Source organism: Schistocerca piceifrons, chromosome 7, assembly GCF_021461385.2.
Source record: "Schistocerca piceifrons isolate TAMUIC-IGC-003096 chromosome 7, iqSchPice1.1, whole genome shotgun sequence".
NCBI lineage: Eukaryota > Metazoa > Arthropoda > Insecta > Orthoptera > Acrididae > Schistocerca > Schistocerca piceifrons.
This window is the reverse complement of record NC_060144.1, coordinates 62539265-62827622: the sequence shown is the minus strand read 5'-3', so window position 1 is coordinate 62827622 and position 288358 is coordinate 62539265. Positions and strand designations below refer to the sequence as shown.

At 41.5% G+C, this 288358-nt stretch overlaps 1 protein-coding gene across 1 annotated transcript; it reads right to left on the bottom strand.

The window, feature by feature from the left end:
- Positions 1 to 99525: 99525 nt before the first annotated feature.
- LOC124804788 (nuclear exosome regulator NRDE2) lies at positions 99526 to 257620 on the bottom strand. Its single transcript, XM_047265116.1, has 16 exons — positions 257432 to 257620; positions 243583 to 243946; positions 231017 to 231142; positions 230677 to 230917; positions 205944 to 206173; positions 201432 to 201577; positions 192315 to 192464; positions 166295 to 166521; positions 159307 to 159588; positions 147299 to 147412; positions 144836 to 145113; positions 132221 to 132445; positions 117197 to 117362; positions 109139 to 109298; positions 101937 to 102109; positions 99526 to 100252 (listed from the first exon to the last, which is right to left on the bottom strand). The coding sequence occupies exons 1-16, from the start codon at positions 257511 to 257513 to the stop codon at positions 100085 to 100087; spliced, it is 3132 nt and encodes a 1043-aa protein (XP_047121072.1). The 5' UTR covers positions 257514 to 257620; the 3' UTR covers positions 99526 to 100084.
- Positions 257621 to 288358: the final 30738 nt, after the last annotated feature.

Sequence of the window (288358 nt, the reverse complement as noted above, 5' to 3'; positions counted from 1 at the left end):
AAGGATACGATAATGAGCTTGCAGGAAAAACTGCGCATTTTCTGAGACCATTTAAAGAGGCCACAGACGAATTGGAAGGCGAAAAAGAACCGACGATCAAGTTAGTTCTTCTTTGGTTTCACAAACTGCAATAAATTTGCAGTGTCAGTGACATTGACTGTCAGGTGAGTAATTACAGCATTACTGCATTACTGATACGCGATAGATTTATATTTAACTAGCGTAATTGATGTGTTCTAACAGATATGTATATTTCAACAGGACGTACAAAGGATTAAAAATCGAGCCTTGATTTTGCGTTCGTGAGAAGATTGTGATCACTTCCAGACATAAAATTGCTACGTTTCTTTGTCCGTCATTCCGTGATCGTAATATGCTTGAAATATATGAAAAGCAGGAAATTCTTACCAATGTGCGACAAATGTGTGCTACTTACGCAGGTACAACATGCAATCATTAGCATGATCGTTTTTGCATAGTTAGTGGATAGTGTATTATAGAGAAACGGGAACGTTATAATTCGTATATTTCATTAACGTAAAACACCTCGTTTTTACGGAAAAGTTTCGACGATTTCCATATCAGTTCTGTATTGTCTCGTTTGTTTATTATCATAGATCCTTCGAGTACTGTGTCATCACCACCCAGAAAGAGAGATCGTTTCAAGGAATGACATCTTAAAGTGGTGGAGCAGACATGAAACAGATCTGCCAGGCCTGGCTGCAGTTGCAAGACGTATTTTATGCATCCCGGCAACAAGAGCACCTCGTGAAAGATGCTTTAGTAAAGTAGGAATGTTACTAACAAATCGCCGTAGCCAGTTAAGTCCGGAACGCGTTAGTGATTTACCGCTGATCAACAATAACTATAATTTTGTTTCTGTTGCAAACAAGTGAAAAGTATGACAAGTTACGTCTGTAAATGTTTAATGTTATTTGTATGCTTTCTTTATGAAGATGGTTGTCTTCTAGATTACAGGGACAGCGCGTATTTAATGTTTCCTATTAATGAAAGGAAAAATATATCTTCTGTTTGGAAATGAGACTCGTCTTCTATCCACGATTGTATTGAAATATCATTTTACTTCCCAATTGCTTTATGAATTTAGCTGTGTCACGTACCCGTTCTTGGAAACATTACTTTTGTATTGAAAGAGAGAGAGACAGAGATAAATATATTGTGTGTGTGTGTGTGTGTGAGAGAGAGAGAGAGAAAGAGAGAGAGAGAGAGAGAGGGAGAGGCTTTGGATTTGTACAGTAAAGTACAGTGCAGCGAGCCGGGGCGAGGCGAGGTGAGACGTCAGCGGTGACCGGTCATGCTCGGTTATCCGCGTGTCCGGAATCCGGACAGACATGGGGCGAGTACGTGACCGGTCAAACACTGAGCGTTGCAGCACTCTAGTAGAAGCCTCTACGGACTGAAGGGCAATGTACCTACGGACAGTTCTGTGACTTGTGAGAGGCAAGTGTAAAATCGGATATTGCAGCTGCTTTCGGTTTCGTGACCCGTAAATTAACTCGCGATTGACGAATCGCTGACATAGCTTGGAAAGTAAATATTCATATAATTCCAGTGTCTAGGAATGGTCGCAGCTGCAACTACAGCTCTCACAGTGCTTTGTGTGCAATTGTGTTTTCCATACTAGTTTTGTGATATATTCACTTTGTGAACCGAATTCTTTACTTAATAACTCCTGTGGTACATTTTCTGAAGCAGCAGCATTTTCAGAGTTTCGTGACATACTCGAGATATGTATGTGGCAATATTCCGCACATTGCTTAAACACCAGATTTAATAACTCCTGAAGGGTACCTGTGCGTCACAAAGAAAGTGTGCCAGGGACGAGGAGGAAGGCTGAGGTATTTCCGGCATGGCAGGAAGCGCCTAGCGCGGTCCTGCGGCTTCTGCGTGTCGGACCCTGGCCGGTGTCGCGAGCCCGGCATATGCCTCCTTCCAGTGGGAGGGACTCTGGAGGATGGCGAGACGTGATCACCAGATACAGGGTGTTACAAAAAGGTACGGCCAAACTTTCAGCAAACGTTCCTCACACACAAAGAAAGAAAATATGTTATGTGGGCATGTGTCCGGAAACGCTTACTTTCCATGTTAGAGCTCATTTTATTACTTCTCTTCAACTCACATTAATCATGGAATGGAAACACACAGCAACAGAACGTATCAGCGTGACTTCAAACACTTTGTTATAGGAAATGTTCAAAATGTCCTCCGTTAGCGAGGATACATGCATCCACCCTCCGTCGTATGGAATCCCTGATGCACTGATGCAGCCCTGGAGAATGGCGTATTGTATCACAGCCGTCCACAATACGAGCACGAAGAGTCTCTACATTTGGTACCGGGGTTGCGTAGACAAGAGCTTTCAAATGCTCCCGTAAATGAAAGTCAAGAGGGTTGAGGTCAAGAGAGCGTGGAGGCCATGGAATTGGTCCGCCTCTACCCATCCATCGGTCACCGAATCTGCTGTCGAGAAGCGTACGAACACTTCGACTGAAATATGGTGGAGCTCCATCGTGCATGAACCACATGTTGTGTCGTACTTGTAAAGGCACATGTTCTAGCAGCGCAGGTAGAGTATCCCGTATGAAATCATTATAACGTGCTCCATTGAGCGTAGGTGGAAGAATATGGGGCCCAATCAAATCACCAACAATGCCTGCTCAAAAGTTCACAGAAAATCTGTGTTGATGATGTGATTGCACAATTGCGTGCGGATTCTCGTCAGTCCACACATGTTGATTGTGAAAATTTACAATGTGATCACGTTGGAATGAAGCCTCATCCGTAAAGAGAATATTTGCATTGAAATGAGGATTGACACATTGTTGGATGAACCGTTCGCAGAAGTGTACCCGTGGAGGCCAATCAGCTGCTGATAGTGCCTGCACACGCTGTACATGGTACGGAAACAACTGGTTCTCCCGTAGCACTCTCCGTACAGTGACGTGGTCAACGTTACCTTGTACAGCAGCAACTTCTCTGACGCCGACATTAGGGTTATCGTCAACTGCACGAAGAATTGCCTCGTCCACTACAGGTGTCCTCGTCGTTCTAGATCTTCCCCAGTCGCGAGTCATAGGCTGAAATGTTCCGTGCACCCTAAGACGCCGATAAATTGCTTCGAACGTCTTCCTGTCGGGACACCTTCGTTCTGGAAATCTGGCTCGATACAAACGTACCGCGCCACGGCTATTGCCCCGTGCTAATCCATACATTAAATGGGCATCTGCCAACCCCGCATTTGTAAACATTGCACTGACTGAAAAACCACGTTCTTGATGAACACTAACCTGTTCATGCTACGTACTGATGTGCTTGATGCTAGTACTGTAGAGCAATGAGTCACATGTCAACACAAGCACTGAAGTCAACATTACCTTCCTTCATTTGGGCCAACTGGCGGTGAATCGAGGAATTACACTATCGCCTGTTTACAGTGTCTTCCAAAATGAAAGTAACCTTGTAAAATTTTCGTTTTTTGCTTTATTTTTGGACACCGGTATATTTAGATCGATAAGTTACTTCAGTTTTGATGGAATGGTTGTGCACTATGTAATTGTAACGGAGTTGTCTGACGTAAAATCGTGAATATAAATGTACTGAATCTACTCAACTGTTTGTTCATGAAAGTAAGTGTAACATCTACAGTTGTTTATTGACAACACATAGTTATCACAGTTATATACAGCACCGGTGAACCGAGCACCGAAATTATGCATGCGTGAGAGGACATTGACAGAAGAACACAATTCAGGCAGAGGCCGATCCCATGCTGTATCATCTTATAATAACACGTAACTGTCACAGTCTCTGAGCTGTACCTTCGCCTAGCACGGATGGTGCACAAGAGAGTGAGGCCGAGCTTGGAACACTCGTCCGGCGATGGTGCTGCCATCGAGTGAAGCACGCGGCCGCGCCGGCCGCTGTGACCGAGCGGTTCTAGGCGCTTCAGTCCGGAACCGCGTTGCTGATACGGTCGCAGGTTCGAATCCTGCCTCGGGCATGGATGTGTGTGATGTCCTTAGGTTAGTTAGGTTCAAGTAGTTCTAAGTTCTAGGAGACTGATGACCTCAGAAGTGACGTCCCTTAGTGCTCAGAGCCCTTTGAACCATTTGAGAAGGCGGCCGCGTATTGCCTTTTCGCGGACTGCGCCGAGTACGGTGATTGCGGTCGTTGTTTCTGGGCGCGCCGCCATCATGGAGATCTGAGAGAATGTAATGTCCATCGTAAGACGGCAGTATACGATACCGCGACAGACAAGTTCAATTAACATGTTTTGACGCGAAATGGTACAATTGAACATCTCTTTACAAGACAAATTCGATTTGCAAAGCTGCTGAAGGTAGAGGAAGTAAGAAATTCTTCTTAACACTTTACTGTGGAGTGATTATGATTTGATAGCTCGAGTTAAATAGTGGGGCAAAAGATTTGGCTGTGAGGAAGCTCTGTGCTTGGGAGCGTACTAGAATATACACTCTAATACAAAAGAAAAGATGAACCATGAAAGAATTATTCGAACGGAACGGAAATCGGCAGTGTGATGTACATGTACAGACCAACAAATGATTGCAATTTAGAAAAAATGGATGATTTATTCAAGAGAAAGAGTTTTACAAATTGAAAAAGTCCGTAACGTAATGGTCCACCTCTGGTTCTTACGCAATCAATTATTCGGGTTACCATTGATTGACAGAGTTGTAGGATGTCCTCCTGAGGGGTTGTTGTCGTTCACACACACAGACACACAATCAAGGGATGTTGTTGTTGTTGTTTTCACTCCAGAGACTGGTTTGATGCAGCTCTCCATGCTACTCTATCCTGTGCAAGCTTCTTCATCTCCCAGTACTTACTGCAGCCTACATCCTTCTGTATCTACTTAGTGTATTCATCTCTTAGTCTCTCTCTACGATTTTACCCTCCACGCTGCCCTCCCATACTAAATTGGTGATTCCTTGATGCCTCAGAACATGTCCTACCGACCAATCCCTTCTTCTAGTCAAGTTGAGCCACAAATTTCTCTTCTCCCCAATTCTATTCAATACCTCCTCATTAGTTATGTTATCTACCCATCTAATCTTCAGCATTCTTCTGTAGCACCACATCTCGAAAGTTTCTGTTTTCTTCTTGTCTAAACTATTTATCGTCCACGTTTCACTTCCATACATGGCTACACGCCATACAAATACTTTAAGAAACGACTTCCTGACACTTAAATCCATGCTCTGTGTTAACAAACTTCTCTTCTTCCGAAACGCTTTCTTTGCCATTGCCAGTCTACATTTTATGTCCTCTCTACTTCGACCATCATCAGTTATTTTGCTCCCCAAATAGTAGAACTCATTTACTACTTTAAGTGTCTCATTTCCTAATCTGTTTCCCTCAGCATCACCCAATTTAATTGGACTACGTTCCATTACCCTCGTTTTGCTTTTGTTGATGTTCATCTTGAATCCTTCTTTTGAAGACACTGTCCATCGCATTCAACTACTCTGCCAGGTCCTTTGCTGTCTCTGACAGAATTACAATGTCATCAGCAAACCTCAAGGTTTTTATTTCTTCTCCGTGGATTTTAATTCCTACTTGGAATTTTTCTTTTGTTTCCTTTACTGCTTGCTCAATATACGGATTTAATAACATCGGGGAGGGGCTACAACCCTGTCTCACTCACTTCGCAACCACTGTCTCCCTTTCATGCCCCTCGACTCTTATAACTGCTCAAAAAATGGTTCAAATGGCTCTGAGGACTATGGGACTTAACACCTACGGTCATCAGTCCGCTAGAACTTAGAACTACTTAAACCTAACTAACCTAAGGACAGCACACAACACCCAGTCATCACGAGGCAGAGAAAATCCCTGACCCCGCCGGGAATCGAACCCGGGAACCCTGGCGTGGGAAGCGAGAACGCTACTGCACGACCACGAGCTGCGGACTTATAACTGCCATCTGTTTTCTATAGAAGTTATAAATAGCGTTTCGCTCCCTGTATTTTACTCCTGCCACCTCGTTTTGTTGCCCTTAATGGCAAGCCATCCTGGGCTTACATTTTAGCAAGATAATTCCTTGCCGCTCAAGGCGAGAGTTTTTATTACCTGTCATCGTGTCCAGAAAGGTCGCCATATCTCTCCCCATTTGAGAACTTCTGGAACGTCATGGGTAGAACCCACTAGCCAGCTCGGGATATCGTGCCGAATTCTTTCCAGTTGGCGCGTTAAATTGTCTAAATTCCGAGCTGGCTAGTGGGTTCTCCCCATAATCTTCCAGAAGTTCTCAAATGGAGAGAGATACGGCGACCTTTCTGGACAACATATGGTTGGGCAAGCACGAAGACAAGCAATAAAAACTCTCGCCTTGAGTGACGAGGCATTATCCTGCTAAAATGTAAGCCCAGGACGGCTTGCCATGAAGGGCAACAAAAAGAGCACAGAATATCGACGGCTTACCGCTGTTCTGTAAGGGTGTCGTGGAAGAATCCTGCTATGGAATGAAGTGGTACCCCAGATCATCACACCTGGTTGTCGGGACAGATGGCAGGTGACAGCCAGGTACTCCTTGGTATTCCAACGCTGTCTCATCTCCAAACGCGTCATCAGGGCTCAGTTTCGAGTGGGACTCACCACTGAAGACAATTCTATTCCAGCCAATCAAATTCCAGGCCAAAGACGTGTCTAGAGAGCCCCCAGACAGCGGTTGGATACCAACGTGAGTGTCGCCCCACACAGCCTGTAAACCAGGTGTGATGAGACCCCGTTTCTTTTCGTAACAGGATACTTTGAGTGTCATCCGCGACACCCCTACAGCACAGTAGTATGCCGACGATATTCAACGTTCGTTTTGTTGGCAATTATGGCTAACCAGACTGGGATCACATTTCAGCAAGATAATGTCTGCCCTCACATAATGAGAGTTTCTGTTCGTGCTTGCCAAATCCTACCATGGCCAGCCAGGTCACTTGATCCATCCCAAATTGAGAACGTTCGGAGCATTATGGGCAGGGCACTCCAACCATCTTGAGATTTTGACTATCTAACTTGCCAATTGAATAGAGTCTGGTATGACATCGCTCAGGAGAACTTCCAACAACACTGTCAATCAGTGCTAAGCCAAATAACTACTTGCATAATGACCAGAAGTGGACCAATGCGTTATTAAGCTGCTCAATTTGTGAAGCTCTTTTTCTGGAAGAAATGATCCAAATTTTCTAAAACTTAATCATTTATTTGTACACATACAGCACATGTACCGATTTTCGTCCCGTTTGGCTAATACCTTAGTGGTGAGACTATTTTTGTCTTAGAGTGCATTTTTTATTGTTATGACTATTAATTTAAAATAATTCATTTGGTTTCAGTGTTTTTCGTTGTTATCTGTCTTTACTTGAGATATGTTAAGTAATGTTTAGTTACAACGTAAGCAGTCACTACTGTGTCGATATAACGGCTGTCACCATGTGAGCGTGGGGTTGATCTGAGATTCTGTTATTCTGCGCAACGGATTAATCTGAGATGTACCCTTTACCCTGAGGCTCCTGCAAGATGCAATTTCCACCCCCACACTACTACAGAAGTTAGACAGACGCTCTTAACGTTCGAAAAAGAGAAATGCCTGAAAAACTTTCAGCAATAAACATCTTTTGGAGTCGTCCGCTGAATGGAAATGACACATAAATTCACAAAATATCTTACGTAACTAGTGGGATATTTGGGTACTGGAGTAGTGCTAGTTAGTGTAAGAAAAACATGAAACTAACCAAAGTTATTATTTATTTTGCAAAAATTCTGAGAAATCACGATGGCACTTTTAGTTATGAATTGAACAAGTTATATCCTGGTTTTTTTCGGAATGTGAAGTTACCTCTTAAGGATAGGATTCGCTACTGAAATTTCTATACAAAGTTTAAGATTGTTGTTGACTTGGCAGAATGGCTGCGAGGCGCGCCTACTCAACTTGAATAATTATCCTTTAGAATGTTGCTAGGTACGGTCGAGGCTGTCGTGTGTAAAATACAGTCATACTGTTGTGGAGGAAATATGGGGCTCGCAGTAGCTGTAGCGCACAATACCGTAAGCTGCGATGAATGCTGTCTGTGCCGCTCACTGCTGACAAATAAGATAATTCTCCTTCTATCTGGATTGACCTTCGCGAATCAAACTCTTGGTTCAAATGGCTCGGAGCACTGTGGGACTTAACATCTATGGTCATCAGTCCCCTAGAACTTAGAACTACTTAAACCTAACTAACCTAAGGACATCACACAACCCCCAGCCATCACGAGGCAGAGAAAATCCCTGACCCCGCCGGGAATCGAACCCGGGAACCCGGGCGTGGGAAGCGAGAACGCTACCGCACGACCACGAGCTGCGGGCAATCAAACTCTCCCTACGCCTTGATGAAGTCAAGGATTCCTATACACCCCTAGTCTAACTATTGGCGTGGTACACCAGTCAGATAACCAGTCCACCGCGATGCCACTCAAAAATTCGCTCGCAGGCGTTTAACTATAACTCTGTCCGTTCACACCACACAATACGTGTGTCGGCCAACATAGTGAACAACGCTTAATCGCAAGGACTCAATATAGAGAGTTGCACTTCGATTCGCTCTCTTCAGAGGTGCTCTCCCAGTGAAGTACTGAGGAGAGACTTGTTCCTCGCTCCAAGAGCGACAACGGAACTGCACCCCTCCACGCCAGACGTGAAGGGGTATCTCTGTCAGTCTCTTCCATTACTCCTTCAACTCAAGGCGTCAGAACATCGTCTGCCAATCAGCATTGCTCTTCTAAAACGGGAGAATGACGTTTCGTTTAAGGCGACCAATCCAGAAATCTGTAGTATCGGCGTTTGGCGTTTGCTGTCTCTCTGTGAAAATCTCTGAAACTGCATGCTATGTGTAAAGAATGGGTAGGCTGGCCGCTCCCACACAATGTAGCGGAATTTGTTTTCAAGCCAAATACGGGGTCGTTCCTCCTTTCTCTCGGGCGAACGCTGTCTGCTCCACGGGCGGCCACTGGCCGATGTAGATAGGTTAGGACTGGCCTCCTGACGTGCGGTTGCCTCTCTCGAACTAAAAGCTCGTGTGACCGTCGTGTCTGGAATGTATGTATGTACGCCAGCCTCGAGTATTTCAAGCACGGTGCGCACTTGCGATTTATCAGTTATTCGCATATCATTTCCATGAATTCATACAACATTGACTTTACCTTATGGAGTTTGGGTTCGAATGAAGCGTCTTGATGTGCGGAATATGATTGTGAGGGCGGAATATGTAAGCAATGAAGGTCAGAAGACCACGACGTCTTACAACCATAGGGAGTGATTGCTTTCTCGCCTGAGATGTATCTTCCGCAGCAGTTGACAAATGCTGGAGCTATAGAACATCAGATGTTCTGCAGTCCGTGGGATGATGCTAATATGAAGATGAATCAGCTCGAAAATATATTAAACTGTCTGAAAAATGCTAAATGGCCGAAACTGCTGCTCTGGTGCTCCGTCTTCCTGTGTAAAATTTGTTGATAAAGCCTTTCTAAATTCTTTAGATAGATATTGTAATGGGATATGTTGGTCTGACATACAAACATAATTTGGCTGAACAATAATGAACATGCAAGCACGTATATGAGTAGCATATCATCACTTCATTAATATTTCAGTGTTAAATTAAACGCTTGCTTTGGCCCTCATATTAACTGATTTGACAAAAATTTCTCTGTTCACAGTCCCCTCTCTCACGCATCAAAGATCAATAACAGAGAGTTTCATAATAGAGGCTGTACCACCGTCGTGCTTCACAGTCTACTATGCCTCTCAGACGAAATAACATCATTATTTCCTTCACACACAGTATCTGCTGATATATCAAATATTCGTGTTCTTCTGTTGAAAACCACTTGCAGCCCTTTTCTTTTCCGATGTCCTATAAACTTTTTGATAAATCTTCCACTGAATCTTCAGTTCAAAAAATCATGGCCTTCTCGTAAAATTTTGTATTTCACTGCAACAGTTCTCGTATGATAATTAGCTGGCTACTCCTTTTCTGCACTTTCAAACCACTCCCACGGCCTCCGTACTATAATTTTCTTCTCCACAATATCCCTTCCGACTATTACTATAAAGAAAACTGCCTCTTTTCCGCATAATTATCAGTACATAAATTACGTTCAGTCAAAGTTACATAGAACACAACAGTATACTTAAAGAATAAATTGAATTTATATTAGAAAAATATTAATGCAATACAAATTCCATTAAATCATCGTTACACATATCATCTATCAATGAAAATACACTGTGTTATTTTGTGACGGATAAAATGTGCATCACAGAATCTCTTGGACATTTGTACTACATAACAAGGGTGATAGGCTGTGGCTTTCGAATTGCACATGGATCCACGGGCTATGATGAGTTCAGAAAAATTGGTAGTGATATGCTGTTGATATTGAGGCTTCCATGGAGTAGTTGACACAGTGAATAGTGGTTTTTCTAACTAGTTAATGATTTAAACAGTTTGTGCAACAAAACACTCCAGGTGAACTCCTGATTGCAAACATTTTATTCAGCAAGAATACTTAAAATATCACAGAAATTTGGAAGTATAGATGTTGCTGTTGTTGTTGTCGTTGTTGTGGTCTTTAGTCCAAAGACTGATTTGATGCGGTCTCAGAATGTGTCCTACCAACAGATCCCTTCTTCTAGTCAGGTTGTTGTACCCCAAATTTTTGTACCCCAAATTTCTCCTCTCTCAATTCTATTCAGTGCCTCCTCATTAGTTACGTGATCCACCCACCCAGTCTTCAGCATTCTTGTGTAGTACCACATTTCAAATGCTTCTATTTTCTTCTTGTCTAAACTGTTTATCGTCCACCTTTCATTTCCATAAATGCCTACACTATATACAAATACTTTCAGAAAGGATTTCCTGACACTTAAGTCTACAGTCGATATTAACAAATTTCTCCTTTTCAGAAACACTTTTCTTGGCATTGCCAGTCTACATTTTATATCATCTCTACTTCGACCCTCAGTTATTTTGCTTTCCAAATAATAAAACTCATCTACTACTTTAAGTGCCTCATTTGCTAATCTAATTCCCTCAGCATCACTTGATTTAATTCGACTATATTCAGTTATCTTTGTTTCGCTTTTGTTGATGTTCATCTTATATCCTTCTTTCAAGACACCATCCATTCCATTCAACTGCTCTTCCAAGTCCTTTGTTGTCTCTGACAGAATTACAATGTCATCGGCGAACCTCAACATTTTTATTTCTTCTCCCTGGATTTTAGTTCCTGTGCCAAATTTTTCTTTTGTTTCCTTTGCTGCTTGCTCAGTATACAGACTGAATAGCATCAGGGATAGTCTACAACCCTGTCTCACTCCCTTACCACTGCTTCCTTTTCGTGCCCCTCGGCGCTTATAACTGCCGTCTGGTTTCTGTACAAATTGTAAATAGCCTTTCTCTCTGTATTTTACCCCTGCCACCTGTAAAATTTGAAAGAGAGTATTCCAATCAACATTTCAAAAGTTTTCTCTAAGTCTACAAATGCTATAAACGGAGGGTTGCCTTTCCTTAATCTACCAGAAGTCGTAGGGTCATTATTGCCTCGCGTATTCCTACATTTCTCCAAATTCCAAACTGATCTTCGCCGAGATCGCCTCCTACCAGTTTTTCCATTCTTCTGTAAAAGTTTCGTGATAGTATTTTTCAATCGTCAGTTATTAAACTGATAGGATATTCTTGCAAAATCTGTTGTTCACAAAAAATTGGATATGATTAAGGATTACTTAATGAGTCATGTGATGAACCTACAAGTATTAGATGTTTCAGATGCTCATGAGAGCAGTAACATGGAAGACGCCAAGCCCTCACTGGCTTGTCGTCTTCCATTTCTTTTTTCCTCAGTTTGACTGCCACACGAATTGTTGTCGGTGGGAGGAAATCGTGTAAGGTCACGCGATAACATGTGATCGAATAATGAGAACTATAATTTTCTTTGCTTTGGTTAAATTATTTGAGTGATGGCATGAGCTTCTTTTCTATTTGTCGGCTATGGGTCCTTGTGGCGGCTCTAAGCGCGGCGGTGCGCTGGTGAGGGTCACGAGAGGTCAGACAGTGCTTTTCTGGAAGGACCGGATTTCGTGAACACCGAGTCGCCAACATAGGTCGTCCCTCGGAACTCACATGCAGCACACCTTTGTATCTGTTGGTATGGAGGTTACACACAGTGGGCATAAGTTAGAGGCTATTCGCTCGCCCCTCGAAGAATGGCTTTACTGCCGGGATCAGTTCGCTGGACACCGGTTCGGCGACTGGTGGCTGCACTGTGTGGGATTTAGATATATGATTTTGCGGGAGTTCCGTCTGTCCGGTGCGCACGTACACACACCGTTTCTCCGATGAGGTTCTCACATCTCTGTCTTCCCGCGTGCGCCTTAAACTGATCGGAGGACCAAATAAGTTGCTGGCCGACGTAAACGGGAGGTACTAAATTTTGGCAGCTAGGTCCGCCATTGGTGCAGAATTGTTCGTGACGTTTTGATGGGGTCGTCCGCGGCGTACTGAACGAAATTTGAGCAGCATATGATCCTGTGCACAATCACAATTGGAAGTATCGGAGTGTTGGGGGGACATGGCGCACTAATTTTCTGTGTAGGTGTGCAGAGTGGGGTTTTTCGAGGAGACGCATCTGGTCTGCCAGTGGGGGAGGTCGAGAAGTCTCGTCTGGATCGCCACGGAGCGAGGTAGAGGTGTAATTGGGAGTGACCAATGTCTCGGTAGTCCAGAGGGAGGTTTACAGATTCCATTCGGAATCGACGGTCGGAAGTATTTGCTTATTATTTCGCGGTTTCGTTGGGGCACGCTCGCAGACGGAGATAATCGCGGAGCTCAGTATTCTTGAGCCCAGCGTGCAGTACTACCCTGTGCAGAAAGCCGTCTACCTACGAGTCGATCTCACAGCAGGTAAAGTACTCGCTGCACCGTCAAGGCAGGAACTGCTTTATTTGTTCTGACGCTCTATATAATGTGTATATAGAGCAATATTAGTGACAAACATGGTTAAACCAAAGAAGCAATTAAAGTCGTATGAGTAGGCTGATGCAAAAATGGCATCAGACCCTCAAATAGACCAATATTCGCACACTTCAGTGCAAGTACTTGAGAATTTAAGTATTGATGATGACAGTTTATTACCTTGTAACTTTTAATCCGTCTTGATTGCAAAATGTTTATTCATATGACCGGTTTCGGTTCCTCTAGAACCATCTTCAGATCTGATATTTCGGTTACAGGAGTAACCCGTCAAAATATAGCAACTTTCACATGCTGTGTCACAAAAATTGTTGGTGTTAGAATATGATCACTCACAAAAATGTCATATTAACCGAAACAATGATGCACCCAGTATCATGAGTGACATCGGTGCAACAATAGAGGAGAAAGTGAAAGAGGCAACTTCCATTGACGCTTCACAGGATGGACAATTAATAAAATTGTTATCCAGATACTACAAAGTATTTATTGATCGACCAGGTACCATAAAAGCTTATGTTGATGATATGAAAGACTATCCGCGTAGTACCTATTGTAAAGCATCATTCTTGGTCCCCTGGGCAAAGAAAAATGAAGTAATGAAGGGAATCCTAAAAATGCTGGTCTGGGGAATTATTGAAACATCAAATTCACCATATAGTAATTCTTTGTTGGCCATAACCAAAGCAGATAAAAGTACACGTTTAGTTCTCGACGGCAGCTCGTGGTCGTGCGGTAGCGTTCTCGCTTCCCACGCCCGGGTTCCCGGGTTCGATTCCCGGCGGGGTCAGGGATTTTCTCTGCCTCGTGATGACTGGGTGTTGTGTGATGTCCTTAGGTTAGTTAGGTTTAAGTAGTTCTAAGTTCTAATGGACTGATGACCATAGATGTTGAGTCCCATAGTGCTCAGAGCCATTTGAACCATATTTTTTAGTTCTCGACGCACGAGACGTCAACAAGATTATAGTGCCAGTGCGAACGAGACCTGAAAACCTCGACGAGCAAATTCAGAAATTTTTTGATAAAAAATATCTGATTTCACTTGATTTGCGTTCTTCATTTTGGCAGATTCTATTATCTAAGGAATCTAGACAATATATCGCTTTTGTGTTTGGGGGCCGAAGCAATCAATTCTGTGTTATTTCCTTTGGCTTGAATATTAGTGCTGGTGTGTTCATAGCAGCATTAGATAACGTACTAGCACCCCAGCTATTAGATCATGTCACAGCATATGTGGATGACCTTTTGCTAGCGACAGATACCTGGGAAGAACACCTTAAATTAATGCAGAATGTGCTAGACATGTTCCTAGCAAGAGGAGTAAGGGCAAATTCTTAAAAAAAATCCAAGTTTACTCGACAAGAAATAAAATTCCTAGATCACATAATATCGCCTCAAGGAATAAGACCAGATCCAAGCAAAATGGAAGCAATTGTATATTTTCCGTAGCCGCGGACAAAAAAACAACTCAAAAGTTTCATTGGGTTAGCATCCTTTTTTCGAAGATTTCTGACGAATCAGCAGCTTAACAGCGAAGCGTTACTGAGCCTGTTAAAGTAAAATGCACAATGGTGCTGGACATCGCAGTGCAGGGAAGACTTAGACAATATCAAGGAGGCACTCATTAATTCAACGATTCTCCATCAGCCGGATATGTCAAAGGATTTTTTTATTGCATCAGATGCCTCAAATGATTGAATCGGGGCATGCCTGTTTCAAACTGAACACATAAATGATAAAGTGGAAGTTAAAGTGATCGGATTTGATAGTAGAATACTAACAAAATGTGAACGCTCCTACCCAGTGACCGGACTTGAGGCACTCGCTGTCTACATCTACATCTACATCTACATGGATACTTTGCAAATCACATTTAATTGCCTGGCAGAGGGTTCATCGAACCACCTTCACAATTGTTGTGAATCTTCAGGTTTTGGCGGCGCAAAGATTGTTCCATTAAGTTTCGGGTGTGCAGCCGCAAGAAATCTCCTTCTTCTAATATTTCGGCTGATATGCCAACACAGATCAACTGCGGAGTCAACGATACAACTCGCGCATTATGCACGTCTCTGGCGCATTTGCATCTGTGGCCGCATGCGCAGTCGCGCGGTACAACAGTATAAAGGGACGAAGCGAGCACTGGAGCAGCTGTCTTGCGGCTCACTCTGAAGATGACTGAACGTTATACAGCCGAAATATTAGAAGAAGAAGGAGATTTCTTGCGGCTGCACACCCGAAACTTAATGGAACACCTTCACAATTCTCTATTATTCCAATATCGTATAGCACGCGGAAAGAATGAACACCTACATCTTTCCGTACGAGCTCTAATTTCCCTTATTTTATCTTTGTGATCGTTCCTCCCTATGTAAGTCGGTGTCAACAAAATATTTTCGCATTCGGAGGAGAGAGTTGGTGATTGGAATTTCGTGAGAAGATTCCATCGCAACGAAAAACGCCTTTCTTTTAATGATGTCCATCCCAAATCCTGTATCATTTCTGTGACACTCTCTCCCATATTTCGCGATAATACAAAACGTGCTGCCTTTCTTTAAACTTTTTCGATGGGTGAGGATCCGACACCGCGTAACAATATTCTAAAAGAGGGCGGACAATCGTAGTGTAGGCAGTCTCCTTAGTAGGTCTGTTACATTTTCTAAGAGTCCTGCCAATGAAACACAGTCTTCGGTTGCCTTCCCCACAACATTTTCTATGTGTTCCTTCCAATTTAAATTGTTCGTAATTGTAATACTAGGTATTTAGTTGAATTTACGGCTTTTAGGTTAGACAGATTTATCGTGTAACGGAAGTTTAACGCGTTTCTTTTAGCACTCATGTGGATGACCTCACACTTTTCGTTATTTAAGGTCAACTACCACTTTTCGCACCGTTCCGATATTTCTTCTAAATCGTTTTTCAGTTTGTTTTGATCTTCTGATGACTTTATTAGTCGATAAACGACAGCGTCATCTGCAAACAACCGAAGACTGCTCAAATTGCCTCCCAAATCGTTTAAACAGATAAGGAACAGCAAGGGCCTATAACACTACCTTGGGGAACGCCAGAAATCACTTCTGTTTTACTCGATGACTTTCCGTCAATTACAACGAACTGTGACCTCTCTGACAGGAAATCACATATCCAGTCACATAACTGAGACGATATTCCATAAGCACGCAATTTCACTACGTGCCGCTTGTGTGGTACAGCGTCAAAAGCCTTCCGGAAATCCAGAAATACGGAATCGATCCGAAATCCCTTGTCAATAGCACTCACCACTTCATGTGAATAAAGAGCTAGTTGTGTTTCACAAGAACGATGTTTTCTAAACCCATGTTGACTGTGTGTCAGTAGACCGTTTTCTTCAAGGTAATTCATTACGTTCGAACACAATATATGTTCTAAAATCCTGATGCATATCGACGTTAACGATATGGGCATGTAATTTGTGGATTACTCCTACTACCTTTCTTGAATATTGGTGTGACCTGTGTAACTTTCCAGTCTTTGGGTACGGATCTTTCGTCGAGCGAACGGTTGTATATGATTGTTAAGTATGGAGCTAATGCATCAGCATGCTCCGAAAGGAGCCTAATTGGTATACAGTCTGGACCAGTAGACTTGCTTTTATTAAGTGATTTAAGTTGCTTCACTACTCCGAGGATATTTACTTCTACCTTACTCAGGTTGGCAGCTGTCCTCGAATTCTGGAATATTTACTTCGTCTTCTTTTGTGAAAGCATTTCGGAAGGCTGTGTTTAGTAACCCTGCTGTGGCAGCACTGTCTTCGATAGTATCTCCATTGCTATCCCGCAGAGAAGGCATTGATTGTTTCTTGCCGCGAACATACTTCACATACTTCACCAGAATCGCTATGGATTTTCTGCCAGGTTTCGAGACGAAGTTTCGTTGTGGAAACTGTTATAAGCATTTCGCATTGAAGTCCGCGCTAAATTTCGGGCTCCTGTAAAAGATAGCCAATCTTGGGGATTTTGAGTCTGTTTAAATTTGACATGTTCGTTTCGTTGTTTCTGCAACAGTGTTCCAACCCGTTTTGTGTACCAAGGAGGATCAGCTCCGTCGTTTGTTAATTTATTTGGTATAAATCTCTCAATTGGTGCCGATACTGTTTCTTTGAATTTAAGCCACACCTGGTCTACACTTATACACTCCTGGAAATTGAAATAAGAACACCGTGAATTCATTGTCCCAGGAGGGGGAAACTTTATTGACACATTCCTGGGGTCAGATACATCACATGATCACACTGACAGAACCACAGGCACATAGACACAGGCAACAGAGCATGCACAATGTCGGCACTAGTACAGTGTATATCCACCTTTCGCAGCATTGCAGGCTGCTATTCTCCCATGGAGACGATCGTAGAGATGCTGGATGTAGTCCTGTGGAACGACTTGCCATGCCATTTCCACCTGGCGCCTCAGTTGGACCAGCGTTCGTGCTGGACGTGCAGACCGCGTGAGACGACGCTTCATCCAGTCCCAAACATGCTCAATGGGGGACAGATCTGGAGATCTTGCTGGCCAGGGTAGTTGACTTACACCTTCTAGAGCACGTTGGGTGGCACGGGATACATGCGGACGTGCATTGTCCTGTTGGAACAGCAAGTTCCCTTGCCGGTCTAGGAATGGTAGAACGATGGGTTCGATGACGGTTTGGATGTACCGTGCACTATTCAGTGTCCCCTCGACGATCACCAGTGGTGTACGGCCAGTGTAGCAGATCGCTCCCCACACCATGATGCCGGGTGTTGGCCCTGTGTGCCTCGGTCGTATGCAGTCCTGATTGTGGCGCTCACCTGCACGGCGCCAAACACGCATACGACCATCATTGGCACCAAGGCAGAAGCGACTCTCATCGCTGAAGACGACACGTCTCCATTCGTCCCTCCATTCACGCCTGTCGCGACACCACTGGAGGCGGGCTGCACGATGTTGGGGCGTGAGCGGAAGACGGCCTAACGGTGTGCGGGACCGTAGCCCAGCTTCATGGAGACGGTTGCGAATGGTCCTCGCCGATACCCCAGGAGCAACAGTGTCCCTAATTTGCTGGGAAGTGGCGGTGCGGTCCCCTACGGCACTGCGTAGGATCCTACGGTCTTGGCGTGCATCCGTGCGTCGCTGCGGTCCGGTCCCAGGTCAACGGGCACGTGCACCTTCCGCCGACCACTGGCGACAACATCGATGTACTGTGGAGACCTCACGCCCCACGTGTTGAGCAATTCGGCGGTACGTCCACCCGGCCTCCCGCATGCCCACTATACGCCCTCGCTCAAAGTCCGTCAACTGCACATACGGTTCATGTCCACGCTGTCGCGGCATGCTACCAGTGTTAAAGACTGCGATGGAGCTCCGTATGCCACGGCAAACTGGCTGACACTGACGGCGGCGGTGCACAAATGCTGCGCAGCTAGCGCCATTCGACGGCCAACACCGCGGTTCCTGGTGTGTCCGCTGTGCCGTGCGTGTGATCATTGCTTGTACAGCCCTCTCGCAGTGTCCGGAGCAAGTGTGGTGGGTCTGACACACCGGTGTCAATGTGTTCTTTTTTCCATTTCCAGGAGTGTATTATTAATTTGGAATGAGTGGTTGTCTCTCAGGAAAGCGTCAAGTGAATTTTTATCTACTTTTTTGAATAGGTATATTTTCGCTTATTTTTCGAGGATTTGGGGATTACAATATTCAATCTTGCTACGACAGCCCTGTGTTCACTAATCTCTGAATCGGTTTTGATGCTCGTTATTAACTCAGGATTATTTGTTGCCAAGAGGTCAAGTGTGTTGTCACAACCGTTTACTATTCGTGTGGGCTCATGAACTAATTGCTTGAGATAATTTTCAGAGAATGCGTTTAGCACAATTTCGGATGATGTTTTGTGCGTACTTCCTGAATTAAACATGTATTTTCGCCAACACATCGAGAGTAATAAAAGTCACCACCAACTATTATCGTATGATTCGGGTACGTGTTTGAAATCAAACACAAGTTTTCTTTGAACCTTTTAGCAACTGTATCATCTAATTGGACCTATTCAGCGGAACCCGAAACCCAACGACCCTTTGGCACAAGTTGAGGAATCTGCAGCCTACACGGTCGCAGAACCGTTTCAGCATCTGATTCAGACCCTCCACTCGGCTCTGTACCAGAGGTCCGCAATCGGTCCTGTCGACTATGCTGCAAATGGTCAGCTGGGCTGTCCTCTTGTGAGCAAGACTGACAGCCTTTACCACTTTGTTAGCCGCTCGAAACCAGAGAGAATCTCTTCTGATGCAAGGTGACACACATCATTGGTACCGACGTGAGCCACCACCTGCAGTTGGCTGCACCCTGTGCCCTTCATGGTATCTGAGAGAACCCTTTCCACATCTGGAATGACTCCACCCGGTATGCACACGGAGTGCACATTGGATTTGTTACCCTTCTTGTCAGCCAAGTTCGTAAGGGGCCCCATAACGCGCCTAACGTTGGAGCTCCCAACTACGAATAATCCCACCCTCTGCAATTGCCCAGATCTTGCAGACTGACTGGTTTCCTCTGAAACAGGTCAGGTGACAGCATCTGGCTCAGCGACAGTGTCAGCCACAGACAGCGCCTGGAACCCGTTTGTCAGATAAAGCGGGGAGGCCTTACGTGCTGCCGCCTGGGAAGCCTTTCGCCGCCTGCTTCGCCCCGGGGCGACCTCCCACTCTACCACAGGTGAGGGGTCAACCTCAGTGCGAGCAGCAACTGGGTTGGCCACTGGTGAGGACCGATCGGAGGACTCTGACGCGCTGGACGTCCGTTGGATCCCCACGGCCGGCTCACAACAGTGGTGCCCATCCACTGCAGCCTCAAGCTGTGTAACCGAAGCCATCACAGCCTGAAGCTGAGAGCAAAGTGTCACCAAGTCGGCTCACATCCGCACACCACAATTGCAGTCTCTGGCCATACTAAAGTTCGTGGGAAACTAAATTATGCAGATAAACAGTGTATCGACTCGCGCTACGGAAATCTACCGTAGAACCTGATGAAAACGCATGAAATGTGTCTAGTAATACACAGATCTTCAAAAACCTAACTACCGAAGCACTCAGGTGAAACTAAATAATTTGACGCTGATTTGGAACTTGAAATATGTTAGTGCATGGACGTTTAGCTAGGCAGACTCTAGCTCTACAAGAATATAACTTCGAAATCAGGCATGTTCATGGACCTGATAATGTAGTTGCCAACGCATTATCCAGGCTACCGCAAGGCTTACCAGAGTTTGCTGCCTTAGTTGGAAACTCCACAGAATATAAGATCTTGCCGATAAAAGGCAAAGCTAATAGAAAAAAATATCTAGCGTTGTGGAAAAAACTGAAGCAATGCCAAGAAAATGATCCGATGTGGAAGAACATCAAAGACATATTGCGTCAGCAAAATGACAGTGCTTTCCACCAGTATTATCAGTTAAGCAACGACATTCTGTTTTACAAATCAGACAATCGTAACAGTAATTGGCGAGTGTGTATTCCGTCAGACCAGCTTGAAGACCTAATTTGGTTAACACATCGAGCATGGGGCATTTCAACATTAGAGAGCTAAACCGGTTCATCCGAACTTACGCCCACAATAAGCGCACTAAGTGGGTAGAATACCTAAATAGTTTTATGGAAACCTACAATAATTTACCGCACATACCAACCGGTTTTACACCGTGTGAACTCACGAACGAACAGAAGGACGAGGTAAATGTGTGGGCTAATCTCATACCAATGATCCAAGAAGATAAAATAACACATCAGGAGAAACTGCATATAACACTACAGAATATAAGTCGTCAAGGCAAAATTTGATAAAAAAAAAACTTACTAACAAACGGCAATTCTGTGTCGACGAATTGGTATTGCTAGGAACGCATCCCATGACATCACTAATCACAAGGAAAAATAGAAAATGGCAATTATTGTGCGAAGGACCATTTAAAATAATCTCAATCCCACATGTTATGTACTAGAAGATGTCAGTACAGGGAACCTAAAAGGACTGTATTGTCATAGAGACATTAAGAAATATTTGCAGTAGGAACCCACTTTTAATGCCTATATAAAGAAAATAATATGTCTAGTGCTAACGCACAATAGCACAGTCGTAAATATGTATATAGTAGTTATAGTCAAAATGTTATCATGAGTAATTTCATGAATTTATATGTACTAGTCTGTAAGCTTACCTGCCAGTAGTTACACTATATTGTTCATGAAGTATAAATCCCAAAAGGGGACAATTTTTTTATGGTAAAACTTTTAATCATTCTGAAAAGGGCATTTACCCGAAACAAGTTATTGAAAATCCTATCTCAGTAAACGTAAAATTTTTATCTTTTCTATGTAGGCTATAAACATTCCCAATATAAATTTGTATATGGATAGAAAATGTATTTATACATGTACGAGGGTAAATGAGTCAAGAGTGTTTCTATGAACCTCACCTATGTAAACGCACACACGTAACGAATGTTAATTGCGTGTGAATTCCGTGTCTGTCTGTATCCGCATTCACTATTCTTGGAACGTTTTTCTAGTGTTTTGGGTACATTTTTTCTTTACGCAGTTATATACGCCGTTTGCTCTTAGAAACTTTTTTCCTGTTAGCTGAACCGAACATGGACATCGATTCCATAACCTGGTAATAAACTTAGCAAAAATATGAATGAATGAGTGTAAATGAACAGAAATAAAATGTATGTCATCAAATATGGAAATGTACTGATACCTACACAGTTCATTGATGATCCTATGGTCAGAACAATGTAGAAGATTCTAGCAGTCATCTTGTCTCTTTTTTTTTTTTTTTGACAGTGTATGATCTTTCTTATCATATTATTACAATATGGAACAATGTACACATGGACAAAAAAGTTCATTATTTTGTAAAGTGCCATTTGTATAGAAGATTGTCTGTTCTGTGGTTTATGAAATATTAGCAGCAATCAGGACAGTGAAGCGTGTCTCATAAGAATTAACGAGTCATCTTCGCGTGACAAATGCTATGAGACAGACTGTACAGTCAGCAACAATATAATGCAACGCGGGAACGTTTGCTTACCGCAAGAGATAAACAACGCACACGATGAACACCAGAATGAAAAACGGTGCAGTGTTGTACATGTGCATAGATAATTAAAGTTGACTACGAATCACTACATTCAAATGAACAGTGTCAAGATGCAGGACATCGTCCAAAAACACTCTGTATGAATCCGTGTGAATGAAAGTGAATTTCAGACTAAAACTTCTTGCATAGGACAAATATAATAATTGTCTTGTTACTGATACCCCTTTTTCGATATTTCACGGACCCATCTTGTACGAGAGGGACGTGGAAAGAGAGAAGCAGGACCTGCTGCGGTAATACTGCCCATACAGCAACAGATCCAGGCAAAGGTGCGGCCGACGGCAGCCGACGCTCCATCCGCGCGGTCGGCTGCGTTCCAGCAGCGGTCTTTACCTGCCTGCGATCCAGCGTCATCGGGGAATCGTTAAATGAAATTTGTTTGTTATTTGAGTTACATGAACTTTTAATTTTCATGTTAAACTTCCATAAAAGACACTCTTGACCTCTGATGCGACTAAACAGAAATATAAATTCGCTTGTTCAAAATATTATTTGTTATATTCATGTCGAGCCTGACAAATAAGAGAAGGTAAATGTATTTTCTTGAGGCCCCTTCGATGCTTTTGTTCCCGGTTCTCCGAATCCAGTGAACCCAAATGGGGGAAGGAGGGGATAATTTAATCCGGGAAGTCTCCGCCACATTTTCCAAGATTGTACAGTTACTGCAGCCATTACACAACACGTCAACGCTAATTGTGTCATGCGTTACTCGGTGTTATATCTGAACATTTGCATGATGACAACAATATGTTAATCATGTGAAAGCGAACAATAAGAAACGTGGATATGGTCTGATAAAAAAATGCAATACATAATTTTTTTTCTCAGCGTAAGGGGCAATGTAATATTCACGACTATATTTTATTCAGAACAATATTCACGACAGCATTGTGTGTGGTATTTGAGAGAACATTCTCGTGATATTAATAAAAAAGGACTTCATCGATACTAAAATAATAATAAATAATAATTGTCAGTGACATAATTTAATTTTCTGTGAAAATCATATCTCAGACAACGCTCATGAAAAAAGATAATGGAAATCTTCACCTTTTGTTATCTATGCTTCTTCTAGAATAATCCTTCTTCTTGTACGAACTGTTGTAGTGATCGGACGTCGTTGATGTCTTTTAACACTGAGGTCTGTAAAAATCTGTATTGTGTTTTAATTAGTATTTGAAAAATAAAGTTTCTATGTGACTGAAATTAATTTTCTTTGTTTAAACTTTTATTTTATTGTAATTCTCGTCCTATATAAAAGTTAAGTTTTCTGCTCAGCTACAAAGGAGCGTAGCCGTTAGCGCTATTGATCTACAGCGCGGTTTATCGGTAAATGCTGAATAATAAGCGATTAACATCGAGAAACATTTTCAAATGTTAATGCATATAGTGAAGGCACAAAAATATTTAATATACACTCCTGGAAATGGAAAAAAGAACACATTGACACCGGTGTGTCAGACCCACCGTATTTGCTCCGGACACTGCGAGAGGGCTGTACAAGCAATGATCACACGCACGGCACAGCGGACACACCAGGAACCGCGGTGTTGGCCGTCGAATGGCGCTAGCTGCGCAGCATTTGTGCACCGCCGCCGTCAGTGTCAGCCAGTTTTCCGTGGCATACGGAGCTCCATCGCAGTCTTTAACACTGGTAGCATGCCGCGACAGCATGGACGTGAACCGTATGTGCAGTAGACGGACTTTGAGCGAGGGCGTATAGTGGGCATGCAGGAGGCCGGGTGGACGTACCGCCGAATTGCTCAACACGTGGGGCGTGAGGTCTCCACAGTACATCGATGTTGTCGCCAGTGGTCGGCGGAAGGTGCACGTGTCCGTCGACCTAGGACCGGACCGCAGCGACGCACGGATGCACGCCAAGACCGTAGGATCCTACGCAGTGCCGTAGGGGACCGCACCGCCACTTCCCAGCAAATTAGGGACACTGTTGCTCCTGGGGTATCGGCGAGGACCATTCGCAACCGTCTCCATGAAGCTGGGCTACGGTCCCGCACACCGTTAGGCCGTCTTCCGCTGACGCCCCAACATCGTGCAGCCCGCCTCCAGTGGTGTCGCGACAGGCGTGAATGGAGGGACGAATGGAGACGTGTCGTCTTCAGCGATGAGAGTCGCTTCTGCCTTGGTGCCAATGATGGTCGTATGCGTGTTTGGTGCCGTGCAGGTGAGCGCCACAATCAGGACTGCATACGACCGAGGCACACAGGGCCAACACCCGGCATCATGGTGTGGGGAGCGATCTCCTACACTGGCCGTACACCACTGGTGATCGTCGAGGGGACACTGAATAGTGCACGGTACATCCAAACCGTCATCGAACCCATCGTTCTACCATTCCTAGACCGGCAAGGGAACTTGCTGTTCCAACAGGACAATGCACGTCCGCATGTATCCCGTGCCACCCAATGTGCTCTAGAAGGTGTAAGTCAACTACCCTGGCCAGCAAGATCTCCGGATCTGTCCCCCATTGAGCATGTTTGGGACTGGATGAAGCGTCGTCTCACGCGGTCTGCACGTCCAGCACGAGCGCTGGTCCAACTGAGGCTCCAGGTGGAAATGGCATGGCAAGCCGTTCCACAGGACTACATCCAGCATCTCTACGATCGTCTCCATGGGAGAATAGCAGCCTGCATTGCTGCGAAAGGTGGATATACACTGTACTAGTGCCGACATTGTGCATGCTCTGTTGCCTGTGTCTATGTGCCTGTGGTTCTGTCAGTGTGATCACGTGATGTATCTGACCCCAGGAATGTGTCAATAAAGTTTCCCCTTCCTGGGACAATGAATTCACGGTGTTCTTATTTCAATTTCCAGGAGTGTATGTTATTTGTTAGTAGTAAAACAGGGCCTGAATCAAAATCGATAAGTGACTGTCTTATGTTAGCCGACATCTTGGTTAAATATTGTAGCGGCAGTTTTAAATTGATTTTTTATATGGACATAAATGTTGTTGGTCATAATTGCGATAATAATTGTGTATTGGTGGCCCAGAAACCACTTTGAGGAGGTAAATTCGACTTAGATTTTGAATAATATTTAAATATAGTGCAAATAGCATCTTACGTGATATAAATTCATATTTGCTCAATTATGAAGCCTGGTTATTTCGTAACAACTTTTATGAAAGATTTTGACAGGAAAAATACATTAGTATTGTGTGCGTGTAGTATTGTGTGACAAAAGTGTTCACTTCGCTTAAAGAAAAGTGCTGCTATCTCGAATAACAGTAGCGTTACATTCGATAAACGAACTGCAACTTAGTTTTACAGTCACACGAATATACCGGAAAGAGATTAGAGGACCTGCAACAAGGTTGTGTTATATGGGCTGCACGAGAAAAAGGCGGAACGCAGTTCATATCGATCGGATCCTCTTGAGCCTGATAAGAGCTGAAAAAAGTTACGTATTTTTTTCAGTGGTTCTGGTACTATCAAGACAGATGGTGTTTCCTGAAGCTTGGTGAATAATTTTTAGGATGTTTCCAGGCAAATTCTTACGACGCGGAAACGATGCTCTTGTTTGTTGACTTAGTTCACGCGTGGGGATTCAACTGGTAGATCTGTATAGGGTATTGCAACAAATTATCCTGATTTCCCTTCTAACCACGTTGCAGTGGACCCTGACTTATGGAGCATGTAGCATTATCATCCCAATACAGAAGAAGTCCGATTTAAAAACAATGTCAGAATGTAGCAAGCACGCTAGTGTCTAAATGTTTTCATGAACAGGCTGTTCCCACCTCTCGAGGAATTGTTTTATAGCTGACCTCTGTATGTGAGTTTATACGGAAGTCCTCTGTATCAGACAGTAAGATTTTGTAGAAATTAGTTCGAACGAACAACTTTGGATATCAAAAAGATACTGGGGCACGAAAAGACCCCTCTTAAAAATCAGACCGATAAAAGGTTCTACCATTTATGAAAAAACCACGAATTGCAACACACATTTAATCCAACCATTCAAAACAGCCACTGGCAAAACCTCAGTCATTTACAATTATAATATGCACCTCACAAAATCACACGTGATAATTAATAATTCTTTGCTAACGAAATATCTGCTTTGGGCACAGTTCCAGGTGCAGACCAACGACGCGACTGTTTCACGAAGAACCAGAGAGCTACCTCTGGACAATAATTCAAGAACAGTCTTAATCGCATTTATTATTGTTGTAGTACCGCCAACCGGTTTCAACCCGACGTAGGGGTCATCTGGGCGTTTACACCATTGGTCCACTGCTGGTGGTGGCAGGATAGTTTCCTGCCGTTATGTAGACGGGAGTGACACCACCAGCAATCGACCAATGGTGTAAACGCCCAGAAGATAACCCCTACGTCGGGTTGAAACCGGTTGGCGGTACTACAACAATAATAAATGCGATTAAGACTGTTCTTGAATTATTGATTAATCATACTAATCGCTGCTTCTCTTCACAACCATGTTGTCAAAAAGCTTCCTCTGGAGCCTCAGTCGTGTTGTGTCCTCTCACATCAGAGTAAGTTCTTTGATAATTGTTAAAGATACTTATAAAATAATTCAAATTATCTGCTTCAAAACACATGTCTCAATAACTTCTCCCTCATAGAGAACAGTTAGAACTTAGCAATTTAAGAAAAAGGTTAAAACTCGGTGGATATTACGTGCTATCAAAGCTAACTTCGGCACCAGGGTCTTCCACTTAACCTAACTTAATCCACCAGTAGGTGACAAGCTGACTAGCGTCTTCGTGCTAAAGTTGAGTGAAACTTTTTAAAGTAGTGGAGTCATTGCTTTTGTTCGCAAAAGGAAACGTTGTGGCTAAAAATAAACCTAAGGCAGGAACAGGTTTCCCACTTCTCAAACGAAAAAGTATTGCTGACCAGTGATGTAGTTTTGGTAGCAGACTGTCACGATGGATGTGACTTACCAGCCACGTACGTTTTACCTAAACGTATACTTGATGAAGTGAACATAGCTAACATTATGTACAGGATGTGAAAAATAAAAGTTGCCTGGGAAACACGAGTATTTGGTGAACCTTAAAATAGGCAACCCAACTTACATAATCCACAGCTGGAGCGGATTTTTTAAGCTGGGTTCCCTGTCTTAAGGTGCATCAAATATTTTGCGGGTTGCTTTTATTTTGCGCACCCTGCACAGTCACTTTGCAAAATTCTGTTATGATTCATGTAGTGGATGTGTACTTCATTTCCTCGATAATCGTTTCCCAGGCCGATGGATAGGCCGTAAAGGGCCAAATGCATGGCCACCTCGCTCCTCAGACTTGGCTCCACTGGATTTCTTTCTCTGGGGTTTCATTAAAGAGCGTGTGTATGTTCGTCCCCTACCAAACAATTTAACCTACCTGAAAAATCGAATTTCCGCTGCCGTTGCACAAATTACGCCCGATTTGGTGCAACAAGTGTGGGAAGAAATTGATGACCGATGGATGTTTGCCGCATCAGAAATGGTAGTCACGTCGAGCGAAAATGACAGTTGATTCTTTTATGCGAAACTTGGTTGTTTGCTCCAAAATGACACTCCTACCGATTATATAAGTTATCACAATGAATTTCTATACCATTCCCAATTTGTAAAGTCGTTTTTGACACACCCTGTATTATGATCTTTTTACACTTTACAAAGACTAGTTTAGGCCATTCCGTACTGTCAGATCTATTATCATGTAACATAATTTACGGACATAATATGATATAAAAAATGGATAGAGCATAGAATAATATTGGTGCACATCAAACCACTGATAACAAACATTTCTTGTCATGATAACAACCTACATCAAATAACAAATTTTTCTTGTCACAATAACAACCTACATCAAACTGAAGCTGTCACAGTTAACATCTGATAACGAAGTTTTCTTGTTACAATAGCAGCCTGCATCAGACTTCAGCTGCTACAGTTAAGGGCTCAACTCACGTTCACAGCGGCCTTTACTGCGTCCGCCTTCCAGTGCCGGTAAGCGCCGCTTTCTTACAACTTACAAACTTTAGTTTGTAGGTCGTAAGAAAGTTGTTGCGTAGTACTAAAGATGTGGGACACTAGTAATTTGCATAATTTCATCACATTATATTGCAGTGGACTTCTAGCCATAAGCTATCATACGTCGTTCAAAAGCCAAACGGGGACTGTTTGCAACTTTTATGCCGAACTCTAGCGGCACTGTCCCTCCGCCTACCGGCTCTAGGAGAACCGCACAAACGGAGGGTATAGTGAAGATGACGTGAACACGAGCAAGCTGCCACCTGCACTTTATGTATGGTTTTACTGCGTCGAGACACTTTATATCAGATAGTGTTCATTGAATTGGTAAGATATTGACTTTATTTTTGAAAGTTCTGTCTACATTTTAACTGCGATTGTAACAGTAAATTTTGCGTCATTATAACAGAGCTGATGATCAAGTCCGAAACTAACATTCGCAATACAAACTGAATCCACGCATACTCTAGAAGAGGCTGTATGTATGATCCACACCTCCTCCTAAACCACTATACCTATTTCAATCAAACTTTGTACACATATCACTTACTGCCTGAAAAGAACCACAGCGGTGGTAAGAATCACCTACCTCAGAAAGAGCTGGAGGCGGTGGTGAAAAAGTAGCGTAGCTCGCAACGCACAAATAGCCAGACTGTATTCATCGAGTATTTTATAATGAAGGCACTTAGTGACTTGTGACAAACCTAACATATAATTTCAAACCTTTACGCGACTGATTCTTGCTGACACCCGCCAGAAAATAACGAAAGGAAAAATTTTATCGCTTACTGCATTTTCGCTGTTCATGTAGTAAAACTGCTGCATCAAGCATTACCTTTTAATATGTTATTTATTTACTACTCATTCTGTTTGTAACACATTTCGCAGGTAGTATTGGCATATACCACTGAATGTACTCACTAAAATTTATTATTGTACGACACATAGTTTAGGAGATATTGAGGCTCGGCGCCTTATATCGCTCCTGTCTAGAGCCTGTGTATTTTGAGAATGACTCATGCGTTTATAGTGACAGATGGTCTGAAGCGGGTTCAGTCGAGTAGGTAGTTCTAATTTTCATCTGCTAGAGGACAGTAGTGCACAGAGATATTCAAGAAACAGGTAAAGAGAATGTTTTTGTGAATTGTCCTGTTTATTGCTTGAAAGTTTATTTTTGTTTGTACAGCTCTGTGTATGTTTCTAGCAGTGTCAATGATGTGTGAATGGGGTCTGAAGTAAATATGCAGATCATTGCTCTACTGATGAACGCCGTACGAACTAGTGTGAGAAAGTTGTAAGACAGTGTGAATGGAGACGACGGGGAATTTTGTATCACAATGTCTTAAGTAAGTTTTTGGAAAAAAGAAAGCTAATTCGAGTGCAAATGAAAATAGTTAATAATGTAAAGTATAAACAAAATATCAGAATGTTACATATATTTATTGCGGTAAAAAGTACAGTTCGAAAGTGTGTTACTTGTTGATTGGTTAGTCACGAAAACCGCGAACTAACGTGGGAGAATAATGTTTTTCTATTGGCCTTAAAAAAAACTAACCTGTCAGAACGGAGTATTCTTCGCGTGTCTTTTCTCTTCGAGATATAGAATGCTTACAGCAGTCTAAAGGAGGCGGAGCCCAGCCTTTCAATGGTACGGTCGTGTGTAGTATGAGCTCCGAAGGAAGTTATAATTTGCTCGTTTTAGTTGTGCTACATGTTTCAAAAGTGTTTTAAAGTCAAGGCATATTTAACAACGTGGTTTTTTTATACATATATAAGAAAGTACGGATGTTGTGTATGAGAAAAGGCAGTAATTCTGCGTGACATATTGAGCAGATCTGTGACTAAAAACTTGAGTGCATTAGACACCGGTGAACTTAATAGTATGACGAGGATTTTCAGTTAAGAACAATCCGTTCTTAGTAGCTGTTGACATTTCGGGAAATACGTTACCATAAACTTGCTAACGTGAATGAAAGGGTTTGTGCATGACTTTGTTAAGATTAGTACGGGCTTGCAAATGTACGCGTGCATTATCAATGTTCAGAATATACCCAACTTTTGCCAGTATTTCCAACTTTCATGCAAAATTAAGACGTTTCCCCGATTCTTGGAATAGTACGTTGTATTTAGCCTGGTGCGAGTTGCAGTGCGGTAGGTTTCTGCTCGGCTTTCCTCCGGCGATCTGCTGCAACGAGTTCACGGGTAGGTGCAGGTAATGGACGAAAGCGCCGCCGCAATATGATGTCATAAACACTGAGCTACTGGGAAACGATACTGCACGCTGAAATTCGCTACAGATGTGGGGCAAATATGTGTACAGATATAAGTGAAATACGTAGAATAAATGTGAAATGTATGTGGCATGTGCTGGCAAAGCCACGGGTAAAAAGATCCTTCCAAATCCCAAGATTGATTGCAACAAAACTTGGTACAAATATTATTTACTGTCCGGAAAGAACTACTGTGGCTGCAAGTACCAGAATTATTGGGGAGGGTGATCACGCCGAGAGAGAAGGGAGAAGCGGAGGAAAAGGCAGGCAGACAGGAGGAAGGGGAGAAAGAGGTGAACATAGATAAGAGTGAGGACAAGATGGCCAGAGAGACGGAAGAGGAGTAGATGGACAGAGAAAGGAAAGAGGAGGAGGTGGACATAGACAGCAGGAGGAAGAGACAGAGTGGAGGAGGAGGTAGGCAAAAGAGGTGGAGAAGGAAGAGATAGAGAGTGGAGGACGAGATAGCTAAAGAGGTGGAGGAGGAAGAGATGGACACAGAGATTGGAGGAGGAGATAGGCAGAAGAGGTGGAGGAGGAAGAAATAGAGTGTGGAGGAGGAGATAGGCAGAAGAGAGGAAGAGATGGGCAGAGAGAAAATAGACGGTATGAGGAGGAGATAAGGGGAGAGAACGAGATGGACATTGGGGGAAGCAGCAGATGGGTAGAGAGAGGGGCAGGAGCAGGTGGACAGAGAGGGCAAGAGGGCGGAGGCTGCTAGTAGGGGACTGAAATAAATTCGCACTTGGGGAACCGCAGGGTACTCAGCTACTAGTGTAATAAAAGTAACAAAAGTATTAACACTGACTCTTACTTTGTATTCTTTTGACCTTTTGGGAAAGATGTCTGATCCAGACATTTTCCTTAGTCACGGTAAACTGCGGAACTGGTGAGAGTATATGACCGTGTGAAATTGTTGCCACTAAAGAAATTTAAAAAACACACTACATTTCTGCTTTTTCCTGTTGCTGCAAAATAAGGTGTCCAGCTCAGTCACAGTAAAAGGCGAAACTAGATACCTGGCGCAATTAACGTGTTAAACGTTTAAAAGCACACTCATTGGGAGTTGCAGTACTGTGGAAAAATTACGATAAAAAAAATTAAAAGAAGAGGAAGTATTTTCTCTTTTCATATATCAATAATACTGTAAATCATTAGCCGATGAATAACGATTTGGGTACAACGGAAAAGAGTAACAAATAACGGCAGCGGTTTTGGTGACAGCCATATATTCCGAACCGTTATTTCTATACAAGTATCGATTTCCAAAGCGACGGCTTAAGCTTTCATCGCAAGGGTGATGAATGCTCCTCGTTACGTGGGTTCAGTTAGCGTAGGATTTATTTGAGACGCGGCGGAAATATTATAGCTTGTGTAGCGCGTGCCGTAATTTTCTTCATCGAAACAAAAGTTTTGTGCTGAAATATGACCGGTCTGGCGTAAAAGGTTAGAGGGAAAGTTATTTCGGAAAATTTCACCTATAAAGGGCATTCCGGCCCGGACAGCCTATTGTATGGTAGCAACGTAACTTTCGAAATCGTACCGACGTTACACTGTCATAGCCGATGGAAAAACGAGTGTCATCCGCTCCTCGACAACTCGGAGCTTTTCTCCTCAATCACTCTTCAGACTGAAACTTTCTGGAAGATTAAAACTTTGTGCAAACCGAGACACGATCTCGGGACCTTTGCCTTTCTTGGGGACTGAGGTACCTAATTTCGATTCGCGGCCTGTCCTCACAGCTTTACTTCCGCCAGTAACTCGTCTTCTACTTTCCAAACTTCACAGAAACTCTCCTGCGAACCTTACAGGACTAGCACTCCTGGACGAATGGATACTGCGGAGACATAGTTTAGCCACAGTCATCTATCAGTGTTAAGATCGAATACGGATGCCTCTTCTGAGCTAATCCCTTCATCTCAAGCTCAGTTCTTTGCGGGATGAGCCGTGCGTGGCTCGTGTTCCCTCCATCATATATTTTACACCCTGTCTTTAACGTACTTCCACCTCACTGCGTTAATTTAAATTACTAATGTCACTGAGTTGCTGCTTTGCTCGACCGTGAATGGCGCTAGCAGCGCGTATCGATATATCCCCTCTGGTAGTATCTTCGCCCGACTGCTATTACTTCCCGTTCGTTGTCTGTCGTAAGCCAGTTCGGGTCGCGAGTTCGGGCTGCCAGTCAGTTGGAACGCGTCTGAAGCGCAGTCCGGACCTGCCAGTCTGGGAGTTGCAATGCGGCACCAGTGCAGTCGGGTTGGAGCAGCGAGGTGTGCGTCGATGTAGCTCTCCCGACCATTGCCGCCACGCATCACTTGAGCCGGTCCACGGTCTTGATGGATCGTCCGTCGGTCGTCCTACGGGACGACGCGTTTTGGCTCGCCGATCGTTCATGAGTCGGCTGTGTGTGTGTTTGTGTGTGTGTGTGTGTGTGTGTGTGTGTGTGTGTGCGTGCGTGCGTGCATCGACTCCAGATTGTGTGTGTAGTTGGCGTCATTTCTGTGGTGTCACCGCCAGACACCACACTTGCTAGCTGGTAGCCTTTAAATCGGCCGCGGTCCATTAGTATACGCCGGACTCGCGTGTCGCCACTGTCAGTGATAGCAGACCGAGCGCCACCACACGGCAGGTCTAGAGAGACTTACTAGCACTCGCCCCAGTTGTACAGCCGACGTTGCTAGCCATGGTTCACTGACAATCACGCTCTCATTTGCCGAGACGATAGTTAGCATAGCCTTCAGCTAAGTCATTTGCTACGAGCTAGCAAGGCGCCATCACCAAGTATACTGAAATGGAGATTATATCTGTACAAGAGCGATGTTATACAATTATGGATTAAAGTTAAGTATTCCAGAAGCTACGTACTTTTCTTTATAGCATTCATTACGTATCCTGTTTCAGACCTCACGCCAGCCTGCGTGAGTTTAAGCGCGTGCCTTTCGGCTTCCTCTCATTGTGTCTAGGCTGTCTTGTCTAGACACAACAATTTCCACTGCCGACTATTTTAGATGTTGTCGGCAATCTGAGAGGAGTCGGTCGGTTGGTGCGGATCAGGACGGATATCTCCGTTGGAGAGGTTTTCCTGTGAGCAACACCGAGTGTTTGTATTGCTGAAATTTAGCCGCCATGCGGTGGAATTAACTATATTGGTTGACTAGATTTCAAGAGCACAAGCTGAATTTTCTGCCTTTGTGGCCGTTAGTGTTTCGGTTACCTGCCCTGGCCACTAACGTAATTTCTGTTGTCGTTGTCCAACACGGTGTGTGCTTTTGACAGCTTAATACAGATACATATTTGACTGTGGATGATTACGTCCGTAACATTTTGGTGTTTGAGTTCTCATGTACCGACTGGTGGCTAGCAAGTCCTTTTGTCGGTCGGTCCTTGGTTCGGTTTCCGACGGATCAAGTGTAGTTCGGCTCACCACCAGTCTCACCTAAGTGAACGAGAGCAGACCTATCCCATGGACGCTTCTGAGTGCTGTTGTCTTTACTGTCTTTCTCACCGGTGTTTAATTGTCTCTTTATAATCTATCATAGCCAATGATAAAAAAAATTCTTGGTTTTACTGTGTTTCATGTAAGGAAGTTTGAATTCCGGCAAGTGGAAGTTTGCTGAAAGGTTATTGCTGCTGTGTTGTCTTTTCTTTTAGCTACTTAAAACTTAAGGCTTATGGTTTTTTGTTTTTTTTGGAAAATTAATTGTGGGCCTTCAGGCTTGGAACCTTATTCTTAAAATTGCCTTTCAAGCTTAAACATTGCGGCCTTCTGCCTTTGAAAGGTTATGGTAATTTCTTTTAAAATCTTGAAAATTTTATTGTGGGCCTTCAGGCGTTCGTATTGCATCTTGTTTATGTTTGTCTATCCACCCTTGCCTTGAGGCTTTCAGCATAGCTGTGATATATATTTATTTTAATTATTTTATTTGTAATTGTAACTGCTTGAAATTTACCTTGTTGATTTTTAAGATTTCTTGTTTGGAGGCCTTCAGCCTTGAAAGACTTGGAGTTTGGAACTCGTAGTTGTAAAAGTTCGGCTATGTGCCGCTTTGCTTGTAAAGGTGTTATTAAATTACTACAAATTACAATTTTAAGATGAAACTGACGCGAACCTTATTTGGCCCTTCCCACAATCCTAATCACGTGTATTGCCCAGCGGGTTTAGCGGGCGCCTCACGGGGTGCGTTCCAATCTCTGTCTTCTCCTATAGTTTTCATCCTCTATAGCTCCCTCTAGTCCATAGACATCAGTACCTGACGTCGTAACTCATATCCTTCAGTTCTGTCCCTTACTGTTTACTAAACTGCGCAACAGAATTCATGCATCAATTTTTCGACATCCCTCAATTGTCTCCCATTGCGACGCAGAAGTTTGAAATTTAGCTCAAAGGTAACTAAAACATTCCTCTGTAACTGCGCAAAAGCATGGCGCCCTGTGAAGCCACGCTTCTGACCGCAGGTTATACGAATAAAAGGGCACAGCTCAACAGTTTAGAGTGCGTCAATCACGTCCCAGTGCCACTAAACTTCACCACCATTCTGCCCAACAGCGACCCACAATGGGAAGGTCGTCACAGCCCGTCTTACCCCCATTTCACCACTTCTTTTGACCTTTCTGCGATGGAGGTCAGAACCGCTGCCACTTGAGACACCTTCGGTGCCAGTTGCCTCCCTGCAGACGACTAGCACTACTTCGAAGGTTTTCTCTGTAAAGGCACGTTTTTAAAGTTCTCAATAAATGTGTGTATGAGGGGGGTGGGGTGAGGTGGATACCACAGAAGTTATAGCAGAATTGGGGAGAGGAGGGGGGGCGGATTAAGAAGGACCCTTTGCAGTTTTATTCATGAATCTGTCAATGTCACAACCCTCGGTGATAACGTTACAGGAGGGCGCGGAACAGGAGCACTGAAAAGCATAAGAGTCCCTTGATGCTCCGGACCATGTTTTTGATTGAAGAGATCGCTGCAACAAGAAGAAATCTACTAATACCAGTATTGCTGGTCCCTAACCGGTATGGAATCTTCCTACACGTCGGTCAGGGGCCTGAAGATGGCGTAGTAAATCGCCGAAACTGGTAGCCAACTAAAATAAGTTTGGAAACTAGACAGCTGAGAGGTATTTGATTTGACATCGTGCACACTTTGCATACTTTCATTCTGTATCATATTCTGGGGCAACTCATCAAACCGAGCAAAAGTTTTTAGGGTGCAAAAGCGTGTGATAAGAATCATTTGTGGTGTAAATTCAAGAACATCTTGTAGAAACCTGTTCAAGGAACTTCGTATTCTAACCATTGCTTCTCAATATATTTATTCTTTAATGAAATTTGTTGCATGTAATACATCTCTATTTCCAACCAATAGCTCAATACATAGTATCAATACTAGGAATAAGAACAATCTACATATAGACCTAAAATCACTTACCTTGGTCCAAAAAGGGGTCCAATATTCAGGAACACACATTTTTAATAAATTACCAGCAACCATTAAAAACTTGATTTCAGCTAAAGCACGGTTTAGACAGAATTTGAAAGACTTTTTGATAGTCAACACCTTCTACTCCATAGATGAATATCTTAACAGAGACTGTTAAGCCAGCTTAAGTAAAAATATCTGTTAGATTTTAGTTTTGACAACACTTGGTCACAACAGTCATGATTAAGTATTCTGTATATAATAAATTTATTAATAGTGCATAACAGTGTTTCATTCTGACAGTATGTTAGTTCTGTAAATATTAGCTGTTCCAGTTATTGCATTATATTAACCTATTTCGACTACCTCCTCACAAATGATCGAGGTAGTAAGTATTATATTCAAATGTTTTATGTTTTTATGTTATACTTTCTGACATGTTCCACACCCACGAGAATCATCTCATTTTTTTGGGTCTATGGAACGAAAACTGAATCTAATCTAATCTAATAGAACAGCCGAGTCCCGAAACCATCTCTGAAAAGATAGGCGTACAGAGATGTTCAAACGGTACAGAGATGTTCGAACGGTTTTGAACGGTCCCTAATTGTTCCACCCTGTACACCAGAGCAGAAACTGCGATCACACTGCAGTGTAATAGGGTGACATCACACTCAATGGGGTCACCAGCCCGCGATGTTCTTAGATAAGGGGTGAAGCGTTTTCCTTGGCCACTCATAAGAAAACTGCATCACTTCAAAGCTGGTAGTGGTGGTTCTGACCTCAGTTGCAGAGCCATCAAACGGAGGGGGTGAAATGTGGGTAAGATGGGCTGAGGCGCCCTTCCCATAGTGTGACAGATACACAGCGGCATTGGGAAGAATAGTGGTGAAATTTTGTGGCAACGGGATGTCATTAAACCACTTTATACGCCACATGAACTTCCGAGCTGCGGCCTTTTTTCGGCACGTGTAGACACCTTGCTGTTTGAAGCATCGTACAGCCCGAGGATGACGTCACAGGGAACCACGCTTTTCCATTTCCATTTCCATTTCCTTTGAGCCAGATTTCAAGCTTAAGCGTCGCAGTGGGAGACAATTACAAGATTTCGAAAAAGTGATCCTTTAACTGTGCTGAACAGAGTATTTTCCACACCCTCCTTGCCTCACTATTTTTGCAGGGAACCTCCTAATTGCTCACCATTACGTTTAATTTTCAACACACTTCGGTCACACCACATCTCAAACGCTCCGATTCTCTTCTTTTCCGTTTTTCTCACACTCAGTGATTCACTTCCATTCAGCGCTGTCCTCCAAACGTACATTCTCAGATATCTACAGGGTGACAGTAATTGAACTATGATTGTCATAACTTCTCAACGGTTTGCGTTAGGACGCTCAAACTGCACGGTCGGCTGCGGGGCATGATGCGAAATTACACTACTGGCCATTAAAATTGCTACACCAAGAAGAAATGCAGATGATAAACGAGCATTCATTGGATAAATATATTATACTAGAACTGACATGTGATTACATTTTCATGCAATTTGCGTGCATAGATCCTGAGAAATCAGTACTCAGAACAACCACCTCTGACCGTAATAACGGCCCTGATACGCCTGGGCATTGAGTCAAACAAAACGGATGGCGTCCACAGGTACAGCTGCCCATGCAGCTTCAACACGATACCACAGTTCATCAAGAGTAGTGACTGGCGTATTGTGACGAGCCAGTTGCTCGACCACCATTGACCAGACGTTTTCAATTGGTGAGAGATCTGGAGAATGCGCTGGCCAGGGCAGCAGTCGAGTATTTTCTGTATCCAGAAAGGCCAGTACAGGACCTGCAACATGCGGTCGTGCATTATCCTGCTGAAATGTAGGGTTTCGCAGGATCGAATGAAGGGTAGAGCCACGGGTCGCAACACATCTGAAATGTAACGTCCACTGTTCAAAGTACCGTCAATGCGAACAAGAGGTGACCGAGACGTGTAGCCAACGGCACCCCATACCATCACGCCGGGTGATACGCCAGTATGGCGATGACGAATACACGCTTCCAATGTGCGTTCACCGCGATGTCGCCAAACACGGATGCGACCATCATGATGCTGTAAACAGAACCTGTATTCATCCGAAAAAATGACGTTTCGCCATTCGTGCACGCAGGTTCGTCGTTGAGTACACCATCACAGGCGCTCCTGTCTGCGACGCAGCGTCAAGGGTAACCGCAGCCATGGTCTCCGAGCTGATAGTCCATGCTGCTGCAAACGTCGTCGAACTGTTGGTGCAGATGGTTGTTGTCTTGCAAACGTCCCCATCTGTTGACTCAGGGATCGAGACGTGGCTGCACGATCCGTTACAGCCATGCGGATAAGATGCCTGTCATCTCGACTGCTAGTGATACGAGGGCTTTGGGATCCAGCACGGCGTTCCGTATTACCCTCCTGAACCCACCGATTCAATATTCTGCTAACAGTCATTGGATCTCGACCAACGTCAGCAGCAACGTCGCAATACGATAAACTGCAAAGGGGCTGACATGTTGAGCATTTGCTTAGCACTGAGAAGTCTACTGTTCAACTTGCGCGTCTACACTGTAGCGAGGGCAATAACATCACACCACTTGCTTGATGTGAACAACGCCTCTGTCACCGTGGTGTAGCAAACAAAGCACGTCATGCTGGAGAGTCTGGGAAACCACAATACGTGACTGGTCATTATTGGCGCGAAGCAAAGTGACACATTGGTGTACTGCAACGTCATCTCTTGTTCGCATTGACGGCACTTTGAACAGTGGACGTTACATTTCGGATGTGTTACGACCCGTGGATCTACCCTTCATTCGATCCCTGCGAAACCCTACATTTCAGCAGGATAATGCACGACCGCATGTTGCAGATCCTGTACGGGCCTTTCTGGATACAGAAAATGTTCGACTGCTGCCCCGGCCAGCACATTCTCCAGATCTCTCACCAACTGAAAACGTGTGGTCAATAGTGGCCGAGCAACTGGCTCGTCACAATACGCCAGTCACTACTCTTGATGAACTGTGGTATCATGTTGAAGCTGCATGGGCAGCTGTACCTGTACACGCCATCCAAGCTCTGTTTGACTCAATGCCCAGGCGTAATGGAAATGGCTCTGAGCACTATGGGACTTAACTGCTGTGGTCATCAGTCCCCTAGAACTTAGAACTACTTAAACCTAACTAACCTAAGGACATCACACACATCCATGCCCGAGGCAGGATTCGAACCTGCGACCGTAGTGGTCACGCGGTTCCAGACTGAAGCGCCTAGAACCGCACGGCCACCACGGCCGGCTGCCCAGGCGTATCAAGGCCTTTATTACGGCCAGAGGTGGTTGTTCTGGGTACTGATTTCTCAGAACCTATGCACCCAAATTGCGTGAAAATGTGATCACATGTCAGTTCTAGTATAATATATTTGTCCAATGAATACACGTTTATCATCTGCATTTCTTCTTGGTGTAGCAATTTTAATGGCCAGTGGTGTAGATTTGTGTGAAGGAGTAGCAGAAAGGGGTGCCTTGCGTTTCTGTATGCACACAGTGTGTATATGTCCCAGTTTGCCACAATGAAAGCAAGTCAGTTCACGTGAGGGGCAAGATGGACAATGATGTCCCGTATTACAGCGAGGACCCGACTTAACACCTTTTGCCAGATGCGACGCGAGTTAAGGTAAACGATGTGGCTGTGGCCTGCTGGCTGCTGTTAGCGAGCCGGCTGTGAGGCCTGGTTGTCGCGGTTATCTGCACAACAAGGAGCCTCTACCTCAAACTGTCAGCTGTGCCTTTGCAGGAATCTCGATAGTCAAGAAACAACAGAACATGTTGCAAGGAAGGAGCTGGGTGTTTGGGAATCTGTTCCCGAATTTGAGAGTCAGCTACATTGAGCATGGTAGCATCAGGAATCACTGCATTACTGTAGTTTTTGCTACAGTAACATTTGGATACACACTGCCCAGGAAGGCCTTGCAAACCAGTCACTCACTGACGTTATGCCTGCCCTTGTTGCTTACGCAACCTACAGAATTTATAACGGGCACCCACCTATCCTCACAATACTTTGTAAAATGTCTGTAATAGTTCCTGATATTAAAACGCGTTCTGGGCACGAAATGGGAAAGAGTTTGCCTCACAGTCTATGAATAGTCACTCCTGCCACGGCCAAGAAATAATAGTGTTTGTCAGTATCCTGTATATGATACGCTGCCACGTGTGCGTTGAACTGTACGAGATATTCGTTCCAATCTTCCTTCACCTTGTCGAATTCACGAAATGGCGGCGGACACGCAAGCGGTGTGGGTGGTGATGCTGCCGTTTGTTCTGACGTCGTTTCCGAAGCCATCGAGGCTGTCATGAAGTGATTCATCACTTCAAGCAGCTGTCTCATTTGTTGACTCTGAACCTGAATAAAATACGTTACGTTAACTGCAAGCTATGAAACAAGTGATTGTCACATGGTAGTTATTTTGAACGAAACAATACACAAAGACTCAAAAAGCAATACAAAATAACACGGAAAAAAGGCGGTGCAATAGCAGCAACCAAGAACCAAAACAGCGCAAGCAAAGCGAACCCAAAGGACACACAATACAAGCCCACAACAGAAAAAAAAGCAACCGAAATGATGACAGGAAGCTAAGAAGTCCATGAGACTAGAGGGTTGCCACGTTTGTAAACGAAAACATCTCGTCGCTAGGTTTGTTGTGTCCTTCTCCAAACACAACGGTAAGAAGGGGTGGGGTACAGAGTGCTGCAGCAGCTGTCGTCGTAGGAGCTGGACAGGAGCAGAAATTATTAGCGAAAATGTAAATACAGTAAACAGAAATTTTACTTAGCTTATAGCTTTCTCCAAGCCTTGCAAAGAAACTACAAAAGAACAAACAGTACATCTATTACAAGAAGAATATTATAGAGTGCCGTGCCCTGTGATGCTCCAGCTACTAATGCACGAGCGAACCAGCAAAGGCTGACTAAAACTGGAGACTGTCGAAGACCGGGACTGAGACATTGTAGTGTAGTTGCCGCCGTCCTTTTTACATCGCGGCGGCGCTCCTAGTCAGAGCCAATGAAGGCGTGGCTGTGTGGACACGCATCATTGTCATCGTTTGGGTTCCCGCGCGACCGCTATTGGCGTCTGACGGAAACGTGCATTTCCGTTGCCAACTGTGTGTAGTTTTTTTTTTTTTTCTTTATTGTGATTTCATGCCTCAGCTGAGGCGGGCCGGCAGCGGCCTACATACGTCGCTCTTCGGCCAAAAGACACAACATAAATACACGTAAGGCACAGAAAACATAAAAAACATGGTAAACACAAATGAACACTGCACAAGAAAATCAGAAGTCGTGCGACGGAAGACACTGTAACGAAGGGTGGCACCAGTTGAAAACAGATGAAGACGTCCAAATGGAGACATGAATGTGGTAGAAAACACTGACGAAGACACTGTACACAAACGGAGAGACACTGATACACGCAAAACACTGGCGACGATCATCGGTGCGAAGCACTCACACTGATGAATGGGGCGGGGGGTGGGGGGGGCTGCCTCCAGGTCAAAGGGAGAGGTAGGAGGGCGGGAACAGTGGGGGGGGGGGGGCAGTGGGAGAAAGAAGGGAGAGAGGAGGGAGGAGAGAGGGGGGAGGAGAGAGGGGGATTGGAAGCCCGGGGAGAGGGGTGGAAGTGAGAGACGTGGGAGAGAGGAGGGGGGGGGGGGGAAGGAAGGTGACGAGGGAGAGAGGGAGCCCTGGGGGAAAAAGAAGGAGAACGGGAGAGTCAGAGCTGGTAGGAGGGGTAGATGGACAGGACAAGGGCATCATCAGGGAGGGGGAGTTGGCGGAAGCCACCTTGGGAGAAGGTATGGAGGGTGTGAAGATGGAGAGCAGGTGGGATGTTGAAATACAGGCGCGGCAGTAGGTGGGGATGGGCGAGGTTGGGTGAGACAAACAGGTGGGGTGGATCGAGTTTGCAGGAGCTGTAAAGGATCCGTATCCGTTCGAGGAAAAGGAGAAGGTGCGGGAAGGGAATGAAGTCGTATAGGATCCGCATGGGGGATGGGAGACGGATGCGATAGGCGAGGCAAAGAGCGTGGCGTTCAAGCATTTGGAGGGACTTATAGTAGGTGGGAGGGGCGGAGATCCAGACGGGATGGGCATAGCAGAGGATGGGGCGGATGAGGGATTCTGTGTACAGTTGCCGCCGTCCTTCTTATAACACGGCGGCGCTCCTAATCAGAGCCAATGAAGGCGTGGCTGTGTAGACACGTATCAGTGTCATCGTTCGGGTTCCTGTGCGACCGCTATTGACATCTGACGGAAACGCACATTTCCGTTGCCAACTGCGAGATGACGGTGACGGTCGTACTGATCTATGATACCACTTACCTGCTAACATATTCTGCAATTTCCTTGTATGTCAAAACAATCCCGTGACATCTTTCTGTGAATATTCTACGTTATTTCCTCTCCATTTACACTAAACGAAAGTTTATAATACTGCCCTTTCATTTCCAGTGGTTATTTGTGTGTTCGAGTATGCCACCGTGCCGGTTAGAGCATAATAGCGCGATACCACTACCTACCAGCATTTAGAATAAATTTTGGTTGTGTGGACAGACTGATCTGTGCCACATTTGGTTTGCTTGTTTAAATGTTGTTTAAGACTTCACTGCTACCTACTTGTGGTTTCCTTATACCCTGCTTGCACTAATAGTATATAGTGCCAACTTATTAACTGTACATAATTCATGCGTTGTAACTTGCATATTTACTTACATTTTTACAAGAATCTATTGTTTCGTTCTCATGCTTTGTAATGCAGAAAATATCACGATTTATGTAGAGCCATAAATGGAAGCACTACATGCCACACTGACCAGCAAAATTAGTTATAAAAAACCTGGGATACTGGATACTCTACTTTTCAATGTATGGCGGATTTAACATCATTAATGTTTTATGTGCGGTATCTGACAAAAAAAATATTGGATTCTCACCATCAGCCAGGTATCAGAGTGCTACCGAGAGAAAAATATTATCGTCAGGTAACAGGTAAATGGCTTCAAAGCTGGATGTTAGTAATTTCACGATTTTAAAGGGCTGACAATTGTGAAAATGTAATGTTACACATCACCTACAAATAGTTTACATTCGATGGAAGTTTAAATGCAGAGACTGACTTACCCTAAACTTCTACACAAACACGTTAAAAATTAATACACATAATAATCTAGTACTTTCGATAGCACACAGCATTAAATGCTCGTAAAATTGTTAACGATGTACATTGCAAAGCGTTTTTTGCAAACACCTGAATGCTGATAAGACTAAAACTGATGGCACAATGTTACTCCTTGTCTTTCCAGATTGCCTCGAAACCATCTAGAGAGCAAGGTAGAACAGTGATTTTCAAACTGGAATTGCATTCATGAGGATGAAGGTGCAAATCCCCGTGCGCCATCCAGATTTAGTTTTTCCGTGTTTTCCCTAAACCGCTCCAGGCAACACTGGGATGTTTGATTTGGAAAAGGGCAAGACCGATTTCCTTCCCCAATCCGAGCTTGTACTGCGTAATGACCTCGATGTCAACGGGACGTTTAACACTGATCTTAATTGTTTTTCTAAGTCAGTTGGGCCTAACAAAAGCACTATAACACCAGTTCCACAAGTACTCAGATAAGCACTTTACCTTCTTGTTAATCTTCTCGGTATACATTTATTGCAGATTTCTTCAAACTGGTGCAACAGAAGGAGTACTGAAGCAGTTCTCTGTTAAAACACAATTACATATAGTGAGAAAAATACTGCAAATTCTTCGAGGACAATAAACCGAGGAATCTGAGGCCAGACTTCTAAAGACTCCTGACATAGGGGGGATATTCCAGTAATTATTCATCTAATGTACGACGACACCAGTTCGAAAACTACCACAATAAACTCCGCATATTGTCGGAGAACAGTGGGTCCTTGAAGGGTCAGCAAGCATTTGTGATACTACAGTCGAATTTGACTAGTGACGTAATAGCATTGGTTACTAGAAGTCACTTCTTTCTGCGCAATTTGAACTCCTTTTCTTTACAACGATATTTTTGTCATGTTTCAGCTGGTTTCGAGAGAAATTGTATTTGCTGTGTAAAATATGTCTCTTCTGTTTAAGGGAAATTATAATATTCTGTCTATTTATCAGCCTTCTTTTTACATATTTTTTTATTCGTGCTGTTTATTGTGCTCCCCACGACAATAGTAGGGACTTTTTACGATACTCGATTCGTATTCTCTACGGTGGATAATTAAAGTTCTTGTGTGATAACCTTTTCAGTTCATTAATGATACATACATACACTGAAGCGTCAAAGAAACTGGTATAGATATGCGTATTCAAATACAGAGGTATGTGCACAGGCAGAATACGACGCTGCGGTCGGCAGCGCCTACATAGGACAACAAATGTCTGGCGCAGTTGTTAGATTGGTTACTGCTGCTACAATGGCGGGTTCTCAAGATTTAAGTGAGTTTGAACATAGCGTTATATTCTGGCACGAGTGGTAGCGATGAAGTGGGTATTTTTCCGTACCACCATTTCATGATTGTTCCATGAATATCAGGAAACCGGTAAAACATCATATCTCCGACATCGCTACAGCCGGAAAAAGATCCTGAAGAACGGGACCGACGACGACTGAAGAGAATCGTTCAACGTGACGGAAGTGCAGCCCTTCCACAAATTGCTGCAGATTTCAATACTGGGTCATGAACAAGTGTCAGCGTGCGACGCCTTGCCTGGGCCCGTCAACAACGGCATTGGACTGTTGATGACTGAAAACATGTTGCCTGGTCGGACGAGTCTCGTTTCAAATTGTATCGAGCGGATGGACGTGTACGGGTGTGGAGACAATCTCATGAATCCATTGACCCTGCATGTCAGCAGAGGACTGTTCAAGCTGGTAGAGGCTCTGTAATGGTGTGGGGTGTGTGCAGTTTGAGTGATATGGGACCTCTGATACGTCTAAATGCGACTCCGACGGGTGACACGTACAAAAGAATCCTGTCTGGTCACCTGCATCCATTCATGTCCATTGTGCATTCCGACGGACTTAAGCAATTTCAGCAGGATAACGTGACACCCCACACGTCTAGAATTGCTACAGAGTGGCTCCAGCAACACGCTTCTGAGTTTAAACACTTGCGCTGGCCACCAAACTCTTCAGACATGAACGTTATTAAGGATATCTGGGATGCTTTGCAACGTACTGTTCAGAAGAGATCTCCATCCCCTCGTACTGTTACAGATTTGTGGACAGCCCTGCGGGATTCATTGAGTCAATTCCCTGCAGCACTACTTTAGGCATTAATCGACTCCATGCCACGTCGTGTTGCGGCACTTCTGCGTGCTCTCGGAGGCCCTCCGCGATATCAGGCAGGTGAACCAGTTTCTTTTGCTCTTCAGTGTATATCACAGTCCCGCCGTTGAGCTATACAGCTACACTGATCTTTCCGATACTGGCTTCAATTTATTTATGATTGATATTTTATTTACTTCTCACTGTGCATCGTGGTTTCCACTACTGCTGTACAATTGTTTCCAACACATAGTCAAAATTGTTCGGTCTTACTCTACGATTTACTGCTAAAAGTAATATCTGAAACGAATGGCTACAGTGATTTTTCCTATACTAGCCACCACGATTCAATAACGAAAACGATAAACAATTAGTTCGAATTGTATGTCGTGAAGCCCTTTAGAACTTTTTTTACGACACTCGATTCGTATTCGTCGTAAGAGATGTTTCCCTTATTTATACGTGATTAATCACAATAGTTGCAATTCGAATCATTTCTTCCTCGATATAGTACACTTTCATAATCAAATCTGTCTGTGTTGTTTATGTTTCAAAATATCACCGGTGATGTTTTGACCCTTTGTCACATGTTCGCAACCGGCTGCTAGTACCGCATATTTCCTTTTATCCGGTTTTGCTGGCAAATCTGCTTAGTGTTCTGAAACAGGTGTATTACTGAGGTAACCCTTACGACCAAACAAGGAAAAAAAATTCCATAACCAGAAGAGAAACACAGTAAATTGTAAAATAAAATGGCTCTGTTGATTTTGCGTACAGACGACCTCAGACTCCTGAAACAGGACTTGTAGGATAGTAGGTAACTTTATGTCCAATGACCTATAAAATAACTTTAACGAGTAGTAAGATAAAAACTGTATTTTCAGAAAACAATGGACTCCAGATTTTACGCACGGTCATCGTCAGACTAATCAGGAAGTGTAGTGTAGTAATTGTCTTTGTAGACCAAGTTAGAATCACACTGTTGTCAGACTTTATCCAAATGGGGCTGGCTTCAGACGCAGCAGCTTCGGGTTCCCCACAGCTGACCAGAGACAAGGGAGGAGCACGCAGGCTAGCAGGCTGCTCTGCAGAGAGCTGTGATGTACCACCGCGTCTACGTCGAAGGCTGGCCTCAGTCCGGCTTCTGGTCCAGTTATTTCTCCGTCTGGTGCATCAGTGTGGTTTCCAGGTACTTCTCCAGCTGGTTCCCCACCCAGAGAAACAGCTTATTCTTCAACAGCAGTTGTATGTCACCAATTATGAAAGTTCTAGTTCTTTTTCCCGTTGCTGATCGAGATCTTTCTCCAGCTGTTGGGGTTCTTCTTCGTCCAAAGGCTGTTCCCTCGTGTACTTGAGCTGCTTCTGCAGTTTCTATGCTCTCTTTCTAGTTCTTACGTATTTTCTGTCATGGTTCATTCTGCATTCGTTGAGGCATTTCGTGCTCCACCTTCCTTACAACTTCTTGCTCCAGCTGCAAATCCAGCATGTTATTCTATTCTAGTCCCACTTCTTTTCTGCTGATGCAACTCATTGCCCTTCTGCTGCTCACGCTCTTTTTCTACCTGATCATCCAGCTTGTTCTCGAGCTGAAGTACGAGGTGCATTCAAGTTCTAAGGCCTCCGATTTTTTTTCTAATTAACTACTCACCCGAAATCTATGAAACTGGCGTTACTTCTCAACGTAATCACCCTGCAGACGTACACATTTTTCACAACGCTGACGCTATGATTCCGTGGCAGCGGCGAAGGCTTCTTTAGGAGTCTGTTTTGACCACTGGAAAATCGCTGAGGCAATAGCAGCACGGCTGGTGAATGTGCGGCCACGGAGAGTGTCTTTCATTGTTGGAAAAAGCCAAAAGTCACTAGGAGCCAGGTCAGGTAAGTAGGGAGCATGAGGAATCACTTCAAAGTTGTTATCACGAAGAAACTGTTGCGTAACTTTAGCTCGATGTGCGGGTGCGTTGTCTTGGTGAAACAGCACACGTGCAGCCCTTCCCAGACGTTTTTGTTGCAGTGCAGGAAGGAATTTGTTCTTCAAAACATTTTCGTAGGATGCACCTGTTACCGTAGTGCCCTTTGGAACGCAATGGGTAAGGATTACGCCCTCGCTGTCCCAGAATATGGACACCATCATTTTTTCAGCACTGGCGGTTACCCGAAATTTTTTTGATGGTGGTGAATCTGTGTGCTTCCATTGAGCTGACTGGCGCTTTGTTTCTGGATTGAAAAATGGCATTCACGTCTCATCCATTGTCACAACCGACGAAAAGAAAGTCCCATTCATGCTGTCGTTGTGCGTCAACATTGCTTGGCAACATGCCACACGGGCAGCCATATGGTCGTCCGTCAGCATTCGTGGCACCCACCTGGATGACACTTTTCGCATTTTCAGGTCGTCATGCAGGATTGTGTGCACAGAACCCACAGAAATGCCGACTCTGGAGGGGATCTGTTCAACAGTCATCCGGTGAGCCCCCAAAACAATTCTCTCCACTTTCTCGATCGTGTCGTCAGACCGGCTTGTGCGAGCCCAAGGTTGTTTCGGTTTGTTGTCACACAATGTTCTGCCTTCATTAAACTGTCGCACCCACGAACGCACTTTCGACACATCCATAACTCCATCACCACATGTCTCCTTCAACTGTCGATGAATTTCAATTGGTTTCACACCACGCAAATTCAGAAAACGAATGATTGCACGCTGTTCAAGTAAGGAAAACGTCGCCATTTTAAGTATTTAAAACAGTTCTCATTCTCTACCGTACGGTGCTGCCATCTCTGGGACGTATTGACAATGAACGCGGCCTCATTTTAAAACAATGCGCATGTTTTTATCTCTTTCCAGTCCAGAGAAAAAAAATCGGAGGCCTTAGAACTTGAATGCACCTCGTAAAGACATCTTGTTTGCCATCTTGCGTGTTGAGATACCGTTTACGAAGTGGGTACTGAATTATAATGAGTAGCAAGCATTCCCTTGCGATTATGATTTTTAACTGATGCTATTGTGTATCTTATTCCGTAAACATAAATTCAATGGTTTCTAAATAGTTATTTAGTGCAACCCATCCAGTTTTTCAGCTTGGTTTCTTCAGAGCCGTCTAATCATCAATGACCATTTGATCTTTAATATTTTATTTGATGTGTTAATATGAGAGCTTTTATTTTGAATTTAATCAAAATCCCGAGATGGGAGGAATGCTCCAGCATATCGCTTCGCATCTGCGTTTCAGTGTCCAGTTTCTTCCGTATCGTCTACAGGTGGCTGCAGCTGCTGGAGTCTCATTGCGCCAGTCAGCTCATTACCCGCTCCGCTTCCGAACCAAAGGTACCTCTTGAACTTGGTAGCGACGACACTTGCAAGACTTCGTTGAAAAACAATAGCAAGGATCTGATCTAAGTGCAGAAACCCAGCAACGAAATCAAAGAGTAAAATCGGCGTTTCTTTGTCACGTGGTGCCCTGAGACAACATGAAACTTTCTTTAACCTATGCCTTTATGTTTATGGAAATTAATTCAAAATGTCAACTGCCTTGCCCCGTCGGATACACCGGTTCTCATCGGATCATCTTAGTCGAGCATCGTCGAGATTGATCAGCACCTGGACTGGTTAGCGTCTGGAGACTGACCGTGTTGTTGGCAAATTTCTCTGTGCCTCCATGGCAGAAGGGACAGGCTGGGTGGGATGTAAAGTCACTGACCACCAATATTTGCACCATTATCCTGGCTTAAATTCCAAATCCGTCAGCAATGTCTCATGAAGAGAGGCCATGCGAGACTGTTAATGGTGATCCGTCCGACGTGGTCGGCGCCCCCTTGATGCTATTGCCGAAACGTAGGCTGCATGCTGGCACCGGTTTTCACCTTCCCCCTTCTCTCATCATCATACAACACATACACGACACCACACACACACACACACACACACACACACACACACACACACACAAAGAAACATTACACTTGAAAGATTCACATACGTATAGAGCTTTTAAACTTCGTGCCCATCACGCCATAGGATTCTACTTCAATATAAAATGAACTATGGACCTTGCCGTTGGTGGGGAGGTTTGCGTGCCTCAGCCATATAGCAGTACCGCAGGTGCAACCACAACGGAGGGGTATCTGTTGAGCGGCCAGACAAACGTGTGGTTCCTGAAGAGGGGCAGAAGCCTTTTCAGCAGTTGCAAGCGCAACAGTCTGGATGAGTGACTGATCTGGCCTTGTAACACTAACCAAAACGGCCTTGCTGTACTGGTACTGCGAACGGCTGAAAGCAAGGGGAAACTACGGCCGTAATTTTTCCTGAGGGCATGCAGCTTTACCGTATGGTTAAATGATGATGGCGTCCTCCTGGGTAAAATGTTCCGGAGATAAAATAGTCCCCCATTCGGATCTCTGGGCGGGGACTACTCAAGAGGATGTCGTTATCAGGAGAAAGAAAACTGACGTTCTACGGATCGGAGCGTGGAATGTCAGATCCCTTAATCGGGCAGGTAGGTTAGAAAATTTAAAAATGGAAATGGATAGCTTAAAGTTAAATATAGTGGGAACTAGTGAAGTTCGGTGGAAGGAGGAACAAGACTTCTGTTCAGGTGACTACAGTGTTATAAGCACAAAATCAAATAGGGGTAATGCAGGAGTAGGTTTAATAATGAATAGGAAAATAGGAATGCGGGTAAGCTACTACAAAAAGCATCGTGAACGCATTATTGTGGCCAAGATAGATGCGAAGCCCACGCCCACTACAGTAGTACAAGTTTATATGCCAACTAGCTCTGCAGATGACGAAGAAATTGAATAAATGTATGATGAAATAAAAGAAATTATTCAGTTTGTGAAGGGAGACGAAAATTTAATAGTCATGGGTAACTGGAATTCGGCAGTAGGAAAAGGGAGAAAAGGAAACGTAGTAGGTGAATATGGATTGGGGCTAAGAAATGAAAGAGGAAGCTGCCTGGTCGAATTTTGCACACAGCACAACTTAATCATAGCTAACACTTGGTTCAAGAATCATAAAAGAAGGTTGTATACATGGAAGAAGCCTGGAGATACTGACAGGTTTCAGATAGATTATATAATGGTAAGACAGAGATTTAGGAACCAGGTTTTAAATTGTAAGACATTTCCAGGGGCAGATGTGGATTCTGACCACAATCTATTGGTTATGACCTGTAGATTAAAACTGAAGAAACTGCAAAAAGGTGGGAATTTAAGGAGATGGGACCTGCATAAACTGAAAGAACAGAGGTTGTACAGAGTTTCAGGGAGAGCATAAGGGAACAATTGACAGGAATGGGGGAAAGAAATACAGTAGAAGAAGAATGGGTAGCATTGAGGAATGAAATTGTGAAGGCAGCAGTGGATCAAGTAGGTAAAAAGACGAGGGCTAGTAGAAATCCTTGGGTAACAGAAGAAATATTGAATTTAATTGATGAAAGGAGAAAATATAAAAATGCAGTAAATGAAGCAGGCAAAAAGGAATACAAACGTCTCAAAAATTAAATCGACAGGAAGTGCAAAATGGCTAAGCAGGGATGGCTAGAGGACAAATGTATGGATGTAGAGGCTTATCTCACTAGGGGTAAGATAGATCTGCCTACAGGAAAATTAAATAGACCTTCAGAGAAAAGAGAATCACTTGTATGAATATCAAAAGCTCATATGGAAACCCAGTTCTAAGCAAAGAAGGGAAAGCAGAAAGGTGGAAGGGGTATATAGAGGGTCTATACAGGGCCGATGTACTTGAGGACAACATTTTGGAAATGGAAGAGGATGTAATTCAAGATGAAATGGGAGATATAATACTGTGTGAAGAGTTTGACAGAGAGCTGAAGGACCTGAGTCGAAACAAGGCCCCGGGAGTAGACAATATTCCATTAGAACTACTGACAGCCTTGGGAGAGTCAGTCCTGACAAAACTCGACCATCTGGTGAGCAAAATGTATGAAACAGGCGAATTACCCTCAGACTTCAAGAAGAATATAATAATTCCAATCCCAAAGAAAGCAGGTGTTGACAAATGTGAAAATTGCCGAAATATCATTTTAATAAGTCACGGCTGCAAAATACTAACGCGGATTCTTTACAGACGAATGGTAAAACTAGTGGAAGCCGACCTCTGGGAAGATCAGTTTGGACTCCGTAGAAATGTTGGAACACGTGAGGCAATACTGACCCTGCGACTTATCTTAGAAGCTAGATTAAGGAAAGGCAAACCTACGTTTCTAGCACTTGTAGACTTAGAGAAAGCTTTTGACAATGTTGACTGGAATATGCTCTTTCAAATTCTGAAGGTGGCAGGGGTAAAATACAGGGAGCTAAAGGCTATTTACAACTTGTACAGGAACCAGACGGCAGTTATAAGAGTCGAAAGGCATGAAAAGGAAGCAGTGGTTGGGAAGGGAGTGAGACAGGGTTGTAGTCTCTCCCCAATGTTATTCAATCTGTATATTGAGCAAGCAGTGAAGGAAACAAAAGAAAAATGTGGAGTAGATATTAAATTCCATGGAGAGGAAATAAAAACTTTGAGGTTCGCCGATGACATCGTAATTCTGCCAGAGACAGCAAAGGACTTGGAAGAGCAGTTGAATAGAATGGATAGTGTCTTGAAAGGAGGATATAAGATGAACATCAACAAAAGCAAAACAAGGATAATGGAATGTAGTCTAATTAAGTCGGGTGATGCTGAGGGAATTAGATTAGGAAATGAGGCACTTAAAGTAGTAAAGGAGGTTTGCTATTTGGGGAGCAAAATAACTGATGATGGTCGAAGTAGAGAGGATATAAAATGTAGACCAGCAATGGCAAGGAAATCGTTTCTGAAGAAGAGAAATTTGTTAACATCGAGTATAGATTTAAGTGTCAGGAAGTCATTTCTGAAAGTATTTGTATGGAGTGTAGCCATGTATGGAAGTGAAACATGGACGATAAATAGGTTGGACAGGAAGAGAAGTTTTTGAAATGTGGTGCTACAGAAGAATGCTGAAGATTAGATGGGTAGATCACATAACTAATGAGGAAGTAGTGAATAGGATTGGGGAGATGAGAAGTTTGTGGCACAACTTGACTAGAAGAAGGGATCGGTTGGTAGGACATGTGTTGAGACATCAAGGGATCACCAATTTAGTATTCGAGGGCAGCGTCGAGGCTAAAAATCGTAGAGGGAGACCAAGAGATGAATACACTAAGCAGATTCAGAAGGATGTATGTTTCAGTAGGTACTGGGAGATGAAGAAGCTTGCACAGGATAGAGTAACATGGAGAGCTGCATCAAACCAGTCTCAGGACTGAAGACCACAACAACAACAACATACAATAATTTTTCCATTACTAAAGTTTGCCGTAATAGAATGCCTATTGTAAAATATGTTCGAGTCAGAAGTTTACTACTATGCAATTAGTAAACTTTAATACAACTCACCAAACGATCAGTTTATCAAAAGAAAGAAAAACGAAATTTACTGTTTTAGTGTCCTAGACGTCGAGATCATTAAACGTAGAGCATTTTTTCTTACCACGCAGGAGGGAAGAGAGAACCACAGCAGCTTTGACCTTAAGTGATTTAGGCACCCACTGATAGCAAGGACAACAAAGGTCAAAGTGACGCGTTACAGAAAAGCAGGCAACTCGAATGAGGAAAGATAAAAGCCACCGTAAATGACCATCTCGACTTCCCAGCAAATCAAAATCGCGCCTTTTGTCCACGAAAGAGGTAAACACGTTATTCACAGGTAGTGAAAGATAGTGTACTACATTTACGATGTCTCATTTGTTTTTCCACTTTGGTTGTGGACAAATTTATACCAGCGAGACGCTATTCCGCTATTCCAACTGTTTCAGAATGTATAGTCCTCGGAACAGCGATGACAAAGTATCATTTCAAGGCTTTTGGGACGGTTCCGAAACGCAGTAAATGTTCGTCGTTGGTTAATGCCTTAGACCACTGGTGGTACAGCCCATGCACGATGTCATTATATAGAAACCAACATCTCCGTCAACTGATTAGTGGACACATCCATTTTCAGGAAAACTTGTCGATTACTGCTAAACTTTTCTTGCCTTAACTGCAGTACTTTCAGTGAAGGTTTCTTTATTACAGCTGTTGAATGATTCCTACCCGTTTTCAAATAACACATCCAACTCAGTGGTTGCGTTGAAAGTTCGTGAATAACTAAGTCAATTAAGGTTAAACTAAACCGCTGGAAAGCTATCCTTCTGATCAGAATTTGATTAAATTCACAATGAAAACTCTCATATAAACACATCAAATAAAAAATTTAAAATCAAATGGTCATTGATGATTACGTGGCTCTGAAGAAACCAAACTGAAAAAAATGGATGGGTTGCACTAAATAACATTGGGATCAGTATTTAGAAACCATTGGATTTTTGTTTACGGAGTAAGTTACACAACAGCATCAGTTAAAAATCATAATCACGAGAGAATGCTTGATACTCATTATAATACAGTACCCACTTCGTAAACGGTATCTCAACACATGGGAGGAAGACAAAATAAGTAAAAGGGAATGATACGTCAAATTACAGGCATAAGCAAATTCGTAAAAAAGGAACCGTCAGATTGTAGGCACATGCAAATTCGTATCAACAGTCCACACACAGAAAGAAGAAATTATAGGGATAATTCCACACACCACACATATATACGACAGGCCAGTGAGTAACTAGCTTCACCGATCAACTGCGTGGTCAGTAACTCGCATAGAAATTCCCACTTGGGAAGCACAAAAAATGTGAAAACGTTCAGAATGAAAGCAAATTGGCACGGGGTTTGAAATTCAGTTGGAACAACTAGTTTGAATAAATGACATTGTTGAGCTGAGGACTCATCACAAGGTAAGAATGCACGCAGTCAAATTCAGATAACAAACGCAATATAAAACAAGGAACTCGCGAAAGATATTCTAATAAAATTAAAATTACAGTCACTCGGAAGGTTATTGTAAGAAGACTCAGTAGGAACAAATGAATTTGCAGAGCTGAAGGCTCAGTACACTGCATGAAGCACGTGTTTGCGATCACCATCTCACACGGTGCAAGAAATCCGAAACTCGCGAAATGAAACAAAATTGGACTATGGAAAGAGAATTCGAACGCGAACATATAGAAAACACAGAACACGTTTCACACGTAAGAGATTCACACTTACTGAAATGAGACATAGGCTTGTCGAAGGACTCTCCCATCTTTAAGCTGCCGTAGAACAAAGAATCGAGATAAAGAAATGAAATATTAATGAACATCACAGCTCTCCCTACCTGAAATAAATATTCTAAGTATTATTTACCATGGTGTCCGCCCCCGGCAGCTGAAAGGTCAGCGTGACGGATTGTCAATCCTCTGGGCACGGGTTCGATTCCCGGCTGGGTCGGGGACTTTTCTCTACCAGGGACTGGACGTTGTGCTGACCTCATCATCACCCTATCATCCTCATCGACTGCAGGTCGCCGAAGTGGCGTCAAATTGGAAGACCGGCACCCGGCGAACGATCTGCCCGACGGGGGGCCCTAGCCACACGGTTAAATAAAATAAATAAAAATTTACCACGGCCAAGCCCGAAAGAAACACATTAGCTTCTCAAACTAAACCAATTTTTACACATTCCAACTTCCGAACTTAGATTACTCGAGATAACCTGAATCAACACCGTCTCTTACCGAAGCCTAAAAGTACAGTGGTGCACACTCGCTACCGGACCAACGTCCACACCCAGCAGTGGAAATGGTCAGAGAAAATACGTCCCGGCAGTCTGTAACAACCTATACAATAGCTGCCGACCATTTTCCATTAATGCCTCATTGACCCATCAGGACACTACTTAAACTCTGCACAAATGTTGGCTAAACTGCCACTATCGTTCCAAGGACTCGAACCTGTGGTTCAAAGGATATGAACACTCACCAAACCTCTATAACAGACGAGGAAAGGAGATGAAAAAGGAACACTGAAATATAGCACATAAATAAGCCTTGTGTACACAATAAACATACAGAGGGCGTTTCAAAAATGACCGGTATATTTGAAACGGCAATAAAAACTAAACGAGCAGCGATAGAAATACACCGTTTGTTGCAATATGCTTGGGACAACAGTACATTTTCAGGCGGGCAAAGTTTCAAAATTACAGTAGTTACAATTTTCAACAACAGATGGCGCTGCAAGTGATGTGAAAGATATAGAAGACAACGCAGTCTGTGGGTGCGCCATTCTGTACGTCGTCTTTCTGCTGTAGGCGTCTGCTGTTCACAACGTGCAAGTGTGCTGTGGACAACATGGTTTATTCCTTAGAACAGAGGATTTTTCTGGTGTTGGAATTCCACCGCCTAGAACACAGTGTTGTTGCAACAAGACGAAGTTTTCAACGGAGGTTTAATGTAACCAAAGAACCGAAAAGCGATACAATAAAGGATCTGTTTGAAAAATTTCAACGGACTGGGAACGTGACGGATGAACGTGCTGGAAAGGTAGGGCGACCGCGTACGGCAACCACAGAGGGCAACGCGCAGCTAGTGCAGCAGGTGATCCAACAGCGGCCTCGGGTTTCCGTTCGCCGTGTTGCAGCTGCGGTCCAAATGACGCCAACGTCCACGTATCGTCTCATGCGCCAGAGTTTACACCTCTATCCATACAAAATTCAAACGCGGCAACCCCTCAGCGCCGCTACCATTGCTGCACGAGAGACATTCGCTAACGATATAGTGCACAGGATTGATGACGGCGATATGCATGTGGGCAGCATTTGGTTTACTGACGAAGCTTATTTTTACCTGGACGGCTTCGTCAATAAACAGAACTGGTGCATATGGGGAACCGAAAAGCCCCATGTTGCAGTCCCATCGTCCCTGCATCCTCAAAAAGTACTGGTCTGGGCCGCCATTTCTTCCAAAGGAATCATTGGCCCATTTTTCAGATCCGAAAGGATTACTGCATCACGCTATCTGGACATTCTTCGTGAATTTGTGGCGGTACAAACTGCCTTAGACGACACTGCGACCACCTCGTGGTTTATGCAAGATGGTGCCCGGCCACATTTCCTGAATGAATATTTCGATGATCATGTGATTGCTTTGGGCTATCCGAAACATACAGGAGGCGGCGTTGATTGGCCTCCCTATTCGCCAGACATGAACCCCTGTGACTTCTTTCTGTGGGGACACGTGAAAGGTTTCGGGTAATTTCATTCAGAGACTACGCCATATTATTGCTACGCGTGGTGGATATGTGGAAAATATCGTACTATAGAGTTTCCCAGACCGCAGCGCCATCTGTTGTTGACAATTGTAACTACTGTAATTTCGAAAGTTTGTCTTCCTGAAAATGTACTGTTGTCCCAAACATATTGCAACAAACGGTGTATTTCTATCGCTGCTCGTTTCGTTTGTATTGCCGTTTCAAATATACCGGTCATTTTTGAAACACCCTGTACTTATAGGTGTATATGTATACTTAATACACGCATAGATGCATGAAACGTAAAAATACAAACTGAGAAATCACAATGTCTGAGTATTAAAGTGCTGCTGCGGCTATCCAACGAAGCACTCTGCTGTTCGTCCGCAGGTCGTGGTCTAGTGGCTAGCGTTGCTGCCTCTGGATCACGGGGTCCTGGATTCGATTCCCGGCCTGGTTGGGGATTTTCTCTGCCCGGTGACTGGGTGTTTGTGTTGTCCTCATCATTTCAGCCTCATCGTCAGTCGTGACAGTGGCTAGATTGGATTGTGAAAAAACTGGACTGCATAAAAATTGGACTTTGTACGGACGCTGACGACCACGCAGTTGAGCGCCCCACAAACCAAACATCATCACTCTGCAGTTCATGCTTCTCCCGATAATCATAAGCGCAGATGCACCAAGAAACAGATATGCTAAGGAGTGCAGAAAATACGAAGTCAGCTCTACTGAGCCAATGGAACAGCTCACATAGAGACATTTCATGATGATACCTTGTGCAACGTTTGCCTACATCAAAAGACGAGTGAAAGCAGGTAATATTTCGTTCCAGAACTGAAGTTGTCTGAACAGCAAAAAACAATTTACAAGCATATTTTTGGAGGATCTGATGTATGTTGGTCCTCATACCTAAAAACGCTATGAATGACGAGGATTCTGAGACGACAGAATATCAGTGTCTAAATCACGTCCGCAGTTCGTGATCTCGCGGTCGCGTTCTTGCTTCCCGAGCCCGGGGTCCCGGATTCGATTTCCGGCGGGGTCAGGGATTTTCACCTGCCTCGAGATGACTGTCTGTGTTGTCCTCATCATCTCATCATCATTCATGAAAGTGGCGAGATTGGACTGAGCAAATGTTGGGAATTTGTACGGGCGCTGATCACCGCGCAAATGAGCACCCCACAAACCAAACATCATCATCTAAATTCTAAATCACTACAAAAATTTTCTATGCAATCAACGTTTTCTAACACATCCTGCTTTTATCATTATATTGCTTTGGTGTCCGCACTTTTAAGCAGAAGTCATAAAATATAAACGCTTATTTCGTGTAAAAACCAGATATTATGAACAGAAATGCGTATCATTTATTATAAAAGCGTACTAAAATATCACATGTATTGCTGAGGAATGATCAGAAAATTAAAAGCTTACTGCCAAACTGATATCTAGTCTTCTACTATCGTAAGAGCAGCGAATTAAGTGACTCACAGCGTAACAAAAACACGATTTTGTAACCTCAGTTTGGTCCCTGGTCTGTAACTGCAGTCATGTGACTGTTGATTCCACAGATGGTCCGGTAATACACTCCTGGAAATTGAAATAAGAACACCGTGAATTCATTGTCCCAGGAAGGGGAAACTTTATTGACACATTCCTGGGGTCAGATACATCACATGATCACACTGACAGAACCACAGGCACATAGACACAGGCAACAGAGCATGCACATTGTCGGCACTAGTACAGTGTATATCCACCTTTCGCAGCAATGCAGGCTGCTATTCTCCCATGGAGACGATCGTAGAGATGCTGGATGTAGTCCTGTGGAATGGCTTGCCATGCCATTTCCACCTGGCGCCTCAGTTGGACCAGCGTTCGTGCTGGACGTGCAGACCGCGTGAGACGACGCTTCATCCAGTCCCAAACATGCTCAATGGGGGTCAGATCCGGAGATCTTGCTGGCCAGGGTAGTTGACTTACACCTTCTAGAGCACGTTGGGTGGCACGGGATACATGCGGACGTGCATTGTCCTGTTGGAACAGCAAGTTCCCTTGCCGGTCTAGGAATGGTAGAACGATGGGTTCGATGACGGTTTGGATGTACCGTGCACTATTCAGTGTCCCCTCGACGATCACCATTGGTGTACGGCCAGTGTAGGAGATCGCTCCCCACACCATGATGCCGGGTGTTGGCCCTGTGTGCCTCGGTCGTATGCAGTCCTGATTGTGGCGCTCACCTGCACGGCGCCAAACACGCATACGACCATCATTGGCACCAAGGCAGAAGCGACTCTCATCGCTGAAGACGACACGTCTCCATTCGTCCCTCCATTCACGCCTGTCGCGACACCACTGGAGGCGGGCTGCACGATGTTGGGGCGTGAGCGGAAGACGGCCTAACGGTGTGCGGGACCGTAGCCCAGCTTCATGGAGACGGCTGCGAATGGTCCTCGCCGATACCCCAGGAGCAACAGTGTCCCTAATTTGCTGGGAAGTGGCGGTGCGGTCCCCTACGGCACTGCGTAGGATCCTACGGTCTTGGCGTGCATCCGTGCGTCGCTGCGGTCCGGTCCCAGGTCGACGGGCACGTGCACCTTCCGCCGACCACTGGCGACAACATCGATGTACTGTGGAGACCTCACGCCCCACGTGTTGAGCAATTCGGCGGTACGTCCACCCGGCCTCCCGCATGCCCACTATACGCCCTCGCTCAAAGTCCGTCAACTGCACATACGGTTCACGTCCACGCTGTCGCGGCATGCTACCAGTGTTAAATACTGCGATGGAGCTCCGTATGCCACGGAAAACTGGCTGACACTGACGGCGGCGGTGCACAAATGCTGCGCAGCTAGCGCCATTCGACGGCCAACACCGCGGTTCCTGGTGTGTCCGCTGTGCCGTGCGTGTGATCATTGCTTGTACAGCCCTCTCGCAGTGTCCGGAGAAAGTATGGTTGGTCTGACACACCGGTGTCAATGTGTTCATTTTTCCATTTCCAGGAGTGTATATATTTATTGCAGCATCACCACATTAAAGTTAAGTCTCATATAACACAGTAATAACAGAAATGATCGTCATTGACCAGAGGTAACCACAAACGAAAGTGCAAAGAAACGTCTGGCCAGAAATCCCTGTAGCACCGCTACACGGTAGCACTGAGTGCCACGAAGATTGCTGCGGGGCGGTGTCTCGGAGTGGTGACTCTGTTGAGGCTCCAAAAATGGGACACTGGAGGCGGATAGCGCAAGAGGCCAGGAGGCTATCTGTGCCTGCAGCTGCGTACTGGAGATTAAATATGCCGCAGGTGGAGGGACATCCACAGCTCTTGATGACCATGTGACCAGAGGACACAAACTATCCTCCAAGTTAGGCGATAGCAGCGCCGCCATAGTTACTGTCCAGGATGCCTATGAACGATTATGGTGGTTTCTGATGGCGCCAGCTAGCATTAACGTATGAATCTCGAGCCATGGCGACTCTATCCATCGCTGCTTCCGTGTCTCTGGTTCGGTGTCGCAAAGTGTAGCTAGGTGGAGGTCCGGGGCTGAAGGCGGTCGAAGAGAAGGGGATTTGGAGTAACGGGGGTGAGGCGAGTGCACAGAGCCTAGCTAGACCGCTTACAAGGAAGCGCGCGCTATCGGGCGGTTTAGTAGCTCCGCTGGCTGTGGGACCTGGCAGCGTATGCAGTGGTGACTATCCGGTGGTCGTGCCTTATTTTGATTGCACGTTAGTCGACGGACAGAACTGATTTTTGGGGGCTTTCCGTGTGTGCATTAAACCAACACTTGCGGAGAATGAAGACGATCTTCTGGAAGCAAAGGTATCACTGTCTCGGACTCTGGATCCAAGTATTGTAATTGCTTCCTGCTGCATGTGTATTGTCAGTGTGGCTGAGGGCTGGCTGGAGATTGTGTTTTGAAATAATACATTCAGCTATTTTGGCTGCGGCTATGCGCAGTGTGATACGGTTAAGCTCGCATGTGAGCGACATGTTTCAAATTTATATATTTATTTGTGTTGAAATTGATGGAAATATTGGTGTGTTCTACAGCTGCCTACGTGGACTGCTAAGTTTGAACTACGGTTACGTCACTGGACGGTTGTTCTGCTGGGTGTATCTGATCTGTTTTTTACTCGTGAGCTCACTGTAAGATATTGAAGATAAATTTGCCTTGTTTTAAGCTTTGGAACATTGCAGGTATTGGTGATGCAAATTTGTAACTTAGTCAACATGTTATTGCAAATTACATATTTATGATTTCTGTAAATTTCTTGCGCTGTCTAGTCAGCAGACGAATTGCATTTTATTTGGTTTGCGAGCTTATTCATGTTAATAAGTTTTCAATATAGTAAGCCGCAGATATTTCGGGCGAAATTTATGTCAGTCCCAAGCATAGTTGCCTGGTGCAAGGATTTGATAATGAAAATTTGGTAATTATACTATAGTTCAAATTTGATCTGCCCTTCTGTTTTCCTTATACCTAGACTAATAAAGTTTTGTATCCTAGGTCTCCCTCTCATCCCAGTTGTATGTACTTGCTTGTGCGCGACTATCTTGCTTGCGTTAATCGTCCACGTTTGGATAGCTGGAAGGGCTCAGTCCGCTTATCTGCTATCCTCAAGGGACACCTAAACATCAGGCGACAGACCTTGTCCTGTGTGACCATCCCAGGGCCCGGTCTGTATGTCGTGCCTGTTGCAGCTAGTCCACGCAAATAGAGGACAAAGTTAAATTTTAATTGATTGTGGTTTGAAACTGGCCTGGAGCTTTTAATATTTCATGCAATAACTAAACTTCAGTTTTCGTGTTCCCCGAAGTTATTTACTTTACTGTTTCACGTTCTTGTATCTGATCTCTTATTGTGATGATTAATAGCGTTATACACCTTGTCTTTCCGTGATAATATGTTGTTCTCGATCATATTTCTGTGAGGTAATGTTGTTGGTCAAATGTTAATTACTCTTGTAAATGTGATCCAGTTAAATTTCTTAGAGGGTGCAACTTTTTCGTCTGGTTGTGCTTCAGGGGCTGGTTCCCCGTGATAAATTGGTAAATGAATTTGATTTTCTTTCTTTTTTTAAAAAAAAAATTAATGTACAGTTTTATTCTTAAGGATTAACCAACCCGTGAATCTTAGCTTGATGTTATTAATCAGTCACATTACATCGTTTTGAGATTGGTAAAACAGATTCTAGATTAACTGATTATTTAAAGCAAGCTTCTATAGTTGGTTAAGCGTTTAACTAGTTTGATTGTTTTCCGAGTGGTTGTAATAAATGTACGTTGTGTGTGAAGACAAACGGCGAATGTTGTTCAACAACTTTGGGGTCAAGCGCTTCCACGTAAGTGTTCTTCCTAGCAGTTCCTTGGGACGTAATTTTCCCATTCCAAAGACTGTGAAAAGAATGTTTGTAATCAGCACCGAATCCGAACACGCGATGTACACTTCATGCAAACAGAGGAGGACGCTCGTATACGCAGGAGGGGAATTGCAAGGAAGGGGCAGAGATATTACAGGGTTGTAGACGAGCAAAGGAGTTGGAGGTGGCATGAGCTCGCGAGTACATAAGAACATGTAAGCGCGTTTATGCTGCGAGCACAGGCGTGTGAAACGTACAGTTTGATCGTAAGTAGTAGCATCACTGTTAAGGAGACGTTCACAGTTGTTTAGACTAATTGCAGACACAATTCCACATTAAAATAACACAGTTCATCGCTTGACATAATACTATGGATACTTCCACGCAAAAAACACGTTTAGAAAATGCTTCACACTACATTTCTTCATTTCCAGTAGATGTGTCTGTTTCACTTCCACTAGCGGTTAAGTTCATTCGCTTTCATCTTCACTTGTGGTATCACTGTGACTATCACTATTCGAGCCCGTACCTCTTCACACATTTATGATCCAGCAAATCTCCACTCGTAGTATATACAGGGCTATTACAAATGATTGAAGCGATTTCATAAATTCACTGTAGCTCCATTCATTGACATATGATCACGACACACTACAGATACGTAGAAAAACTCGTAAAGTTTTATTCGGCTGAAGCCGCACTTCAGGTTTCTACCGCCAGAGCGCTCGAGAGCGCAGTGAGACAAAATGGCGACAGGAGCCGAGAAAGCGTATGTCGTGCTTGAAATGCACTCACATCAGTCAGTCATAACAGTGCAACGACACTTCAGGACGAAATTCAACAAAGATCCACCAACTGCTAACTCCATTCGGCGATGGTATGCGCAGTTTAAAGCTTCTGGATGCCTCTGTAAGGGGAAATCAACGGGTCGGCCTGCAGTGAGCGAAGAAACGGTTGAACGCGTGCGGGCAAGTTTCACGCGTAGCCCGCGGAAGTCGACGAATAAAGCAAGCTGGGAGCTAAACGTACCACAGCCGACGGTTTGGAAAATCTTACGGGAAAGGCTAAAGCAGAAACCTTACCGTTTACAATTGCTACAAGCCCTGACACCCGATGACAAAGTCAAACGCTTTGAATTTTCGGCGCGGTTGCAACAGCTCATGGAAGAGGATGCGTTCAGTGCGAAACTTGTTTTCAGTGATGAAGCAACATTTTTTCTTAATGGTGAAGTGAGCAGACACAATGTGCGAATCTGGGCGGTAGAGAATCGTCACGCATTCGTCCAGCAAATTCGCAATTCACCAAAAGTTAACGTGTTTTGTGCAATCTCACGGTTTAAAGTTTACGGCCCCTTTTTCTTCTGCGAAAAAAACGTTACAGGACACGTGTATCTGGACATGCTGGAAAATTGGCTCATGCCACAACTGGAGACCGACAGCGCCGACTTCATCTTTCAACAGGATGGTGCTCCACCGCACTTCCATCATGATTCTATTCTATTTCTTAAATAGGAGATTGGAAAACCGACGGATCGGTCGTGGTGGAGACCATGATCAGCAATTCATGTCATGGCCTCCACGCTCTCCCGACTTAACCCAATGCGATTTCTTTCTGTGGGGTTATGTGAAAGATTCAGTGTTTAAACCTCCTCTACCAAGAAACGTGCCAGAACTGCGAGCTCGCATCAACGATGCTTTCGAACTCATTGATGGGGACATGCTGCGCCGAGTGTGGGAGGAACTTGATGATCGGCTTGATGTCTGCCGAATCACTAAAGGGCACATATCGAACATTTGTGAATGCCTAAAAAAACTTTTTGAGTTTTTGTATGTGTGTGCAAAGCATTGTGAAAATATCTCAAATAATAAAGTTATTGTAGAGCTGTGAAATCGCTTCAATCATTTGTAATAACCCTGTAGGTCTTCAATTTTGTTTTCGTGCTCACAGAGAATCTTACAGGTATTTGTTAGTGTTAATAACGTGTCCATTCTGAATGTCACATTACGCTCAGAAACGCCGTTCTTGACTCTTGCTCATACCAGCACTATTGTATGCAATTATTGATGCTATGGAGAAAGTATTCACACTGCATGACGATGTTTAGTTAAAATACTGCCTATCTTATAACTGATGCGGCCTGGTTTGTTCATTTTGATTAGTGAATACAAATGGAGTCTCAGAATGTCCTTGTGGGTAGGAATGCCTTTTTCTGTTAACCAGTAGATCATTTCTCTCCTCTGCAACTTTGTTGTTGGAGGACGAGTCAGACGCTTATTGTGGCAAGGGGCATTAGCTACAATAGGGACAGTGTGATGTAGTAGATTAGGTATTATCTCTACCTGAGCCACTTTTCATAATTTGAGAAGACTATGTCGTTCTGATAATCCCCTGCTTTCTGGTCAGATTTAAATCTTACATAGGCATTCGGTACAAAACCGTCCGCCTCGCCAGCGTAGGTGATGATAATTCTGCTTCCTTTCGAAACACGTTACAACATATCTTGTAGTGAATTTCATTCGTACGATGGTGTGTGACAAGTATAAACATATGTCTTGGCCATACAGGCAACTAGACGACTCTCTCGGCTGTACTCTCGTATACTTTTTAAGTAAGAAATTTGTTTTTCCTTGATATTACTTTTTTCACAGAGAACTTTGCATTGGTTCGTTGTCTTCTTCCACCTACATTCCAGAATGCGAACAATTTTACGACGTGTAGCTACACATACTTCGAAATTTATTTATCTTCTTTTATCTGTAATGTAGAAATTACTCAACACGTGGCGAACGGCTTCCTCGTTAAAACTGTGAAAACTATACTTCCAAGATCTTCTGGAACTCTCCTTACGAGGTGCTGAAAATGTCGTGGATTCACCTGCCTGGGCTCTTTCCAGTCCTCTTTTGATTTACAGAACGGAAGTACACAATACACCAGTTATGTAATTCTGCAGGCTTAACTTCAATAAATCAGTTGCCTCGACCACTCGTTTCAATGTGGATTTTAGTTTCAATGGAGCAGCTAGCAGAGCTTCTTTCCTCATAAACTTGTAGATATTTGCAACCACTTCGCATGTTTGAATATGGAGAACTTTGCCCTTGAACTGACTTTTACTGGTGGCATCTTCAACTTCGAATGTGTTCACCTAAAGTATTTGTGGTGTCACCGCCAGACACCATACTTGCTAGGTGGTAGCTTTAAATCGGCCGCGGTCCATTAGTACATGTCGGACCCGCGTGTCGCCACTGTCAGTGATCGCAGACCGAGCGCCACCACACGGCAGGTCTCGAGAGACTTACTAGCACTCGCCCCAGTTGTACGGACGACTTTGCTAGCGACTACACTGATGAAGCCTTTCTCTCATTTGCCGAGAGATAGATAGAATAGCCTTCAGCTAAGTCCATGGCTACGACCTAGCAAGGCGCCATTAACCATTTCTATAGAGAGTCTCACTTGTATCATCAAGAACGCTGTATACAAATGATGGATTAAAGTTAAGTATTCCAGAAGCTACGTACTTTTCTTTATAGCATTCATTACGTATCCTGTTTCAGACCTCACGCCATCCTGCGTGAGCTTATAGCGTGCATTTCGGTCTCCTCAAACCACACTGTGTCGGCACTTCTGTCGACACATCAGTATTTACTAGCGGAGAGCTCCACATGACTAGATGACAACACGTTCGACAATGGCAATCGACTGAGCGGGGTCTACAGTGCATCTTGTTTATGGCGTTCACGTCTGTTTGCATCAACTATACTATCGTAGCGTGTAAAAGAAGGAGCGCCTGCGGGCTGAGGGCAGGCAACCCGCAGACGTCGTGCTGCAAAGAGTGCCTAACCATGCAGGGAATCCAGCCCAGTGTAATTCACTAAATCTGTTGCTTGCAAAAAATCGCATTACTGCTAAGAATTTCGATGAAATTAGGTTAACTATACTATGGTACTACATGTGTTACACTAATACTAGGAGCCATTCAATTTTTAAAATAAATGCTTGATTTCAGCTACCCTATTTTCCAAATACTCACATCTCTATCCTGAGACGTATATGGGGTTCCAGACGTCATCCAACGACGCTATAAAGCGTCGACGTTATAGGTGCCGTCACCTGTATACACTGAAGAGCCAAAGAAACTGGTACATCTGCCTAATATCGTGAAGGGGCCCGGCGGGCACGCAGAAGAGCCGCAACACGACGTGGCATGGACTCGACTAATGTCTGAAGTAGTGCTGGAGGGGACTGACACTATGAATCCTGCAGGGCTGTCCATAAATTCGTAAGAGAACGATGGGGTGTAGATCTCTTCTAAACAGCATGTTGCAAGGCGTCCCAAGTGTGCTCAATAATGTTCATGTCTGGGGAGTCTGGTAGCCAACGGAAATGTTTAAACTCAGAAGAGTGTTCCTGGAGCCACTCTGCAACAACTCTGGACGTGTGGATGGTGCATTATCCTTCTGGAATTGCCCAAATCCGTCGGAATGCATAATGGACATGAATGATGCAGGTGATCAGACAGGATGCTTTTGTACGTGTCACCCGTCAGAGTCGTATCTAGACGTAACAGGAGTCCCATATCACTCCAACTGCACACACACCACGCCATTACAGAGCTCCCACCGGCTTGAACAGTCCCCTGTTGACATGAAGGGTCTATGGATTCATGTTGTTGTCTCCACACCCGTACACGTCCATCCGCTCGACACAATTTGAAACGAGACTCGTCCGACCAGGCAACATGTCACCAGGTCAATGTCTGTGTTGACGGGCCCAGGCGAGGCGTAAAGCTTTGGTCGCGCAGTTATCAAGGATACATGAGTGGGCTTTCGGCTCCGTAAACCCATATCGATGATGTTTCGTTGCATGATTCGCACGCCGAAACTTAATCATGTCCGAGCATTGAATTCTGCAGCAATTTGCGGAATGGTTGCACTTTTGTCACGTTGAACGATTGTCCAGAGGAGTCGTTGGTCCCGTTCTCGCAGAATTTTTTTCCGGCCACAGGGATATCGGAGATTTGATGTTTTACCGGATTCCTGATATTCGCGGTACACTCGTGAAATGGTCGTACGGGAAAATCCGCACTTCATCGCTACCTTGGAGATGCTGTGTCCCATAGCTCGTGTGCCGACTATAACACCACGTTCAAACTCTCTTAAATCTTGATAACTTGCCAATGTGACAGCAGTAATCGATCTAACAACCGCGCCAGACACTTATTGTCTTATATGGGCGTTGCCGACCGCAGTGCTGTATTCTGCCTGTTTACGTATCTCTATATTTGAATACCCATGCCTATACCAGTTTCTTTGGCGCTTCAGTGTATGTACTGTGTGTATATACAAGGTTATTCCGTGATGATGTTACGAAGTTTCAGAGATGATGGGGAAGGACAAATGTATCAATTTGAGTTAAGGGACACCATATTGTGCAATGTGTGTGGTGCTTTGCACAATATGGTGATGTACAAATTACGTAAGTGCTGGATATATTTTGGAATATTCGTAAAATACAATCCTGCAACTTCGCAACAAAATCGCGCGGAATTTTCGACGGAAGTACCATAACCACTTAACACATATTTATTTACTCTGTATTTCATCGTTTGGAGGTTAGTTATGTTCACATAGGGCGCTTCTAACACTGTTTTCTACCGTAGGGCACCAACACACCAAGAATATTTCGCCACAGTGGAAGAATAAAAATCGAAAACTGACAATTATGTAAAGTGTATCTTGCAAAACAAGTGAACAGTCGTCTGATGATGAACTTGCCAGTTCGAAACCAGTTACGGCGCTATTTACCTAAATAAATAGCAGTATTAATAGTGGCTGATTGCTGTCTTCTTCTTTGTACGAATTAACCTACATCAAAAACTTCTGGGATGATGCAGCTTTTGCCAGCCATAGTTGTGAGTGCATAACCGTAAATAATTAATTCTTTTAATGCATTGCATCCCTTACTGGTTTTGAAATGTAATTTGCTTATAACTAATAGACAGTCATCCAGATGCACAACATAGAATTCCACCAAAATATAGTCTATAATACAACTGCCAGTTTCGCTGTTTGGTGGTTTCCGTAATAGATTTCCGCATTAAATAATTAAAACTATAGAGATATAGAGAATAGATTTAAAACCCATGATCAGTCCTGACTGCCGCAAAAATGTGTATTTAGTCAACCATGAACTAGTATGTATTTACTTTAATCCTCCAGAAGGTGCTGCACTCAACCCCATGTCAGCCTGTCTTAGGGCAAACACTGGAATGCGTTTCGGGATAGCATTGTGATCACAATGTCTATCAACAGCAAATGCTTTTTGTGGATGATGAGTGTTTGGACCGGCAGCAGAACTCTTTGGCTCAAGACCACGATGACAACACTGCTAGTCACATTATCTTTCGGTCATACCGTCTAAATTTTGTTGCGCTTGCAATCTAGTTGAAAACAGCTATCCCAGCTATATTATTTTGTTTGTTATGAATCTAGGATATCCCAAGGACAGTGCTAGGGAGCTAGAGTGTATCCAGAAACGACATACAATATGCACGTGTTTTTTGTATGCGTAATGTAAACCGCATAGTATGGAAGGAAATTTAGTGGTGTATCGGCCCTGATGCGTTTAAACTGTAAACATGTCACTTCCAACCGAAACGTACATCCCATCCTGGCAACTGCTTACAAGAACAGAATTTAAAAGAAATAGGTAATGTTAACATAGGAAGTTATTCCAGCATTAAGGTAGGGTTACTATAATGTCTCAATGATTTTGATATCGTTTTAAGTAAAACTAAGAGAAGTATTTTTACAAAAGAATACTGTCAATCTAGACTTTGGTGCAGACACAGATAAAAATAGTATAATAAATCGGTCACATGCTGCGAGAAGTGATGCCTCCTCTTATAGAACAGTGTATTGATTTACATATTAAATAGTTAGCTATCCACCTATGAAACACATTTTAGTCATGTGCAGTAACTGCTTTACCATCCACCATCCATGGTGTGGTGCAGACAGAGTCTAAAATATATTTCCCTAGATCTTTAATAATAATAATAAGCACCTGTATCATCTAACACAGCCACACATCGATCAAGACGCATCCAACACATGGCTAAGAAAAGGCAATATATATAGTGAGACGGAAGGATTCATGATTGCAATACAGGATCAAACAATAAACACCAGCTATTACAGCAAGCATATTATTAAAGATCCCAATACCACAACAGATAAATGCAGACTTTGCAAACTACAAATAGAAACAGTAGATCACATCACAAACGGATTTACAATACCAGCAAATACAGAATACACCAGAAGACATGACAATGTAGCAAAAATAATACATCAACAACTTCCCATACAACATAAACTAATAAAACAACACGTTCCCACATACAAGTATGCACCACAAAATGTACTGGAGAATGATGAATACAAATTATACTGTAACAGAACCATTATAACAGATAAAACAACACCACATAACAAACCTGACATCATACTCACCAATAAAAAGAAGAAATTAACACAACTAATCGAAATATCCATACCCAATACAACAAATGCACAGAAGAAAACAGGAGAAAAAATTGAAAAATACATCCAACTGGATGACGAAGTCAAGGACATGTGGCATTAGGATAAAGTTGACATTATACCAATTATACTATCAACTACAGGAGTCATACCACACAATATCCACCAGTACATCAACGCAATACAGCTACATCCAAAAGTATGTATACAACTATAGAAATCTGTAATTATTGATACATGTTCAATTACCCGAAAGTTCCTAAATGCAATGTAACATATACCGTACAGTTAAAAGGAAGTCACACTTGATCAAGGTCCGTGTCACTTTCCATTTTTAACCAGACATAACGTCTGAGAAAGGAAAGAAATAATAATAATAATGGCAGTTATGGATAACAATTGTGTTGTCTATTCGAGGCTGTGCAATATTCCATTCGAACACTCATTTTAACGTTGACCAGTCTCACATTGTACGAGGGCGTATTTGTTTATTTAAAAACATAATAATGCATGACAGTAAATATTAACATTAAAACCATAAGAAAATGACAAGCGCTGATGGGCCACTAGACTATGCTGCCAGGCAGCTCTGACATTACAGCAGTGACATCCCTAACCTTCTGCACAGCAATGAATGATATGACCATTGCAACAATCCAGCATATTCCAGTCTGCTATGCATCGGGATAGGAGCAAGAAATTGTGAGGAAGAAGGCAGGTTCACGCCAGGACATGCAGTTAAACAGTGGTAGTACTGACAGCCTCAGGGTCACACTTTGTGTGTGAGTGTGTGTGTGAAAACAAAGCCAATTGCGGTATGTGTTGATGCCCTATGGCGTCTGTGACGTCCGTTTTCCTGGGTTGTGGCCAGCAGCTACTGCAGTGCCATTTGTGTCAGCAGTGGCCCAAGAGCGGTTATAGTCCGCCCAGGTCTTTGAGAGTGGTGTCGGCTAGGCACACCCACTGACACTCTTAGTCCCCATGTTGCGCGCTTGGGTGCGATAGCTGACGCTAGTTGCTTGATGCCGAGCAGCAATGAGCTGGTAATCCCCCCACCACCTCTCCCCGGCGTCGACTCGGACAATTACCAACGATGTCTAGGTGGCAAGGAGGCCTCCAAGGCGCGCTCCGCCCCCCCCCCCCCCTTCCTTCCAAATCCGGAATTTAGACAGCATGCAGTCCATCGGTTAAAGTCCCTCAGAGGGCAGGGACTGGCCGAACACCAGCTCTGGGCATCGGTGGAATTTCCCAGGCCCCCGCCACAGGTATGGCGAGCCTTGTGCCGGAAACTTGATGAGTCAGCGGGCCGGCAGCCAGGAGCTCTTCATCACCGAAATTAGCTGTGGTTTCTCTGAAACTAAAAAGCCCATCATTCTCTTTGGTTCAAAATACAGACAAAATGGCGATCCGATTGAGTGCTTTGACCCCTGAGCTCGATTATTTATACCTTATAGCTATGCTCCTGACATACTCCTATGGGGCGACAGGGGCAGGGTGGCGTAGATTTGCCATATACTTGTCCTATCAACTTTCCCTAGCTCGCTCTGCCCTGAACAAAGGTTGCTAGGCCTAGTTAAATCAGGAAAGTGTCAATTTATCGGTATCCCGCATGAGCTCTGAGTTATAAAATGTTACTTCATTCCTGGTCCAATGTGTTGAGCCTCGCTCATCGCCAGCGTCGCAAACCGCGTCTTTCTGGACATAATGTGAGCAATACTGCCCAGTAGCTTACTTGATTAGTACATCAGCTGGGACGGCCTCTACTGCCTGGCTGCAGCTGGAAAAACTTAAAAAGTTTACAATTCAGTGTGCTTTCACTGTCCTCCAAAAGTAGTCAACTGTAGATGTGTCGAAAGCACCATATTGCCCACCACTGATACTGCCAAAGAGGACAACAGAAAAAATTGGTTAAAATTGTGACAAATAGCTTAAAATTAGGCAAACACCCAACAAGAGTATTAGTTGTTAATGTAAATCATGTATATAAAATACGTGCTATCCACATTGTGAACAGAGCACTTCCATCCTTTGTCAATAAACTTCTCAAGATTTCCTCTTGCTCTTCCAAGTCCTTTGCTGTCTCTGACAGAATTATAATGTCATCGACGAACCTCAAAGTTTTTATTTCTTCTCCATGGATTTTAATATCTACTCCGAATTTTTCTTTTGTTTCCTTCACTGCTTGCTCAATATACAGATTGAATAACATCGGGGAGAGACTACAACCCTGTCTCACTCCCTTCCCAACCACTGCTTCCCTTTCATGCTCCTCGACTCTTCTAATTGCCATCTGGTTTCTGTACAAATTGTAAATAGCCTTTCGCTCCCTGTATTTTACCCCTGCCACCTTCAGAATTTGAAAGAGCGTATTCCAGTCAACATTGTCAAAAGCTTTCTCTAAGTCTACAAAGCTAGAAACGTAGGTTTGCCTTTCCTTAATCTAGCTTCTAAGATAATTCGTAGGGTCAGTATTGCCTCACGTGTTCCAACATTTCTACGAAATCCAAACTGATCTTCCCCGAGGTCGGCTTCTACTAGTTTTTCCATTCATCTGTAAAGAATCCGCATTAGTATTTTGCAGCCGTGACTTATTAAACTGACAGTTCGGTAATTTACACATTTGTCAACGCCTGCTTTCTTTGGGATTGGAATTATTATATTCTTCTTGAAGTCTGAGGGTACTTCGCCTGTTTCATACACGTTGCTCACCAGATGGTAGAGTTTTGTCAGGACTGGCTCTCCCAAGGCTGTCAGTAGTTCTAATGGAATGTTGTCTACTCCTGGGGCCTTGTTTCGACTCAGGCCTTTCAGTCCTCTGTCAAACTCTTCACGCAGGAATGGATAGTGTCTTGAAAGGAGGATATAAGATGAACAACTACAAAAGCCAAACGAGGATAATGGAATGTAGTCGAATTAAATCGGGTGATGCTGAGGGAATTAGATTAGGAAATGAGACACTTAAAGTAGTAAAGGAATTTTGCTATTTGGGGAGCAAAATAACTGATGATGGTCGAAGTAGAGAGGATATAAAATGTAGACTGGCAATGGCAAGGAAAGCGTTTCTCAAGAAGAGAAATTTGTTAACATCGAGTATAGATTTAAGTGTCAGGAAGTCATTTCTGAAAGTATTTGTATGGAGTGTAGCCATGCATGGAAGTGAAACATGGACGATAACTAGTTTGGACAAGAAGAGAATAGAAGCTTTTGAAATGTGGTGCTACAGAAGAATGCTGAAGATTAGATGGGTAGATCACATAACTAATGAGGAAATATTGAATAGGACTGGGGAGAAGAGAAGTTTGTGGCACAACTTGACTAGAAGAAGGGATCGGTTGGTAGGACATGTGTTGAGGCATCAAGGGATCACCAATTTAGTATTGGAGGACAGCGTGGAGGGTAAAAATCGTAGAAGGAGACCAAGAGATGAATACACTAAGCAGATTCAGAAGGATGTAGGTTGCAGTAGGTACTGGGAGATGAAGAAGCTTGCACAGGATAGAGTAACATGGAGAGCTGCATCAAACCAGCCTCAGGACTGAAGACAACAACAACAACAACAACAAGTATCAATATGTGATCCATGTTTGAGTATCGCTCTTATTTATAGAATGATTCCACCTCATATTGCATCTAAATACCTTACAACTGCAAATACATATGACTTGCAGCTCATATGTACTGGAAGAGGATACCACAGCATTCAGAATCCAGATGAAGTGTATCTTATAAATCGCACTCCCCTAAACTAATTGGTAATAAAACGATTCGAGGTAAGAGGACTCAGCACATGACAGAAACTTTTTTCTTCCTACATTCCTAAGAATATAATTTGTAGTTTAGCAAACATTCAGTAAGCAATGCAACACATTCAATTTCTCAGGCAACTTCGGTTGAGAAAATACATAATTTGCTGTGGGACATCATTGAATATCCTGCTTCAGCCACAATAGAATTATAGCTGGGAACTTGTAAATACTGCTTGGTAATTTGACAAGGAAGTAGCACAACTTATGTACAATACTTGTATCGCCCATGCTAACAATCTCATCCTGCTTTATAGCTGTAACGTGGATTTTTAGTAACATTACCACTTTCTCTTACACACAGAACCAGAGAGAATATGACAATTTCTCCTTGACACCATGTCTGTAGCATCCATTGTCTTCCATATATATATCACACAAAGTACAGTGTCTGTCGCCTAGCGTTTTAGCGGATATTTTCAATTTGGTTTCTGCATTGCATAGCTTCAGTCAGTCCAACCGAACAGTGCTCATCGTGTCTTTTATGCGATTCCCAGTGTTGATGGAAAAGGGCTGCATCTCTTACATATACACACATCAAAAAAAGTTTTGCATCACCTCTGTTCCGATAGTTCCGGGACCTGTACAGATAATTGGAATAGAGATCAACATAAACATCATTTCCGCCCTTTTTATTGCTCATGAAAACCACCCATTGCATGTTGTACAACCATACAGTGAGAGGTGGTGGTCCAGACTGCTGTACACAGCGGTACCTCTAATACCCACTAGCACGTCCTCTTACATTGAAGCATGCCTGTATTCGCCATGGTATACTATCCACAAGTTCATCAAGGCACTGTTGGACCAGATTGTCCCACTCCTCAACGACGATTCGGCGTAGATCTCTCACAGTGGTTGGTGGGTCACGTCGTCCACTAACAGCCCTTTTCAATCTATTCTAGGCATGTTCGATAGGGTTCATGTTTGGAGAACACGCTGGTGACTCTAGTCGACCGATGTCGTTATCCTGAAGGAAGTTATTCACAAGATGTGTACGATGGGGGCACGAATTGTCGTCTATGAAGACGAATGCCTCGCCATTATGCTGCCAATATGGTTGCACTATCGATCGGAGGATGGCATTCACGTATCGCACAGCCGTTACTGCGCGTTCCAATGCCACCAGCGGAGTATGTCGGCCCCACACAATGCCACCCCAAAACAGCTGGAATCTCCACCTTGCTGCACTCTCTGGACAGTGTGTCTAATTCGTTCAGCTTGACCACGATGCCTCCACACACGTCTCCGACGATTGTCTCATTGAAGCCCTATGCGACACTCATCGGTGAAGAGCACGTGATGCCAGTCCTGAGCGGTCGATTCGATATGTTGTTGGGCCCATCTTTACCGCGCTGCTTGGTGTCGTGGTTGCAAAGATGGATCCCGCCATGGACGTCGGGAGTGAAGTTGCACATCATGCAGCCTACTGCGCACAGTTTGAGTCGTAAAACGACGTCCTGTGGCTGCACGAAAAGCATTATTCAACATGGTGACGTTGCTGTCAGGGTTCCTCCAAGCCATAATCGGTAGGTAGCGGTCATCCACTACAGCAGTAGCCCTTGGGCGGCCTGAGGGAGGCCTGTCATCGACAGTTCCTGTCTCTCTGCTATCTCCTCCATGTCCGAACAACATCGCCTTGTTTCACTCCGAGCCGGTTGAACACTTCCCTTATTGAGAGCCCTTCCAGGCACAAAGTAACAATGCGGACGCGATCGAACGGCGGTGTTGACCTTCTAGGCACGGTTGAACTACAGACAACATGAGCCGTGTACAGCCTTACTGGTGGAACGACTGGAACTGATCGGCTGCCGGATCCTCTCCGTCTAATAGGCGCTGCTCGTGCATGGTTGTTTAACTCACACACACACACACACACACACACATATATATATATATATATATATATATATATATATATATATATATATATATAGGGTGTTACAAAAAGTTACGGCCAAACTTTCAGGAAACATTCCTCACACATAAAGAAAGAAAATATGTTATGTGGACATGTGTGCGGAAACGCTTACTTTCCATGTTAGAGCTCATTTTATTACTTCTCTTCAAATCACATTAATCATGGAATGGAAACACACAGCAACAGAGCGTACCAGCGTGACTTCAATCACTTTCTTACAGGAAATATTCGAAATGTCCTCCGTTAGCGAGGATACATGATCCACCCTCCGTCGCATGGAATCCCTGATGCGCTGATGCAGTCCTGGAGAATGGCGTATTGTATCACAGCCGTCCACAATACGAGCACGAAGAGTCTCTACATTTGGTACCGGGGTTGCGTAGACAAGAGCTTTCAAATGCCCCCATAAATGAAAGTCAAGAGGGTTGAGGTCAGGAGAGCGTGGATGCCATGGAATTGGCCCGCCTCTACCAATCCACCGGTCACCGAATCTGTTGCTGAGAAGCGTACGAACACTTCGACTGAAATATGCAGGAGCTTCATCGCGCATGAACCACATGTTGTGTCGTACTTGTAAAGGCACATGTTCTAGGAGCACAGGTAGAGTATCCCGTATGAAATCGTGATAACGTGCTCCATTGAGCGTAGGTGGAAGAACGAAACTAAAATGAGCTCTAACATGGAAATTAAGCGTTTCCGGACACATGTCTACATAACATCTTCTCTTTATTTGTGTGTGAGGAATGTTTCCTGAAAGTTTGGCCGCACCTTTTTGTAACACCCTATATACATATACATACATATATACATATATATATATATATATATATATATATGTGTGTGTGTGTGTGTGTGTGTGTGTGTGTGTGTGTGTGTGTGTGTGTATTTATATAAGGGACATTCAGTAAGCAATGCAACACATTTTTTTTTCAGGAAATTTCGGTTGAGAAAATGCAGAATTTGCTGTGGGACATCACTGAATATCCTGCTTCCGCTCCTGTAGTTTCGTTAAGTTCTAGTAGCTGGCGGCACTGTACGTAGCCTTCAAAGTGTCACCTTTGTAATGGAGATACCTTCCAAGCAGAAGGCTCTCTTTGACGTTGTTTTGGCGGAAAACGAGAACATTGCAGATATTCGTAGATGTTTGCGGAATGTCCAAAGAGACCTGCGAGTGAACGAAGCGTGGTGAGCCATTGGGGGCGGCGTCTGTCATGTCGCAACAAGGTCGTGCAAACCTGTCCAATGTGCTGCATGTCAGCCGCCCGCACGCAGTTGTGACTCCTGCAATGCTGGAACGTGTGGACAGTCTCATCACGATCAAACCCCTCACCCCACAACTGAACGTCTCTGTTGGTAGTGTTGGCAAGCTCGTCCACCAGTTGGGGTACTCAACTCTGAAGTGTATTGCGCTACTCTAAGTAAATTACAGAAACAACTACAGCTTCCTCGTCACCGCAAAAATGCAAACGAACTTCTCCTTCTCCATGACAATGGAAGGCCTCACACAAGTCTGAGAGGAACTCACAAAACTTCTCTGGACTTTTGTTTCTTATCCACCCTACAGGCCAGATCTCGCACCTCCCGACTTCCGTCTGTTTGAACCAATGAAGGATGCACTCTGCGGGAAGCAGTAAGTGGGTGAAGTGGAGGTTATTTATGCAGCAAGACATGACTGCGACGTCTACCAGTAGATTGGTCCACATTTTTCCATTATTTCTGGATTTTTTTCGTTTAGTCCGTACAGCTGTGGATCATCAACAGTGTCTCTTCTCTCAGACATACATGTTAATGCTATAAACCTAGGCGGGCAAACAATGATAGCAACAATGTCTCGTTCCCTTGTTGTCTCATTACCCTGTTGGGGGAATGTAAGTAACGTTGCGAGCACTAGGTGATAAATTGGGAGGACTGCGTTGTATACAGATGTAAACAGTGTGAATTATGGAAGTTTGGGTTGGTTTGCGGGGCGTGCATGGACAGCCGAAGTAGTTAAGGCGACCGTTCAAAATAAGTGGGAAATCCGAGTTCCGGTCCCAGTCTGGCAGTATTTCATATGTCACAGCTAGGTAGTAAGTCTACACCCAACACAACTGACGTTAAGGAATTCGCAATTACCGAATTCATTTCTAAATATCCAACTTTGATTTAGGCACCCGGATAAAGAGGAATATTCAATAAGAGTAATCAGCTTTGACAGTTGACATTGGAAACGTGTGACACCCATGCCTGCTCTGGTTACTGGTCCACTAATGACATTATTTTGTATTTTAATTTTTATTATGTTACTGCACAACTGTCATATTATCAGTACATTGTTATGTAAGACTTACAATTTACGATAATATTTTATTCACTGTGCAACACAATGAAAGGGTCACTTTTTTTGAAATCCTATAATTGTCTCACAGAGGAGTGCGACACCGACACATGCATGAATAAAAATGACGAAAGGTCATCTAGTTCAGTAACACTTTCCTTGCCATACACCCACCTTTGTTGAGGGCTTTAAGAATGTACTGATCTGCAGGCAACCCATGTGGGAGTCCTAGTCACTTGCAGGCAGGCTACACTGCTGCTTTAGTCCATGGTAGTGAGCATGCAGAAATGGAGGGTTATCATGGGGGATTGTCTGCCTGCAAGTGCCTAGGATTCCCTCACAGGTACGTTTTCAAAGTACTCTACAAAGATGCACGGGTGACACGAAAGGTGTTGCCAAACTGGGTCACGTCACAGGACGGCGCAAAACAGGAGGGCTGGAAAACCATAAGCATCCTTTGCTCCTTCTGATCATGTTCAAATCTTGTGGAATGATTTTGAGTTGCACCTGGTGGTTCAACACCGTGCACCAGAGCAATAATTGGCTCGTGCTACACTTCAAAGGGGTGAGATCATGTTCAGTGTGTTTCAGGCACGCAATACACGTAGAGAAGGGTTGATTCGTTTGGAGGTTGTCAGTACCGCCAACGACTGTTAACATCGTAATCCTGTTGCTCATAGCGCTACGAATTGTCGTTTTCAACCCCCGAATGCGTGGGAATCAATGGCCAACAGAGGGGTGATTTCTTTGACGTCCTTTATGCCACTCCCTGAGGACTTCTCGCGTCGATTCGACCCACGAGAAAACCGCTTGGTTTCAACACTGCACGTCTCGGTTCTCACTTTCACCACAGAGGCGTCAAAAGAAGGGGTGAAATGAGGGTAAAAAAGGCTGTGATGACATTCCCGTCGTATGACACGTCCACAGTGATGTTAAGCAGAATTATGTTGAAATTTGACGCCAATGTGGCGTTATTAACCCACCTTACACGTCATATGAACTTGTGAGTTCTGACCATTTTTTCGCATGTGTCGACATCTTGTTGTTTGAAGCGTCGCAGGGCACGAGGGCGAGGTTGCAGGGAGTCACGCGTTTGCATTATTACAGACGAAGGTTGTAGGCAGCTCTGAGTCAAATTTCGAAATTCTGTGTCTCGGTGGGAGACAATTACAGGGTTTCGAAAAACTGATCTTTTCATCGCATTGGGCACTGTAATAATTTTATTATGTCGAGATTGCTTTATAACCACAATTTCATGTTACCAGATCCAGAAATTTATTGCGAACTTCAGATGTGTTTAATTTACTAATAGTTTCATTCAAGTTTCGCATTTCGAACATCATTAAGCAGTATAAATGTTATGTAATGTAGTTAATGAATTATACATCATATCGTTTCACAATAAAAAATTCAGTTACATATATTCATTTTCTTTGTCGATAGTAAAAACTGAGTTGTCTTATGTTATGAATTACCTATGTTCAGTACTACAAAGATTTTTCTCAGAGTTCTCAATGTATTTTTTATTTCTAATTTCGGTTTGTTCGTTTAAAATGTTACTTGAATTTTTTGATAATCATATGTATATCTACATCTACATCTACATCCATACTCCGCAAGCCACCTGACGGCGTGTGGCGGAGGGTACCTTGAGTACCTCTATCGGTTCTCCCTTCTATTCCAGTCTCGTATTGTTCGCGGAAAGAAGGATTGACGGTATGCTTCTGTGTGGGCTCTAAATCTCTCTGATTTTATCGTCATGGTCTCTTCGCGAGATATACGTAGGAGGGAGTAATATACTGCTTGACTCTTCGGAGAAGGTATGTTCTCGAAACTTTAACAAAAGCCCGTACCGAGCTACTGAGCGTCTCTCCTGCAGAGTCTTCCACTGGAGTTTATCTATCATTTCCGTAACGCTTTCGCGATTACTAAATGATCCTGTAACGAAGCGCGCTGCTCTCCGTTGGATCTTCTCTATCTCTTCTATCAACCCTATCTGGTACGGATCCCACACTGCTGAGCAGTATTCAAGCAGTGGGCGAACAAGCGTTCTGTAACCTACTTCCTCTGTTTTCGGATTGCATTTCCTTAGGATTCTTCCAATGAATCTCAGTCTGGCATCTGCTTTACCGACAATCAACTTTATATTATCATTCCATTTTAAACCACTCCTAATGCGTACTCCCAGATAATTTATGGAATTAACTGCTTCCAGTTGCTGACCTGCTATTTTGTAGCTAAATGATAAGGGATCTATCTTTCTATGTATTCACAGCACATTACACTTGTCTACATTGAGATTCAATTGCCATTCCCTGCACCATGCGTCAATTCGCTGCAGATCCTCCCGCATTTCAGTACAATTTTCCATTGTTACAACCTCTCGATACACCACAGCATCATCTGCAAAAAGCCTCAGTGAACTTCCGATGTCATCCACCAGCTCATTTATGTATATTGTGAAAGCAACGGTCCTATGACAGTCCCCTGCGGCACACCTGAAATCACTCTTACTTCGGAAGACTTCTCTCCATTGAGAATGACATGCTGCGTTCTGTTATCTAGGAACTCCTCAATCCAATCACACAATTGGTCTGATAGTCCATATGCTCTTACTTTGTTCATTAAACGACTGTGGGGAACTGTATCGAACGCCTTGCGGAAGTCAAGAAACACGGCATCTACCTGTGAACCCGTGTCTGTGGCCCTCTGAGTCTCGTGGACGAATAGCGCGAGCTGGGTTTCACGCGACCGTCTTTTTCGAAACCCATGCTGATTCCTACAGAGTAGGTTTATAGTCTCCAGAAAAGTCATTATGCTCGAACATAACACGTGTTCCAAAATTCTACAACTGATCGACGTTATCCCTATCTCCTCCAGAATGTTCACGCAGTTCGCCCTTTCTGCTGTATGAAGAATTGATAGATGGCTGTCTATATCTGCAAAAGAAAGTCGATTTTCTTTCTAGTTTGTGTTAAATGTGGAGATGATGTTTTCGCTGTGTTTAATATATTGTTTGCGTCTTGTACCAGATTAGTACACATGTCACAGTCGCTGCATTCCGTGTTGACCTGACTGACAATTTTTTTCGTTTTGTTCGTCCTGTGTATTTCTCGTATGTACATTTGTAGTTTATTTTCAGTGCAAAAGCTAATTTTAATATTAGTATTACAAAATTCGTAACCTTTTCCTTTTTATGAGAAATATTTCCCAGGTGTGCATACTATACATAATGTATTTTTCTTCCTCTGTTCTTGGCCGGCCAGTGTGGCCGAGCGGTTCTAGGCGCTTCAGTCTGGAACCGCGCGACCGCTACGGTCGCGGGTTCGAATCCTGCCTCGGGCATGGATGTGTGTGATGTCCTTGGGTTAGTTAGGTTTAAGTAGTTCTAAGTTCTAGGGGACTGATGACCTCAGATGTTAAGTGCCATTGTGCTCAGACCCATTTGAACCATTTCTAACTCTGTTCCTTCTTTCTTCTTTTGATAATTTTATTTCTTCATTTTCACTTGCTTGCTTGGCCTAAATTTCTTTCTGTACATTTATCGACTAATTCTGAATTGTGGCCATTAACGTCAGCTACACTCTCAGTTGTATCCAATTCTGTCACTGTAATTTTATTTAACTGGGGAACTCAAATCAACGATCTATCAGTGCATGAAAATCTGGTGCTTTATGTGACATGGTAAGTTATGTATTATACAATCAGTTATGGGTGGGTTAAGAAAATTTCAAATTATAATTAGTTATTTTTGTGTGTAAAAAGTTTACACTCTTGTCTCTATCATATTCGATGGGATCATCATTGTTGTGCATTTTATTCATTTGTTGGTGGAATACAGTTTCGTCATTATTTACATTTAAGAAATGAGGATATCATTTACATGGCGATCAGGACATTGACCTTGTTGTCTGAAAAATTTATTTGCTACGTGACGTAAGAAAATAATTGTTAGGGTTTCTGCAAGGCAACTTTCCATAGCCAGCCCATCATTTTGCTTACATAATTATTGGAGATCGTCAACACTGGAACAGGGTCAAGGAAGAAGGTCCCAGAAAATCAGAGAAACAGCCGAGCAGCACAGAGATGCGATAAGAGTCTTTGCTAAAGGCTGGTACTGTCCAGCTTTATTCTAATTCTTTCTGCTTTTGGTGCTCCAGCATGTTCTCCAGATTGTCCTCCAGTCAAAGAAACAACTTGTTCTCCAACTGTTTTTCTACTTTCTTCCAATGTTACTGGGCAATATCTTTTTCCAGCTGCCCCTCGCGTTCTTTCTCCAGAGGTTTTTCCAGCATGCTCATGGGCTGTTTTTGCTTTTTCTCGTTCTCCATTTCTGACTTCGTTCTCCAACAGTTGATGGTCGTCGTCCTCAAGTTTCCTCACAGAACCTTGCTCAGATACTGGACCAGATTATTATCCATCTGTGGCCCATATTTATCTGCAGCAGCCGATGCAGCTTGTCGCATTTCTGCTGCTGATACGGTTTCCCCAGATGGCGATCCAGCCACTGATCCAGCTTGTATTTCAACAGTCGACGCCTGCATTAGCACTCCACTTTGCATTTGCATTTCACTTCCGTCCAATGTCTCCAGCGGCGTTTCAGATGTTCGCATTGGTGGTTTGCTACCGCCTGCTTTAGTTGCTGGAGTCTCATAGCGTTAATGAGCTCATCGTCCGCAACGCCTCTGAGCCTAAGGTACAATGTGATCTCAGTAGCGACGTAACTTCCGAGAACACGCCATAAAACAGTGGCGAGGTTGCGACGTAAACGCAGAAGCCTAGCAGTGAAACCAAAGAGTAAGAGCGTTGCTTCATTGTTGCACGGCACAGTGAGGCAATATGATATATCATTTGCGCCTGCTCGCTATAAAATACGATAGAAGTTAACGTAAGATAATACAGTATTTCCATTCCTGCATTAACTGCTTGTAGTAATTGAAAAAGTACTGAAAACTACACTATCTGATCAAAATTATCCAGCCACATAAGAGTGAACACTATATGATGGTGTGCCCACCCTTTGCCTTTATGGTGATGGCAAACTCTGCAAGGGACATTTTCAGTGAAGTGTCTGAAGATCTGCAGAGGAATGACAGCCCATTCTTCCTCAATAGACTACACTGGAGAAGGTAGCGATGTTGGAAACTGGGGTCCGGAACGAAGCCGACGTCTTAACTCATCCAAAGGATGTTCCTCTTGGTTCAGATCGGGACTCTGGACAGGTCAGTCTATTTCAGCGATGTTATTGTCCACTAACCATTGCCTCGCACGTGCTGCACTAAGACACAGTGCATTGTCATATTGAAAGAATCAATCGTTTTCGAAGTGTTCCTGTACTATACACAATACTTTAAAAATCTACATCTCTACTCCGCAAGTCACCTTACAGTGTATGGAGGAGGATACTTTCTGTACCAGTGTCATTTCCCCCTTTTCCCACTCCAGTCGCGTAAGGTTTGTGGGAAGAACAATTGCTGGTAAGCTTCTGCGTGGGCTTGAATCTATTTGATTTTGTCTTCATGGTCTTTTCGCGAAATATATGAAAACTGGTAGCAGAGTGTGGTTACATCTATGATATTGCCATTCCAGTTACCGGTACTGTTAGTTTGAATTTATTTTCTATTAGTGTTGCACCATATTGTTTTTGTTGTTGATTGTTTCACGTGCCTTATTTAAATGGCGGTCAGGCAGTGCCCGGGGATTGGCCTGTTGAGGAAGGACCACCTCGTTTATGAGTTGGCGATAAGGCGCCAGTCTATTGAGGGCAGTGATCCGGACTTAGTGGCCCATTTGCGTGCTACCGTTCTTCAACCGGTTGACGTCACGCCAGATGTGGTGGTTGAGGCAGAAGCAGCCCTCGAGTTTTTTTAAGGCTATTAGGGGCCTTGAGGACACCATTTGTGTTTTGAAAGGCACTCAACCTAGTGGCAGCCAGTTAGGGTGCGGGCACAGTTAATGCATAAGTTCCAAGACATCATCTTATTGCCTTAAATTCTGGTATCTCCTTTTGCTTCGAATAGTTCTTGAAGCTGGTCATCTTGTGAGGCTTAGCTCGGTACCTTCTTCAGTGCAGCGATGTCGGGTTGCCTAGCGGCATGTTTCCCTCTGCCTGGTTGGTTTCGAGCGAGTATCTCGCTTCTTTTCGTTGTTGAGCTAGCAGTGGTATTTGTTGGTCATATTGTGGACTTCGGCCGGTCCCTTCCTGGTGCAGGGCTGTCGGGTGCCAGTGGGCAGGTGTTCCCTCTGCATGGGTGGGTCTCGCTTGCGACTTTCTCTTGGTCATTGTCTTTGTTTTCGTTAAGGAGTTGCCGGTCAATTTCATTTTGGCATGTGACCCCCAGGTTGATGTTTGAGGGGGGGAAGGTTGAGCCATGCGCGACTCGTGTTCATGCCACTTATTACTTGACATCTCGTCTTTTTGCAGTACTGCCATCCCGTTCCTTATTCGATTTACTGGCGTCACTAAGTTGCTGGCCTGCCTGTCCACGAGTGGCAGCAGCAGCGCAATCGATAAGAGCACTGTCGTACTATCTTTGGAGCGACCGCTATCATTCCTCATACACTTACTAAATAAAAACTAGACCGCACATTGGCGCTAGTGTCGCGTCCCCACACTGAACGTGATGGAAGCCGCCATTTGCAGGGGAACAGTGCGTAAACATGGTTCGTTCGTGTGCTGCTTTTAATTGTAACAGTAAGAATGGAAGCAAAGACGAAGACGGAAACAATGTTACATTTCACAGGACATTCATTTCTGGTTGTTTGTTACTTTCTATTACATGTATATAATATTTTCATGGAGAAATACTAATACATCATGAGCGTTTGTTTTTGTTTAGGTTTCCCCTTACAAATGATTTTCTAAATCGAAAATGGATAGTTGCTACTCGGAGAGAGAACTTCCAACCGACAGGAAATCATTTGCTGTGCTCTCTTCATTTTGAAGAGAATTGTTACATGAAAAATTATGTAAATAGACGTCAACTGAAGGACGATGCTATACCGACAGTATCTGGATTTCCAACTCATTTGAAAATAGTCCGGAGTGCCATTTCTTTTCATAGCAGGACCCGTTTTGTTATCATCCGCGGCATCCGTACAGCACAGCGGTACGTCGACGATATTCTGTGCCCCGTTTTGTTGCCCTTCATCGCAAGCCATAGTGTCCTGGAAATCTTGCAATATAGGCCTAGGTTAAATAGTGTGGAAATACTGTCAGTGTGTGTAATTTGAACGTTCCTTTTCCAGGTTACCAAGACAAGGAAACCGCCAAAGCCAAGAAATGTTGAGACAGCAGAAAACGTGTGTGTCGATGTGCACATTTCTGGTTACACTGGAGACTACAATTATTCATTTCCATCAAGTCCAAGTAAGCTGAAGGAAAAGGTCGAAAAAATTGAAGAAAGGAAGGAAGCAAAAGTTGTGCAATGTAAGACTAAGTTAAATACAGTGAACAAAAAGAGCAAAAGAGAGATGCAGAAGATTTGCAAATTAGCAAATATTTTAGAAGACCTGAAAGCTAAAATCTTAGTAAACGATACAGTAATCTCGCTTATTAACGCTACTCACAGTGACATGTTATTGGAGATGGCCATTACAATGTTGTACAATGTAAATGTCAGTGTGTTAGCTGTTACTTGTGATGGACTTTCCACTAATATTACAATGTCAAAGGAGTTAGGGGAAAATATAATCGTACTGTCTGCTACTTTAAAAGTTTCATGTAATTATCTAATACAAATAACTCGATGTAAACTCGCTCCACCTTGTCAGGAAAGAGACTTACATTATTAAATTTCGCGTCTCTATGCAGACGTATTTCGGAAATTAGGAAACTTCATTCATTTAGGTATGCTTTTAAAATAGACTCGAATACTCAGTATTTTTTTAAACAAACATATGTTTAATTTGTACTTCAATTTGCTCTTGTTGCGTCTCATATACTTCAAATCACAACCCCAGTACCAGGATTCATCCCTGCAAATGGTGGCGATCAGCTGCTTCAATTGGGGGACAGTTGCCTCGCTTCTCCACTACGGTGTGGTAGGGGCTTGGTATTTCTGGGTCGTGGTGTTTCGGTGGTTCAGTCGGGACGCATCGCCAGTGAGGTCCAGACAGCCAGTACTCGCCGACCGCTTGCGACACACATGCACTGTCTGACGGAAGGAGACTGGAGCGGGAACGACCGTTGATTGGTTGTTCGGTCGGTCGTCTCATCGGGCGACGTGTATTTGGCCTTTTGATCGTCTCTGGGCCTCGTCAGATGGTCATCTTGCCAGACGTGGGTCAGTTCCTTCCTTGTACAGAGATGTCGGTTGGTCAATGGGCAAGTGTTACCTCTGCATGATTGGGTCAAGCCAGTGTGCCCAGGTTGCCGTGTCTCAGAGTTCCGAACGGACATCAGGAGAGTCGGCATGGAGCTGCAGTGAGGTCCTGACAGCCAAGACTCGCCCAACTGTTGCTGACACACATAACTTGAGTGGGGATCACCGTGGTTGGTCGTTCGGTCAGTCATCTCATCGGACGACGTATATTTGATCGCCGACTGCTTCGGGTTCTCTGTGTGTGTAGACTTGTCATTCCTCCTGGTTGTTCCACAGTGATTACTTTTACGATTGTTCGAGTTCTTGTGGAAGTGTTTTCTTGGAACTGTGTCTAGCTTGTGATTTTGACTGAGCAGTTATGTTAATGCTGTCTGCATACTGGAGTAGGCAGTTGGTCCGTTGGGACAGTGCAGTGAGGAAGTCTCCACGGCGAGGGCATTAGCATAGTGTTCCGCTGTGTGTTTTTCCTCGCCGTGTTGATGCTGTCCGTACCACTTGTAGTTTGTCAGCGCTTGGTGTTGTTCATATTTTTGAGTGGTTATTGTGCCTTGGCTCTTTGTAGATGCCAATTTTCAAGACGTAGTGCTGCTGGTATCCTCGTCCTCGCTGATATTTTTCCATTGTACAGTTGGTCAGGAGAAAGGGAATTGATTAGGTTGTCAGTCGGTCCTTCAGCCATCCCTGGGGCGGGTTGCCATCCGATTATTTAGTATTACACTTGGCTGCCTGTCTCACCTAAACTTATGTTAGAGTTACCTCCTCAGGCCAACTCTTGGAGCACTTCTGTTGTTTCAGATTGTGATTTTCTTTTAGACTCAAGTACTGTGCGAGGCCTTCAGCCATCTATTAATTCAGTTTGTTTTAATGAAAAGATAAAGCCTTCAGCCGTCTTAAATTGAAGCTTAGAAGATTCTTGCTTAAACTTTTTTTTTTTTAAAAGGGGAATCTTGCCCATTGGAAATCCTTGTTATTACCCAGGCCTTAAACCTTGAGTTGTTCTATGTTCAGTATGTGGCCTTCAGCCAAACTTTACGTGAAATATTTTTAGATAAGGCCTTCAGCTGTCTTAAATTAAAATTTGAAAAGTCATTTGTTTAAAACCTTTTAAAATTTTCTTTTTGTATTAAATTCTTGTTATCCAGGCCTTAAGCCCTCAGTTCTTCTATCTCCAGTGTGTGGCCTTCAGCCAAGTTTTTATATGAAATTTAGTAACTTGTTTTGAACAATTTTAAGGGCATGTGTGATTAAGTGTTTTAGGAAGATCAAGTTTGTATGTTTTGTGCAACTGACAGTAACTGATTTTGGCCCCTTTCCACAACCATAACCTGATCCACTCTGTCCTGCGAAACCAGATTTCAACTGGTCGGTCTCCTCTAGAGACATACGGTAGGTACACTGCTGCTAGATCAGGGGCAAGTTTGTTCGCACACTCTATGTAGTACCAAATTGGTATCCTGTCAGGTCCAGCGGCCTTTCCTCTGTTGCATTTCAGTTGCTTTTCAGTCACTTGGTCACTTATTTTGATCTCTGTCCTTTTGTCATTCCTGAGACGATTTAAAGGAGGAACTTCGAGTGATATCCCTCTCTGAAACAGTTTTGGAAAAATATGTTCTGTATTTTGTCATTCTCTGTCTCAGTGCCTTTAAGATCCATTATTTGTGAGGAATTGCAAAGTAAAAACATATATTCAAACAACAAATACCATTGGAACAACATTACATACAAAACAGATGAAAATGTTTGTCTAATTACTGAAAAGGAAAATAATGATTCATTTCTCGTTATAGATGACTCACTACTAAAAAATGTTGCTGTGACAAATTCATGTATTGATGTTCATCCTGAGATCAGGATCCATCAGTTAATAAACACATAAACCGTAATCGAAATTCAAACAAGGGACATGCTGACGAAGCCACCAGAATCTACATTCATGTAGCAACAAATTCACTACGTAGTACCAATGAGGAAGAAATTGTCAGTGAAACTAGAAACATAATCAGAACTGCAAGGAATTTCTTCTTAAGCAGTAATCAGTGGAATAACCTACACAATGTCTGCGAGTAATACATACATAGAGAGAATAAAGTGAAATATTCAAGAAACCTGTAATAATCTTGGAGCAATATTTATAGAACCAAATAAATATTTGAACAGCAAATGTCTGGGGCAAAATGGTATTCACTTAAATAGGTTAGGTTCCAAGACTTTTAGTAAGACAATTACTGATATTTGCAACATTTTAAAAAATAAGGGAAACTAATAAGTAGTAGGAAGGACACATATGTGTAAAATGTATCTGAACAAATAAATATTTCTTTTCTACATTACAATGTAGAGCGACTGCGTAATAAGAAGATAGATGTTTTTTAGCACAAGCTTACAGATATTACACCCCAATACTTGTCAGTGAACATAAAAAATCTGCAGATAACATACACTTCTTTAAAATCCAAAATTACTCCTCATCTCGTTTTTACTGTCATACTGACCATAAAGGTGGAAGTGTGGCTATATACCTGAGAACAAATAACTTAATAGAATCTTCTGACAATATATCCTGGGTAAAAGAGTAATTTTCTGATTTGCACTGTGAAATTGTTGCTATTAAAATAAAATTCTTGTCTGTTGTACACTTTATCTAAGCATTGTATACATCACCAAATAGAAATTTTCAATTATTTTTTAATTTCCTCGATACAGGTTCATTTAAATTAATGTCTAATCAGAAACATATAAACGTTTTACTGTTTGGGGGATAGTAATGTCAACACTTTACAATGTCCCCAAGGAAGCAAATGCTTGAAAGACTGAATCTATTGTTTTGGTGCAACATATCTGTTAGGAGACATACCAGCTAGAGTCACTTCAACCAATATAAGCTCTATAGACCATGTTATTACCAACTGTGAGAATATTATTACAGCTGCCGTTGTAAATGGTCATATCCTTGACCATCTACGCTAGCTACCAGTGCTAAAGGGAGATTCTCGTACAAATTCAAAGAAAACTTATGAATATAAAAGAACTCTGTTACCAACATCACCAAACTGAGAGGAAGTGTTAGTCAGGAATCTCAGCATTTTGTATTATAAGGCCAAGGAGTAAATAATATTGTCTCCCTAGATACATTATCTTTTCATCTAAATATGACTATACCTATTATAAAGATAAATATAAATAAGATTAAGGAACGACAGTCAAGACCCATAGAATTTGATAATTTTACTAGAGGACTGAAAGAAAAAATGGAAGAACTGTATATGATACAAAGAAAGCCAAGAGACACGGAGCCCAGGGATAAATGCAAACAATATAAGTACCAGTTTCACAAGCAAATCAAAAGATTGAAGGCCGAAAAAATTACTTAAAAATACCAAACTCGGATTGTATCACAAAGACCTGCTTGTCCATAGTAAATGAAACAAGAGACTATAAAACAAAACTAAAAAATAACGTCATCATACAGATATCTAATAACAATATTATCACCAATCCTCAGGATATAGGTAACATGTTTAATGACTACTTCGTAAATATTGTAGAAACTGACTTTCGTACTGCAGATAAAGTACATGTTGCAAAGCATATTAAGATCAACTCTGAACCTGATAAACTCTCTGAATTTGAATTCAAGGATATTTTGCAGCTTATCAGAGAACGAAAAACAAGAAATTTGCTGGCTGGGATGAAATTTCTCCATTTTTACCTATACAATACCAACATAATATTGTGCTTATACCCTTTGACACATCTAATAAATAGTGTCTTAAAAAGAGCAGTATCCCCTGATATACTACAATTAGCAATTGTTAAATCTCTCTACAAAGAAGTTGATAAACACTTAGTGGAAAATTACAGACCACTCACACTAACTTCTGTTTTTAGTAATTGAAAAAATAATTCTGAAGTATATGATAGAGCATTATAATATGCACAGACTGCTGGTAGATTTTCAGCATCACACACAATAATGGAGAAACATTAAAAAGTTATGTAGTGGACTGGCCCGACAGCCAATCCACTATGACTGGTAGCCGAAAGGCACGCGTTTAAGCTCACGCAGGCTGGCGTGAGGTCTGGAACAGGTCAGAGAAATAAGACTAGCAAAACAGGAGGTAACTGGTAGAATACTTAACTTTAATCCATAATTGGAGAACATCGGTCTGATGGTACAGGCATCACAAGTTAAATATCTATTGATATTGACCTTGCTAGGTCGTAGCAAATGACGTAGCTGAAGGCTATGCTAAATATTGTCGCGGCAAATGAGAGCGTATTTGTCAGTGAACCTTTCCTAGCAAAGTCTGCTGTACAACTGGGGCGAGTGCTAGTACGTCTCTCTAGATCTGCTGTGTGGCGGCACTCGGTCTGCAATCACTGACAGTGGCGACACGCGGGTCCGACGTATACTAATGGACCGCGGCCGATTTAAAGGCTACCACCTAGCAAGTGTGGTGTCTGGCAGTGACACCACAAGTTACACATCAATAGTCAGGAATATTAAATTCAGGGATTAATAATCAATCCATTCCTTTTAATACGCTTTGTCAATGACTTCCCAAATACATGTAAAAATGATACCTTCATTACAACGTGTGCAGATGACACTTCAGGTCTTTGTTGGGGAAATGATATATTTAATCTAGGTATCCAGGAAAAATATTTATAGATATGACAAAGGAAAAGTTTTGAAGTGACAATCTAAATGTCAGCTATATTTCCTTCAGTGTTGGTGATTTCTAAAATTGTATTGGTTCTCAAATTAGTAATATATTCGGGAAAATCTGCAGTGAGTGTAAATTCTTAGGCATATGCATAGATAGCAGACTATTATGGACACAACAATCTGGCAATGTTTGGGAAAGACTAACATTAGCTTATATGTTTTGAGAAGAATAGCTCCATATGTCAACACTCAAACAATGAGGATGATGTATTTCCAATGCATCCCTTTCTTGCATATTGTCTTGTATTATGGGGTGGGGCTTCCAGAACTCGTGTAGACTAAGTATTCAAACTGCAGAAAAGAGCTCTGACAATATTAGACAAAAAAGATTTGAGAACATAATGCAAGGTTTTGTTTATAGATTTTAAAATTATGATTATCTATTCTATGTATATGTTTGAAACAATGATACTAGCTGTAGAAGACAATAAATATACATGTGGTAATGCAGAAATTCAGTAAACATAACACTAGACAAGTATCAAATTATCATATGGTAAACTGGAGACTGAAAAAACTGCAAGCAGCCCATATATTACAGGAGCAAAAGTTGTAATGCACTACCTAGGGAGTGAAACTGTTAACTTATGAAAGCTTCAAAAAACATCTAAAATAATGGTTCATTGACACAGTGCTACTACAGCCTATCATACAAACTAAAATCTAGTTTATTATTAGGTAAAATAATTTAGACTGTGTACTTTAGCATCTATTATAAAAAAATTTGAGATTGTATACTGTTGTATCTATTGTACTAATAGTTGTTATGCACATAATTACATGTCTCATTCATATAAATAACCAAATTATGGTCACAGAGTGCCACGGAGGCTTTGATCCATTTACTGATTTTATATAACACCAGAACTTCTTAGGATTTTCTGTCAAGTTGATAGACAGAGTTTTACCTTTATATTAGTTGAATGCTTCACACATAGCATAGTGCTTCTTATGCTAATTTAGGATCTGTCGAGTTTTTGTTTGGCTGTCAGGCTTTGGCTATATTTAAATTTGCAGTGAAGCTCTCTTTGTTTTTGTAGAAGCTTCTGAACACAGTGCTCTCATCCTACTGCATTCAGCATTTTTGTAAGTGCCATAAGGGAACCACATCGTAACCACAAAAAACACCCCTGTACCATAACACCACCTACTCCATACTTCTTTGTTGCCAACACACGTGATGGCAGTAATGTTCCACAGACACTTGTCAAACTCAGACCATTCTATTGGATTGACACAGGGTATAGCATGATTCATCGTTCGTTTCCAGTCATTCACTGTCCAGTGTCATCATATTTTATATTACCTCGTGTTGCATAGCACTGAGTAGTGAAATGTGTTGTTTAGGAGCTGCTCAACAATTGTACTCGATTCTTTTTAACTCATTGCACACAGTCATCATTCTAGCCAGATTGGTGGTAGCAGTATGGAACTCATGAGTGATTCTTTCACTAATTTCATGCAATTTTTTACCACGACCTTCTGGAATGCTCGACAGTATCTGTCTGCTAGTGTGCGAGATCTGCCTTGTCCTGATGTGACTGTGGTTAATCGTTCATAATTTCACCTCACAACCACGTCACCGATAGTCAACTTCGGGAGCTTTAGAAAGGTTGAAATTTGCCTGATGGATCTGTTAGTCAGGTGGCATACAGTGATCAGTCCACATCTGAAGTCACTGAGCTCTCCTGACTGACCCATTCTGCTGCTACTGCTTCTCTGCTGACTACACAATACTCTCTACCTTATTTTATACTGGTGGGTCCACCTCTTGTGACATCTAGTGCTCAGTTCTGCATTGCATAGGGATGTTGGGATACGTTTGATCCGATAGTGTGTTGGTGTCATCAGGTTACATTTAGAGAATTATAATCATTGGAGCACTGTTGAAAGAGTTAGAAAAGGTCATTTCAAGCCTTCTGCAATGGTTCTGAAACACACTAAAACTTCATAATACATCACTATAGAGTACAGTAGGCATAACCACCCAACAGCTGCCTCAGGAAGCAACCTATGTCTTCAACAGAATTTCTGCAGATCTTAGAGCTATCCCACAGCTGGGATTTAGAACTTCTCTGATTAAATGTATTGGAATTTGTGATTTCAATACATAATTACACTTAACTCAGTTCTTTCACCATTCTGCTATGCTACTTGGGGAGTAGATTATCATTTCTTAATTACATTTTTGGACATTTGTTTCTAAGAATTAATGTTCAGTGGTTACAGTCCCTCTTGACTCAAATACAAGAGTGATAGAAACCCAGTCTTTCTTTCTATATTTGAATTTTCCTTGCTTTCCAGAAATTACTTGTGATAAATGCTGAGATAGTTCACACCCAGCTTACCGCATCATTCCCCAATCTTAAAATGTGAACTGTCTCTGATAACATTATTGCAAATGGAACATTAAGCTCTCGAATGCCAGGGGCTTCCTGAGCCACATTTATGTAAACACATATTCTGACAGCCAGACACTAACTGGTAGTGCCTCAAGAACAGGAGATGATTGTATGAAGCTGTGTTATGCAAAAATTACATGATTTTGGGATGTGTGGAGCAATTTAATCCAAACTTGGCACACATATTATTTCATATCTCAGAAGAAATATTATTAGGATTACTCACTCTTATCACCTGTAGGAAAAGATTTGTTTCTAGGGAGATATTGATATAGGCTATATAAAAAAAAATCAGTAGTCTGGGATGCCTGAAGCAATTCAATCAAATTTGTTACATGAATGAAACATAATTTGGAGATAAGTCACTCCTGAACTCCTAGTCGAGGGGGGAGGGGGGGGGGGGGTCCTTGAAATAAATGCGCCAGTAGAACTACTGGAACTATTTCAACCATTTGCAACTGACTATTTGAAGAGATTTATAACTTTTCCAGGATTGTTTGTAGAGCTGGGAAGGAGGTACCATGTGAAACAAACACAGTTATGACTCCTATTGCATAATCTGAAAACATACACAGTAAGCAAATGACTTACTAAAAGTAAAAATGTGAGAATAAGACACCCATAACAGGGTAAGGTTGACAAGAAAAACACAATCAAGGACAAACTATAATTCTGCCTATAAGCTACTTGGTGACTGTTGACATAAGATTTAAATTTAAGTTTTGTCTGTTTAACCTTATGCAAACATATTTCGAGTCCTTTGTTATTCACTTTTTACACATATGCACATCTACAATTGTGCAGTTAGATATAAAACTTCTCAATGTTTCTTGTGGTTATGTAATATTTTCTATTTGTACACCTTGTTTTCTTTCTTTCCTTTTTTTTTGGGGGGGGGGGGGGGGCGACATCCATGTCAATTTTTTAACTCACTTAATTGTTTAAAGGAGGTCTCCCCTATTGGATACATTTGTTAGTAGCTAGTATATTTCTAAAAGGCTTTAAAAACATTCCCATGAAATAGGTCATAATTGTAACGTTGCAACTTCAAGACACTTTCTTTGTTATTATTTCAAATTAGTTTTTTGTTAACTACAATAAATAAAAAATAATAATAAATAATGCAAGCTGATATTTCATCACTTTTTAGTGAGACAAAACATAAAACATCTTAACAAAACCTACAACAATTGTGAACTGAATGAATATCATTCAGCATTCACACTTTTTGTGTTAGGACATGCTATTAAAAATTCTATGTGAAAATAAGACAGGGGTATTAAGGCATTCCCTTTGCCATTATAATCTATGAGATGTGACAAAATATTAACTATTTCAATTTCTTGGGTTTTCCTGGTGTGTGAGAGAGAATGTATCTGGATGGACTGACAGTTCAATTTGCATACAACCGATTCATCTTGGAAAAGCAGTATCATTCATGCTCTTCATGTATTTGCTTCCTAGACTTCAAGTGAAACTCACAGCACCTCATGAATACTACAGTGTCAGTCATTAATATGTTGTGGATGAATGTGAATCATCAGTTCCCTGGGTATCCAAATACATGCAGTCTACTAAACATTTCAGTTGTTGATGCAGGTTACTTATGCCGTTGTTGCTGTGCGAGTGCAACTGCAAAAAAATAGTTGATATGCCATTTGTATACCCTTTCCTCAGTATTGACAGAGGATGATAAGGCATTAAAAATTTGTAGTGGGCTAATACCATAACCACTAGAATATTGTTTCATAAATCTCTTTGGTAAAGGAACTACAATACACCTGCTTCCTATTTCCCACAAAACCTTCAAGATTAATGTGATTTGAATTATATCTATTTACTTAAGGCAAAATTTTTATCTATTGCTGTGGTGTAAATTATTATTCTCGAGTCAGAAACATACAACATTTGTGTACACGGGAACACTGATTTACATACGTAATGTTCCTGTGTACAAATTAACTACAATCCCTTTTTAAATGTTTGCAGTCCCACATTTCATCCTACACCTATACTTCTTGTGCTTATATAAATTAATAAAATAACCTACTGATGCGGTTATTTGTGATGACAGTAGTGTACACATTGCCAAGGAGCACAAAAATATTTGCCACATGGCTGAGTCAAACCTGCAACCCTTTCAATGCAAAATCCAGTCTCTTACTGCTGAGCCAAACAGTGCTTCCTAAACACACTGATAAGTATCAAAATTCCTTTTATTTCCTAAATGCTTGGCCATCTGGAATTTCCACTTGGGACACTTTCTTGTCTCACCATGCCCTACACATACCATGAATTTGGATGAATTCAGCAACAACAAGCAGGCGTCCTCTCCTTGTAAGTGCAGCTGTCAGGTTTCTTTTCACTGTTTCAAAGCATGAGCTCTACATAGCGAAGGCTAGGTCATCTGCATACAAGAATCTCCTTGTGCCCAGGTCAGTGTCTGATCGTTGATATAAATGTTGAAGAGAAATGGAACCAAGATGCTTATCTGAGACAGACCATTTTTCTATGCTCTCCAGTGACTGTGTTGTCCTTGAAATTCAACAAAAAACCTGAAGTTATGGAGGAGGGTGCTGATTAGTCTAACTAGGTGGGCATTCTTGATCATATTGTATAATTTTGCATGGAGTAATTGATGATTGACAGTTTTATATGATGCTGTGAGATCCATGAAGACCACCCCCATTACTTGTCAGGTTTCAAAGCCATCCTCTTTAAACTGAGTGAGATTCAAAAGTTGCCCTGTGCAACTTCGTTAGGTCAAAATCCCGCTTGTTGAGGAATGAGAAGAGGGTCTATTACAGGTAGGATTCAGAATCATACATTCGAACAGCTTATAATGATGACTCAAAAGACTAATTGGTCTTAAATTGTTGGGTTGATTTGCTTATTTTCTGTGTCTCAGAAGAGCCATCACCCTGCTCTTTCATGAGATCTCTGGTATTTGGCACTGGTTCATGCAATTGTTGAAAAGCTTCAGGATCCATTTTCTTGTTGCTGGGCCGAAATTCTTAATTTGCTCCATACGGATGTAATCGAAAACTGGATGCTTTACCAGTTTTTCTGTCCTTAATAGCCTTGTTTAATTCAGATATCTCGAATGGAAGTCAGATCCCTCATTTCTTCTCGGGCCTCTTGGTGTATTTTTGGCACTTTGATTCTATGGCTTCCTTTCCCATTCACGAGCAGTCGGTGTGTTATCCGATCTGCAGTGATGTTGCAATGTGCTCTGGATCTGGTTGGGACATTATTGAGGCATCTCAATAATCTCCACAGTTTATGGCTGTTTCTGGTTATATCAAGCTCTTCTATAGTTTTAACCCAAGAATTCCTTTTGGATTCTTTCAGAGATGCAATAAATTTATTCCCAGCTGCCAGCATTGTCTTGCCAAATGGATCTTCTTCGAATAGTCCTTATACTCTGTAAATTGAGCACTGAGTTCTGAAGTTAGACCAGGAATGTATGATGTTCGACAACCCCGAGGAATGGCAATTCTGGAGCATTTCTTTACAGCCTGCACAAAAGTGCCATATGAGTCAGGTGAAGGTTCAATAATTGGAACTGCAGCAGTCAGCATTTCTGTAAGCTTTGGCCAGTTGGCTTTCCTGATGTTAAACCTCCTTCTAAACAGAACTGTCTGTGGTCTAATTGCTGCATAAATTTCACACATAATAGGTCTGTGCTGTGTATTTGGAATAGGGTTGCAGACAGTTTTTATGCACTGTTGTGAGATGTTCTCGATGCAAAATATCAGGTCGGGGTTGTATCCGCATTTCAATCTGCCACTGTAGGGTCAAGTATAAGGCTCAGATGATAGCCTTCCGCCCATTCTTGTAATGCTACACCATTCTCATCATCATGCTCATAGGCCCACGAGATGCTGTGACAGTTGAAGTCATCAGTCACTATTTGTGTGTGTTGACTATAAAAGTTATCAGGTACATTGATTTTGAGATCAACATCTGATGGTTTGTACACGGATTTGATTGCACAGCCTATGATTTCCAAAGTTAAGACTTCAAGATCATTTGCTTCAGTAAAGGCTGTTGATATTACCTGCATATCTGGTTGGACAAACATAGCACTTCCATATTTTGGGTGGGGTCTTTCAGTAGTCAGTCGCAGTCCGTGTATTTTTGGTCTGTGCATTTCACAGCTTCTGTGGGTCTCCTGTATGCAGAGTACATCACACTTGGTTTGTCTGCACAGCTCTTGTAGCAGTTCTTCCTTTGGTGATGGTATACTTTCTATATTCACCAATATGCTGGTCAACTGTGTACGTCTTATAACTTCTTTGCTCATCATACATTGTGTTATCTTTATATCTTGATTTGTTTTCCCTTCTTCCAGAATGATAAGGCATTCTCAGCTCCACATTTGGGTTGTTCCTGGGTGCAGTGGATGCATGCATACTGGCAATGCAGGAAGTATTTAATTTGTGTGTGGCTGATATGCAAGATGGTGTAGTGTTTCCAAACTGTTGGTGCATTAAATATGTTAAAGGGGCTGGGGATATACAGTCGGACTTACAACTGAATGTATCCAGTATTCAGGGATTCAGATAGGCTGTGTGTGTTTACCACTTACTTTCTCATCTTAGTAATGACACTGGACTTTGATCTCTCCAGCAAGATTTTACACCTGTTGTCAATCATTGGCAACAATGTCCATGACATGTCCGCAATTGATTAGTCCTCTTCTGTAGCTGCCTGAGGTATGTTACTCTGCAATTATAACATACTTCAGAAGCTGTCATGAATCCAGGAGTTTTTCACTTGGTCAGCTACAGTTGGTTCCACTAGGAATGTACCATTCCATAGTCCCTTAAACGATTTCAATTACCTGCAATTTCTTCCAAAGCTTTACGAATGTATTAGGGTGTTATTTACCTAGAGTGCCTCTGTCCCTTATTATGACAATAAATACACTGTTGGCAATATCTGCAACCATTTCTCCTCACTTGCTAAGTTCAATTATGGTTTATCGTATAGATAAGAAAAATTCTGTCTTTTGCAACTGAATTTCTTTGTGCGAACTAAACATGTTTCACCCATTCATGATAGGAAAAAGATATAAATATACTGTGTACCATTGGATGTGTTCTATTAATATTATTGAGCTAACTTTTTCTGGTAATCTTCCTAGATCAGCTGGTCACTCATATCCTCTCTGGCAATCTTGTGTACATCTTATGATGATACACCCTTCCCACCAAGGGATTCTTAGTGGAGTTAGATAAATAAAAATGTCACCTAATGAAATAAATGTTACCACAGGCACTTGAGTAAGTCTCATACAACCAGAGTGCAGGAGAAAACCCAGAAGTTGTCTGATAATGGCTTCTTTGCTTTACCAGCCACTCACCCCACTGGCATGTATCATATCTTGACGTTGAGGGAGCTTTGGTATGTGTTTTACACAGGTCACAAGGAGGGTACAGGTAATTCCCTACATCAATTTCTACATTACCTGATGGCAACCCTCATTGTTTTAGTTGTTTTCCCACTGAATGTCATCAGCCATAAATCAGAACTGATAATACATATCAATTATGAACTTTTTATTTTAGAGACATGGAACTCTTTGTTTTGAAAACTCTTTACTAGAAGCACAGCAGGTCATTTTCATTCTTCTACCCATACAGAAAGAAGCCTTAAGTGCTAAATACAGAAACTTATCAGTTGGTTCAATGATTTCAGTGTTAATTTGTGCTTATTGTCACTTCAATATGTTATTATATGTTACACACATATTAGTCTTTTTTAAATTGATTTTTAGACTTCTTTTCAGACAGGCTCTCTTTAGGTTCTTCCATTTGTTTCTCAAGATTATCTGCAGAAGAGTCAAAAAGTATGACAAATCAGCAAAATAAAGGTGGCTCGGAAGTGTTCCTTTAGCACGTATTCCTTCTTCATGTCCCTTGTTTAAGGATTACACTGCTGAGAATAGTTTGAATGGTATGGAATCTCCTTTGGTGCCTCCTCTACTATTCTGAATTTCCCACTATCCTGATGAAGTGTAATAAAAACTGTAGCACTGAAATACATTTTCTTTAGTATATTAATACAGGTTAAATAACTTTTAGTTTCTCAAGAATTATTAGTACATATATTATTGGAAATGAACTGGCTGCCTTCACAATCCAATATAAAGTGGTAGTCATACTCACTGCTCAATTCTATAATTTCATTCGCACATTGCAATATCCATTCCTATGGCCAACTTATTTCTTTGCTTTATTAAAATATTAAGTGTTTCCTTTATACAGTTGATACCTCTCTCTGCATACATTTGCTACATAATTCTGAAAGTTTTTTTTCATATTATTTTTCTCCAGATTTAATAATTTCTATTGGAACGGCATCATCTCTGGGTCCCTATTGGTTCTTCGTACCTGAAAAGGCTTTACAAACATCTCATTTGACGCTACTTCCAGATTGTCATTGTTCTCATTCTTGACTATCTGTGTTTATGATTCAGTTATTGAATTACACAAATAGTTAAAAAATGATATATAATAAACAGTTCATCTGGTTAACTTTTTTTAAATTTGGTAATTTAACAATCATCATTTTTACCTGTCTGTTTAGTAATACATTGGTTAAGCATTTTATTGATAAAGTAATTATTAAAAATACTTGAGAGAAACAATGTTTTTGCTTCAATATAAAAAATTCATTGTTCCACATTTATTTTTTATGGTTTATGCATATACAAGTCAATAAGTAAAAAAGATCAGAGTTCAGAAAAAGAGAAGAGTGTATATATTTGTGTAAATGGATTTTGCTGAACAATACTAAATTAGAACCTGTACAAATAATTCTAGAGCAATAGAAGACCTTTTGTACAGTGTGGTAGTAGCTGGCGACACACATTGAAACACCAATTGCATAACATGAAGATGATTGAGCAGTTGGACCAACAATTTCAAGCCACTGTCTTCACAAAAACATAGTAGCATTCAGCTTTCATGGCATTTAAAGTATCTGTACAACTTTTTATTTAAGTGTCATTTCCAGCCATTTTATTTTCTTTGAACAACAATTTATTTACATATGATGTTTACTCTTACATTAACATGACTTAATAAATAATTGCTGGATGTAATTACATTTGATTTTAGGAATGTGAGCAGCTCAATAATAGGAAACTTTACAAAAAAAGACATCTGTACAAATATCAATTGTCTATTGATAGTTTCATGAGTACTCTTGATTCTTGATCAGCTGGACTAGTGAGTTACTTCATGTTTTACTAGACCAGCAAGTGCTTCAAATCCAGACCGAATAACTTCAAGTTCATCAGGTAAAACATGATACCGCAACTCTTTTTCCATCATTAGAGTCTGAAGTTTATCTGCTTTCTCTGGAACACTTAATGTTCCATCGAGATAAATGTCCTTTAAAAATAAAACAACATATGAAAAACAAAAAACAAATATATTATAGTTTTAAAATATTACAGTGACAAATATAATTAGTTTCTTGTCAGACTGTGATGCAGGTTTTACAACAGCAGTATTGGTATTGAATAAAACACTAGCACCAGTCACACTTATCAATTTACTTTAAAATCCAAGACTGGTTCAGGTCCAAAAGGCCATTATCCAGTGGTACATATGAGGCGTCCTGAGAAACACAAAAAGACTAACACTCATTCTGTGTCCTCTCAGAACGTATCCCTGGGTAAAGGCCTAGGGAGCTGAAACCAGTCATGGTTTTTAAAGTAGAATGAAAAGTGGAACTGGTGCCAGCATTTTATTGAAAAACAAAAATAATTAGTGCAGTTCTGGCCATTAAAATTGGAACACTGGTATCGATAGCAAATAATTAAATTTTACTTGCTGTGCATATACAGAATAATTAGAATATACAGAATAGTTACAGTATAGCAGGAAGAATGTGTGATTAAATTTGTATGTGATTTGGGGGGGAAAGGGTGCAAAATGCATTTCTCACAGCAACTATGGCAGTGATGTTTTGACTGGGTGATAGATCTGGAGAACATATTAGCCAGGGTAACTGTCGAACACCCTCTGTATCAAGCTATCTCAAGAGGATGGGCAAAATGCAATCTTGCATTATCTTGTTGAAAGATAACATCAATGAGAACTTCATTTTACAAACAGCCACTATCCTTAACATATCACACATGTAACGGCTTCTGTCAGACTATGTTGACCAGAGGTGATCATGTTGTATATACAACGGCACTCCGTACCATCACACCTGGTCCAGTGTTGTCACTGGGCACCATCAAGGGAAGGTACAATAACGGTTGCCACGCCTACAGTCTGTGGTGTTTCAGACGTCATCGTGCTGTCCATGCCGATACTCCTCTTATTGCGAACGGTCTGATTTCCTTGCACAATGTATGTGATACAGTTGAAAAGTTCTGTGTGGCCAAGCAAACAATACATCTGTCCTTTCGCACATTAATCATGCTGTGCCACTGAGATTGCTTCTGTTGATTGTATATTAGCACGACAGCTGTGGGATTCTCATTAACATGACCAGCAATACTGTTCTCATTGACATGATCAGCAATACTGCACAACAATAAACTGCAGTCTTGACAAGCCATGATATTGCTGCAGACAAAATCCGACACATGCTACTAGATGTTTCTCCTTCTTAACAAGGCATAACATGACCTTCTCACAAACAACAAACTGCATTCAAATGAGGTTTCTGAAGGGGAAAGTCAAGGCATTATCATACAGAATTTAGATGAGCTTACTCATACCTCCTTTAAGTTCTTGCACCCCAAAATGTTGCACATTTGCTTATCTGAGAATGTACTCTGTGCCTATTTGATGTTGGCTGCATTTGCCGTCATGATAAAATTTTAATGGTCAACTGCACAGAAAAGCTGTTCAATATTTTCTAAACTAATTACAATTTAGATCAGAGAAAGATTACATTAGCTTTTCTGAGCAAGTACAAGGTTTTTGTGAGTGTGTGTGTGTGTGTGTGTGTGTGTGTGTGTGTGTGTGTGTGTGTGTCACACACATCTCATTTAAAAAATTGATTATGCATGGATTAAGATGACAAAAACAATAAATACTGATAAATTTGTCATACCCGAACCCATGGGCACTCATCAACTGCCCTATAAAATGTCTCTTCTGATGGATGTATCTTCAATTTAAGGCGCCATAATAAAGGGCAATGCTTTGTCGTTTGGTCCACCAGAAGACGTTCCAGTAATGCAAGACATCTATTTTGCTCACAGGGATCAGTTACCACAGGTCCACCTGCAAATGATACCATTTATGAAATGCAATTGTCAGCTTTAATAACCAAAATACCTAAATAAATAAGACAAGAGACAGTAAAATTACAAATAATATCATCACTGACATAGTTTTAAAGGAAAAGAAAAAAAAATGTCATGTGGGACAAGTCGAGGCATATGTTCAACGAGTCTGGGGTTCCAAAACACCTAGTATCTTTACTAAAAGGTCTTTACAATAGCCATACCACAACCATAAATGTAGATGGTGAATATTTGAAATTTTTCAATGTAACAAATGGCTACAATAGCCATACCACAACCATAAATGTAGATGGTGAATATTTGAAATTTTTCAATGTAACAAATGGCATCAGACAAGGTCGGCATACTGTCACCTTAGCTCTACAATATCTACATGGAGTGTGTAATCAGGAAAGCGCTGGATGGCTGGGATGGTGGGATTTCAACTAGCAGCAGGAAAATCAACAATTTACACTTCGCACTCATAGCAGGAAGTGAGGAAGAACTTGGCAATCTGTTCTCAAGAGTGAAAGATATTAGTCTAAACATTGGCCTGGAGATAAACATGAAAAAAACCAAACTAATGGTTATGAATTGCCAAGGCATCAATCAAAACCAACTTACGGATGCTTAAGGAATCTGGAGATAGTGACTGATTACGGATATCTAGGCTCTCTGATCAATTGCACAGGAAAGTGGGATAAGGAGATAAGACGACAAATCATTCTTGGCCGAGCCACAATGGTCGAACTCAATAAGATATTGCAGAATCGGGCAATATCCAAGACAACAAATATGAGTTTGGTAGAAGCACTGGTGTTTCCTGTATTCTCATACAGATGAGAGACCTGGACTGTGAAAGGTAGTGATAAAAGCTGCATTGATGCCTTCGAGATGTGGTGTTGGCGGAGGATGCTATGTGCACTTTGGACATAAAAAAGAACAAATGTTTCAATAATAGAAGAACTTAAAATCACAAGAAGGTTATCTTCTCGTGTCAGCCAAAGATACCTCCAGCTCCTTGGGCACATCTTGAGAAGGAAAGGGGATAATTTAGAGAAGACCATTGTGCAGGGAAAAATTTAGGGTACAAGAACACACGGGAGAGCAGCAAACAGATGCTTGGATCAAGTAAAGAAGACTACTAGCCTGCCTCTTCACATCATACTAAGAAAGGCCTAATCGCTGTGTATGGAGACATCTGTCTGAAGTTTCAACTGCGTAAGAATGAACGAGAAAATGAGATCACGACACTCAGCAATGAGTAAAATGACTAATGAGAGGATAGTAAAAAAGACCCTACTAATTGGCAGTCAAAATTACATATTACGCATAGATACAGGGTGTCCAGAAAATGGCTCCCTGATTTCAAAATTAAATATCTCGAAAACAAAGATCGATAGACGAATGCAGTAAACGGTATATTTATTGTGAAAGCTGTAAGAAGTTTATACAGCAGTTTGAAATAATAGTTACAAAAGCTGCTAACAGATGGCGCTGTACGCTGTGCAGCTCATATCAGCATACATAAGTGAAATAATCGTATGAAAACAATCACTGCAAACAATCACATCACAATGTTTTCAAAGTGTTCAACATTGACACTACAGAGGTGGCGCAAACGAAGAATGAAATTCGCCATCACATTTTGTAGTGTCTCAACCGAAATGGATTCACATGCCAGAGAGATCGCCGATTCAAGCTCGTCCAGCATGGCGGGATGCTTCGGGTAGATCATGTCTTTCACTGTGCCCCACAAAAAGTCACAGGGAGTCAAATCCGGCGAATATGGAGGCCAATCCATGCCTGCACCAGTAAATTTGGGATATTCCAAAGCAATGACCCGATTCCCGAAGTATTCCTCAAGAAAGCGAAACACTTGTTCGGTCCAATGTTGTCGGGCTCCATCTTGCATAAACCATTCACTACCTGGTCGATCCTCTAACGCTTGCTGTCTGGCGACAAATTGTTCCAAAATTGCAACGTAACGTGCACCAGTGACCGTTTCTCGAATGACAAAAGGGCCAATAATGCCTCTGCTGCATACTGCAGCCCACACAGTAACTTTAGGAGAATACAGGGGTTTCGCTTCACACCAATATGGCTTTTCGGAACCCCAAAATCGCCAGTTCTGCTTATTCACGTATCCATTCAGATGGAAGTGTGCTTCATCTGTAACCCAGATGCAGCCAACATCAAATCCTTCACTATCAATCATTGTGAACATCTGATTAGCAAAGGCAACCCTTTGTTGCACAGCTCGTACGGGTATGGCCTGGTGCGTTTGAATTTTGAATGGAAACATGTGTAGGCTCTTTCTCAGTATTTTCTGCGTGCTGGAACGCTTCAAACCAGTCTCAGATGCAATTCTACGAACGGATGACATTGGACTTCACTGAATAATTCCAGAAACTGTGGCGATATTTTCAGGCGTAACTGCGGTTTGCTTGCGGCCAACATGCCCCACTAGATCATCAGTTACGCTGCCTGTTTGTTGAAATTTTGCGAAGAGCGTACGAATGGTTTTCGCATCAGGTCCTTTTGGGACATTAAATCGTACTTGAAAACTTTGCCTTGTTGCCGTAGGACTCTCTTCTAACCTGTGGTACTCTAGCACAAGAAAAACGCGTTGTTCAATGGAGTACATGGTTTTAATCTCTTCCTTCGGTACACTAACCACCTTTCACGTTTCAATAGTGGAACTGATCGCTCTGGGCTTCGGATCACTATTTATACTAGGCATTATGTATGGCGATTACAGCACCATCTGTTAGCAGATTTTGTAACTATTACTTCAAACTGCTGTATAAACTTCTTACAGCTTTCACAATAAACATACCATTTACTACATTCCTCTATCTATCTTTTTTTTTTTTTTTCAAGATATTTAATTTTGAAATCAGGGAGTCCTTTTCTGGACACCCTGTATATTTTTTCCCTTTTTCATATTTGTAGTGTGCAACTGTTCTCTCATTTTATTCCTTAATTTATCTTTAACTTCGATGTCACTTCCTGTACAGTTCGGTTTTGTTATATGTTTACTACATATTATCACCATATATAACTTGATTTCTTAAAAAATCTACATCACCCATTTTGTTATGTGTTTTATGCTGAAGATGGTGTACTGTAATGCTGGATGCATTACACTACCGTTGGCATATATATACAGGCTGAGTCAGGAGGAATAGGGCATATGTCCAGATGAAGTTTTTTGTTCAGAATCACTAATACTATCACCCCTCAAAGCATGAACCTTTCCTCCTGACTCACCGTTATAATTGTTGTAAGTGGTCTTTGATATCTTGGATACTGGCACTGGGATGGAGTTGGTGTCTGAACTAGTTCCACACTTTTTCTATTGGGGACAGATCTCGTGATATTGCTGACCACAGCAGTACCTCTGCACCACCCACACAGTTCAGAGGCACATGCTATATCTAGATGAGCACTGCCCTGTCGAAAAAGGCATGACAATGCTGTCAAATGACAGGTAACACATGTGGATGCACAATGCCCGTGATGTTCTGTTGTGCTGTCAAGACCCCTCGATCACTACCAGCTGTGACCTGAAATCATACCTGATGGTGCACCACATCGTGACACCAGAAGTATTACCACTGTGTCTCTCCAGAACACTGGAAGCATGGGACCTCTCCCCAACTTGATGTCATACTCATCGACAACAGTCATCTGAGGTAGTGCAAAACTACAATGTGATGCCATTCATCAGAAATCCATGCTTCCCAGTCACGGCATCATACCAAATGCAGCCATTTGTGTTGTGTTAATGCCAGCCTGTACATGGGACTGCAATTTCCTTGTCCGGCTAATAATAGTCTCCAAGCAGTGATGAGGAATGACAGAGACTGTTGTACAGAATCCATTACTTTTTCTCACATGGCAGGTGCAGATGCGAAAGGGTTACTATGTGCTCAGTGCAAAACACAGTGATCCACCCTGGTGATGGTCATACATGCTGCTCAACTGGAATTGTGATGATGAGTACGCCTGCCCTCATGTTTTCAATTCAGTCCAGCATCAAGTCACTGCCACATCTGAATGCCACACAAATCTCAATATTGCACCCTTTGATCAGCTGGTCAAATGGAGACCCACAAAGAGGTCCCTTTCAAACTACGTCAGGTGTCGGTAATACTGTCTCACACGAGTCCCTTACGTACCCTGACAGACCTGGTAACAACATTAGACATGAAAAGTAATTCACTCTGCCAGCTGCTGTAGCTGTCAAAGAAAATTGCAACTACAATCACTTACATACCAGCTGAAAGTGTGTCTGTGTACAGTGTTACATTGACACTCAACTATATTTTTTGGTTGCTTCACTTTTTTGTCAGACAGTGTACATCCTTTCTGTTGAGTGAGTGACATAAAGAACTGCAACTTGTTACAGTTAATCAACTGCAGTCCATTGTATGTATGTTTACAAATTGTACATACAAGTTTTTTCTCTATTATATCAACTGACCATTGGTACTAACTCTGGCTATGTGACAAACTAACTATTATAGTGCATTTAAAATCAGTTGCAAATTTTGACATTTGGCTCGCCAGAAGGGACGCAACGCCATTGCCCAGATAACAGCAATAGCAAGCTGGCTTTCCCTATCATGCTGCCAGCGGTTTGGTTGGTAAAGCAACCCTGTTGTCGCACTTCAGTTGCTTCTGCGTCCATAAGCTCTCTCTCTGTAAAGTGCTATATTTTGTCCTTGAAGTGTTTTGTAGTGCTCAGGTGTTGTGAACAAGTGTTTTTGTGTTGGCTTTGCATTGATAATAACAGTACAGCACAGCTGAATGCAAGATTCACAGAAAAAGAGGTCATCCAAGAACACGTTCACCAGCTACGAAGACAGCAAGCTGTAGAAAGGGAATTCCGATCCATGGCCAAGATCGCAAATTTTTTTGCTCTGTGTGCAGTTATTTTGAACTCAAATGCAATAATGGCGGTCCGATTTTAGATGTTACAAGAGTGGTGGACAGAACAGCTGCTGCACTTAACATTCATTGATCAACAGTGCTAAGAATTGGCAAGGAGAAGGAAAGAAAGGAAGACATGGGTGAAGAAGCAACAGCAGGTCATTCTTTATTAGAAACTCCGGGCAAGAAACGATGTTATGACAGACGGGTAATGAAGATGGACGCATTCCACCAGGATGCAATTTGGGGACATGTGTATGCTTATCGTCTGCGCAAGGAATATCCTACCTTAAATGACCTTATTTCCAGCCTCAAAGAAGCAGAGCTGTTCAGTGGAAATAGGTCATACTTCAAAACTGTTTACACGAGCTTGGTTTCTGGCATGAAAACTTTTTGTCTCGGACATTTATCGTGGAGAGAAATGACATAGTGGCATGGAGAGGCAGATATTTGCGTGCAGTGAGAAATGTTTCGTTCGAGGGCACTGTGTGGTTGGATGAGATGTGGGTTAATGTGTGTCATGTGTTGACAACGGGGTGGATGGATTGCACAGCACAAGGAACGATGAAAGTGCCGATAGGCAAGGGTGGCAGGACAACCGTCCCCCATATTGGCTCTGCAAGTTGTTTCATTCCAAACTGTTTACTGCTGTTCCATTCCAGGAAGCAAGGTGACTATCATGAGGAAATTAATGCTAAAGTTTTCATGGAGTGATTTTCTGATGTTCTGCTGCAGAATATTCCTCCAAGTACTACAACAGTAATGGACAATGCGCCATACCACTCAGTTGTGATAGATAAAGCCCAGACAATGCAGTGGAGGAAAGCAGATATTTTGCTCTGGATGCAAAGAAATGTTCCATCGGATAAAGTTGAACCTGGTATGAATCAGGCAGAGTTAATGGAACTTTTAGCACTTTTCAAGCCAAAAAGTCCAAACTATCAGGTTGACGAACTGGCTGCAGATAAAGGGCATAATGTTATCAGGCTTCCTCCATATCATGCACATTTAAATCCTACTGAGAACATATGGGTGGAGGTGAAAGGTAGTGTGCCAAAAAACAACAAGAAGTTTATGCTCAGTGAGGTCGAAACACTGACAAAAGAAGCCATTGCAAGTATTACCCCTCAGGAATGGTTTCGAGTTGTCAGCCATACGAAGAAGGTAGTTGAGCAAACGTGAATTCGTGAACGACTGCTGGAAGAACAATTGAAGAACTGGCAATTGCAGTCAGTGCCAATACCAGTTCTGAGAAAGAGGGCAGTGATGGTTCTTCCCTTGCAGTCGCTCCACTTACGCCATAACTGTGAGTATGTATAAAAGATCATTGATTTAACTGTTCTGTTCATTACTGACGCTTCTTTACTGCCAAAGAATGTTTGCCCGGTGGCCGCTAACATTCGCAATGTAGGCAGGGGCTTTATTGCTGATGGCTGACACACTGGCACATGCTGGCAATTACGCTTCAACCTATTTGCCCTGTGCGGAACTGTCAAAAGTCGCAACTAATTTTAAACTCACATAGTAAGGCAGTCATATTACAAAATTTAACTACTCTTATTTCTCATGCATAAGCTGCTTCACCCAGCATTAGCTTTAAGAACAGTTTTCACAATGTAAGTAAAGGATAAAACACAGAATCACTTAAATTGATATGTAAATAAGACAATGCCAGCAGATGATTAAAATTCAATATGTATATTTCTCATTCAAATATGATTCCTACAACACATTATAGCACATGTTTCTAAACTGACAAAAGCAAGGCAAGATACTTCAATGACAAGTTAGTCTTTGCTTTCATATTCTGTTCCTTTGTGGGCCTGTTCTCACCTGTGAACTACCAAGAGAGAAAAATAACTGTTTCATACCGAATACATCTGATGTCAAAAGAATTCATCCGTTGCAAATAAATTTTGTAAAAACAGTACTCTTTATCCCTGATATAATCCCATCTAGTTTCAAATTAGAGTTATTCCTACCTCTAGTCAGAAAGCCAACCATACAAACCAAACTAGCACAGCAAAAGAAGATAAATGATATTTAACTACTAGAGATGTAATGTTTTACAAAAATAAAAACTACTTACCAACGCTCAGAAATTGAAATGCTTGTATATTTGCTTCTTTAACTTTATTATGCCTGTGCAGCAGATCAAGAATGAGAAATGCTTGTGGGAGCACAGATTCAGAGCTGGCGAATGAGTTGGTCAGATGACACCATGATACACTCACAGTACTTGCAATATTCTGTATAAAAAGAAAATTAATAATAGTGAAACTGAATTTCAGGAGCAAAAGAAGAAACAAAATATAAACTGCAACATCATGAAGAGGGTATGCAACAAAAGCCAAATGGTATGTAGTGTACTACAAGCTTGGATATGCAAATGATTACAATTTTGACATAACAGTGCAAAGTAGGTAAGAGTGATGCCTTCTACATTTCCTATATAAGATAAGACTATGCAGTTATCATTATCACCATCATCATCATCATCATCAACAACATCAACAATAACAACACATGCATCAGTTAAAACAACAAAATTGTTTTACATATGTAACCAAAATAATTTATACATGCAAAAATTTACACTATATAAACATTCAGTGGCCCAAACTACAAACAAATGTTGGATGACTCAATCCTGTGGAGTGCCTCATCAGATGTTCCATGTAGACTCTTGATGCAGGGAAATGTTTGTTAGAGTACTTATTTACAAATTGGCTCATTGTGTGAATACCAACAGTCACACATACTGTTAGTGCAAAAGCCCCCCTTGAGCATGTTGTATTTGCACATACCTTCTCCCTTCTGGGCTCTACCGTATTTACTCGAATGTAAGCCACGCTTTTTTTCCTGTAATCCAAAAAACTGCCTGCGGCTTAGAATCGAGTGCAAAGTAAGCGGAAGTTCTGAAAAATGTTGGTAGGTGCCGCCACAACTAACTTCTGCCATCGAATATATGAGCGCTACACAGCCATACTTTGCAGGCACAAAGATAAATACTGGCACCAAAACCTCTGCGTCAGCAAATAAATTAAAAGAAAAGGTAGAAGAATGTAAACATAATGCCGCGTATTCTTTAGTGTTTGCTGCTATCTCATTTAAATCCTGTCTGCCTAATAAACTACGAAACTAGAGTGAGACAACAGCAAACACGGAAGAATATACATATCATGTCATGTTTATATTTGTATTATTCTTATGCTGAATAGTGATAGTCAGAAATGAAGCACGACAACTGACTAGATTTTTAAATCTAAGATGACTAATTTCTGTGCAGAATGTAATGTACTAAAGAGGCATCTGCAAAGATTTTCAAACGGAGAAAAATTTTCGCTAAACTCTCGTTCAGAACATCTTCTATCATACGCAGTATATTATTTGGTTCTTGTTGATCATTATCAAAGAAAGCAGCAGTGTAAGGAACAACAAATAGCAGTCTCTTGCCTCTGTTTCGCTTATGAGACAATTCCTCTCCCTTTTTTTATTGTAAGCGGCAGTAGCGCGCACAAAAGCAAGCCATGCCGCGAGCGGCTACAGGTCCTAAACACTCATTATCAGAATGCGGCAAACAATGCAAGACACAGTACAATAATGCAGTTTGAGCTTAGAGTGACGTAAACACCTATAACAAAGAGAATGGCACTTATCAGATCAAAGCAAAATAAGCAATCGATTCAAACCAGACGAAGCACGTGAAAAAGGAAGGGTACCCGTATAAACACGGACGGAGCGCCTGATACATAGCAATGGCTACTTTGTAAATCTTAACTGTTAAGCTTACGACTCGAATCAAACTACTGTAGCTGTATCTTCATCCATTGGACCTAAATTGTGTCTCATGTTACAATGGACCAACTTTGTTTCGATTTGGAGGTGCGGTCTAGGACTTTTCTCTCGTCTTGAATTTCGAGTCTCAAATTCCAGGTGCGGCTTAGATTCAGGAAAATTATTTTTCCTTGATTTTGAGTTTCATTTTTTAGGTGCAGCTTAGATTCGAGTGTGGCTTAGATACGAGTAAATATGGTGTTGGTCTGTACCCATAACTCCCTAGGATGATGAAAGACTGGAACTTTAATCATTGGATTGTCAATAAGTTCGTGGTTCTAGGCTTTCACTATTTGCCACTCATTCAACATCCCACCTGAATCCAGTGGGCAGCATTTGGAATCCTAGTTCATATGCTGGTCATATGGATTGGGGCATTTCCTAGGCAGTGAGAGTAAATCTTTGTGAAGAGGCATTGATTCATTTTTAGGGCCTTTCTGGCAAAGGATGCAGAGAGCCAACTTTCGATGAAGGTGAGCTCGACTGATGTTCGATGGTGTTAGTAATCAGCATGTAGGTGTACACCTGACTATGCCACTGATTCTCATCACTGCATTCAAACGAATGTCAACTTTCTTCACACAAGCACTGCTCAGCCACACTGGTGCACAATACCGATGCAGAGTACACCAATGCAAGGGATGCTCTGCAGGGAACTGATGTGTTTGCTGCCCACACACTTCCTGCCAATTTCATCACCAGGTTCACTTGTCCTTGTACATTCTTAGCTGTGGTACAAAGGTTTCTATGTTTAATGTGACACCCACGTTTTTTCTTGCTTATCATTGTACGTGACTATGCCAAGAGGACTCAACCATGGGCTTATTTTTGCTGATGCTGGACATCTGAATGTCGGTTGGTTGTGAGAAGCCCAAACTGTGCCTTGTGTAAGAAGGAGAAATATCTACCAGCATGTGTCAGAATTCAGCAGCAGTAGGACTGTAGTCTATCAGACATGCAAGTTGTCATCATGTGAGCTGGTCGGGATCCCAGACAACCACATGAAACTGGTGGGTAACATAGAGGAATACGCAGTGCCATGCAGGGTACTAGTGACATAACATGGCTAACAACTGAGATGACAGGCACACTGTTCATTCAGCTGTACAGGACTGTACAGCCCTGTCACATACTTTTGAGTCAAGAAATGCGCTTGCTCAGGAAAAGATAAGTATCCATATGGACAGTGCAATGACATTTGGAGCATCACAACAAGATGCCAAATGTTGCTGTGGCTTCCCTTAACATGGCAGCAGAGAGAGGAATGCTGATAGTGGTCTGGTCAACATCAACACTGGACATAGCAGTGGTACCTCGGCATCCTTTCAGACGAGTGCCAGTTCTGCGTACAACATTACGAAGGATGCATCCAGTGGTGGCTCTGGGGAAACAGGCATTGCCAAATAGCATTCACCTGCATCATACAAGTAGCATGATGGTATGAGGTACCGTTGGCTGCCCAACACAATCACCTCTTATTTCCATAGCTGGTGATTTGGTCATTGTCCATTACACTTCTGACATGGTAAGACTGACAGCTGCACCTTATCTTCAAAGCTTCTGTGATGTTATTTTTCAACAACTTAACACAAGGCGAGATTTTGCCCTTCCTGCAGCGACCTCCCTTAACACAGAGGGTTTTCAAAAGCTTTATCTAGAAACACCATAAAAGACAGAATCCTTAACTGGCAGGGAAAAAAGGACAAAGTCCCCTTCCTATTTTTCACTGTGTCTTGACAAAGTTACAGATGTAACTAAATCTGGCCAGTGTTTGCTCAATATTGCATTGTAAATGACAACAAAGAAGAATTGATTGTGATAATGTCATTGCCAAGAACTACTAAGGGCCCAGATATTTGTATGGCTGTTAAAAATTGGCTTACTAAAAAAAAAGATTGAAGCAAAATCATTTTGATGATTACTGATGGTGCTCCAAATATTGTGCCAAAAATGGGTATATTAGTCTATTCTAATACACACTGGACAATCCATTCTTGAATTCCGCTGAATTGTACATTAGTAAGCCTTGAGTGTAAATGGTAGTTTCATTTCCCTTTCAAATATATTGGCCATAGCCACAAAAATAGTGAACCTTATATTGATGCAAGCTTCTAATAAAAGTAAGTTTGAAGCCTTTTTAGAACTTGTGGTACAATGGCTTACTGATGTATAACAATGTTTGCTGGCAACATGGTTCAAAGATTTGTACATTGCCTGGAAGAAATCAGGCTGTTTTTTAAAAAAATGTAGAAAAATTGTGCAATATTCAGTTAATGAAGGTTACATCACTTACGAAATTGATATTTTTTTCCTACATGTGCTAGTATTGCAATAAGTTGAACATAAAGATTCAAGGCATAAACAAAGCAGTTGTTGTTATGATAGACCTTATTTGCACTTTTGAGGCTAATCTGCATGTATTTAAAAACAATATTCTTTCCATAAACTGCAAGTACATCCAAATTTGAGAAAAATTACCAGCAATTTCACTTTACACGAAAAGCCAGAGGACGAAAGAGTCACTGAGGAATTTTCTTCAGTAATACATTCTTCAATCATAGAATTTTCATCGAGATTTTCTCAGTTCAGAGTAGTCAGAAACAAATATTTATTATTTATCCAGGTGTAACTCCATTCAATAACTGAACTCGTATAAATTTGATAGGTTGGAAATTGAAGAAACTGAAATGTAGCTGATAGATTTCGAGTCTAGCTCAATGTCCACTCAAAAATTTATTGAAATAAGAAAAGAATTGAAAATATATAAAGTAGCAAGATTTGCCAGAAAATATGAGCAAAAATGCTGACATGAAAATTGTGGAAACATGGAATTCAATTCCAGAAACATACAGATGTCTAAAGAAGATGGCATTTGTTATCTTGATAATATTTTCATCCACATTATGCCTGCGAGTCATTTTCTGAAATGAATAACATTAAAGACTTTGTCGGATGACTCAAGCTCAGCTTCCGTTCAACTAGTCACACAGTAAGCCCCTAATATAGATTATTTGGCATCAACTTTGTAACAGTACAAATCACATTAATTTTCCTTCCAGTTAGATAAACTAAAAATGTTTATTTTATAATTTCTGTATAAACGGTCTACTTCCCATTGTAAATAATGATAATTAATATGGGGATATTTAGTATATTTTCATTAATCAGTAAAGACCAAATATTTATGCACTATCATATGTCTAAACATGCACAAAATAAGCAAGAGAAAAAAATAATATTAAAGATTTATTTTGAAAAAATGGCATGCAGATGTACAAAGGTTCATCATCGAAGGAGTATGATATTTAAATACTGCAACTGTAAAACAGCCACGTCAGTTACTCCAGTTCATTTTACAAAGAAGATGGAAGATAAGGATTTCAGTTTCCAGTGAAGCAATTAAGGTAAGAGATTCAGCTGCTAGGGACTGGAGAAAGAAATTATTTCAATTTAGCAATATTATGAAAAAGAAAGTTGCTACTCGCCATATAGCAGAGATGCTGAGTCACAGATAGGCACAACAAAAAGAGTCTCACAATTAAAGCTTTCGGCCATTAAGGCCTTCAGCAGCAATAGAGGACACATATACACACATGCAAATGCAACTCACACACGACTGCAGTCTCAGGCACTGAAACCACACTGTGAGCAGCAGCACCAATGCATGATTGGAGTGGCACTATATGGCGAGTACCAACTTTCCTTTTCATAATATTGTTACATTCCATCCTGGATTTTCCATCGTTTTGATTAAGAGTACAGAAATAGTGAACAGAATTTTATTGGGGTTGCAAGCTCACAAAACGTGATTGTCATAGTCTCTTCAGTAGCACTCACTTTGGCATCCTGAAGGTGAAAATCTTACTGAGTACTGGATAGTGTTTGCCCAGTAATGTACATTACACCATTACTTTGATTTCACTTTCCCACACATCTACTAGCCACAAAGTTCTATTGGTTGGCCAATGTCCTGTTTTTCAACTTTACATGATTAACAGCACATAAATCAGGTCAGTACTCACAAATAACCAATAGTCCAGTATAACTCCAAGGTATCTGGCCATTGGAGTCCATTGAACCTATTCCCCAAATAGCCAGATGAGTTGTAGTACTGGCTTTTGGAATTTTGTGAGTTCCATTAAATATGGATTTCCAATGGGCTGCGCTGCCTTCAAGACTTGTACAGGTTCCTTGCAGCTGTTGGTTGCATGTAACAGTCTGCTGCTTCTTGTATAATGGGTGGTGTCATCAGTGTATATGGCTTTATTCGCGCTTGGCGTAGCTGGCAGCTCCACTGTGTAAACAGAGCACAGTACAGAGTCCAGCACTGACCCCTGTGGCACCAGCGATTGTACACCTCTCATTGTACAAGTTGTGTCCTCTGCTCTGAAGATGAAAGTCAGATCCTGTTATTGGATGGTAAAATGATGTGGCAGCATCACATCAATGAAAGAAGAAAGAAAACTTCACAATGCCTTGGGCTTTCTACCCATTCATCGATGTCATCCCAGCATTATCCATTGAGAGTGGCCTTAAGATCTACAGGCTGTTTGTCTACCCTGTCATGGACTATGCCTCTGCAATATGGGGAAATGTGGCCAAGATGCAGCTACAAAAACTTCAAGATAACCCAGAGTAAAGTGATAGGCTGAATCTTCAATGTTCAAGCCAACTTTCCAGCCACATATCTACACAAAGCCGCAGGCAAGCCAGAAGAACTGACGTGGTTGCAGAGGAGTGCCAAGCCAGTGTCTGTAAAGTCCTAAAGATCCAACAACAATATCATTAAACAACTCTGGAGATTAAATAATAACCAAGACCCTATAAGCAGCTAACTGCCTTGCTCGACAAGTAATGGAGCCACCATAAGATGACAACAGTCAGCTAATCTAATGCACCAAGAAAGACATCCATACTTTTTCATCCATCAACAACATCTTTTAATATTGTCATAATCTTTATCAATAAACACATTCTTCATAGTGAATAATAATGTTCTCTGAACCTGAAGTTACAATAGCAATAAAACCTAGCTTTGCCCAGTACTTTCTAAGCTATAAAGTTAAAATACATATTTATTTTGAAAAGTAATTTCACTGTAAGTAAGATACTTTGAGACCATAGTTTCAAATCTTGTATTTAACTTCAATTATTATGCAAATATAGGTGGTACAGAAAGAGAAAAAGTTATTTTATAATTGTCGGGTAACATACTCATAGCCTATAGGTATTATTGGTTTTTGACAATCAAATCAGATCTTTGTGTGACATGTTCATTAATCTTTTTCATAACTTTCAACTATTTGTCCATTCTGCTTCTGCATGCAATAATTTGTGTAATTTGTGTGTGTGTGTGTGTGTGTGTGTGTGTGTGTGGGTGGGTGGGTAGGTGGTTACAGATCTGATTTGTGCCTATGCGTGTGATGAGAGTTAGATGTTATATCTAACATTAGGGAACAAATGGATCATCCGATCAGCAAAGTACTACATTGCACTGACATTGGTAAAAAAGAACAAAAGCCTGAATATTCATCAAGGATCTATAAAATGTGTGTTCAAATATGGATCTTTGCTTTGATGTGAACAATGAATTCACAGCCACTAGACAAATTCTCACTTCTACGTAACACTCTGTCGCACCAACAAACATTTAATGGGAAACAGTCCTGGAGCCTGAGAGCCAACAAGCAATAACAAAGATTAACTGAGGTCTGCTAGCACTGCAATTGAGAAAATAAACACTAATGCCTAATGCAATTTTAAGGTCATCTCCATCTTTCTTTATACAAACTCCACAACCAATTCTTTCTGAAACAGAATTTCAGAGTGATATGTAACAAAATTTCTTAGAACATTTATTTCCATCAATGAGTAGCTCAAGTCTTTCAGAACTCCCAGGAATTCCCCTGACTTTCCCAGTAAATTCAGTTTCCATAGCAACTCTCAATTTTCCATCAAGCTGCCACCCTGTTATTTGTCATTTGGATGGAATTTGGAAAATTTTCAGACATGCATTGTTTGTAGTGTGAAATAAATTGTTTCGTTCGATCTAATAGATAAACTGTTCTCGATTCAGAATCATTCTTTGTAACTCATAAATTAACCACTGTGTTTGAACTACTTATCAAGACACATTTTGTACAGCAACATGATCAGAAATAATTACTGTGGAACATGTATGCACTGTAAACACCCCGCCACCAATGTCTGACAACTGAAAGTGCATTTAAAAAACAGGAGACAAGTGTTACAGAAGGAGTACATATTATAAAGAATATATGTAACACTTAAGACTGATCATTTTACTTACCTGCAATTCAGCAAGACTTGCCAAGAAATGCAAATTGTTGGGGAAAACCTCGAGGGCTCTAATAATAGCATCTTGAAGTACAGAAAATGTAAAAGTTGTGTTTCTGCAATGCCACTGTAGCATACAGATATAGCTCTCCCAGAGAGCCTCTGCACGACATCTCTCCCTGTAAAGACACAAAGCTAATTTATTTCTCACTTATGAATAACTCAGGGATTCTAATACTTTGGGGGGGGGGTGGAGAGGGGGGGTTGGTGAGTGGGCGGTGGAATGGGAGCCATGTGCTACACACTATTTCACACAATGGAAACCATCACATCTGCAGTAAATAGAAACAGTGAGATTTACACAATGAAACATAATTTATGAAAGGTGATAATATCCAGCTTTTGTGGAATAAATAAACACACTCAATGCTGTGTCCGGTTCACTTTTCTTGGGAAATCACATTAAGTTGTCTAAAATACAGAATCAATTAACACGGAGGTGAGGGGTTGTGATGGGAGAAGTGGCAGAGGGAAGGAAGGAGACCAGGAATGGGAGGGAGGGAGGGAGAGGCAGCAATTGCCTGGGATACAAATATGACACAGGGGCCAGCACTGATGGGTTCATGCAGTGCACGGGGATGATGATGAGAAAAAATGTGTTGGAAAAGGTGCACAAAAGACAGGAAGAGGAGACTGTGGAAAACGACATGAGTGCACGCCAAGTGAAGTTGGGAATTTCCACTATCATGTGTAACAAACAAATAAATGTGTGTGAACAAAAATATTAGCTTTTCATAACTAGAGATGCATTCGATCATCAGAAGCAGGGAACTGGAATGATTGTGGAATCCAACAAGGAAATCATCCACAGCACCCTGGTCTAAAGGAAACATACGAATACAGAGACAGGACAAATATTAACAAACTACTACAGGGGGCAGCTCTCACAAGCCACAGATATGAGTATGAAGGACTGATATGAGATTCATAGACAACATTCAATAAAAGAGACATGAAAAGTTAATTACACAGGTGGTACAAATGAAGACAGGGAGGTGTGGGAGGAGGGTGGTGGGGGAAGGGGGATGTTGATGGGGTGAGGAGGTAAATAAGGTAGGAAATTATAAAGGACATTAACTTCAAAAGAAGAGATTATCTTCAGTTTATACAAACTTGATTGTGCAGATTTCCATAAGCAGGACATTGAATTCCATCTATTAATTCCCTGTTACTTCAATGTTCTGCCAAGCACTCAGTCTCTTTCAGTTAGGAATTTGAAGTGACTTCTTTTCTCATGTCTTCCTGTATCTAATGATTGAAGAACTTTTAAAAGTTCCAAATTTTACACATCCTCCTTTCGGCAGTTTCTAAGTATATGCTTCTCACGTGTCTCAAATAGTGACAAAATTTATTTCAAACTTCTATGTGGAGTTATAATTTGTAGATCTTAGACAGCTGGAACTCTATTCAGTATCGCCAAGCTGTAGACATGTGCTGGTGAGTCGAGCATATATTTTAAAGTGACTTGGCCTAATGTTAATGTTTTCTGATTATCATAGCCATTACACACAAATTTAAAAGGAGACAAGGAACCTTGTAGTAAGTTCCATACTAAATGAAGTTTACAACTTGTTGCTCGAAAATCAAAGATCAAATACGATTACATGATGAGAACAGATCACAACTCTCGAAGAAGAAGAAGAAAAAAATAATCTAGATTTTGGACAGACTTGCATAAAAGAAAACCTGTAAGGCTTTCAGTGGGAATATGGGAGAGGTATAAGGTGAAAACAATGGCAACACAGGAGTGGGGGTTAGTAGAGATCATTCTTATATGGGGCAGGTAGGTTGCCTGCAAGGGAAGTGGATTGTTTGGTTGTTTTGTTTTAGGGTGCAAAAACAAATAGGGTCACAGATGCCCATATCAAAACTGTGAAACATGTAGACAAAGGGAGGAGTTAAAAATGACTATACATCAATCCCAATCAATGGAAGATGAGACAGCTAAAAACAGGGATGTGGAGAATGGTCTTTAAAATACACCATAGAGAAATGGAGGTCCAGAACTAAAAATTAAATGGCCTTTGCCGTATTGCTATGGCGGATAAAAAGTAAAATGCGGTTGACAGCTCGTGCATCGTTCACTAAAACAGCCAATAACTCAGACAGCAAATGCAAACAGGAACATAAACAGTTAAAAAAAAGGGCATTCCATCAGGAAATGGACAGTTAAAAGTTGGGCAAAATGTGCACAAAGTGGTGGGGGAGCACCACTTAACAAATGGCAATGGCAAAGAAGACAGTGCCCACTATGCAACCAAGTTAGAATGACCTCCTCATGGTTGGAGGGCTGAGAGGAGGTCGTCCAAGTTGCTGGGAGGGGCTTAGTAACCCAGAGCTTATTCCCATGAAGGGAGGACCAGTGGCGATGCCAAAGTGACACCACCTCCTGACAGACAGCAACACAGAGATCATCAGAGGGAATATAAGAACCAGTGGGCTGAGGTACAAGGACTGCAGCCTTGGTAGCAGTGTCAGCAGCCTCATTTCTTGTCAGACCAACATGACCAGGAACCCACATAACCATCACAGTGGTTCCACCAAGAGGCTTTGAATGGTGCAGAGAGAGTCTGAGCAGATGACACAATTGAAAAGCCTGTGTCGCCAGATGTACTCCGTGGCCTGATACAGAGCAAAGAGCTCTGTTGTAAATACTGAGCAGTGTGCTGGAAGCTGATACTGAAAAACATTGCCGCCAATGACGAAGGCACACCCGACACCACCATAAATCTGAGAGCCATTAGTGTACACGATGGTACTATGACAAAGTTCCATGCTAAGGTCATGAAACTGAAGGTGATAAAGTGAGGCTGGAGTAGTGTCCTTAGGAAGCAAATGAAGGCTAAGATGAACATAGGCCATGGCACGAAGCCAAGGTGGTGAAGGGTTCAGCCTACTGGGGAAGTTGCAGGAAGCATGAAATTAATCTGCTGGAGCAAGAGCCAGAAGTGAACTCCGGGAGGTAACAGAGAAGATGGACACGAGCGGTACTGGTGATCAAAGGAGTCACTGAGGAAGCAGGCATAGGATGGGTGGCCATGCATTGCAGACAAATGGGATGGATATTTGCTGAGGAGAAAGTCACAGCAGTAGGACAGCAGTAGTTCGGCAGCTTCTGCATACAGACTCTCAACCAGGCTAGTATAAAAGGTGCCAGTGGCCAAACAGATGCCATGACAGGGGATAGTATTGAGACAGCATAAAAGGTACGGATATGCACATGCATAAACAAAGCACCCTTAGACCACAAAGTTGTTTCGAACGGACAAAGGACCGGTACAAACGGAGAAGAATGGTTCGATCTGCACCCCAGGAAGTACCATTGACAACATGTAGGACACTGAGGGGCCCCTTACAGTTAGCTGCCAAGTAAGACATGTGGGAGAACCAAGAGAGTTTCGTACCAAACAGAAGCCCCAGGGATTCCATAGTTTCAATGAATGGAAGAGCTGTTGTAGTTGTTGTTGTGGTCTACAGTCCTGAGACTGGTTTGATGCAGCTCTCCATGCTACTCTATCCTGTGCAAGCTTCTTCATCTCCCAATACGTACTGCAGCCTACATCCTTCTGAATCTGTTTAGTGTATTCAGCTCTTGGTCTCCCTCTACGATTGCTGCCCTCCAATACTAAATTGGCGATCCCTTGATGCCTCAGAACATGTCCTACCATTCGACCCCTTCTTCTTGTCAAGTTGTACCACAAATTCCTCTTCTCCCCAATTCTATTGAATACCTCCTCATTAGTTATGTGATCTACCCATTTAATCTTCAGCATTCTTCTGTAGCACCACATTTCAAAAGCTTCTATTCTCTTCTTGTCCAAACTATTTATCGTCCACCTCTCACTTCCATACATGGCTACACTCCATACAAACACTTTCAGAAACGACTTCCTGACACTTAAATCTATACTCGATGTTAACAAATTTCTCTTCTTCAGAAACGCTTTCCTTGCCATTGCCAGTCTACATTTTATATCCTCTCTACTTCGACCATCATCAGTTATTTTGCTCCCCAAATAGCAAAACTCCTTTACTACTTTAAGTGTCTCATTTCCTAATCTAATTCCCTCAGCATCACCCGACTTAATTCGACTACATTCCATTATCCTCGTTTTGCTTTTGTTGATGTTCATTTTATATCCTCCTTTCAAGACACTATCCATTCCGTTCAACTGCTCTTCCAAGTCCTTTGCTGTCTCTGACAGAATTACAATGTCATTGGCGAACCTTAAAGTTTTATTTCTTCTCCATGGATTTTAATTCCTACTCCGAATTTTTCTTTTGTTACCTTTACTGCTTGCTCAATATACAGATTGAATAACATCAGGGAGAGGCTACAACCCTGTCTCACTCCCTTCCCAACCACGGCTTCCCTTTCATGTCCCTCGACTCTTATAACTGCCATCTGGTTTCTGTACAAATTGTAAATAGCCTTTCGTTCCCTGTCGTTTACCCCTGCCACCTTCAGAATTAAAACGAAAGCCCCCGTCGATGCTCCATGAGCAAAGATGATCGAGACATCGCTGAAGACACCGCTCATCGAGACAAGTCCATGGAGAACTGCAATATATGGCAAAATTGCCAACACAAAGGGAGCTGGAGGTGCCCAGCAGGAGACAGGTCATTGTAGGGTTAATGACGATAGCAAAGAGGATGACGGAACCCTGAGGCACACCGTTTTCCTGAATAAAGGTGCCCGACAAGGCAGACCCACACATACCTTGAAAACTTGTTCTTTTAAAAATTACTCAGGGAAACAGGGCAGGCAGCCATGGAATCCCCACATATAGAGAGTACAAAGGGTACCAGTTCTCCAGCAGGTGTAGGCTTTCTCCAAATCAAAAAAACATGGCCACAATATAGTTTTGACTATGAGTATAGAAATAGTGAACAGAATTTTATCGGGGTTGTAAGTTCATGAAACATGATGTCACAGCCTCTTCAGTAGCACATCAGTCTGTCATCCTGAAGCTGAAAATCTTATTAAGTACTGGGTGGTCTTTGTCCTGTAATGTACACTATACCAGAGCTTTGATTTCCATTTCCCAGACATTTATTAGCCACAAAGTTCTATTGGTTGGACTATGTCCAGTTTTCCAACTTTGTATGATTAACAGCACATAAATCATGTCAGTGCTCACAAATAACTGATAGTATAGCATGACTCCAAGGTATCTGGCCATTGGAGTCCATTGAATCTGTTCCCCAAATAGCCATATGAGTCATAGTGCTGGCTTTTAGCATTTTGTGAGTTGCATTAATTCTGACTTGCCACTGGGCTGCCCGTCTTCACGATTTGTCCAGGTTTCTTGCAGCTGATGATTGCATGTAGCAATCTGTTTCTTGTACGATGGGTGGTGTCATCAGTGTAAATGGCTTTATTAACTCTTGGCATTGCTAGCAGCTCCAATGTGTAAACAGAGTATAGTGCAGAGTCCCTGCAACACCAACGATTGTACACTTCTGATACAAGCCTTCAGTATAATCTCCATTCTTGCTTATGACAGCTTCCCAACATTTTGGCAACTTCTGTATTCTGGAATGGGTCACCTTCATTGTTGAGCTTTCTGACTATTCAGGCCACCTCACTGGGAGCTTCATCAATCATATCAAACCATTTACCACAGAGTTGTTCCTTCAATTTGGAAAACACATCAAAGTCTGGTGGGCTCATATTAGGACTGTACATTGTGTGGGGAAGTATTTCCCATCCATTTTTGTAGGGTGTTTCTCTCATCAGTAGGGCAATATGCTGTCTTGTATTATCTTACAGAATGAAGGAATCAGATGTAGTGCAAAACATTTTCCAGGAACAGCTTGTCGTGCGTGCCTGTTACAGATGTCCCCTGTGAAACTCTATTTCCAGTTATGACTCCATTCATGTTGTCTGTAAAGATCATCATGAGTTTCACCTTTAATTGGTGGCAGCAGAATTTTTTCAGGCGTGGAAGGTCAGAGCTTCTCCATTGTAATAACTCAAACACCAGTTCTAGCTCAAAATCTCATATCCAGGTTTGACCAAGGGCAACATTCCTTTTCAGGAACTGTTCTACTTCTGTTTTATAACTTTGGAGCAATTCTTTTGTGCCTGCTTTCTGCTCTTCACTTAGATTACGTGAAACCCAACCTGATAGCAGCTTCTCTCATCTTTAACTTTTCAGTTATGATTCTGTAAACTGGATTGTCAGACATTCTGACCTCATATGGAATTTTCTCCTATGTTTTTCATCAATCATCTCTCAAAAGTAATTAATAATAACCTGAGACATTTAGGCTGTTGCAGTTGATGGCCTCCCATTTCTTGGGTTGTCCTGAGTGCTTACCCAACTTTCATGGAAATGAGCAGACCACCAGGATACTGTGCTCCGATTCAGTTCTCTATTCCCACACACCTCTCTCAATTCACTGTGAATTTCTTTTGGTTTCTTTCTATGCAGGGATTCAATTTTGATGTAGGAATTCTGGTCACTACATGTAATCCAATATGACTCAGTTTAAGCTTCCATTTTAAAACTGAGTCACTTATGACACAGCCACGCGAACCAGAAAACACATGCAAGGCCATACACCTAAAGTCTCCCTCACAACCGACATGAATTTCAACTTGATCATGCCACCATAATGGTCATGCATATGCAGTGTGCAGGACTTTTGAAATGACCATTATTGGAATGAGAGGGCACACATTTTCACTGTAGAAGAATTGCTGCATTTTGCACCAAGCAAATTGTAACTCCTTCACTCCTCTTCCTGCCATCCAAGAGCAAGTATGGGCTCCCTGTAACAGTGTGTCATCCCGCACCGTCTGTCAGAGGCTATGCGTAGGTTCCAATAATGAAATGTTGACAAACTGGCAGCACGTTTCAGAAGAGAACTTTCAAGTTATGACAATGCTTTCTTTTGAAAAAGTTTTCAATGGTGTGTGGTTCTCGAGCTGTCGTTACTTTAATCAATTAGATTTCTTTTTTATTAAAATTTGTGACATGGCCAGGACTTGAACCCGGGTCTCCTGCTTAGCAGGCAGATGTGTTAGCCGTTACAACATCATAGCAGCATTAGTGACACAGCTGCATGGGCTACCCTAGCTCAGTGCCCTCCCTAATACAAACTTCAATTCATGCATTCAGTCTATTTCCCCTTTCTGAAATCATCAAATGCGGGTTCAAGTCATGGTCGTGGCACAAATTTTCATTCATTTCTCCAGCTTTTGTCATTATCGTAAATAATGGTGAGATTCTTATGTCTCAAGGAAAATATTTAATTATATGAGATCAATTTTAAAAAATGGGATCGAGAGAGAGAGAGAGAGAGAGAGAGAGAGAGAGAGAGAGAGAGACATGTGGTGCTTAAAAAATAAGCAATCCGAAACTAATACAATAACTGGCAAAAGATAACATCAAAACTAGCCAATAACAGTACCAAAACTGACAAAAAATGGCACCAGAAATGTCAAAAAGTATTACCAAACTTCTCAAAAAATAATAACAACATTGGTAAAAAAAAGCACTAATAAAGGCAAAAATAACCTTGAAATTGGCAAAGTTAGCATTTAAAATGACAAAAATAGCACCAACTATGCAAAATAACAATATCAAAATTTGAAAAATTAATGCTGAAATTGCTAAATATTAACACCAAAACTGGCCATAAAATAAAATTATTTTTCTCACCCCTTTTGTGTTCTATCATATTCCTTTCCCCCATTTCAGTCCAGAACTGCCTAATGCTCCATCTATAACCCTCCTTAATCTGAAACATTTTTACAATTTCTTCAGTTTTAATCTGCAGTTCATAACCAATAAATTATGGCTTGAGTTCACATATGCCCCTGGAAATGTCTTACAATTTAAAATCTGGTTTCAAAATCTTTGCTTGTCATGACATAATCAGTCTGAAACCTTCCAGTGTCTCTAAGTCTCCTCAACGTATACAGTGTTCTTACGTGATCCTTAAACCAACACACAACCATACACCAGACAATATAAATTTTCCCTGAAACATGCCATGCAAGAAATAAGTAAAAGAAAATTGTGAGTGCCAATAGCAAATATTTTCTATAAGAAACAAAATCATTGTTTCTGCAGTTGCAGGTTTTCATCAACCATTTCTAATCGATAAAATAAAACAATCAATTTTGAACAAAGGAAAATCCAGTATAGAATAATGACAGTATTAGGGAAAGAGTAGATGGCTATTCACGCTATGGAGGAGATGCTGAGTCACAGACAGGCACAACAAAAAGACTGCTATACATTTAAGCTTTCACCCAAAATACGTTCTTCTAAAGTAGTAAACACACACATTATTCACATAAGTACAACTTGCACACACGACCACTCTCTCTGGCCACTGAAGTTGAACCATGTACAGCAACTGCACATGGTGGGAGGAGCAATCAGTGGGTTGTGGGTGTAAAGAGAATCCTGGGGTGGGGAAGTGGAGGGATAGGAGGGTAGTGGTGGGGGAAGGTGGAGTGATGCAGGCAGGTGCTTGCAGGGGTGTGGTGGGACAGGACAGGGCTGCTAGGTGCAACTGGTAATTTTGAGGGAGGGGGGAGGGAAAAGGAGAGAAGTATACAACGGGAAAGAGACTAGTGAGTGTGTTGGTGCAATAGAAGGGTGTGTAGTACTGGAGTGGGAGCAGCGAAGGGGATAGGTAGGTAAAGTCATGCATGAAAACTGATAAGCTGTCTGTCCACATGAATGCCTCTGACAAACTGTGTCCAACAGATTGCTGGACTACCCAGTTGCTGAACATGCTGCCCAGCACAATGTGCTTCACTTCAATAACTGCTTCACAGCATGTGCCATCTGGATCCTTGCTACCAACACCAGTTTTTCTGAATTGTGCAGGTGGGAACTCTCCCTGCACAATCTCCTATGTTCTCATAACCCCTCTGGCCTCAACATTTGCCAATCCCTGTCCTTCACTACCTATCCCCTTCCCTGCTACCACTCCAGCACTACAGAATCTTCTACTCCACCAATGAACCCAATAGCCTTTTCTCCTCCTCTTCTTCTCTCCTTTCCCTCTCTCCCTTCCCACCCGCTCTCAAAGCTCCTCACAGCACATGGCAGCCACATCCTGTCTTCACCACGCCCCTGCATGCTCAACAAGCAGCACAACACCTTGCCTCACCCATACCCTGCTGTTGCACTCTCAGTTCAAACAGAATGTGCAAAAGTTAGTAGAGATTCATGGAACTTTGAAAAGATCAATGTGCAAAGCATACAACTACCACCATCATACTTTAGCACAAGATATGCCCAAGAAAATACTGGTCCTGCGTAAAATCACTTCAGCCAGTCATTCTTGACCAATCCAGTGCGGCAGTAGGATATAACAAAAGGAAAACAAAAGTTTTAAATTTCATGTTTAAGAAATTATTCATACAGCAGAATCATACAAGCATTTCTTCATTTGACCATCACACAGACTCTTATATGGACGATGTAGTAACACGCATCCCTAGCACAGAGAAACAATTGAAAGAGTTGAAAACGAGCAAGTCATCAAGATCAAAAGAAATTCCAATTTAGTTTTACAAAGAGTGCCAAGTCCAAAAAGAATCCCAATTTGATTTATGAAGAGTACTCTACAGCATTGGCCCCTTGCTTAGTTTACATTTATCGTGAATCTCTCACCCAGTGCAAAGTTCCAAGTGATTGGAAAAAAGTGTAGGTGACTCCTATATATAAAAAGGGTAAAAGAATATCATGGACCAATATCCTTAACAACGGTTTGCTGTGGAATTCTTGAACATATTCTGAGTTCAAATATAATAAAATTCCTTGAGACCCAAAAGATTCTGTCCCCAAATCAGCAACAGTTATAGGAAGCACCACTTGTGCGAAACTCAGCTTGCCCTTTTCTCACATGAAATACTGCGAATAAGGGCAAGATCAAATTTCATATTTCTAGATTTCTGTAAAGCATTTCACATGGTGCCCCACTGAAGACCATTAATAGTAGTACAAGCTATGGAATAAGTCCCCAGATATATGAGTGCTCGTAGACCTCTTACGCAATAAAATTTAGTATATTGTCCTCAACAGTAAGTGTCCTACAGAGACAAGTATATCATCAGGAGTGTCCCAGGAATGAGTAATGGAACTGCTATTACTCTCTACATACGTAACTGATCTGACAGACATGATTAGCAGCAATCTGGGTTCTTTGCTGGTGATGCTGTGGTTTACAATAAGGTGTTGAAGCTGAGTGACTGTAGGAGGATACAAGACGACTTAGACAAAAATTGTAGTTGGTGTGATGAATGGTAGCTAGCTCTAAATGTAGAAAAATGTATGTTATCAATATAATAGAGGGAAACATTCCACGTGGGAAAAATTATATATAAAAACAAAGATGAGGTGACTTACCGAACGAAAGCGCTGGCAGGTCGATAGACACACAAACAAACACAAACATACACACAAAATTCAAGCTTTCGCAACAAACTGTTGCCTCATCAGGAAAGAGGGAAGGAGAGGGAAAGACGAAAGGATGTGGGTTTTATGGGAGAGGGTAAGGAGTCATTCCAATCCCGGGAGCGGAAAGACTTACCTTAGGGGGAAAAAAGGACAGGTATACACTCGCACTCACGCACATATCCATCCACACATACAGACACAAGCAGACATGTCCTTGCGAGTGTATACCTGTCCTTTTTTCCCCCTAAGATAAGTCTTTCCGCTCCCGGGATTGGAATGACTCCTTACCCTCTCCCTTAAAACCCACATCCTTTCGTCTTTCCCTCTCCTTCCCTCTTTCCTGATGAGGCAACAGTTTGTTGCGAAAGCTTGAATTTTGTGTGTATGTTTGTGTTTGTTTGTGTGTCTATCGACCTGCCAGCGCTTTCGTTCGGTAAGTCACCTCATCTTTGTTTTTATATATAAAAATGTATGTTAATGCATACGAGCAGGAAAAACAGACTTGTAATGTTCGAATACAGTATTAGTAGTGTCCTGTCATGTCATTTAAATATCTGGGCATAATCTTGCAAAGAGATATGGAATGGAACAAGCTTATGAGGATTGTGGTACAGAAGGCGAATGGCTGACTTTAGTTTATTGGGGGAGTTTTGGGAAAGTGTGCTTCATCTTTAAAGGAAACCACATCTAGGACTCTAATGCAACCTATTAATGAGTACTGCTTGCATGTTTGGGAACTGCACCAAGTCAGATTACAGGAAAACGTTGAAACAATTCAGAGGTGGGCTGCTGGGTTTGTTACCAATAGATTCGAGCAACACGCAAGTGTTCTGGAGTTGCTATGGGAACTCAAATGGGAATCTCTGGAGGGAAGGCAACTTTTTTAAGACCACTATTGAGAGAAAATTTAGAGAACCGATATTCAAAGATGATTGTAAAACAATCCCACTGCCACAAACATACATTTTGTGTAAGAATCATGAATGTAACATTAGAAATTAGGGCTCATATGGAAGTACATAGACAGTCATTTTTCCCTTGCACTATTGTGACTGGAACAGAAAAGGAAATGACTAGTAGTGATACAGGATACCATCCACCACACATTGCATAGTGGCTTTCAGAGTATGTAAATAGATCCCTCCGCTTCAACACTCCATGCCTCCTCCTTACCCCCCACCACCCATGCCAGACTACATCTCCCATTAGGTGCAGTTACACATATTCCAGCCTCAGTGGCCAGAGAAAGTGGTCATGTGTATGTGTGTTGTGCTTGTGTGAATCTACATCTACGTATACTCCACAAGCCACCATATAGTGTGTGATGAATGGTACCCTGTGCCACTACTAGCCATTTCCTTTCCCGTTCCACTCGAAAATAGAGTGAAGGAAAAACAACTGTCTATATACCTCCATATGAGCCCTAATTTCTCATATGTTATCTTCATTGTCCTTAGCACACTGTATGATGGTGACCTTCCGTCCAGGGATTCCCGTTTGGGTTTCTGGAGTATCCCCATACTTAGTGTTGTTCGAATCTACCGGTAACAAATCTAGCAGCCCACCTCTGAACTGCTTCAATGTTCTCTTTCAGTTCTACCTGGTGCAAGAACTGGTTACTGATTGCACCAGTGTCCTATATTCAGTCTCCTTTACAGATGAACCACACTTTCCTAAAATTCTCTCAATAAACTTCATAAGTCAACCATTCGCTTTCCCTATGACAGTCCTCACATACTCGTTTCATATCATACCACTTTGCAGTGTTACGTTCACATATTTAAACGATGTGACTGTGTCAAGCAGTACGCTACTAATGCTGTATTCTTACACTACAGGTTTGTTTTACCTACTCATGTGCATTAACTTACATTTCCCACATTCAGACCTAGCTGCCATTCATCACACCAACTGGAAATTTTGTCTAGGTCATCCTGTATCTTCCTACAGTCACTAAACTTTGAAACCTCACCATACACCATGGCATCTTCAACAACCAACCACAGACTGCTGACCACTGCATCTGCCAATCATTTATATATAGAGAACAACAGCGGTCCTATCACATTTGCCTGGGGCACTCCTGACAATGCCCTTGTCTCTTACGAACAGTCGCCATTGAGAACAACATACTTGGCTCAATTACTTAAGAAATCATCAAGCTACTCACACATCTGTGAACTTATTCCATATGCCTGTACCTTCGTTAACAGCCTGCAATGAGGCACTGTATCTAGAAATATGGGACCTGCCTGTTGGCCTTCATACATAGTTCACATTATATCATGTGAGTACAGGACAAGAAGAGTTTCACACATGTGATGCTTTCAAAAACCATGGTATTCTTTGGACATAAGCTTCTCATTCTGAAGAAAATTTATTATATCCAGACTGAGAATATGTTCAAGGATTCTGCAGCAAACCGAAGTTATGGATATTGTCTATAATGTTGCGGGTTTGGTCTTTTACCCTTCTTATATTCAGGAGGTGCCTGCACTTTTTTCAGGTTGCAAGGCACTTTGTGCTGGGTGATAAATGTTAGCTAGGTAAGAGGACAATGCCATAGAGTACCCTTTGTAGAAACAAACTGGGATTCCATCCAGATCAGATGAGTTGTTTGCTTTCAAGTCTTTGAGTTGTTTCTCTACATCAGCGATGCTTATTACTGTCATCCATACAGAAGTCTGTCTGATGGTCAAATGACAGTACTGGACATTCTCCTGTGTAAATGATGTCTTGAATGTGAAATTTAAAAATTCCGTTTTCGTTTTGCTACCTCCAACTGCCACACCAGCCTGGTTAACAAGGGACTGAGTGGAAGCCTCAGACCAGAATTTTATCAGGTTTTCTCACAGATCTTTGGCTAAGGTATCATGGTGGTAGTTGTATGCTTCGCACATCAATCTTTTCACAGACACAAACCTTTGCTTGTCTTCATTTATACGTCCTCTTTTGAACTGTGAGTGCAATAGCCTCTGCTTCCTCAGCAACTTCCGAATTTCATTATTAAACCATGGTGGGTCTTTTTCATCCTTTATCCACTCACTATGCACATAACTCTCCACACCATGATTTACAATCTGCTTAAACTTTGCCCATAGCCCCTCTATGTCCACCTTACTAGAACTAAGTGAAATGTTAACAACAGCTTATCTGCTCTATCTGGCAGAAACACTCTCTTAGCCTTCTTGCCTGATTTATTAACTTTAGTAACCATAGTTACTATAATGACATCATGATCGTTAATCCCTGTTTCTATACTGACACTGTTGATAAGATTTGGCCTATTTGCAGCTACATGTCTTAAGATATTTCCATTGCATGGGGGCTGTTGAGCAAGCTGCTCAAGACAGTTTTCAGGAAACATGTTCAAAAGTACTTTGCACAACTGTCTATCTGCATCCCCACAATGACTCCATAAACATCCCAATGAATACTTGGTAGGTTAAAGTTGCCTCCAATTCGTATTGCATGATCTGGGTACTTATGTGCTACTGACAGCAAACTTTCTTTGAATGACTCTAGAACTGTGACAGGAGATTGGGTGGCCAGTAAAAAATTCAACAAGTAAACTCACCTAGAACTGTTATAGGCGACCACGTTACTTCACTGTCTCATTCAACTTCAACCTCAATGGAGACAATATTTTTGTCAGCTGCAATGAATATTCCCCCTCCTATGGCCTCTAATCTGTCTTTTCGATATATGAGGTGTGATTTAAAAGTTTTAAGAATGGATCCGCTACTGCTTACTGGTCTGACGGGCAGGAATATGGAGGGTGGGGAGTGAGTCATTGCATAGTCCTTGAACGCCGTCTGACAGGAAACTGCCAGGATACTGGCAAAGTTTCGTAATCACAGTGTAAATGCATACAGATTGTGGAAAAGTGTGCGAAGTGATGTACCAACTGGCCAGCAAAATGGAAGCAGACAGATGGACACTAACAGAAAAAAGCTGCCCATATTGACATAACCCAACACCCAGCATTATGCTAGAAACAGACACGTAACTTTCAAAAAACCATCTGAAGATGAACCTGAAAAGATTTGAAAACCAGTTCATTGAATAATATATAACTACTCAAAAAAGTGACTGGCTGCAGTTTTATGTACTTGACATACCGCAAAGTTGAATGTGATGATTACCCTCAGCATATCAGTCAAAATAGCACAGATTATCAGTATTGGTGTACATGCCTCTTGCTGATAATTTCTGTCTTCTCCTTATGCGAAACTCATACCTGTTTCTGTGACCTTATCCCTCAACAAGAGGAGGACAAATTTGTGTTCCTCAGGTACCACTTAGAATCATAAATTTTTCTGCATTGTGTACTTCTACATCTCATCATAATTATGTGTTTGCAGCCATCTTATAACTTATACTGAGCCAATCCGACGCTAATCACCTTCTAGTAGTTCACTAACGCTGAAATTAAGCAACACACTAAACCAACTTGTGGAATTTTACAATCATGAGAGCTCTAGATCTGTTAATTTTTTAATCACTCATGTATATGTTCTTCAGAGTATTGAGTTTCTGCTACTCACTTTGTTACAAGGTCTCCCGAGCCTTCAAATTTTGGAATCAGTTTTTCAAAGAGAGCAGTTGCTGCCAATGGTGACTCTGTGAGGTATACCATCCAAGCATGGCACGTTATCCAGTCCACAGCAGCATCAGGCAACAAAATTTCACTCCCGTCTGTATCCCCAGATGGAGAATCATTCAGCAACTCAGCACCAATATGGACGAACTTGGAAGCAGCTTCTGTAATTCTGAAAAATATTGCATCTGAAAGCCTACGTTGAGAAATGGTTTATGTGTAACATGCTTAAATTTCTTTATTAAATCACAACCTTGTTCAGTAACATATACAAGTGTCCTACATAACAAAACAGAAGTAACATAATATCACCACATTTTGTTTTTGTAAATGAGAGTCTGATATTTACAAAAGGCACATTCTGTGTTCTACAGATCTAATTTCATGGAAGATAAGTTCAAAAACCAGGACAATGTTCCAACTGATGTTTTTTATTTATTTCTGAGTATATTCCTCTGAATCTGATTGATGAGTAGTTTCAAAGAGAAATAAGAAAATAATAAAGAGTGCAATACAAACAATACATTTCAAGACTGGCAAGCTAAACTGCGAGTGCAATGTGTACTCATCCACAGCCTGCAAGTGTGTACAACTCTTGTGTATGTAAATTAAAAAAGCAAGATAATTATATTCACTATTTTCCATATTTGTATGTTTTTTGCACATAAATATTTCAATATTTAATCAGATCACAAATTTCCCTTTATTTTACAAACTGCATTTGCAGCATTGTATATGACTTCCAATATTTATAATTCTATTACCATGTTCCATACACTTTTGAGTATAAAATACAGTTACTGAAATCTGCTAAATGAATAGTGTTAAACAAAGTTCGAAACTTGTCCTGGTAAGTATTCTTAGAGAATATGAATTAACTATCACATGTTGTACACTAACCCCTGACAGTGATTGTTCATGTGTGATAATACCACGAAATATCCCATAATGATAGCCAAATGGTAACCTCTCATTCCCTATAGACTTCCATTTATTCCACAGGCTCACAATGACCCAGTTGGGTGACCATTCAAGAAAGTGAAGATCTTATATATTTTGTAAATTTTGTTTAATAATGAAATTTTATGAGAAAAATTAAGCAATAAGTGTAATTATGCTTTGGTGAGCATTCAACACCAAATAACAAGACATAGAAAATTGAAACTGGTTGCTACGATTTACACAAGTTTCATCTTCGTTAAAGGTTTGAATTACAATGTTCGCAGCTAGTCATAGTCACGTGGTAGCAAATATTTTATCAAGTGCACATACTGGCACATAGGTGATGACATTTCACTTCTTACAAACATTCAGATATTTTCAATAATGGTGTCCTTGAAAATCATCAAATACTCTAAGCTATTTGCAGCTACACTAAGCTATTTGCAGTTACTGATTACCTGCTGTCTTGTACCATTCCACTCAGCATCTATATTTACAATGCAGTATACACCCACTAAAATTAAATAGTTGAACATAATGAGCAGCTTTTGTTTTAACTCTGTTATTTCTCCAACATGCAGTATTTCCACAATTTATTCTTATTACGCTCATTTCTGAGAACGATGTTTGTTCCCATCAGTGCCTTCTGATTGATGTCATTTTGCCCACCCTTTAACTTACATACTGATGACAGGTAATGATTTGTGCACCATAATTTGATTATTGTCTGTAAAAATTCACAGTCAATTCTTACACACAGTTATTTTCTTCTCCATGGAATGGATTTTCCTTCATTTACGTATATTTCTTAGACATTTTTTGTTCCCTGTTATGTTAAAGGTAACTTTTAAAGTTCCAGCAAATTAATATTCACTGTGTGCTCCAGATATCTTTACATGCATCAGCCTTGCTACAGTAGAGCTTATCTAGCAGCCAATAAGTAGACAATCGCTGTTTCTCTCAGCTTCACAAAGAAACTTTCATCTCTGTTTATTAGTTAAAGCTGCATGATTATACGCAGGACTACAAAAGTGTCTCAAAGTAGCCTCATTTACTTTTTACAATATCCTATCCAAGACTAATAACATGGCTATCTCTTTGCATGGCACAAACAAATCATCCTATACTAGTTTCCACACTTTAGCTGTTATCTATTCAGTGCCTGTAGAACCAGGCTAACCTGAGGGGATGGGAAAGAGGGAGAGGGCATGGCTACTCCTCCTTAAATGTGAAGTTGTGCTCTTCAGTCTGAAAACTGGTTTGATGCAGCTCCCCATCCTAAAACAACCTGTGCAAGCCTCTTCTTCTCTGCATAACTTTAGCAACCTAAATCCACTTGAACCTGCATACTGAAGTCAAGTCTTGGTCTCACTCTACAATTTCTACCTCTCACACTTCACACTACCTCTCACACTTCAGTAGCACAATATTTCAAACGCACCTCTTCTAGTTTTGTCTCTACTGTTCACTGTCCACATTTCATTTCAATGTAAGGCTACAATCCAGCAAATACTTTCAGAAAAGATATCCTAATACTTACACCTGTATTATTACATGCTAACAAATCTCTTTTTCAGAAATCAAACAATGGAAAATCCAGGATGGAATTTAACAACATTAGGGAAGGAAAGTTGCTACTCAGCATATAGTGAAGATGCTGAGCCACAATAGGCACAACAAAAAATTTGCACAATTATAGCTTTCAGTAATTAAGGTCTTTGTCAGCAATAGACACACATACACACATATACACTCACACAAATGCAACTTGCACACACGTCTGCAGTTCAGACATCTGAAACCACACTGCGAGCAACAGCACCAGTGCATGATATGGTGGGGTTGGCGGACAGTGAAGTGCTGCAGTTTAGACGGAGGGCAGGAGAGAATGTGTGTGTGTGTGTGTGTGTGTGTGTGTGTGTGTGTGTGTGGCGGGGGAGGGGGGGGGGGGTGTAGGTAGCAGAAAGGAGAAAAATAAAAAGAAATTAAAAGACTGGGTGTGGCAGGAAAATGATGGCTGTGTAGTACTAGAGTGGGAACAGGGAGGGGGCTGGATGTGTGAGGACAGTGACTAACGAAGGTTGAGGCCAGGAGGGTTATGGGAACGTAGGATGTGTTGCAGGAAAAGTTCCCACGTGTACAATTCAGAAAAGCTAGTGTTCATGGGAAGGACCCATATGGCACAGGCTGTGAAGCAGTCATTGAGATGAGGGATATCATGTTTGGCAGCGTGTTCAGCAACGGGGTGGTCCATTTACAAACTAATCACTCTCCCTGCATCAGTTCCCATATTTTTCCGTGTTATCTCCCGCACCTTTCCAGTGCCACACAATCTTGTATCTCTACCTATGAACCCTTCCCCAGCCCCCACACTTCCTACGTTCTATCCCTGTTTGCACCCACTAAATCCACCTCATCCAGCCACTTTGCCGTCCCCCTTCTTCACGCTAATCTGCTCTCAAACCTGCTACCCACAGTAACAAACACATATTTATTAATTATTAGTTATTCTCTACTTTGAGCCTTGTGACTTCTTGCTAATTTTAGTGAGTTTTCATCTTCCGCTATCGCCGTCTTCCTCAGATTTCATCTCGTTTTTTCCCCTTGTGCATCAATTTCGTCCTTTCCGTGATTTCTCACACGTATTTGGGTGTATTTTTGCGTAATTTTTCAGACGTAATTCTACTTTTTTTACATAATTTTTCGCATTTTTTGCACCACCATGGATCCTTATTCTTGCCATCTGCGTCAATACAGAAAAATTTCCTTATCCCTAGTCAGATCCCAGTCCCACGTACTGTTCCTGTGTTGTTGCTTGTCTCATGAAATCACCACTAATGGCCTTACCACCAAATTACCCATCTCGGGTTGCCACCCCTCCTTCCACAATGGCCTCCACCTGTTCAGATTCCGCCAATCCTTAGCCCTCACCAACATAGTCCTGCAAAACCATATCAACCAAGCCCAATCCTCCTTGCAGTAACTTCTCTCCATTTGCAAAATTCTCCTGCTATGTAATCCAAAATTCCTGGAACCCATAACACATATTGAAATTTTTGCCCTGCAGGAACTTGAGCAACATGCAAAACGCCACCTCAAAAAGCTCTCCATCCTGCTCACTTTCTATTCCCGCCTTGGAGTAGCAGTACCTACAAGAACCTCCAAACCTCTCCCATGGCCGCTCATAGCTGACAAACCCTGTCTCACAGACCTACTACACTTAACCCACCCTCCAAAACTCCCTCCCACCACCACAGAACCTGGAACCTAAACAGACCCACAACACAGTCATGAACCTTTCCTCCAGAAGCATTAGTCCCACAGAAATATCAGTCTTTTCCAAAGGCCTCACCTTTTGCCCCACTCCCAAATTCAATCATGCAGGACTTGTTAAAGACCTTCTCTCCTTCTCCCAGTCCCTACAGTGGAAACACTTTTTCATCGCCAATCAGACTCAACCAAAGACCAATATTGAACCTTGCCTAACTCAGTTCACTCCTCTATCCTACTGTGATCCACCCCCGCTGCCTCCAAACCACCCCGTTAACTTTCCAGAATTTCTTAACCTCGAACCTTGCCTCACCATCATTCCCCAAATCCCTCAACAGGCAAACTAACCTTACATCTGCAGAAAGAACCACAGTCCACCATCTAAAAACTGATTCTGACCTTATAATCCTACCAGCAGACAAAGGCTCCACCACCGTTGTTTTGAACTGTAAGGATTACCTTGCGGAAGGACTCTGTCAGCTGTCAGATACTTCCACCGACAAACCTTGCCACAGTGACCCATTCCAGTAATCCAGCAGGATCTCCAGTCACTACTCAAATCCTTAGGCCCATCCCAGAACCTCTCCCCAGAGTCCATCTCTCTACTTATCCCTACCAACCCCCACACTCCCACCTTCTACATGCTTCCTAAAATCCATAAACCCAACCACCCAGGACAATCCATTGTGGCCAGTTACTGTGCCCCCACTGACAGTATCTCTGCTCTCGCACACCAATACCTTCAACCTATTACCCAGAACCTATACTCCTAAACAAAAGATACCAACCATTTCCTCCACCGACTCTCCACAGTTCCTGTCCCTTTACCACACGGTGCCCTGCTCGTCACTATTGATGCCACCTCTCTGTACATTAACATTCCTAACGCCCATGGCAGTACTGCTACTGAACACTACCTTTACAGATGCCCTATGGATTCCAAACCAACAACATCTTTCCTAATCACCATGACCAACTACTATATCCTCACCCACACTTACTTCTCCTTTGAAGACATTATCTACAAACAAATCCGGGGTACGGCTATGGGCACCTGCAAGGTACCATCCTATGCCAACCTATTTGTGGGCCATCTAGAGGAATCCTTCCTAAAAACCCAGAATCCTAAACCTGTCACCTGGTTCAGATTCATTAATGACATCTTTGCTACCTGGATTGAAGGTGAGGACACCCTATCCACATTCCTCCAGAACCTCAACAATTTCTCCTCTGTTGCTTCACCAGGTGCTACTCAACCCATCATTTCTAGATGTTGACCTCCACCTCAGAGAGGGTTACATCAGTACCTCCATCCATATCAAACCTACTAACCACCAGCAATACCTCCACTTCAACAGTTGCCACCCATTCCATACCACGAAGTCCCTTCCATTCTGCCTAGCCACCCATGGTCGTCACATTTGCACTGACAAGCAGTCCCTCTCAAAATATACTGAGGGTCCACTGAAGCCTTCACTGACCAAAATTATCCTCCTAACCTTGTACAAAAGCAGATCTCCTGTGCCTTATCTTTCCAGTCTCCCACCACCTCCCAAAGTCCCACAGTCTGGCCACAGTGGAGCAAACTCCTCATAACTCAGTACCATCCGGGACTGTAACAATTGAATTACATTCTCCACCAGGGTTTCGCTTACCTCTCGTCATGCCCTGAAATGAGGAATGCCCTGCACACTATCCTTCCCACCCCTCCTATAGTGGTATTCCGCCGCCCACCGAACCTACACTATATACTCGGCCATCCTTGCACAACCCCTGCTCCCAATCCCTTATCTCATGCCTCATACCCCTATAATAGACCTAGATGCAAGACCTGTCCCATACATCTTCCTACCACCACCTACTCCAGTCGGGTCACTAACATCACCTATCCCATCAAAGGCAGATCTACTGGTGAAACCAGTCGTGATTTACAAGCTAAGCTGCAACCACTTCGCTGCATTCTATGTAGGCATGACAACCAATAAGCTGTCTGTCCACATGAACAGCCACCGACAAACTGTGGCCAAAAAACAAGTGGACTATCCTATTGCTGAACACACTAACAAACATGATATCCCTCATCTCAATGACTGCTTCACAGCATATTCCATATGGATCCTTCCCACCAAAACTAGCTTTTCTGAATTGCACAGGTGGGAACTTTCCTGCAACACATCCTACATTCCCATAACCCTCCTGGACTCAACCTTCGTTAGTCACTTTCCTCACACATCCAGCCACCTCCCTGTTCCCACTCTAGTACTACACAGCCATCATTTCACCGCCACACCCAGTCTTTTAATTACTTTTCTTTTTATTTCTCACCTTTCTAATACTTATCCTCCCCCCCCCACCTTCTCTCCTGCCCTCCGTCTAAACTGCAGCACTTCACTGTCTGCCACCCGCACCCTCCCTCTCCCTGGCCCAGCCTCCTCCTTACCCCCACCCAGTCGCCACTCCCATCATGCACTGGTGCTGCTGCTCACAGTGTGGTTTCTGTTGTCTGAGACTGCAGACGTGCGTGCAAGTTGCGTTTGCGAGAGAGAGAGAGAGAGAGAGAGAGAGAGAGAGAGAGAGAGAGAGAGAGAGAGAGAGAGAGAGAGAGAGTGACAAAGGCCTTAATGGCCGAAGGCTATAATTGTGCAAATCTTTTTCAGAAACGGTTTTATTGCTATTGCCAGTATACATTTTATATCCTTTCTACTTCAACCATTGTTAGTTATCATGCTACCCAAATAGCTAGGGGACTGTGTTGTATCTAGAGGATAAGGTACTTAGGAACGTGATATATTTTGGTTGGTACTTCTCGTTCAGTGACTGATTTTAGAATCATGTGAAGAAATGCGCTTTAGAGATCACCATAAGTTGTTCCTGGCATATTCTACGGTGTCTGTTGTTAGACATGATACTGTGTTTTCTGCAGCATTTGAAAATATTTTGCATTTGTAGGGAGTAATATGCTATATATTTTTTTAGAACTGTTTATACAATATGTAGACAGTTAAGCTTCATCTGTCAAGCACAATCTTGTACCTGGAAATAGAAGAATGTCTATTACGATTGAACATGTGATACTTGCAAATGCACTGAGTTTCATGAGTGTCTTAACAATTTTACCCGTCTTGAAAATGGAAATTTGAGTTACGTTTCCATCAGATTCTAACAGACAGATGATTAACCTCGGTACTGACAAGATTTTCCTGACTGCAATGCTTTAAATTTGAACAGAATATTTGTTCCTTTGCACTAGACCATCTGTCATGCACAGTCTTGTACCTGGAAATGACCTAGTAGATAGTGTCGGAAGTTGCATGTGGCTTTTCGTGGATGATGCTGTAGTATACAGAGAAGTTGCAGCAATAGAAAATTGCAGTGAAATGCAGGAAAACCCACAGCAGATAGGCACTTGCTGCAGGGAGTGGCAACTGACACTTAACATAGACAAATACATAGAAACAAGGATCCTTTATGATTATATGACAGCAGAACAAACACTGGTAGCACTTACTTCTATAAATATTTGGTAGTATGCGTACGGAACAATTTGAAGTGGAATGATTATATAAAATTAATTGTTGGTGAGGCGAGTGCAAGGTTGAGATTCATTGGGAGAGTCTTTAGAAAATGTAGTCCATCAACAAAGGAGGTGGCGTTTCTGGATGAGGTATCGAATATATTGCTTCCCCCTACTTATACCTCCCGAGGAGATCATGAATGTAAAATTAGAGAGATTGGAGCGCAGACGGAGGCTTTCCAGCAGTCGTTCTTCCCGCGAACCATACGCGACTGGAACAGGAAAGGGAAGTAATGACAGTGACACATAAAGTGCCCTCCGCCACATGCCATTTGGTGGCTTGTGGAGTATAAATGTAGATGGAAAAGCCTTAAATTTCCAGAGTAAAAGAGATGAAATTTTGGAAAGTGTACAGAGGTACACTACTCCTCCCTATCACATTTAGTGTCGCATTTTCTAATCTAATTCCCTCAGCACTGTCTGATTTAATATGAGTACATTCTATTACCACTGGTTTTACTTTTGTTGGGGTTCATCTTAAAGTCATTTTTCATGATACTATCAACCCATTTCAGCTGATGTTGGAAGTCCTTTGCTGTCTCTGAGAGAATGACAATGTCATTAACAAACCCTGATGTTTCCACTACTTCCTAAACTTCAGTTCCCTTATCAAATTTCTCATGATTTCCACTTCTGCAATATACTACAACCCTGTCTCACTTGTTTCACATCTGCTGCTTCTCTTTTATGTCCACTTATTCTTGTCACTGCTGTCTGGTTCATTATACACATTGTTTTCTTGTTAATCATTAGCAGCTACACTGGATGATTCACTTAAATTGTCCACCTCAGATATTCCCTGAACCATTTAAGTTACAATAATTCTGTTTTTGCAATATGAACTGTCAGAGAGTCATCAGTAGATTATGTATAGTCCCTTCATAGCTACATTAATTAGAGACATATCAGTATCAACTTCACTTTTCAAAACGAACTATTTAGTAATTCCTGCAGCCAGTATCATAGTTCTAGAAGAGATAAATTCAATGGTGTTTCACTCATGAAAATCTGATTAGTGATAACTCAGAATTTATCTGTTTTGAACACGCAAACAATTGCTGTGTTTCAGCAGTTTGTGTTTTATATAGAACTGTTGCATTGGGCTAATGGGCACTCAAACTTGACAAAGCTAAGGGTGCCTACCAAAAAAAATTAGCAGAGAAAAATTTAATTTAAAACTGGTACTAACTACACTGGGTTACATGTTGTCAGATGACACACTAACTGGAAGACAAAGAATGTGGCATCCAGAGACAGTTCACCAGTTACGTAAGTAGCAGTTCTGCTCTTGTTTCTACCAGAGTCTAAAAGAAAGATGCACACCAAAAATTGAATGGATTTGCAAAACAAGGAACTGAGGTATAAATATTGTAAAAAATAACTTCATATCATAATTTAATGTCAATGTTCACGTGTATATGCAAAATAACATCAGTAACAGCAGCAAAAAGAAAATCACAAAATTATGTCATCATAAAAACTTTCTTAAAACTCCATTTATGTCATCAAGTGTTTGAAATTCCAACTGTGTACTGCAATAATTGTTTGCTGCTGCTGGGACAAGTCTCCCGACCAGATTAACGCGATTCCTTCAAAACCATTGCACATGCTGCAACAATGTGATGTTTTAAATCATATTAAGTCACTGAACTCAAACAATGGAAAATCCAGGATGGAATGTGACAATACCAGAGAAGGAAAGCTGCTACTCACCATATGGCAGAGATGTTGAGTCGCGATAGGCACAATAAAAAGATTCACACACTCATAGCTTTCGGCCATTAAGGCCTTTGTCAGCAGTAGACATACATATACACACACATGCACACACACATTCACGCAAACACAACCTGCACACACGTCTGCAGTCTCAGAGTCACTGAACTTGTGGTTCACCTTTGAGTTCACCCCATAGGAAAAAAAGTTCAGATAACTACCAAATTTCCCACTCCAGAGCATGCTCACAGCGGAGCCAAAGAGCTCTGATGCATGTGCTCTGCAGGAGCACGTAGCATGGGCAATGTTTCAAGTACTCATTGTTGGGTTCTCTTCTACGTGATGAAGGACAACTTCTTCATATGACAGAGAGCAACATACCTGTAGAGTAACACAATCTACCCTAATAGTTGTGAGCATACCAGTTTCTTGCAGTCGTTGTTATAGTCTGATGAAAATGGAATCGACATCATATTACCCTCTGTAAACTAGAAGCCTGTAATAGGAATTATGAAACACCCTGTACAGCTATGAAGAAGGGCTGTATGTCGTTCAGTGAGGACTTTCTCACAATTCATCTGAGCAAAAACAGAATTACAAAACCTTAAACAGTTCCAAAAATATTTGAGATGAACAGCTTAGCTAAATCATCTCATGTATTGCTTACTGAAAACAGTACTATGTCAATTTCTACAGTAAATGGTAAATGAGTAATACATAGCAATTTTCGTGTGCCTACTTACTCCTGCAACATACAGAGAATGTACTTACCACTCTCAACTCATGAGCCGCCCCTCCATCTTCCTCCAACCCCACTCTCCTCCCACCTCCCTTTCATATCGCATACTGTATGTTCCTACTGCAGCCAATGGTAATCAAATCATATGCTACACAGGTTGCACAGATAGTAAAATGTTTAAAGACACCTTAAAACACACACACACACACACACACACACACACACTTACTTCACACCATATCCTTTTATCCTTTTGTCTTTCCTTCTCCTTCCCTCTTTCCTGACGAGGCAACCATTGGTTGCGAAAGCTAGAATTTTGTGTGTATGTTTGTGTTTGTTTGTGTGTCTGTCGACCTGCCAGCGCTTTTGTTTGGTAAGTTTCATCATCTTTCTTTTTAGATATATTTTTCCCACGTGGAATGTTTCCCTCTATTATATTCATATCATTAATTTAAAGAAACAGTTTGTAATACAGCCCCACAGACTGTTTTGTGAAAATAAATTGAAGTCTAATTGCTAGAAATCCCATTCCTAGTTAAAAACATCAGGTGATTCCGCAATGAAGCTACAAACTTTCTGAGATAATGGGGAAGGGTAACCGTATCAGTTAAAATTAAAAAAATGACTGAGTCAAAACTCTTAAGAGAAAATCATTCTGATACCTATGACAGTGAATCACCTCTACTGCAAGCTTTTCCCTTTCCATATTTTGGGAGGAAGTAGTAGGGACCAAAAAAATACAAAATGTCCAGTACACACTGGCTCTAAAGTGCATATCTTACGAGCTATGAGCTCTTGTTTACCTTCGTTACTGTGAAATGTAACTCTCCTACTGAACAGGTGCTCTTAGCTCTTAAGATATACATTTTAGATCCCATGTTTAACTGACATACTTCTTCTTTTTTGTCCATGCTACCTCCGCCCAATATGTGGAAAGCAAAGAGCCTGCAGTAGACGCAAGGTATCAAAATGATTTTTGCCTACACCTTTTGACTTGCTCAATTCTGGAACATGGTCCCTTACCTAAAATTGATACATTTATCATTCTTCAACTCAAATCCTAAGAGCTACAGTGACAATCCTAACAGATGAAACTCACACAGAATATATATACAGGGTGTGCACAAAGACTTGCCCTGATTATAAAAATGTATAACAGAATAACCATTTGACATAATAAGTTACATTTGATGCCGTTACATACGTTAGTGTTACTAGGTTTTTTTTCCGTTCGTCAATGTCAGCAACTGGTGTGATGAAGACTCTGTCCTTGATATAGCCCCAGAAAAAAAAGTCAGGGGGTGTGATGTCTGGAGAGCAGGGTGGCCAGGGTGTTGGACTGTTCCTTCCAATAAACTAATCCAGACATTACTCACCTCTCCAAACATTACGCCCCTTGACTTTTTTTTCTGGGGCTATATCAAGGACAGAGTCTTTGTCACACCAGTTGTTGACTTCGACGAACTGAAGGCTAGGGTACAAGCTGCTGTGCATACTGTGACAGAACACATGTTACAAAACATGGTGGGAACTGGAATACTGCCCCAACATTCTCCCAGCTACCAAGGGAGCATATGCTTCGGTTCACTAATGTAAGTGATCTTAAAAGAAGCTAGTAACACTAACCTATGTAACGGCATCAAACGTAAATTATTATGTCAAATGTAAATTATTCTGTAATAAATTGTTATAATCAGGGCAAGACTTTGTGCTCACCGTGTATATGTTTCACCATCATCTGCAAAACATGCACAAACAAGCTGATAAATAAATTAGTCACAGAAATAATTTCTAATACACTTTTAGCACAATGAAAATTAATCTTGAGACCTATAATCCAAATGTGAACAAGATAATCAACATCACTGGTGTAGGCAGGACTAACTGTCACTTATTTTACTATTTACACACAGTAATAAGAGAATTGGGGAGAAGAGGAATTTGTGGCACAACTTGACTAGAAGAAGGGATTGGTTGGTAGGACATGTTCTGAGGCACCTAAGGGATCACCAAGTTATTATTGGAGGGCAGTGTGGAGGGTAAAAATCATAGAGGGAAACCAAGAGATGAATACACTAAGCAGATTCAGAAGGAAGTAGGTTGCAGCAGTTACTCAGAGATGTTGAAGCTTGTGCAGGATAGAGTAGTATGGAGCACTGCGTCAATGCAGTCTCTGGATTGAAGACCACAACAACAAGAGAACAGAGTATCTTGTGTAAACAATGGATCTTCAGTCAATCATCTAACAAAATGCAAACATAACATAATACAACAGTAAGCGGATACTATGCCATCATTGAAAGAAACAAATAATTCCTTACGATAGTTGCAAGTTGGCACTGCGGTTTGATGCAAGTGTCAGGACAGTTTCCAAAGCTCCTGCTTTGTCTCCACGAGCCAAATGTACTTCACAAAGCGACCTGTAGAGGGCAATCAGTGCTGCTCGTTCGGTGCTTCCTGGTACCCCAGCAACTGGCATGCCAGGGAAGGCAGCCTCAGTAGCATTTGAAAGGATTCGTTGCGCTGAATCATTGTGGCCCAAATCCAGTTCAAGAAGGGCAAATTCACGATATAGTGAGAGGTTATTCCGATATCGCTCCTGTAAGAAAATTATCAAAATCTGAAAAAGACCGCTCCATAAATGGCTTAATTAGCAAATTCTACATGTTTACTGTGAGTGCTTATTGCTTGCTGACATCGAACACAGGTGATGACCATGCTAATGTAACTGGATCATGTAGTTTCATGGAATTATAATATAGGCAGATAGAGCATATTTTAAGTGCTGTAGTTAATGGTATTATATGACAAAAATGCGGAAGACCACGAATCTCATAGCATTATTACATTATGTTCATTTAATTCCACCTAACAACAAAGATTTTTTGGTGCTAGTGCTATCTTCATGAAAATACATAAGCAGATCCACCACCTACAGCTGAAGAAATTAATAAGGCAATAAGTAATCTGAAAAACAACAAAGCCAGTGGAGAAGATTCTATTACAGCTGAACTTATGAAAGGGTCATAACTAAAAATTATAACTAACCTTCAGCTCCTCATGTTTGAAGAAATATGGTAAACTGAAAAGATACCAGAAGGCTGGAAAGTGGCTCTCATCCACTCCTTGCACAAGAAAGGTGATAATCAAAATGTAAATAACTACAGAGGCATATTTTTGTTGCCAGTGGGTTATAAAATATTTTCAACAATATTACTAAACAAAGTAGAAGCAACACTTGATAGCCATTTGGGAGAATATCAGACTGAATTTAGAAAGAGCAGATCTTGCTCAGAACAGATTTTCAACCTCAAGTCCATAATTCATCACAGACTTACTTACTCCAAAGATATAGCTGTAACATTTATAGATTTTAAAAAGGCGTTTGACTCAGCTGATTGGGAAACACCAGATAAAGCGGTCAGAGAATTTGGCATCAAATCTAAATTATCAAACCTTATTCGTGAAACAATCACAGATACCAAATCAAAAGTAAAGTTTCGGGGTGAAATATCAAAGGCATTCAACATAAAAACAGGTGTAATGCAAGGCGATGGACTGTCTCCACTCCTCTTTAACTGCATACTACAGAAAATAGCAAGAGAATGGAAACAAAAACTAAAAGAACAGAAGCTATCATCAATCAGACTGGGAACTAAAAACAAAGGTATTGAAATTCACTGTTTAGCATTTGCAGGTAATTTTTCCATTCTTTCTGAAAACCTAACAAATGCTGGAATACAAATCAATCTCTTAGAAGAAACAGCCAAAAGGCATGTTTAAGAATATCTGTAGAAAAAACAAAACTTATGACAAGCATAAAAAATGCTCTGGAATCCCTAGCAACAGATATTGTCCAAATAAAGATGGTAAATAAATTTAAATATTTGGGAGAAATTATCCAGGAAAATGGCTTAGAAAAATTTGCTGTAGAAGAAAGAGTACATAAAATGGACAGAGCTTGTGGAATAATTAGGAATGTCTACAACAAAAGGTGTCTGTCTAAAAATTTGAAAATACAGCACTACAACACAGTAGTAAAACCAGAATGTCTTTATGCAAGTGAATGTTTAGTGCTGAACTACAAATTACACAAAACTGATGTCCTAGAAAGAAAAATCATTCAAAAAATACTTGGGCCACCAAAAAATACAGAGGTATGGAAATTAAGAAGCAATAAAGAAGTTTATCGCAACACAGAAAACATAAATGAAACACTACGAAAGATGCGACTGCTATTTTTTGGACACTTATACAGAACGAACAGCAACAGGTTAACCAAACAGATTTTTAAATATGTTTGGAACAAGAAGTCAACAATAGCCAGGATTCAAGAAGTAAGGAAAGATTTGGAAAGAAACAACATAAGTGAAAAAGATGCAACAGAAAGGAAGATTTTCAAAAGGAAAGTGTTAAAAATGGAAGGATTCCAAGGCAAGAGGGAGAACAACACAGGGTCAAAATGGTCCAAGGAGAGAAAAAAGATACATAGTGAAAAGATGAAAGAATACTGGAGGAAAAAGAAAGAACAACAAAGCAGGAAGCATTGTAATTGGTGTGTGGTCCTTAGATGACCCAAATGAAGACAGAAGAAGAAGAAATATCTTTTACAGCAAATATATGCAGAGAAAGAAGAGAAACTAAATTTTTTTAATAAGTATGTCTGTTTAGACTACACTACATTTCTTATAAAAAATAAACTTTTATTGAACAAATACCTAGAAATTTCAGGTGTGTATCAGAAAAAAGAGAGTATCAAGGCTAACAGTAGGAGAGTTACTTACTTGTTTGAGGATATCTTTGACTGAAGACCGTAATTTACGATGATTGGATGGCAGTTTGCAAATCCCTGACTGCTCCAAAGACACCATTAGACGCTCAAATCTCAGCCACCATACCTACAGCATAGATTGAAAATAAATGTAATAATTCTTCATATCTGAGCATATTTGTTTACTTATTAATCTACTATATGTTTTTTAAGCACAACATTAAATGTAGCACAAACAATTACACATGTAATTTACAAACAGACATCTAAATTTTTAATGAAATCAACTGTGTCGTTTGTTGCAGGAAATCATAGAAAGTAACACAATAGGCCCTATTGGGACATTCTGTAACTGTGCGATGGAAGGTTTGCCAGGCTGCTCCACAATCTCAATTTGAAGATGGAGCTTTACCCCACGTATGAAGAGTGTCCATGCTTCTGCCATGATTGGTGCATAATATTCTGTTAAATGTTGTCCATGTTCTGTGTGACTGGTCACAGGCACAGGGTTTCTTTCTTATGCAGATCAAGTTCTGGCAATGTGGAAGGCAAGTCTGACCAGTCTCATTCCCATGAGTCGGTTAAGTTGAACTGAAGCATGTGCAGTTCCATGGCTGTTTTCATGGATGGTTTTCTTGACTGAAGCTGTTTTCTTTCTATGATAACTGTATCTTGATGGATGAGGAGTTGCGGGTTGCCTTGTATGTGTTTAAACTCATGGAGTAGAGCTGCTTTTTGTCAACATCCAAGTGTTGGTATAACCGGACAACCATTTGACGGAGGTTGATATTACAGTACCACTGATCATTGTCATTGTGTTTTTCAGCTGTGCATCAAGAGTTTGTGTGTGCACTAATGAGCCATAGAGGAGCACCATATTCCACAATGGAGTAGATTATTCCAAGTGCTGAAGTGCACAGAGCTTCAGCAGTGGAGCCTCAAAGTTGTTCACAGCTTTTTCCTTGTTCAAATCTTTGCAGTGACACTTTCTAGATGATTCTTGTAGGACAATGTGATACCTAGACTTTTTGGTTGCTGACTGTGGTGAAGTAATCTGTCACTAAAATAGAACTGGAGCTGTCTACTCACCACTCTGTTGCACAAATGAAAGCAAGCCGTCTCTGCCTAGGGGGGATTGGTTTCCCATTACCACCTGATCAGATGTTAAGATGGCTTCTTCAAAATTTATATGGCCCACAGCCAGCATTCAGTCATAGACATATCCAAACTTAAGAGATCTAGTTTAAGACATATCAGACATGTACAGATTAAACAGGAGTGGTGCAAGGCCAGATCTCTGAGATAGTCCATCATTTAGTGTCTTTAAAGAGCTTATCGTGTTGCCCAGTATGACATGAAATGACCTTCCAGCAAGCTTGCTATTAATAAGTTAGGCTGTTCTGCATGGTATTATTTGAATGAGTTTGTAGAGAAGACCGTATCTCCATCAGTGTCACAAGCTGCTGAGAAATCTATAAATGCATTGATGTTTTTATGTTCTTTTGAAAGCCTGCTTCAGTGTAGGTCATGAGTTACTTTATCTGGTCTGCGCAGCCCCTTCCTGGGTGAAAACCAGCTTCTTTGGTTGGAATTTTCTTAATCATTGACACTTCCAAGGAGACTGCATACTGAGATAAGAAGAGCTATTGGGCAGTAGCTTTCTGGTTCATTGCTTGCTTTTCCCAGTTTAAGGCTAGCAATGCCATTAGACGTTTTCATTCCATTTGAGATTCTCCCTCTCATCACGATGTCAGTAAAGAACTCTGATACCCATTGCTTTGGTATGTTTACAACAGTTCAGCAGGAATTAAAGATGAATTCCATCTGGCCCTGGTGCCTTTCCCACTTTTTTAAGTGTATGTTATTTCCTGAACACTATTCGACTGGGAAAATATGGTCTGGTTGGGGCTAGATGCCTTCAAAACCGTGAATTAATGTTTCATATGAATGGTCTGTTCTTTGTCTTGTGGGGTTCTTGAAGAAGTCACAATGTAAATTGCATTCCTGTCTCAAAGCAAAAATCACTTAACCTCATGCATCCTTAGGACTTCCGCCTAATTCCTTTAAAGCCTAGTTTCTCTGATAGATCTTTTGAAGTCCAGGTTCATTACTATTTCTGTCCATTTCTCATGTCGAATCATATCCAATGTGCATAGCACATCATCAGCTACTTCTCCATCCCTCCATGAAGGAACTTCTTGTATAGTTCTTCACAGTGAGCAGTCCATGCTGGAATGTACTCCTTGCAGAATCCTCTAGGGATGATCTTGTTTGCTGTTTCAGTCACTGCTCTTGTGAACCTTTGGTAGCTTTCCACAGTGGGTGAAATCCAGCCTAATCATTTGTCAAGGTGGTTGGAGAAGTTCTCCCACATCTTCTTAAAATTCCGTATTGGATGAGGATAGAAACTGATCAGGGGGATGTTTATTCTTATTTCAATTAGAGCTGGTCCATGTTGGCTGTGTGGGAAGTCTTGAAGTATTCTGTGGGTCACTTGCAGCAGTATGTCCTCATCATATTTGCTTACAAAACACAAATCAGGGTTGTATGATAGGATTTAAGCTGATGATTTAAAAGATCCCTCCTCTCTTGCATCAAATAACAGAAATAGACTATCATCGGCCCAAGTTGCTAGTGTTGCATTGTTGTTATTGTTGGTCCTATATTTCCATTGTATGTGGTGACTGTCAAAGTCCTGCACATAGACTGCTGGATGGGGCAGTAGAGGCAAAGTTTCACATGTCCATTTGGTGGTAGGGGGTTTATATATCTGTTACTGATAGTTATTCTTCCCACTTTGGTGATGACTTCATGAGTGGTGTCAGTGATGAATGTCTTAACCAGGTGGATATGTTCCACAAAGGACAGTGATATGTGGCTCCTAACAATTCATACCCTCTTTTTGTTAAGTAGTTTCACTGTCAGTATTACACTGATGTCTGAGAGTAATACAACAGTGACAGCACTGTCGTTAATTCACTAGCACATTTTTTATGTGTGTCTCATCCTTTAGTTTTCAAATATTACGGCTTTTCATTTGTAAAACGTAGCTAGTCCCATTTTAGACAATTCACTATACTAAGAAACAAAACAGTTAAATAAATTTGCAACATTAGTGCTGTTCACAGACACTTCAACACACTCAGGAGTTGAGTATAACAAAATTATTATTAGTTATTTATCTTAATTTTTAATGTGACATGATACAAACCATCACAACATTCTTTTCTACTGTGCCACTCAACAATAGTGCAATAATAACAGCCAGCAAAAGATCGACATTCACAAAGAAATATTAAAAAAAGTCAATGAAAGCAATACTGTCACTTTACACAGCAGTAATTTTGAGCACATGGCATTGGAAAATAGCTGTGCCTGATATTCAAAAAATGCCTGCCTCTTTAATACAATCCACAGCATTCTGGGTTGAGATTTTACCACAGCCATAATCACAGCAAAGGACTAAAGGAAAGATAGAATCACTGATTGTGAAGCATTTCTCGATGTACTGTCAATTGGTAAGACTTCCCTCAATTCATATAGGCAAACATCATTCAACAGTATACCAAGCTTGAAGCTCCAGTTATTCTTAAATCATGTCAGCTGTGAACATCTGCCCAGCCATTTTGGTGAGGTCAGAACCTATCTGCAAGGTATGAGCAGCAGTAAACTGTGGTACTAACATTAATATTTTAGTTTGCAACACAATCTGGGTATTGATGATTAAAGTCTGCAACCACCAGAATGGACAGCATAATCCTCTTTGCCGATCAGATACAATATAGCTAATAAAGGCCTCCTGACACGATGGACAAGGATATTACTACAGAAAGCTGTATTTTCAAATACCCTGGAGGAAGCTATGTGTGCTTATGGGACATCCACTTTTTCATTTTTGTATATGCAGACAAATGTATAATTCATATGTTACAAAGAGCACAGTATAGACAATAAAAACACCATTCAAACTCGTCAACTTCAACTGCTTAATTTTCTTCATTTCAGTCTTCATACAAGCAGTAAGTATAGTTGATCTGGTATATGTCAGTGTATTGTAGCTGGCAGTAAAGTGGATACCAGCGAGGAAGAAATGATATACCCACTTGAATCACATGCAACGTACCAAGTGGTAGGTTTCCCACAGGAGCGACACTGTAAGCGAAACACCCCTAGCTGCCAAGTCACATCATGTAGTATGACCCTTCTACAGGGGTATAAACAATAGAAGTACAACAACAGGAGTATAAAGGAATGAAATACAACAACTGGATTCTGTGTGTGTATGTGCACTATCAGGGTTAACACAAGTACCACAAAGTGAAATTCCCTGACAATTCCCTAATTTCCAGACAGGTTCTAGAATATATCCCTGACAAATTTTGAGATCTCAAGTGTAAGTAAAGACATAAGGTGGCAATTTGTCTTTGCATCTATGGCTCAAAAAATGATAGAGCCAAACGAGGAAATATCTAAATAAAACTTGCAAGCAGATGCCGTTTCCTAATGTGAGCAAAAATCTTAAGTACAGATCAACATCTTTTGTAATAAACTGTTTTTAGATGGAGAAAGCAAAGCAAATGGTATATGTGTTTTATTAAGACCACTGATGTTATTTTATTTCATAAAACAAAACACATCTGGTGACAAAAATACGCATTTCCTTGGAGTCGCAAGACAGATTTAAAATACTTTCACTGCTTTCCGAAATACCCTCAGAAAAAATAGGCCTCTTGAAAGAAATATATAAGATGGGGAAGAGTTGTGTAAACCAACAATATAGGTGTCCACCAATAGAATGTTGGTTCTACTATGTTCATTACTGTCGGTTATTACCCACTGCATTACATCTATTATTTTACCGACATTATGTGATTTTTCTTTTGAGAAATATTTGAGTACATAGCTTACAAACTGCCAGCAACAGCCATAACTTTCTTCTTTTTCTTGTCTGTACTTTGTAATATATAAACTACTTTCAAAGTTCAAAAATGTACTAAATAAATAAAATGTCTTTAAAACATACTTGCGGTGAGACAGGCGCAATTTCTGAAATCTATTGCCCATAGCCTCTGGCCTGCTGAGGAGCACTCCCCAGTCCTGGGTCCATGGATAAACCACAAAAATCCACTGCATTATGTCACACACAAACAGACCCAGCATGTGGGGCAGCTGTTCAGGAGTCACAAACAACTTGTTGATGAAATAGGACTGCAGTGGTCAATCCATTCAACAGATAATTTGGATAAATACCCTGAGAATCAACAATAATTAGGATAGGTAGCAACTCGCTGTAAAGATGATCACTGAGCCACAGACAGGCACATAGAAAAGACAATCACACTCTCAAAAACTAAATTTTCAGCCACAGCCTTTGTCAGAAAACGAGAATACACACAGATTCACAAAATCATTCAGACATGACTCATGCACACAGGACCGCTGTCTCCGGCCACAGCATCTACTCTCTCTAAGAATCACATCAAAGCAAACCACTCCTCATGCCTCCCTGCCTCTCACCTGCAGCTACTAAGCTAAAAGCCACAAATGGTGGCAGCACTGACTGCATGCTGAGGGAAGTGGTAGGAAGGGGAGAAGCAGTAGTAATGAACGAGTGGAGAAGCAATGCACGTGTTCAGCTGCACCCAACCAGTGAAGATGCATGACGTCTCAATAAACAAATGATTTCATCTACTGAGACAAAAACAAGGTTTTTCTAGTGTTTTCCTTTTTTTTTCAAATTTCCCTGATATTTCCCTGATTTCTCTGATATATTTGAATTTCCCTGATATTCCCTGATTTCCATGATTTTCAGAACCTATGGCAAACCTGACTATAGTCACAGGTACTGCTCTTAACTGCTGACCAACCTTACGACAACAGATCTCGCTGTGAGATGCACTCTACACTAGCTTTCATGTTACTCTGAAAAATTGGCTTTTGGACTGCGCACAGTCATAATTTCATACTTATAATTCAGTATCTTATATTTGTGGCTGTTGGGCAGATGTATTGTATCCACAACACAACAGTGGCAATGAGAAAACTGCATAAGCAATGTACCTGCAACATACAAGTGCCAAAATGACAACATGTCAAGATGAGCCCATCACTGTTAGAGTTATTACAATGACAACAGCTGCAAACAGCCATGTTACTACAGCTCACAACATCAGGCAATGCTGCATAGTCTACACCAATTATTTCCATGTTCCCAACTTTCTTCCCTTCAGAACTGTCTAGAGAGCACAAATTTGTCTGGCCCCATTAGCTGAGTGATCAGTGCAGTGGACTGCCACGTCAAGGGGCACAGGTTCGATTCCCGGCCGGGGCAGGAGATTTTCTCTGCTGAGGGACTGTGTGTTGTGTTGTCCTCATCATCATTTCATCCCCATCTCCAATGTGCAAGTCACCCAATGTGACATCGAATGCAATAAGTACTTGCCCTTGGCGACCGAACTTCCCCGAATGGGGGACTCCCGGCCCACAATGCCATATGCTCATTTTCCTTTTGTAAGCAGACCCAGTGCATCCTGTGTAGACCAAGATAAAGATAGAGATTCTTTTATATCCGTTAGGTTGCCTAATGGACCGAGAAATGGTAATGCGGGTAATGCTGATATGGTCTGGAACTGTCTACATTTATCTATTTATTTAGACAATTCTGGACCATATGAGCATTGCCAGTATCACTATTTCTCAATCATTAAGGTAACTGAAACAGATATTTTTAAGATTGCCTATCTTTATCTTGGTCTTCAGAGGATGCAGTTGGTCTACATACGAAGCTGTGTCCCTAGACAATCCTGATAAACACTATAATCGCACTTGTCTCAGAAATAATGACTCTGTCCACATAATACAAATGTCATGGAATCCTGAGATGGGCACACCCCACTGATTGACTTTCAGTATTGAAAGCAAATAATTTCTTTCATAAAGAGTTACAAGTGTATCAGGATCTGTCATTGACTGGAAATACACTCCTGGAAATTGAAATAAGAACACCGTGAATTCATTGTCCCAGGAAGGGGAAACTTTATTGACAAATTCCTGGGGTCAGATACATCACATGATCACACTGACAAAACCACAGGCACATAGACACAGGCAACAGAGCATGCACAATGTCGGCACTAGTACAGTGTATATCCACCTTTCGCAGCAATGCAGGCTGCTGTTCTCCCATGGAGACGATCGTAGAGGTGCTGGATGAAGTCCTGTGGAACGGCTTGCCATGCCATTTCCACCTGGCGCCTCAGTTGGACCAGCGTTCGTGCTGGACGTGCAGACCGCGTGAGACGACGCTTCATCCAGTCCCAAACATGCTCAATGGGGGACACACCCGGAGATCTTGCTGGCCAGGGTAGTTGACTTACACCTTCTAGAGCACGTTGGGTGGCACGGGATACATGCGGACGTGCATTGTCCTGTTGGAACAGCAAGTTCCCTTGCCGGTCTAGGAATGGTAGAACGATGGGTTCGATGACGGTTTGGATGTACCGTGCACTATTCAGTGTCCCCTCGACGATCACCAGTGGTGTACGGCCAGTGTAGGAGATCGCTCCCCACACCATGATGCAGGGTGTTGGCCCTGTGTGCCTCGGTCGTATGCAGTCCTGATTGTGGCGCTCACCTGCACGGCGCCAAACACGCATACGACCATCACTGGCACCAAGGCAGAAGCGACTCTCATCGCTGAAGACGACACGTCTCCATTCGTCCCTCCATTCACGCCTGTCGCGACACCACTGGAGGCGGGCTGCACGATGTTGGGACGTGAGCGGAAGACGGCCTAACGGTGTGCGGGACCGTAGCCCAGCTTCATGGAGACGGTTGCGAATGGTCGTCGCCGATACCCCAGGAGCAACAGTGTCCCTAATTTGCTGGGAAGTGGCGGTGCGGTCCCCTACGGCACTGCGTAGGATCCTACGGTCTTGGCGTGCATCCGTGCGTCGCTGCGGTCCGGTCCCAAGTCGACGGGCACGCGCACCTTCCGCCGACCACTGGCGACAACATCGATGTACTGTGGAGACCTCACGCCCCACGTGTTGAGCAATTTGGCGGTACGTCCACCCGGCCTCCCGCATGCCCACTATACGCCCTCGCTCAAAGTCCGTCAACTGCACATACGGTTCACGTCCACGCTGTCGCAGCATGCTACCAGTGTTAAAGACTGCGATGGAGCTCCGTATGCCACGGCAAACTGGCTGACACTGACGGCGGCGGTGCACAAATGCTGCGCAGCTAGCGCCATTCGACGGCCAACACCGCGGTTCCTGGTGTGTCCGCTGTGCCGTGCGTGTGATCATTGCTTGTACAGCCCTCTCGCAGTGTCCGGAGCAAGTATGGTGGGTCTGACACACCGGTGTCAATGTGTTCTTTTTTCCATTTCCAGGAGTGTATATATGGCCCTGGGTTCACCAGTCTGTATTCCAACTTGAAGCAGAAAAAGGGGGGGGGGGGAAGGAGAAGAAGGAGAAGAAGAAGAAGAAGAGAGAGAGAAAATTACATGGATGTCAGATACAATCAGCATATGAAGAAACTGTCCCTTCTTATCACTGATCCACTGGAGGCAGAAAACACATTCGGACTAAGTGCTTTCCATATAATTGTTTTCTAATTAGATGAATGAGTTAATCTTATTTCTATGAGGTGCCATTCAAAGAGGAGAATGAACTTTGTGTACCATTTTTTATGTTGTTCCCATCGGGATTAAGATACAAAATAACAAAGAGGCTTAAATTCACATGCCATTTTCTCCCCTACCAAGAAGAGTGTTTCCAATAGCCCACATTCTTAGTGAGAAAGCAAAATAAGAACTAGATCAAATGCAAAATGAGAAAATGATGGCTCACAAAATTTCCAGTGCACAGGAACCCCCACTGGTGGCAGAGCAGAAATCAAATGGTTATCCTTGATTATGTGGAAATTTTGAAATTATGAATGGACGGGTAAGTATTATATTCAAATTTATTATGTTATACTTTCTGACATGTTCCACACCCACAAGAATCATCTCATTTTTTGGGTTTATGGAATGAAAATTGAATCTAATCTAATCTAATCTAAAAGTAATGGACTCCCTGCAACATTCTATGTCATTCTGCACCATTGGTTGGAGACTATCAATAAATGGGCTAGGGAGTTACTGCCCCATGCATAGGCTGCTCTGAACACTGCAACACAAACAGTTGTATTTGGAGAGGTGCCTTCTCACATGGACTGCTGATGAATGGCACCACATTGAGTTCAGCGATGAACTGCAGTTCTGCTCTATCCCAGATGATCATTTTTGGCAAGTGTACTGGCGACCTGGAGAGAGGGGCCAGTCTTCCAACATTTTGTAGAGGCACAGCAGTGCTATTCCTGGTGTCATGGTGTGGTTAGCCAATGGGCATGACTTCAGGTCACAGCTGATAGTGACTGAGTGATCTCTGACAGCACAGCAGTATGTAACGGGCATCCTGCGCACTCGCTTTATCTCTCATGCCACGGTATCATGGTGTCCTTTTTCAACAACAGGACTATGCTAGTCCACATATGCCACATACTGTTGTTGACTGTCTATATGATGATGTATTCCCATGGCCAGCAAGATACACACCTGTCCCCAAATGAACACATGTGGAACCAGCTCAGATACTGACTCTGTCCCATTGTCAGGATCCAGGATATCGAGGTCAAATTACAACAGATGAGGACCAGCTTGCCTCGGATGAAGATACGATGGCTTTATGACATCCTTCCCAACAAAATCACAGCATGCATCCAGGCCAGACAGGGGAGCAATGTCATACTGGAAAATAGACTCATACTGCCAAGTTCTTTGTATATCTGCATTGATTTTGTAATTACTGATACAACACGCTCACCCTCTCAACCTGTGAAGTTCCATTTTGTTTACCGCTCCCTTCTGGGTGCTTTCTTTTGTGTCAGGAAGTGTACCCAAGCACCTTTTGATCTCTCCATGTCCATTTTTATAAAAATCAGTTTGATATTTGACCTTTGTTATCTGTAAATTTAGCATCCATCCAACATGCAAACACATGCAAGCGATTGACCAAATGCCACCAACGAAGAGCTTAAATAAGCTGCACCCTTCATGTGGAAAGTAAATTACTGCTCCCAGTTTATTCCCAACCTAGACCATATATCATATTCCTTTAATCCACTCAGAAAAAGGGGTGTAAAATTTCTGTGGTCTCTGGAATATGAGAGAGTGTTTCATCACTTTAAACAATCACTCCTCACAGCCTCTTTAGTCCCACAGTCAATCAGTCTTCAATACCAGTTACCCATTCATCACATTCATGGTGTTGAAGCCGAGTTATACACAAAGAGGAAGACAGAACCACTCACTCCATTGCCTGTATCTCAAAAACTCTAAATATTGCCCATCAAAAATACTCTCAGATTAAAAAAAGAGGCACTTCGTAAGTCTATGCAGTGAGGAAATTCCACACAGACCTCTGTGGGGTGCAATTACACCAGGTAACAAAGCACTGTAGCCTCATTCAGCCACTGATGGAAGCTGCAGGATAGATTGGCACAATGTTCCAGAGGTAGGCATTACTCTAGTCTTTATATTATAATATAATATACAGATACACAGCTATCATATGTTCATCATCAATGGAGATAGGTTTTACTGGTGCCTGCATCAAAACCAGCTCCATACCAGACAATATCCAACACCGCTGATGCCACAACCTTCATTCAGGCCTGCAGTCCATCTGATCATCACTTAACCAGTACCCTCCATCATCACTTCACGGCTCAACTCTTGTGCTACTCTCTGTAAACAACATCGTGGGACCACCCACCCACCCTCCATGTGGTTTCCACAGCCAGTGCTGAGATGAAAATGGCAGAACCAGTGACTTGCCTCCTTCCAAGATGCAACTGGCACAAACCAGGGCTGGCTCATGCACCCATATGTGCCATCCCAAAGAATGAGGATTTCTTTGGCAAATGGCCTTTAAATAGACTTGAGTTATTGGCACAATGCACTCTGCTTAGTTTTCCTGTTATGCTGGATTGGACACTTACCTTTTGGATTGGACTTAGTTACAGTTTCAGACTTTTAACTCATTGTCCCGTGTTTGTAGATGTTGTACAAATGAATTTTGTTGTATCCACAAGACAAGTAAACATGACTTTGACCAAAGCACTCTTCTGTCTTTTCTACATGACTGTCCACTAGTCAGCACCTCTATTTGGCAAGTCATGATTATCCTTTGCATTTAATGATAGGTTAATTATTTCAAAAGTAATTACAAATCAACAGCAATCCAAAATGAAACACACAATTAAGATTATGATATTGAAAGTCATTCTTTATCTAGTACTTGCAAATGATGACTCTGTGAAATACGAACTTCAGTGTACTTCAATGCGATGATGACAGAGGAACGACAAGTGTATATTAGCATTGGAACTTTATAAGGTAAAGTGATTTCTAGGAAGTTTGAGAAGAATAAACTGTAGAACATGGTACTGTTTCACACAATGAATTACTGAAGAGCAGACAGACCAAAAGAAGAGAGAGGTGAGACTGTTTCCTACGCTGAAGGAGTCTATTTGTGGAGACCATTTGATCTTTCACCAGAGTCTCCCACAATCTGATCAAAAGAGGATCCACAATAAAAAAAAAAAACACATAACTCAAAATTTCTCCACCAGTCCACTGCACCACATACACTTCAGGGGTGAACTGCTGTAACTCATAATTGTGCATCATGCACATTCTTTGACAGCTGTGGCAGTCCAACTCAGTCAAAGCATTCAGTAACTGTTTAATCTGCATTATTTTTTGAATGATTGTTATAATTTTCCTCTTGCAGTGTCACTGGTATTTGTACTTACATACACAAAGAAGAACATAATGAAGGCTAAAACTAGAGTGGAGCACAATACCGTCCCTCAAAATTCTAATAACTGGTTATAGCTGTCAAGTTATTCTGAATAGTAATGTCTCATATTAGGCTAACAACATAATAAAGGTATTGATGATATACTTACTAGAAATGCTGTAGCTGCTGGTTCTGGTAAAATGTCTGAAACTAGCCGCAAGATTCTGCAAACACTATTTAAGTACACAGGTTGCCCAAGCGTTGTGAGCAAGTACTGTGGCCCACCCACCAGTTCCAACACACTCTGAAGTATTTTGGCTGGAGGTGGTTTCCACAGTGGGCTAGGTGGCTGCAACACTGGCAGAAACCACTCTGGGCCATCCACAGCCCAAGGCACTTGATCCATACCGAGCAAACGCACCCAGCAATCACGGCAAGGTAGCAAAGGAACCTGTTATTGGAAACAATACACTTGTGGTCAGCACCATAAAATGCAGTAACAAAAATTACAGATAATAACAACAAAGACAGGTATAATGTAATGAAGTTTTTCTTGCATCAAGATCTTAATTCTGCAATACTCAACACAAAAGCGTTCTGCACAAAAACTATCAAAATCCAAGATTATTCTCGCATGAACACCAAATTATGGTTATGTTGCGAGAGGGGGCGGGGGGAGGGGGGAGATACAAGAATGGGGAAGTGAGGTCTCATGTCAAGCAGGAAGCATTTTTCACAAGAGAATTTGGACAAAATCTGATTTAATGATGATGATGGCACTGATTTATAACACATACAAAAGCAGTGTCAGACTCCTCTAAGGCGTTACCACCCAACACTCTAAAATAATTTGGTAACAAGACCACTGGTTCACATTAATAAAATGCTTCATAGCATGATTGAATATTAATTAATTAATTAAAATAATTAAATTAATTAAAATAAAAACTGATCAAGAATTGCCATAATTATTTTTGCCGCACTCTTAAAACGTCAGTCATTTGATTTCACACACAAAGTGCTACAGAGTTAATTTCTGATCTTTCCCTTTTCACATCTAAGTGTCACTTGTTTGTTTCATGAGATAAAGGGATCTTCATTTACTCTTCATTTGCTGTTTTTCAAAGAAGTTAATATTTTTCCTAAAATGTAAAACTGTCAACTTTTCCCTTGTTTCCCTCCTGACCACCAAAACTTCACAGAGAGCTTTTGGCTTGGCACGTCTGAGTAAAGGGAAACAGCATGAAGTTTGACTTCACCATAGCCTTAGGGCTGCTACTGATAAATATTTTTTTCCTTTAGTTCGCATTTTATGACAAGTTTAACCCACGTGCCAACCTGGGACTGCAACCCAGAACACGACCTTTTTGGAGGAAGAGGGCAGCAAAGTATGCTACCTGTGCATACCTCACAGACTGATTCAAAGTTTCAAACACATGTACATGCATCTTAGCTATTGATGATCACATCTGTTTGTTTGAAAAATTGGTTTGAATAAAATGGCAGAACTGAAGGTCTGTCTTTGTCATTTACACCTGTCAAAGATTTTTCTAAGCAAAATATTGTCACTACACCCTGTTCCATTAAAAATTTATTATGTCTTTCAGAAATGAAACTCATCGCTGATCAATCAAATTGCTTGTATGAACTCTCCACTATATAGCACAATAGCACTGACTTGACTTAATTCCTTTGGCCCCTATGGGGGCATAGGGCAGAACTCACCATCCGTCTCTGTCTTTGGCCATTTACCTCAATTCTGCCCAGGTCTTGCCAACTCATTTTGCTTCCCCTTCCACTGTCCTCTTCCAAGCGCCCCTTGATCTTCCTCTCTTCCTTGTTCCCTGTGGATTCCATTCCAATGCTTTTTTCTCGATGGCTCCATCTGGTTTTCTCAAGTTGTGCTCCAACCAACCCCACTTTCTCTCTCGTATCTGGTCTTCTATAGGTATCTGGTTTGTTATTCGCCAGAGCTCCTCATTACATATTTTTTCTGGCCACCAGATATTCATGATGCGTCAAAGACATAGCACAGAAACATGAAAAAGTTACAAAATTAATCCAAAATTGTGTCAGGAAAAGAGATGCCCCCACACAATGCAATTTAAGTCCTTGTACATTGTGTCATAAAATACTAGAATCTAAACACTGGTGTGATTTGAGTACTTGGATAAAAACAAGGGCAACAAAGTATGAATAAATACTATGAACAATTTCAAGGTGTGGACTTGAAAAGTATTTCATCACTGTTTGAAACATTCATTCAAAGAGCTTTGGGTTTTTCTTCATCATTCGGACAGGTGGCACTTTCTTCACACTTCACAGCAATCAACACTGCAAGTAATGATACAGCCAGTATCATCATCATCTCACAATAAAATAAAAGTGATTGTATATGAACTGCGCCTTGTTCACTGAAGTATGAAGCTGTTACAAAATTATTCTGCTGTGTACACACTATGCAACTTAGTTGGTCTACAGATGGGTCACACTAGTTATGAACATAATGCACTCTACTTATGCAAGAGTATTACTATAAAATTTGTCTTGGGTAATAAAGAGGTAATAAAGAGGATTCATTGCTAACAATTCAGTTGTGATGAAGAAATTCATACCTGCATTATCACAACTCCATGAGATATGCGGTACGTGCAAAAACTTTAGATGTTTTCTAAGTATGTGAATCAAACCTATAGAGATCATTTCTACTTGTCATGGAAAAAGAAGGATGAGAGGAAGGAAGATTGGCAAATAACATCCCATTAATGATGAGATCAACAGAGATGGATTACATGCTAGGTTTGGGGAAGGATAGGAACAGTAATTTGCTGTCTTTTTAAAGGAACCATCTTCCCATTTACCTTCAGCGATCAGGGAAATGATAGAAAACCTAAATCAGAATGGCTGGACATGGAATTGAAGTGCTGCAGAGCGACCCATGAATGCTGACAATGTTAGTTCCACTAACTGAACTAGTTTCATTGTCTTTTGACGAAATTTGTAACTTTTTCTCTTCTTATTAAAAGTGATGTTGTGTCAACTCCCAACAGAACCTTGGTCAGTCTTACCAGGGTTGGGTGATCTGATGATATGGATTAATGCAGCACCCAATCCTTGTGTTTATTATACAACCTGACCAGTAGGTTGTGAATAGGATAATATTTTGTATGAGGGAGGACTGCAAAGCAACACATTGTAATTTTTTCTCCCCTGGTATTACAGCTGGAATGTTGAAATTTCACAACCACGCAGTTTTAATTTTGCACTACAGAGGGTACTTTTTCATGTGGTGCCCTAGTGAGAGAAGCCTGAACTATGAAACAAACATGGCGCACGTGTTAACTGTCATCAACTTGTGAAGAGCAACAAAGTTTCATTTGATATATGTGGGCCGAAGGCCATAAACCAATTGAAGTTCACAGGGACACGCATGGCATGTATGGAGCAACTATACGGACAGTAGCAATGTCTCCAGGTGGTGCACACTCTTCCAAGAGGGCCGTGTGAACCTTAACGATTCTCCACACTCCAGGTAGCTGGTGACAGCTGCAACCCCACAGGATATTGAAGCTACTGAGGCAGCAATTTTGAATGATTAGCATGTACAAGTGCAAACCTTATCACAGCAGTTCAACATTTCCAGTGGTGCAGTGTACAATGTTGTTCATGACACACTGAAATTTCATTAAGTTAGTGCTCACTGGGAGTCAAATAACCTGACAGACAACCACAGGGGCCAACGAATCAAGACAAGCTTGGATCAGTTAATGCATTACTGGTGATGAGCCGTGGCCATACCACTACATGCCCAAAGCCAAGCAGGCCTCTATGGAGTGGAACCATGCTGGTTCCCCAGTGCAAAAATAAATAAATAAATAAATATATAAAAAATAAAAAAAAATCAGTGTGGCTCAATCTGCTAGGGAAGTGCTTGTGACAGTATTCTGGGACATGCAGGGTGTGTTACTGGTGGACTTTGCTGAACACAGGACCACTGAGAATGTTGCTGCCTGTATTAAAACTTTAGTGAAGCTGTTATCATGCCCTTCGTGACAAACGTCACAAAATTAAAGCAGGCAGTATCAAACTTCTTAATGACGATGCTCGTCTCCATAATGCTGCTCCTGTTTGTGAGAAAACTGTAAAATTTGTGTGCGAGGCGGTAAAGCATCCAGCATCCTCCATACAGTCCAGACCTTGCACTGTCAGACTTTCATCTATTTGGTCCCATGAAGAAATTCTTGGTCGGCCGACAATTTGCGACTGATGTGGAAGTGAAATCAACAGTCCACATGTGGCTATAATCCAATTAAAAGGACTTCTACAACAACAGGGCATGTGAAATTGGTACCATGACGGGAGAAAGGTGTTGAGAACACTTGTAACTATGCAGAAAAGTAGGTGGAAGATATAAGCTCCTTTTTGATATTTTGTGTGTGTGTGTGCGTGTGTGTGTGTGTGTGTGTGTGTGTGTGTGCGTGTGTGTTTTGTTACCTATTAAACTTTTTGGTAACAAAATTACTTTCCAGTATTTTCCCATTACTACTGTTAACTTTTGTTATTCATGATTCTGCTGTTGCTTTAGCTGGTTGGATAGCATAATATTATCATATTTTATAAAACTACTGTTTAGAATGTTCCAGAAAGTAACAAGATAACAAGTAACCAGCTATACTGACCAAGTAAATTATTCAGCTTTATACAAGATCAAGTGTGAATGTCAGCATCAAAATCAATTTTTTTTTTTATTTAAAAGAAAATTATTTTTGTCTGAAATTAATTGTTTATCAATTGCATTTACTATAATGTTCCAAGGAGAGATGCATTTAATGAAAATTCTGTTTGCATGAAACATATTTCCAATCTTTGGGAAGCCTGTTTATGTCTGGATCTGACAAGCTGGATGATACACCCCCCCCCCCCCCCACAGTGGTCTGGGTACATACACGCAGAACAAAACTTTTCATGGATGCTGGCTACATTGGTGGTCACCCATGGGCAGTACCTTATGACAGTTGATACTCTGAGCGGTCTGGAATGTTGGCAGACCAACCAACTCTGTTCACATACTGACTGCACCACCACTGGTGGGTCACTCGGAGTTAGAGTGTCTGTCCTTGCAAATTTCTCAACCACACAGATACAATTTGAGCCCCAGGGCACTGTCAGCAGTTCCTATGAATGCGGGTATGGAGGTTGCCTACATTCATAATCATTTCAATAACACTTTATATAACTGAAACTGTAGTATGAATGAAAATAATCAATTTTTAAAAGCATAATATAACTGCTGTCTGTTATTTATAGTCTAGTGGCAGCATACACTGTGCCATTGTCAGTGTCAGCTGTTAAGCAGTCCATTTCTGAGCAAGTTTGTATGTTTTGTGTTCAGAAGATTTGCTAAATATTCATTAAAATGCAAGTGAAAATTCAATTACTGTGCTATCCTTTCAGAAGTTTGTTACAAAAATGTCTCTCATATTAAAAACTAAGAAATTATTAGTTTATAGGAAAATACATCTCAACTGTCGATATCTGAAGAAAATGAAATGTAAGTACTATAACTTAATATTATAACTTTATAGTAAATTTACATGTTGTACGCTTCATATTAATTATCTGAAAGAAGTGCAACACTGAGTTATAATCTTCAGTTTCATAAATTGAACTGATAGCTAATAAAATGTTACACCACAGAGATTCTAAGGGGGCACATCTGGTGCCAGATCATCCTTCCCTCATCCTCTAGAGAAAACAATGCCACAGCGAGCAACATTTCCAATATCATTGTGACATTTCACTAATGGATGCCAAAAGAAACTCTTACGTAACGGGTGACATAAAGTGGGAGGAATTATTAAAAAAATAAATGTTGTTGTTGTTGTTGTTGTTGTTGTTGTGGTCTTCAGTCCTGAGACTGGTTTGATGCAGCTCTCCATGCTACTCTATCCTGTGCAAGCTTCTTCATCTCCCAGTACCTACTGCAACCTTCATCCTTCTGAATCTGCTTAGTGTATTCATCTCTTGGTCTCCCTCTACGATTTTTACCCTCCATGCTGCCCTCCAATGCTAAATTTGTGATCCTTTGATGCCTCAAAACGTGTCCTACCAACCGATCCCTTCTTCTAGTCAAGTTGTGCCACAAACTTCTCTTCTCCCCAATCCTATTCAATACCTCCTCATTAGTTACGTGATCTACCCACCTTATCTTCAGCATTCTTCTGTAGCACCACATTTCGAAAGCTTCTATTCTCTTCTTGTCCAAACTAGTTATCGTCCATGTTTCACTTCCATGCATGGCTACACTCCATACAAATACTTTCAGAAATGACTTCCTGACACTTAAATCTATACTCGATGTTAACAAATTTCTCTTCTTCAGAAACGATTTCCTTGCCATTGCCAGTCTACATTTTATATCCTCTCTACTTCGACCATCATCAGTTATTTTACTTCCTAAATAGCAAAACTCCTTTACTACTTTAAGTGTCTCATTTCCTAATCTAATTCCCTCAGCATCACCCGATTTAATTTGACTACATTCCATTATCCTCGTTTTGCTTTTGTTGATGTTCATCTTATATCCTCCTTTAAAGACACTGTCCATTCCGTTCAACTGCCCTTCCAAGTCCTTTGCTGTCTCTGACAGAATTACAATGTCATCGGCGAACCTCAAAGTTTTTACTTCTTCTCCATGAATTTTAATACCTACTCTGAATTTTTCTTTTGTTTCCTTTATTGCTTGCTCAATATACAGACTGAATAACATCGGGGAGAGGCTACAACCCTGTCTCACTCCCTTCCCAACCACTGCTTCCCTTTCATGCCCCTCGACTCTTATAACTGCCATCTGGTTTCTGTACAAATTGTAAATAGCCTTTCGCTCCCTGTATTTTACCCCTGCCACCTTCAGAATTTGAAAGAGAGTATTCCAGTTAACATTGTCAAAAGCTTTCTCTAAATCTACAAATGCTAGAAACGTAGGTTTGCCTTTTCTTAATCTTTCTTCTAAGGTAACTCGTAAGGCTAGTATAAATAAAAATAAAAAATAATAGAAAACCAAAGTGTTTTTCTTGCAGCCTTTTACAACAGAATTATAATTTCTCAAATTTTGCTTTACGGCTAATATTGTACGAACTTTTTTTGCATAGACTCACCTTGAGAAGTGAGATGCACACAGCGATGAGCCTGAAATTCAGCATAGGTTCAGTAATAGGATGGACCATCCCTGCAATGTCTTCCCCAGTTACATGCCGCTGAGGATCCTCAGACTCCTCACTGTCAGATACAGGCAGCCAATGAGCATCTTCACGGATTCGTTCAACGCGTGCCCATAAAGTCATCAATGGCAACTGCGATCTCATAACTTTCATTTCTTCTGTCACTGAAACCAACCAGTCAATTATTTTGAAGTGTATGAACTTCCAGCATTCTAGAATAATTACATGTCAGCAAAAGTTGCAAATTTCACTTTTCTTTTACTTGATGACTAGTTTCGAGCTGGGATCCACTTTCAAATCATCCTACAGGACAGAAAACCAAATTTACAATAAACTACAATACAGGTATTACCAAATTTTTAAGCATACGCCAAACACACAAAATATATCGTTTCAAGATTTATGTACCAGATGGTCAAATGTTATTTCCAAAAATACAAGAACCATGTCAAAATACATGTATACATACTATGAATTGCAAATGAACAGTTACAGTGCATATAGAAAACTGGCACTCGACTCCTCCTGCAGCGGTAAGAAAACGTTGGAAAGGAGGCACCCAATCAGGATAAAAGAAATCTTTCGTACTTATTACAATATTCTCCAATCATCAAAAATACAACAATTAATACAGTAACAATACCAGTCAAAAATAAAATCAATACTTTTAAAATCTTTACCAAAAACAGTCAAATACTTAAAATCACAGAACAGTAAAGAACAGCAGTGCCACAAACAGCACGTTGGAACTTAAAAACCATTAAATGAAAGCCATAACACTAGTATTAAAAGAAAACAAAATTACAGAACATTAAAAAATCTTCATCACTTCAAGCCCATTACAAGTGTAAAAATTTTACCTTAACAAACTTTACAATATTATACGAAGATAAACAATTTTTTCTGACATGTCCCACAGACATTAAACCACAATGTCTTTCACAAAGCACCACAAACCTACTTGCCATCTGGGGGACAGCATAAACACACTCACAGGCACACGGGGTGGGTTGGGGTTGTAGGAAGACTGGGAACTGATGGGTGGGGCAGGGCATGAAGTCAGAACAATTCGTGTCAACTGTGTTGTGGTTACAATCACTTTGCTGTCACTGATCTAACACGTTAAATGCCATTGTTCTATAGAAGCAGATATAGAAGGTAGCAAAAGTCAAAAAATCATGTATGCATTTACTGGCTACTGCAGAGATGATTCGTGGAGCATTCACGAAACATTGGTTTGAATACAGCTACAGCAGAGATCTAGCACAGTATCAGCAGCTGATGTTTGGCTCTATTGACATTAGCCTGTAATGGGACGAAAATCTCCTCCTCTCCAATTCTGGGAAGACAAAATGATCTGTTCTGCTTAGAGGATGCTTTCATTCCTTCTCAAAGACTGATTTCTAAAGTGGGGGACACAAGAGCAGATCGCCGTTCGGGACTCGGTGGAGAAAGATTTCATGGACTAGTTTTCCTCAAATCGATTGCTGAAATATTTTGTAAGATTATTCACTAGAGTATCTGCGTTACAAACAATGATAAAAATTAGCTTTACTAATAAATACTAATAAATGTTACATACACTATGTGAGCAAAAGCATCCAGACACCTGGATGAAAATGACTTACAAGTTCGTGGCGCCCTCCATCGGTAATGCTAGAATTAAACATGGTGTTAGCCCACCCTTAGCTTTGATGACAGATTTCACTCTCGTAAGCATATGTTCAATCAGGTGCTGAAAGGTTTCTTGGGGAATGACAGCCAATTCTTCACGGAGTGCTGCACTAAGGACAGGTATCGATGTTGGTCAGTGAAATCTGGCATGAAGTCGGCATTCCAAAACACCCCAAAGGTGTTCTATAGGATTCAGGTCAGGACTCTGTGCAGGCCAGTCCATTACAGGGATGTTACTGTCAACATTTTTCCACAGTTCAATCACGCAATGTTCACACTCCTTACAAAAAGTGAGACGTCATTTGGCATTTACCGGCTTGATGTGTGGCTTATAAGCAGCAGCTCGACCATGAAATCCAAGTGTTCTCACCTCCCGCCTAACTGTCACAGTACTTGCAGTGGATCCTGATGCAGTTAGGAATTCCTGTGTGTTGGTCTGGATAGATGGCTGCCTAATACACATTACGACCCTCTTCAACTGTCGACAGTCTCTGTCAGTCAACAGATGGCCTGTACGCTTTTGTGCTGTATGTGTCCCTTCACGTATCCACTTCACTACCACTCTGAAACAGTGGACCTGGGGCTGTCTAGAAATGTGGAAATCTCATGTACAGATGTCTGACACAAATGACATCCAATCACCAGACCACAGTCAAAGTCCGTGAGTTCCGCGGAGCACCCCATTCTGCTCTATTACGATGTCTGAGGAATACTGAGTTCGTTGATATGAAGTACTTGGCAGTAAGTGGCAGCACAATGCACCTAATATGAAAAACGTATGTTTTTGGAGGTGTCCGGATACTTTTGATCACATAGTGTAGGTGTATGCTTCTGTTAAAAATAAAAAAAAAATAGTTATGTATTTTATAAAACTGGGCAACTATTGTTATGTACAAAAAGTGAAATATAAGTGTGAGGTCAGCCTGTTGGTAAACTCAAGAGCAAGCTGGCAAGTCCATACTCTGCCTACCCAGCTACATCACAAGGTGCTGCTACACACTGTTTCACAAAGTTCTACAGACCTTCCACTGCGCACACTTTAACTTTGCGGCGATGCTGCATGCAAACACACACAGGCAGCGTTCAGTTTTAGATAAAAGCATTAACACTGTACACAATACAGTATTAGTCTGATTTGTACAACTTTTTTGTCACTGTTGATAAACATGTCTGAAAATTATCTATACAATGTTAGACATACTGAATATTTAGTTTACCATCAGCTGCCATACAGGTTACAGGTGTTTTGGTAGTGTTGGTGATTGTTTACTTTGTGTAAAACTTTATACTGCAAGACAGCATAAAAATTTTAGAAATATTAGATACTGGTTTTGCTGAACTTACAATGAGTAAAACAAGGAGTTATGAATGCTATTAAGCATGTCAAAGAAGACCTTGAAGACACTGAAGATGACTGGGTTGTGTCCAGCACATCAACTGATGAAACTGTGAAAAAGTGAAAGAAATGACTATCGAAGGTCACCGAATCAGAATCAGAGAAGTTGGTGGGATGCTGGCTTATCAACTGGCTCAAGCCATGAAATTGTTTCAGATGTTTTGCGCAAATTCAGACTGCTATTAAAGGTACAAGCATATGAAATATGTGAGTGGCACGAAGATTTCTGAAGTAATAGAACCCAGTATGTTGTTTTCAACAAGGGTGTCATCAGGTGCGCCACAGAGGAGTGTGATAGGATTGCTATTATTCTCTATATACATAAATGATTTGGTGGACAGGGTGGGCAACAATCTGTGGTTTTTTGCTGATGATACTATAGTGTACAGTATGTTGTTGAATTTGAGTGACTCTAGGAGGATACAAGAAAATTCAGACAAAATTTCTAGTTGGTGTGTTGAATGGAAACTAGCTCTGAATGAAGAAAAATGTAAGTTAATATGGATGAGTAGGAGAAAGAAACCCAAAATGTTCGGATACAGCATTGGCAGTATCCTGCCTGCCACAGTCATGTTGTTTAAATATCTGGGCATAATGTTGCACAGCAAGTGAGGGTTGTGGTATGGAAGGAGAAAGGTTACCTTTGGTTTATTGGAAGCATTTGAGGGAAGTGTGCTTCATCTGTGAAGGACACCACACACAGGATGCTACTGCGACCTGTTCTTGAGTATTCCTCAAGTATCAGGTCGGATTAAAGGAAGACATCGAAGAAATTCAGAGGCAGACTCCAGATTTGTTACCAGCAGGTCTGAACAACATACAAATGTTATGGAGAAGCTTAGGGAACTCAAATGGAAATCCCTGGAGGAAAGGTGACATTTTGTTGGAGGAACACTGCTGAGAAAATTTAGAGAACTGGCATCTTAATCTGACTGCAGAATGGTTCTAACCTCTCCACGATACATAGTGCATAAAGACCACAATGAGGAATTAGGGTTCATACACACAGGCATATATACAGTCATTTTTCCCTCGCTCTATTTGCAAGTGGAACAGGAAAGGAAATGATTAGAGTGGTATAGGTAACCCACTGTCACGCACCGTACAGTCACTTGTGGAGTATCGATGTATATGTATATGTAAATTGATCAAAGACTATCCCTCTGAAAGCTGCACTGGTAAGGAGAAAAAATGTCCTGAGATTCAAGAACAGAACAAAGCCAACAAGCCACCATCCGTACATTCACCTAGTGTACAGAAACTATCCAGGATCATATTACTTAATTTGGATACTGTACTTATATATTTTTACATTATGCGTATTCCTTTGTACATCTGTTTCATAATTTTAAAGGTTTTTTCACAAATACATGGCAACGAAATTTTTTTTTTATACTTCACTACAAGCATAGTTCTTTTTTGGTTTCATTTCTGACAGAAAACTGGCAAAGCAAATACTCTGGAAATGCTGTGTTTGTCAGCCAGTATTAGTATATAATTCAATCTTGACAGGATGCATACAACAGTTGGAACAACAATAAGACAATTAAAAAAGATTCCTGACAGTGAGGTAAGAGATAGCCAAATTCGTCACAAAGCCCAAAAGGAAATACAAAAAGGATAAACTATTTGAAACCAGGAAAGCTTTCAAAATAAACAACACATGAAATTCCTCCCCCCCATGAACCATGGACCTTGCCGTTGGTGGGGAGGCTTGCGTGCCTCAGCGATACAGATAGCCGTACCGTAGGTGCAACCACAACGGAGGGGTATCTGTTGAGAGGCCAGACAAACTTGTGGTTCCTGAAGAGGGCAGCAGCCTTTTCAGTAGTTGCAAGGGCAACAGTCTGGATGATTGACTGATCTGGCCTTGTAACAATAACCAAAACGGCCTTGCTGTGCTGGTACTGCGAACGGCTGAAAGCAAGGGGAAACTACAGCCGTAATTTTTCCTGAGGGCATGCAGCTTTACTGTATGATTACATGATGATGGCGTCCTCTTGGGTAAAATATTCCGGAGGTAAAATAGTCCCACATTCGGATCTCCGGGGGGGACTACTCAAGAGGATGTCGTTATCAGGAGAAAGAAAACTGGCGTTCTACGGATCGGAGCGTGGAATGCCAGATCCCTTAATCGGGCAGGTAGGTTAGAAAATTTAAAAAGGGAAATGGATAGGTTGAAGTTAGATATAGTGGGAATTAGTGAAGTTCGGTGGCAGGAGGAACAAGACTTCTGGTCAGGTGACTACAGGGTTATAAACACAAAATCAAATAGGGGTAATGCAGGAGTAGGTTTAATAATGAATAGGAAAACAGGAATGCGGGTAAGCTACTACAAACAGCATAGTGAACGCATTATTGTGGCCAAGATAGATACGAAGCCCACGCCTACAACAGTAGTACAAGTTTATATGCCAACTAGCTCTGCAGATGACGAAGAAATTGAAGAAATGTATGATGAAATAAAAGAAATTATTCAGATTGTGAAGGGAGACGAAAATTTAATAGTCATGGGTGACTGGAATTCGAGTGTTGGAAAAGGGAGAGAAGGAAACATAGTAGGTGAATATGGATTGGGGGACAGAAATGAAAGAGGAAGCCGCCTGGTTGAATTTTGCATAGAGCACAACATAATCATAACTAACACTTGGTTTAAGAATCATGAAAGAAGGTTGTATACATGGAAGAACCCTGGAGATACTAAAAGGTATCGGATAGATTATATAATGGTAGGACAGAGATTTAGGAACCAGGTTTTAAATTGTAAGACATTTCCAGGGGCAGATGTGGGCTCTGACCACAATCTATTGGTTATGAACTGTAGATTAAAACTGAAGAAACTGCAAAAAAGTGGGAATTTAAGGAGATGGGACCTGGATAAACTAAAAGAACCAGAGGTTGTACAGAGTTTCAGGGAGAGCATAAGGGAGCAATTGACAGGAATGGGGGAAATAAATACAGTAGAAGAAGAATGGGTAGCTTTGAGGGACGAAGTAGTGAAGGCAGTAGAGGATCAAGTAGGTAAAGAGACGAGGGCTAGTAGAAATCCTTGGGTAACAGAAGAAATATTGAATTTAATTGATGAAAGGAGAAAATATAAAAATGCAGTAAGTGAAACAGGCAAAAAGGAATACAAACGTCTCAAAAATGAGATCGACAGGAAGTGCAAAATGGCTAAGCAGGGATGGCTAGAGGACAAATGTAAGGATGTAGAGGCCTATCTCACTAGGGGTAAGATAGATACCGCCTACAGGAAAATTAAAGAGACCTTTGGAGATAAGAGAACGACTTGTATGAATATCAAGAGCTCAGATGGAAACCCAGTTCTAAGCAAAGAAGGGAAAGCAGAAAGGTGGAAGGAGTATATAGAGGGTCTATACAAGGGCGATGTACATGCGGACAATATTAGGGAAATGGAAGAGGATGTAGATGAAGATGAAATGGGAGATATGATACTGCGTGAAGAGTTTGACAGAGCACTGAAAGACCTGAGTTGAAACAAGGCCCCCGGAGTAGACAATATTCCATTGGAACTACTGACGGCCGTGGGAGAGCCAGTCCTGACAAAACTCTACCATCTGGTGAGCTAGATGTATGAAACAGGTGAAATACCCTCAGACTTCAAGAAGAATATAATAATTCCAATCCCAAAGAAAGCAGGTGTTGACAGATGTGAAAATTACCGAACTATCAGCTTAATAAGTCACAGCTGCAAAATACTAACACGAATTCTTTACAGACGAATGGAAAAACTAGTAGAAGCCAACCTCTGGGAAGATCAGTTTGGATTCCGTAGAAACACTGGAACACGTGAGGCAATACTGACCTTACGACTTATCTTAGAAGAAAGATTAAGGAAAGGCAAACCTACATTTCTAGCATTTGTAGACTTAGAGAAAGCTTTTGACAATGTTGACTGGAATACCCTCTTTCAAATTCTAAAGGTGGCAGGGGTAAAATACAGGGAGCGAAAGGCTATTTACAATTTGTACAGAAACCAGATGGCAGTTATAAGAGTCGAGGGACATGAAAGGGAAGCAGTGGTTGGGAAGGGAGTAAGACAGGGTTGTAGCCTCTCCCCGATGTTGTTCAATCTGTATATTGAGCAAGCAGTAAAGGAAACAAAAGAAAAATTCGGAGTAGGTATTAAAATTCATGGAGAAGAAATAAAAACTTTGAGGTTCGCCAATGACATTGTAATTCTGTCAGAGACAGCAAAGGACTTGGAAGAGCAGTTGAATGGAATGGACAGTGTCTTGAAAGGAGGATATAAGACGAACATCAACAAAAGCAAAACAAGGATAAGGGAATGTAGTCTAATTAAGTCGGGTGATGCTGAGGGAATTAGATTAGGAAATGAGGCACTTAAAGTAGTAAAGGAGTTTTGCTATTTGGGGAGCAAAATAACTGATGATGGTCGAAGTAGAGAGGATATAAAATGTAGGCTGGCAATGGCAAGGAAAGCGTTTCTGAAGAAGAGAAATTTGTTAACATCCAGTATTGATTTAAGTGTCAGGAAGTCATTTCTGAAAGTATTCGTATGGAGTGTAGCCATGTATGGAAGTGAAACATGGACGATAAATAGTTTGGACAAGAAGAGAATAGAAGCTTTCGAAATGTGGCGCTACAGAAGAATGCTGAAGATTAGATGGGTAGATCACATAACTAATGAGGAAGTATTGAATAGGATTGGGGAGAAGAGAAGTTTGTGGCACAACTTGACCAGAAGAAGGGATCGGTTGGTAGGACATGTTCTGAGGCATCAAGGGATCACCAATTTAGTATTGGAGGGCAGCGTGGAGGGTAAAAATCGTAGAGGGAGACCAAGAGATGAATACACTAAGCAGATTCAGAAGGATGAAGGTTGCAGTAGGTACTGGGAGATGAAAAAGCTTGCACAGGATAGAGTAGCATGGAGAGCTGCATCAAACCAGTCTCAGGACTGAAGACCACAACAACAACAACAAACATGAAATTCCTCCAAGAACTTAAAAAAAAGCTCACATATCAATCACAAAGTCTCTACTTCAAGAAAGAAACTGGGCAACTGGCTCTGAATAATAGAGAAAACTGCCAGCCACTTGCCAGATATTTCAAGGAACTACTTAACTGCCCACAAGCAGCACTTAGATTCCCACCACAAGAACCTGAAGACACTAATCCAAATTCATTATTGCCAGATGGAGAAATTTCCAGACAGTTCAAAAGACATAACATAATAAAGCAATAGGGAAAGATGAAATCATGGTAAAATCCTCAAATCAGTAGGTTAAAACACCATAAAAGAAATCACCAAAATCACGTATGACATTCGGCAAACAGAAAAAATTCGAGAACACTGGAAAAATTCATTACCTATTACACAAGAAGAGAGGCAGAAAGGTGTAAATAACTACAGGTGAACCTTGTTACTATCAGTTTCATACAAAATTCTATTTCAGTGTTTTCTCAACAGAGGACAAAAAAAGAGCTTGAATCAAAAATTGGAGGACCAAAGGCAGGATTCAGCCCAGGCCGCACTTGTTCATAGCAAATCTTGAACCTAAAGCTTATCCTAAGGCATCATAGAATTTGTAGCAAAAATTTAGTCTGCACATTTGTTAATGTCAAAAAAGCCTATGACACAGCTGACCATGAACCACTCTTCCAAAAATTAAAAGAACTAGGTCTCAGTCTGAAAACACTTGCAATCATAAAACAGACGCTGACCCATACAAAGCCCAAGGTTAAATTCTGGAGGAACTCTCAGATGCCTTTGTAATCAAAATGGGAGCAAAACAAGGAGGTTACGGGTGTCTCCATTAATTTTCAACTGTATCCTTGAGACAGTGACACAAGATTGCTGCCAACAGTAATCAGTAAACAAAGTTGAGCAACTTATCACTTTTGGTCGAGGAAAGTTTTATATAGACTGCCTAGCATCTGTAAACAATATAACAATATTAGATTGGATTGGATTAGATTCAGTTTTTGTTCCATAGACCCAAAAACTGAGATGATTCTCGTGGGTGTGGAACATGTCAGAAAGTATGACATAAAAACATAAAACATTTGAATATTATACTTAATACCCTGATCATTTGTCAGGAGATGGTCAAAATTAGCTAATACAATGCAGTAAACTGGGGCAGCTAATATTTACAGAATTAACACATTGTCAGAATGAAACACTGTTATCCAGTATAAATAAATTTATCATATGCAAATTACCTAATCTTGACTGTTGTGACGAAGTGTTGTCAAAACTGAAATCTAACAGATATTTTCACTTAAGCTGATTTAAAAGTCTCTGTTAAGATATTCATCTATGGAGCAGAAGAAATTGCCTATCAAAAAGTCTTACAAACTTTGTTTAAACCATGCTTTATCTGAAACCAAGTTCTTAATAGTTGCTGCCAATTTATGTAAAATGTGTGTTCCTGAATATTGGTCTCCTTTTGGACCAAGACAAGTGATTTTAGACCTTTATGTCGATTCTTCTTGTTCCTAGTATTGATACTGTGTACTGAGCTATTGGTTGGAAATATTACTTGCAACAAATTTCATTAAGGAATAAATATACTGAGAAGCAATGGTTAGAATACAAAGTTCCTTGAACAGGTTTCTACAAGATGTTCTTGAATTTACACCACAAATGATCCTTATCACACACTTTTGCATCCTAAAAACTTTTGCTTAGTTTGATGAGTTGCCCCAGAATATGATCCCAAACGACATAATAGAATGAAAGTAAGTAAAGTATGCAAATTTTTTTATATTTATATCTCCTACATCTGACATCATTCTCACTGCAAATACAGACTTGTTTAGGCGCTTAAGCAATTCTGTGGTACGCACTTCCCAACTGAATTTATTATCGAGTTGTAATCCCAGAAATTTAACACTGTCAAGCTCTTCGATCTGCATGTCTTCATGCATTATACTCATTTTGGAAGTACTTCTCTTACAGGTTCTGAACTGCATATAGTAGGTCTTCTCAAAGTTTAATAAAAAAAAAAAAAAACACTTTGCATCTGGCAATGTAACAGATGAGAGGTCATTAATATACACAACAAAAAGCAATGGACCCAAAATGGAAACTTGAGGAACACCACATGTAATTAATTCCCAGTCAGATGAAGACTGACTGCTTACTTCACAGGTATTTCGCAACGACACCCTTTGTTTCCTGTTAGATAAGACTCAAACCATTTTGCAGCATTGCCGGTGACTCCATAATATTCTAATTTACTTAGGAGAATGCTATGGTTCACACAGTCAAAGGCTTCTGACAGGTCACAGAAAATGCAAGTAGCTTGTAATTTATTATCTAATGAATTAAGTGCATTCTCACTGTAAGTGTAAATAGCTTTCTCTATATCAGAACCCTTCAGAAATCCAAACTGTGACTTGGACAATATATCATTTGCACTCAGATGGTTAGGGAGACACTTGAACACAAACTTTTCAAATATTTTTGAGAAAGCCGGCAAAAGTGAAATTGGTGCCATTTTTTTATCCCCCTTCTTGCAAAGAGTCCTAACTTCAGAATATTTTAGCCAGTCTGGAAATGTTCCTCTGATAAGAGATTGATAACACAAATAACTTAAGATAGAACTTAACTCGCATGAGCACTATTTGAGTAACTTTGTTGATATAGAATGAGATTTTCACTCTGCAGCAGAGTGTGCGCAGATATGAAACTTCCTGGCAGATTAAAACTGTGTGCCGGACTGAGACTCGAACTTGGGACCTTTGCCTTTCGCGGGCAAGTGGTCTACCAACTGAGCTACCCAAGCACGACTCACGCCCCGGCAAAGGTCCCGAGTTCGAGTCTCGGGCCGGCACACAGTTTTAATCTGCCAGGAAGTTTCATATCTGTGCACACTCTGCTGCAGAGTGAAAATCTCATTCTGAAAACATCCCCCAGGCTGTGGCTAAGCCATGTCTCCGCAATATCCTTTCTTTCAGGAGTGCTAGTTCTGCAAGGTTCGCAGGAGAGCTTCTGTTAATTTGGAAGGTAGGAGACGAGGTACTGGCAGAAGTAGAGCTGTGAGGACAGGGCGTGAGTCATGCTTGGGTAGCTCAGTTGGTAGAGCACTTGCCCGCGAAAGGCAAAGGTCCCAAGTTTGAGTCTCGGTCCGGCACACAGTTTTAATCTGCCAGGAAGTTTCAACTTTGTTGATATGTTATCATACCCACTGGAATACTTAGATCTTAAGGATTTTATGATGAATGCTACTTCTTTGGGAGATGTGTCATTTTCATTTTACTGAAGTTACTTTTACAGACTGGTCTAAGATACTCAATTGCACTGTTCACCGAACCTGATAACCCCAAGCTGCCAGTAACAGAAATGAAGTAAATGTTAATTAATTGAAATCCTCAGCTGCCGACTGGTGTTGTTGATACACCTCGATGGGGACAGCTGAAAATGTGTGCCCCGACCAGGACTTGATGTTGTGGACTGGCAAGACAGCCAATCCACAGTGACGGGTAACCGAAAGGCACGCGCTTAAACTCACGCAGGCTGGCGTGAGGTCTGAAACAGGACACGTAATGAATGCTATAAAGAAAAGTACGTAGCTGCTGGAATACTTAACTTTAATCCACAACTGGTGAACATTGGTCTTGTTACTGTACATGCTTCATTTGATACATAGCAAAGGATAAACGGCGCCTTGCTAGGTCGTAGCAATTGACTTAGCTGAAGGCTATGCTAACTATCATCTCGGCAAATGAGAGCGTACTTCTCAGTGAACCATGGCTAGCAACGTCGGCTGTACAACTGGGGCGAGTGCTAGACCTGCCGTGTGGCGGCGCTCGGTCTGCAATTACTGACAGTGGCGACACACGGGTCCGTCGTATACTAGCGGACCGCGGCCGATTTAAAAGCTACCACCTAGCAAGTGTGGTGTCTGGCGGTGACACCACACTTGAAACTGGAATCTCCTGCTTACATGGCAGACACACTATCCGTCTGAGCCACCGAGGACACAGACGAATAGTGCGAATGCAGGGACTTATCCCTTGCACGCTTCCCGTGAGATCCATATTCCCAACTGTCCACAATCTACATAAATAATGGTCCTAATAGATATGTGTCCATCCACTGATTACTCGCACACACTACGGTGACGATTCCTGTAAGAGTTCAGGCAACCTGTGTGCATTCGCACAGACGAAGGTCAATGGCTGGGTAGCCATTTAACTATATATGAAGATAGTAACTGTTCTGGAGAGAACATGTACAATTGATGACCGTGCAGCTTCTGTAGAATAAATGATAATTAAGTGAAATCCTCAGCTGCCAACTAGTGTTGTTGATATACCTCGATGGGTACCCGGACATTGACCTTCGTCTGTGCGAATGCACACAGGCTGCCCAAACTCTTACGGAAATCGTCATCTTATTGTGCATGAGTAATGAGTGGATGGGCAAGTATCTATTAGGAACATTATGTGCGTAGACTGTGGACAGCTGGGAATGTGGGTCTCACAGGAAACGTGCAAGGGATAAGTCCCTGCAGTCGCGCTATTCATCTGTGTCCTCGGGAGCTCAGATGGATAGTGTGTCTGCCATGTAAGCAGGAGATCCCGGGTTCGAGTCCCAGTTGTGGCACAAATTTTCAGCTGTACCCATCAAGATACATCAACACCACCAGTCGGCAGCTGAGGGTTTCAATTAATGATCATTTATTCTAGAGAAGCTGCATGGTTATCAATGGTATCTGTTCTTTTGCAATAACTGTACTTGTTACCTAAGTTTCATTTATTTTTAGAGCTATCTGTTCCTCTTCCTTTTTGACCCCACCTGTCTCTGTCTTCACAATAACCCATACATAGTTTTTATTTTGTTACCTGATGTAATTATCTTTTCCTCATAATAAATCTGCTTCGATTTCTGGATTACTTGCTTCAATATTTTGCAGTATTCTTTGTAATACATTACAATTTTAACCTCAGATCTGTTCCTAAATAGTAGATAGAGTCTCCTTTTTGTCCCACATGATATCTTTATTCCTTGTGTAATCCGCGGTTTATTTTTTGACTTGTGTGTGAGTTGAGTTACCTTTAGGGGAAAACAATTCTCAAAAGAGGAGGCAACTTTATTAATGAATGCTCTGTATTTTCCATTTGAGTCAGATGTATTGTAAACAACTATCCAATCCATTTCTTTGAGCAATTTCCCGAATTTCTCAATTTTTGACTTATTTATTACCCTCATGTACTCAGATTTAATAGATTTTTCATCCTGACAAGTTTCAACATTTAACGCAAGATGCTGCATGTCATGATCAGATAGCCCATTTGCTATTGGTTTGGTGATATGTCTTTTTTTCCATAGATTTGTCTACAAAGATATTATCAATAGCAGTCCCAGAGCATTTACATATCCTAGTAGCAAAGTTCACAGTAGGAACTAAATTGAATGATAGTGTTACTGACTGCAATAATTGTTCACTGACAGAGCTTTTCCATAAATCCACATTAAAATCTCCAGCAACCACTGTTTCCTTGTTTTTTGCTATTAGGTGGGACAGCAGAGCTTCCACAATTTTTATGAAGAGGTTAAAATTTCCTGAAGGAGATATGTATATACATACTATTATAAAGGAATTATTATGAAATACTACTTCTGTTGCACAAGCTTCTAAGTGCTGCTCTGAGCAAAATTTATTAATATCAATATTCTTGAAATCAAAACAGTTTCTGACAAATACGGCAACTCCTCCTTTCTCCATTTCCTCTACAGAAATAACAAGCTAACATGAATCCTGTAACATTTAACGTATCTATTGTGATGCTTCTTCAACCTAAAATAAGACTGCGGTGTCGATAGCAATGATGTCACAGAATATTAAAGTCATTCAGTTGGCACTACTACGAGACACCGATGACAGCGCCCTCTAGCAGGTGCTGTTGAGACCTACAAGCCCCGCTGCAGATTCACCCCATTTCATCGAGAGCAGACGGCCGGAACACTTTGCTTCAGCTTCGCACCTCAAGGCAAAGTTATGTATTACTCTTGTTGCTAAAATAAAGGTGATTTTAATTCACACTGCAGTACCAAGAGATTTTCACCTTTTCCTGCTCCTACCCACATGCTGCCTTCCAGGCGAGATACAAAAGTTGGCAACGAGGACTCCCCTTTCCCTTCCTATAATTTCCTTTCTTTGCTCAGTACTGCTTTCTTTTCGTGCTAGCGTCAGTATAACAGGCTTCACTGTCTGATCTTGTACGTTTTCAGGCTCAGCAAATGATGCAGCTGCTTGCTGCCATAAATGGACTGGTCACACTACAAACTGCAGCTACTTTGGCGACTCCGATGCCACCAACTGTACCGACGTCGTTGCCAACGGCGCCGCCATTTCGTGCCTTCAATCTTGATGTTGAACGCCGGCCAGACTACATTGCCCAGCTTCGAGGCGTACTTCACAGCATACAACATACCAGGTACAGAGCGGCTTGCCTTTTTCATTGCCAACGCGGGTGTTGTGTTATACCGTGTGCATGTGAAATTGTTTCCCATCATCCGCCCAGAAACTAAAACGTAAGACGAAGTGATTGATGCTTAGAACTCCCACTTCCGTGACAGTGTAAATGTGGTAGCTGCACACTACAGATTCTTTCGCTTTCAGTGTGGCCCTCCTCAGTCGAATAAATCTTGGTTAGCGGATCATCAGTGACTTCCTTCTGATTGTGACTTTAATTGCTCATGTGGATGCTCATATGCGGATATAATGATTAAGAGATGCTATTGCACAGAATGTGGCAGATCACCGCATCTGAGAGCAAATCCTCAAGTTTAAAAACCCGTCTTTGCAGGAAGTAGTGGACTTGCTAGACAGACAAGATACATTAGACATGGCTACTTCTGCGTTCAACATGACACCGGGTGTGTGTACTGTTAGTACGGCACAACACGGGCCCTCCCGACCTCCAGCCCAGCCAGATATGCCATGCCACTCGCGCACACGTATACATAGTTCAAACCAGGCACCCACTAAGAAACTGAAATCATGTCCGAACTGCTTTCGTGCTCACCCACGGGACAGTTGCCCATCCTGTCAGGCACAGTGTTGTTTTTGTAATAAGAAAGGACATGTGCAAGCTGTGTGCAGTAAGAAAAACTCTAATTCCGAACTTGTCTCCCGTTCATATGACTCGCGTGTGGATCACCACAACAGAATCCGTCGTAATTAGGATTCACATCAGCCTATGGGCGTTAATGCCATTTATTCAAAGCCTTCTGCTTCACATGTTTCGACAGCTTGTCGTGTGAATCAAGTTTTGCCCAACACTTCCTCTCGCATTCAGCGTGATGCAAGGAAACTTTTTGTGACTTTGAACATTTGTGGACGTTCTGTTTGCTTGCAGCTGGACACTGGTGCGTCAGTTTCTTTACTCACTAAATCAATGTATGACTTGCTTCGTTCGCCCCCACTTCGTCGTTCGCATTCCACACTGACTGCATTTACTGGACAGGAAACCTCAGTGCTCAGCGTATGTAGTTTGCAAGCCACGTATGGTGCAACGACCCGTACAGTGTCTTTCCATGTGCTCCGCTCTAGTGATGCTACAAACATTTTTGGCATGGCCGCATTTGAACTTTTCGGCCTCGCAATTCAGGACACTGTACTTGCATCACCGCTAGTGACCATGCAGACAGTGTTGCCGCACTATGCGAAGATTTTGCTGAACTCTTTTCTGATGGCCTTGGTTGTGCCACAGACATTGCAGTACATGTTGTAGTTAAAGACAATGCCATGCCTATTTTCCAGCGCGCACGCCTGGTATCGCACGCACTGCGCGATGCCGTAGCTGCTGAACTTACGCATTTGCCAGATAGTGGTGTAATTGAACCTGTTTCAGCTTCGCCATGGGCTTCGCCTATACTGTGTGTGAAAAAACCAAATGGTCATCTCCATATTTGTGCTGACTTTAAGTCTACAGTAAATCCCCAGACAGTGGTAGCTATGTTTCCCTTACCGCGTCCTGAAGACATTTTTGATAAGCTTGGAGCAGGAAAATTATTTACTACATTTGACTTGCGGGACGCATACTTTCAGATTCTGCTCGACGAACAGTCACAGCCCTATTTTGTGATCAACACCCACCTTGGCTTTTTCAAGTTTCACCGCCTTCCATTCGGTTGTGCTTCAGCTCCTGCTATTTTTCAGTCTTACTTGCAGCAGTTGTGTGCCACTGTCCCTGGTTGTTCCAATTATCAGGACGATATAGTCTTATCAGGTCGCGCGCCTGACGAACATTTGCAGAATTAATATGCCTTATTTAGTGTACTTTTGCAGGCAGGACTAAAGTGTAACAGAGACAAGTGCAAATTTTTTCAAACTGAGATTCAGTATTTAGGACATATGATTAATGGACAGAGTATCCACCCCTCGCCGTCACATCTCAGTGCAATTAGAGACTTGCCAGCACCCAGGAACTTGAAAGAACTTCAGTCTGTGTTGGGCAAAATTACATATTATATGTGGTTTCAACCAAATGCAGTGCCTTTGCATCCCCTTCGGCGTAAGAATGTTCCTTTTGTTTGGTCTTCGGAATGTGACGCTGCTTTCCACAAGCTCAAATCTGCTTTGTTGAGTGATCACTGTTTGATTCCTTTCGATCCCTCCAACCCAGTTCTTTTGGCTGTCGATGCATCTTCGCACGGCATCGGAGTGGTTCTCTCACACCGCATTAATTCTGTCGATCGCCCGATTGCTTTTGCGTCTAAGTTGCTCAATTCTGCCCAGCAAAACTATTCTCAAATCGTAAGTTCTATATGGTCACCGACCATAAGCCTTTGATGTCATTGTTCCACCCGTCAAAGCCAGTTCCGGCCTGAACTGCACAAAAGTTGCAATGGTTGTCTTTGTTTTTGTCTAACTAAAATTACGAAATTTAGTTTCAGCCTACGGCCCAGCATGGCAATGCTGATGCTTTGTCTCGTCTGCCTATCAGTCCTGACGAAGTGTTTGATTCTTCCGAATTGTCATGCATGTTTATTGATTCACAAGGTAAGGAATTAACTGAGGGTTTTCCGGTGGATTTTTGTCGCATTGCTTCCGCGACAGCCGCCGATGCTTCTCTGCAGATTCTTCTGCAGTATATTCATACTCAAGGCCTCCATCTGCTACCCAGATTTGTGATCCACTTGTTCGACGTTACTTTGTGCAACGTCACAACTTGTCCGTACACCATGGTGTTATCTTGTTACGAACTGACAATGATCAGTCTCGTGTGGTTGTACCTCGTTTGTTGCAGTTGAAAATCCTCAGATTGCTGCAAGCTGGTCTTGTGGTATAGTGCGGACGAAGCAATTAGCGCGTCATCACTGCACTTGGGTCGGCACTGATAAACATATTGAGAATTTGCTTGCTAACTGTTGCTCTTGCATGGAGCATCTATCTGCTCCCCCGCCAGCGCTTCTTTGCGTGGCCAACTCTTACGGTGCCTTGGCAGTGCGTTCATATTGATTTTGTGGATCCTTTCTGGGACACCCGCTCACTGATAGTTATTGATGCATACAGCATCTTTCCTTTTGTTGTCCCTATGTCTTCTACTACATCTACAAGCACTATTCGGGCTTTGCCATCTATTTTTTGCATTGAGGGCCTTCTTGAAGTTATTGTCTCTGACAATGGCCCCCAATTCGTGTCCTCAGAGTTTTAAGCGTTCTGTCCTGCTAATGGCATTTGCCATCTGACCTCAGCCCCATTCCACCCCGAGTCAAACAGCGAGGCTCAACACTTTGTGCATACGTTTAAGTCGCACATGAGCTAGTTGCATGCCACACACTCTCGTGAGCACGCGCTCTGGACTTTCCTTGCTTCCTGTCACTCTAAGCCGCACGGCACCCGTTTCCCAGCGGAATTGCTCCATGGCCGCGCCCATCGGTCGCTCCTGCAGCTATTGCACCCGCCACCGCATGGTCCCGCTGCTTTGCCTCATTCGGTATGGTGCCGCATTATTTGGTGCTATATCGCGTTTTCTCTCGCAGTCAGCACTGGGAGCAGGGGCGCATTCTGCGCCGGCTTGGCCACACCTTGTTTGTCATTTCTGACTCCTCCGGTACTTTCAAGCGACACCATAACCAGATCCAGTTGTGCTGTCCTCGGTTTTCTGCCGTTGGTTGTTTTCCGGCAAAATTGGAGGCTTCACGGCTTCTGCCGCCTCAAATCGACGGCGCCTCCGTGGACGCGCCTGCCGTCATTGCCGCTGCCGGTCCGGTCGCGTGCACGGGACGGGCACCTCTCGTCGCTGCCGCAACCGATGGACACTGAGGCTGCCACCGCTGCCGCCGCCACCATTGCCATGGAGGTCGTTGCTCCGTCTCCTCATCCGAGCATACCCAGTGGCGGTGCGCGGTCCGGACAGGTTTTCCACAGGGTGTTTTCCTTGCCCCCTCGCAATCAATTCGGGGTCGTGGGTGGACAGCGCGCCCCGGCAGTTCCACTGTCCGCCCCCTCAGCTGCGCCAACCCTGGGTCCCTCCACCCGCCGTCGGAAGCCCTACTCAACGACGGTGTGTCGTTTCAGGGGGGAGGGATGTGGTATGTGGTATTGATAGATAAGATGCCACCGCTTACATTCAAGTACTTAAGTTGGCACTACAACCGACACCGATGATAGTGCCCTCTAGCAGGCACTGTGCAGATCCACAAGCTCCGCTGCAGATTCTGCCCATTTGATCAAGAGCAGACGGCCGGGACACTTAGCTTCAGAGACTGTGCTCATCTGTACAACTTATGTATGCCTCTGTATACATTTATTCAGGCACCAGTACACCACTTTTACTTACGTGCAGTACTGATGTATTTTTCCTGCTCCTGCTCCTACCCACGCACCGCCTTCCAGACGGGATACAAATAAGACTGAACTTAGGAAAGAAACTGCAGACAAAAGTCAGTATTAAGATATCTTTTGAAAAGACAGCTTACATGACCTGCAACAAATGAGCACCAAAATTCAAGGATGGGAAATAAGACAAAATAAAACAAGGTCTGGACTTTAAATATCTCAGTGAAACCAATCAATAAAATGGAATTGATACAAAAGCAAACCAAATCAGATGTCAAAAGATGGAAATGCCATACAGACTTACCCAAAATATCTACAACAAGAATTGCATTTCCAAGCACACAACCCTAAGACATTAGACTACAGTAATTAGAAACACTAATTTGGAACAGGAAGGCAGACATTGAAAACAATGAGAAATAGGAACAAAACATATGAAAAATTCTAGGCTCGTAACTTGTAGATGAACAATACTGTGTCAGAAACAATCAGGAAAACAAATAATATGCAAATATCCATAGTGACATTAGAAAATACAGATTAAGATTCTATAGCCACATTAAAAGAATTAATCCAGACAGACTTACAAAACAAATAGCATTTTTTTTTTTCACAGCAGAGGCAAAACCAAAACAGTCACAATGAAATGGTATGACAATATTTAGCAATTTAGCACTATTACACAGTTCACAGCCTGCAGGCACCAACTGCTGAGAGTTGTGTGCACTAGTCTTAGAGGCCTTGGATGTTTTCATATCCTTTCTTGCTAATCCAGTATCAATAAAAGGAAGCATGCCACTAAAATAAAACTTTGTATTTCTACCATAGGTCAATCCCAAGATGCCTAAATAAAGGTGAAATGAGTCATAAACAAATAATAAAAAATGTCGACACTGCAACCGAGACAACTTGGTTCTTCATATCAATCATACTGGATACTGTACCATGCCCACTACGACCTACTACGATTAAATGGATTGGCAAGATCTGATATGATCTGATCTGAAATTGGTAGGAGTTCTTTCAGAAAATGTCCAAAACCACAAAATCTTCAGGTCCAAAACTCACAAATGGCAAACTGACCAAGAGAAAAAATGAAGGAGACTGGAACAACATGGTCTGAAGAGAAAAAGGCAGCCTACAGGAAGAGATTGAAAGTAATATGGGCACAAAAGGCAAATGCCCACTTCTAAATACTTTGCAAAGTCTTAATTAGCTTATTTGCAAATAAATTTTCAATGCCTTTATTTTCTTCTTTCCTTCCTTTCTTCCACGCCCAATTTTTAGACAGCTTCCACTCATTTCTCTCACTTTCCTCTTATTTTAGTATTATCCAAACTTAGAACTAACAACAATCATATAAGTACAGCATAAATTCTAACTATTTGATCTATAGGTCGATATTGTAAGTCTATATCTGTATGATTCTGAAGTATAGTAGATGGCAATACAGCTGTAATCAAGAATACAACACGATACGCCTTTTGCTATTATATTATTTTCTAATATTGGTGATGTGTATTTATTTCAGTATAAGGTTACTTGTTTATTTTGTTGTTCCGGAGGCCATATCTTTCATGTCATTTTTATTTATCTTCTTTTATTATGAAAAACTATCCAAAACTAATTGATATTCAAAACTTATCACAATGCAGGTAGTATACATGTAAAACGTATCACACTCTATGAGTTGTTGACGTAAGGCTTTTGTATCTTTGGCTTACGTTTTTCTCTGCAAAGGAGCTGAATGTGAGCTGTGATGGAGGAATGTCAAAATGTGACTCATCTCTGCTGTATCCTTGTGGGTTATAATGTTAATAGTTCATCAAGTGTGGAAAAGTAGCTTTATGTTCCTTTTAAAAGAAATTACTTTTAACGTCTGTTTACGCCAATTTGAGTACAAGACTGAGTGAAAAAGTTACGCTATAATCATTCTTAAACACTTTCAAAACGCAAGAAACCTCGCGGTAAAATAACCCATTTATTTTCAGGGTAACAAGAAGAAGCAGTAACAACAGCAACAACAACAATTATGGCAATGAACAGAAAGATGATTATTTTTTCATTTAATGACTATTCGTAACATCAAATGTTGACAAAAATAATTCTAGGATACATGTCCTGCAGTTAACCTTAATACTATGTCTGACTTATGATTTTAATTTTATTACATCAGTTAATTAACAATATTTCAACTATAGCAGGGCAGGATTCCTTTAGAATGGTGACACCACTCATCCATCAAGACCTACCTCTATGCAGTTTGTTATGCCTATCATTCAATTTAACAGTGTTTGTCAAACATGAAGCTGTAAACTATTCAAACTGCAACATTTAGGGTAATATATGCATTACTACAGGGTATAAAAAAAGGAAATAGACAATACTATGGGCTGACGCACAGCTTAGTCCCCCAAAAAGCAAGCAAATATATGATTCTTGAGTTTCTCCCGGCGTATTTGATAATCAAAATATCCACGGGTATGCTGCCGGTCTATAGTGTCCAACGGGCACAATATTTCGGCGATCAAACATGTCGCCATCATCAGGTGAACTGACGGACTGAGCTCCTGTGAACGTGCCGGCACGAAGATCCGTATGCTATGGCTGCTCAGAGGGAACTGGGTTCAGTCGCAGCGGCGGCCGATTTAAATACCCTCCGCCCGCGACGTGCTCCCTCCGCCGTCCGCGCCCAGCACCACGGTCACGCGGTGGAACAGATTGCGACGGCGTCTGAGATGACGTCGGTGTGATGGCTCTGTCTGCCGTGGTCGTCACAACTATACGTCTGCTCGATTTACTCTTGATTAACCCGATCGCTGGTTCCCAAGCCTTGCTAAGATTATAGCCACAGTCACGGTTTATGAGGTCATCATTGGTGCGAATTTCGATGGCCTCTCTAACAACGCTGTCCCAGTATCTCGACGTCTGTACCAGAATCCTCGTGCGGTCATACTCCATGGTATGATTTTCCGACAAACAATGTTCAGCGACCGCCGACTTGCTCGGATACATCAGTCGAGTGTGCCTCTGGTGTTCACGGCATCGATCCTCGACGGTACGCATCGTCTGACCAATATACGACTTGCCACATTGACACGGAATCTGGTACACGCCGGCCTTTCTCAAACTGAGGTCATCTTTGGCGCTCCCCACCAGTGCACGAGTTTTATTTGGAGGACAAAACACAGTTCCGACCCGGTGTTTCTTCAGAATGCAGGCGATTTTCCCCGAGAGTGTGCCTGTGTATGGAATAAATGCAGTGCCTACCTCCTCCCTCGTGACTTCATCCATCTCAACAGGTTGTGCTGCAGTGGTTGGGTGGAGAGCACGTTGAATCTGCCACTCTGAGTACCCATTTTTTCGAAATACAGTTCTCAGATGTTCCAATTCCTGGGGTAGACTCTCTGCGTCAGAGATAGTGCGCGCCCTATGTACTAGAGTTTTAAGTACCCCATTCCTCTGTGAAGGGTGGTGGCAGCTGTCTGCATGCAAATACACATCAGTGTGCGTAGCCTTCCGATACACCCCATGACCTAGGGTGCCGTCAGCCCTTCTCCTGACCAAGACGTCAAGGAAAGGTACACTCGACTGATGTATCCGAGCAAGTCGGCGGTCGCTGAACATTGTTTGTCAGAAAATCACGCCATGGAGTATGACCGCACGAGGATTCTGGAACAGACATCGAGATACTGGGACAGCGTGTTAGAGAGGCCATCGAAATTCGCACCAATGACGACCTCATAAAACGTGACTGTGGCTATAATCTTAGCAAGGCTTGGGAACCAGCGATCGGGTTAATCAAGAGTAAATCGAGCAGACGTATAGTTGTGACGACCACGGCGGACAGAGCCATCACACCGACGTCATCTCAGACGCCGTCGCAATCTGTTCCACAGCGCGACCGTGGCGCTGGGCGCAGACGGCGGAGAGAGCGCGCCGCGGGCGGAGGGTATTTAAATCGGCCGCCGCCACGGCCGAACCCAGTTCCCTCTGAGCAGCCATAGCATACGGATCTCCGTGCCGGCACGTTCACAGGAGCTCAGTCCGTCAGTTCACCTGATGATGGCAACATGTTTGATCGCCAAAATATTGTGCCCGTTGGACACTATAGACCGGCAGCATACCCATGGATATTTTGATTATCAAATACGCCGGGAGAAACTCAAGAATCACATCATACACCTTTACGGGGAGGAGATGTATCGCAGCATGAAGAAATTTGAAAAGTTGCGCCACCGTAGATGTCGTTTGCTAAGTACTCTTGCCTTTCTAAAGAGATGTCGTTCCGAGAATGTTGTTCCAAATTTTGCTAAGGTTATGCATCACATCGATTCTGCAGCAGCCAAGAGAATCAAGAAACAAGCCAGCCTCGCATTGGTACGTGAGAGAGTGCAATTCACCCGCCGGAGCCTTGAGTTTATCTCACAGGAATTACTCAAACTACATTTGCAACTGGCTAGTAAGTTCACTTCTTGTTCCTGGGATTGGATTGATGGTGTCACCTGGGTGTCAGCTGGTTCCGCCCATAAGAAGGCTACGGGACGTCAAACAGCTAAGTTCTCACGTCTCCTTGACAAACCATCCCTGCAGGTTCCGTGCAAGACTGTCATCAATTTGAGTGGCATGGTGTTGAGTGATGATGCGGTCTCGGTTTTGCAGAAAGGTCTCAACTTTGCTCCCACCCCCAAGTTCACTCCGGTCGCAGAAATTGTTAGTGCTGTTGAACAGGTTGCAGCTCGACTTCCGCCAGAACCAGCCGAGGAAATACGTCGTGAAACTTGTCGTGCGTTGACGAAATCCAAGCCGATGAAGTCAAATATCGGCAGTAAAGAGAGGGCGGCCATTCGTGATCTGAGGGAGCGCTCTGAAATTGTTGTCTTACCGGCTGACAAAGGCAATGCTACAGTTGTTGTCTCCCATAAGGACTACACTGATAAGATGCAGAGCCTGCTAAATGACGATTCCTACCGGAAGATCAGCGTTGACCCTACAAAGAAGGTGGAGAACAAGACGAGGGCGCTTTTCAAGGACGCAGATTTACCGGGGGGTGACGCTAGAAATTGTTACCCCAAGGTCCGGTACCGCCTAGACTATATGGACTCCCGAAGGTTCACAAAGAGGGGGTACCATTACGCCCCATTGTCAGCAACATCAGGGCACCTACATATTTGTTGGCCAAATACCTGACGGGAATATTAAGTCCTTATGTGGGTAAATGACCTCATCACATCCGTAATTCCGTGGATTTTGTTAAACGCCTTGATAGCTTCAGGTTGGATGAGTCAGATGTCATGGTGAGTTTTGACGTCGTTTCCTTGTTTACGAGGGTACCCCTGCGAGAGTCACTAGAATTGATTAGTCAGAAGTTTGACGAGAAGACCACTGAACTTTTTAGGCATGTCTTGACTTCCACGTATTTTCTTTTTAATGGAGAATACTACGAACAAACGGAGGGAGTCGCCATGGGTAGCCCACTCTCACCAGTGGTAGCGAATTTGTACATGGAGAACTTCGAGGAGGAAGCCCTGTCGTCATCCGTATGGAAACCTACTTGCTTTTTCCGTTACGTTGACGACACGTTCGTCATCTGGCCACATGGTATGGATAAACTCCTTGACTTCCTTACACATCTAAACTCCATACACCCCAACATCAAATTCACTATGGAGACTGAAACGGAGGGTAAATTACCTTTCCTTGACGTCTTGGTCAAGAGAAGGGCTGACGGCACCCTAGGTCATGGGGTGTATCGGAAGGCTACGCACACTGATGTGTATTTGCATGCAGACAGCTGCCACCACCCTTCACAGAGGAATGGGGTACTTAAAACTCTAGTACATAGGGCGCGCACTATCTCTGACGCAGAGAGTCTACCACAGGAATTGGAACATCTGAGAACTGTATTTCGAAAAAATGGGTACTCAGAGTGGCAGATTCAACGTGCTCTCCGCCCAACCACTGCAGCACAACCTGTTGAGATGGATAAAGTCACGAGGGAGGAGGTAGGCACTGCATTTATTCCATACACAGGCGCACTCTCGGGGAAAATTGCCCGCATTCTGAAGAAACACCGGGTCGGAACTGTGTTTTGTCCTCCAAATAAAACTCGTGCACTGGTGGGGAGCGCCAAAGATGACCTCGGTTTGAGGAAGGCCGGCGTGTACCAGATTCCGTGTCAATGTGGCAAGTCGTATATTGGTCAGACGATGCGTACCGTCGAGGATCGATGCCATGAACACCAGTGGCACACTCGACTGATGTATCCGAGCAAGTCGGCGGTCGCTGAACATTGTTTGTCGGAAAATCACGCCATGGAGTATGACCGCACGAGGATTCTGGTACAGACGTCGAGATACTGGGACAGCGTTGTTAGAGAGGCCATCGAAATTCGCACCAATGACAACCTCATAAACCGTGACTGTGGCTATAATCTTAGCAAGGCTTGGGAACCAGCGATCGGGTTAATCAAGAGTAAATCGAGCAGACGTATAGTTGTGACGACCACGGCGGACAGAGCCATCACACCGACGTCATCTCAGACGCCGTCGCAATCTGTTCCACTGCGCGACCGTGGCGCTGGGCGCGGACGGCGGAGGGAGCGCGCCGCGGGCGGAGGGTATTTAAATCGGCCGCCGCCACGACCGAACCCAGTTCCCTCTGAGCAGCCATAGCGTACGGATCTCCATGCCGGCACGTTCACAGGAGCTCAGTCCGTCAGTTCACCTGATGATGGCGACATGTTTGATCGCCGAAATATTGTGCCCGTTGGACACTATAGACCGGCAGCATACCCGTGGATATTTTGACAAGCAAATATAGTTGCAAGTACTGATATACAAATCCAATGAATGGCCCAGCAGCAATAAGTATGTTATCCAGCGCTGGTTGTGGAGACAGGTTAGTGTTTTATTTTGAAACACTGCCTTATCAATACAAGCCAGCACATGGACTTTTTATTTTCAATATTTTGCAGTGTGCAAGTAGTCCACTAGTTTGCATTAATACTCACTCTGAAAAATTTTCACGTTCTAACACTGAGCTTAAAGGTAACTTTCTTACTGACTTTCCTCATACACAAAATAAAATGCATACTTACTTACATCATCCTCAGAAACATCCGACTTGAGCTCAAAATATTTTGTTGTGGGTGTTATCAAGTTCAATGTAAGATAAGCTTGTACAAGTAGCCACACATGTTCCCACAGGCCTGCTTGCCTCAAGAACAATCCACAATCCAGTACCAAATCTACAAACATACAAAATACACAGAATTTTGTAAAACACTCATTTCTTTTAGACAATCCGGAGCTCTTAATTGTGTACAGACAATCATAGACATACTGAGTACACTCTGCCTATATTTAATGCATAAATATTTGTAACTTACAGTAGAAAGAAGTGTCAGTATAAGAGTTCTGACCGACCTACCTCTCTCTCTCTCTCTCTCTCTCTCTCTCTCTCTCTCTCTCTCTTACAGTGTTGTGTTTTATGTTTCATCATCCTTTCTGGCCTAAAAACATCATGCAAATTAGTCCCGCACCACCGGTTCTAATTCTGTCACTACACCAAAGGGCAGCTGAAACTGTGACCATGAGAGGAATGTCATTTCTCCCCTCCTACTTTTGAGCTCTTTTCTCTCAGAGTGTCGCTGCTACAGTAATTGCTGCCCAAGTAACATCGTAAAGAAAAACTGATTATCAAAATACATCTATTATTGATATATTTATGTAGTAGTACTGCAAATTGAAAATAATTCACACATCCACCAGTGGCATGACCCTTGTTCCTGCTAAAAACGGGAGAGAGGGGGTCTCAATATTCTATGTTTTATACTGAAGTTAAAACATTTCAGGCAGTAATGAATCATCGAAGTGGCATCTATGCAAGACACTCCTTACAAACAGCATACTGTAATTGAAATCTTTCTCGCAGAAAAAGAAAGGATGTTTAACATTCATACCAGTTTGTGTGCAGTGCGTGGTAATGATGCAGTTGATAGGAGTACTGTTAGGTTTTGGGTAAATAGAATTAAAGCCTCAGTACATCCAGAAACTGAGCTCTAAGATTAGCCATGTTTAAACGTCCCATCACAGCCACCGTGCCTGCCATAGTGAATTCTGCAGATGCCATTACTCCTGCAAGCATGCACATTGCAACTCACAATTGGCTCTGCAGCAATGGTGAGCACTGGAAGTGTGTGTGCAGTGATTGAGATACTTGGATATTCAAAAGCGTACTCAGGATGCATTCCATGGATGCTGACAACAGACCCCACAAAACCATTTCATCTGGACTGTAGGAGCAATTTGAGGTCAATGGAAAAGCCTTTCTGCCAAGGATCGTTATGGGTGACAAAATCTGAGTGCATTTCTTTGAGTCAGAAAAAAAAAGGCAATCACTGGACTGGCACCATCCACAAACAGAAGAAATTCAAGGCAGCTCCCTCTGTGGGCAGAGTCATGATGACAGTCTTTTGGGATAGTGATGGAATCATTACTATGAATATGTTGTGAAAAAGGTCAACCACTGATTCCGTGGCATAAATGAAGACCCAGAACAAACTCAAGATCAGAGTCCAGTGTGTTTGGTCTGACAAGAATAAAAAAAAAAATTTTGCTCCAACATGACATCATGATGAGTCTCAAAACCCGGGAACACACCACTCAACTGCATTGTACATCACTGCCTCATACACTCTATACCAGACAGCTTCCATCTGTTTGAGCCACTTACGGATTCCCTAAGTGAGACACACTCTGAAGACGATGAAAGCATAATTCAAGTGGTGAAAACATGGCTACATGCACATGACAAGAGCTTTTATTGACACAGGATACATGCTCTTACACAATGCTGACATAAGGCCACATAATGTGATGAAGACTATGTAGAAAAATAACAAATACAAGAATATTATTGACAATCTCGCCAAATTTCTATCTCTTATGAATAAATGTGTTGGAAGAATGAAATCATAGACTGTGAGTAGCAACGCAAGATGGGAGAAGCAATCTGCGTGGTAGGGATAAGGAAGAGACAGGGGCAGGGATAGCAGGTTAGGGTTGGGGGATGTTAAAGTGCTGCTTGTGGGAGCACACAGGGACGAGGGAGAGAGGATTGGCCAACTAGGTGCAGTTAAGGGGTTAGCCGGGAGGGCAGGGGGGGGGGGGGGGGCATTGGGAAAGGAGGGAAGTAAGAAGATTGTGGGTGTGTTGGTGGAATTGAGGGCTGTGTAGAGCCAGAACAGGAACACTGTGACCAGACTGGAGGAGGGGGTAGTGGGATGATGTAAGGGACAGCTCTTGCATCTAGGTCTATTAGAGGGATACGAGCCATGATATGATTCACTTGCTCCAGTCCTGGAGTGTACTAAGTCACGAGGGGAATGTTCCTCTGTGGCAGGACAATGGGACTTTCGGAGGTGGTGGGTGACTGGAGAGATAAGTCATGGGAGATCTGTTTTTGTACAAGGTTGCAAAGGGTAATTACAATCTATGAGGGCATCACTGAGACTCCTGGTACATTTTGAGAGGAACTGCTCATCACTACAGATGCAATGGCTGGAGGTGGCTAGGCTCTATGGAAGGGACTTCTTGGTATGGAATGGGTGGCAGCTGTCGAGTGGAGGTATTGCCAGTGGTTGGTAGGTTTGATATGAATGTAGCCTTCTTTGAAGTGGAAGTCATCATTGAAGAAGGTGGCTTATTGAGTTGACGAGGAACAGGTGAAGCAAATAGAGGAGAAGGTGATGAGGTTCTGGAGGAACGTGGATAAGATGTCATCACCCTCAATTCAGTTTACGAAGATGTCATCAACAAATCTGAACCAGATGAGGGGCTCAGGATTCTGGTTGGTTAGAAACGATTCCTCTAGATGCCTCATGAATAGATTGGCATAGAATGGTACCATGCATGTGCCCATTTCCATACCCCAGAGTAGTTCGTAGGTGATTCCTTCAAAGGATAAGTAATTGTGGGAGAGGATATAGTTGGACGTAGCAACTAGGATGGAGGTTGCAGGTTTGGAACCCATCGGGCACTGGGAAAGATAGTGTTCAATAGTGGCAAGATCATGGGCATTAGGGAGTTAGTGTAAAGGAAGGTAGCATCAAGAGTGACGAGCACGGCACCAAATGATAAGGGAACAGGAAATGTCAAGAGTCAGTGGAGGAAATGGTTGGTTCTTTTATATAGGAAGGTAGGCTGTGAATAATAGGCTGAAGGTGTTGGTCTATGAGAGAGAGCAGAGATTCTCTCAGTGGGGGAACAGTAAGTGATCACTATGGGGCTTCCTGGGTGGTTGGGGTTTTAGACTTTAGCAAGCATGTAGAAGGTAGGGGTGTGGGGAGTGGTTGGGATGAGGAGAGAGGTGGACTCCAGGGAGGGGTTCTGGGATGTGCCTAAGGACATGAGGAGAGACTGGAGATCCTGTTGGATTTCTGGAATGGGGTCACTGTAGCAGGGTTTGTAGGTGGTTAACTGGCAGAGTCCTTCCACCAGGTAATCCTTGCTATTCTAAACAACAGTGGTGGAACCTTTGTCAGCAGGTAGGACCATAAGGTCAGGGTCAGTTTCCAGGTGATGGATTGCAGTTCTTCTGTGGATGGAATATTAGGTTGCATTTTGAGGAATTTGGGGAAAGATGGTGAGCAAGGTTTGAGGTTAACAAATTCTGGAAAGGTAACAACAGGTGATTTTGGGGGCAGTGGGGGTGGATCAAGGGTGGAAGGAGGAATGAATTGAGCCAGGCAAGATTCAATGTTGGTCTTTCATTGAGTCTGATTGGTAGGGTTGGTGGCGAAAAAGTTTTTCCACTGTAGGGACCAGGAAGAGGAGAAAAAGTGTTTAACAAGTTGTTCATGACTGAATCTGGGAGTGAGGCAAAAGGTGAGGCCTTTGGAAAGGACTGATACTTCTGTGCAGCGAAAGCTTTTGGAGGAAAGGCCCATGACTGTGTTTCATGTCCATTTAGGTTCCGGATTCTGTGTGGTGGTGGGAGGGAGTTTCTGAGGGTGGGGTAAATGTAGTAGGTCAGCGAGGCAGGGTTTATCAGCTATGAGGAGATATGGAGGAGGTTTGGATGTTGTTGTAGAGGTGGTGGACGATGGTAGTCCTAGGCACAACCACGATCTACTACACAGCCCTCTATTCCACTAACGCATCCACATTCTTTTTCTTCTCTCCTTTTTTGCTCACCCTCCCCCCTGCCCTCCCCCTCCCCCTCCCCCCCTCCCACCCTCTGTCTAACCTCCTGATGGCACCTAGTTGTCCTAACCTCTCTCCACCTCACACTGTATGCTCCCACAAGCATGAACAGATACTTTTCATCAGATAGGGTATATACTGGATAGGTAAATACCATTCCATGTTGTCATCCCATGACATTAGGTCCAATATAACCAAGATGAGTGACCATTTAGCACTCAACAGCTGATAATAATTTTATACACAACAACAACAACAACAACAACCAGTGTACCACAGAGGCACAGCAGATAACAAATCCAATTGTGATCACATACACATGGTTATAATTAGATTTTAAATATTCATGAAATTCTATGTTTTCTAGATCCAAATCAATTTTAACACCATAAAGATTTCATTCTTGACACAAACATAATTTGATACAGACATACGCAATATGTAAATAACCTTACATTTCTGCTGTAATCTGTACAAAATGTTTTTAAATTATAGTGAGTGACATGTATAAACCTTGAAAAAAGACTACTAAGTATTACGAGGCATGTCCGGAAAGTAAGAATTGTTTCATTTTACCACCACCACAACATTACAGTTGCAGTTCTGCACATTTGCTCTTACATTTGTGGTTCATTGTCTTTTCACTAATGCCATTACAGAAATGTTGTGTTGTGTTAGCATTTGTTAGTAATAAATCAAAATGTTTAAGACAATCTCTGAGCCCACCAACTATGAAGTATGTTCTTGAATGCAAAGAATGTAAAGCCAGCTGAAATTAATTATCTGCTTCTGGAGATTTATGGTGACAATGTAATGACTAATGGAATGGTGAGAAAATGAGTGAGACAATTTAGTGATGGACAAACCAATGTTCATGATGAAGCATGGAGTAGGCGATCTTCTGTTGTTGTTTGGTTCAGAAAGTGAATGAGAAAACTTGTGAAAACAGATGGTTCAAAATAAGAATGCTTTATGATGAGTTTCCACAAATTTCAAACACTGTTTTGCTTGAAATTGTCGCAAGTTGCTTAAATTTTTGGAAATTGTGAATCCATTGGAATCCAAAACAGTTAACGGATGGCCACAAAATGAAGAGACTTGGCAATGCTTTGACATTTCTCACCCAATACAGAGACGAGGGAGATGAATTCTTAAATAGAATTGTGACCAGTGATGAAACTTGGGTTTGTCATGTCACTCTAAAATCAAAACAACACACAATGGAGTGGACACACTCACAATCCCCCCCAAATTGAAAATGATTTTGTTAGAACAAAAAATTGTGCATAGAGTTCTGGGACAAAACAATGGTTCAAATGGCTCTGAGCACTATGCGAATTAACTTCTGAGGTCATCAGTCACCTAGAACTTAGAACTAATTAAACCTAACTAACGTAAGGACATCACACACATCCATGCCCGAGGCTGGATTCGAACCTGCGACCATAGCGGTCGCTCGGCTCCAGACTGTAGTGCCTAGAACCACACGGCCACTCCGGCCGGCCAGTTCTGGGACAGATACGGCATTCTGCTTGTGGAGGTGCTTCCCTGAGGTGAAACTGTCGATGTGATATGAAACACTGAAAGACTTCAGTGCACAATTCAAAACAAAAGATGTGATATGCTCTGTCACGGCACTGTGTTGCTTCATGACTACACATGTCCCCATTCTACTGGTGTCACTCAAGGCCTTATTCAACAATTTGCTTTGGAGCACATTGATCATCTGCTGTACAGCCCCATCCCACACCTTGTGACTACCACCTGTTCTTGAACTTGAAGTGTGATTTTAGAGGAAGGCACTATGTCAGTGATGATGACACAAGAAACAGTGTTCAGCAGTGGCTATCTTCACAGGCGGCATCTTTCTATTAAGTGGGCACACAAAAGATGGTTTCCTGCTATGACAAATGTCAGAACAATGGTGGCAACTATGCAGAAATATGGTTTAAGAAATGATCTTTCTTGTGAAAATAAATTTTGGTTTGAAAAAATGTTTTTAAGAGTTTTATTCCAAAATTTAACTTACTTTCTGGACTAAGTCCTTCACCAGACGTATGCAAAACACACACACACATTCACACATGCATAATTCACACACACATTGCCACTACATCTCCAGATGCTAAAGCCCAACTCTGATTGCGTCTGAGGTGAGCAGTGATCTTTGCTAGAATGGGTAGTGGGGGTACAGAGGAGGCATGGGAGAAGGAGGGAAGGGATATCAGGATAGGAATACCGGAAGATGCTGTGATGTCTGAGGGTGTTGCTGGGAGGGACATGGTGGAGACAAGATACTGGGCTAGCTAGATGGAATGGGGGAGGGAGAGTCATAGGGAGAGTAAAGACAGAGAGAAGTGGAAAGGATTGTGCAGATGCACTGGCAGAATAGAATGTGTGTGTAGGGCTGGAGTGGGAGTAGGGAACAGGATAGGCAAGTGGAAGACAGGGACTACCAAAGATTGAGATCACAGGGTTACAGGAATAAAGAGTACATTGCAGGTAGTCACTTCCTGAATGGTGCTGTGGACACAGGATTCACAATTTATTCTATGGACAGTGATGACAGCGAGCTGTAATCCGAGGACAAACATACCCCATATCAATTAGATGCAACTGAGGTCACATGAAGACTTATTTTGAAGAATTTGAAAAGATTGTGTAGTGTCACAAAATTGCTGACACTAGTGTCCTCCAACGATGCAATCACAGTGAATGTCTAATTTGACTATGATTAGTTTTAATGAACTATTATTTTATATATTTAATTCCTTTTTCACTAGGACTTGTTTAGGTTTTTTTTTATTTAACTTTGTGTGGGATGAGCAAGAGCCGCAGCCATCCATTGTTCATTCTCTGCATAACAAAGACTGGTTACTATTCTGTCTGCCACGCATGCCGAAAATGTTGAGAGGATGACCTCCATGACACTGCATCAAGGAGGTCTGAACCTATTCTACCCTTGTGTTACACAGATGCTATTCCTCTTTTAACAATGGATTGTTGTTAATTTTTTCTATATTGATTGGAGAAACTTGTCACAAAAGTAATAATACTTGTTAATTAGACCCATTGAGCAAAATGTAACACTGATTTTACCAAACTACATTATACATTAGCAACAGAAAAGCCCCACAATTTTTGTAGTTGTGACGAAAAAGAGATTGCAACTAAGTCTTTTTTCTCAGTTAGCTGCCTTTTCATTTGTAGTCAGAATTGAATTGCCTTTAAAGCTGGACAAATATTCAACAATAGTGAACATTTCTGCAGAAGATGGTAAACTCTAGATATGATCCAATGGCATGCCAGTGTGTTTCGTGCAGCAATGCTGTCAACACACACAGTGAGGTACAATGGGAACGAAATGGGTAGTGTCCGCTGTTGGTTCTATGCAGCCAATGAGAAAGCAATGGGCAGATGATACTGGAAGCAAGAGATGAAGAAAAATATTGTCGCATTCTCATGTCAGTATAGATGGGAACTGCAATACGTGGGGGGGGGGGGGAAGAGCTGTATTCTCAGGTCCCACCACAACCACAACCTCAGACATCGCAAAATATTCAGAAGAAACAGCATAATACTTGTTACAACTGCAATTATAAATTTCATTTCTGCTCATTTCAATTATAAATTTCGTTGCTGCTCATTTCACTCACAGCAGTTTCAACAGTGCTATTACATCCCACCCTAATCATCACCTCAGAAAACGTGACATATTTGGAAGAAACAGACAATTATATATCACGAAGAAGATCATAAATTTCAGTGCTGCCCTTACATAGGAACACACTACCTCTTTTCTCATCTCTCATTGATTAGGTAAACCATCATCCCAGAAGCGATACCAGTGATGATGACAATGATGATTACAAATAGTAATACCACAAACAACGACCTCAAGTAGTAGGCATAGGAAATAAAGATAAAAATCAATGCAAATCATTTCTTTTTGGTTAATTTATTTCTCTTTGTGTTGTCAAAATGTAAGCACTAAATAAATAGCATGAATTCAAAATAAACTCCTTAGGCAGGTACTTTATATCAATGAAACAGTTTATGAGTTTTATTACTCTGAATATGTTACAAGTAAAATTTTCTCAAAGAGCCTCCTAAAATAAAATAAAAAGGGTGGAGGGTCAAGCAGGGTTGTCTTATACGTGTGTAAATATGGTATCCTGGTTGCACCTGAGGAAGGGCTGGAAGCCCTGAAATCGATCATGACGCAATAAAAAGAAATTGAAGGTCTTTTTGCAGTCAGAGACACATATATTCCTAATCTCAATAATATTATAATAGAAGGAAACATTCCACGTGGGAAAAATTATATATAAAAACAAAGATGAGGTGACTTACCGAACGAAAGCGCTGGCAGGTCGATAGACACACAAACAAACACAAACATACACACAAAATTCAAGCTTTCGCAACAAACTGTTGCCTCATCAGGAAAGGGGGAAGGAGAGGGGAAGACGAAAGGAAGTGGGTTTTAAGGGAGAGGGTAAGGAGTCATTCCAATCCCGGGAGCGGAAAGACTTACCTTAGGGGGAAAAAAGGACAGGTATACACTCGCACACACGCACATATCCATATGGAGCGGAAAGACTTACCTTAGGGGGAAAAAAGGACAGGTATACACTCGCACACACGCACATATCCATATGGATATCCATATGGATATGTGCGTGTGTGCGAGTGTATACCTGTCCTTTTTTCCCCCTAAGGTAAGTCTTTCCGCTCCCCGGGATTGGAATGACTCCTTACCCTCTCCCTTAAAACCCACTTCCTTTCGTCTTCCCCTCTCCTTCCCTCTTTCCTGATGAGGCAACAGTTTGTTGCGAAAGCTTGAATTTTGTGTGTATGTTTGTGTTTGTTTGTGTGTCTATCGACCTGCCAGTGCTTTCGTTCGGTAAGTCACCTCATCTTTGTTTTTATATATAATCTCAATAATAATTCTATAATCCTCTGAAATCATTTATGGGACACTACAAACTCCCATTAATCATCCTTACCAATGATGGCCCTTTCAGCTGGTGGTGTTTGAGATGCTGGAGCACCACGTCTACTCTGGTGGAGCTGCTGTGTTGCTTTGATGTACAGATTCAGCACACCTGGAGCAGAACATAATGCCATGCTCCACTGTGTTGTACGTACAAACCTGAAACACGGAGAAACTTACAGTGGTGCACAGCATGTTGTCGGTTGTCAATATCGCAAGGCCTATTAGGAGGAGGGAGAGAGGTGAAGTTGGGGAGAAGGAGGGAAGGGGAGTGGTTTCTACCCATGGGACCCAGACCACAATGACCTAAATATTTTAATATTCACTTATTTCACACTAATGTGATTTCAGCTTTATAACCATTATCAAGATGAAACATCACAAAATGCTGGACATGCCTGAATGACACATCATTGTCGAAATATTACAATTATCTCTGAAGTGGTTTTGACAAATGTTGATGTCGGTTGATGTACTGATGTCGTGCATGTATGTCACAGCAATGTATCAGCCAACACAAATGCAGTATAATATGCACAGTGTCAGCAGAACTATTTATTCATTTACATTCATATCCTGTAATGTGACGACTGTTTTATAAGACTAGATATATATGTTCTAATACTCTGATGATGATGACATATCATTGAGGCATGTCAGAGATTTGGTGATTTTCATCTTCACTCTTCAAAATGGTTATAAAGCTGAAAAGTGTGAAATAAATGAATATTAAAATGTACAGCAAAATAGCAGAATGTTATGTATGACTGTGGTCCCAACAAAGGAGAAATGATTTTCATAGGTGTAAAACTAGTTTCTGACTTTGAAGCTTCTCTCTGAATTTAAGGTTGTTGCAAACTCGCAGAGATGTAACAATGGCTTTTTTTTTTTCTTCCACAGTTTCTGATCTGATTTTGGTAACCCATTCTGAAAGTTACTATACTTTCAGATTCAGAAGAACTATCAGTTACATCTCTTGTTGAAACATGAGCTCAGTGTTACACCTATTGATGAAGACAGCTTGCTTTCAGAATCTGTAGATGAGTTATCACTAAGGTCGACAATGAATAATTCATCCTCACTGTCACTTTCGTATCTCCATGGCCTCTTTCTCAATGCAACCACAACGCCCTATCATTTCCTTAGTAGTAAAAAATGATGAGAAACACACTGCTGATGATAATCCTCATGAACAGTAAGATGTAAAGTGAAGCCAAATGTTGCAAAATGAGGTCAGAACCAATTAAGTACCCAAAGCCAGCCTGGTAGCCAGAACTATGAAAAGCTACTGTGATATTGGCAGAAATCCTGGTGTACACTTAAACTCGTCAACATTACTCGGGTATCTGAGTGCTGGTATGTCTATATGCATCATTAGTGCTCAGGAGTCAGTAAGGAGGCGTGAGCTAACTCTTCAATGGTGCTAAACAAAATTCCAGAGTCCATATTGTATTTATCAACAGCATCTGGGATGTAGCAGGGCAAGACAAGTGAACTCATTAACAGCAGTCAGAAGGCTAACAGACTGGCTGAAGAACTACTGGGAAATAGTTTCACTTATATTATTTAAGAAGAGAAGCTCAATTCCTACTCCGAGGTTAGGGCAATATTAGTAAGTGGTAGATTACTTTGAGAAACTTCTGGATGAAGGAAACCTGAAAACCTTGAGAAGAGGGCAATCCCAGTTAGAAAATGATATGGGCTATATCATGAGAAGATCTGGTATCAGCTCTGAAGGAAAGAGAAACTGGAAATCTATAAAGAAGATCAGTTTCCATATGAATGGAGTGAGGGAGAGAGAGTGTATATAATTTTGCCCAGTTACAAAGAGGAAAAAGACATACAAGGCTGTGCTAACTAGAGGAAAATTAAATTCATGTTGTTGTTGATGATGATGACGATGATGATGATGAGTATTATTTCAGCTGAAGACTGACTGGTTTCCTGCAGCTCTCCACACTACTCTATATTGTGCAAGTCTCTTCATCTCTGATAACTACTGCAACCAGCATCCATTTGAACTGACTTACTCCATCCACCCCTGTGTCATCCCACACAATTTTTACCGCTCACACTTCCTTCCATTCTCAAACTGGTCCCTTTAAGTCTCAGAATGTATACTATCCACTGATCCCTTCTCCTAGTCAGGTTATGCCAAACATTTCATTTTTCCCCTAATCATATCAGCACACCTCATTAACTACTCGATCTACCCATCTAATCTTCACCATTCTTCCACAGCACCACATCTCACGAGCTTATATTCTCTTCTTGTCTGAACTGCTTATCATCCTCACTTCACTAAATACAAGACCACACTACATACAAATATCTTCAGAACAGAGGTTGCAACACTTCAATTTATACTAGTTAACAATGTCCTCTTTTTTATAAATGCTTCTGATGCTAAGCCAGTCTTCACGTTACATCTTCTACTTCAGCCATCATCAGCAAAATAGGTGACCAAATCACAAAACTCATATATTACCGTATTTATCCAAGTATAGGATGACGCTGATTGTAAGACGACTGCCCCCCCCCCCCTTTCTCTTTTGCAAAAGGTTTCATGAGGAAAATTTATTGTTAACATATACTGATGCCCAAACAACAGGGAACTAACATGCATTGAGATTAGAAAACAGTGCATTGATAATGGCTAGGTACACTGACAAATCAAAATTACAGACTGCTTTATTGACACATAGTATCTGCCTAAAAAGTTAACATTATAGCATTTATCAATTGTCTACATTTTGATGACATAAGTAGCAATAAAATAAAGAAATGGTTTACATTAATTTTCAGACAGTCTTCTTTTTTTATATTTTTCGCTTACTAAGCCTGTCAACTGTGATAACACAATTTATCTTCATTGTCACATACACTGGCTGTTTTTCCTGATACGTTACAATTTCTGAGGTTGTGGTTACTGTGGAACCTGTGAACACAGCTGTTTTTATCCGAATTCATATCATATTTCACTTCTATACTGACATAATACTGTTACAATGGCTCTTGCTTCCAGACATAATGTCCACCTGTTGCTCTCTCATTGGCCATGTAGAACCAACAGCTGACACATCACATTTCATCCTCTTCAAATGTCACAGTGACAGTTGACAACATTGCAGCACAGGACACAGAAGTAAGCCACTGGCTCCCATCTAGACTTTTACCGTTTCCAACAATGGAAAATCCAAGATGAAATGTAGCAACATAATGAAAAGCATAGTTGCTATTCACCATACAGCAGAGATGCTGAATTGCAGAAAAGCACAAAAGGCTGTCGGAAAAATTAGCTTTCACTGGATGTGGGTAGTGAGGAAGCTGGGGTGAGGAGGGGGAGGGATAGCAGGGTGCTGCTGGGAGCATGCAGGGACAAAGTGGAGAGTGGGGCAGCTAGGTGCAGTCGAAATATTAGACGGAGGGCGGGGCAGAGAGGGGAGGGGAGTTAGCAGAAAAGGAGAGAAACAAAAAGATTGTGTGTGTTGGTGGAATAGAGGGCTGTGTAGTGCTGGAAAGGCAACAGGAAAGGGGCTGAATGGGTAAGGACAATGACTAATGAAGGTTGACCTCAGGATATATTGCAGGGAGAGTTCCCACCTGCACAATTCAGAAAAGCTGGTGTTGGTGGGAAGGATCCAGATGGCACAGGCTGCGAAGCAGTCATTGAAATGAAGGACACTGTGTAGATTCCCATGGTTAGCAACACTAGATTATTTGCTGCCCACTCAACTCCTTGAACTTGCAGTTGTCCCATCATCTACTGACATCTGTTGGTACAATCTCCAAGACAGGTCTTAAAGCTGTAATTTCTTCTCATGACAACAGTTATAGTTAGTTTAACATTATTTATTTCATTTGTTAGATATTTCATTCTCAACAGCAAAAGCAGTGCAAGAAGCTACATGTTCGCAAAATTAAGATGCTGAGATAGATGTGTGGAACCACGAAATTGGATAGAATTCCTAATGAGAAAATGGAAGGAGTTTGAAGAGTTACTAAGGTGTATAAGAACATCTATGGCCAAAGACATCATTGGTATGGACAAGTAATGAGAAGAGATCAAACGTATTTTGGATTAAGATGGATGGAGAGCTCCAGGGAACGAGGTAAGAAGAGAAACATAGACTATGTTCAAGGTAACCAGAGGGGGAAACAACTAACAGTAATGGGTTAAACTGAAGAAATTTGCCAAGGTAGAAAAAGATTTTTGTTCATACCTCTCTCTCCAAGTCAGCCACTGTACATGACAGTTACCACTTGTTTTTAAGAATAATGGTAGAACACAGCCATTAAAAAGAGCAACCTATAACCCAAGTGTCAGAGTTTGATTGCTTCTAATTAACAACAACAACTACTACTGAATCAAAGAGAGCACCACAATAACAGGAATTCAAGTGTGAACATAAAACAGTCATCACAAGTATTTTGTTACAGCTTTGCTCTTATAAGCATCCAAAAGTAGCATTTTTCAATAACACACCAAACAAAAATTTAATAGAAGCTATTGTTTAATAATTACCCTCTCCAGAGTTCAATGCTGGTAGGCTGCGTGCTTAGAAGAGCTTCAATCTGCCGAGAAGCTACATCAGCTGACAATGAAGACTCCGCAATTGTAACTCGTTTTCGTACAAGCTGTTTGTTCCCTGGGTTAAGGGCTAGGGCACGATCAATGATTGATAACTGCCGTTCTGCCATTGTGCCCTTTCCATGTACTCCACGATATGCACGTTCAAACTGATGTACAACTTCCTGCAGAACAACAGGAGGGTCAGTTTATTTCATCATTTAAGTTCATGAACAGGTATTGACTACACAGTCAGTTCAACGAATCAACAATTATTATGCAGCAACAAAATACTGCATCCAATTAAATACAACAACAATCGCGAACAATGTCAGTGTCCAATGCGTGTCTACACCAATATGCATACACATGGAAGAGGTGGTCTGTATATTAACCTAGAATACTATACCAATTTTGAACAATACTATACCAATTTTGAGCTCTTCCATACCTATATCTTCATTGATTTGACTACCACACCAAGTTTTGACCAGGAAAATAATTAACAGTGACATATTGCCAGAATTATGAATCCTTTATTGGAGGAAACTTAAAGAAAAATACAGTTCAAGGTTTACACAGTCTTTCCATTGCAAACACACACACACACACACACACACACACACACACACACATACACACACACAAAAACTCAAACTGCATAGGCTCACAAACAAAAAGGCATTGATACATATTTTTCACCCAACGGTAACAATATGTAATAAGTACCCAAAAGAAAATTGCATCAGCTCTTACACGATAATTTGAGTGATCACGTGCCACGGTTATTGAATACGAACAATAGTAACACAAACAACAGAAAGAGAAATTACTAGATCAGTTTATCCAATGAAGGAAAAGTAACTTGGCAAAAAATGTGGAAACACGAAAAATATGTACACCTAATGAAATAATCAGAATAGCTGACATATAAATGAATATAACATCCAAAAAACATATAACAAATTAATCAAAGGTGCCACTGACTAAAGAATATGGCTACATATCACAAATGGCCTCTTGACTATAAATGTTGCACTGAGGAATTGTATGAAATCAATTCTGAAGAAACAACACTCCGCCAGAAAGTAACTCATCCCCATAATGTGAATTCCTTCAGTCTTCATGAGCATTGCCAATGGCACGTATTGCACGCAGTCTTGTGATGTTTCCCATCACACGTTACACAGTTGCTTTTTGTCATACTTCTCAGCTTATAGCTGGAATCTCTACAGATGTGGCATTCTTTACGCTGAGAGGGATGGGTGATGGACACGGCTCCATGACCTGCACTGGAAATTGATGGGCAAACGGTAGAGTTCCTCTTTCTTTTGTTTCAGACACTGTTCAAAGAGGTTTCTAACTTCAACATGTTTTCTGTTCTCTGCATCATGTGCTGATGTTGCCCTACAATATATTTTCTTTCAATGGGCCATTCCTTTGACAAAGCACCTGCAATGCAGAACATGAAAACCAGGCGAGACAGGTTCTGTTCATCGCTTCAACACTATGGGCTCTGTACAAACTGTGTATATAAATAATTTAGGTGTTTATTGAGGCAATATTTACCATATTGCAAAACTAACAGACTGGCCACCGCTTGGTTTTTCTTATGGCATTTGCAGCGTGACACATTTGGTCAAACGTATCAACGCCAGAATTTGTTTCATTGTACTGGAGAATATTGTGCAGTTTATGGTTGTCTGGATGGATGCAGGTCATCGTAATGAGCAGATTAAAGGATGCAAACGAGGTTGTTCTGTTTTGGCTTGTAGGAAACTGCCGTCAGATTGTCAACATAAATGAAGAAGGCCTGTAGGCCGGTTTTCAAAATTTATATCAACGAATTCAGCTGGAAGTTCCCCCTTGTTCAACCAAATTGTCTCCAGGGCAGTGAGCTTGTAGTCAGACTTAAGCTTATTTGAAAGCGGAATGGACATGCAGCAATTGTCCAAGGTTATATTTCAATTTGAGCCTTCAACAGATTGAAAGAGTTTTTCTACAAAAAAAAAAAAAATCTGCCACTGGTATTCCAGTCAGGGTCATACCCTTCCCCAAAAGTGGCACTGTGTGTACCACGAATTTTGTCCCACTGTCACACATCATTACAATTTTCATTCCATATCTGCCAGGTTTGTTGGGAATTTATATCTTGAATGTGAACTGGCTACGGAATCCAACTAGTTGTTCATCAATAATGACATAGGCGCCATGTTCTCTAGCATCATCTCCCAAACCTTCCTCACTGCAGATAGCTTATCATTGGGGTCCCGTGATGTTCTGAAGTCAAATCGAAGACAGCTTATGATAAAACTGAATAGAGCCCTGGAAGTTGTAGCCAAAACCTGGGCACCACATCTGCTCTCATTGAAACAAATGCACGTTGGGATATGATTCACCTTCAGGGCAGGCCAGAAAAGCTTTCAGCTCACTTTAGCTGGTGACCAACGTTCAATTTATGGGTTTATACTATGTGTGTTGCTCAGCAATTTCAGCATTCATGCAAAGTAACATTTCATTGAGAATGTCATCTGAGAAAAATAACTCAAAACATTTTCAAATATCACACTTATACCCAGTGGAAGCAGTCAGTCTTCGACAAATATGAACTATATTTATTGCTGGTGTTTTACCAATGGTTTCATGCAAACTTTTGTTTTCCAGGCCATTCCTGTCTTAGACATTAGCTCACCTTTAGATGGCACCAGGATACATAGGAAGTCATCTACAGAGGACGACATTGTGACAGCCATCTGGTAAGCTGCTGAGGAACTCCTCTTCCTTGAACCAGTCTTGTTATTTATGTTCTGCACATTTTTCAGGCCAGTATTTTTGGAGTGAATAGCTGATTGCTTTGCCTTCTTGTTTTTCACAACAAATGCTTCCTTCTCAATTTGGGCCACCATTGCATTGAGTTTTTCTTCATCCCAATCTGATACAACATAGTCGACAGTGTCATTGGAAACAATGTCTTCTTTTTCGACATTCATCAGAATCATCATGTCAATATCTGATTCCATTGCATCCATAGCTCTCAGTTTTGGGTAATTTGTCAGAATCTAAAAATAAAATGAAAGTTATGGAATAGGCACCACAACTCACTTGAAATCAAAACATAATTTTTAACAAACATCCAGTCAGACACCTATAGCAAGTTGGTCTCTAATTACTAAAGGTTTGTTGCATTGACGAGTCCATTCCCCCCTCCCCCCTCCCGCCTCCCCCCCCCCCCCCCCCCCCGCTATATTAAACATTAGTCATTTTGATGCATCAACACTGAAGTGCACATCTATACCTTCATCGATTTGATGTTGTAACTTTGTGACCAAATAGGGTTTACCTGATCGAAGAGCAGCATAGGTCACTTCCACCAGTGGAATCACAGAGCCAACTAGATCCACCAGGCACCGCTGCGAGGACAGCGTGCCCCTCCCTCCCACAACAAGAGAAAGGACTATTGAAGGGGAATATGTTTGTCGAATCAACTACTACCAATAGTATTCTAAGGTTAAGATAACACTGGTTTGTGTACCTTAGCAGTATTAGACAGTTCTGTACTGTCGCGGAATAGTAAAGAGTTGGAAACGTGGAATATTGTCAAAGTTTCGTTGCCTATGTCGAGAGCTAGAGGCAGTACATTAGCCAAGAGCTAAAAGGATTCCACATATATCGGAATGTGTCGTCACGCAAGGGCAATGGCCTGGTTACACACAACAGGCGAGAGAGAATTGCTTAGCACGCAGGTTTGTGTTAGACGAAGACTTTCGTAGAGTGCAAGACAGAGGTATAGCATCAGCTGTACTGCATTTCACAACTTCGCTTAAGTCTGCCGCAACAACACGTAACTCTGTCGCAAGAACACCTAAGGGCCGAGTATGACAGATGAATCAGCAGTATAAGTGAAACGAATGCGTTCATTACAAACGAGCATGACGTCAGGACGTCGCTCGTGCTTCCTTTAAATATGCCAGCTTGGATAGCAATAAAGCACTCGCACTTGCAGTTAGACTTGCAGTTAGATGTGTACTGGGTCACTGCGTAGCGCTCAGCTCGGTGATCAACATGTTAATCTTTATTAAGAAGATGCTGCAGTAAGGGCGGCCCATCCAGCAGCAGACGTGAGGGGACAGTACCAGCTCTGGTCCTCTCTGCTGCCGCTGTCAGTCATCAACCCAGGATTAGCAGACATCGCGGCAGACTCGCTCGCCGCCAATGCTGACCACATCAGTGAGTTGTCGTCGAGATCGTACAGGGCCTAGGCCCTGTGCATCCGCCGTCACAACCGGGTGAGCCGACGACGCTGGGGGACTGCAGCCCGTTCCGCCCGTCCACCGCGGACGAGCCACCAGGAGGAGCAGGGAAGAAGACGGGGTGGGACAGAGTACACTCCGCACTACAAGAACGCTTCTCGTGCCGACAGCACCAGGACTCCAACCCAGAGCCTTCACGCGCACCAGCTTGCTGTCCGCAGCCGAGCTGCCGCTCAGCCGGGCGCCGCAAGCCACGTGCGGCTGAAGTAAGGACATTCCTCCGCTACATCACAGCACGCGGCGCTGCGCTAGCAAGACTGCGCAGCCCGGATCTGGTGTCATCGCTAGGAGTCAGAGAGGACTCGGGGAAGGTTGTTGATATCACCAAGCCACATTGTACTCAGCAGGAATAAAGATGTTATGAGTTAATAATGTTTCTTTGGCGTTTCTGACGCTTCTACAGCCATTTCCTAGCATCCTGACAACTGGAGAGGTCACCGCTCGGCCATCCAGTCCACCGTACGCGACCAGGACCACCAGGACTGCCTACAGTTCTCTTCACAGATGAGTCTCCATTTTCTGTAGACACTACAAAGGTTGTTCACAAAATAAGGCAACTTTTCAAATTGCATGGGCAATTATCGATGTTTTTTGTTATGTTGGTGCACCGAACATACATTCACAGTTTCAAGTGCAGAGCATACTTCATTTGTTTTTGACAGATAGAAAGGTTAGACGTGTTTTTTCATGTGTTCAGCGAGTTTCGATTATTATAAAAAATGTAGCAAAGAATTTGAATCAAATTTTGTGCAAAAAATGGAATCAAGTGCTCTAAAACACTTGAAATGTTGACAGTGGCATACAGTGAGTCTGCTCTAAGTAAAAAAATGTTTACAAGTGGTACAAGCTCTTCCAAGATGGTGGAGAAGATGCCAACAATGAACCTCACTCTGAATGCCCCAGCACATCAACAACAGATGATAACATCAAAGCTGTGAAGAAAATTGTTTTGTAAAATCATCAAATTACAGTAAGAGAAGTTTCTGAGGATGTTGGCATTTCGGTTGGCTTGTGTCATGCAATTTTTTCATATGTTTTGAGCATGAGATGTGTGTCAGTGAAGTTTGTTCCAAAACTTTTCTATTTTGATCACATGAACTGTTACATGAGCACTGCTCAGGAGCTCTTGAATGACAGCAATGATGAACCTGATTTGGTCAAAAGGGTCACACCTGGTGATGAAACATGGGTTTATGGTTATGACACTGAAAACAAAGCCCAATCATCCCAATGGATGCATCCTGGGGAGCCAAGACCAAAAAAAGCACACCAAGTTCAATCAAATGTCAAAGTTCTGCTCACTTTTCTTATTTATTTTTTATTTTTTATTATTATTACTGTGGTGTAGTGCAACATGAATTTTTGCATCTAGGTCGTACTATCAATAAGGAGTAGTATTACCTTGATGTTAAGTGCAGTTTTTGAGAAGAAATATGCAAAAAACATGCGGAACTGTGGAAATGCAATTCATGGCTTTTGCATCATGACAATGCACTTGCTCATTCATCGTTGCTTGTGAGAGATTTTTTGTCAAAAACAACACGACAATCATGCCTTAGCCACCATATTCACTGGATTTGCCCCCTGTGACTTATTCCTGTTCCCAAAACTGAAAGACCTATGAAAGGACAAAGATGTTTAATCATTATTGGACACAAGTTCTTTGGTAATACATTGAATTACCATCTTGGATGTGTTGTGTACATCATCGTGAACAATGGCAAGGAAAAGTGAGCAACAGAATGACGCGGCACCTGTTGTCAAAGAAAAGCAGAACAGGAGCAGAAACGATTAGCAAAAAGATTCATTACAAATGATGCAACAAGAAATGAAGTCCAGCTATCACAGTGCCCACAAAGAAAAGTTTCTCTATACCAATGCACGAATGATGAAGATGGAATGGCAACCACACGGCATCTGTGTAGCATCACACTGCAAAGTGGCTCTGAGTGCGAGTGGGCTGAGCCACTACCACAGGCCACCCCACATTGTGGCAGCAGAAGTTGCTCAAATTATTGAGCCTCTAGAGGCATGGGGTCAGTGGGTGTGCTCCATTGGGTCTGACGGATCCCACAAGATCACTATCGGCAGCTCAGGAAAACTTGTAGTACCACTGCTATGATGACTGTGGCGTGGTATCAATATGCGATACCATAGGACAATTTGTGCACAAAAGGAGAACAAAGCATTTCTGCCAATGACAAAACCCACTAACAAAGAATATAGTTGGCCAACAATTAGAGGAGCAAAATGCCCAAGGCACAAGTGTCATCTTAATCCTATCTAGCACAGCTATGAACCATGGACTGTGTCATGGTGGGATGGCTTCTATGCCTCAAAGATACAGATAGCTGTGTCGTAGGTACATCCACAATGAAGGGGTGTCTACAAAGAGGCCAGACTAACTTATGGTTTCCAAAGAGGAGCAGCAGCCTTATCAGGGATAACAGTCTGGCCTTATAACAGTAGCCAATATGACCTCGCTATTATGGTGCTGTAAACAACTGAAATCAAGGGTAAATTATAGCCATTACATTTTACAAGGATATGGAACCCTTTGGCATTCTCTAGGGCAAAATATTTCAGAGGTAAAATAGTCCCAACACTTAAATCTCCAGGCAAGCCCTTCAAGGAGGTTGTCATCTGGAAAAACAAATCTGGTGTGTTACGTGTTAGAGCATGGAATGTTAAGATCCTTTAATCTGTTAGGTAGGTCAAAGAATTTAAAAAGGACAACAGATAGTTTGAATTACTGAATAATTATAGTGGGAATTACTGAAAGGCAGTGGCAAGAAGTACAGGACTGCTTGCCAGATCAGTACAGTTTTATCAACACAAAATTAAATGGGAATAATGCAGGAGTAAGTCTACTAATGAATAAAAATACAGCGTGTCCAGAATAAACACATAACAATATAAAATGTAATAACTTGACAAGTAACTGAGATATTTACTGATGATACGTTTCTACAAGTATGGGAACTCAAAAAAGGTTTTTTTTACACACATAATATATCTCGATACACCCACAAATAATCAGTGGTGCAACAGACATCTAATATACATTCCACTTCTCTCTATGTGTGTTATAGCACTGGTGGTATAAAATTTGCAATAGGTTATAATGGAACTGCTAAACACACCTCTTTTCACAAAATATTGCAGATTACGATACTACACAGGTGAAAGTAATGACCCTCATGATACACTGTTAATATAACACTTATCATTTCTTATTATCACTCAAAGTGATAAAATTGTAATTATGATTCAAAATATAGTTATTATTTGTAAAGATTGGTGTATACACGTATCTCTGTCCTGTGCCTTTGTGTACTGCTGTACTTGTTGCTTTGTATCTGTAGCAAGCAGTTGTGAATCAGTTGTAGCTGTGTGATGGCACAGTTGGTTGGCTTCTGGAATCTAGCATTATACAATTAAGATGAATGACATGGTTGCATGTTGAGCTGTATTGAATATTGGCTTATATAAATGTTTTCTTCGAATTATGCAAAGTACTTTGATTACTGTGAAGTGAATGAATCAACACACATTAAAAATTTAAATGAAATTTCAATTCTTGATTCCTTCTTACATTTCATTGCACAAATATAAAAGCAATAACCCATCCCTCTTGTAGGAAGTAGAATCATGAAACTAGACAACCTGCCAAAGAAGAATTGTACATCAACAAGAAAAATAGTTAAGTAATGTATATTGTTTTTAACAGTCACTTGCTCATTTTGTATTACTACACAAACTGTTGTATTATTATTAATAACCTCATCATCATCATCATCATCATGATCATCATCATCATAAGTCATCGTGCTTATTGCTGAGCATCATGACGCCATGAACCAAGCACCTCCATCCCGGATGGTTGCCAGCTTCTCCTAGTGCCTGCTGAAGAGGTAGACCAGAGATCTTCTTGATTTGATCTAGCCATCTGCTCGCTGCTCTTTGTCTTGGTCTCATGCCCTCAATCTTTCCTTGTAAGATTATTTTCTCTAGATTTTCTCCTCTCTTCTCACATTATGGCCAAAGAACTGGAAAAATTTTTTTGGTGACTCGAGAAGAAAGGCATCTGGAGGTATCAAGTTGTTCAATAATGGACTCATTTGTTGTTCTTTCAGTCCATTTTATGTGCAGCATCCTATGCCAGCACCAAAGCTAAAACACATCAATGCGCTGTTTGTCTCTGGCCTTGAGTGTCCATGTTTCGCACTCATAAAAGAAGACAGAAAACACGAGTGTTTCAACTAGCCGGATCTTTGTGCTATTTGTTATTGCTACATTCTACCAGATCTTGGTGAGCTTCTTCAGAGCAACTCGCCCTAGCGTGATCTGTCTTCTTATCTCATCTTCACAACTTCCCGTGCTACAGATGGTTGACCCAAGATAGATGAAGGAATGCACGACTTCCAGTTCCTTTAATCAACCTGTGACCTGGATCTGTTGTCCTCGATCATTTATCATGAGTTTGGACTTGCTGAGGTTGATGTCTAATCCACATGCTAGACTAATGTCCTTTATACTTGTTAGTATCTCAGCAAGTTCACCTTCCCTGTTGGCTAAATCACAGTGTCATCAGCAAAATGAAGGTTGTTGATAGTTCTCCCACCAATTGAGATGCCTTCGGTCCAACCTTCAAGAGCTTTCCTAATGACATGTTCTGCAGAGAAGTTGTATAGTTGTGGAGATAGGACATAACCCTGTCTCACACCTTTTGATACTATGAAGAAATCAGACATGCCAGCATTTGTCTTTATAACTGCAAAGTATTTATTGTATAGACTTTTGATCAATGCTACTTAAGTGCCTATATTTGCTAAATTAGTTGGTTTTTGTATTGTTGATGCCAACAGATCAAGGAGGCATGTTCAAACCTGTGGGCTCCGTACAGGATGAAATGTTATGCACAACAATGAAAACAATCAGTGTTTGACAGTATAATGGGATGAATAGATGACAAATCTACTCATCAAGTGGTGGCAGAAAACACACATAAAAGAAGGTTGTAATTAGGCAAGTTTTCGGAGCCAGTGGCTCCTTCTTCAGGCAGAAAGCTTGAAGGGGTAGGAAGAGCGATGAAGGAAAACGACAGGAGAGGTCTAGGAAAAGAGATAGATTTCAAAAAAGACATCCAGAACCATGAGTCAGGGGAGACTTACCGGACGGGATGAGAAGAAAAGACTCCTCATCCTGTCCAGTAAGTCTCTCCTGGCCTGCAGTTCTGGTAACTTTTCCTAAACCTATCCCATTTCCTACACCTCTCCAGTCCTTTTCCTTCACCCCTCCTCCTTCCCCTTCAACCCTTCTGCCTGAAGGAGGAGCCACTGGCTTCAAACACTTGCCTAATTATAACATTCTTATATGTGTGTCTCCTGCCAACTCTTGGTGAGTAGAAATGTTACGTATGTTGCAGGAAAACAGAAATATTACTAATTGTTGACTAATGCAAAAAGAAAATTGCTTTCCAAACAAAGGATATGCAATAAAATAATGGACAAAAATACAGTGAACAATATCACCAATTTTCAACTTGGTCAACGACGGAGTGGAGATTAAGTAAAAAATTGATTATTTTCTTTATTTTGGTTTGGTCTGCATGTGATGGCTAATAATCAAAAATGACCCTTTTTGAGCCAAAGTTAGAATCAGAACAGGTGGGGGACAGTGAGGAAATGTTGGACAGGGGAGATGTAAAAATTAAAAAAGGAAATCATTCATTTGAAGCATCGTAACTAAGAAAGGTAGATAATATGTTCAAAAATAAAGAGAAAGTGTCAGATTCAGTAGATATGAGAATGTTAGGATTGCAAAATATGTTGACAAATATGGGTCAGTTTATGGAGAACTCTCAAATCCAAAATGGAAAAACTTTAAAAACAATAGGACAGTCAGTTGAACAAACTAACTCGATTAAGGATTCTCAAATCTGGGACAGGACATAAAAATGTTGCAAAAGTTTCAGGACCAAACTACACAACACCTCTTGAATTTATATCAGGAAATAAAAATATTACATAGTGAAGTACATCACCTCTCAAGTAAAATTAATAACGTAGAACAAAAATGTTGTTGCAGATGCTATGTCAAGAATGCCATTAGGAGGAATTAATGAGACCTCCGATCAGGACAAGGTAAAAGAATTTAAGATCAGATATATGAAAGCCGTACATGATGAAAAAATTGTTAGGTCTATATGCAACAAAATTAGGAGAAGTCAAAATCATGATCCCAACTGGCGGCTGGTAAAAAGTTGTTTAGGTAAAAAAAATTATGAGAAATTAGACAAATATTAAAACATGTTCAAAGGAATATGGTTTAGAAGAACTTATGCAGATTCTGAAAACTGGAAATTACGTTGGCCAGAAGAGGAAGCAGAGAGACTAATTAGATACACACATTCAAGCTACTGTCATTCTGGAATCCACAAATATCTGCAAAATACAGGAAAATGTTTATTTTTACAATATTGTTAAGAGGTAAGAAAAGAACTATCAACCTGTGGTAAGTGTCAGTGAGTTAAGGTAAGTAACGGGACATATCAAGGAGAAATTGTTCCTGGGAAACCTTCGGACTTAGTGCCTGTAGATTTCTGTGGAGCTTTATTAAAAAGTAAAGGTGGACATTTATATTTTTGTCATGCTTGACGTTTTTACCAAGTTCATAAAACTACACTCTGTCAGGAAAGCTGCGAGCAAAGAAATAATTTCAAATACTGAAAAAGATTACTTCAAGAATGTATGGAAACCAAAAGTTATTTTACCAGGTAATAGTTCACAGTTTTTGTCAAAGATCTGGAAGTCTTTTATAGAAAGATGAGCAATTAAACATGTTTTAATATCAGTTTACAATCCATCGTCAAATCCAGCAGAGAACAACACAGTTCTATGTGATTTTCACCTTTTGAGATGTTTCGCACAGACCAGTAAATATACTTTCTGAATTACTTGAGTATTCACCATGTACAGGTATGTCTGCATAGGAGCACGAGAAAAGTGTCAAAGAAACTATGAGAAAACAGGGAGAAACATGAAAGATGGTAAAGTAAAAACAACAAACTTTATGAACAATGGAAAATCCAGGATGGAATAATGACAATATTATCCTTTTCATAAAACTGTCAACATTTAAATTTAGGGATTATGTACTAGTCAAATCACATGAAAAGTCTAAAATGTTAAACATGTTAACTGATGATCTAAAAAAGATTTTTAACATGGGCTTCGTCAACAATAGACACTTACGCACGCGCGCGTGCACGTACACACACACACACACACACACACACACACAGTTGCCTGAGAAAGCAGTAGTGTGTGTGAGAGTTGCATTTGCGCGCGCGCGCGTGTGTGTGTGTGTGTGTGTGTGTGTGTGTGTGTGTGTGTCTATTATTGACAAAGGCTAATGGCCCCAAAGTTTCAATTGTGAAAGTTTTTTTTGTTATGCCTATCTGCAACTCAGTATCTCCACTACATGGTGAGTAGCAACTTCCCTTCTCATAATACTGTTACATTGCATCCTTGATTTTCCATTGTTTGAAGGTAAAAGAAAAAAGTTTCTCACTGGAAAAAGAATTGAATGTTTTTCTTGTACCAATCAAACTGAAAAATTCATTTCAAAGTCATCAGATTTATGTACCTGTATGTAATTACTATTACTGTTGCCATTACTTTGTTTGCAATATGTCAACTATGTATTATGATGATGAAAAATGAGTCTCCAAAGGAATGAACAACCATTCATACACGATGTGCCTGGTGAGCACAGAGCCTCAAGCTCTTGTAGGACATTTTCCTCCTCGTTTTCTGTGTTACATCCCCTTTCTCCACCGTTAAATCTATTAACATTATCTCTTTTTATTTTTATTCTCTCTCTTCTAATTGAATGAACAATAACTATGATGTAAACATTTTTCCTGTAAATTATCTTATAATCTGCTGGTCTTTGTTAGTAATTTAATTATGTCTACAATACATTGCACACTACAGGAATTTTCATTACAGTCTCAGAATAAGTTGCCAAGTATGTGTGAATACACATACTAATCTTCAGTTTTACATCTTTTCTGGTATTCAGAGTTAAATTTTGCACAAATTTTCAATGATAAAATTTTTATGCTGTTGTTAGAGGCACAATCACATTTTAACAATATGTCTTTGTATGTATTTAAATGATGATATTACAAGTATATTCTTTTGAACTGTATTTTATGCACTATACTAATATGTATATTGTTGTTGACTCTGATCTGTTCTTTTTGTCAGTGTGTTTTGCTTTGAGAAAAGGTTCATGTTTGAGTACTACTTCCAGTAATTAAATCAATCCCATGTATTTGCAAATGATACCCATTTACCTATGCAAAGCTGGTAATTGTCACCAGAAACTAATTATTGATGTTTTTCATAGCTGACATCACACTCATGTTAAGGACATTCTGCTACGCCAAGCAGTGAAAAGCATTCCCAATGATATAAAAGAAAATTTTACCAAAGCAAGTTGTGAAAAAGAACTGATGCATTCAAAGTAAGATGATGATGTAATACCTTGGATGTGGAAAAGACAAAGTGTAGTGGAGGAAAAAAGGTTTGGCATTTGTACCATTTTCTTGTTATTAAGTGGAAAAATGTACTAATCTGTTGTTATAAACACTGAAAGATGTAATGGGGCTTTCTAAGTCAAACGCAAACAATGTCATTTTATTAAAAAACTTCAACATTTAATTGTCATCATGTCAAGTTTTAGTTAATCATTTTCTTATGTGAAAAAATTTGTTTTTATGTAATTGTGTTTGAAACAACACTAAATCACCACTGAGCCTGTGTAAGTCAAATACACTTCAGTACGGAAAGTAATTTGCTTTAATATTTGTCAAACACAACTTTGTACAGTTCCATTATTTTGGTGTTATGATTTTGTTCACATGTGCAGCTTACAAAATTATTGGTGGGCTATTGTAATGGAACTGCTCAACACACCATGTTTTTCATGAAGTACTGGAGATTACAATACTATGCAGGTGAATGTAATGACCCTCACAATAATCTATTAAAGTAACACTTATTGTTTCTTATTATCACTCAAAAAGATAAAATTGTGACTATGATTTGAAAATATTGTCATTATTTGTATTTATATGATTTATTCTGAAAACATTTAATAAGATGTAGTAAACTGTGTTAGACTCCTCAGATGTAAAGGTCAATGTGTACACACATCTCTGTACTGTGACTTCATGTATCCCAGCACTAGCTGATTTGTGTTTGTAGCAAGGAGTTGTGACTCAGTTGTAGTGGTAGTTGTAGTTGTTATTGGTTGGACTCCAGAATCTAGTATCGCACGGTTACGAAGGAATGAAATGGTTGCAAGCTTGTTGAGCTGTATTGAATATTGGCTTTTGTAAATGTTTCCTTCAAAGTATGCAAATTATTCAGTACTGTGAAGTGAATGGATCAACACACATTAAAAAATGGAAGTGAAATTTCAGTTCCTGAGTCATTTCACTGTACAAATATAAAAGCAATAATCCATCCCTCTTGTAGGAAGCAAGAGCACTGAAGTAGAGAACCTGCCAAAGAAGAATTCTACATCAATGAGAACAAAAGTTAAGCAACATAGCAACATATATTGTTTTTAACAGCCACTTGCTCATTTTATGTTATCACACAAACAGTTGTATTTTTATTAAATGCCTATATTTGCTGTATTAGTTGGTTTTTCTATTAGTTATGCCAACAGAATGAGGAGGGCTGTTAAAACCTGCACAAATGCGATGGCGCAGATCTGGTAGATTACAAACTGGTGTCTGGTACACTTGATTATTGATAAACACTCACAGAAAAAAAATTAAGTCACATAATGGCTAGCCTTCTACGAAACCAAGCAATTGGGCTATCTCTCCCAATCCAGCAATCTGGAAACTCATGATTCAAGAATGCCCTCATAATGTTCACAAAATGGCATGCTGCATCATCTTGTTGAAAGATCACATCATGAGAAAGTCGTAGCACAGCAACATGTCTATGTGTGTCCACGAAGGAAGATGGGCCTATAACCCTGTCCTTCAACAATCTACAGCACACCAGTACATGGGGGGGGTCTTTCAATTCCCCACACATGACAACTGTGTGTGTTTATCGTGCTAGAAGTGTGGAATGTGGCCTCATGTAAGAAAGAGACGAAATCAATGAATACCGTTTTCAACTATTTTTGTCAGGATTGGCTCCACAAATGCCTCCCATCATCGCCTGTCCTCAGGCCTGATTTTAAGATGAAGCTGTAGCCTGTACACATGTAGCTGCAGTCTCTCATGGATGACAGCATGTACTGCCGAGTGAGGCTACTGTAGCTGCCTACTTGCTTGTTGGATTTACTTATGTGGACTCCACTGGAGGGTCATAACGGTTTTCAACAGTAGCCTCTTAACTGTGTGCTTGGTGTGGTGGCCCAACATTGAAAGTGAACTCCCAGTTTCCTGAAGCCGCTTGTCCCATTTCTTGATTGTTATATAATTGGGAACATCGTCAGTTGGTTGCAGTCCATACATACACTGAAAACGATGTTGTAGCAGTGTATGCAACTTTAGTTCCGTGAGAGAAAGCACATAGAACGCCTTCTGCTGTGCAGTCCACATGACTCATGACGTGAGTTTACATGAGCATAGCACTTACACAGATGTGCACGCAGTACCAGCTGTCGCAAGCAAACACAGAAAACATTTTTGAGTTACCATATTTGTAGAAGGGAACCATCAATAAATATCTCAATTACACCTCAAGTTACTACATTTTATATTATTATATGTTTAACTCAGATACCGTGTATAGAAATGCTACTGCGAACACGATGGTGAATGCAGTATCATAGCCAAGCCAGACACACAGCCAACAACCACAACAGTATTGGAAGTTTACATATCTAGTAGCTTTGCAAATGACGAATGCATGATGAGTTTTAAGAAATGAGTCAGATCGTTAAGGGGACAAAAATTTCATTGTGATGAGTGAGTGGAATTTGAAAATACGAAAAGGAAGAGAAGAAAAAATAGTTGTAGATCATGAGGCAAGGGAAATAATTCAAAGGGGAAGCTGTGTGGTAGGATTTTGTACAGAGTACAATTTAATCATTGAACACTTGTTTTAAGAATCATGAAAGAATATTGTATTCTTGGAAGAGATCTGAAGACCTTAGGCTTCACACCGATTCAGATTTTAAAGTGCAAAACATTTATGTATTGTGGTAAAATTAGTTGCAAGTTTTGCTTACCAGAAGGAACACAAAGCCTTTGCCCAAGTAACAGCAATGGCAGGCTGGCTTTCCTTACCATGCTGCCAGCAGTTCAGTTGTTAAAACACCCCTGTTGCCACACCATGGATAAACAGTACAATATAGTCTCGTGCATTAGATTCATCTGTGTTCATCAGCTCTCATTGTAAAGTGGTATTGTCTGGCACTGAAGTGTTCTTCAATGTTTTTGGTGTTGTACTAATAATTGTTGTTTGAATATCATGGCACATATAGAAGTTTGTATGTTAATGATATGGCAAAATACTCTCCTCTTTGTGTGCTATCATTTCCCAAAACATTGTTTCAATATCTCAGACTGTTTATGAAATATGAGGGATATATGAAAATTTCGTTCTGAGTGTCTCACTGGAGCGTACATTTGTGACAGAGCGCTTTATGTACATTCCACTTTCTCGACACTGGAGACAGATAGAGATATCCTTTCAAGTTTAAAGAATAATTCAATATGTTATCTAAATTTCATATGCAGCAACCTAATAAGCACCAAACGATAATTTATAGTAACCCCTATTTTTCACTGCAAACTTTAAGAATTACTTGCAGTAGTTTATCTAATACTGAAATACCACAATAACTATGATCATTAACAAAATGATAGGCAGTTACCTTGAAGATGACACATTAAGCCATAAGATGTGTGAGAATCAGAGTTCATTACCAAATAGTTTCTTTAAAATCATTTGACAAAGACTGCAGTCCAGCCCGCTTTCACTGCTACCTGTTCACACAGTCAAGTGAGCTTGACACGTTTCGCATAGAGTAAGCCTGGCTTAACATCACCTGTTCATGCATGTTCATGAACTGTCAGAAGTTTCGATTAGCTTTAAATACACTGCAGCAGCAGATGCAGATGCTGACTATAATCTAAATTGCAGATTAAAACTGAAGAAATTTGAGAGGGATGGGGCCTGGAGAAGCTGAAAGAAACTCTTATTGTGGAGAATTTCAAAGGGAACACTATGTGACAACTCACTGAAACAGAGAAAAGAAATACAATAGAAGATGAATGGGTAGTTTTGAGAGATGAAACAGCAAAGGTGACAGAAAAATAACTAGTCAAACAAAATTTAATTTTATCCCTGTTCCTCAGCTTCAAACATGACTGTATTCAATACACTGGAGGTATGAATTAAAAAATGCCTTCAGTCACAACTTTTCGTGTTTTATTAGCTCGTACTAAAACTTTAAAAATGCTTTTCTTGGGTTATGTGGTAAGTTTACACTGTTCATCTTTCCCACTATTTCGCACACATTTTCTGCGTTTGACTTACGAATTTCATAATCTAATATCAAACCTTTTGGTGACAGGAATATGCATTTCACCTCATTCAAGAAAAAACATAAAGCATGCATTAAAACACACATGAAAAGTTGTGACTGAAGGCATGTTTTAATTCATACCTCCAGTGTATAGTCAAACACAGCCAGGTAGAAGAAATCCTTCGATAACACATGGGGTATTGAATTTAACTGACGGAAGGACAAAATATAAAAATGCATCAAATGAAGCAGATGAGGGGTTACAGACGTTTAAAACCGAGATAAAAGAAGTGCAAAATGGTAAAGCAGAAATGGCTACAGGAGAAATCTACACAGATTCAGAAGGATGTAAGTTGCAGTAGATACTGGGAGATGAACAAGCTTGCACAGGACAGAGTAGCATGGGGAGCTGCAACAAACCAGTCTCACAACGGAAGACCACAACAACAACAACAACAACAAGTTACGGGAATATTATGGAAAGGGATGAGGAAGAAGATAAAGATGAGATGGGACATACAATGTTGCAAGAAGTATTTGGCTGAGCACTGAGAGACCAATGTTGAAACAAGGCACCTGGAGTATATTACGTTCCTCAAAATATACAAGATGGGCAAAATCTTTTCAGACTTAAAGAAGGCTGTAATAATTCCAGTTCCAAATAAGGCAGGTACTGAACTATCATTTTAATAAGTCACAGCTGCCAGATATGGACAAAAATTAATTAGAAACGAATATATGTGTGCATGTATATCTCTATAGTTCTGGAAAAGGATCTGTCTGGAAACCAGCAAAGTTCTCAGTCTTGTTTATGTGCCTTTAGATGAATAATCATTTCTACTACTCAGTGAGTTGGTACCTTTACTCCTTAATTTAAATGTTAGGAAATATTTCCTGAAAGTAACTGTCTGGAGGTGGTGGTGGTGGTTAGTGTTTAACGTCCCGTCGACAACGAGGTCATTAGAGACGGAGCGCAAGCTCGGGTTCGGGAAGGATTGGGAAGGAAATCGGCCGTGCCCTTTCAAGGGAACCATCCCGGCATTTGCCTGAAACGATTTAGGGAAATCACGGAAAACTTAAATCAGGATGGCCGGAGACGGGATTGAACCGTCATCCTCCCAAATGCGAGTCCAGTGTGCTAACCACTGCGCCACCTCGCTCGGTAAACTGTCTGGAAAACAGAAGCTTGTGAAGAGTGGTTCTGCATAAGACTGCTGAAGATGAGATGGGTAGGTTGGATAACTAAAGAAGAGGTACTGAACACAATCAGAGAGATAATAAATTAATGTCACAACTTGACTAAAAGAAGAGATATTTTAGAAGCACGCATTATAATCATAAGGCATCAGGGAATGTGCTCTGGTAATGGAGGGAAGTGTGATGAGTTAAATTGTAGAGGGAGATCAAGGTTTGACTACAGTTAGAAGGTTCTACTGCACACATGTTGTACAGTTATTCTAAGATGAAAGTGACATGCAGGTTACATTAATATGGCAAATCAATCTTCGGACTGAAGACCATAAGAAAATAAAATGTTAGATGTTGAAAATTAGATGAATAAAAGTAACCATTCTGTGCACAGATGATGCACTGTACACTCAACAGGTGCATAAATAGGATTGAAATAGGTGCTTATCTTTCACACAAAGTCCCTCCCCAGACGCACGCACGCACGCACGCACGCACACACGCACGCACGCGCACACACACACACACACACACACACACACACACACACACACACACACAAGGTCAATGTTTGGTATTTTCTTACAATTCACACTGTCCCGTGTGTCACCATCCATCAGTTGTTTCCATCTCCAGTTGTCTCAAACACGGCTGATTCACTTCTCCTTTGGTCTTCCTCTTTTCTTTAAGCTTTCTACCGTTTTTTATTATATTTTATTTACTTTAGTCCTTAATTTAAATGTTAGGAAATATTTCCTGAAAGTAACTGTCTGGAGGTGGTGGTGGTGGTTATTTGTCAGTTCACTCTTGAGGAACGACTCTGAACAAAATCTTGACAACAGTCTCAATCACGTTTATGCACCTGTTGACAATCTAGCACCTCAGATACATTTAGAGGATATTTTTAACCTTCCAGTATTTGTATTCTACCCAGGACTTCCCAGTAAGATATTACAACATGAGCTAATGCCATGCAATGTCTGGCTTGAACCCTTGACAAGTTCTACAGCAGATGCTAACTGCTCTCAAAAAACGTAAATATAGAGAAAATACTTGAGATTACTCATTAATACGGTATACAGCAACATTGAAATACATTATAGAAATGACTTATTATATCATGTGAAGCAACTGAATAATCTGTTTATAGTTGTACAGCAGGTTTCAGTTGGAGATCATTTTTCAGTACAAGTTGTACAATTACAACTAAATTATTCAGCAGCTTCACATGTTACAATATGTCATTTCTACGATTTATCACAGCTGTGGAACATATCAAACAAAAACTATGTTGCAATACACGTTTTGCTTTTTTAGATGCATGTACGTCAAGTTGAGAAGCATTTTTTGTCCCATTTTTGTAAAGAACACATTGTTTACAAGGTTAATAAATGCTGTTTCTGCTAAAAACAAGTTATTCATCATCATTTTTTCTATCAACACATAGTATATTTTGAAAGTTCATTTCATTATAAGTAAACCATGTGTACCAGACCTCATCAAACTTTTAAATGCTCGCAAGTATCATTTCTCCTGTTGCTAATTCTCACAAAGACAATGTACAAATGCAGCCAATATCATGTAAATTACTCTGTTCTCAGCCTTTCTCATGTCCTGTATTTAAAATCACTGTCTGTCTCACAGTTTCTCTGTGAACTGCATAGTTCAACCCAACACAACCACCTCTGTAGCTGTGTATTCAAGCAAACTGACACAATACAAGTAATACTTGTATTTTTCATTACATATGCAAATTTACCTATATCAGTGTATTGACTAGTTGTGTGTTCAGCAAGTGTTTGTTGTAGGTGTAGAAAGTCCTCACCATGTTTCCCCTCATCCTTTCACAGAAAGTCAAGATTTTTTTACAGAAGAGTAAATTATGGCACTGCTGCTGTTAGCTGACGATGAAGACTCCAACAACTATGTTGATATAAATGAAAATGTACAAGCATATGGGCTCAGGCTGACATAAACCAATAAAATTTTCTCAAGCATCAAGTGGTAAAATACCCATGAGCTTTCGGATGAGTGTTCCTTGGCCACCGTCAAGTGGTGGCTGATCTCACACCCAGAAAAAGCATTATCCCCTCATAGTGCATCATATAATTTGTCAAACTATCTGTGAACTTTCAAATGTGCACACCAGTATACATAACAATTCCACCCACTATCTTCCAGATGAATGTTTTCAGCCATTGTCAAGTGCTGACTGTAAGCAGTCACTACTTGGCAATGCCCAATGAGCACTCATCTAAAAACTAGTATATATTTCACCACTTAACACAGTTGCTGGAAACATGAGAAAAATTGTATTAATTCAGATGTGATTGTTTCTCCAACTTGTGAGTCTTTGAGCATGTTTGATACTAAAGAATCCTAATGACCAGTTAAACAGACAAAACCTGTTAGTCACAAGTAAAGAATGAAGAGTCATAACTTTACTTTTGATAAACTATGAGCTTTGGCCTGTTTAATGCATTAAACACTCAAGCACAATTCTCTTACCTCTACTTTGATGATAAATTAATGGATGGAACTGTTATGTATAATAATATGCACACTACAAAAGTTCATGGATAGTTTGACAACTCTTATGGGACATAGTCGAGGACTGAGGGGTTTGCAGTGACAATGCCATACAAAAGAATCCTGTTTTACTTCAGTCAGGCAAGTTAACTTATCCCATCATAGCAAGATAAGTATGGTAGTCGAACGTGTAGAATCCTGGAGAGAATGTGGTTATTGATGAGAAACACATTGCGTTTTGAGCAGAATGTCTCTTGTGGAATCAGAGGACTGGTGACAGCTGTATAAGTGGCTAAAATCTTATCTACAGAACAGGTAGCACAATAAAGTTTTAGCTATTATGAAATTTTTGGGCACAGCAGTGTCTGACTGGGGAACAACACATTGTGGAATACCACAAGGATCTTTACTTGGTTTCTATTATTTCTGATATGTATCAATGACCTACCTCTGTCCTCCAACAAAGCAACCCACTTCACAAGGTATGCTGATGATACAAGTATTGCAATACACAACAAAACATCCACTAACGTAGATGCCTATGTCAATCAATCGCTCACAGATGATCTGTACTTATGCATAACGAACTCACTAGCAACAAACCTCAGAAAAACAACTATATCTTATTCAGTTCTAGCCATAAAAGCCAACAGGAGATTTTTATTGCACATGACATTCAGTGGAATTATTAGGTGGTCATATTGATTGCAGGGTTAACTGGGGGAGTAACATCCTCGCAACATTTGTTATAAGGACTGAAAACAGTGTCTCAAAGTTATCCTATTTTGGTTCTATCCATTCACTTCTGAGTTATTGGGGGAATTTATTGGCAATGAAAAAAGTATTTAACCATAAGACGTTATTAGTGTTATGTGTGGAGAGCTGTGAGGTATCCTTTGCCACAGCATTTTAAATCAATTGGGGATACTGTCACTGTTGTTGTTGTTGTTGTTGTCGTCTTCAGTCCAAAGTCTACTTTGATGCGTCTCTCCATGCTACTCTATCCCATACAAGCCTCTTCATCTCCTAGTAATTACTGCAACCCACGCCCTTCTAAATTTGCTTATTGTGTTTGTCTCTTGGTCTCCCTCCACGGTCGGCGGCGGTGGTCTAGCAGTTCTAGGCGCTCAGTCCAGAACCGCGCGACTGCTACGGTCGCAGGTTCGAATCCTGCCTCGGGCATGGCTGTGTGTGATGTCCTTAGGTTAGTTAGGTTTAAGTAGTTCTAAGTTCTAGGGGACTGCTGACCACAGATGTTAAGTCCCATAGTGCTCAGAGTCATTTTTCTCCCTCTACGATTTTTACCCCACCCCACACTTCCCTCCAGTACTAAATTGGTGATCCCTGGAGTACTAAATTGGTGATCTCTTCATGCCTCAGAATGTGTCCTACCAATCAAACCCTTCTTTTAGTCAGGTTGTTCCACAAATTTCTCCTCTCCCCAATTCTGTTCAGTACTTCCTCATTAGTTATGTGATCTTCCCACTAATCTTCAGCATTCTTCCGTAGCACCTCATTGCCCAAGTGTCTATTTTTTTCTTGTCCAAACTAAACACTCCATACAAATACTTTCAGAAAGGCCTTCCTAACACTTAAATCTATACTCTATGTTAAAAAATTTCAAATCTATACTCAATGTTAAAAAATTTCCCTTCTTCAGAAACGGTTTTCTTGCCATTGCCAGTCTACATATTATATCCTCTTTAGTTTGACTATCATCAGTTATTTTGCTTCGCAAATAACAAAACTCATCTACTACTTTAACTGTCTCATTTCCTACTCTAATTCCCTCAATATCACCTGATTTACTTTGACTACATCCCATTATCCTTGTTTTGCTTTTGTTGATTTTTATCTTATATCCTTTTAAGACATTGTCAATTACATTTAACTGCTCTTCCAAGTCCTTTGCTGTCTCTGACAGAATTACAATGTCATCGACAAACATCAAAATTTTTATTTCTTTTCCCTGAACTTTAATTAATTTTTCTGTGGTTTCCTTTACTGCTTGTTCAGTGGTTGAATAACTTTGGTTTAGGCTACAACCCTGTCTCACTCCCTTCTCAACCACTGCTTCCCTTCCATGCCCCTCGACACTTATAACCGCCATCTCATTTCTGTACAAATTGTAAATAGCTTTTCTCTCCCCGTATTTTACCCACACCACCTTTAAAATTTGAAAGAGAGTATCCCAGTTGGCATTTTCAAAAGCTTTATCTAAGTGCACAAATGCTATAAATGTAAGTTTGCCTTCCCTTAGCCTATCTTCTACGAGTAGTCATAGGGTCAGTACTGCCTCACAGTTTCTCTGGAATCCACACTGATCTTCCCCAAGGTTGCCTCTATCAGTTTTTCCATTTTTCTGTACAGGATTCATGCTAGTATCTTGCAACTGTGACTTGTTAAACTGATAGTTTGGTAATTTTCACACCTGCCACTACCTCACTATATATCTTTCCAATTGTGCCCTTCATAAATGATAATCCTTCTCACTATGAAATAAGCGGAACATACTGCAGAAATAACATGGGAAGAAAATATGAATTATACAGCAACCCAAAAAAATCTGTCTCTGCTACAAAATGTTATAAAATGCACTAGAACCAAAATCTTTGATTATTAATTAATATTAAGTCCTTACAAGATAATAACAAATAATGTAAAAGTAGACAAAATAAGCATTTACATAAAAAACTTTTTAATCACATAATGCATTTTTAACAGATATATACAGAATGTTTATCACATTTTTATGATTTTGCTGCACCAGTTTTAATTTGTCTTTCTGTTTCATTATCTAATGTTCTATAATTCACAATAAATTGCCTTTGAACTTGATGAATCCAGCAGAGTGTCTGTATAATCAATCACTAATGTTATACAATTCATAATAAGGTTCCCTTTTATCTCAGTAGTAATTGTAAATGAAAGAGATGTAACATTAAATTACACATATTGACTCATTTAACATTCTCATGCCAACACACGCCAGTGCATCTATGAAATATATATTGTAAAAATCAATATATTTTAGACTTTAGCTGTGCTGCCACAGATTATATGCCGCAGAAATATACTGAGTGAATATATGCTTGCAATACCACCTTCAGGTTAAGTGGAATACCACCAGCGCAGATCTTTTAGGTTAGCTTCTCCACACACAATTACAAACTGTACAAAATATTTACATCACGTTTGATGTTCCAACAATGCACAATGAAAACAATGATGATGTTTTTCAACAAATGAAACTAAATCTTTCACATTATATATGCAGCACATATGTGTGCACAAACACATTCACCCCCCCCCCCCACCCCAAAAAAACACCAACACCAACTCCAACACACACACACACACACACACACACACACACACAAAATACGGAGCCCATAAACAACAAACAAATGAAAAATCTTGATTAATACTTCACACAAAACAAAGATGAGACTTCATATATAAAAACAAAGATGAGGTGACTTACCGAACGAAAGCGCTGGCAGGTCGATAGACAAAACCCACTTCCTTTCGTCTTCCCCTCTCCTTCCCTCTTTCCTGATGAGGCAACAGTTTGTTGCGAAAGCTTGTTTGTGTTTGTTTGTGTGTCTATCGACCTGCCAGCGCTTTCGTTCGGTAAGTCACCTCATCTTTGTTTTTATATATAATTTTTCCCACGTGGAATGTTTCCTTCTATTATAAAGATGAGACTTCTATTTTTTTACCACGTAATATCCAAAAAGATCACAATACATAAAATAAGAGGAAGGCAATCACTCAACCATAGCAGACTTATGTATGATGCATTGACAAAGAATCATCAGATAATTATAAATCTTCTGTAAATGTAAGACTGAATTTTCTGATTTCTATTCACTGGTTTTAATAGAAGTAGCAGCCATTTCATAGTGCCTTATCAACACAGTCATCAGATCTTTAGCAGATGCGTAGGAAAGCCACAAGCAAGACAAGACATATATAATGGACAAGGCCACAAATTGTGAAGAGATCTGCATAAAAAATAAACCAAAACTCAAAAAGGAAGTAATAAATGCTACTATTACAGGTAACCCAAGAAAGAAATTTACCTGGTAATTGACATACTGAATCCACATGTCAACATCATTTGGATTTCTCGTTAAAGCAACATTGTATTCCTCTGTTTTGCTCATGATTTCACTCTCTTGTTTCTCACATGATGATACCCCCTTCCAATTTTCTGCTTGGGAATTCTCTTCATCAAGACAATAAAGATAATAGCGATAATTTCTCTTTTTTGCTTTACGGGATGGTAGTTTTCCCAGTGCTTTATGGTGGTTGCACTTATAACTGAAATATGAAATACATTACATTCTTTATTATGCAATTATGTGAAACTTTCTTTAAAAGTCAGCATAATGTGAACTAAAATAATGATTGAAATCTCACACTGGGACTGCTGGTTTGTAAAGTGTATCAACTTTTAAGAATCCCTTGTTTGGACATTTATCCTCATAAAAATCTTCAGTTTTTTCTTGGCTGGGAATCGCACATACTGGACTCTCATCTCTGCTTCTACAACAAGAAAACAAGTCTTTTCAATAGTATGAAGGAGAAATACCAATGCGTCAATAAGTTTAATGCTTTCACAAATCAAAAAGTTCAATTTCACTTTAATGGTGGTGGTTAATTTACAATGTGATCAATTTCTGACTACTACAATACCGTCCTCACGGCTCACCTACATATGGCAATGTATATGTACAAACAATCTTTGTTACATGTACATGTACTGCATATACTATGCTTGTTAAGTGTAACTGGTGCTTGAGGATGGAAGTGCAATATTTCAAAAATGATCATGTTGTAAAAAGACTGTTGACTTGCATTAATGACTCAACATGGGATTTTTTTTCAAGTTTCATTTTCACATTTGAGTTTAAAATGTGTGGGATAGACCTATGAGATCAACTGCCCATGCAGCATGTGACTGATTCAATTTCTGGTTGCAATGAAAGAATGCTAGCCTAGTAGCAAAAAGTTTCTTGTTTGTATTGGAAAGAAAGCATGCTATGGATCTCCAATGATTCCATGGACACAGGGTTAGTAAGTGTGTGCAATTTCGACATGTTAACCACAAAAAGCACTCTGATGAGCAATGTCAGTCATATTACTAGCCTGGAAGTGAAGATGCAAATGTCTGTAGGAGGAAGTAAGTTCTGGATGAAATGGTGCAAACAGTGGCAGCGGTTGTTCTGCTGGTATGATGCGCCACTGCATTACAGGCTGTTCTTTTACAGTCTGCTTAGATTGTAGCTTCAGGACTGCTTGTAATTATGTGTGTTGCTGCAATTTGTTCCATTTGAAGTTTTAGTTGCTGCCATACTTTCAAGAATTCAGATCCATGTTAACTGCAACTTAGTCTGCCGTCCAAGCACACACACTAAGTTTTGAGTCCTCATCATTTATGTACATCTTTCTGGTGTAGTATATATTTTTTAAGCAAGCTTTGCACAACTCCCAAGTACAAAACTAGTTTGTGCTTAAATGCTGTGTGCTGTGTACATAATGGATAGCCAACCTAAAAATCCTCCAAGGAAGTCTATTGTCACACCACAGTTGAAATGGCCACCAAGTAAAACAGTCCAAATAAACACCCACAGAGAGACAGGAAGGTAGAACAAAGAACAATATCAGTGACAGATGTAGGCAAAGCACAACTCAGTTCAATGTGACTGTGCTTTACTTGGCAGCAAATTGTATTAGCTGTGAGGATGTTAGCAGTGTTGTGCATGTGATAACTTTATTACACTGTCTCCCAGTGGTCAGTACAGCACATTCTTGCTTATAAAATGTGCTATAACCCTGTATGTAATACTTGGGATGCACACCGTCGCACCAAGCCACCAGCACACTATGCTTCAAATATTCTGACAATGACATCTGTGCAGGACAGCCGCCAGATGCCATCTCTGGTGGGCCACGTGACTTGTGCATATGACACAGCACCCACCACATCTATCACAACCCTCCTCTTTATAAGCACAGTGCAGTAGCCATTTACACTCATATTGTGTTCTTAGTTACTGTCAGCAACTGCTTGTGTCTGTACATGGATTGTTTGTATGTCTGTGTCTATGTTCTTAGCTGTTGTTTGCTTGTATATGTAAGAAGAATAAACTTTGGTTCACTGTGGCTGTACCGTTGCTTGCGTCTTAAATTACAATACAACTGAGGATGAGTGTGGTATTCACTTCCGCATGCTCAGTCTGTTGGCTGTTACTTAGGTTCTTCTGGCAATGGAGGCATTGCTCAAATCTCTCCTCAAGCAGAAGCAGGCTCCTATTGTTGCCATCATGAACTTGTCAGCCACACTGTCTATGCAGGCTCCCCTTCTGTCAGCATACCCACCACACTTTTCCACTCATGATAATGCAGCCAAAGAGTGAGAGTCTTACAAGAAGCAGCTTTGGCAACATTTCCTTGACTGTGGTATCACTGATGCAAACATGTCTACAGCTTTGTTCCTGTCTATGATTTCTGCTTAGAGTTGTTGTGCCAGATAATCCCTCTCCACAAGCCAGTGTCACTTTTGTTTGATGAAATGTGTAGGTTGTTGTCAAATGATCACCATAAAGCAATGCAGTGTCATTGCAGCACATGTAGAGCTCTATCATTGTCATAAATAGTCCCAACAAGCCCACTGGGCTTGGACAGCTGAACTCCAAAGACTCAATCACAAACATAAGTTTCTTTCTGATGTTCATCATGATTCCTATGCTGATTTTATGGTTCTTGACACCATGATTCGGTTTGCTGCTGACAAGGAGGTGCATCAACACGCACTACAAAGCAAGAATCCATATTTGGCTGAAGTGTTAAATATTGCTCAGTCTTTCAAGGTACCTCATGCTGCTGATGATCAGATTGAATCCTGATGTGACATCGCCACACCAGTTCCTGTTCATGATTATTGCGCATCAGTCAATTCTAGTCAGGAGGATAATGTGGTAGCCGTACAAACATGGCCTCCGCACCACACTGGGCAGCATTGTGGCAAAAAACAACAAAATAACAAACCACAGCAATGCCAATGCTCAGTGTTCCCATCTTGCTCATACCGTTTCATGCAACATGAAAGGGTAACTTGCACTAAGTACTGAGTGGCTTGCAACAACTGTAGAAAAGAAGTATATGTACATGGATGTTAATTTTGTGCCTCCAGTGCTGTCAAATCATAACAAACTGTTGATCAAAGTACAAGTGATGGACCAAGTGCTCGAACTACAAGTGGAGAAGGGTGCAGCTGCAACTTTAATGAACTCTCAAACTTATGTGGATTTGGGATCTCAAGCTCTGGTTCCTGTTACTCAATGTTTGGTGTTACAACAAGTAGCATATTCCAATTTAGGGGCAATTTATGGCCTCCTCTATGTATAAAGCCATGGTATGTTGCTTGACTTTTCTGGTAGTGGATGATGCTGACACTGCAAAGTTGTTTCATCTGGATGGTTCCAGTGCTTTTGGTTTTTCCATTTTGGACGTGGTGCACTTCGTTTCCAACCAGGCCATTACTAGCAGTTAGATTCTCTGTGTTCTGAGTCCTCATTGCTTCTCTCAAATGTTTTAGGTTGTGGCACTAATTTTGCAGCCCTATTCCAGTTGCTTTGCATGATCGAGTAAAAGTGGAATTGTGCAGGCACATAGTAGGATGTAATACAGCCTATTACATTGAGTGAGTGTGAGTGGTCTACCCTCCCCATGACTGTAAAAAAACCGATTGGTCAGCTTCGCCTCTGCAGCAACTTTAAAGTTTTAGTTAATGCTCAATGTATCACTGACACCTAACCTTTGCCCTGTCTGAATGATTTATTGGCTACATTCGCAGGCGGCCAGATTTTCTCCAAACCTGACTTATCTGAAGCCTATTTACAGGTTCTGTTGGATGAGGATTCTAAATGGATTGTTGTGGTTACCAAACCCTTCGGGCCGTACCAACATCAGCACCCTAGTAATTTTTCAACATTTATAGGAACAACTGACAATGTCCGTTCCAGGGTGTATCAACTATCTCTATAACATGGTCATAAAGGGTGCATCCATAGAGAAGCTTTTATCTAACTTACACACTTTGTTCATGGTCTTACATCGCAAGGTTGAAACGCAACTTGGCCAAGTAACACTTTTTTCAGCCATCCATTTTGTATTTGGGGTCTGAGGTTTCTCAGGACAGTGTTATGCCTTTAAGTCATTACAGCGCCGTGGTCGTGACACTGCCTTACCTTACAAATGTCAAAGAACTCCAAGTATATTTGATTAAAATTGCTTACTATCAAAAATGTATTCCATTGTGGCCGCACTGGCCCATCCCCTCCACAAGATGGTATATATGAATGTTGCTTTTCAGTGAACACCAGCCTGTGAGCATGCATTCATGCTTTTGAAATCAAAATTATATTCTGCTCCTTGTCTGGCTACTTTCCATCCCTATCACCACTTGGTTTTGGTCACAGACACCTCTCCATATAGATTCAGGCCCATTTGCACACATCAATATGAGGATGGTTCTTAATGTCCAGTACCTTACATGTCAAAAACACTCAACTCCACTCAGCAATGCTACTATCTAGTAGAAAAGGAAGTGCTTGCTATCGCCTATGCCCTCAAAAAGTTTAATGTGTTCTTGTGTAAGTCTAAGTTCCACCTTTCTGCTGACAAAAAACCCTTGGTTTTGTTCTTTAATTCTCCTACTTTGTTGCCAGTTGAAGCAGCACATTGTCTCCAGCGTTGGGCCTTGTTTCTGTCTTGCTGCAACTATGAAATACATTTTCGGCCTACCGCACAGCATGCCAATGCCAATGCCCTGACCCAACTTCCGATGGGACCAGATCTTACTCTTGATCAGGATTATTTCCTTTGTTTTCAATTAGATGCTGGTGAGCAATATACAGTGGAAGGGTTCCCTATTAGGCTCTCAGATTGCAGCTGCTGTCACTACCAATCTGGTTTTGCAGCAAGTTGTTCACCTCATCCAGGGGGTTTGGCCGGGCGGGCCTCCAGGCATGTCTTCTGATCCTTTGTGTAACCATTTTCCCTTCCGTCACTGCCTTTCGGTATTTGACAGTGTTGTTCTCTTAGCTAAGGACTGAACTGTGGCCTAGGCAGCATGTGCCTCAGCTTCTACATCAGGCTCACTGGGATCTCTTACCAAGCTATTGACCCGTCAGCATGCGTTTTCGTACGGCATCAATGGTGACACTGTACTTCTTGTCATGGCCTGCTCTCGGTGTGCTGCTCAACAGGCAGCACAATGGGCTATGCTCTCTCTGTGGCCCGCAACATGCAGCGTCTGTGGGAATACAATCCTGTTGATTTGACAGAACCCTTCCTACATTCTTACTGGTTGTTGGTTGTCAATGTTTCCTCAAAATTTCCATATTTTATCCCCTGACCTATGATCCAGGTCCTCTCCAAAGTTTTTTCTATGCTTTTTATATTCCTGTGACAGGTAAAGATCCACAGTTTGTGCCTGAGACTTTCCATGATTAGTGTGCTTGTCAAGGCATTCACCACATATCTGCTCATTCTTCTAACCCAATCTAAAGGCAAGACGGAACATCTCATCTGCATGTTCAAGGTTCAAATGAAGGAAGTATGTCATGGTATCCTCCACGGAAAACGCCTTTACAAACTTCTTGAGTTCCTACAGCTTTATGCCGGTGATGGATTGGAGTCTGGCTGAGATGCTCAATGGTCACCACCCACACACCCTACTCCAGTGGTTTTGTACTGTGTTAAATAATATGTAGTAAGTATTTGGAAAACTACTTACGAGGGAATTATTTTGTGGGCTGTCAAATGTTGAAAAGTTTTCTACAGTGAGCAGAAATTTACGATTAATTTATAGTAGAAATGTTGTTGGGCAATTTCGAGTATTGGACTGATTCATTGTGTACTGTAAATAGTGATCCATTTCTATTGTTAGCAGTACATATATTGAGTGGTTAGCCCATTAGTGAGTGCAATTTGTTGTGTTAAAGCTGCACGCACTGCGTAATTGTGCCACTGCAGGAGCTGTGTTAATTTATAATTGTGAGAGAGCCGCAAGCTCACTGTATTGATAGAAATGGATCTCGATACTTGTTAAACAGAAAGGTAGTGAACCAGAATCTTATAGTGAAATACACACAGAAGATGTTAAGTTTGGATTTAGAGGTGTACACTGGACATTGCAGGAACTATTTTAGTAGAGTTAAACTAAAGAGGGACTAGCTACTACTGCTTTGTATTGATGTGACAAATGATCTTTTTTCTTTCCAGGCAGGAATTATACTGAGTTTGCAATATGTCAACACCTTAAGAGGCACAATTTTTGATTAATTTAAATTAAGGATCAAATTGGTGGTGTCACTTAGCTTTCTTTTTTTTCCCTTTTTTTTACGTTACCAATTTGTGTGGGTCTAATTTCGTAAGAACTGAATCACGCATGTGCAACTATATTGTTGTTGAAGAAAAAAGGCTACAAAGAAAACAAGGTGAAAGAAATGAAAACTGAGTCCCCCATTTTAATAATCATTGAGCTCTACTGTTCTCAGCAACAGACATAAGTCCTCAACTTATAAATAAAAAAAATAAAAACACCAAGAAAAAGAAGAAGGAAAAATAAGTACAACACAATGAGATTATAAATGATTTTAAAAACTACTTAAATCACAGAATGGTGATAAGGTTCATAATCAAGAGTTATAGAATGTAAGCTATACGGTAGTAAGATTAAAGATAGTGACAGCACTGATTCTAGTAATGTCCTAAAGAGATTCTTAGGTAGAAACAGTCTGATATTAAAATATGTAATTGCTGATAAGCACAGTGAGTGTATCACTGAATAGCAACGAATTATGTATTACATCTCTGATTTTGTGTGTGTGTGTGTGTGTGTGTGTGTGTGTGTGTGTGTGTGTGTGTGTGTGTGTGTGTGTGTGTGTATCTCCATAAAAAGAATAAATTTTAAAGGAGTCTGTTGCCGACATGTGTATACTGTATACAAAGGTTTTCAATATTTGAATCAGTACACGTCTTAAAGTTAATACAAGCCTTGGTTTGCCTGTAGTTGCATTGTAGTCATGAGTATACACCCAACTTTAAAGGAATCGTTTGCCTGCTTACAATCCCACTGTGTTAGCAAGTAACTGATACACTATGTGATCAAAAGTATCCAGACACCCCCACAAAAATATGTTTTTCACATTAGGTGCATTGTGCTGCCACCTACTGCCAGGTACTCCATATCAGCGACTTCAGTATTCATTAGACATCATGAGAGCAGAATGGGGCACTCCATAGAACTCACAAACTTCAAACTTGCTCAGGTGATTGGGTGTCACCTGTGTAATACATCTGTACGCAAGATTTCCACACTCCTAAACATCCCTGGGTCACTGTTTCCAATGTGATAGTGAAGTGGAAACTTGAAGGGACACATACAGCACAACAGCTTACAGGCCGACCTCTCCTGTTGACTGACAAAGACCACTGACAGTTGAAGAGGGTCTTAATGTGTAATGGGCAGACATTTATAAAGACCATCACACAGGAATTCCAAACTGCATCAGGATCCATTGCAAGTACTATGATAGTTAGGCAGGAGGTGAGAAAACTTGGATTTCATGGTTGAGCGGCTGCTCATAAGCAGACTGGCCTGCACAGAGTCCTGACCTGAATCCTACAGAACACCTTTGGGATGTTTTGGAACACTGACTTCATGCCAGTACACCGACCGACATCGATACCTGTCCTCAGTGCAGCACTCCGTGAAGAATGGGCTGCCATTCCCCAAGAAACCTTCCAGCACCTAATTGAATGTATGCCTGCAAGAGAGGAAACTGTCATCAAGGCTAAGGGTGGGCCAACACTATATTGAATTCCAGCACTACCGATGGAGGACGCCTCGAACTTGTAAGTCATTCTCAGCCAGGTATCCAGATACTTTTGATCACATAGTGTACCTGGTAATTTTCTATGGCAGATGCATTAGTTGCTTATTAACTAGTACAAAGCTGTGTGTGTTTTCTGGGATGTGAGTGGGCATGTTGACTACACACGGTATATTGCAGTAAATTGTTTAAGGTTGGGTGTCTGAATTACCTGAAAACCCACACTGTGACATAAGCTACTGCGTGTCATTGTTATTTGTTGTCACTTCCTTCATATTAGATAAGATCACTGAGTGGCATTATTGATAATTAAGCTCTTTATGCTTGATTGTAAAGCTACTTTTTCAAACACTACTTTGAAATTAGCACATAGAAGTTTACTCACTACATGATTTTTTCATCTACCCTCCCATTACAGTATAATGGCACAGAATATTGCAGGGAGTCCATTATGTGTTTGGGGATGGAAGTTGCAGAAGTGAAGGGACTACAATGTGTTTGAGGCACAGTAAGCTGATTCTCCCTTCTGGTGGTCAGACATGGTTGAATGGAACCTTGAATACATGTTCCCATGCACTCCAAAATTAGGTCACAGTCATATTCAGATGCCCCACAAACAATTAATTCATCTTAAACAAACCATTTCAAGAATCAAGTCCTTTGAATAAAACCTTGCCAAAAATGGTATACCACACAAAGACAAACTAGAAACATTAAAACAAACAGAAGTTAAAGGTATAAAATTAACAATTGAGCCTATAAAATGAATATCCTGAGAATCCTTTAAATTATGAATTATTGAACCTGCACACATAAATAATAATGCCTTAAATAAAGTATGGGCTAATAAATGAAAAAATGCTAGTTTTGGATAACCTATAGCCAAAATTCTTATTATTAAACCAAATTGTCTTAAAGTAGAAAGAGCAATAATCTTCTTTAAATCAAATTCAAAATTAGCACCCAATCCAGCCATAAATATAGTTATACAACCAATTAAAAGTAAAAATCAACCACAATTATAGGTATCTAATATTGGTCTGAAACGAATTAATAAATAAACTCCAGCAGTAACAAGAGTAGAAGAATGAACTAAAGCAGAAACAGGAGTAGGACCAGCCATAGTAGCAGGAAGTCAAGAAGAAAAGGTAATCTGAGCTCTCTTAGTTATAGCTGCCAAAACAATTAATATAGTAATAAGCTTTATTTCAAAAGAGTTCGAAATGAAATCATAATAATAAATATAATTCCAACCACCAAAATTTAATATTCAAGCAATAGAAATTAAAATAGCAACATCACCAATACGATTAGAAAGTGCAGTTAATATACCAGCACTATAAGATTTTACATTTTGGTAATAAATAACTAAACAATAAGAAACCAAACCCAAACCATCTCATCCTAACAAAATTCTAATCAAATTAGGACTAATAATTAAAAAACCTATACAAAGAATAAATATTAAAACAATAATAATAAAACAATTTACATTCTTTTCGCCCGATATATAATCCTCTCTATAATAAATCACCAAAGAAGAAATATATATAACAAAAGACATAAAAATAAGACACATTCAATCCAAAATTAAAGTTATAACAACCATAGAACCATTTAAATTAAAAAGTTCTCATTCAACAAAAACTCTATAATCAATTATTAAATAATAAATACCTAAAATAAAAATTATAGTTCTAGAAAAGAATAAAGAAAACACTCAAAGAACAAATAGAAAATAAATTCACGGCCTAAGATGAAAAACTACATATCATTGATTCCACAAAACAATATTTTAAATTAAAATACTTAATCAATTTAAACAAAGAAATATTCACCCTTTAAACAAAGAATATTTAAAGGCAATCAATGCAAAAGTAAAAGATGATATTCACAGAAATAACCAAGAGAACAAGTATAAACCCCAGAATAATAATTCCCATGCTGAGAATAAGAATATATATAAAAAGTATAAACAGCTCTAAAAAAAGATAAAAAAATTAAAGCAAAAAATCTAAAAGAAGATCAAGACATAATTCTATTTAATAATCTAAGTTCACCTACCAAATTTAATGACAGAGGGGCAGCTATATTTGATGATCTTAAAAGGAATCACCATAAAGCCATTCTAGGTATCAAATTAATTATACCCTTGTTAATTAATAATCTTCGTCTACCTAAACGTTCATAAATAATACTAGATAAACAAAACAATCCAGAAGAACATAAACCATGACCAACCATTAAAGAAAGAGAACCCATACAACCTCACCAATTTATAGTTATCAATCCACCAATAACTATTCTTATATGAGCAACAGAAGAGTATGCAATTAAAGACTTTAAATCAACCTGACGAAAACAAATAAATCTAACAATAACCCCACCAGATAAACCTAAAGATAATCAAAAATAATTAAACTTTAAACCCAAATAAGAAATAACCTTTATAACTCTATGTTCTTCTCAGTAGTCGCTAATTTACTTACTGTTCATGCTCCTTCAATCTCCTACCAGGCCTGGTAGCAACACTAAACACAAACAACACTACTGCACACTTGTGTCCATTTTACATGCCGCACAGATGTCTAATTCCAATCATTTACATACCCACTGATGGTTTGGACATGTAAGATATTACGTAGACACCTGACCATGCCCTCTGGATGCTTCACTTTTCTTGTCAAGTAGCATGTTAATATGAAAAATATCAGGCTGCATTGAAGAAGGAAGGAAGGACGGAAGGAAGATTTGAGTATAACATCCTGTCAACACTATGGTCATTAAAGATGGAGCACAAAATCGGTTTATGATAGAATGGTGAAGGAAATCAGCCACACCCTTATCCTCTTCAAAGGAGCTATCCTGCCATCTGCCTGTAACGATTTTGGAAAATCTGAAAAAGCCTAATCTGGATGGCCGGACAGAGACTTGAACTATCGTCCTTGTTGAGTCCAGTGAGCTAACCACTATGCCACTTCATTTGGCAGCTGCACTGTGATATGGGGTCCATGTTAAACTGTATCTCCTTGTAACTGGATGGGTAAATCACTCCAAAGGTTAGAGGAACACAAAGGTACACCACCTCCAATAGCGCCATGTCTATTCAACAAGTACTTTGGTGTTCACAGCAACCTTTGCTGTGGTTATAGCCTTGTCTTATTCTCTTATTTTATGTAGAGAACATTCAATATGATTTTATTTATACAGACTGATGCTTTGAGAGAAAATTTGTACCAAGGCTGAAAAGCGAACCTGGGTCTTCTGCTTACGAGGCAGTTGCATTAGACACTAAGCCACTTTGGCACAGCAGTTGACACAGCTCCCTTCTCGATCCATATTCCCATTGCCACCCCAAACCACTTTAAATTCCCCCTTACACATGTTCAGAATAATATAATGCATGTTTTATATGACCAGCTTTAGAAGCATAAGAGGGCAAGTTTTCAGAAATAAAATACAGAACTAAATAAACACACTATATAGCCATTTCCTGGTAATATCCTAGTCAACAAAAGCAGTCTTCAGAGTCATTTTCAAATAAACTTCATTAAATATCTCAACAGCCACTGAAAGTGATTTGAAATAAATAACATGCATAAATTTACAAAGAGACAGATTGGCTGGCATGTACTTACTTTGAGGACGTGAAATCCCATTACTGCCGACACAATTCAAATTGATGAAGAAGAAATAGCTACTACTAAGCTTTGGAACAATGAGATGAAGGGAGAGGCTATCACAAGGAGCAGGACGTCACCATTTCAGCATCTCAAACTAAATTTCTGAATCTGTAGTACCACGATGATGTTGATAAGAACATATGTACACACACACACACACACACACACACACACACACACACACACACACACACACACACACACATATTCAAATCACCATCATCATGCTATGACAAATTCAGAAATTCAGTTTGAGATGCTGTAATATTGACCTAGTATTCTCTGTGATACCCTCTCCCTTTCATCTTTGTCCATCCTCAACTCCCCCTGTCCTCGCAACAGCTACCTCCGCCTCATGTCATCCTCTTATGCCACAACCATTGTATGCATGGAAAGAACGAAAGTGAAAACTTAAGCAATTGGGTATAAGGTCAGCATGTTGCTAGATTTCCCACTGACCAGTACTGTAATTGTAAAAAGGACTTTTTCCATACCATAGTGAGAGGTCACAATTATGATCTACAGAACACGCAAATTACAACATATGCAATACAAACGAGACAGGGAACACACCTATAATTTACACAGATAATTTCCAGTTGCATGTCAACTGCACACTTTGTTTAAATAATATGTTAACTATGCCAGCTGTACTCAGTTGTAAAAATAATTATGTCATTTGTTTGTATTGGTTATTAAACTTCAGTTTTAAATCGGAAGTGTTAGGGAAACCTATATCAAAACCTTATTTACAAAACCAGTCAATCTTGACAAGCATATATACTGACAAGTGAGCAGAATGTGATGAACAGCATGGCTTTAATGATGTTTCACAAATAAAATTCATGTGAAAGCTTAGCTCTTTGTTTAAATTAACAATTACTATGAGAAGTGCTTATTTTCTACTAGTCTTCCTGAATCAGTAATAAAACATGAATAATAATCAAATTTTTCCAATGATAAATTGCTGCATTACACTTTCGAAAGGGTATTCCTTGGTATTAGTTTTTCCAAATACAACAAGGTACACACCACGCATATCTCTTATACCATATAGCATATGTAACGTATCTTAAAACAGTGTAAATTCAGAATCATTGTCATGATAAATTCCTGTGAGCAAAAAATCTGGTGAGAAGTTGAAGCTGGGACTGAGAGACCGTCACAAAAAAGGAACTGTGACTTGAACAAGAACATATGGAAGGAAAGGTAAATGAGAAGTAAATGAAAGAATAGGACCTAAGTGTATAAAAATTTGGCATATTAATGCTCTTCCTGTAACTGGAATAACAGGGTCCCAATATACACAGCATCAGTAGGAATACAACTAATAATAGCAGCACACATACATCACCACCACCAACTCTACTACTATTAATAACAATAATAAATTGTGTACCTTCGTTTCAACTTTTTCTTCTTCTTTTTTCGAAAATAATTTTTTTCTGTGTGATGCTCCTTGTGTCTCCTTTTTTTCCTGTGATGTGTATAAGCTTCATTACTAGTATCAGAATCACTTCCAGATTTCCTCTTCCCCTTCTTTTTTGAAGTAACGCTATCAGAATGTGTTTCCCTTCCATACTTCTTTTCTTTCTTCTCGTACTGTATATCTTTAGTTATGGCAGAATTAGTAATACAGTCTTCAAAGGCTTTTGTCCTGGTCTCACACTGTGTTTCTGATGAAACTCGACAATCTTTATCCTGCTGAGGCAAAGGAATTTCTGGAACCTTTATGTCGTGCAGCCATGGCAATTCACCAGTTTCTGTAAACATGTATAGTCAAATCAAAGTGCTATATAACAGCCCATGCATCAAACCTCTTGAATACTTTTGAATAACTGGACTGATCACAAATTACATTACATTAACTCAGCTGAGATAATACAAATTAATAAACAGTGTGTAATCCTGGTAAGAAGAAAGAAAAAGTGCATGGTCAGTTAACAGTTCATTGTCCAACTGAAAAACCTATAAACATCCCCAATTTGTATGTGAGTGACTACAGTAATATGGAGCACAAATTTAAAGGGAACCAATCAATACAATAAAAATTTATTTTATGAAGAAGCCTTTGCAGCAAGCCAGAGCAAGAAAGTCTACCACAAAAGTTCTGTTTTAAAAGATAAGAACAGAAATCAACTAATTGTACAGTAAAAATTTAGCAAATGATGACATCAACAAAAATGTATTGCTATTTTCCTTTAGCACAATGTCTCTAGAAAATCACATGGAGAAAACAACGTTACTTCCTGGCTGATTAAAACTGTGTGCCGAACCGAGACTCAAACTTGGGTCCCAAGTTCGAGTCTCGGTCCAGCACACAGTTTTAATCTGCCAGGAAGTTTCATATCAGCACACACTCTGCTGCAGAGTGAAAATCTCATTCTGAAAACAATGTTAAATCACTAACATTTTGAAAATTAAGAATGTTCATCAGAAGGAGAAAGGAAACAGATAAAGGAATAAGGAAAAGTCTCAATGTGACAGAAAAGATATAATGGCGTAAAAAGGACCTGAAAGAGTGGCAGTTAGAAGTTGTACACAACTGATAGGTCCAAGACACAAGCTGCTTAAAAGTACAGGATGCACACACAACATTTTTAAGGAAAAAAAATATTCAAATGTGTGTGAATTCCTAAGGGACCAAACTGCTGAGGTCTTCGGTCCCTAGACTTAGACACTACTTAAAATAACTTATGCTAAGAACAACACACACATCCATGCCCGAGGGAGGACTCAAACCTCCAGCAGGAGGGGCTGCACAATCCATGACATGGCACCTCAAACCACTTGGCTTTTAAGGAAACTCCCAAGAAATTTGATAGGGAGGGAGCGAGGATAAAAAGAAAGAGAAGAATAAAAAACAAATTAATAAAGGAAAGAAGATTTAGCAAATTGTCTCAGAGCAGGACAAAAACTGATAGCCTGACAGGGTGAAAATACAAACAGAAATAGAGAGCAAGAAACTGCACATGTGAACAGTTCACAAAAGGAAATGGAGAAAGATGCAGTATGAGTTAAGACCAGGCAGCCCATGAAAGATAAGTATCTGTTGAGAATCCAGAACCCATTTCTCAAATTTGGGAGCACTCTTGTTGGGGAGAGTAAATTCTATTGGCTAAAACTGTTACACATGTAACAAGGTCCTTTTTATTAGGTTCCAGGACACATCCAGCAAAAGTATAAGCATGTTGGCATGCAGTTTTCTGTGACAACACATATTTGCTCAGCATTTGCGTTGGTCATGAAGAAACATTGTCAGTCAGCTGATGACGAATTGTCTACTTCAACGTACTATGGTCCCACCACATGGTGTAATTAACAATGTTGTAACAGAAGTTAAGTGCACAATGGAATGTTACTCTGGAAAGTGCCTGAACAACAAGAGGATGTTAAGTTGAAAAAGATTGTGAACAACTGCTATAGAGTAAGGACACTAATTGGCGACTGGGTGCCCCAAGGAGGACAGCTATTTTGTGTCCATTCATGTGCTCACTCAGTTCTATGCTGGTCATTTCCATACAATAATCTGTGCAGTGAACACAAGTTAGTTCGTGCACAACATTTACGATTCCACATTTTGTTTTAATAATATCAGATTTACCTGTGTTGGGGTCAGTGAGGCTACATGAGACAAGTGGTACAGTGGGAGTATTTGTAACAGGAAGTTGCTCTGTGTTCAGATCAGTGGTTTGGAACATCATACAGTTCAACAAAGATGTTTTACAGAATAGAAAGACGATGGAAGGAGACAGTGGTTGGTATGGGAAGGATAGTTCAGAAAGGTAAAGTAGTCCTGAAACTGAAATATCTGATGGAAACAGGAGGGGGCAAATGGAGGTAATATGTTGTGAGTTGGAGTGCTCAGTGTTAGATGTACATGGAAACAAAAGGCATATGACCATACGACAGTAGTACAGGTAACAATATTATCTGCTAATGATACAACATTCAGTAGAATTATGATGAACAGGAAAGGTTCTATGAATGCTATGGGTAGTACAGTGGCAGCTATTCTGCTCATAGCTAAAGTGGAACAGACACTAATCTGCAATGTACATATGTGCACATTCTGGGGGCTATCATGTTATTTTTTTAAAGTCTCAATCTGCAATGACATTGATTATACCTCAAGACCTATGTGCACCTCCTAGATTAAAATTTCACTCTTCACTTAGCTTCTACAACAACTTTGCTAAATATGTTCTGCACCTCCTAATTCTAACTATTCAAGTGGACAAGTGGTAAACTCTACAACAGCTAAGTACCAGAGCATCTCAACCAGCGAAATGTCAGTCTAAGGAAAGAGTACTGAGTAAAAGAAGTGCCACCTACACAATGCTATAAATCTGATTTACCAGAAATCAACACTATCTCTGTCATACGCTGCTCAATACCATTCTCCCGAGGCTGTCTCCAATCCAAATGAACATGATGGTGCATGGCCACTGCTTTATTCCCCACACAAGTGCATCTGATGGGCATCAAAAATGGTTCAAATGGCTCTGAGCACTATGGGACTTAACTTCTAAGGTCATCAGTCCCCTAGAACTTAGAACGACTTAAACCTAACTAACCTAAGGACATCACACACATCCACGCCCGAGGCAGGATTCGAACCTGCGACCATAGCGATCGCGCGGTTCCAGACTGTAGTGATGGGTATCCCTTAGTACACTTAGGTAAAGTGCTTTATGAGCAGTTAAGCAGGCACTGCTCTCTTTTCATGTATAGTAGTTCCATTGTGAGGAGGTGCTCCAGGGTGCAGAACAGGTCAGAAAAACAAAAGAGGAAAGGCCGCTGGACCTGATGGGATACCAGTTCGATTTTACACAGAGTACGCGAAGGAACTTGCCCCCCTTCTTGCAGCGGTGTACCGTAGGTCTCTAGAAGAGCGTAGCATTCCAAAGGATTGGAAAAGGGCACAGGTCATCCCCGTTTTCAAGAAGGGACGTCGAACGCAGAACTATAGAGCTATATCTCTAACGTCGATCAGTTGTAGAATTTTGGAACACGTATTATGTTCGAGTATGATGGCTCTTCTGGAGACTAGAAGTCTACTCTGTAGGAATCAGCATGGGTTTCAAAAAAGACGGTCATGTGAAACCCAGCTTGCACTATTCGTCCACGAGACTCAGAGGGCCATAGACACGGGTTCACAGGTAGATGCCGTGTTTCTTGACTTCAGCAAGGTGTTCGATACAGTTCCCCACAGTCGTTTAATGAACAAAGTAAGAGCATGTGGACTATCAGGCCTATTGTGTGATTGGATTGAGGAGTTCCTAGATAACAGAACGCAGCATGTCATTCTCAATGGAGAGAAGTCTTCCGAAGTAAGAGTGATTTCAGGTGTGCCGCAGGGGACTGTCGTAGGACCGTAGCTATTCACAATGTACATAAATGACCTTGTGGATGACATCGGAAGTTCACTGAGGCTTTTTGCAGATGATGCTGTGGTGTATCGAGAGGTTGTAACAATGGAAAATTGTACTGAAATGCAGGAGGATCTGCAGCGAATTGACGCATGGTGCAGGGAATGGCAATTGAATCTCAATGTAGACAAGTGTAATGTGCTGCGAATACATAGAAAGATAGATCCCTTATCATTTAGCTACAAAATAGCAGGTCAGCAACCGGAAGCAGTTAATTCCATAAATTATCTGGGAGTACGCATTAGGAGTGATTTAAAATGGAATGATCATATAAAGTTGATCGGCGGTAAAGCAGATGCCAGACTGAGATTCATTGGAAGATTCCTAAGGAAATTCAATCCGAAAACAAAGGAAGTAGGTTACAATACGCTTGTTTGCCCACTGCTTGAATACTGCTCATCAGTGTGGGACCCGTACCTGATAGAAGAGATAGAGAAGATCCAATGAAGAGAAGCGCGCTTTGTTACAGGATCATTTAGTAATTGTGAAAGCGTTATGGAGATGATAGATAAACTCCAGTGGAAGACTCTGCTGGAGAGACGCTCAGTAGCTCGATACGGCCTTTTGTTAAAGTTTCGAGAACATACCTTCACCGAAGAGTCAAGCAGTATATTGCTCCCTCCTACGTATATCTCGCGAAGAGACCATGAGGATAAAATCAGAGAGATTAGAGCCCACACAGAAGCATACCGACAATCCTTCTTTCCATGAACAATACGAGACTGGAATAGAAGGGAGAACCGATAGAGGTACTCAGGGTACCCTCCGCCACACACCGTCAGTTGGCTTGCGGAGTATGGATGTAGATGTAGAATATTTTTCTACGTTCAGTGTAAACAGCATGAAAAACCACATTTTATGGGAAAATGGCATCACTTCAATCATAAAATTTTTGCAGGATGAATTTATCTTCCTACTATAAATAACAGAAATAGCTCAACGAAAACAGGACAACAATGAAAAACTGGTAAATTAAAGGAACCATTCTCTGTCAGCAGGTCACATAGGTAAAGGTGGAAAATTTTCACTAACGTGGATGAGGTCCGAGATCGGAAATCACATCATTATTCAGAAATAGACAGAAAAGTTAATTACATAACACTGAGTTGTCCAACACAATAATGCACAGAACTGTGTCTTGGATATTCTTTGCCTGAGCTTCTGATTGGAGACCTGTTTAGCTGTCACAATTTCAGCAGCATGTGTGTCTTCAGTGTAATTATTTATTACATGTGGCTGTGAAGAGTGTGCATAGGGCGCGACATTGCATTCTGGTACAAGTGCACTTTTACATTGTCAGCAGCTTTTCCATTCAGTGCTGGAGTTGGTAGTGGTTTGCATAGTGAATATGACAAGATGGTGGAACCAATGAGAAAACAGTGTCTGATTAACATGTCACAATGTCAAGTGTATGAAATTATGTATCAGCAAAATGGAGTATATTGTGTATAGTGCTGTCATATGAAACAGAATATTCAGTGACATTTAAACAGTATGCTTAGGTTCCTGCCAAAACATCAACTAAGAAATCAAAACGTTCTGAAAATATGCCAAACAGTTTTGAAATGACCATCAGACTATTCTTCATTTTTTTATTGTTGATGTCGATAAATAAAGGAGCTTTGCACAGTCATCCAGATGGTCAGCATGTTGCCACTCTTTGGGTCAAGCATGCAATGCAATTCCAGTTGTCAACTTTGATCCGCAACATAACCATGTCGTGTGATATCATGAAGGTGCAGTGTATTTTAAATGGATTATTTGTGTAGGGAGACTGTTGTTACGGCTACAGGAAGCAGTGGTGCACTGTAATGGTGGATGTTTGTATTTGTAATTTGGTTTGTCGTGATGGTTTAATTTTTGGGATCAACTCTTCGGTGTGTTGGCATGTGGAATATAGGAGATTTGCCTTGGAGTTGTGCTTGAATATTTCACTGCCTGCAGTATGGTTTGGTCTGGGAGATTTCTATTGGCTTTTCAGTGATAGAATAGATTAGATGTACTTTTCATTCCAACTGATCCATTGTGAGGAGATGCTCCAGGCTGCAGAACAGGTCAGAAAAACAAGAATATACAATAAATATTTACAATAAAAAACATATATGCCAATGTCCCTTCCACAGATTACAAGTGGAGTGATCATCATGGATGTGGAATGAGTCGGAAAAATTTTGGACATATTTTCAATTATGAAGTAATAAACAATACAGAAAAAACTATTTTACAATGCCTATATACAATGATCATATTACTGCACTGAATTTGTACGTTAAGTTAAATTGTTCTAATACTCATATGATATGACATTATTAGTGACACACACACACACACACACACACACACACACACACACACACACACACACACACCCCTCAGTTGGTTCTACTAAGAAATTCATCAGTGGAGTAGAAGGAGTTGGCCACCAATAATCCTTTAGGCTCCTCTTAAATTGAACTTTATTGATTGTTAGACATTTTATGGCTGTTGGCAAGTTATTGAAAATGTGTGTTTCTGAACAATGGACACCTTTCTGGACCAAAGTGATTATAAATCTTTGTGAAGATTATTAATATTTTTAGTAATTATTCCATGAACTGAGCTGTTGGTTTGGAAAAGAAATATGTTTTTATTCCTAGATTCCTAAATAGGCTCTGCAGGATGTTCTAAATTTACATCACACATTGTTCTTACTAGTACATGTTTTTGGACATGGAAAACTTTAGCAGCACATGATGATGCATGAAATAACAGGTTTACTGTTAGCAGTCACTGTTTACATCCAAAATGTGTTTCAAAGGTTTGAACCTCCATCATCTGCTGGATTTATATATGTTAATATGATGTGTGTGTTGTATTACAACACTGGGGCAAGTTGTGGAACTGTTTCTAGCGGTCACAAGCTATTTCCTCCGTCGTAATACATCATGTATTATGTTGTGCAGTGAACACATATTAGATGGTGTACAAAAATCATGACTGCACATGTTGTTTCAATAATGTCGGATTTACCAGTGGTAGGGTCAGTGAGGTTACATGGGACAGGTGTTACAATGAGAACATTTGTAAGGGGAAGATGCTCAGAGCTCAAATCATATGGTTTCACACAGATGTTTCAGAGGAGAAATTATGATGGAAGGAGATAGTGGATAGAATGTGAAGGATAGGTCAGAAAGGTAAACTAGTTCTGCAACTGGACTGTCAGATGGAACAGGAGGGGAGTGAATGGACATAATATGCTGTGACCTAGGGTGCTTAGTGTTAGATGTGCGAGGAAACAGAAGGCATATGACCATATGACAGTAGTATAGTTAACAATCTTGTCAGCTAATGATGTAGCAGTCAGTGAAATTATGATGACTAGGAAAGGTACTACAAATGCTATGAGTAATACAGTGACAGCCACTATGCTCACAGCTGAAGTGGAACAGATAGTAATCTGCAATGTACATATGTGCACATTCGAGGGGGCTACCTTACTATTTTTTTAGTCTTAATCTGCAATGGCATTGATTATACCTCAAGATCTATGTGCACCTCCTAGATTAAAATTCCATTCTTAACTTAGCTTCTGTAACCGCTAAATATGTTCTGCACCTCGTAGTTCTACCTCTTCAAATAGACAAATTGGTAAACTCTACAACAGCTAAGTACTAGAGCACCTCAACCAGCAAAATGTCACTCTAAGGAAAGAGCATGGAGTAAAAGTGCCACCTACACAATATGATAAATCTGATTTACCAGATATCAACGCTATCTGTATAAGAGCTTGTCATAGGCTGCCTGGTACCATTCTCCCGAGGCTGTCTCCAACTGAACATGATGGTGTATGGCCAACATCTGCCTTATTCCCCACACAAGCATAGCAGATGGGCAACCCCAGTACATTTAGGTAAAGTGCTTTACAAGCAGGTAAGCAGGCACTACTCTTCTTTCATAGATAATTTTAACAATATTTTTCTACATTAAATGTAAATATAGCATGAGAAACAACACTGTACAGGAGAATGGCATTATTTCAACCATGTAAAATTTTTGCAGGATGAATTTATCATGCTACTATAAACAATAAAAACAGCTTGAAAGAAGTAGTATGACAGTACAAAATTAGTAGATTCAAGGAGTCATTCTCTGTCAGCAAGTCCATAAATAATAAAGATCGAAAACTTTCATTAACATAGGTGACGTCTCAGATCAGAAGCCACATCATCATTCAGAAATAGACATAAATGTTAAATTACAGGAAACTGAGATGTACAACACAATAATGCACATAGTTGTATCTTGGATATTCTTTGCATGATCTTCTGATTGCAAACATTTTTAGCTGACACCGTCTCATGCAGCATGTATGTCTTCAATGTAATTATTTATTACATGTTTGTATGAAGAATGTGCATTGGGTAGAACATCACATTTTGGTACAAGAGCATTTACAGTATTGGCAGCTTTTCGGTCCATTGCATCAGTTAGTAATGGTTTGTACAGTGACCGTGACAAATCATGAGCTGGATGATTAGACAAGATGGTGGAACCAATGAGAAAATAGCGTTTGATAAACACTGTCATGATGTCAAGTGCATGAAACTATGTAGCAACATAATGGAACATATTGTGTAGAATGCTGTCATATAAAACATGCTATTCCAGCCTGGGCTCTTAGTTCCCACCTAAACACCACCTACGAAATCAAAGCATTCTGAAAATATGCCAAAAAGTTTTGAAACTATCATCAGGGTCTGCTACAGATCAATGCGTCATCATAGCCAGTTTTCCTCCAGTCAAACCAAACTGTAACACTGGCATTAAAAAAAATGTCCTAGGAAATCCTGTCATATTCTAAGAAACCTACAACGCTGTAAATAAATACAAAAAGCATTAAGGAACCTTATAATACATAACAGCCAGATCACTAATCATCAGTCCCACTCTTTGTGTCAAAAACAAAAGTAAGCAATTCATATCTTCCTCTGAATCAAGTCTCCGTATTCAACAATTCTCATTTGCTGTCGTTTACTATCACCCGATTGGCTATGACTAATCGAAACAAATTCCCAGCAGCAGCATGCTGCAGAAGACCCATTGACACCATAAGTGTTTGTGTAGGGGGTCTGCTGGGTTGTTTTTGGGGGAGGAGACCACACAGCAAGGTCATCGGTCTCATTGGATTAGGGAAGGATGGGGAAGGAGGTCAGTAACCATCCCGGCATTTTCCTGGAGCAATTTAGGGAAATCACGGAAAGCCTAAATCAGGATGGCCGGACGTGGGATTGAACCATCATCCTCCCAAATGCGAGTCCAGTGGGCTAACCACTGCATCACTTCGCTCGGTAGGTGGTCTGTTGTTACGGTTGTAGTAAGCAGTGGTGCACGCTAGTGATGGATATCTGTGTTTGTAATTTGGTTTGTATTGATGGTTAAGTTTATGGAATCAAGTTTTTGGTGCAATGGTGTATGGAATCTTGGAGTTTTGCCTTGGTGTTGTGTTTGAATATTTCGTTGGCTGCAGTATGGCTTGGATACATAGAAACATTACTATCCTCCAGAGCTGGAAATGGTGACACTGGCCAAGTCATGACTCCGACAAAGCAGTGGAGATGATGCTGCACATGTTTCAGGACAGTCCCTTTTGTGCTTGAGTCAGATCACCCGAAGAACTGCATCAGCTGGCTCCAATGTCTCCACTGGCTGGAAAATCTGGAAACTGAGTTTTAATTTTTCCCTTCATTGATTTTACTGAGTGTCAATACTTTGTCTGTAATGCTAATGTACAATACCACAACTGTATATCTGTGTTGTCCAAAAACATTAAATGTCAAGTAAGCAGAACAGTTATACAACTTACGAAAAACATGGAAAACCTTAATCTGAATGGCTGGGCTGGAATCTGTATCCCACTTCTCCTAAACACAAGTCTGGGCTCACCTTAACCAACCTGCAACTTAACTGATAAGAAGGATGTAAGAAATATTCATGCATTATGTCTCATAAAGAATCAGGTCATTAGGGATGCTTACGGCTCACTCAGTCTCTCCAGTTTAGGTTGCAAGATGCAGCTACAACAAAGTTATTACACTGTAATTAAAACTATGCACAATGATTGGGAGAAAAAATCGGGTTGCATCTGTCCATAAGAAGGGTAACAGAAGTGATCCACAAAACAACTGTCCATTTCCACTCATCTCCATCTGTTGGAGAATCACAGAATGTACAGGGCGTCCCACTCAAACCTCCCTGATTTCAAAGATCCAGGAAAAAAAAGAAAAAAAAACACACAGTAGATATGACAATAAAAAATGCATAATATTGTAGAGCACGACAGAGAATTTATTTATTTATCATCAGTACACCTCTACATGTGAACCTTGTAGCATGAAGAATATTGAGTCTATATTAAATTTCTTGCCTAGTTCTTTGTAACATTTCCTCTGTTATTGATGCAATCGCATTAGTGATACGATGTCGCAACATAGGAATATCATCCACTTTGGTTGCATACACGCGGTCCTTCACGAATCCCCACAAGAAGAAATCAAGTGGTGTGATGTCGGGTGAATGTGGTGACCACGCAATGGATCCTCCACGTCCGATACAACAACTGGGAAATTTCTTATGCAGGAACTTGTGAACAGCCGTTGACCACTGGGGCAGAGCTCCATCTTGTTGAAAACTGATGTTGGGCTGCAAATCTTGTATCTGAGAGTACACAAACTGCTCCAACATGTCCAGAAACACTGACCCATTCACTGTTTGTTCCACAAAGAAGAATGGTCCAACAATCCTGTCATGCATTAGCCCGCACCAGACGTTTAGTTAAGGGCTATCACGAACAGGCTTAATGACAACAGGTGGATTTTGCAAACCCCAAATGCAAACAATACGCCTATTAACCCTTGATGATAGATGAAAGGTTGCGTCATCTGAGAATAAACATCTTTCCAGTAAGTTGGCATCCATATCAATAAGCTGCTGCATATCTGCAGCAAATTGTCGCCGTGTTTTGTCATTCGGCATCAGATGTTGCAGAATTTACACTTTGTAAGTAAACATACAAAGACGCTGGTGAACTACACGATGCAATGCTTGATGAATTGACTTATGTGGGTTTCTGAGAAACATTTGTTTGATGTCCTCCACTGTCTCTTCTGAAACTCCGTAACGTGCACCACCAGAATGTTTCAGAACACTTCCTGTTGCCAGATACTTCCTATACCATTCCTTAATTGTTTTTCTCATCAGGTGGATCACATTCATACACACGATGACAACTTCTTTACACAGTAATCGGCGATTTTGTTCCTGCAAACACACTACTGCTTGCGCCTGCTGCTGTGGAGTCGTCATTTTCACTTCATGCAAGTATGCTGCACTCTAGCGACGATACTTGGCTCTTCTGATGTGGGACATAAATTCTTTGAGATGCTCTACAATGTGGTGCATTTTTCACTGTCGTATCTACTGCGGTTTTTTCTCCTGGGTCCTTGAAACCAGGGAAGTTTGAGTGGGACACCCTGTATTATAATCTCAAACATTATGAGGTATATGAAACAGAATTACCTCCTACTTGTCAAATAGCACAGATTCTGAAAACATTGACCATGGGAATTCCAACTTGTGCTTTTATTATGTGACTTCCTGAAAGACACAGATCAAGGAAATCAGATGGATGCAGTATTTCTTGACTTCTGAAAGCCATTTGACTCAGTACCACACCAACATTATATAGCATATCAAACGAAATTTGTGACTGGGTGGAAGGTCTCTAAATAGGGAGGACACAGCATATTACCTTGGTTGGAGCGTCATTGACAGAAGTAGAAGTAATTAAGGTGTGCTCCAGGAAAGTAGACTGCAACCACTGTTGCATATTAATGACCAGGCAAACAATAATTGCAACCTCAGAATTTTCGCAGTTATCTATACAAAGTTGGAGAAATATTCAATCAGATCTTGATAAATTTCAAAGTGGTGCAACTTGCATTATATGCACACACATGGAAAATTATGTACTTGCACACACATGGAAAATTATGTACTTTACAAACTGAAAAAAGTAGTGCACCATTTCCACAATATCACTGATTCACAATTAGAATGTATCAACTCATACAAATACTGAGTGTAACAACTTGTAGGGATATGAAATGGATTGATCACATAGGCTCAGTCATAGGTAAGACAGGTGTCTAACTTCAGTTCACTGGCATGGTACTGGAAAATGCTGTCTGTATACAAAGGAGACTGCTTACAAATCACTTGAATGTTCCGTCTTAGAAAATGGCTCAAGTGTGTAGGACTCATACCAAATGACTCTAACGGGGGATAGAGAAAACATACAATGAAGGGCAGCACATATGGTCACAAGTTTGTTTGACTCACATGACATCACAGAAATGTTGAAAAACCTACATAATGACCTAAAATCACTTACCTTGGTCCAAAAAGTGGTCTAGTGCTCAGGAACACACATTTACAATAAATTGCCAGCAATCAATCAAACTTGGGCTCAGATACAGCACAGTTTAAACGGAATTTGAAACACATTTTGATACACAATTACTTCTACTCTGTAGATGAATATCTTAACAGGGACTGTGAGGACAGCTTAGGTAGAAATATCTATTAGGTTTCAGTTTTAACAGCACTTTGTCACAACACGTGAAATTAGGTATTTTGCGTATGATAGCTTTATTAAAAGTCCATAACTGTCTTCCATTCTGACAGTGTATTAATTATGTAAATATTAGCAGTTCCAGTTTACTCTAATGTATTCACATAGTTTGACAATCTCCTGACAAATGATCAGGGAAATGAGTATTATATTCAAATGCCCCACACCATGAGCATCACCTCATTTTTGAGTCTATGAATGAAAACTGAATCTAATTCAATCTAATGTGAATTGGCAGAATTGAAGATAGACTCAAATGACTTGAAGATAAAATCAGAGCCAACATCAAGAACAGGTACTAAATGAAAAGTCTACAGATAATCTTTGGTCATCTACCCTTTGCTTCAAAAAACGGATGTGAAGATAAGATTAGATTAACTACAGGAAACTGGAGGAATTTAACCAATCATTCTTCCCCACTCAACATGCAACAGAACTGGAAAGAAATCCTAAAATGTGATACCATATAAAGTGCCATATGCCATTCATATCACAGTTGTTTATTGAACACATATGTACACATTGAAACACTTTGCAAATGGGAAAAGCACACAAACAGATTGAACACACTGAAGAAAATTGGAAGTTCAAGCAAACTCACAGCAGGGCAAGGGAGACCTATCAATAATAGAATATAAATTAAAAGTGAAAATAATAAATTCTTCTGCTCAACACATTTAGCCTACGATATCTTTCACACCACTGTATAACAGATCAAGCGAGGACGATATCAGAACAGAATATGGAGAGTAAAAAGTATATATCTGGACATATAGTAAATACTTATGTAATATGAAAAATATGCTGTGCTGAGAGAATAGAAGCCACTTCTTCAACCATTTGCGGATGCATGTGTCTTTCAGTAACGGGAGGAGTTCCATGAATGAAAATATAAGAGGACACCACAAAACCATCCATAATACGGTCAGGCAACACTGTGAGAAGTGAAATGAGTATTTGGTCAACGAAAAGGGGAAAAACATAAAGAGCACATTTGACCAACATTAGTAGCGCAAAAATAAACATTATACTGTTAAACATTCAAAAAGAATATGATCATACGACAAGTTAAAACGCCTCACAATTTTTTTGCGTTGCTATTATGACAACAGGGAGACATGTAGATTCAATACAAACCAAGAAATTACCTCTCACTTTAGGGACATTGTCTGCATCATGTTGCTTGACAGACGCTGTCGCGTCTGCAGCGTAGGCTGGAAACAATGACATCAGAAACCATTTAACAGTACATTTTCTACACTATATTCTCCTGTCGTTCTTTCTTCCTGACAACATCGAAAACTTGTAAACATTACGATGTAAACACACCAGAGAAGTTGAACGCAACTCACAGATATAGGTACACATGTAACTCAATAGGTGGTGATATCGATAGCAACGCGCATCGCTGGCCAGAGACCAGAGAAACATCTGTGAGTGAATCCACAGACTAGAAATGTCTCTGGAGTCATGAGTATTCGCATTCGGATGCGCCACATACATTATTGTCTGCGGAATGACCAGAACAGATTTTGCTGTCAACATAAATTGACAGCCTGATTACGCCATCTCAGGACGCAGTAGGTTTGCACGTAAAGAGTCCTGTACATTAAGAATGCCATTACATCACGAGTACGGATAGTCTCTCTTCGTTGGTGCCGTGGGTTTGGCGTAGAAGTTTCGTAAATATTCCAGAATGAGATTTTCATTCTGCAGCGGTGACAGCGCTGATATGAAACTTCCTGACAGATTAAAACTGTGTGCCGGACCGAGTCTCGAACTCAGGACCTTTGCCTTTCGTTGGCAAGTGCTCTACCATCTGAGCTACCCAAGCACCTCAGATGGTGAGGCATCCGTTGGCTTGAGGAAGATATGCACGGAATTTATTGCATATCAAAAAGCCTTGTTTGGTAAATACTGTACAGGTGCGAAGAAGGAGATAAAGAAAGAGTTTGGTGATTTTTTAAAATTCTGAATCCAGTGTATGATATTTAAATAAATAATCTATGTATATATAATCTCAAACTGTGGTTGTGTTTTATTTCACACCTCTCTCATTATAGTCCACATATTACACCTATTAATATCATTATTTTTAAATGCTACACCTATAAAGATGCAGCAGCAGACAGCTACTCCAAACGTCTTCCCACCAGTCACAGACAAAATGAATATCAAGTTACTCTTCATGGGTAAAATATAGATATCTGATTTTTCTGTGTAGCCAATATAATTCGGTTGGTTAAGTGATGGAGCTATTATGGCTACACATACTATTACCATCCCTTAAAGTGTATCTTTCTATATATGCCAACTGCTTGTCAGTACCTGCCGTAGTTAGCATCATGGCAGAGTGGGTGAAACATACTCATCATAAGGACTTTATCGTCGGTGATTGATCCTGTGAAGATGCTAAACAAGACCTGAAGAAGAAGAAGAATGGAATACGGCTTCCTCATAATATACGAGCAATTATTGCAGGTCCACCCAACTGTGGCAAGCCTAATGTCCTCATGACGCTGCCATCATATGTAGATGAAGTCCAATTTGAATATGTTTGTGTATTTCCAAAAACAGTATTTCAGCTCAAGTGTCAGCTATTACAGCAGATACTGCGCGGTGTAGATGGTGTTACATACACGGCATTCAGTTAAAGCGGTGATATCCCCCCGTCTTCATATTTGACGATGTTGCTGTGGAAAACCAAGACCAAATGCAAAAATATTTCTGCTTCGGTCGTCGTATGGGTGCTGATGTATTTTATCTAAGCCAAACATAGTCCATAATCCCGAAACAGTTGGTTAGGGATAGTGCAAACCTCATTATAGCGTTCAAACAATACAATCAGTTAATGATAGCTAAATATACCGTGAAATACTGCATTTGACTGATGTACATAAGATCTCAAAAAGCCTGAGCAACAAGAAACATAAAACTATTATAAAACCAATACTTGATGGCGAAACCAACAACAACAGCAGCAGCAGCAGTAGCGGCGGCGATGGCATTGACATTGAGCATAAAGCAGTGAACAATCGAATCCCGCAGTATATATATACACTCCTGGAAATTGAAATAAGAACACCGTGAATTCATTGTCCCAGGAAGGGGAAACTTTATTGACACATTCCTGGGGTCAGATACATCACATGATCACACTGACAGAACCACAGGCACATAGACACAGGCAACAGAGCATGCACAATGTCGGCACTAGTACAGTGTATATCCACCTTTCGCAGCAATGCAGGCTGCTATTCTCCCATGGAGACGATCGTAGAGATGCTGGCTGTAGTCCTGTGGAACGGCTTGCCATGCCATTTCCACCTGGCGCCTCAGTTGGACCAGCGTTCGTGCTGGACGTGCAGACCGCGTGAGACGACGCTTCATCCAGTTCCAAACATGCTCAATGGGGGACAGATCCGGAGATCTTGCTGGCCAGGGTAGTTGACTTACACCTTCTAGAGCACGTTGGGTGGCACGGGATACATGCGGACGTGCATTGTCCTGTTGGAACAGCAAGTTCCCTTGCCGGTCTAGGAATGGTAGAACGATGGGTTCGATGATGGTTTGGATGTACCGTGCACTATTCAGTGTCCCCTCGACGATCACCAGTGGTGTACGGCCAGTGTAGGAGATCGCTCCCCACACCATGATGCCGGGTGTTGGCCCTGTGTGCCTCGGTCGTATGCAGTCCTGATTGTGGCGCTCACCTGCACGGCACCAAACACGCATACGACCATCATTGGCACCAAGGCAGAAGCGACTCTCATCGCTGAATACTACACGTCTCCATTCGTCCCTCCATTCACGCCTGTCGCGACACCACTGGAGGCGGGCTGCACGATGTTGGGGCGTGAGCGGAAGACGGCCTAACGGTGTGTGGGACCGTAGCCCAGCTTCATGGAGACGGTTGCGAATGGTCCTCGCCGATACCCAGGAGCAACAGTCTCCCTAATTTGCTGGGAAGTGGCGGTGCGGTCCCCTACGGCACTGCATAGGATCCTACGGTCTTGGCGTGCATCCGTGCGTCGCTGCGGTCCGGTCCCAGGTCGACGGGCACGTGCACCTTCCACCAACCACTGGCGACAACATCGATGTACTGTGGAGACCTCACGCCCCACGTGTTGAGCAATTCGGCGGTACGTCCACCCGGCCTCCCGCATGCCCACTATACGCCCTCGCTCAAAGTCCGTCAACTGCACATATGGTTCACGTCCACGCTGTCGCGGCATGCTACCAGTGTTAAAGACTGTGATGGAGCTCCGTATGCCACGGCAAACTGGCTGACACTGACGGGGGCGGTGCACAAATGCTGCGCAGCTAGCGCCATTCGACGGCCAACACCGCGGTTCCTGGTGTGTCCGCTGTGCCGTGCGTGTGATCATTGCTTGTACAGCCCTCTCGCAGTGTCCGGAGCAAGTATGGTGGGTCTGACACACCGGTGTCAATGTGTTCTTTTTCCATTTCCAGGAGTGTATATATATTATGACGGCTCCAACGAGCTAATAGATCGACTACGGCTGCTGCAGGTAATACAGCTCATTCGAATGAGACTGTTTCAGTAATCTCCGACCTTAGAGAGAGAGGTATCATCGAGTAAGTATGGAGACAGTAGTTCGAGAACTGCACAAACCAGCACGAAAATCATAGTCTCCTAGGCATGTTATGATTAAAGATTTTGATGACTTATGGCAGGCTGATGTTGTAGATGTGAAGGAATATTCACGTGAGAATGATGGATTCCATTATCTTTTAATGGTATTGATAAGTTCTCCAAATTTGCCTGGGCATTACCTGTTAAAACAAAAACGGGTAGAAATGTCGCCGGTGTGTTTGAGCGTTTGCTACAGACAGGGACGAATCGATGTCCAGACAACCTCCAAACCGATCATGGTGAAGAGTTTTACAATAGGTATTTCAAGACCGTGATGCAGCGGTATGGGATACATCACTACTCAACAGTCACTCACCTTAAGGCAAGTATCGTGGAGCGTCTGAACAGAACAATAAAAGGTCGAATGTGGGTGTGTTTTAACCTTCGCGGCTCATGCAAATGGACGGATATCCTCCCAGAAATAATTGTTCAGTGTAATCGAACCAAACATAGCACAATAAAAATGAGACCAGTTCGTGTAATGGACTCATGGATACGGTGTACTATCGCATTAAAATACTGGATCCACACAGAAGAAATTTGATGTAGGTGATTTGGTACATATCTCAAAACACAAGACAGCATTTGAGAAATCATACCTACCGAACTGGTCAACAGAAATATTTACAGTTTCAAAGGTGCAAAGAACGAATTCTAGAACTTATATCTTGCAGGATAGTGAAGGCGAACAAATTGCAGGTTGCTTCTACACCGAGGAGTTGCAGAAAAGCTCAGAACCGGACGTGTTTCTCGTGGAGAGAGTCATAAAACTTCGGGGAAATAGAGCACTAGTCCAAGGGCTTGGTTTTCCTGCAGCACAAAACAGTTGGATTGGTGCTAACGATTTGCTATATAATGGGGCGCACAGTACACATCCACCACAGTAGCACACATGTGTGCTAGGAGACGCATTAGAGGAATTGGTGGTATTCTAGACAAACTGCCAGTGGAATTACATATTCCGGGATATAACTACTGTGGACCGAGAATAAAGCTTCAGAAACGCTTGGCACTAAGTGATAAGGGGATTAATCTGCTTGACGAAACATGAATGGAACACAACATTGCATATGCTGCAAATAAAGATCTCTCAAGCCGTCACAAAGCAGATAGGATTTTAGCTGATAAGGCTAAAGTGATACGCAGAGGAAATGACATTGGTATAGGTCAATGCACTGCAGCATCTGCAGCTGATAAAATCATGTGTGGAAAAATTATGTTGGGTTTAGGAGCGATGAATTTCAAGCGAGTTATGAATGCTGCAAGTCGTGCACTAAACAAGAAGAAGAAGAAGAAGGGTGGGAAGCAGAGCTGTTCAAAGAACTGTACTCTCAGCGATGTTTGCAGCTAAAAACGCTGTGAAGCACAAAGGTGAGGGAAGAAGAAAATAGTGTTGTTGTGTCTGCTTATGAAAATGTAAAAATACTTTTAAGTTGGATGAGAAATAAATGAATTCTTACCTCACAACGTCTGTGTTCTTTTGTTAAACTCTGTTCCCATTCTGACAGTGTACAGTTTTAGCCATGTGCTACGTCTGTGGTTTTCTTCAAGCACAGGAGATATAATTTTAGACATGTCTGCTATATATATTTGGAAGTGGACACGGTCACGTGCCTCCTGCTCCCATAACCCAATTCGTATTGTATCTTAAGCTTCCCCTCCTTAATAGCACTGATCTTCAGCAAAACTAAAGTCATTTGTGCCCTGCACAGCCTTTATCTTCATTTACATACATAATACAACAGAAGATAGGTTTCTTTGTAAATAATAACAACAAGGACGTATGGTGACGATTTTTTTTCTTCGTTCATTTAGTTCACACAAATACAATATAGTTCTTGGGGTACAATGTAGTTTTTGAGGTACAAGATAGTATTCTTGAGGTATAAATTGACTCTGCTATTCCAGTGCAGAGACAGTTTTAACTTATATGCTACAACAGTAACAATGGTCGACTTTTTTATTTTTATAAACCTACACTAAAAGCTAAAGTAAAGGTACTTTCTTTGCTACAACTAAATTCCACAGACCCTGTAGCATAGCTTTTACAATAATTCTGATGGTCTGTGCACACTTAGAATCTAATTTCAGCAGCCCCAACAGCAAAGGTTTTTACAGTAACAATTCTGATGGACTGTAAGCTATGTTGATACATATACACTTAAACACTACTCTGACTTGGATGGCTAGTGGCAGGTGAAAAATTTAAAAACTACTCTATTGACAAGATGCAGATGGTACGTAGATATATATATTTAAAGGCTACACCTATGTTGTGTATGAACAAATAAGTAAATATACATTTTTTGTTTATGTTTTTTAATATTTTTTGTTTATGCTTTTTTTAAATTTGTTTTCTCTTACACACATGGTGTACAGTACATACATGAGGGTTGGAACTTCAATAGTGGCAACCATTTATTTACAGTTCATACAAAATAGATATGTGTAACAGCTTGCACTGTACATGCTTGAACGTTGTCCTGTAAAATGATGGTCAGGACCCGCAGAAAGTGTCATCACTTCTGTCTCTATGCTGGTCATAGGTTGTGTTCCAAAAATGAACAGCATAGAGACAGAAGTGGTGACACTTTCTGCAGGACCCGACCATCATTTTGCAGGACAATGCTCAAGCATGTACAATGCAATCTGTTACTGTTTTGTTTGACTGATGGGGTTGCTAAGTGCTATACCACCTACTACACCCCCCTGACTTAAGCCCTCGTGAGTTCAACTCGATTTCTAAACTGAAGGAAACACTTCATGGCATTTGATAAGAATATCCTACGACTTCCACATCGTTGTCTATGAGTTATAAACAATGCTTGTGACTACTTTGAGGGTAAGTAAACCTTTGAAACACGTATCTATTTTGTATGAGCTGTAAATAAATAGTTGTCACTATTAAAGTTCTAACCCTCGTATATACTTTTTTGTTCTTTTTCGTTTTTTATCCTTTTTTTTCATACATGCTCCTGAAGTGGATATATTGAATTGCCACCGGACATTTACGACATCCTCATATTCTGTATCCGTTGTGGTATCTCCTGTAAGGTTGCTGGAGAATGCAGTTATGTTGGATAACCTGGTTCCGTTGAGTTTCACCATACTATCCACATGCACATACGGGAAAAACCCCTTCCTAGTCAAAAGTTGAAACTTTTCCTCGTCGGGAAATGCAGCTCGATGATATGCATATCCTCCTGAGGTAGAGTTTCAACGAGTTTCTGGAATGGCGCATGCATAGAACGTAGTTTATAAAGTAAGAGGAGCGTAATTCTTGCCACCATTCATTTGGAGAATGAAATGTATTTCTTGACGCTCTCAGGTAGGACACCGACCTGATTTCTCTCCCAGCTGGAATCAGCCAAGTGCTCAACTCGAAAGGATGCGTCATACCCGCCTAAATTATGGAAGAAAACGGGTATTTGCCTTGGTGGCTGGTACTTCAAACTGCACGCATTGTGAGCTGCGCTATGGAACTTCCCCGTAAGATGACAGTGGTCCTTACGAGGAGTTTCCGCTTTTCTGTCTTACGGCAGCCCACGAATGTGTCAATCAACCGCATTATTGTAAAAATCTTCATTCTCCTTCGATATGGTCACAGGAACGTTGTCGCTGTAAGGCTTATCAACAACTCTTGAAAGTTTTTCGAGCTCAGTGAGCAGCGAAACCGCAGGATTATCCCCAACATATGATTTGTAGCGTTTAAGACTGGAATCATAGGACAATACAGTTTGGTACACTGCCGCATATGGTACATGTTTTTCTGTGAATATGGTATGTGAGGCTATAGCGTCACCTTCACAGCGAGTCACAGGAGCGAGGAGGCATTAAAAGATGGCGTACACTACAAATGGGCATCGCTCCTGGTGGTGAGCATTCTTAAACTTTATAAATTTGTTTTCCTCAGTAGGCATAATAGCATGTACTGGGTCCTTGGAAGCACAGTCTACTATATGCACTGTTAATGACTTGTCTCAGGAAAAATAATTCAGGCACCTTAAGGAAATATGTTTTACACAGTGATTATTTGATAGTTGGGAGAAAAGGTGTTGGGACATGTCTTTGATTCAAACATAGTCATAATTATCACCTTCAGAGAAGAGCAGCATGTTTACTTGCAGCTCACGATCACCAGTAAATTTTGAGAAATGAAGGGGCCCGACGATAATATGTTTGTCTTGCTCATCTGACTAGCTTTTCTTCTCCAGGTCATAAACATGAACAAATATTCCGGTATTCTGCGCCTCAAATTTAGGTATGTCCTGGATCTTCAAAAGGAAATAAATACCATCAAAGTTATAACACCAACGAATATTATCACATATGTGGTGTCACCGCCAGACACCACACTTGCTAGGTGGTAGTTTTAAATCGGCCGCGGTCCATTAGTACATATCGAACCCGCGTGTCGCCACTGTGTGATCGCAGACCGAGCGCCACCACAAGGCAGGTCTCGAGATACGGACTAGCACTCGCCCCAGTTGTACGGACGACGTAGCTAGCGATGCACACTGACGAAGCCTCACTCATTTGCAGAGCAGATAGTTAGAATAGCCTTCAGCTAAGTCAATGGCTACGACCTAGCAAGGCGCCATTAGTAACATTGCATGTATCTAAAGAGTCTCACTTGTATCGCCCCAATCTCCAGATGTACCAAAAAGGATGGATTAAAGTTAAGTATTCCAGAAGCTACGTACTTTTCTTTATAGCATTCATTACGTATCCTGTTTCAGACCTCACGCCCTCCTGCTTTAGCTTAGCGCGTGCCTTTCGGCTTCCTCTCATGTGTCTAGGCTGTCTTGTCTAGACACAACAACATACATGGTATGTATTGGGACGCTCAGGATGATCTCTGTAATTGTAATTTCTCTCACAAACCAGGACTGACCACACAATACAAGCCAGATTTTGTTTTATTTTCGACATTAAGGCATGCCCTCTTGTTAGCTATATGTCTAGGGAGCTTGATATAGCTTGACCCTCCATTCACTGGATCATAGACATGTATATGGATGTCCAGGTGTAGTATTCAGCTGAGTGCCTTAGCTGATCGTTTGACCTCCACTCGAAAACCAGGCCAGCATAGCACTCAAGGTGGATTTACGAAACCACTCGGCGATTGACCTGCCCCGCGTTATTACGCCATTTCTCCCCCAAATGTAACGAACAGTTGTCTCTACAACACTGGAATCAACTTTTGTGGGTGTGGGGGAGAGGGGGATGGGGGGGGGGGGGGGCGATAGTTCGATGCGGAGCACCGCACTGCATTTAATGGCTGAATACCGCAGATCATTGACTACCTTGAGGATCTCCGTTTCCACGACAGGAAGGCACGCCCTTAGAAGACCAACAGGGTCGCGGTACCCTCCTGCCGGGTTCTCGATCCTTGTGAACGAGATTTGCTCCTGCAATCACTGAGTATTCTAAATGCAGAATGGTATCATTGACCTGGTGTCCTTCACTAAAAGGACGGGAGGGAGAACTGCCATTAGCCACAGGATCTTCTCTATTACTATTAATTCTATTCAGAGTCCGCCCCATTGGTGATGGTGTTGGGGAGGGGCAAATCGGTATGTGCCGGGCACAGGTACCTTGCGTTTGCGCCGATTCTGACGATGCTGATATAATGATGATGATGATGATGATGATGACAGAGGAGGATGCTGTGGTGCCAGTGGGTCAGGCCAATGGGAACAGCTAGGCTGCGCTGATGGTTCCCGATGCTGTTGTTGCTGCTGCTGCAAACCCGACCCGGTAACTTCAGGGGTGGTGGTTCGTTGCTCGGCCCACGAACGCCAGAGCGGCGGTGCCGGGGCGGCGGTGGCGGTGGCAGCGCCTTCCCGCGCGGCAACTAGCGGCGCCCACATAGGCGATGCGTGCCTTACCGGAAGCAGCTTTGGCGAGGAAGAAGGTTTAGCCGCCACCGGTATGCGCGCCTCGCTGTGTTGCGGCTGCAGAGACGCGGCGGCTGTAGAATAACAGATAACAAAATAAAATACATAGCTTACCGCTGTTGGCAGCGTGAAAGAAAGAATACTGTCGATTAGGCCATAAGCAAAATGAGTAATTACTTTTTTCACTCTGGCTCCAAGGCATTAACACTTCATCGGGTGACTCCACCACACTCTCAAAGCAGTCATCATCATCATCATCTAAGAGGGCCCGATCACGGCGCCTTTCCTCCTCCTTTGGTTCAGTGCCCTTTGTCTGACCCATTCAGGCATGTCACTGTCGTCGTCAGAATCGGCATCTGGCAATTGGTCTGTCTCACCTACAACAACAAACAAGATACATAAACCGAAAAAAACAAGTATGAAATAAGAAAATTTTGAATCGCTGCTATACAAGAACAAATTACAATGTAAATTATACTTATATGGCAATCCTGGCTTTGAACCCAACACAGGAGGCTGGACTTCAGGAGTCTGCCATGGTCCAGCTCCCTCCTGTCTCTCCCCACACACCAAGATAAAATCTTGGAGTTGTACTGTAACACTAGTAGTAGTAGTAGTAGTAGTGGTAGTATGGTGTTCTACCTTACGGCAGGGCTTGTCATGGGTTAAGCCTCTTCCAATTTTGTCTCTCCATAGCCAGTCTTTTCATTTCTGAATATTTGTCTCCTTTGACATTGACCAGCATCTGATATCTTCTTTTTCCTCTTCCTCTTTTTCCATCCACCATTCCTTCTAATCCTTCCTTCAATATAACAAGGAGACGGAATTAATAAGGCGAATTTAACATACACACGAAAATTTATATTCAAAACACAAATTATTTACTCACTCGGTAATCCTGCTCCCAGAACTCTACACCTCTTGCTGCTATTCTCCGAACCATTGCTGCTGCTACTTCTCTTCATCTCGGGGAAAGAAAGCACATGCTCACACAGAGATGAAGGTACACACAGCGAGGCAGACAGCAGTGGACTGAGGACATTGGAGGTTTGTTGTGGGTTTATATATAGAACGAGGAGACCATTGAGAGAGCTTCATTTGAATGGATACCCAACGAGAAGCCTTTAAGGAACGTCACTATTTCCTGGAAGGACTTGATGTGACCATCGGCTCTCTTTCCAAATAACAAGAATGCTTTTTTGATTAACAGTGTTTTCACAAGCATGCACAGACATGATGAAGGCTTTTAGCGATGAGTTCCAAGAGGGGTAATACGTAAAGGACGGGGTGCCTCGTTAGAATCACCAGGAAGAATGCATTTGGTGTTATTTTGGGCTGTTTTCGTAAACAGATCCTGTTAGGACAAGAATTTCCATGCAGACAAGCTGAGACATCGCAAAAGCTCCTACAACAGCAACAAAAGCGACTGTTAACTATTTCTGCGATACTTTACGAATTCTGAGAAGGGGCTGATACATAATGGACTGGCTGCCCCATTAGGATCACTAGGAAGCATGCAACATGTGTTATTCTGTGAAGCATAGCAAAAGATTTCTAGAGCACATCCAGAGGGAGACTTGGCTGTTATTTACATAGATGTGAGATGTCAGTATAACACTGACAACCTTTTAGCAGGGCCTGTGTGGGTGAGTCCCTAGGGAAACATCTCGCAGCAATGCATCAGTCACGGTGGCTGGGTAAACACATACATGCGGCTTTACGCATCTCACATGTGGGACGGGCTGTCCCATTAGGATCGCTATGAAGAATGCATCCTGTGTTATTCTGAGAAGCATTGCAACAGATTTCTATAGCGTGTCCAGAAGGAGTCTTGGCTTTTATTTACATAGACATGTGGCATCAGTATAACACTGACAACCTTTTAGCTGCAACTGCAAGGGTGAGTCACTATGCAAACCTCTCTTGTTCAGTGCTGGACCTGCAGTTATACATCAGGCACGTATTTTTCAACAGGAGTTTCTCAGGTGTCAAGTATGAAAGCTATGCTGGCACCTCATACTTACAGGACTTGAACGGACACCCTGTGCATAGCCTAGCATCTGACGGCCACTTCGTCACTTTGCAGGGCAGTCCGCACCAGCGTGTGCATGTGTTAGGCCTCTCTAGGGAGCAGTTCGCTGATACTTCGCAGTCGAATTTCTTACCGATAGATCGAAAGTGTTTTTTATGTTTAATGAGTGTTTGTGCCCTGCGTTATTTTCGGCTGTTTAAGCGTTGTGAGCATGTTTGCATAGCGTTACACATGCATCATTTTTGGACAGTTTCATGAGCAGTGAACATGTCTGTTACATTATTTCGTGAAGAGGTCTGTAGGCTGTGCAATGCATTGTTTTGACAGTTTATAATTAATGAGTGTGTTTGTAGAACGTTTTACAATTTGACAATTACGATTTGTTTGCATGTCTGTACGTTAGTGTACTGCACTACTACGTGAACAGGCATGTAGGCTGTGCTGTACATTATTTCTACAGTTTACAGTTAGTGAGCGTATTTGCAGAGCGTTATACATGCACTATTTTGACAATTTACGAGTTGTTTTCGTATCTGTACATTAGTGTACTGCATTATTTCGGTGATTTACGATTAGTATGCAGGTTTGTAGTCTGTTCAATGCATTATTTCAACGGTTTACAATTAGTGAGTCTGTTCGAATTTACGAGTTGTTTGCGTGTCTGTGTATCGGTGTACAGCATTATTTCGGTGATTTAGGAGTAGTTTGCAGGTCTGTAGGCTGTTTACTGTGACCCCAAACAGGCCAGGGCAAGTGTTTTGTATCAGTGTAACAAATAAACTAAGTGAAATCCGTCCATAAATAAATTGTTCCAAAATAAATAAAGTACTGTCCTTCCTATCCACCAATCCCGAACAGGGTGAATCCTTTTCCCGCCATTTTCCCTCAGACCGTCAGGGGACAACAGCACCCTCTGGTGGCGGTGCTGTGTACTACGTCAATTGGATGCCGGACTTCGTGGATGGAGCTACTCCTTATGACAACTTAAACTATTTAAACAAACACTGCATGCAAAATAAAGATTTATGTCCATCCTATCCAGCAGTCCAGCACAGAGTGAGTCCTTTTCCCGCCAATTCCAAGGAAGAGGTGGTAGTCGGATAAATTAGATTAGTCGAGATTGTGCAAGTGATCATTTTTCCCGCCAAAATTTGAACTTCCCGCCATTTTCTTCAGGGAGGAAGGAGGAAGAGAAGGGCTTAGGTTAGTAGAGGTAGCCCAATTGGCTTATTTTCCCACCACAGTTTGAACTTGCTGCCATGACGTCCTTGACATTACCACATCTAACGCTACTAGCTTGGATCCGCCAACTTGAATAAATTTGTCAACAATGCAGAGTGATGTGAATCTGACAGGAAATCACGAATGCAGTCACATGGCTGAGACGATAGCCTATAGGCACGCAGTTTGATTAGAAGTCCCTTGTGAGGTATGGAGTTAAAAGCCTTCTGATATTCTAAAAATATGGAATTAATTTAACATCCCCTTTCAACAGCACTCATTATTTCATGAGAATACAGAGCTTTAGTTCAATTCTTTTATGTTGGCGGCTCGCGCATGCCCGCCCAGACGCGGGAGATTGCTGCGTTGCCAGTTGCAAACAACGTACGCACCAAGAGAAGCAGCACCATAGTATAGTATAGTTCGCAAACTGACGTTTAGGGAGGAGCGCGCAATTAATGAAGTAAAGCCACCACGGCCGCATTAACCCTTTCGCTGGTACAGAGAAGTGCTCCCCGCATTCCGCACTATGCGCGATTTTGTCATCACTGCACAGCTCACCTGTGCAGACACACGGTGTTCCGACTGCTTTGACACATTTATCATTCGATTTCACAAAAACTATTTGGCCCAAAAATTTTATTTTTACATATCTTCTTGACTGATACCTTTCCCCCATAAATGACTTAATTTTGTTTCGATGTCCATAGCGTATATTTTCTGTACGGTCGATTTTAGTTGCCACAATGTTGAGAATGAAATGTGGACAACATACGTAAATTTCATATAAAATTTACTGTATAACAATATCTCATTTAATTTAAGTACCAAATAGGTGTTGTATATAATATTGAGAAATATTCCATCTTTCGCGAATGTAATAAAAGTTTTTTTTACACCGGGCATGTTTGGCTTTTATTTTAAAGCACTTCAATCAATCACAAGGAAGTAGACAAGCCGCGCAGGATTAGCTGAGTGGTCTCAGGCGCTGCAGTCATGGACTGTGCGGCTGGTCCCAGAGGAGGTTTGAGTCCTCCCTCGGGCGTGTGTGTGTGTGTTTGTCCTTAGGATAATTTAGGTTAAGTAGTGTGTAAGTTTAGGGACTGATGACCTTAGCAGTTAAGTCCCATAAGATTTCACACGTTTTGAAGTAGACAAATTACATTAAACAAAACTGGGGACTTACAAAAACAGTAGGACTTGAATATACTGTTTATCAGTTAAGTGTTGTGAGGTATGTCAAATATAATTTTTGTGTGTAGCACACACAAACTCCAGTACCTTCCGCCGCGGAAGTCGAACACGCGGCAGAACAAATGGACATGGTCAGCCCATAGAGGGCTCCGCCTCCGCGGCGGCTATTCTGCGCAGCGGCTCTCGCATAGCGTGGGTGCCACCGCTAAGCCACGTGCAGACAGAGGCCAATAGCCGCTCCCTCCGGTTTCGTATATAGGGACCCGCTCTGCCCTAGTCCAACCATCCATAATGCCAATTCCCACACCTTCTACCCCTCTGCAGGTGTGCCCCAGGGCTCTGTCCTCTCCTCTCTCCTCTACCTCCTGTACACGGCGGATATGCCCCAACCCCCCTCCAGTACACCTCTTGCAATATGCTGATGACACCGCATTCCTCGCCCACGCTCCTACCTTCCAACGGTCCCAACGCCTTCTCCAGAATCACCTTGACCTTTTGGCTGCATGGTGTAACCAGTGGCTCCTGAAACTCAATCCTTCCAAGACCCAGGCAATCATCGTAGGTCGTATCACTCGCTCCTTCCGGCTCCTGGATTTCTCCCTTACTGTCTGCGCACGTCCTGTCAGCCTCACCCCCACCCTCACCTACCTTGGCCTTACCATTGACCGTCACCTCACCTGGATTCCTCATCTCCGCTCCATCCAATCCAAAGCCCACAACCACCTCCGACTCCTCAAACTCCTCTCTGGCCGGACGTGGGGGTTGCACCCCTCTACCATCCTCCACACCTACAAATCCTTAATCCGTCCCATCCTCTGTTATGCCAGTCCTGCCTGGATATCTGCCCCCCTCCCAAATTTTATAAGTCCCTCCAGATCCTTGAGCGTCATGCACTCCGCCTCGCCTTCCGTATTCGCCTCCCGTCCCCCACGCGGATCCTCTATGATCTCATTCCTTTCCCCCATCTGCTCCTATTCCTCGAACATATTCGCATCCTCTACACCTCCCACCATCTTGAACCCCCTCACCCCCTGGTCGCTCCTCTCCTCTCCCATCCCCGCCCCCTGCCACATCTTCACCGTTGTGTCCCCCCTACCCTCCATCTCTCCACCCTACATCTCCTTTCCCAAGGTGGCTTCCATCAACTCCCCCTCCCAGACGATGCCCTCTCTCCCTCCATTTATCCCTCCTATCAACTCTGATCCTCACCCCCCCTCCTTTCCTCCGTGCTTTCCCTGGGCTCCCTCTTCCTCCCCCCTTCCATCCTGTGTTTTTCTCTCCGCCCAGCCTCCCCCTATGTCCCTTCTCCCCCCCACCCCCCCAGTCCTTTTGCGTTCCCCTCCTCTGCCTTCCCCACTCCTTGGCACGTCTGCTCAGCACCCCCCACCCCTCTTCTGGGTCCTCATTCTCCATTGGCTTTCTTTCCCCCCTCCCTCCCTTCACTTTTCCTCTCCTTTCCCCCCTTTTTTATTTCTCCATCATCTGTCCAGTTCCCCCCCCCCCCCCCCCCACCTGCTCTCGGCTGTGGTATGTCATATTCGTGCCAACTTTTTAGTGCCGTGTTTAAGTGAGTGTTCAGTGTTGTGCGTCTTTCCAGTGTTGCGAACAGAAATCATGCTGTCGCTGGGTGTGCATTTTATATCTTGCGAACAGAAACCAGACTGTCGCCGTGTTTTTTTTTTAACTGTCTGTCTGTTATTGAAATCATGCTGTCGCTGGGTGTGCATTTTATATCTTGCGAACAGAAACCAGACTGTCGCCGTGTTTTTTTTAACTGTCTGTCTGTTATTTTCTGCTTCTTGTGTATTTTCTTAGCATCATCCACCCTGTGTTTTATGTTTTAAGTTCTAGAATTTTCTGCCATTTTACCTTTCAGTCACCGATTTTATCGCCAACTGTTATTTTTTTATTATCTTCCTCTTTTTAACACAAATTCTGTAGGCTGAAGAGCGGCGTAGTAAGCTGCTGCCAGCCCGCCCCCTTCGGGGGGAATTGAAATTCAATAAAGAAAAAAAAAACCCTAGTCCAGCCAGTCTGGTACTCGCTCTGGATTTCGTTTCTATCTCCGCGGTACTGCGTTCTGCTCGTTGTTGACATTTGCTTGGCTCTGGTTCCAAGTGGATTTACGTTTGGTGTTTGGTGTTGTGGTTTCCACAAGCCTCCGCTGTTTATCTCTTCCTCGTTGTGTCGCTCATTGGCGGTCGTGGTCGGTTGTTGTCAGTTGTCGTTGGCCTGTCGTCCGACTCGTCCTGTGTTTACCCGGTGGTGCGTGCTCCACCGCCGGCGGCTTCCCCGCCTGGCGGCTCCGATCCGCGGCCCAAGGCGTTCCCGCTGTTGGTTGTGGTTACTACACAACAGCATTTATTTGCTAAAACACTGATCAGCCGACACAAACGTTGAATATTGTGCTACCGCAGCACAAAACTACGAAAGGTGACTGGGCAATGGAGGAGACAAAATACTGTCCACAGAAGATGCTTCAAAAGAGAAAAACGCGTATGGTCTAAATAAGACGTTTATTACAGTTACAGAAGAGAAATATATTTCAATACCATTGGTAAAACTGCGACTGTGGAACAGAAACAAGAAAGAGAACATGAGTATTATTGTGTATGTGCCTTACCTTTTATTGTTGTCAATCGCTGCGATTGTCATCTGCATCGCTGTAGTCACTGTCGCAGTCCGAATCATCAGGTCTAAGAGTGATGATGACGGGCTCAAGCAGATTCTCAATTACAATTTCCCTGTCCATGTCCTCCTCCTGTAGCCTTTGTGCATGACGAACACATTCAGCCCATGCTGAAGGAGTAACTCTGTCAAGTGCTTCGTGCAAAAGCCTTTCTGCATCGGCAATTTTAAATGTCACGTTTCGTTCTGCGACATACCCTTTCACTTGTGCCCAAATTAACTCTATCGGATTGTATTGACAATGATACAGTGGCAAACACAAAATAATGTGTCCATGTTCCTGTACAATACAATCGAATTCATAAACTTTTGTGTGAGGCTTGTGAAGCGCTACAAGATTCAACATTTCAGCACGAGTTTGGTTGGCAGTATGTGGTACATTTTTACTTGCAAGCCACAACATGATATCGACTTTTTTTGTACTTGTTGTGGGTGTCTTGTCAACAACAGCGGAGTGATAACTCGCATTGTCCATTGCAATCACCTTTTTGCAGGCAAGTAAGGGAGAAACTGATTCCTAAACCATAATTTAAATGTCTCTGAGTTCGTTTCGGAATGATAATCCTCTGAATTGCTCTTTTTTGCCCGGAACACTAATTTGCTTTCTGGAATGAGTCCGGAAGCAGAACCAGCGTGAAGCACAGTTATTCGTTCACCTTTACCAACTGGTACTTTAAACCCACCCGAACCATCACTCATTTTCCAACACGCTTTCCTTGTGTGATTTTGGTTTCCCCTTTGTTTCGTCCAAGAAAAAAATGTTCTTATTCCCAGATTTTCTTACTCCAGTAATACGTCTTAAAAACTTTGCCCTTGAAGCAGCGATATCACCACGTTCCAATAAAAAATTTCTTCCGTCTTTTGTATGTACATATTTGAATCAAATGTTTTTAAGTATTCTATTCATTGAAGTCATGCTACCTTTAAAATTTATGGGTTCACGCATTTTCACGCTGATTAGTTTTACTGTAGGATATTCGCCTGTGTCGTACATGTTGAGCACTTCTCGTCTTAGAATATCTTTGTCGAAATTATCTAAATTGATTACAGTCTTCTCGCGATATTTCCCTGGCAATCTGAAAAGTGGGCTTCCACAGGTCTCCGTAGATTATTTTCCTTCATTGGCAATCCGCTGAACGGTTCTCAAGCTAACGCCTGTCGCTTCTGCAGTGCGTTCCTGAGATCTGACGACATCTGTGATAGATCCACCGTTTTCTGCTTCGCGCATGAAAAAAGCATGTATCCTGTAAATTATGTCCCTGTTTACGGAGAGTTTATCGCTTACCACCATCATCAGCCATGACAACTTGCAACAAATGCGATAAAAATTCATCAGATAATAACTACAATCACATTTAACACTCGCACTCGCCAAGACATTCACAGCAGACCGCTCAGAAAACTGCTGAACACTCATTGGCTGTCAGCGGATGCGTGACGTCAGGTGCGTAGAACGAGCCTTAAATCGACGGCAGTCGTTCATGGTTCCAACTATACAGAGTGTTCATTTTAACTGGAGACATTGAAGTATCCGGAAATCTGCACATCGGATCAAACAAATTTATAACTAAAATTTGTTTGTCTCCGAGGGGGACATCCAATGATATACAGTGTGTTCATTTTAACTGGAGACATTGAAGTATCCGGAAATCTGCACATCGGATCAAACAAATTTATAACTAAAATTTGTTTGTCTCCGAGGGGGACATCCAATGATACCAAATCCGACGAATTTGTGGTCAAATTTGTTATAACTGAATGTCCCCTTCCGAAAGGAACTAATTTTCATTAGGATTTCTTTTGGCTCTGTGTGTCGTTTTCAAGAGATTTCAATGTCTCCAGTTAAAATTAACACCCTTTATAACGTAAACAGCGTTTATAAATTGGGAAATATTCCATCTTTAGCGACTGTAATAAAACTTTTATTTATACCAGAGTCATTTCGCTTTTTTCTAAAACGTTCGAATTAAAACAAAAATGGCGAAGTACACAAAACTGAATTGTGGACGTAATAAAACATAGAAACTAAAATATATTGTCAGTGAGGAGCAGTGCGCAAGCAATTTGTGTTTGTCACAACGGACAGCAAATACTTGCCAAAAATATAGATCAGTCAACGAAAACATTGAATATGATGTTGCCAAAGCAACGAAGCAAAGAATTGCGTCAGACAGTCAAGTAGCTCGGCAACGTAGGAGCCGAAATTCTGCTCTAAATAATACTGTTAATACTGTCACAAAGAATATATCTCAATATGAACAGTAAAAGAGAGACTGCGGTAGAGGAGATATACAAACAAAACAGATAACATGAATATTGTATGTGTGCCTTCTCATTGTTTGTAATTGCTGTGAAAAGAAATATTGGAGGACAAAATTAGAAAAACCGAAAACTTATTATGATTATAATGAAGAGACAAAGCACTAGAAATTTCAAAAAATTACATTCAAACGAATAAAATTCATGAAGTAAGACACTTCGATGTTGTTTATAAATAAAGAAAATTTTAAGCACCAAACAAGGATTGAATTCAGAACCCTTAGAGTAGCAGCCCAACAATGTTTTTTTTTCATTTTGTTCGTTGTTGATCGTTGTGTTTGGTTGTTGAGGACGTCACATGACATCCGTTCAAGTTCGTTTGTTGATCCACTCAATTTTTTATTACAGAGGCTAACCGGCTCTGTGACCGAACACGCTGAGGTACCGTGCCGTCACCTCAAGCATTACGCTAACAGTTCGTCATTCTAGAGGACTCCACTCTAAAATACTGACAAACACTGTTGGTATGACTACGAATTACTGATGTTTCTTCGAAGTATAATAGGAAATAAACAATTACCACTATTCTTTATTGCGGAAAAGCGGTTTGTGAGAATGATACAAACACCTTTCCTTACTATCGCCTGAATTAGGCGGCTTATTCCTAGTTTGGTTTAATTAATTAATAGAATATGAAGCAATTGGTATAAAGAATGCTTTTGCCAAACTTTCTATAAAAGAACATCTGCTATCAAGACATTACTTTTGTTCAATTACTTAATTTATGACTGAACGTTTCTAAAACTGAAGACACACGTGCGTGCTCTGCACTGCAGTCGAGCTTTGGGAACGTCATTCTCTGTTCATTGGCTGAATGTGTTTTGTGATGTCAGATGCGCGGAACTAACCTAAACTCGGCCGCCGTCGTAAATGACGCACACTACTGTTGTGTTTCACAAAAACTATATTTTCTGAATCCGCACTGGCTGTTTGTCAATATTCAGTAACTCTGTTTTAGTGGCACTGTCACCAGTAACATCACCAGTGTTATCACACAGTTAAGGTACTGGCTGTGTCTATTTGCTGGTGTAATTTACATACGAACAGAATCTCTCTGGGTTTAATGAGTACCCCACAATATCTGGGATTGGATTCAGTACTTCCTAGTAGACAGAACTGATCTTGTTCTTCTTAACGGGACGAAATCAGCAGATGATAAAGCACCTGAAATGGTAATCTTCAGGATTGTTATACAGCCGTTACTTTTCACAACGTGCAAATACGCGGCACTAGAAAAATGTAAAAGTTAAGGAAATTTGCAAGCTTTCGTAGCCACTGGTCCCTCCTTCCAGCAGAAGGATTGAATGGGAATAAAGAGCGATGAAGGAAAAGAATCAGCGAGGTTTAGGAAATGGGGAGAGTTCAGAAAAGTTGCCCAGAACCCTGGGGTGGGCAGACTTTCCGGAAAGGGTGAGAAGGACGGATTGAGTACTGGTGAGAAGGACAGATTGATTATTGGGGGGGACTGCACAGCTTAAAGGTGGAAGACAGGGTACTAGACAAGACAGTGATTGCTGACACAAGGTAGCCAACTCACGGATGATCCACACTCGGGCCACTAGTCAGATTTCCTTGTGCTGTTGATAAACTTGGCACCTCTTGGGTGTGGTAATTACGACTTTTTAGTGGTTTGGCAGGCGGAGAACTGCCTCCACCATAGGCTGGCTTGCATATTGTAGAACCTCCAGTGATCGAATTTTCCCCTCGGTTTCCTCTGATAACAGTAATCAATACGAAATTACATTCGTTTTTTTCTTCTTGTGTTTCAATTTTTTTTTTTTTTTAGTTCCATGGTAGTACTTAATGCTGGCGCGAATGTGAAGAAGATATTCTCTCTTACGATGTAACATATTTATTTGTGTTCATGTTTTGGTTTCGTGGATTCTGTACCACATCCACGAATTCGACAGTTCAGCATTGCTACATGCGCTGCAAAAACTCTTTTGGGGGGGGGGCAATTGTATGTTTGTGTTTAGTACTGGGTGATCAAAAAAGTCAGTATAAATTTGAAAGCTTAATAAACCACGGAATAATGTAGATACAGAGGTAAAAATTGACACACATGCTTGGAATGACATGGGGTTTTATTAGAACGAAACAAAACAAAGTCCACAAGAGCAATACTCCAGAATAGGATGGACAAGTGTAGTGTAAGCAGTCTCTTTAGTAGATCTGTTGCACCTTCTAAGTGTTCTGCCAATGAATCGCAGTCTTTGGTTGGCTCTACCCACAACATTAGCTACGTGATCGTTCCAACTTAGGTTATTTGTGATTGTAATCCCTAAGTACTTAGTTGAATTTACAACTTTCAGATTTTTATGACTTATCGCGTAATCGAAATTTAGCGGATTTCTTTTATACTACTGGCCATTAACATTGCTACACCAAGAAGAAATGCAGATGATAAACGGGTATTCATTGGACAAATATATTATACTAGAACTGACATGTGATTACATTTTCACGCAATTTGGGTGCATAGATCCTTAGAAATCAGTACCCAGAACAACCACCTCTGGCCTTAATAACGGCCTTGATACGCCTGGGCATTGAGTCAAACAGAGTTTGGATGGCGTGTACAGGTACAGTTCCCCATGCAGCTTCAACACGATACCACAGTTCATCAAGAGTAGTGACTGGCATATTGTGACGAGGCAGTTGCTCGGCCACCGTTGACCAGACGTATTCAATTGGTGAGAGATCTGGAGAATGTGCTGGCCAGGGCAGCAGTCGAACATTTCTGTATCCAGAAAGGCCCGCACAGGACCTGCAGCATGCGGTCATGCATTATCCTGCTGAAATGTAGGGTTTCACAGGGATAGAATGAAGGGTAGAGCCACGGGTCGTAACACATCTGAAATGTAATGTCCACTGTTCAAAGTGCCGTCAATGCAAACAAGAGGTGACCGAGACGTGTAACCAATGGCACCCCATACCATCACGCCGGGTGATACGCCAGTATGGCGATGACGAATACACGCTTCCAATGTCCGTTCACCGCGATGTCGCCAAACACTGATGCGACCATCATGATGCTGTAAACAGAACCTAGATTCATCCGAAAAAATGACGTTTTGCCATTCGTGCACCCACGTTCGTCGTTGAGTACACCATCGCAGGCGCTCCTGTCTGTGATGCAGCGTCAAGGGTAAACGCAGCCGTGGTCTCCGAGCTGATATTCCATGCTGCTGCAAACGTCGTCGAACTGTTCGTGCAGATGGTTGTTGTTGTCTTGCAAACATCCCCATCTGTTGACTCAGGGATCGAGACATGGCTGCACAACCCGTTACAGCCATGCGGATAAGATGCTTGTCATCTCGACTGCTAGTGATACGAGGCCGTTGGGATCCAGCAAGGCGTTCCGTATTACCCTTCTGAACCCACCGATTCCATATTCTGCTAACAGTCATTTGATCTCGACCAACGCGAGCAGCAATGTCACGATACGATAAACCGCAATCGCGATAGGCTACAATCCGACCTTTATCAAAGTCGGAAAGGTGATGGTACGCATTTCTCCTCCTTACACGAGGCAACACAACAACGTTTCACCAGGCAACGCCGGTCAACTGCTGTTTGTGTATGAGAAATCGGTTGGAAACTTTCCTCATGTCACCACGTTGTAGGAGTCACTAACGGCGCTAACCTTGTGTGAATTCTCTGAAAAGCTAATCATTTGCATATCACAGCATCTTCTTCCTGTCGGTTAAATTTTGCGTCTGTAGCACGCCATCCTTGTGGTGTAGCAATTTTAATGGCCATTAGTGTAGTACTCATGTGAATAACTTCACACTTTTCTTTATTCAGGGTCAATTGCCACTTTTCGCACCACGCAGATATCTAAATCATTTTGCAATTTGTTTTGGTCATCTGATGACTTTACAAGACGGTAAATGACAGCATCGTCTGGAAAAAATCTAAGACGGCTACTCAGATTGTCTCCTACGTCGTTAATATAGATCAGGAAAATAGAGGGCCTATAACACTTCCTTGGGGAACGCCGGATATTACTTCTGTTTTACTCGTTGACTTTCCGTCTATTACTACGAACTGTGACCTTTCTGACAGGAAATCACGAATCCAGTCGCACAACTGCGGCGATATTCCATAGGCATTCAGTTTGGTTAGAAGACGTTTGTGAGGAACGGTCTCGAAAGCCTTCTAAAAATCTAAAAATATGGACGCAATTTGACATCCCCTGTCGATAGCACTCATTACTTCAAGAGCGTAAAGTGATAGCTGTGTTCCGCAGGAACGATATTTTCTGAATCCGTGCTGACTATGTGTCAGTAAATCGTTTTCTTCGAGGTACTTCATAATGTTCGAATACAGTATATGTTCCAAAACCCTACTGCATATCGAAGTTAGTGATATGGTCCTGTAATTCAGCGGATTACTTCTATTTCCCTTTTTGGGTATGTGACTTGAGCAATTATGCAGTCTTTAGGTACAGAACTTGCTGTGAGTGAGCGGTTCTATGTAATTGCTAAATATGGAGCTATTGCATCTGCCTACTCTGAAAGGAACTTGACTGGTATACCATCTGGACCGGAAGACTCGCCATTATTAAGTGATTTAAGCTGCTTTGCTATGCCGAGGATATCTACGTCTATGTTTCCCATCTTCGCAGTTGTTCTTGATTGGAATTCGGGAATATTTACTTCGGCTTCTTTCGTGAAGGAGTTTCGGAAAACCGTGTTTAGTAACTCTACTTTGGTGTCACTGTTATCAGTGACTTCACCGTTGTTATAGTGCAGTGAAGGTATTGATTGCGTCTTGCCACTGCTGTGCTTTATATATGGCCAGAATCTCTTTGGGTTTTCTGCCACATTCCCAGACCGAGTTTCGTTGTGGAAATTATTAGAAGCATCTCGCATTGTAGCATGCGCTATATTTCGAACATCTGCAAAACTTTGCCAATCTTCGAGAGTTTGCGTTCTTTTAAATTTGCTGCAGTTTTTTCGTTGCTTCTGCAACAGCGATCTGACCCGTTTTGTGTACCATGGGGGATCAGTACCATCACATATTAATTATCTCTATGAAAACATTCCTCATCTTTTCTACGCTTAAGTGATCAGATCGGAAGGATTGGAGACTGTCTTAAAAAGGCGTTAAGAGAATTTTTATCAGCTTTTTTTTTAATAGATGAAGTTAGCGTTTTTTAAAAAATGTTGTTGGTGCCACGGTATTCAGCCTAGCAGCAACTGCCTTGTAGTAGCTAATCTTTGGATTTGTCATGATACTCACTATTTGTCCAGGATTGGTTCAAATGGCTCTGAGCACTATGGGACTCAACTGCTGAGGTCATTAGTCCCCTAGAACTTAGAACTAGTTAAACCTAACTAACCTAAGGACATCACAAACATCCATGCCCGAGGCAGGATTCGAACCTGCGACCGTAGCGGTCTTGCGGTTCCAGACTGCAGCGCCTTTAACCGCACGGCCACTTCGGCCGGCATTTGTCCAGGATTATTTGTTGCTAAAAGGTCAAGTATGCTTTCGCAACCATTTACGCTTCGAGTAGGTTCATGAGCTAATAGTTCAAAATAATTTTCTGAGAAAGCGTTCAGTACAATTTCGGATGACGTTTTATGCCTGCCGCCGGCTTTAAACGTATAATTTTTCCAGTATATCGAGGGTAGATTGAAGTCGCCACCGACTATAATTGTATGAGTGGGGTACCTATTTGAAATGAAACTCAAGTTTTCTTTGAACTGTTCAGCAACTATATCTTCTGAGTCGGCGGGGTCGGTAAAACAATCCAATTAATAGTTTATGCGATTGTCAAGTATAACCTCTACCCATACTATTTCGCAGGAACTATATACTTCAATTTCACTGCAAGGCAAACTACTTCTGACAGCAATAAATACTCCATCGACAACTGTATTTAATCTATCCTTTCTGAACACTGTTAGATCCTTTGAAAAATTTTCGGCTGAACTTATTTCCGGCTTTAGCCAGCTTTCTGTACCTATAACTATTTGAGCTTCAGTGCTTTCTATTAGGGCTTGGAGCTCTGGTTCTTTCCTACCACAACTACAACAATTTACAACTACAATACCGATCGTTTCTATAACCACCTCACTGTGTTTTACCTGCCCACCTTTAGCCGGGAGTCCCTTCTGTGGTTCCCAGAGACCCTCTAACCTAAAAAACCGCCCAGTCCCTTCCATACAGCCCACACTACCCGTGTAGCCGCTTCCTGTGTGTAGTGGACTCCTGACCTATTAAGCGGAACCTGGAAACCCACCACCCGATGGCGCAAGTCAAGGAATCTGCAGCCTACACGTTCACAGAACCGCCTGAGCCTCTGATTCAGGCCCTCCACTCGGCTCTGCAGCAAAGGACCACAGTCGGTTCTGTCGACGATGCTGCAGATGGTGAGCTGCGCCTTAATCCCACAAGCAAGACTGGCAGCCTTTACCATTTCCGCTAGCCGGCCGAAACCATAGAGAATCTACTCCGATCCAAAGGACGCATGTCATTGGTACCGACATGGGCTACCACCTGCAGTTGGCTGCACCCTGTACTCTTCATGGCATCCGGAAGCACCCATTCCACATCCGGAAGGACTCCCCCCGGCATTCACACGGAGTGCACACTGGCTTCCTTCCCCTCCCTGGCTACCATGTTCCTAAGAGGCCCCATTACGCGCCTAACGTTGGAGCTCCCAACTACCTGCAAACCAACCCTCTGTGGATGTCCAGACCTTGTGGGCCGAGAAGCTTCCTCTGGAACTGGGGAGGCCTGCCAGACTTTGGAATGATCTCCCACTCGACCACAGGTGAGGGGTCAACCTCAGTGCAGGCAGTACCCGGGGCAGCCACAGCAGTAGATCGATCGACGTCCCCAGCATCCCCAAGTCCGCTCCCCCCCCCCCCCCTTTCCGTTTCCCTCCACGGTGATGCCCCTTGGCAGCAGCCAACACTGCCTGTAACAGTGAGCGAAGGGTCACCAACTGAGCTCGCATCTGTACACAGCAATCATAGTGCCTATTCAGTTCTGAACTCGCTCCTGTTTGAAACTCGAAAAGATATGCAATAAACAAACGGTGTATTCACCTTATTAGCAGCGGGAACTCGCGGTGCTCTCTCACTGATCGGCTAACCGACACTGAGCTGTTCTAAGCAAAACAAACGAAAGCCTGTACCATATGAGGGTCGATACAACGGTCGATAGCAACGGCGGTACTGTACGCTACACTGTTTTTAAAATGAAAGTTTTCTCCTCGTAAGCACTCAAACACCCTCAATAATTACAAAAATATACTAGTAACTACAAAGGTAACTGAAGAGAAGCCAGTCCTGTTTGAAGCTCGTAGAAATACAGTGGCGGTCAAAATAATAGAGCCACCTGGCAAAGGTTTGGAATAAAGTGCACATTTATTACTAGACATGTTTGAACTATGATGGAAACCATTACAACCGAGTCACATTGTACTATAGTCAGTTATATCGATAACACAACACAAAATAATCAGTAATAATCAATAATATTCAAAAGAATACCAGACCACAGGGTCAAAAAAATAGAGCCAATTGAAACAAATATGTTGTACTTGATCTCAGTCTTATGAAACGTACAGGAACAGTCTTTTTTGCATAGGACTGCATTAGTACTTCGTGGGGTAACCCTTATTTTTGAGGATTGCCCTGCACCTCTTACCCATAGAGTCTACTAAACGCCTGCATTCGTCACTACTGATCGCATACCAGGCTCTCTGGATTTCTTCCCACAGTTTTTCTGAAGATGTAGCGTTTGAGCGGTCAATTCTCTTGTCTAAGATCTCCCATAAGTTCTCAATGGGTGATGCGTCAGGGGACTGAGGTGGCCACTCTAATACTTCGATATTGTGCTCTTGAACAAACTGCCTTATGATTCTTGCAGTATGCTTTGGATCGTTATCGTGCTGAAATTTCCATTTCAGCGGCATTTCCTCTTCAGCATAAGGCAGCATCACATTTGCCAAGATGTCTTTGTACATTTCTGCGTTCATTATGCCGTTGATACGGTGTATTGGACCAATGCCGTACCACGAAAAACATCCCCATACCATAACACTTCCGCCACCGTATTTCACAGTTTTTAAAGTGTACTTGGGATTAAATTCCTGGTTTGGTGGGCGGCGCACATAGACTTTTCCGTCTGAGGCAAACCTATTAAACTTGGATTCATCGGACCAAAGGATGTTCCTCCACCAAGTATTAGGTTTTTGTTCATTTCTCCGGGCAAAGGCTAACCTTTTCCGAACATTAGCTTGTGAAACATGTGGCTTCTTTCTTGCAATGCGCCCATTCAATTGTGCAGATCTCAGTCGTCTTTGAATCGTTGAGGTTGATGGTTGAACATCATGTTCGTCGCTAAACAAACTGGCTTTCAGTCGTGGTGTTGACAAAAATGGGTCTTTCTTCACTTCCCTAGTGATGAGTCTGTCTACGCGAGGAGTAGTTACACGAGGTCGCCCCCTGTTCTCCACCTGCGGCTTTGTTTGTTTTGACCGTCTCATGGCGTTCTGGACTCGTTTTCGCGAAACGTGCAAGACATTGGCTATTTTATTCATGGACATCCCACTTTTGAACATCCGGAACATTACTATACGCTCATCTTCACTGGTATGCTTTGCTCTGCCCATCTAGACGAATGTAAACAAAACCACACGTCAATTTACATACAAAACAACTGCATAAAAATCAATTTAAAGGCACATGTGTAAAGCGGCTCTATTATTTTGACCCATAAGATTCTTACCTTTATGCCTCTTTTCACACGTCTAGCTCAAACGCTTCCTTTCGGACGACTAAAGATAGCAGCAACGTCTTCCCTGATGTTGTCTACAAGGGACTGACAACACGGCACTCGTTGCGATTTCGCGAACTAATAGATATCCTAGTTCTTAATCTCGTCAATAGAGGTGGCTCTATTATTTCGACCGCCACTGTATGTAATGAACAAACGGTATACTCGCCTTATTAGCAACAGGAACTCGCGGTACTCTGTCACTGATGGGCTAACCGACCTGGTCTCCTTATCCCTTGTGTGGGTCCAGGTAAAGCAGCATCGGGCTGGCGCCTGGCTAACGTGTTTATTACAAGAACAGCTTACCCTGTGAAACGGGACGACTAATTTCTCCGGATGTCGCATTTCTTAGATGCCGCTGTGCCTTGCCAAAACTGCGCCCACTGAATCGTTTTATGGACGCCTTTTTTTCGTAAAGTTTTGAGCAATGAGAGAGGCATGGACTGGCTTTTCGACAGTCGCGGAGTGCAGTCACTAGAGCTCTTCCGTTTCTATGGAGATAGCAGTTAGTTGTAAACACGTCCGGACACCTGGGTGAAAGTTTATATTTTCGAGTATGTGAGACAATCACTGGCAGACGTGGGATCATCTCCCGCAGTACAATGTGCCACCAAACCTAGCAGCACCAGCAGCACACATACGCAGACGACATCATCTCGTCTTTCACCAGTTATATCGGTAACATTGTGCAGCTTCGACAAATTCAGCGACTTATCAATCGTTTTCACGGCCATCTTCTTTTTATAGCAGCCTTGTACTCTCGGTAGTTACTCCCAGTGTCCATTGCATGCTTAGCTATAATTTGACATGTGAGACCGATCAGTGGAATGATTCAGCAGTGTGTTCTCTACTAGGGTGTCATTCTTCCACCCACCGTAGCCAGTCTCATCTACACGCAAATTCTAGTTAATCTCGTCTTTCACCTGTTATATCGGTAACATTGTGCAGCCTCGACAAATTCAGCGACTTATCAATCGTTTTCACGGCCATCTTCTTCTTATAGCAGCCTTGTACTCTCGGTAGTTACTCCCAGTGTCCATTGCATGCTTAGCTATAATTTGACATGTGAGACCGATCAGTGGAATGATTCAGCAGTGTGTTCTCTACTAGGGTGTCATTCTTCCACCCACCGTAGCCAGTCTCATCTACACGCAAATTCTAGTTAATCTCGTCTTTCACCTGTTATATCGGTAACATTGTGCAGCCTCGACAAATTCAGCGACTTATCAATCGTTTTCACGGCCATCTTCTTTTTATAGCAGCCTTGTACTCTCGGTAGTTACTCCCAGTGTCCATTGCATGCTTAGCTATAATTTGACATGTGAGACCGATCAGTGGAATGATTCAGCAGTGTGTTCTCTACTAGGGTGTCATTCTTCCACCCACCGTAGCCAGTCTCATCTACACGCAAATTCTAGTTAATCTCGTCTTTCACCTGTTATATCGGTAACATTGTGCAGCCTCGACAAATTCAGCGACTTATCAATCGTTTTCACGGCCATCTTCTTCTTATAGCAGCCTTGTACTCTCGGTAGTTACTCCCAGTGTCCATTGCATGCTTAGCTATAATTTGACATGTGAGACCGATCAGTGGAATGATTCAGCAGTGTGTTCTCTACTAGGGTGTCATTCTTCCACCCACCGTAGCCAGTCTCATCTACACGCAAATTCTAGTTAATCTCGTCTTTCACCTGTTATATCGGTAACATTGTGCAGCCTCGACAAATTCAGCGACTTATCAATCGTTTTCACGGCCATCTTCTTTTTATAGCAGCCTTGTACTCTCGGTAGTTACTCCCAGTGTCCATTGCATGCTTAGCTATAATTTGACATGTGAGACCGATCAGTGGAATGATTCAGCAGTGTGTTCTCTACTAGGGTGTCATTCTTCCACCCACCGTAGCCAGTCTCATCTACACGCAAATTCTAGTTAATCTCGTCTTTCACCTGTTATATCGGTAACATTGTGCAGCCTCGACAAATTCAGCGACTTATCAATCGTTTTCACGGCCATCTTCTTTTTATAGCAGCCTTGTACTCTCGGTAGTTACTCCCAGTGTCCATTGCATGCTTAGCTATAATTTGACATGTGAGACCGATCAGTGGAATGATTCAGCAGTGTGTTCTCTACTAGGGTGTCATTCTTCCACCCACCGTAGCCAGTCTCATCTACACGCAAATTCTAGTTAATCTCGTCTTTCACCTGTTATATCGGTAACATTGTGCAGCCTCGACAAATTCAGCGACTTATCAATCGTTTTCACGGCCATCTTCTTCTTATAGCAGCCTTGTACTCTCGGTAGTTACTCCCAGTGTCCATTGCATGCTTAGCTATAATTTGACATGTGAGACCGATCAGTGGAATGATTCAGCAGTGTGTTCTCTACTAGGGTGTCATTCTTCCACCCACCGTAGCCAGTCTCATCTACACGCAAATTCTAGTTAATCTCGTCTTTCACCTGTTATATCGGTAACATTGTGCAGCCTCGACAAATTCAGCGACTTATCAATCGTTTTCACGGCCATCTTCTTCTTATAGCAGCCTTGTACTCTCGGTAGTTACTCCCAGTGTCCATTGCATGCTTAGCTATAATTTGACATGTGAGACCGATCAGTGGAATGATTCAGCAGTGTGTTCTCTACTAGGGTGTCATTCTTCCACCCACCGTAGCCAGTCTCATCTACACGCAAATTCTAGTTAATCTCGTCTTTCACCTGTTATATCGGTAACATTGTGCAGCCTCGACAAATTCAGCGACTTATCAATCGTTTTCACGGCCATCTTCTTTTTATAGCAGCCTTGTACTCTCGGTAGTTACTCCCAGTGTCCATTGCATGCTTAGCTATAATTTGACATGTGAGACCGATCAGTGGAATGATTCAGCAGTGTGTTCTCTACTAGGGTGTCATTCTTCCACCCACCGTAGCCAGTCTCATCTACACGCAAATTCTAGTTAATCTCGTCTTTCACCTGTTATATCGGTAACATTGTGCAGCTTCGACAAATTCAGCGACTTATCAATCGTTTTCACGGCCATCTTCTTCTTATAGCAGCCTTGTACTCTCGGTAGTTACTCCCAGTGTCCATTGCATGCTTAGCTATAATTTGACATGTGAGACCGATCAGTGGAATGATTCAGCAGTGTGTTCTCTACTAGGGTGTCATTCTTCCACCCACCGTAGCCAGTCTCATCTACACGCAAATTCTAGTTAATCTCGTCTTTCACCTGTTATATCGGTAACATTGTGCAGCCTCGACAAATTC

Excerpts from the sequence above, each read along its gene's own strand:
- LOC124804788 (XM_047265116.1), bottom strand. The coding sequence starts at position 257,513 with ATGTCATTGTTTCCAGCCTACGCTGCAGACGCGACAGCGTCTGTCAAG. Across the intron at positions 192,465-201,431 it reads AGCTGAAAGGGCCATCATTG|ATTTGGTACTGGATTGTGGA; the intron begins GTAAGGATGATT and ends GTATGTTTGTAG. Across the intron at positions 132,446-144,835 it reads AGTGCCAACTTGCAACTATC|AATTACAGAAGCTGCTTCCA; the intron begins GTAAGGAATTAT and ends AATATTTTTCAG.